Source organism: Carassius auratus, chromosome 42 (assembly GCF_003368295.1).
Source record: "Carassius auratus strain Wakin chromosome 42, ASM336829v1, whole genome shotgun sequence".
Lineage (NCBI taxonomy): Eukaryota > Metazoa > Chordata > Actinopteri > Cypriniformes > Cyprinidae > Carassius > Carassius auratus.
The window spans coordinates 2587913-2866298 of NC_039284.1; the positions used below are offsets into that span (position 1 = coordinate 2587913).

Sequence of the window (278386 nt, forward strand, 5' to 3'; positions counted from 1 at the left end):
TCCGTAGCGTCTTTCATTAAATCTAATATAATTTAATAGGCTAACTACCTCACAAATATAGTAACTGGCATTTGTTGATTTCTGATTCAGGATCAGACTTTGATTCAAACATGAGTAAATTTCAACGGCTGCCATTTATCAACATCGAAAATAATTGCACAGGTGACGTGTAATGACAGGGAGCTGAAACTTATTTTAACATGCAGTACTGTTAACCAATCATAGCAGTACACTTCGCTGTGCCCATCCGAACGGAGAGCTGAAACGAGGTGTAACAGAGATGAGTCGAACCAGACAAATTAAAGAGTCTATCAAAGCAATGTTTGAAACACGAGAGCCGAATTCCTCAGGAAGTCATAAATCAGTTCTAGTGCCACAAGAACCAAGCAAGATGACCAATCAACTTGTTCACACAACAGCTTTCAACATTAACACCACTAGAACAATTATTTACAATTTCAATTCAAAGAAGAGAAATTTGGTGCCAAATGTGTTGTTCGTAATGGAAATGCAACGCTGGACATCACATGTAAACCCAGGAGATCACTTCCATTGACTTCCCCCACCCAGCAGAACCAGACTGAAATTCCTAAGGGAGGGAAGGGCTTTAAACCTCTGTCTTCACAGAAAAGTATTTTGTCATGAGAATGGCAAAGAAACTGCTTTTGTACAGATATATGTACAGAATCAGTCCATCGCTTCACTCCATATTCATTTATGTGTCACCCACACATTTGACTATCATGTTATAATCACTTATTGTGTATGTTCTTTTTTTAATAACTATGGGATAGCTGAAGGATACATAGTCATGTCTGGTATGTGTGTAATTGAATTTTCTTGCTTGATATTGTCCTGACAATCATTTATTTGTAAAATATATCATAACCTGGTAATAGGAATCATGTCCAAAATTAGACCCTGCAAGGCAGGAAAATTCGGACCACATGCTTGGTAAGATAAACAAATGATTTATGATGCCCCTGAGCCAAGACAATATCTGATTGGTCAAGACAACATTTGAGGTGTGGCCAACAGGCCACTTTAAATACTTTTGACACCATGAAATCTTGCTTTTTAGTCTCTGGCTTTTAGTCTCTGCTATTAGTCATGCCTGCTCTTAGCTTTTAGCTTGTAGCTTTGCTACCTAGCTTTAGCTTCTAGTCTCTAGCTATGCTTCGGCTAGCTTGTAGCTTCTAGCCATGCTGTTTAGTCTCTTATTACTGTCTCGTATTACTGTCATTAACTTAAGTTAATTGTTAGTTTTTGTAACTGATAATTGTTAGTTTATGTCAGTTCAGGTCCTTTAAATAATATTTAAAGACCCAACTTTTGATTTAAATTATGTATTCGTATATGTTAAAATGAACATTAACTAATATTAATAAATACTTTGGTATTTTCAAATTGTTAGTTCATGTTAACTATTTACAAATGGAAGCTTACTGTAAAGTGTAACTGGAATTTATTTAGGAAAAACTAAGAAAAATCCCTAAAAATGCTAACTAAAGACTACAGTTTAGTTCAGTGGACAACTTCAGATGTTCTGCTTTGCAAATACATGTCAGCTAACTCTCATTAGAGTATTAGTAGGATAGCATTTTGGTCAGTAGAAGAAGTCGACATGTAAAGTTTATTTAGTCAGTAGAATGTGTGTTGGGAAACCATCAAGACAAATATTAAGCAGCTGTGCTACCGAACATTATGTTTTGCCACCTTCAATGATCCTAACACCTACAGATGCTATAGTTGTGACTAATTTTCTACCTCCTTTCCATCTTATTTTTAGTAAATACATTATGAGCCACCATAAAGTCCAGCAGCTTTCACTAAAACCGGAGTCTTTATGAATCAAAGGAATGTATAGTAAAAACTGAGATTTTACATTGTCAGTCTGACATTATCAGGGGATAATCAGGAAATAATCTATGTGAGAAGATAAATGTCACAAAGATCACCTTGTTCCAGTGAAATGCAGCAGAACGCTGATCTCCGACTGGGTTAGAGGGTTCAGGTCTGAAGTGAGCAATCAATCCGCCGCTCATGGCCACTGCGAAGGACAGACACGCCACCGTGAGCAGAGACTTAAGACACTGCAGGGGAATAGAGACACAAACTGAAGATGGATATAACAGAGGTCAAGGACTCACACAAGTTTTCTCTCTTTTATGAAAGATACAAAGGAAATAAAGACTGTACAGCTTCATTCTGAGGCTCAGGCTTCTGTTAACAACCTTTAATGGTATTGAACTAATCGCACAAAGATGGGTTTAAAATAACATTTTTGAGACACTGTGGATGGATGTTTGTCTGATTCAGCACTTCTTTGGAGGTTCCCACTGCACCTCAGAGCTTAATAACAGAGTTTTCTCTTTCAAATTACACAGATTCAGGTATATTTACTCACAAATGGCTCTACATTGCCAAAACATTGGTAACTATCAACTACATTAACACATAAAATAATAATAAATAAATAAATAAACAAGTAAAAGAAAAAAATGAAAGGCAAAAAGTACTGTAATATTTGTTTTATTTCATATTGTACATGGGTCAGTCTCATTGAAGAGTGCCATTTTTACCAGATTTTCAACACTATCAAGAAATCACATCTTCAGCCTTTGGTTCATAGGTCCAGGGGGACGTGATGATGTTGTAACCATGTGGTTATTTCTACAAGAGGAGATGTCACAGTATATATAGACAGAAAGTGCAGGGCAGACAAATTCTATATTTAATATCACTCAGGGTCAAATACAACACTTTGGCCCTGCATGAATAGAGCTGTGGTTGTCACAATAAGTCACATTTATTGGCACTGAATTTGTCTTCTTTTCAGAAGAATGATTAAAACTCTGAAGAAGAACAGAGACAGAGCTTGAAGGACAAAGAAAGACACACACGTTATTATATTGTAGGTTTTGTTCATTTCGATTTATTGGTGAGCTAACCATTATTGACAGAATCTCCCAGCATTTCTGAATGTGACACAAGAAAGACAGTCTATCTCATCAATTTTACACTGTTTGTCTGCTGTGGTGTGTGTCGGGCAGTGTAATGAGCTGAAGCAGTCAGTGTGTGACTCTGTACCTCAGTGCTGACTTTGAGACAGTGTTTTTCTCTGTACACATGTTCGCCGCTCACTTAGGCTGAGATCAATCACATCCAGAGTTTCCTCCGAAGCCACCGATACTCTCAAGGTCTGGCCATCATGCCAGCTGGCTCTTTTCGATTTCCATCAGTGATGAGCAACCATTACCTTCAGGGAAAATGCTGTAGGACAAATACTGGACAGCATGGCCTAACGCAACACTGATATGTTCCTTCAAGTCTTTACTATTTCAAAGAGGACATAGAGGAACAAAGAACGTTTGCTGCAAATGACTGAAAATAGTTGTGAGCATCAAAGAAGTTCGACAGAATGATTAGTAATGCTGTACTTGCCTTAATTTTGTGAACAAGGCAAACACTTGGCATGGTTTTAAAAAGAGGACTTATAACTGAAATAAGCTATTTTGAAAACAATATACTTCTGTGGAAACTGAAAGTAATGTTTTCTAGTGATGGGTAATTCATGAATCGAAAGTCATGTGACTAAAAGACTCGAGGGGTAAAGTAATCATTTATGTCACATATGTTCCTCATAAATTATCTTTGGATGCATTATAATGATTTCCTATTTGGCTGTTGAAAATGAAACCACTCGAATGAAATGGCTTGAATAAAGATTCAAGTGCCTTTTGACCCACTGGTGGGGTGGTTGATTGCGATTTCTTTTTTATTATTATTATTAGTTAGTGTGTAATGTTGCTGTTTGAAATATTTGCAAAGTTGCAGCACTAAAAGTTCAGTGTAAGCGGTCTTTTAAAATGCTTGCAGTTTAATAGCTTAAAAAATGGTTTGTATGGGACTACAACAAGTTATTTCCCTGATTCTAGTTTGATTCTTTATGTCACAAACCCAGATAAACCCTGCCCCTGGGAGCACACAACGAAGGGGGCGAGGCCATGTTGTGCTGCTTTAGAGAAGAAGAAGAGAAAACTAGGGGTGCATGTAAAAATATGTTCAAATATGAATCAATCAATCAATCAATCACCTTTATTTATATAGTGCTTTAAACAAAATACATTGCGTCAAAGCACTGAACAACATTCATTTGGAAAACAGTGTCTCAATAATGCAAAATGATAGTTAAAGGCAGTTCATCATTGAATTCAGTGATGTCATCTCTGTTCAGTTTAAATAGTGTCTGTGCATTTATTTGCAATCAAGTCACTGATATCGCTGTAGATGAACTGACCCCAACTAAGCAAGCCAGAGGCGACAGCGGCAAGGAACCGAAACTCCATCGGTGACAGAATGGAGAAAAAAACCTTCAGAGAAACCAGGCTCAGTTGGGGGGCCAGTTCTCCTCTGACCAGACGAAACCAGTAGTTCAATTCCAGACTGCAGCAAAGTCAGATTGTGCAGAAGAATCATCTGTTTCCTGTGGTCTTGTCCTGGTGGTCCTCTGAGACAAGGTCTTTACAGGGGATCTGTATCTGGGGCTCTAGTTGTCCTGGTCTCCGCTGTCTTTCAGGGCAGTAGAGGTCCTTTCTAGGTGCTGATCCACCATCTGGTCTGGATACGTACTGGATCCGGGTGACTGCAGTGACCCTCTGATCTGGATACAGACTGGATCTGATGGCTACGGTGACCTCGGAATAAGAGAGAAAAAGACAAATATTAGCGTAGATGCCATTCTTCTAATGATGTAGAAAGTACGGTGTTATGTGAAGTGTTTCCGGTTCCGGTTTACCTAATTAATGCAGCCTAAAAATCCTTTAAACGGATTTGGATATTAAAAGCATATTAGTATGTTATGTGTATGCCAGGTTAAAGAGATGGGTCTTTAATCTAGATTTAAACTGCAAAAGTGTGTCTGCCTCCCGAACAATGTTAGGTAGGTTATTCCAGAGTTTAGGCGCCAAATAGGAAAAGGATTTGCCGCCCGCAGTTGATTTTGATATTCTAGGTATTATCAAATTGCCTGAGTTTTGAGAACGTAGCGGACGTAGAGGAGTATAATGTAAAAGGAGCTCATTCAAGTACTGAGGTGCTAAACCATTCAGGGGTTTATAAGTAATAAGCAATATTTTTAAAATCTATACGATGTTTGATAGGGAGCCAGTGCAGTGTGGACAGGACCGGGCTAATATGGTCATACTTCCTGGTTCTAGTAAGAACTCTTGCTGCTGCATTTTGGACTAGCTGGAGTTTGTTTACCAAGCGTGCGGAACAACCACCCAATAAAGCATTACAATAGTCTAACCTTGAAGTCATAAATGCATGGATTAACATTTCTACATTTGACATTGAGAGCATAGGCCGTAATTTAGATATATTTTTGAGATGGAAAAATGCAGTTTTACAAATGCTAGAAACATGGCTTTCAAAGGAAGGATTGCGATCAAGTAGCACACCTAGGTTCCTAACTAATGACGAAGAATTGACAGAGCAACCATCAAGTCTTAGACAGTGTTCTAGGTTATTACAAGCAGAGTTTTTAGGCCCTATGATTAACACCTCTGTATTTTCTGAATTTAGCAGTAAGAAATTACTTAATTACGATTAATTTTTTATATCGACTATGCATTCCATTTAGTTTTTCAAATTGGTGTGTTTCGCCGGGCCGCGAGGAAATATAGAGCTGAGTATCATCAGCATAACAGTGAAAGCTAACACCATGTTTCCTGATGATATCTCCCAAGGGTAACATATAAAGCGTGAAGAGTAGCGACCTTAGTACTGAGCCTTGAGGTACTCCATACTGCACTTGTGATCGATATGATACATCTTCATTCACTGCTACGAACTGATGGCGGTCATATAAGTACCATTTAAACCATGCTAATGCACTTCCACTGATGCCAACAAAGTGTTCAAGTCTATGCAAAAGAATGTTGTGGTCAATTGTGTCAAACACAGCACTAAGATCCAATAAAACTAATAGAGAGATACACCCACGATCAGATGATAAGAGCAGATCATTTGTAACTCTAAGGAGAACAGTCTCAGTACTATGATACGGTCTAAATCCTGACTGGAAATCCTCACATATACCATTTTTCTCTAAGAAGGAATATAATTGTGAGGATACCACCTTTTCTAGTATCTTGGACAGAAAAGGGAGATTCGAGATTGGTCTATAATTAACTAGTTCTCTGGGGTCAAGTTGTGGTTTTTTTATGAGAGGCTTAATAACAGCCAGTTTGAAGGTTTGGGGACATATCCTAATGACAATGAGGAATTAATAATAGTCAGAAGAGGACCTATGACTTCTGGAAGCACCTCTTTTAGGAGCTTAGATGGTATAGGGTCTAACATACATGTTGTTGGTTTAGATGATTTAACAAGTTTATACAATTCTTCCTCTCCTATAGTAGAGAATGAGTGGAACTGTTCCTCAGGGGGTCTATAGTGCACTGTCTGATGTGATACTGTAGCTGACGGCTGAATGGTTGCAATTTTATCTCTAATAGTATCGATTTTAGAAGTAAAGTAGTTCATAAAGTCATTACTGCTGTGGTGTTGGGAAATGTCAACACTTGTTGAGGCTTTATTTTTCGTTAATTTGGCCACTGTATTGAATAAATACCTGGGGTTGTGTTTGTTTTCTTCTAAAAGAGAAGAAAAGTAATCAGACCTAGCAGTTTTTAATGCTTTTCTATAGGATATGCTACTTTCCCGCCAAGCAATACGAAATACCTCTAGTTTTGTTTTCCTCCAGCTGCGCTCCATTTTTCGGGCTGCTCTCTTTAGGGTGCGAGTATGCTCATTATACCATGGTGTCAAACTGTTTTCCTTAACCTTCCTTAAGCGTAAAGGAGCAACTGTATTTAAAGTGCTAGAAAAGAGAGATTCCATAGTTTCTGTTACATCATCAAGTTGTTCTGAGGTTTTGGATATGCTAAGGAATTTGGATACATCAGGAAGATAACTTAAAAAGCAGTCTTTTGTGGTAGAAGTGATGGTTCTTCGATACTTGTAACAAGAAGTAGAATTTACAATTTTGGCTATATGAAGTTTACACAGAACTAAATAATGATCTGAGATATCATCACTTGGCTGAATAATTTCAACACTATCAACATCAATTCCATGTGATAGTATTAAATCTAGAGTATGATTTCTACAATGAGCAGGTCCTGAAACATGTTGTCTAACACCAATAGAGTTCAGAATGTCTATAAATTCTGATCTCAATGCATCTTTTTCATTATTGACATGGATATTAAAATCAGCAACTATTAAAACTTTATCTGCAGCCAGAACTAACTCGGATGTAAAACCACCAAACTCTTTAATAAAGTCTGTATGGTGCCCTGGTGGCCTGTATACAGTAGCCAGTACAAACATAACAGGGGATTTATCATTAACATTGGTTTCTCTGGATAATGTTATATGAAGCACCATTACTTCAAACGAGTTATACTTGAAGCCTGCCCTTTGAGAAATCCTGAAAACGTTGTTATAAATTGAAGCAACTCCTCCCCCTTTGCCTTTTAGACGCGGCTCATGTTTATAACAGTAATCTTGGGGGGTGGACTCATTTAAAATAATGTAATCATCAGGTTTTAGCCAAGTTTCTGTCAAACAGAGCACATCTATATTATGATCAGTTATCATATTATTTACAAAAGGTGTTTTCGTAGAAATGGATCTGTTATTCAATAAGCCAATCTTTATCATTTGTTTATCCATATTGCATTTATTTTTTATTTGTTGAACCTCAATTAAATTGTTAACCTTAACTTGGTTTGGACATTTTTTGTATTTTCTAGTTCGGGGAATTGTGCTGAGAATTAACTGACTTCTGTGACGGGAGTGTGTTCTAGACAATTCTGTTTTCTAATGATTCTAATGGATTCACAAGTTTCAAAATCATATGTTCTAAAGCAGTGGTTCTCGTGTCGCCCTGCTTTGCACACGCTGTGCACCTCTCTCTCTCTCTTTCTCTCACATTCAGATCATCAGCTCAATGAATACACTCATTTTCACATAGCTATGAAATTCTTTAATCATAGATGCGCGTGCATTTGCCTTATTGTATTACAGCTTTAATCAGGATAAAACCATATATAAAAAGCTAACTGCAGCAGTAGCATTTTGAAATAGCAGCGTATCTTAAACTATAAGAACAAAAAACATGCAATTAAGTGCCGTGCTTGCACAGGTTCTGTGCGATAATCTTCACTAACGTCCTCCGCGTCTTAATCAGGCACAAATTGATAAGCAGCATACAGTAGACGACGCCAATATTTACACTCAGAGCACATGCTGCTGAGGTGAGGGGCGGGATGTTCAGAAGAGCACAGGCCATTTAGCCAATCACAACACACTCGACCAGCTAAACAATAGCGTATTTCTGATGGAGGGGCTTCATAAAAACAGGAACTCATCAAGGCGTTTAAATGAGAAGGGACAGAGCTGTAAAGGTTAATGGTGTGAAAAATAATAATAATTTTTTTTTTTTTTTTTTTTGCTTTTGTTTTAAACAAAGCATTAAACCACAACAGATCATTAAAGTATAATGATTTAAAATGTCAAATGTAAAAGTAAATGAGACATAATCATTATGTAAGTGTCACTTTAAGTACAATTAAGTGGTCTTTTATTCAATTTATATTGTCTGGAATATAATATATACTTGTAAGATTTTAACTACATTACAAGTGTATATTCAATATAATTAAGCACACTTCTTTTTCACAAGGATAATGATGGATCAGGACAGATCAGCAATAAACTAACCAGGGTATCAGCTCCTATGAATTAGCGTTTGTCATGTATCTGTTCTGTGACTGAAACATTTACTACCTTTCTAGGACATGTAATCTCCACTGCATCTACACTCTCTGTACCTTCATTAGCAAAGTAGACACATATACTTTAAATCTGGAAAGTATTACATTTCTGAAATGGTGATTTCCTTGTGGAAATTTCCTTGTGATTACTTTGTGGCAATGTAATTCCATATTCTGTATCACATGTTCCCTGTGGAATTTAGAAAACTCCATCCATCCATCTTCACCAATGTAGGGTCACAGGGGAGTCAGAAACTCAAGACAATACATGTATTTAAACAATAAATAGATTTACATACAGTCCTTTAAATCTCATTTGAAGAATTTGTTGCTTATAACTGTACTCAGACTCGTTGCGAATCCCTGCATCCCTTCATTCAAACCAGAAATTTCAGGAGACCATGATGTCCATGGCTACTTGCGAGACACACTTGCAGTCTTGGACCAGTCTGAACTACCAAGATAGCCTCTATCTGCTCTGCATCACAGCCAGGATATATCCAAACAGACTACCAGCGGCTTAAACAAGCCATCATAAAGGAGTTCTCAGACCCAGAGTCTGAACATGCCAACAAACAGGGACGGCATGAAACTCACCATGCTTACTATCACTGGCTTTAAAGAGCTTACTTCGGTGCGCGCAATGAACCTGGAATGAAGGAGAACAAAATCTTCAAGAGCCTTTTCCTCTTTTTTTAAGTCACAGTTGCTGCTCCCACACAATGCCTATTTATCATCTGCGTGACCTGCCACACAGAAGGATTATAACAAGCACAAGGTCTCCACCAAAGGTGTTTGTAGGACCCCACTAATTCTGAACTGCAAACCCCAGAATCCACAGCTGGTACAATAAGGCACCCAACATTTCCAAAAATGCAAGACCCTTCTACAGAAAGCCACTAGCCAGCAGAACCGGAACGATGGCAACAGACCCAGGTTTCAGACCAAAAACTGGGAGAAGCCATGGAAGAAAACATTCTCACCCTGCAAACAGCACAGTATGTCCAACAGCAGTCCACCACAACATCCTCCTCCACACCCTTCACACAGGTGTCAGACGGAGATATTCGGACACTCATTCAGTGGCCAAGGCAATGCAGGTTTTTAATTTTAACTAAACAAAACAGGTTTAGAATAAGCGGTGGACCCTCTTATATAACGGCTGTTAATTGCAGTCATCGGCAGATTAATTTTCACCATCATTACTCCAGTCTTCAATGTGCCATGATCCTTCAGGAATCATTCTAAGATGCTGATTTGCTGCTCAAGAATCATTTCTGATTATTAGCAATGTTGAAAACAGTTGTGTTTTCTATTTTTGATTAATTAACAGTTCAAAAGAACAGCAATTATTTGAAATAGAAATATTTTGTCACACTATAAATGTCTTTACTGTCATTTTCTATCAAGTAAGTAACATCCTTGCTGGAAATAAAATGTATTTATTTAAATCAATCAATCATACTGACACCAAACCTTTCAGTGGTGATGAAAAAAAAAATTGTGAACGGTAAGGTCAGAATTAAAGTGATTTTTATTTAACTCAGTCTGACAGGAAGATAAACCTCACAGATATTATGGATTAAATCAAAATAGAGAACCTGGTGGGTGATGCCAGAACATACATAACATACACACAGTTTCAATGGAGGGACTGAGAGCTCTCCGACTAAATATAAAATATCTTAAACTGTGTTCTGAAGATGAACGGAGGTCTTGTCGTGTCAGGGATACGCAGGATTCAGTTGCAGGTAACAAAAAGTTTATTTGGCCCTCACTGGGCAAACAGGAAAAACAAAAGAATGACCACTCCACAGAGCAAAAGAAACGTCTCAGCGGGGACCAGTCCAAGCGTCTTCTGTGACGCAACATCAAATCACATCAACCAGAGCCTCATTGGGGACGCAACGTCACACTGAGCTGAGAATCCTTGGGACACAACGTCGAAGGCTCACCAAAATCCCTGAATGAGAGGACAGAGTGCAGAGAGGAGCTGGGGTCAGGTCTCGGAGGATCCCAACAGAAAGGTGATACAGGGACCAGAGGCAGAACCAGTCTAGACTGACCGGAAGAGAGGGAACAGTTCCAGAGGGGAAAAACAAAAATCAAAAAACACTTGGAGCCTAAAACATAACAAGGCAGGACTAGGCAGACAGGACAAGACAATCACCAGCGAAGCACTAAACAATCACAACGGTCTGACAAAAGACAGAGCATGAGAGGAACTAAAATAGAGGTGAGCTAATGAGGAAAGAGTGGCTACAGGTGTGACGGAACACAGGGAATTAAGGGTAATGAGTGTGAGGGGGAAGAAACACTGACAGCAGAACACATGACCTGTCAAAACAAAACCCATGTGTTCTGAGACTAGACACACAGACAACAAGACAAAAATACAGCAACTCAGACCTAAGTCATGACAGTACCCCCCTCTCCAGCAGCGCCACCAGGCGCAACCAGGGGGGGCTCACCTCGTCGCCGGCGGGAAGTCCTCAATCAGAGTCTGGTCCAGAATATCCCGAGCCGGAATCCAACTCCTCTCCTCAGGACCGTAGCCCTCCCAGTCCACTAGATACTGGAAACCCCGACCACGGCGTCTAACATCCAAAAGCTTTCTCACAGTGTAAACTGGAGTACTATCTACTAGACGAAGGGGGGAGGGGGTATGGGGGAAGAGACAACGGAATTAAGGGGGGACCTAAACACAGGCTTAACCCTGGACAAGTGAAAGACAGGGTGAACCCGACCAAGCATGGAAGGAAGCTTGAGCCGCACTGCCACTGGACTCAGGACCTTGGTGATGCGACATGGCCCAATAAAACTGGGTGCCAGCTTACGAGAAAGCACCTGGAGAGGCAGGTCCTTGGTGGATAGCCATACCTTCTGACCGCAAACGTACTGGGGAGCCAGAGTCCGGTGACGGTCAGCCGCCATTTTGATCCATCTGGAAGCCCGGGCCAAGGCTTCCTCGACCGCAGCTTCGTGTTCCTGTGCAGGGAAAAGGGGTGGTTGATAGCCAACAGAACATTTAAAAGGAGACATACCCGTAGACGCCACCGGGAGGGAATTGTGGGCATATTCAACCCACGACAACTCTGACTCCAGGAGCTCGGACTCTGTGATGCTAGGAAGCGGAGAGCACGCTCGAGATCCTGGTTGGCTCGCTCGGCCTGCCCATTGGTCTGGGGGTGGAAACCTGAAAACAGACTCGTAGAGGCCCCGATCTGTCTACAGAACTCTCTCCAAAACCGGGAGACGAATTGTGGTCCTCTGTCGGAGACCACATCAACCGGAAGACCATGGATCCGGAAAATGTGGTCCACGACCACCTGAGCGGTCTCCTTGGCGGAGGGGAGTTTGGGTAAGGGGATAAAATGGGCTGCCTTGGAGAAGCGGTCCACCACCGTCAGAATAATGGTGTTACCTATGGACGGGGGAAGGCGAAATCAAGGGCCAGATGTGACCATGGATGAGAGGGAATGGGTAGAGGCTGTAACAGACCAACAGGAGACTGGTTAGAAGTCTTATTCTGAGCACAAACGGAGCAAGCCAACACAAACTGCCTGACATCTTGGACCATGGATGGCCACCAAAATCGCTGACGGATGGCAGCCAGCGATCTCCGAACCCCTGGATGACAGGCAACTCTGGACTCATGACCCCACCGAAGGACCTCAGGACGCAGTGCAGCCGGTACAAACAACCGACCCCCCGTACACCCCCTTGGGACCTCCCCCTCCCGCACGGCCTCCCTTACCTGTCGCTCGACATCCCAAGAAAGGGAACCCACCACCACCTCTCTGGAGAGAATGATACTGGGGCTCACCTCCTCACCGGGATTCTCGAACAAACGAGAAAGGGCATCAGGTTTAACATTCTTTGATCCTGGCCGATACGAGAGGGAGAAATTAAACCGCCCAAAAAAAAGTGCCCAGCGGGCCTGGCGAGCATTCAACCTCTTGGCCGAACGGATATACTCCAAATTCTTGTGATCCGTCCAGACCAAGAAGGGCAACGCTGCGCCCTCCAACCAGTGGCGCCACTCCCCCAAGGCCAGCCTGACTGCCAGTAGCTCCCTGTTACCTATGTCATAGTTTCGCTCGGCCGGGCTCAGACGGTGAGAAAAGAAGGCGCAAGGATGCACCTTCCCATCCTTGGGGGACCGCTGGGACAGGACCGCGCCTACCCCGACATCAGAAGCATCCAACTCAACAATGAATTGCCGTTCCGGATCTGGGAGACAAAGAACAGGAGCAGAGAGGAAACGGGACTTGAGAGCACCAAAGGCCTCCTGAGCTTGTACATTCCATATGAACGATACCTTAGGAGAGGTGAGGGCAGTTAAGGGTGCAGCAACCAGGCTGAAGTTCCTGATGAATCGCCTATAGAAGTTGGCGAACCCCAAGAACCGCTGCAATGCCTTCCGTGAGTCAGAGGTTGGCCACTCGGCCACAGCCCTTACCTTAGCGGGATCGGCCTTGATCCCCTCTGTCGAGATAATATGCCCCAGGACGAAACCGACTTGGCATGGAACACGCACTTCTCCACCTTGACGTACAGCTGGTTCTCCAGCAGCCATTGTAGCACCTGACGGACATGTTGAGTGTGGATCTGCAATGTGGCAGAGATCGATCAGAAGATCTGCAAACGGGCCACTGGAAAGCCTCGCTGTGATCTCATTCAGGGTATGTACAAAACCAAGTTCACACGGCTTAACAGGGACGTAAGGCTGTTGCTCCCGGAGGTGGTGGAAGGCTGGTCAGATCTGGTACACTGCCCCTCGCAGGGGCTTCTAGACCGCGTGGTCAGGAGGTACACGGAGACCAAGGACTCTGGAAGCTTCCTGCTGAAGAACCTTAAGGACATGGAACGAATGCAGCTGGTGATGATGTTGGCGTTCAGTACGGTTGCTTCCAGGCAGCTAAAGAACTGCGGGAGTTCCTGACACAACAGGGGACGTTCTGTGTCCCCACCCCCCCCATTCAAAAAAGACCTCTGAAGTACTTTTGCAAATGTGTTACAAGATTCTGGAACACATTTGTTCACCTTCAGGGGAGTCGCTATATGGTTGCCGCTATCAATCATGCCAACATTGGCTCGAGTCCTGTCCGGGGCTAATTAAAGAAGTTTGCACATGAACATGGATTAAAGGGTCTTGTGAAAACCAGCAGAATACAGGCTCAAACTGCTGTGATCACAAGCATGTGTGTGTGTGTGAGAGAGAGAGAGAGAGCGAGAGAGAGAGAGAGAGTCGATTGTAATATCTGATGTTTAAGTGAATACCCTTGCTGCTATTACAGGTTCTGATTAGGATCCTGTAATACGGTTTCTAATTAATCAAAAAACACTTGGAGCCTAAAACATAACAAGGCAGGACTAGGCAGACAGGACAAGACAATCACCAGCGAAGCGCTACACAATCACAACGGTCTAACAAAAGACAGAGCATGAGAGGAACTAAAATAGAGGAGAGCTAATGAGGAAAGAGTGGCTACAGGTGTGACAGAATACAGGGAATTAAGGGTAATGAGTGGGAGGGGGAAGAAACAATGACAGCAGAACACATGAGCTGTCAAAAACAAAACCCATGTGTTCTGAGACTAGACACACAGACAACAAGACAAAAATACAGCAACTCAGACCTAAGTCATGACATAACGGGTTTGAAACAACATGAGGGTTATTGAGTTATTAATGACATAATTTTCATTTTTGGGTGAACTAACCCTTTAAGTGGATTGACCAAACTGAAATCTGCAGTTTGAAGGAACCATTCATGTCAGATTTTATTGCTGATTTAAAATCTGCTATTGAAATGTGTTTAGCTTCTGTGATTTCTGTTTTTACCCGTTCAGTTGAATTAGTCACTTGTACTTGCAAGACTGAAAACAGGCTGATAATAAGATGTTTATAAGGTCAGGTGAGTGAACTGACATGTCTTTACTGTGGTGCAGTGAACTGTAAGTTATACATTGTGCTTCACAGGAGAGACATTTGTAAACAGAAGCAATTTTACAGGTATGCAGCACTTTATTCCTATTTATCAACAACAACAACATTGTTTTGTATACAATTAATTATAATATATTACCACAAAATATTAACTCTCTGTTTCTCGAACACACACACACACACACACACACACACACACTGCATTGCAGTGTTTCCTCTCACAGCCAAAAACACACTAGTCAAGGTCTAATTCAGGATTTCTGCATGTGTACTGACCTGCCTCAGTATGGAGATATAGGGAACACACAGTGCTACATGTTTTTAGTTCCCTGTTAAGGGAACTTCGAACTGCGTCCTGTGAAGGGACACTATGGGGAACACCTCGTCGTGACCTGTGTCTGAAGCATACTTTGAAAAACGCCAACGTGTTGGCCGGCGACAGCCTCTGACGTCGCTACCGGCGCGACTATAAATACGCGCCCGTAGGACCCTTCACTTATCTTCTTCGTCTTCATTGACTGTTTTGTTTGAAGCGTACATCTGAGAAACGACCAGAACGGTAAGAGCGATCTATTATTGTTATCAGGGCATCCACTAGCAAGGCGTTTAAACAGTGTGTGCATCCATGTCAGCGTTATTTGACACCTGATGACACACACAGTCTTTGCGTCTCTTGTTTGGGCGAAGAGCACGCGAGTGATGTCCTTGAGGGGGCAATCTGCGCACACTGCAAGCGTTTTTTTGTGAAAAAGCTCCGCTCTCGTTTGTCATCTGGATCTCGCGGCTCAGGACCCGCCGTTGCCGAGGCACAGAGGAGAATGAGCTCGTGGGGATCACTTCGGGAGGAAGGTGCGTTGTCATTTACCCTTTCTGACACTGAAGTTAGTGCTCTGCTGGGTTCTACCGGTAACACTTTAGAATAAGGTTCCATTAGTTAATGTTAGTTAATGTATTAATTAACATGAACAAACAATGAATAATACATTTATTACTGTATTTATTCATCTTCGTTAATGTTAGTTAATGAAAATACAGTTATTCATTGTTAGTTCATGGTAATTCACAGTGCATTAACTAATGTTAACAAGCACAACTTTTGATTTAAATAATGCATTAGTAAATGTTGAAATTAACATGAACTAAGACTTCTAAATACTGTAGAAGGATTGTTCTTGCTTAGTACATGTTAATGAAAGTAGTTAACTAACATTAACTAATGGAACCTTATTCTAAAGTGTTACCGTTCTACCCAGAAAGAGCAGGAGATATTTGAGAGTGGCGAAGAAGCTGAGGCTGAGCTCCTGCTCTGCGTATGGGGAGCTGTTAGAGGTTATGGATCGTGCCGCGGCAAAAAAAATAAATAAAAAAATAATAATAATAAAATAAACTTGCCATGGAAGCGTGCCAGAAAGGTAACGTCACGAGGTAGCCTCGATAAGCATTATTTATCTGACCATAGCCCACCAGCCCAGGTGAGCCTCCCATTGTTGCCTGACTTACATGCAGAAGTCAAAAAGGAATGGAAGAGGCCGTTTTTCTCTCGCATCCATCGGTTTCAGCATACGAGTTATGCTGATATCGATGGCATGCACGAGAACGGCTATGAGAGAATGCCCCCTGTAGAAGAGATGCTGGCTAGCTATCTCTCAGTGGGGGAACATCCTCTCTAAAATCTCCCTCTTTGCCATCTAAGCCCTTCCAGGTCACATCCCGCTTAAATGGTAAATCATACGCAGCAGCAGAGCCCGAACAACAAAGGGGTCCTGGCCCATCTCGATCTGAGGATCGAAGACGGGCGCAGAAGGCTAGTGTCGCGGCTCGCGCTCCTCCCCCCCCTGAGGGCAGAGTCAATAGGAATCGGGGGTCACGAAGAGGTAAGCAAGGTCTGAGGGATGTGATTCAGACGGGGCAGCGTTCTCGTCTGGATCGGAGCGATACCTAGGAGTTCGACACTTCCTTTTGGATGTTTTTAACTTCTGTTTTATTTCTCCCCTGCCTAATTCCCCTTTAGCCACCAGTGCTCCACCTGATCGGGGTTAGGTGGAAAGTTTCTCACATAACAGTCTCCTATCCTGAACCTGTTATGTTTTTGGTTGGTCCTATTTTGGTTGGTGACCACCTTACTGACGGTCCGGACCAAAAGGGGGCGCCCCGTAAAGCGGGACTCCAGTATAGGAGTGTTGGCGAGTATGTAACCCTGAGGGGCCGCCTGGCCGCTTGGCACATCCTGGGAGGTGGTAGTTACGGAGTCCTTCTGTATGTACTGCCTCAGGTGATGCTCCCCTCACTTGAGGGTTGGAGCTCGCCTCTCCAGTGCGATCCAGCGCCTTAGGAACTGCGATGCTTAGGAACCTTTCTGTACACACGCTAAGCCTGTGTACTGTCTCAAAACCACATGGTGGTCAGTGTGCATGTGAACAAATCCACGTAAGTAAGTGTCTCAAATCCACGTAAGTGCTAAGTGTGCACGCAAGGCTCTGCGCACTTTCTAAAATCCTGTACGGTAAGGGTTATGCGCTCCGCTTCGTTCCCTTTCTTAAGATGATTAGCCCCGGGATTCCTTGAGCTTCATCCAACCAGTGTGTATTTGTTATACACCTCAAGCACCGCCCCTCAACATGAGGGGCTGTGTGGACTCCCGCATATTGTGGTTTTTCAGATAGTAGGCTTCACCAGGTCTCTCTGAAAGCGAGCTCCCACATACTGTGGTTGTCAGGTAGTAGGCCTCACCAGGCCTCCCTGTAGACTTAGCTCCCACATGCTGTGCGTTTACAATAAAAAACGAGCTCCCACGGTTTGTGGTTGTCAGGTAGTAGGCCTCACCAGGCCTCCCTGGAGTCGAGTTCCATATTACCTTCCACTGAGGTGGTTATCTGGTAACAGGGAGTAGACCTCTCTACGCCTCTCTGTAGGTGAACTCCCACATATTGTGGTTATCAGATAGTAGGCTTCACAGGTCTCTCTGAAGGTGACCTCCCACATACAGTGGTTGTCAGGTAACTTTTCTGTACACACGCTAAGCCTGTGTACTTTCTCAAAACCACATGGTGGTCAGTGTGCACGTGAACACTTTGCACACTGTCTCAAATCCACGTAAGTGTTAAGTGTGCACGCAAGGCTCTGCGCACTGTCTAAAATCCTGTACGGTAAGGGTTACGTGCTGCGCTTCGTTCCCTTTCTTAAGATGATTAGCCCCGGGGTTCCTTGGGCTTCATCCAACCAGTGTGTATTTGTTATACACCTCAAGCACCGCCCCTCAACATGGGGGGCTGTGTGTGCAATTCTCGCGGTAGTTTAGCAGTACTCCCCTTTTCTAAAAGGGTTGCCTATGAGCATGCTTCTCGGAGCTCGGAGTCCTCCTCTCATGGGAGACTGAATTCTCGTTTTTTTCATCAGAGCGCTCCAGTACTACATACTGTTTTGAGACGCACTGTGAGAGCAGACATCCTGCTAAAGCAGGGGCTGAGGCTCGGGTAATGGCGCCTTCGCACCAAGGTGTTGAAGCAGAGTTGGAGAGGTTGGCCAGACCTGGGTGGATTGGTTTTGCGGCTTCCTCTGACTCATCCAGCTCCATTGGGGCTGGACGCCATGGTACAAGCGTGGCCGAGGCTTCATCTGTACGTTCCGTCCTCCAATTGCTCTGCTCCCGGGCCATTCCATCTACGAGCTGCTCTATCAGAGTGCCACGAGAGCCCCTCCTTTGTGACAGGCAAGACTTGGTAATAAACAGTGCTAAGTTCTTAGTCGTATCCCTTTAAAGGAATCTTTCGTGATTCCAAGCCTTCAGCTCTACCCCGGGCCGAGGCCCTTCAGGTAAGTTGGGTATGTAGCTTAGGCCTTTGGCCATAAGGGATAATGTCATGGACAGCCGTCGAACCGTCCCAGGGGCGACTCCCTGTGAAATGGTAGAGTTGGTACTTAGTGTTTGCCATTATTCTGGCTTGCACTCCCCTCAGCATGGCGGCGTGGGTATGCTGTTCTCCATAGTGTCCCTTCAGAGGACGCAGTTCGAAGCTCCCTTGACAGGGAACGTCTCAGGTTACGAATGTAACCATTGTTCCCTGAGAGGGAACGAGACACTGCGTCCTCTAGCTCCCTGCCATGCTTCGGACGCAAGCTTCACGAAGAAGATAAGTGACGGGTCCTACGGGCGCATATTTATAGTCACGCCGGTAGCGACGTCAGAGACTGTCGCCCGCCAACACATGCCGTTTTTCAAAGTATGCTTCAGACACAGGTCACGACGAGGTGTTCCCCATAGTGTCCCTTCACAGAACGCAGTGTCTCGTTCTCTCACAGGGAACCATGGTTACATTTGTAACCTGAGACGTTTTCCTTTCATTATTTTTGGAATGAATGGTAATTAAGTGTATGGTGTGATAATTAGGCTCACTGGTTATTACAGGAGTTGAAGTACTGTGTGTTATTTCTGCTCCATTAGTGGCACCAAATGGATCTGCAAAAATCCTGAATGCAGTAGTAAAGTGGTTCCCAAACTTTTTCATCTCGCGGCCCACACAACCAAACACATATGTTTGCGCGGCCCACTGTAAAAAAATTAACTGACCCCGCTATTGTTGGGTTAATAACTTAGTACTCAGAAGCTAGATTGTTAACTGTATTTATTGAATGAACTGGCAATGAACAGAAAATGACTCGGGTTGGCACCACTTGGGACAACTGCTGTTGTATTTTTAAACCAATCAGCGAGCTCAAATAGTGGAAGCATAGTTACAGTTTAATATTTATTTTTTGTTATTTATTTATTATATATATGAAATATGTTATTATGTTATGACTTAGACATTTTTACATGTATAAAGACAGGTTGAAAACCACTGCAGTAGTACTTGATGAAGGTACTTACAGGTTTCCTACACTGTTGTTTAGACAAAACAGAGTCATGGGGCTACACTTATAAAACATGAATACACACAGATTTGATCTTAGAGTCTGCGTATGCTAAAACACACAATATTTTAGATTTATAAAAGCAGTCTTTGACATGGAAAATACTAAGCTCACTTTTCCTTGTGGCAGAGACGGAGTACTACAGGAAATCTAAGCAATGCTTGCTCTCGCCGTTCTCTAGTAAAGGATTTGGCTGTTGACTTGTGCTCTGTAATTAATGTTAATGAAACCATTCAGCTGCACACAATTTCAAGATCATTATTGCTATTTATATATAATTCACATCTGAAAGAGAGGCGTACACACATTTTTTATGTGCATACATTTTCTGAATCACATGTACACACTTTAAAGAAATGACTGTAAGGTCAAATGAAAAACTATCTCTACACAACATTTAAAAAATGAGGCCCTCTGTCTTTACAAATCAAAAGTTCAGAGAACATTTAGAATTAATATTACCATAGTGTTTGCAGAATTATGAAATGGATTTTTTCCTTAATTCCTTAATGTCTTCATTCAAACAAATAAAAAAAAAGTTTTTTTTTTTTTTTTTTTATTTAAAAAAACTGGACATTATTAGCTTGGTAGTTTCCTCCATTGTAAACCTCCAATGTACCCATTTATATTGGCTTAATGTTCTTATGAATATTTTGTGTTAACATATTTGATGAAATAGATCTTTACAGGATTTCAGTTTTGTTGTTTCTAGCTTATGTCTGTTATCTTAAATGTCATGTATGTGCTACTGTACTGTTAAACAATCACAAACAAACACATTTAAAAACTGACCAAACATATTAACGACATCATCTTGCATTCAAGTTTTTGCCCAGATTACAAAATCTGTTACAAAATATGTCTTGAAAATCTTGTCATTCTGCTCAGGTGTATTGTTGTGCTCATCTTCCAGAATAAATGTAAATGATCATGGAATACATGGACACGGTTGTACAGTCATCAGTGGAGAAGCCGGTTTGCTGGAGGTATAAGGCTGTAGTTATGACATCTACCAGCAGGGGCTCATGAGACTGAGCTGTCCAGCAAAAACAGAACTGTTTGGTTTCAGCAGTCTTTCATATACACCAAAGTCTTTAGGCTTACTCTGTATTTCAGCTAGTATTTACAAGCCTTTTGATATGGTCCACCCTAACATCCTATTGTAATATAGAACATGTCGTCAATGCAAAAAAAAAAAAAAAAAAAAAACACTTAAAGACATCTTTAAGGGAATAGAAAATACAGTGAGGTTCATTTTCAAAATATCATCTGATAATTGTCATATTAAGTGAAAGGACATGTTTGAAAGGACAAGTATAGAGCATTGAAAAAACACACAACACACACACACAAACACACACACACAAGCAGAGGTGCAAAAACACAATTCAGTCAGGAGAGCTGACTTGAAAGTGCTAGTGCATAGGCAAGATGACCCAGCTCAGCTCATTCTGTACAGTGTGATCTTTCCTACACTGGTGCCATCTGCTGAACGCTCAAAGGCTCCTGGTAAACCTGCTGTCTTAAACACTGATGCCCCTGCGTGGTGAAAAACAGAAGCGCACAGACACAAAAGCACAAAGATTTTAGTCAACATGAAATCAGAACTCACCCTAATTACTTAACATGTTCCATGTGAATGATTTATCTGTGCATGTTATTCATAATAAAAATGACTTCATAATCCATCATTCATACTGGAATTGCTCCACATCTGAAATTAGCTATTATTTATATGAGCCAGAAGCTGTCATCAGTCAGTAATTCTTTGATTCGGGCTGCAGATACAGGTATTTACACCTTATTAAAATCTTGTCAGTAGTTTCAGAGCCATTTCATTTTGTTTAACTTCAGCGTTTTAAACTGAATATCCTGCTGCGTTAGGAAATATGTCACATCTCAGAAGTAAAATGTTACATTGACATTGCTGTACATCCATGATGCACCAGTTGTTGATAAAAGCCAAATGTAAGGCGGGGTTTGCTTCTATGAATCGTTGATGATTGGAGGTTGAGATGTGGTCATGGCTGATGAACGTAAGATGAGCTTGCAAAATAACTGCACATCTTTGTCTCACAATTCACATTTTTCGTCTTGCATGTCCAAAAAAAAGTCTGAAATATATGATATAAGCTTTCAATTGCAAGGAAAAAAGTCAACTTGGTAAAAAAATAAAAAATAAATAGCTTTTCCCACAGTTATGAGTTTATTTTTATTTTATAATTGTTTTTTTTTTGTTTTTTTTTTTGTAAAAGTTAGAGTCCAAATTGTGAGATGAAAAGGCTTTTTTGTTTCTATTGTTGAAATGAGCTTCCATACAACCCAGATGACATTTGATGACTAAAATGACACATTGAATAAAAATTGCAGGTCAAAAAAAAAAAAAATGGATTGTTCAGATTTAGATCTTTTCATTTAATGTTGACAACAAAACTTGGTTACGTATGTAACCCTCTTTCCCTGAAGGAGGGAACGGAGACGTTACGAATGGGGATCTCGCCCGAGAGCCCAATCACCTTCGAGTGGTACAAAACGAGCCAATGGTACACAAAGTACCTTGGTCTGCGGAATTTGCATCGCGAGCTCCGCCCCGCAGAGCGGGTATATAAGGAGCAACGCGAGCAACTCGCATTCAAGTCTTCGCTGAGGAGCCGAGCCAGTGACCCGGCCGTTCAGCGGAACAGCGATGTGGCAAGGGGACGTAACGTCTCCGTTCCCTCCTTCAGGGAACGAGGGTTACATACGTAACCAAGACGTTCCCTTTCAGTCGGTCACGTTCGACGTTACGAATGGGGTCCCTTACAAAACGCCACATGGCTGTCTTCCAGCGACCCGTGTGAGTGATAGCACCCTGTCGTGAGGCCAGCACGAGTGAGGGCCTACAGCTCGCACAGAATACGCTGGGTAGCATATTCCAGCTGGACATATGCTAGCAGGCTGCCTGCCCGTGGGAGGACTTACAGAAGTAGGTATCTACCAAGGTGGTGATACATAAGAACTCTGAGGTACCCAGCCCGCAGGGTGGAATTTTCAACGACAGAGCTGGCAAGGGCTTGCCAAGGGAAAGACACATGCTGCGGAGAGACTTACTGTGGACATACACACGTGGGATTACCCAGAAGGGGAATCACGACACATGGAGGCACCTAGTCCGACACATGGCTGACCAAAGGGCATGTACGCAAGTGTTGGACATCAACAGTGCTGGAGGAACCCAGGGTTCTGACTGAGGAACTCACCTGAGGGGAATAGCGCACGCATCCAGTCCGCGGAGTGGAATGGCGCAGCAAGCGGATTGACACCGAGCAGGTCCTTACTGGCCCGAAGGGGCGAGTATCTGGGAGGACACGGGCTCTACACGGAGATTATAAAATCTTGCAAATGTGTTAGGTGTCGCCCAACCCGCAGCTCTACAGATGTCTGCTAGCGAGGCGCCATGCGCCAGCGCCCAGGAGGAAGCTACGCTCCTAGTTGAGTGAGCTCTCACCCCTAGGGGGCATGGCAGGTCTCGAGCCTGATAAGCCAGGACAATAGCATCCACTATCCAGTGGGATAACCTCTGCTTGGAGACAGCCTTTCCCTTCTGCTGGCCTCCATAACAGACAAAGAGCTATTCTGAGGTCCTAAGGCACCGAGTTCTGTCCACGTAGGTGCGGAGCGCACGTACTGGACAGAGCAGCGCCAGGGCTGGGTCTGCCTCCTCCAGGGGCAGCGCTTGCAAGTTCACCACCTGATCCCTAAAAGGAGTGGTGGGAACTTTGGGCACGTACCCAGGCCGGGGTCTCAAGATAACGTGAGAGTTAGCCGGCCCGAATTCCAGGCACGCTTCGTCAACTGAAAATGCCTGCAGGTCCCCGACCCTCTTCACCGAAGCCAAAGCCGTCAGGAGCGCAGTTTTCAAAGATAAAAACTTTAGCTCTACTGAGAGCAAGGGTTCGAAGGGAGCTCTCTGCAGTGCTGATAGAACCACTGCGAGGTCCCAAGAGGGGACTTGCTGAGGGCGAGGCGGATTGAGCCTCCTTGCTCCTCTCAGGAACCTGATGATCAGATCGTGCCTTCCAAGAGACTTACCTTCAACAGGGTCATGGTGAGCCGAAATGGCAGCCACATAGACCTTGAGGGTGGAAGGAGACAGCCTTCGTTCCAACCCCTCCTGAAGAAAGGAAAGCACTGACCCAATCGGGCACTTCCAGGGGTCCTCACGCCGTGAAGAACACCAAGTGACGAAGAGGTTCCACTTCAAAGCATAGGCATGTCTGGTGGACACGGCTCTAGCTGAAGTGATGGCAGCTACCACCTGTGGTGGCAAGGTACCTAAACCTTCCGTGACCCGTCCAGAACCCACACATGTATGTTCCATAGATCGGGACGTGGGTGCCAGAGGGTGCCCCGTCTCTGAGAAAGAAGGTCCCTCCTCAGAGGAATTGGCCAGGGAGGGGCTGTCGCGAGGAGTACAAGTTCGGGGAACCGGCCAGGTCCGGCCGGGCCAAAAAGGCGCAACCATGAGGACCTGTTCCTCGTCCTCCCTGATCTTGCACAACGTCTGTGCAAGAAGGCTCACTGGGGGAAACGCATACTTGCGCAGGCCCAGCGGCCAGCTGTGTGCCAGGGCGTCCGTGCCGAGGGTGCCCTCGGTCAGGGAGTAAAACAACTGGCAGTGGGAATTTTCTGGAGAGGCAAACAGGTCTACCTGGGCGTCTCCGAAGTGTTCCCAAATCAGCTGAACCGACTGGGGGTGGAGTCTCCATTCCCCGGGGCGAGACTGCTGTCGTGAGAGCTCGTCGGCTGCACGATTGAGCCTGCCTGGAATGTGAATGGCACGAAGCGACCTCAGATGCTTGTGACTCCACAGGAGGACATGGCGAGCGAGTTGCGACATGCGGCGGGAGTGTAGAACACCCTGATGGTTGATGTACGCTACGGTCACAGTGTTGTCCGTACGGACCAGAACGTGCTTGTCCTTCAGCAGGGCCCTGAAGCGGTGCAGAGCAAGACGTACTGCTAGCAACTCGAGGCAATTGACATGCCACTGAAGTTGGGGTCCTGGCCAGGAGCCTGACGCAGCATGCCCATTGCACATGGCACCCCAGCCCGTGGCAGAGGCATCTGTTGACACAACAACATGTCTGGACACCGGTTCTAGGGGCACGCTGGCCCGTAGAAATGAGGGGTCCAACCACGGGGTGAAGTATCGACAGCAGGCCGGAGTGATGGTCACTCGGAGCGTGCCCTGTTGCCATGCCCATCTCGGGACTCGGTCGTGAAGCCAGTGCTGAAGCGGTCTCATATGGAGTAGCCCGAGCGGTATGACTGCCGCCGCGGACGCCATATGCCCCAGGAGCCTCTGAAACAGAACCAGCGGGGTCAAGGGGACTACAGGCGTACCCACAGTGGGGCAGCGTGGTGGAGCAGACAGCCCTGGCATGGGAGGCATAGCGTCCCTTAGCGGGGGCGGAGTGCGGGCACTCGTCTGACTCCAAGTGGCAAAGAGGGCATGAGAAGGCGAAGCGTTCTTGAGCCGTCTTTGCATGGAAATTGGCAAGGGGAGAGGGGAACAAGAGCGGCGAGGAAGCACGTCGCCAGCTGTCATTCGTGGCCTCTTGGGACCCGGAGATAGAGGAAACAGGTCTTTTAGTGAAGATTTGGGAACAAAAGGAAAACGAGAACAAAGGATTCTCCCCTGGCCCTCCTCCGGGGGAAGGAGTGGTCCTGCTACCATCTCCTGATGAGCTGACGTCTCCAACTCCAGGTCGCCCGTCTCAGGAACGCCGCTTGGCCTGGCGTTTGGCAGGTTTAGGGGCAGAGACGGGTTGCGCCGCCCTTCTGTGGCCATCTCCTCGCTGCGGCCGGGGTGAAGGCTGCTGCTGTGGCCGAGCGGGAGTGGAGGAGGCCGCAGGGGGGCGCCCTCGGCGATGAGCAGGCTGAGGTTGCACCGGCGGCGGGGTGGAAGCAGCAGAGGGCCGCCGGGGCAGGATGTGTCTGAAGGCCTCAGACTGCTTCTGGGCGGCAGAGAACTGCTGGGCAAAGCTCTCTACCGCGTCGCCGAAGAGGCCATCCTGGGAGACCGGGGAGTTGAGGAGCTGAGCCCGATCAGACTCCCTCATGTCTGCCAGGTTCAGCCATAGGTGGCGCTCCTGGACCACCAAAGTGGACATCACCTGACCCAAGGAGCGCGCAGTGACCTTCGTCGCCCGGAGAGCGAGGTCGGTTGCAGTGCGTGCCTCCTGCAAAACCCCTGGGTCAGCACTGCCCTCGTGCAGCTGCCGGAGCAGCTTGGCCTGATAGACCTGCAGAGAGGCCATGGAATGCAGGGCAGAAGCGGCCTGGCCCGCAGCTCTGTAAGCCTTGGCCACAAGCGTGGATGAGAACTTACAGGCTTTGGAGGGCAGCTTGGGACCACCACGCCAAGCGGAGGTGCTCTGTGGACACAGTTGCATCGCAACAGAGCACTCCACCGGGGGAATCCCAGCATACCCCTTGGCCGCCCCGCCATCGAGGGCAGTGAAGGCGGAGGAAGAACCAGAACGGTTTCGGGCAGTTAAAGGTGCCCTCCATGAACTAGTTACTTCCTGGTGCACTTCCGGGAAGAAAGGAACCAGAGGGGGGTGCTGGCGATCCGCATGAGCAGCCCCCAGGAACCAATCATCCAGCCTCGAGCGCTCAGGACAGGGTGGAGGATTCCACTCAAGCCCGATGCTCTCCGCTGCCCGGGAAAGCACGCCCGTCAGCTCGGGATCAGACTCGGACAACGCTGGCACTCCCGAGGGAGGCAACGCCGCCGAACCCTCATCTCCCGAGGACTCAAGCCCGCCTTGTGATGCGGCGATCGACATACGGTCCTCTTCGCGAGCCCCGAATGAGATGTCAGGAGCCTGAGAGGGTCCAGCAAACTCATCCGGGAACTCAACCGGCTGCGGCGTATGTGAGGGGGGTGTGGCCCGAGGAGGTTCGCTCGTCGGGGAAGCCCACACGGTAACCCTCAGATCACCCTGGCCACCAGCCGAAGTAGCTCTCTTACGAGAAGAAGAGCTAGAACGGGGTGTGGCAGAGGGGACTCTATACCTTTTAAGGTAATCGAGTCTCGATCTCAACGCCGAGATGGTCATGTCCCCGCAATGAGAACATGAGCCATCGACGAACACAGTCTCAGCGTGCTGGAAGCCCAGACACGTGACACAGCGATCGTGACCGTCACGAGGAGCGATATATCGACCGTAGAGTTGTGACGTTCGCGAACGAACCGATTCTTTTGAACGGCTCATAAACATGAACGATGGGAGCCGAGTCGCGACTGGAGAGGAGCCGTTCTTTCTATCGTTCTTTTTTCCTATGCGTGTTCATACAAATGAGCTCCGCCAGGAGACAGAACAGTTATAGGGGGAGGGGCGCACCCAGCGCAGGCCAACCCTTTATAGCGTGATGATATTAGTTATTAGTTGTGCATGCATTTACATTGCATTTTGTGTTCATTTAAAACTTATTTTAAAATCATTAAAAATGTTCTTTTGTGATACTGTACTTGTATAGAAATGTTTCACTAAAAGCTGTTTTCCACAGACATTCATTGCAGCCCACTTTGTTATTGTTCATTGACTTGAAGGGGCTGATGTCCTATTTGCAAAGTTTACAGTAGTAATAGTATGTAGTATGTAGACATTTCCATTTTATTTATTCTAATTTTATCTACTTAAAAAAAAATTAGTTTTCTATCAAAATGTTCTTGTGTGATAACAATGTTCTTGTGTGGAAGTGTTTGTAGTAAAAGCTATTTTGCACAGAAATTCATTGCAGCCGGCTTTGTTTTTTATGTTTATTTGTGAGTAGGTATTGTATGAATAACATAAGTCAACGTAGTTTTACACACACACACACACACACACTTTGTACTAAAGGTAAATCAAAATAATGATGTCACTGTCTAAGCAGAGGGATTTGTGCAACCCTATGGAATATAGTCGACACATGAGAAATGAGGTAACAATCAATATTTCAGAATAATTCAAACTCAGATATTGGTGTGTGATATCTGAGCTTTAATTATTTGACTACAAATCTCACCTTATAATACCTCCCAGTGATTATTTCCAGGATAAACTGAGATGCTCCCAAGCTGGCTTCTTAAAACTGACTAAATATTTAAAAAGAGCCAAAAGAGCCATTCTTTTGAACGGCTCTTTGAAAGGAACGGATCGCGAAGATCCGGATCCCCTCAAAGAGCCATAAATCCCATCACTAATCGACCGCACCCAGAAACACACGGGCGAAATGACATCTTTAAAAAGACGCAAATCGGCCCGTATCTCTTTTGTGAGAGAAATTTGTCTCTTTTAGAGGTGTTGAAGCGCTCAGAGGAACGCGGGAGCTGTCGCAGGAAACCCAGACGAACCGCTGAATCGCGCCGTCACACCAACACCAGCTCTTGCTTGTAACACACCAGTGATTGCAGCAAGTGTTGTGCTCGGCTCCGAAGCAAAAGCTTGAATGCGAGTTGCTCGCGTTGCTCCTTATATACCCGCTCTGCGGGGCGGAGCTCGCGATGCAAATTCCGCAGACCAAGGTACTTTGTGGTACCATTGGCTCGTTTTGTACCACTCGAAGGTGATTGGGCTCTCGGGCGAGATCCCCATTCGTAACGTCGAACGTGACCGACTGAAAGGGAACCATTGTTTTCCCTCCTGCACTGGGTCTGAAATCTTGACTTCAGCAGCACTTACTATAGTACATACTCTAAACCTGGTTTTACTCCTATCTCTACTCTGCTTTTTATAGAGGGTTTTGTTCATCATTCAGCTTCATTCATTCATTTATTTATTTTCTGGCTGATGACAGTCGTTTCCGAAACAAATAAAAATCTAACATGACAACAAAATAAACATGGATTTATCCAGTGTTCAGGTTTCTGTTCTAGAAATTTATGCAAAGACATAATTGGACATCATTTGCATATTTAAATATAACATTTTACAACCAGCTGTCTTATTGTGCTGTGGTATGAAATAACTATGGTGAAATCAGGTAATATTTCACTTTTTGTACCCATTCTCACCGCATTGGATATGACATTTCCTAAACAATAATACAAATTACAATACAAAAGTGTGTAGAATTAATTAACTGTAGGTTATACAGTAAAAAGAAGGAAAAATGACAAGACATAAAACTGACGTTGAAAGGACGAATTACCTTAGATATTTCTAGAAGATTGATGCTTCACATTTGATTTTGTCAGTATTGTTGCTGCTCATCTGTCATTAGTTACACACGTTCAGTTTTTGGGATGCATTGTGTGTGGTTTAGAGCATTATTTCAGTGTTATGTGTTCTACTTTGATGGGGTTCAGGGTTTGTATGAGGAACACTGTATTTGTTTATTAGCCATGGCTTGGCCCATTATCATTATCTTCCATATAGATGTATTTTTTTCAGAAAACTGCTTAAGTGAAAAACACTGACTCTATCCATGTTTCATATTATTAATCAAACCCTGAGTTGTGGATGGTTATAAAGACTAAACGGATCGTATGTGTTTGGTTTTGTCATCTCTAAATTCCTATTTCTCCCACACACACACACACACACACACACACACACACACACAGGTATTGTGTTTGCAGCAGACAGACAGCAGTGTGGTGTGTGCAGTGGGTTAATTATTAATAACTCCAGCGCGGCTGACTTTGCACTCAACAGGAAGTCAAAGGCATGAGCAGGATCCTGAGCCAGATCTAGAGACGTCAGCTGCTCACCGCTGCGTCACATCTCACATCTGTCAGATCACTCAAAGGTGACTCCAGCACGGCCCGTCCTCGATGCACACACGTGAACAATCACTTAAAGCACACTTTTAATAATATGGGGAAAAACCTGTGTCGCAAAAGCACAGATCAATCATGCAAGAACATTAAAGACTACTATTTTTTGCAAGACATCTATTATTTTAAATTGATCAGATAAAGCATATCCAGGATGATGCTGAATTGTACAATTCAATTTATTACACTCTCCCAAGAAATGTCTCAGTGTTACAGATATAACATGGTTGCCCAAGTAGGGAACGAGCGTCTCTGGCGTGACTGCTGTCTGGAGTTTGTCTGAACACATGCCAGTTTCGGTTGATTTTATCAGTCTGTTGAGGGATAATGTAGCCCAGGGGTCCTCAACTCTGGAGCTCAAGGTCCACTCTCCAATCCTAATCTAACAGTCCTGAACAAGCTCCTCCAAGAAGTGAGCTGCTGGGGAAAGGACAGCACATTTCCCATCACATAATCCCAGATATGCCTTCTTGCATCTAAATGAGCAAAGAGATGTGATGACGTCATTTATTATCATTCATTGTTCAGTCTTCCACACAGTAGCACAGGCACATTGTGTTAAAGGATAAACTATATCAATATTCCCTTTGAGTAAAAAAAGTTACAATCGAAGTGACAAGGATAGGGCTATTCTACATTCTCAAAAATGTGGTCAGAGAACTGCAAACAGGGTTTGTTTTTCATCATGCAAGCGTAACATGAAAAACATGAACATCTAGGCCTGGGATGCACATGACAGTTTGATAATTCATCTGTTTTTCTGTGACGATGACGCCAGTCTCTGGCAGTATTCCCCAGCCACGCAGTCAGACATCAGTACATCAGAGCTGCTCTCAACAGCCATAAGACAAACCATATGACTGCTCATGCCATTTAACAGAAGAGAAGCTAGAAATCATCTCACAGATGACCCAAGTAAAGCAGTCATCTGAAGGCAAATTTAAGGCAGGGTTTTATTGCACAGATATGATTATCTACATTATTTATGTAACAAAAATGAACACTATACAGACTTTGGTCTTTGGTCACATAATCTATTCGCAAACAATCAACTGGGAAAGTAACATTGCATATGCTTTTTTTTTTTTTTTTTTTTTTTTCAGGTTCCTCAAGGCAAAATCTGTTTAAAATGCTTCAGATATTAACTTGACCAGATTACATTTCTAAAAAAAAATTACTTCAATACATTGTTACATTATGTACATTCATACATTATGTAAACATGCATGTTACACCAAATATGTTTATAAAAGCCGAAAGATAAAAATGCAAGAAAAAAATCATAGCAGAAATTTAGATTATTTTAATAACTGCATATATTTTGATTTAAGATTGGAGAAAAAAAAAGAAATGATGTAAAAAAAAAAAAAAAAACAAGTTTAGAGTTTTTTCAAAACCTTTGGATAGGAAAATTGATTTTTTTTATTTTATTTAAATCTTTTATTTTCACTAAAGTTCTTTTATGATGGAACTTATTAAACACTCACTAGGTTAAAACTATCTAGAATCTATCAGCAGGCTTTTGAAGCTTTTTTTACATATTTGTTTAGGAATTTTAAATGCTAAAACATGTCTGTCATAGAGTGAGACACTGAAATAAGGCTCACAATGACCACAAATACCATCCAAGTGTAGAGGAGGCATGATCTTTCCTTGTAGATACACACTTGTCCTTTATATGATACTTCATGCACGTCCAGAAACGCTCTCTGATAGCAGAGGGGGAGCGGGGAGAGGACTTTGTACCAGATTCTCCAAAAATACAGCAAAGGCTTAACACTTGTGCTTCATGGCAAGCTGGAGAGAGAGAGAGAGAGAGAGAGAGAGAGAGAGAGAGAGAGAGAGAGAGAGAGAAAGAGAAAGAGTTAGAAAAAGAGAGACTGTTAATCATCCATCTGCAATCTACTGTACAAACAAAGCACAAAATGTCTGAAAACTTGGCTACAATCTCCTGTCCCTTGCTTGTTCGTTCACTACTTTTCAGAAGTATTTTATAAAAATATTTCATGAACAGTAAATTATCATATTATTCTGATTTCTGAAGATCATGTGACACTGAAGACTGGAGGAATGATGCTGAAAATACAGCTGCGCATCACAGAAATAAATTACATTTGAACAGAGATTCACACAGAAAATAGTTATCTCAAACTATTTAACAATATTACTGTTTTACAGTATTAACGAGCAAACAAATACAGCCTTGGTGAGCAGAAGAGACTTTAAAAACATAAAAAAATAAAAAAACATTGTTACATCGTTCATGCAGTCGCCACATGAAGGCAGCAGAACAACACAGATGCCTTTTCACGTGTAAAATCTGCAGAAACTGGCCAAAAGACTAGAGACAGACATGCGGCACGCTTCACCTTGTGTGCAGTGTCGGCAAAATGCTGTGCACTGTTCATCATCTGTCCTGTCTTCTCCTCCACGTGTCCCAGTCTCTCGCCGCGCTCGTTCAGCGCCTGACTGGCCTTCTGCACCGCGCTGCTCACACTGTCTGCTGCCTCGTGCAGGACACTGTTCCCTACACACACACACACACACACACAAAATATCTTGAGAGCTTTCAAGAGAGCTTCAGCACAATGCCAAGCTAAAAATCATGCAGACAGATTTTATCCTGAAAATCACATCCTAAAGGTGCAAAGAAACATGGCTCAAGATTTTCCATTACAGCATGTGCTGAACTGTTCAAATGTCCATCCTTATTCCACCTCACGTCTGTCCATGGCGTTGAGTGAAGCTGATCCAGCCGTGACAGGAATCCCACACCTGAGCAGCTTCATGCTGTTAGTTCTGATCTGCTGTGAGACTTAGACCGGAGGGTCTTCATCAGTCTCTTCCACAGCCTTATGAACCTTATCATTCACTACAGCCTGACGAGTGTGACATACGCTATAACTGCTGCCATATGCCCAAGCTTTCACATCGTGTAGAATCATGTGACTGATCATTTAAGAGTTCCTTTTCAACTTTCAAATTACTTCATAAAACAGAAAGCATTCATCACTTGAAATAAATAAACATTAACTTAAATAACTTTTTTTAAAAAAAAATGTTGTCAAGGCAACATTTCAAAAAAAAATTCTCAAGTTAAAGTACTAAAATAACTTAAAAAATAATAATAAATAAATAAAAACTCATTTTTGTTTCCTCAAAGAGCCTTTCAACGATTTATTCATAAAGAATTATTTTTGCTTCTTAGTGCAAAGAACATTTTAATAACCTAAAGAATGTGTTTCCACAATAAAGAACTGTTTGGTCAATGGAAAGGGTTCCATGGATGTTAAAAGTTAGGAAATAAAATCCCTGTAAAAAATGATTGAAATGATATGAGCTAGATTGTATACCAGTTTAACCCTTATATGTCTTTGAGCCTCACTATCAGGTGCATTGATGTTCGCTGCATCTGACCCTCAGGAACCACGACTATACTTCCCACAATAACACCAATCCTGTCGCTGAGTCAGAGTGTGACTACAAGAATAAAGACAAGAAGAGAAGAGAAGGAGGCACCTTCTTCCCCCAGGATACAGTTAAAACAGCAACAGCCCCTTCCTCAACATCCCAACACTTTAAAGGTAGCACACACACATGAACCGTCTGCACTCACACAACACATTTGTGAATAATCTACAGATATAACTCACATCAATGCCTGTGCCTTTAACAAATGTTAGACGAGGAAACAAACAGAGCGGGAGAAAAAAAAAAACGGTGCAATCCTGTATAGTACCTAATGTAAACTGATTTATTTAAAGCTATTATTGTTCGCTACTTGAAATGGGAATCTCTTGGCATTTTCAGTTGATTATTTAAGAGTCACATGTCAAGATTAATGTTGCTGCATAATGTTGAGACAATTAATGTATTGTTACGCCCCTAAATTACATCCAGTAATATGTCAACAAACAGAAATAAATCTGAAGTAAAGTGAGTATGAGGGGAATTATAGTAAAATAAAAGCCTCCATTAATCACGTTCTTAAGCTATAAAGTAACAAACTTTTCATGATTATTTATGATTAGCAGAACTAAACAGATTTGCTGAATAATAATGAACTTTACACAAACAGTTTGTTCACAACTAGGAAAAATATTATATTTTGCAATAAGTTACCAAAATGTTTATCCTTTAATAAAGCTTGAAAACCAGATTTATATGATTACATTATTTTCTAGCAATAATCAAACATCAAAAGAAAACAGAAAGTTATGTTTTTAAAAATGCTTATTACTACCAAATAGTACAATAGTTTTAAAAGCCTTTTAACATAAATGTAGACATAGGTTGAAGTATTCTCCTGTGTTGGCAAAGGTTTATAAATTATTTACGTTACAAATCTATGAGATAATGCACAGTTTTTCCAGATTAACATTAATTCAAATTCACAGCATATACAGTGGAAGAGTTTAGCCCCTTTCACACATATGCCGTGTTTCCACCGCAGGAACTGTACCCAGGAACTAGGGACTTTGGGCTGGTACTCGGTGTGTTTCCACCGCAGGAACCAGGAACTAAATAAAAGTTCTGGGTAAAAAAAAGTCCCTGCTGGCGAGGTGGTTCCGGAAAGTTCCGGAACTTTCGGGGGCGGGACATCAGTGCTAAACATGCTGATTGGTTGATCCACCATTTATTCGGATCAACATTTTCAAAATATTACTGTTATTGTGTCTTGAAATGTAATTTTAAAGTATTTCAGGCGAGAATGTAGTTGTTTAAAACTCAAATCTGTTGTTTATTTATAAAGAAAGCGCCTATTTAAAAATGTGTTTCACCGATCTCAGAGACATGAGCTCCACTCGATCAGCGGGAGCTCAGTCCTCATGTATCCGCCGAGAGCAGCCTCTTCTGGGATAGACCTTCTGATGTGTGCCGCTGGATCTGATGTGTCTTTAGTGGTTAAACATAAAATATATATTTTTTTTTATAAATCGAACAGGTTAACTTTGGTTTGTAATCAATTTATCTATATGTTAAAATGAAAATAAAAAGACAAATTCATATAATATTTCGTTTCATTGTAATGGCTGCATATATAAACATATCCCTGAACTAAGTACATTTCTGCAGCTGTTCTTATGCTTAAATGAAAACGAAAGGAGGCAGTGGTATTTGATATCCTATTTCGTTTTATTCTAAATATACAGTGAGGAAAATTAAAGTAGCCATGGTCAGCTGACTGATGTTATCAAGTACACTGCTGTTTGCAGATTTACCGGATTTGCTTCGTCTCGGACATTACACTCCTGAGTTGAATGCGCGAAGTCTGAACCACTGAGGATGCAAGCCCAAAATCAGCGTACTTTGTATTGAGAAAAGCTCCTGGTAATAATAGTTTCCTGGTACAAATGTTCCGGGTAATTTCGGTGGAAATGCAGAAAAAGTCTGTGCTGGTAAATTAAGTAAGTTACCTTTAAGAGATCATGTGTGAACAGGACCTTTTCAAAACTCCAGATAAATTTGCTAGTCATATGGTTCTTATGGAGATGACATGATTACATGAGCTGTTCACAAAGCTATGTTGTTTTATAATTAGCTTTTCTATGTAAATATGTGCTAGGTGGACATCTTTGACCATTGCGCCTTGCAACTTTTGTCATGCTTCTCCATTCATCAGCTGCAACTCTGCAACTGGATGCTATTGTGAGTGTCTCATGTTCATAAGAGCAAACCATTCTGATTGGCCAGTAATGTTAGTTTGGATGAGAGTGAAAGCTGCTCTTCTCATACCATCGGTGAACTCATGGACTTGAAAGTGATATCAAACAACAAGATGTTTCTTTCTTTTAAATGTTAGATTTTTTTTTTTTTTTTTGCAGCCATACGCTGCACGGCAGAAATCTGGCACGGTTCCGGAGAACTTTAAGCCCTTACTCCCAAATTTGTTTTCCCCATTATAAAAAAAAAAAAGGGTGCATGGTAAGCTTGAACGGGACGTCTCACCTCCCAGCAGTTTGGAGGGGCAGTTGATGAACTCTGGTTTTCCTTCGGGGATGAACCGCTGACACGTGTGATGCAGGATCTGGACAAACATGCACTTCTCTCCAGCTGAACCCGCAGTCCACTGGTCAGATCCATTCTCAAATATCAAGTCAAACTCTGGGCAATCCTGGACATTTTAGGGTGATGAGAAGCAGTAGACAGAAGACAGCATCTGAAGGAGCAAGAGCTCATGTACTCACTCGGACGGAGTCGATGCCGTTGACCTGCCGCAGCTGACTGATGCTCCACTGTGATCTCCTGACGAAAGACGACGAGCCTTCAAACTGCTTCACCTTCGTGAGGAACGCCTGCGCTGGCTTCTGATTGGTCACTGAAACGAGAAGGAAAATATGTTTAAAATACTGGCTCAAAATAATTATGATTTTGAAAGATTATAACAATAAAATAGACTCTTCTGCACACCAAGGCGTCATTAATTCGAACAAAACTACAGTAAATCTGTAATATTGTGAAATATTTTTACAATTTAAAATAGCAATTTTTCATGTTAAATATACAGTAAAAGCTGTATTTTCAGCATCATTCCTCCAGTCTTCAGTGTCACATGATCTTCAGAAATCATTCTATTATAATGATGAATTACTGCACAAGAAACATTTCTCATTATTAGCAATGTTGTGCTGTTTTAAATGTTTGGGGAAATAATGATATACTATCATTCAAATGTTTGGGGTAAGCTCAATTATTATTTTTAATATATATATATATATATATATATATATATATATATATATATATATATATATATATATAATTTTTATTTTTATTCTTATTCAGCAAGGGCACATCAGTTTGATTAAATGTGAGAGTAAAGACATGCATAATGTTTTTAACAATGAAAGCAATAAGAACCATTGTTAATAAGTGAATGATTTCTGAAGATCATGTGACACTGAAGTCTGGAGTAAAGATGCTGAAAATTCAGATTTGCATCATAAAAATTCATTAATTTTTAAAATTTATTAATATACAGTTATTCAAAAATGTAATAATATTTCTCAATATTACTGTTTTTACTGTATTCCTCATCAAATAAATACAACCTTGGTAAACATAAACAATTTTTTTTTTTCCCCAAAAACATCACATTTATTCAAAACTTCTGACCAGTCGTCTGTAAAGCCATTTTTCCACACAACACAGAAACAAACACTCCCCAGGGATCTGGATCACAGTAGTGTGGTGGTACGGTACAGTGGAGCTCTATCTAGTTCTCTAGCTCGTATCAGAGAGCAGTGTGTACAGATCCCACCACACCCGGCTCCGCTGGAGCGGGAACATCCGGCCCACGGCGCTCTGTTTGAGGAATTTCTGATCCTCGGCTGTTTGTTCAGGCCTCTGTGTCCAACACTCCCTTTTCCTCCCTCTCACTCGCTCCATCTGTCAGATGACTGGAGTCAGGGACCTGACTTCACCTCCAACGTTTGAGATCATTCTGATCTGGAGCTACAGGCTCACAGTAGTCCCGGGGTGTGTGTCTATGGAAATATCTGGATGCACTCAATACCTCCAATATTGTGCAACAATCTTAACTCTCCAAAGAGTCGTGCTTTTTTAAAAGCAATGTTAAGGTGAATGTTAATGTAGCATAGTTGCACAAACACAAAGTACACTATCTGCTATTTAGATATATTAAGAAGCAGCAAACAAAAACCCTGTCAATGTATGCACAATATAAATTGCAATATGCATCATATTGTATCATGATTCATTTATTGTTAGTGGCACATCCCTAGATAACAAGAAAACAAAACTGTAGACTGATAAAACGAGTCTGTCCTAGTTAATGATGCCCACACTAACTAATATAAAACTCAAGAAGTGCTGGAACCTGTACCAAAGAGCTGTACTGATAACAAATTCCACCAGCTTGGCAGTGTGGTCATTAAATTAAAATTTAAATCAAATCAACATAAATGCAGAGGTGATTCTACAAACACATTTCATAACAATCACTGGACACAAATGCAATGAGATGTTCTCTGCTGTATATGATGTCCCACACATTTTGTAAATATGACTGATGAATCCACCTCTACACAGATTTAACATGCATATGCATTTTCTTATGAATTATTCACAGAGAGAATAAAGCCATGATGATGAATATTCAGTATGATGACCTATTTTCCTTTTTTGGTGAACTTTTGCTTTAAATAGATAAACTGGACAAAAATGGCGCTAAAATATATATAGAGTAGTGCGCATAGGCAAAGACAAAACGAATGAGATGAGATGAGATTGTTCAATTAATTAGATTAAGGTTTTCCCCTTCATTTTATAAAAACAACCAAAATATCAGCTGATGTTCAAGCTGTCACATGCAACTGTTAAAGTAAGTGATGTGTTTGTTCAGGAATAATGCACAGGACTAACCAGAGTGCCTTTCCTTTGTCTCTTAGTGAATAGATCTTTAATTTGTGATGCATTTAATTCTTGGTGTCAACAGGCCTTTAGAAATCAAATCATTCTACTGAAGCTCAGCAGTAGTTGCTTTCCAGACGGCTACTATTAAATGCCTTTCAGTGGGTTTCCCCCTCAACGAACCCCAAAATATGTATTAAGTCTCCCCAGGGCTCTTTTGATACCTAGAGGTCATGTGACTCACTCCTGCAGGATTGCTGTGGGCTTGGAATGATCTTCTGGGTGTGTTTTAGACCCGCTCTGAATGGAAACAGAAAGGCCACGCTGGGGCTCCTGGTGACGGGTTTCATTCTCTGGAAATATTATGATTGGCTAACCACAATTATACTTAACATACCACATAAACCCAGCTCACTGTATCAGAATATTTGCATAGTAGCTGGAGATCGAATGTTCAATATCCTCTAAGAAAAATTAACAAACATTATGTGGTTATAAAGCATATTTAGGGCTGAGGTAAAGTGAATGTGGCTTTTGGGTGATGATATAATCAATTCATATAAACCAATCGAATCCACGAAAAACTGCTGAAATGGAATGTAAACCGAACAAACATACAAAGAAAAGATGAATACACATGTGGGAATTTTTTTTTTCCAGTTTTGAGTCCATTAGATTTAGTGCTGCCAAAAAGTAGACTTGGCGAGATTCATAGAATCCAGGATAAAAACTAAAGTACTTTCAAAGAGCGACAGAAATGAACTTTTCCACTACAGGGTGATATTTGCCCCCTTAAAGTGATTTCTGGGCCATTTTTACCTTTATAAGAGCAACATGCACCCCCTTTCATGTAAATCCATACATTTTTTAATAAATGCAATTACAATAATGAAATCAGTATCAACAAATCTATGTGTGTATCCGAAGCTATGTGAACGTCTCAGTGGAGCATTATTTGTTTGTAGTTTCTTTGGTAAACCAGTTACAATTTGACACAGCCTTTGCAAAAATACTTCTTTTTTTTTAAGTTATGCACTCAACATGAATGCAGCAACATGTAAGCAAGCATGTTAATTCCAATGTCTAATCTGTGATCAGTGATTGTTTTGATATGTAAGGACTAGTGCGGCCCCCGACTAATGAGAAATGCACCTTTTATATGACCATATTGGATTGGTTCTTTTAAAAGACATTTCTGAAGACATTTCAAGCTTCCTATAGATATACAGTTAGGTCCATATATATTTGGAGACTATATATTTAACAGAAGTTTCATAATTTTGGCTCTGTATGCCACCAAAATAGAATTCAAATGAAACAATCAAGATTACATTAAAGTACAGACTTTAAACTGTTACATCCTTGTGGCAGATCACAGTATAAATAAATGCATAATTGCTTACTTTATGTCCTCTGTGTTTACTTCCATACGACTACGTGCTGCGTTTCTGTTGCCAAGTCTACAGTTTTCCCAACAACTTTTTTTTTGTGCAACTTTTTCATCATTGCCGCGGGTTGTTTTTCAACTCTGTTGTTTAAAGCAACTATATATATAGTGCTGGGTGGTTTGAACAAAAAATTGACATCAAATTTTTTTTTTCTAAATTATGCCGGTTTATGAAGTTTTTTTTCTTCTTTTTTTTTCATGCATAATCAGGTGTACAATAAATTTTCTGCTGGTTGATATTCCAAGACATGCCTTTAGCCCGACAACACTTGCTTAAAATAGTTAGTTGTTTGGTCGACGTCAGATTATTGGAAACCACAAACACAACATTTGCGCATTGTTTTGATTTCATATGTAAAAAAAAAAAAAAAACAATATATATATATATATATATATATATATATATATATATATATATATATATATATTTTTTTTTTTTTTTTTTTTTTCAGCATTGTGAGTCTTTTATCACAGAACAGTAACAATCTTTCATAGTTATAGAAATTACTTTAAACTCAATAAATATAAACAATGCATTATTCATGCATTTTACTTCTAGGTTTGTATAATAAGCTGCTCAAGCAAGCGGCAAAACATATAAACAATAATTATCCTACTTTTCTTGTTAAAATATTTAAAAACACCACAGACAGAAACAGTCTCGTGCCTTTTGCATTTAAATCTTTATCACAAGCAATCCCACTGGTCTTAATGAACTTTGTTTTTCTGCTTCCATAAAAGTGAATATATATATTGTTTTCCTTGTTTATCTAAAAGTCCTATTTTTCTTGTTTTAAACCTAGCCAAAAACCCATGTTTTATGTGTGAAACAGCTTTAATTAGTATACATTCATTGTGAAATGACTGCATTTCCGTGTCAATCCATGTTCATTTTTCCAGCGAACAATGCACTTTCACTTTCACTTTAATTCAGCACATGCAGCACAGCAAAGATAGACTCTGTACGTTAACAATCGCTGCACTGCTGCAGACGCACTGCTTCTGAAACGCACTGACGGACCGCAACCTCATACAGTGCGAACGCTGGAATCCGTTAACATGGGTGCGAAAAAAAAATACGCACTGCAGACGGAGTATGTGTGAAACAGGCATTATAACGTAACGCCAGAGCACTGCTGAGTTTACCCTCAGCACGCCTCACAGTCGCTGCTTAGTGCAACATTATAAAGGGTCCATCTGAAAGTGTCGCGCAGCCGTGCCGCAGCATAACATTCGTTCCCAACGTTGAATAATTACATCGGTATGGCGGTATATTAAAAATATCATAACGAAAATATACACCGGTTTTTGGTATGAACCGGTATACCACCCAGCACTAATATATATATATATATATATATATATATATATATATATATATATATATATATATATATATATATATATATATATATATATATATATATATCTAGTTTTGGACTATTTTGAGAAGCAAATTGGCAGATTTTTTGTAAATACCTGGCAACCCTGTATGTATTGTTCATTTGCAGGGTCAGTTCAGAAACATGACATGTTCACACTGGAAATCTGATATTGGCCACATTTAAAACAACAACGTGAACAGCTAAACAAAAAAATCTGAGCAAATTAAGGCACTAAAGCACTAATGCTCACAGTGTGAACATAGCCTTTGAATCAATCCAGACTTTTACCTTTTTAATTGACATAGAAATAATGAAGGAATAATCCACATCTGTCCATGAAATGGCTTTGAGTCAATGGCCCAATTACTCATGATCCCTTGAAAAAGGAGGGAGGTATATATTAAAGAGCTGAAATATTCCTTAACCTTTCCTCAGATTTTGATGAGAATACCCTCAAATTAAAGTTCGGAGAGTGCAGCTTATATTCATCATATAACTGTACCTTGAATATGTTTTGGTCAGCAGCTAATATATATATATTGTGCCTTTGTCCAAAACAGAGATGGCAGAAGAGAGTCCTATTGTTTTCTTTATTTTATAAAAGCACAACCTTTTGTGGATATTGGGAGTGTACTCAAATAAAAGTAGACCCTTGACAGTTTGAAATGGTGAGTCACTCTTATATGTATAAGTAAAAATTATTTTTACATTTTGTTTCCAGCGCCTCCATGTTATGCAATAAATGAACTAATATCTTTTACACTCCATACACACACTTTGATATAAGCTTAATGGCACACATTTATCTAGGTTAACACTAGAGCTAGGTGAGTGCTTTAAGTGAGCACTGTCTCACTGCACCATTGAGGATGATGAGATTCTCTCATGCCTGGAGGATATCTTCAGAAAATAAACCAAGATGCATATACATACAGAGCAGAGCTCAGCAAGAGTTCAAGACTCAGTCTGATGAATAGGAACTCTCTAATAGTTGCTCCGCAGAATCCAGATGAGGCAGGATCAAACAGACCAGCCAAATGGATCTGCACAAATGAGTCTGTGGAACAGCTCCAACCAAACCATTAGCCTAGCAAGACCTCAGGCACCGTTCAGCTGAGACTAATAAACAACTTCCTGCAGCACATGCATTATTTGTAGGCATTTAAACAGCACAGCAACTGATCTCCTGAACTGTCACACCAGGATGTTATTAGACTCATCTGACAGCTTGCTAGCAAACTACAGAAAGAATGTTTTAAAATACATCTTAAATTATGCACTCGGACTCTGTCATATTTGTCTCAAAACAAGTTTATGCTTTGAGAAAAATATACCATGTCAAGCACAACTCATGCTCTAACAAAGACCGGTTACACCTGCCAATAACATGCTTTTATTTTATTTTTTTGCATTGAAATGCATTTGGAAACACATGCTAACCCAGCAGGCTAGAAAAACTCTGCATGTTAAAAACAAAAAAAAGTATCATATTCTTTGATGCATCATTAATGAAAACTGAGAGATGAACAAACATGCCTTAAAAGCCTGGTGATCATATTTAAGACACTGATTGAAGAAGAGAAGAGCTTTCCCTCAAAACATCACTGCACCTTATAAAGTTTTAATAGACCACACTGAAAATTATTTTTTAAAGTTTAAAGAGAATGCAACACACAGGATTTTATCCACATTAATTACAACATGAAGGTCTGTGGGCAGACAGCACAGAGCCAGCATGTGCTTCACTCAGACAGGAAGGTGATAAAGAGCATAAAGAGTCTGTTCAGGTAAGCCACACAAAAGAGCTCAAATTGAGTCAGGCAGATGGAAACAGTCCAGGAAAAGGAGAGATTTTGTGCCTCTTTGGGATGGTACAATGAAACCTCGTTCATTTGCAGAACGCTAGCTTCTGGAGGGTGCACAAGTCTGAACTATCGAGTTTAGGTACTTTGGTGCAGAGCCAGTGGTTGTCTTGTAGGCAAACATCAGTTCCTTGAATTTGATGCTAGCGTCTATTGGCGACCATGCAAACTGATGAAACTCTCACTGCTGCATTGTGGATCAGCTGCAGAGGCTCGATAGTACATGCCAGAAGGCCCACCAAGAGAGCATTAGTCTGGAGACAACAAGAGCTTGGACAAGGAGTTGTGTGGCCTGCTCTGATAGGAAGGGTTTAATCTTCCTAATGTTGTAGCATTCGGGCTGTTGTAGTGATATGGTCAGTGAAGCTTAACTGATCAACAATCACAACTTCCTGGAAGAAGTTACGGTTGGTGAACCTAGCTATGTATTGTAGTAATTACATCTGGATGGCTAAACGGTTTTGCTAATTTCTTCAGTGTTTCTCGTAATCATCTCGTTTTCAAATATAGTAAAAACATGCGTGAGACTTTATTCCAGCAGTCTACAGCTAACAAGACTCAAATACAGAGCAGAACAGGATCTCTGAATGACTTGGTTACTGACAAAAATGTATGAAGATACAGTGATTAAAGTCAATAAACATTTGGTGAGCTATACCATGTACGTGGGTCAATCATCAAAAAGATAAACGTTTAATTCAACTTAAAAATCTATGTATATACATATATATATATTTTTCACATTAGAATGCGTCTGTAACACACTGGTGCTGTAAGGAGCACACAACATAAAGTAGAAAACAAAAGTCTTTTTAATATATCCACTGGAGAAAGCACTAGAAACACAGGGAATCTGTAACACAACCAACATCTAACAACCAGATCAGGACGAGGAGACATCAGGGATTAAATTAACAGTGACAAATCTGTCAGCAAAAATTCAAAATATAATACAATTTCTTATGATCACTTTTTTGTCCTTTTATATATTTTAGTAAGCATGGGTCTGAATAAATATGCTGTTTCTTTTTAAATTAATGAATTTGTTGCACTGAATGAAAATGGAACATATTTAACCCATATTTTGACATAAAAGTAGACAAAGCTTTCCACACCAAAATGGAGATTTGGTCTGAGTATCTGAAACTATATCTGACATGCACAAAGACAGGAAAATTAATTTTAAACTATTAGTTGTTATTTTCAAAAGTGTAATGTTAACATATGTATAACATTAGAGCTTGTGTGTTGTGTCTGTCGGGTCTGTGTGTGTAGAGATATTTGGCATGATAACATCATGCCCTGCATTTTAACCATTCCTCTAAATCTAACAGCTCCTCTGCTCAGATCGTGGCATGAACACACATTCACAGCCAACCATCTGCTTCATAACACGAGTTTGGTGTTTGTGACGGGAGGCAGAGCACATCTGATTCAGAAAGGAAACCCAATGCAACCAACCCGAGAATCTCACATTTCCTCCTGCCATTTGAAGTCCACAACTGGGTTTTTTAGTTTTGCAGCCTAGAATATTCCTGATTTCTTTTTCTAAGCGTGTCTTTTTTGCACTTTTTCAATAGTGCAGTGAAGGAGACAGACATAAAGCAATGAGGGAGGAGAGAGGGGAACCACAAACTGGGTTAATTTAATATCATTGAGATACAATTAAAGGTTTTATTAATATCTTGATTTCATTTTTACTTCATTTTTATTATTATGTCTATATAGTTTTATATAAAATGTTATTTCAGTTTTATTTTGTTACTGTAGTACTTCAAATTAAACTATATGAAACATTTCAAGTTTATTAAGTCTTTATTTGCAGCCTATATACAGTATATGCATTGTGCATTATAAAAGTATTTTCAATGCATTAATTATACCTTGTATTGCACCGTATAATGCATCACATTATCTTATTCACCGAATTAAGATAATAATGCATATACGATTATTTTTAAAGTTACTTTTTTTGTTAAATATAAGTGGAAATAATTATTTCAATTCTACAGAGATACTAGCATGATCTAAGCCAGCAATTCAAGCAACTTATCTTTTGATGTGAAATGAATTTTAACAAAATAAGTTTGTCTTGCACTCCAACAAACCATTTCCTTTGCATGGAAATATACATACTGCAAAAAGCAAAAATGTTACCTCTTAAATAACTGCAGATACAGTACATAAATGCATCACACAACTGGAGTGATATCCACCGCATTTGAGGTGCTGTGCCCTAACAACTCAACTATTCATAAAGAACAGATGCATGCTGGAGCCCTTTTATTTCATTAAAAGTGATCAATTCTAATCTTTGTCTGATAAATCATGCTGACACACGCGGGTATCTTCCCCGCCAGGAACCAAGCAGCGGATGAAGCCAGCGACTCACTGAAGAAGCTCTCAGAGAGAAACGTCTGTCTAAGTCCCATCTAACCTTTAGACGTGTTCGGAGTGAACAGCAGGCCTCCAGGAACACAAAAAGTCCTGCTGCTCTGGTTACTGACTTTATACATTTATTTGATTAAAAATACAGAAATATTATAACAATTTAAAATAATGTTTTTCTATGTGAATATCAGTTAAAATGAAATTTACTCCTATGATCAGAGCTGTATTTTCAGCATCATTCCTCCGGTCTTCAGTGTCACATGATCTTCAGAAATCATTCTGATATACTGACTTGCTGCTCATTTATTATTATCAATGTTGAAAACATTACCATTTAAAGGTCTAGGGTTAGTGAAATAAATGAACACTTGTATACACATTCAATTAATCAAGTCAAGTCACCTTTATTTATATAGTGCTTCATACAATACAGTTTGTGTCAAAGCAGCTTTACAGAGTTAAACAGGACAATAGAAAACAGTCCATTTATCAGTTAAAGTCAGTTCATTGTTGATTCAGTCACGTCATTGTCCAGCTCAGCTCAGATCTCTTCCAATAGTGTCTGTGCGGTCAAGTCAACAAAGTTGCAAGAAATATGATATGAAAAACATAATAATCAAGTGACACTGAAGACTGGAGTAATGATGCACAAAATTCAGCTTTGATCACAGCAATAAATTACACTTCACAATATTCACATATATAGCAGTTCTTTTATATAATAATAATATTTCACAATTTTACTGATTTAACTGTGTTTTTCATCAATTAAATGCAGCCTCTGTGAGCTGAAGAGACTTACCCTGTATTATTCTAAGCTTTAAAGCAGTAGTGTACTTACTATATGTAAAAATTCAAAAGTACTTATTTTAGTGTGATAACCTCCATTCACTGAATGAAGTGCACTGCTCCATTCAGTGTATTTATACACAGCTGCACATATATTTCACTGTATATTTCCAATTCCTTCCTTAAAGGTGCCATCTGTAATGTTTGGCAAAAAAAAATCAAGTCATACTCCACATTCCATACCAGATGGGGGCAGTATGCCTCAATAAAGTGAATTGGTCTACTCTAGAGTAACAAACGAGAAACGGCATAGTCTCTATGCTCCGCCCCTAACTTCACAACAACACTACAGCCATAGCCGAAGCCTAACTGTGTGTTCACACCGCCGGCGTCGAGAGAGTCAAAAATCGCTCTTGCCGCTCTGCTCACGACGCTGCAGAAAGATTTGTGAGCGCTCAGATGCTCTAACGTAGATCGAATGCTTATTTTGTATTTAAAGCGGCCGCAAAGCAAACAAGCTTGATCTCGTGCAGACTAACCACAAGGAGTAATAACCTCATTAAATATTGTTGTGGACGAAATATTAGGATCCTTTACTTAAAATGAACAATCTCAGACACCTTGGTCCACGTATCACTTTTAATTTATTTTTTATGTCCCTGTAGGCAAACAGGGACACATCATAGATTAATACAAACGCTAAACAGCAATAATCAACCTGTCCTTTATTCTGCTTGAGAACTAATGTGCCAACTCTCAAGCATTCACCGTGAGACACACGGAATTGACTCTTTTCACACGCTTTCATGCCACACATCAATTTTTTTCACACTCAGAAAAACCACGAAGCAAACAGGACATGGAGACCAACAGACTAGACAGAGCAGGTTAGTTATGATACATAGGGCTGTGCAAAAAATCAAATGCGATTTTCATGCACCTCTCATCAGTAAAGACGCTCCTGTAATTAGAAGTATATCTCCAGCATGTGCATTCAGATCAGGGTTGCCAGGTTTTCACAACAAATCCTGCCCAGTTGCTTCTTAAAACTATTCCAAAACTAGCCCAATCGCGTTTCCGAGAGGTTCCCCGATAAAAATTGCTTCCCGGGGTTAAAATATACATTTTTGGGAAGGGTTTCCAAGGTAAAAATTAGCATTTTAGGGGCTAAATATCACGTTATTTTGTGAAAACCTGGCAATCCTGATCTGAACACACTTGCTGAGATATACTCCTAATTACAGGAGCGTCTTTACTGATGAGATGTACATGAGTAAAGACATGCACAGCCCTATATAATAAAATGGGTAACGTTAAGTTATAGCTAGCTAATTATCAAACCATCAAAGCCATCGCTAACATTAGCACGTTTATCGAACAGCCTTCGATACATTTCTATGTTATAGCTTCCCGAAAACAAATACACAAACATATAAAACAAACTTCTAGCGAAATACTAACAGCATCTAACTTACCAATCCAAAAGAAATGTTGCAAGTTCGGAGTCGAACCTCATTTCTTTCAGGTCCATCAGTTGTCTCCAGCGATTAAAAGCAGTGCCGATGTTTACTCTGGTATTCTTATCGGATTTGATTTGTGATTCCGAACGCGGTTGTTTCCCATGTAGCGGGTGTTGGTCTTTTGCCAAGGGTTTCAGCTATCCTTCCGCTCTTTTCCCTGAACTGAAAGTAGTGGGCTGTACTTTCCACACGATTGACATCAGGTTCAAGTACACGCCCACAAGCCGTGCGAGTTATTCGTGTATTGCAGGTTGGCTGGTGGATATGTTGCCCGCATACCGCCTCCCACGGCCGAAACTGGTATTACAACACCTGTCAGGCCGGGGCTAGTAATGCTAATGCTAATGCTAATTAAGGTTGATATCTCTGCAGCACTATAACTTGACATTTTTTTAATGACATCATCGCCCTTATTTCTTCTCATTCTTTTGATGCGTGTAGGTCATGTTATGGATATTTTTACCTCAATTTCTGCATATGGCACCTTTAAAAAGACCTGAACGCATTACAGTAACTACAGAAAGATGAGATGAAATGAAATTATTTATTTCAAATGATTTAATAATCTAGTCATAATTCCTGTATACCGCAGGTGTATTAGAACGGGCCTTTAACATTTAGCAGTGAGGTGTGAAGTGAGATTGTAGCATATGTCAGTTTCACGGTCCTGGTGGGCAGATGTCTAAACTACACTGCTCCTGCCGTGTGTGTGTGTGTGTGTGTGTGTGTCTGTGTGCTAGTCCAGCTGTTTGTGGACACTTTCATTAGTACAATTAACACAGATGTCACTCATGAAGCACACAGACTCTCTGGTGTTTTAACTATGCATCTTATTTTTGTTTCCTCGTGGTTGTGTAATATGTTGCATCAACAAAGTATCACCTTTGATTTTTTTTTTTTTAATTTCAGTTACTGAATGCACAAAACAGGTCACAAAAGTTGTAGATTGATGGTTGAGGATCAGTTTTAAGAGAATTTCATAATGCACTTTTTATTTATATACACTAGTGCGCACACACAGAGCTCTTTTGTCTTTTGTCAAGAATGAGTCATTTATACACGTTTTAACATAATTTATTCATAACTAACGTAGACTAGACCACTTGGAAGTTGGAATAAAGAAATAAAATAAGTCCTCTGTAACATCTTAACATCTCAGCACTCTAAATAGACATAGGCTCATTTAGCCTATAAATAGACCAACGCACTAATAAAGTCTTTTTTAACAAATTAAGTTAAGATAAATTCTAAACTATGATGGGTATATGGCAATAATGAAATTAAGATAAAGGCTCCGCCGGATTTGCTTCGCCACTAGCAGCTGACATTTAATAAAAGAATAATGCCGCGTAATAACGCGTAAGATGATTTAAATGAAGCCCGAACCCGGTCCCGTCAGGTTCGGGCAAAGATCTTCAGCTCTAAAGCAGATCCACAGTAACAAACAGGAAAAAGTAGCATGTGTCAGTGTTGGAAAGTCATCTAGCCCTCAAACCTGCAGGGCTTCTTTTTCACTGATGTACCTTTTAGAGATCCATGTAAACAACTTTTGCTCCCACACAAGCTGTTGGTTTTCTGTTTCTGGTCTATGAACTTCCATTCACTCACCACTAGAGGTCACCCACACAATTCATGAACTCTTGCACCACACTAACTGTTGCGTCACCCCACACTACAGTTCCCATCATCCATTGCACTAATTACACACATACAGCTGGAGGCACTGATTATACACACACAGCTGAATTCACTGATTGCGCATAGCTGTAACCCATCACACATTCACTATATAACACTCACTTAGATCATTTTCAAACTGCCAATTGACCACAAAATTCTTTTGCATAGACTAGAACACTTTGCTGGCATTAATGGAAGTGCATTAGCATGGTTTAAATCATAATTCTATGACTGCCATCAATTTGTAGCAGTGAATGAAGATGTATCATATCGATCACAAGTGCAGTATGGAGTACCTCAAGGCTCAGTACTAGGGCCGCTACTCTTCACGCTTTATATGTTACCCTTGGGAGATATCATCAGGAAACACAGTGTTAGCTTTCACTGTTATGCTGATGATACTCAGCTCTATATTTCTTTGCGGCCTGGCGAAACATACCAATTTGAAAAACCAACGGAATGCATAGTCGATATAAAAAAACTGGATGACTAAATTCTAAAAAAAAACAGAGGTTTTAATTATAGGACCTAAAACTCTGCATGTAATAACCTAGAACGCTGTCAAAGACTCAGGGGCACTGCACAAGATCCTGGGCCCTATGCATATGCAGATCTAATGGGCCCCCCTCCCCTTGAAAATATATATACCAGACTTTTCAAGGTACCTCTTTTCCTTTGGGGCCCTGGTAATCAGTACTGGTTTTACCCCCAGTCTGACGACCCTGCTAAGACTTGATGGCTGCCCTGTCAATTCTTCGTCATCAGTTAGGAACCTAGGTGAGCTATTTGATCACAATCTTTCCTTAGAAAGCCACGTTTCTATAATTTGTAAAACTGCATTTTTCCATCTCAAAAATATATCTAAATTACGGCTTATGCTCTCAATGTCAAATGCCAAAATGTTAATCCATGCGTTTATGACCTCAAGGTTAGATTATTGTAATGCTTTATTGGGTGGTTGCTCTGCACGCTTAGTAAACAAACTACAGCTAGTCCAAAATGCAGCAGCAAGAGTTCTTACTAGAACCAGGAAGTATGACCATATTAGCCCGGTCCTGTGAACACTGCACTGGCTCCCTATCAAACATTGTATAGATTTTAAAATCTTGCTTATTACTTATAAAGCCCTGAATGGTTTAGAACCTCATTTAAACAAGCTCTTGTTACATTATAATCCTCTACGTCCGCTGCATTCTCAAAACTCAGGCAAATTGATAATACCTAAAATATCAAAATCAACTGCGGGCGGCAGATCCTTTTCCTATTTGGCGCCTAAACTCTGGAATAACCTACCTAACATTGTTCAGGAGGCAGACACACGCTTGCAGTTTAAATCTAGATTAAAGACCCATCTCTTTAACCTGGCTTACACATAGAAAACTAATATGCTTCTAATATCCAAATTCGTTAAATTATTTTATGCTGCATTAATTAGGTGAACCGGGAACACTTCCCATAACACCCGATGTACCTTCTACATCATTAGAAGAATGGCATCTACGCTAATATTAGTCTGTTTCTCTCTTGTTCCGAGGTCACCGTAGCCACCAGATCCAGTCTGTATCCAGATCAGAGGGTCACTGCAGTCGCCCGGATCCAGTACGTATCCAGACCAGATGGTGGATCAGCACCTAGAAAGGACCTCTACTGCCCTGAAAGACAGCGGAGACCAGGACAACTAGAGCCCCAGATCCCCTGTAAAGACCTTGTCTCAGAGGAGCACCAGGACAAGAAACAGATGATTCTTCTGCACAATCTGACTTTGCTGCAGCCTGGAATTGAACTACTGGTTTCGTCTGGTCAGAGGAGAACTGCCCCCCAACTGAGCCTGGTTTTTTCTTGAGGCCATTTTCCAGTTTCGGTTCCTTGCAGCTGTCGCCTCTGGCTTGATTAGTTGGGGACACTTTATTTATAGCGATATCGTTCACTTGATTGCAAATGATTGCACATATACTATTTAAACTTAACTGAGATGATGAACTGCCTTTAACTGTCATTTTGCATTATTGACACACTGTTTTCTAATTAATGTTGTTCAGTGCTTTGACACAATCTTTTTTGTTTAAAGCGCTATATAAATAATGGTGACTTGACTTGACTGCAGAGAATTGTTCTGCACATATACCTCTCCTAGCGATAGCTGCGATACGTAAGCCTTTCCATGTTAGTTTCTAGTTTTCATAGTCTTGTTTCAGTTCCTTGTTTTTATAGTCTTTTCTCTGTTTCTAGTTTTCTTAGTTTAGTCTTTTCCTTGCCTTGCCGTGTTTCTCTTGTTTTGACCTTTTTGCTCTGGATACTGGATTACCCCTCTTGCTTAGCCCTCTGGATATTGTTCGCTCAAAGACCCACACTTGCCCTAGGAATATTCTTTGTCTTGTCCTCTATATACCTGTTTGCCGGTGTTTGACCCATGCCTGTTACGACCAGGTCTCTGTCTAATAAAAGCTCACACATGGATCCGCATGTCTCAAGACTCATCAGCCCCGTTACACCAATACAGTTTGTATCTGCTCCATTCTGACATTTTCATAAAATAATAGAATGAAACTGTTCAAAATAAACATTATGACAGACCTAACTAGGTGGACAAGACTTAGGTGTACTTGCTCAGGAATGACTGGATGTTTCACAGATGGAAACACTGAGTCAGATCCTGAGTATTACATAGGTGTTAAATAAGGAACAGTAAAGGTTAAGGAGTGCAAGAGCTTTCTTTTGTCCAATTATTGTGACATTACATCACCAGATGAGTTAATTTACTTTTAAACTCTCACATCGGTACAAAAATACTAGAGGTGCTCCGTTCACGATCGGCCGATCGTTAATGCACATCTCGTCAGTAAAGCCGCTCTATGTGAGAAGTTTTTTTCTGGTCGAGTAGTCGTTCATTTTAAGCAACCGTTTTATTTATCGCACGTTTATTAATAAACAATTTAAATCATTATAGTAAGCCTTTAATATATAGCCTAATAAGTGCTCAAATACATGCATTAAGCTTGCCACAGCACAACGGCAGAAGTAATGATTATGAACGTCAGGAAAAAACAGGAGTATGCTTTAACATTTTAATATTTTGATAAACTACACTAGTGCTTTCTTTGTCCTCAGTTTAAGAGATGAAGTTGGCAACGCTGACTCGTCATCTCTGCATTAGTGATGCACCCGTCTGCATGTTTCATACGGATTGCATAATGTGAGAATATTTGGTTTCCAGTTGAATTGGTTCATTTGGAAGTAGACATTTCATTCTCTATAGATATTTTCACAGTTCAAAGATCAAGACAGCATTAGCGAATCCTTTTTGCTTTCATTATTTTACAAAAGTGCAGTATTGTGAGTGCACACAAATAAACATAGTCTTTACAGATTCAAAAGATGTATTACTCTTAACTGTATGACCAAAAAGGAGGAGTATTTTAAGTGCAAGTGAGCGCACCGGCGCCTCCATCTGTCCTGCAGTGAGCTACTCTTCCACTCTCCATGCAATAGCACATATTTCTCTATGGTTAACATTACATTGAGCAGACATGTAAAATCGCTACTACTTACCAATTTCAGATTATAAGCCATATTTGAGGTTGCTGAATGATAGACAAGCTATTGGATGTCCTGCCCGATGTAGTGTATTAGCATAGACTAGACATTAACAATCTGTCTGTCACAGACTTTTCACGACTAAGCGACTAATACAATTTTGGTCGACCAAGCCTCTTCTGGCCGACTAACAATTAGTCAATTATTAGGGGGCAGCCCTAAGAAATATGTATTTTCTTTTTTTAATGAAAAGAAATGTGGGAGACAACTCTAAGTGAGAAACTTTGATCATAATTATATTACACATTAAAAATGAAAGTAGAAGCAACTATGAATACACTGTAAAAAAATAAAAATACTGGTGAGAATACTTAAAGTGAGGCAATTGATGCAGAAAGACTTTTGAATTTTCTAAATAAATTTTTAGTTCTGCTTAATAAAGATACTTTGTTGAGCCAATGTAAATGTGTTTGTCCATGCAGTGCTCATTTCATTATTTTACTACCGGTAGTAGAATTACTAATTCTTGTTACAGCAGCTGAAACAACAATTACTGTCATTGAGGTAAAAAAAAAAAAAAATGTTTCCTGGAACAAAAAAATAATGTTTAAAACATGACCACATTATCAAATGTATGTTTGTTTACAGATGACAAAAGTGAAAGCCTAAGTAAGACTAATAAGCAAACAGCATTGTCTTTATAAGACAACTTACAAGACTTAAGATATTCAGGAAACAGACATAAGAGATTGATCATACCCTAGGGGCCCTATTTTAACGATCTGAAACGCAAGTGTCAAAGCGGGAAGCGCAAGTAACTTTGTGGGTGGGTCTCGGCGCTTTTGCTATTTTTCCGGCGGGATAAATGGCTCTTGCGCCCGGCGCAAATCTAAAATGGGTTGGTCTGAAGTAGCTTCATTATTCATAGGTGTGGTTTGGGCGTAACGAGAAATAAACCAATCAGAGCGTCATCCAACTTTCCCTTTAAAAGCAGGTGCGCAAGTTCCATTATGGATTGCTATTATTATGGCGTATTTACCAGGCGCACGCCAGGAGCGGTTCACAGCCGAGGAGACTGATGTTCTTGTAAGAGCAGTGAAAGACAGAGAAGTTGTGTTGTATGGGGATGGGAGAAACCCACCCAAAATAGCGTCAGTTAAACAGGCGTGAGAGGAAATAGCCACAATTTGTCAGATGTCCTTATATACATATATGTCTTGCCACTATTGGGCAAACAGGTCTGATCCTTAATTACTACAATAAGCCTGAATAATTTGTAAGCTAGATTTATGCCTATTTTTTCACATCTTCGTGGCACACCACAATGATTTCCGTCATCTCATGTGTTAATATTTTTTTAGTGTAACAATTTATGATTTGCAAAAATAACTGTTGCATCTGTGTAGATTACATGAGCAAAGTGTATGCGCGTTGTGCACGCTATACATTATGGTCAAGCATGCGCCCTAAAAATAGCATAATGAACAACGCGCAACGCGCCACTGACTTTAGACTAGGTTTTTTCTGGTCAGTGGCGCAATTGTTTAATGGGACAGCAAAATAGCACCAGGGATTGTTTGCGCCGGAACACGCCAGCTTTTTTGCGCTGAACCGCCCAGGGAGCGCAAGTTCATTCACTAGTTTAGCGACGTGCTTCTGTGGAGGGAAAAGCGCGCTTTGCGCGGGTGCAAAATAGGAATGACACATGCGTTGGTGTACAAAGTCAATTGTGCTTGGTGCAAGACAGGGCCCTAGGCCTCAAAACCAGACACACAAACCTCAAGAACGGTGACAACCAAAACAAGTTAAAAGGATGAGCTCTTTACATCACAGTACAACAAATAACTAAAAATAATGATAAAACAATAAAAAAAAAAAAAAAAAAAAAAAACGTTAAATGAAGTCAGCAAAGAGCAAAACAATAATGCTATAATGGTAACTTCATGCTGCAATGCATGCCTGGAACTCACAAAGCCTTAACATTTTAACAATATGAAATTCTTTGTTCAGACAACTGTGTTTTACTAGTTGGGGCAAAATTTGAGGTAATTTTGTTGGTCTGACAATGACTTAAGTAGTTTCAAGAAAAGAGCATTTTTTTGTATTTGAGACTCAAAAAGGGAAAATGAGCAGTTTCAGTTTTTACAGTGTAGGTCAGCACGAGCATGAGCTGATGACTAAGATGTGATGTACATGTGGTGAAGAACCACACGACACGCAGAAACTGTGAAAAAGCAGCACTTCCTCCTGGAGACACGAGCCTATTGGATGTTAAGAGCCAAACCCATGTGATGGCGGCTGCTGATTTCAGTTTCTGCAGAGATGTTTATCATTTTAGTGAAGTCTGGGCAAAACTAGAAAATCCCTGGTGACTCACAAATAAAATAATAATTCACAAGCAGCTGATCGCAAATGAAGGTGAAACTCATTCTTTACTGCATTTCTGCCAATTAAAATAACCTTCCTCTCAGAGCTTCTTAAATACTTTCAATTCCTAGAGTTGCACTACCGGCTTAGTGTAGACGACCATGTAGAAAATGTGACTTGTTCAACAACCTGGTTATCAGCTAGATTAGTCAAACTGATTAAACAAGGAAGTCAAGGAACCGTCACCATCTGACACTAGAGAAAACCATGTGCCTCACAGCTTGTGATGTTTATTTGATTGTGTATGATGACGTTCTCAGCCTGTCTGCGAACATGTGGACTGCTTCACATGTTCATGTTCTTCAATTGTGGTACAGAAGTGTTATTTCAATAGGATTGGGCAGTAATGCGGGTCTGCCATATTTTGGATCAATCATCAAAAAAGTCAGAAAAGCAAGATATATACAAGGAAAAAAGTACAAATTGTGAGATAAAAAGCCACAATTACCTCAGCAGTGGAAACTGGCTTCCACAAAGAAATTGCTAGTAAATTAAACAAATAATTAAATTAAGAAACAGCAAGTAACACTGAATTAAACATGTAAAGTACTATTTTCTTGAAAAACCTACTCAAAGAATCTTTATTTACAACAATTTAGAAAAATAATTTTTACAATCTGCTTGACTATAATACTACTTGGGTTTATCCAAATTATTATTAATTAATTCCATTAATTTAAAAAAAATTTTTTATTACATTCAAAAAAGCAATAAACCATAGTGAAATAATTGTATTAATGATGCTGATATCCCATAATCTCAAGAGGTCTCATCTCCTTGCCTTTACCTGATATTAGTGCTTCATTTCCATTGTAGTGAGGTCAGGACTGTCTTCAGATGTTTCTGGACTTATCCAACTTCCTTCGAATCGGAGTTCACAGAAACACACACACACACGCACACACACACACACACACACACACACACACACACTGATGTTCTTCAGAAGTGTTTCCTGATGCGGTGTGAGTTGGCGAGCAGTCAAGTCCCTGAGGCGCTCCAGCACACCGACAAGATCTATTCCTTCCACCATGATTCACAGTTGGAAGGAGAGCGGCAGGGAGGAAACGCCTCCACTTGACTCACGGTTGCCTCACACTCATCGTGGTTTCCTCATGTGGATCACAGAGAGTTCAGGAACACAGGTGTTATCAATCACAAGCAGACAGTCTCGCAGACGCACACTTCTGATTATAGCTGTAAAGTCTGGTCCACTTAGCAGCTCATTCTGGACAACAACTGCCCACTAAAGTAAACGTCTGACTCACATCCATAAATAATGATTATGGGTAGGGATGCACCGATCGACCAACCAGGGACCGGAATTAGCTGATTTTACACATGACCCTCCCAGAATGATGACTGGTCTCCTGAATCCGAGGCGGTCCATTTTGACATCACACCTACGCTCACATCCGGATGTGAACTTGTCGTCAGCTTGGAGGTTCTTCACTATGAGTGAAGAAGACACAAAGTGTCATCTGTAGAACATGTAGGGCCAAAGTAAACTGTGGGGGAACCACAAGGCTCGATTATTGCTCCTCTGGGGAAAGTAGATTTTTAAAGGGGCAAGTGAGACAGAATTTCACTTGCATGACCTGACAAGAAGCCTGATTAAAGTGTCAATAACAAAAATTAGGGATGCACGGTATTTTTCGGACTATAAGTCGCACCTGAGTATAAGTTGCAAAAGAGGAAAAAAACATATATAAGTCGCACTGGACTATAAGTCGCATTTATTTAGAACCAAGAGAAAACATTACCGTCTCCAGCCTTTCGTGGCTGTAGACATTGATGTTTTCTATTTGTTCATTTCTCTCGGTTCATATCAAATTAATTTTGATAAATAAGTCGCACCTGACTATGTCACAGGAACAGATATAAATAAAATAAAAGTGCAACTTATAGTCCAGAAAATACGGTAATGTATGATGTGCATGTTGTCAGTAATGCCGGTTCTGTAATCAGTGGTAAATCTCTACACGTGCGTGATTTCATTTGGAGCAGTATTTATTCCACAGAGCCGTTGTTCACTGACAAGCTGTGCCAAACCATGATCATATTTTGTGTATGTTTTGCACAGCTTGTGAACAACGGCTCTGTGTAGCAATTTACCACTGATTACAGAAACGGAATTACTGACAAGATGCACATTAAATATCAGCTGATACTTAAGCGCTGAAACTTGCCCACCAAAAATGTTAGCTTGAGAATAATTCTGAATTTATGACATTCAGTGTAAATGAAGACAATGTATTTATATCATGCCAGATGAGGCTTGAGCAGCAGAGAGAGAGAGAGAGAGAGAGAGAGAAACTCAAAACACCTGAGTGCAACAGCACACACAGAAAGTTATAGATGCATACTGCAGTAGAAAATATATATATATATATATATATATATATATATATATATATATATATATATATATATATTTATAATATATGATATAGGTAAGCAACATTTAACAACCAAGATGTTTCCCTGAATATCAGCGAGATTGCAGTGTGACACTGATTTTATAAAATAGTAGTTTGATAAACAAGAAGTTAAAATTAAATTTTTGACACAATAGTGACATTTTTGCTCAATTTCACAAACGAAAATAGTCCCAGTCTACAGCCACAGCAGAACTGTTGTGTGTCTCCCAGCAGCACAGCAGTGTTTTGTTCTTGACTGATTCGAGTGAGTCAATGATTCAGTGAGTCATTCAGTCAAGACACTTGCCTCATTACTAAATGAACGACTAAATGACTCATTCGTTAAAACTACATTAAAACACCACCTACTGATGGTTTGGTTTCATATTTAAAAGTACCATTGCATTTTTCCCAACAAAATTAAAAAAAATTATTTAAGACATTAATCTTTTAAAATTATTTATGCATTTGCAATTACGGGTGTAAATGCATTCATGGCACCTCTCAGCTTCATCAAACAGTCTGTATAAATACATCTAATGTCACTTCAGACGCAGCTTCTGTTTCCACTGCAGTGGAAAGACGGAATTTGTAGTTGCTGATTTCATTTGAATGTTAAAAACAGTTTCTTATTCTAATTGAATTATCTGAAACGATGTAAGAATTTGATGTGAGAGATGAAATGACATCTGTTTTGTTTGTACTGTATATGCTGTCAATTATAATTTTTAGAAAGAAAATCAGAATCAACAAAGATTGGTATGGGTGGTTCACATTAAATATTAATACAAAATTTAAAGTTTCTCCATTATACTAAAAAAAACGTATGCAACCCTTTAGTCAAGTATGAAGTACCAATTATGATTAAACATAATTTGAGGAATTATTCATGCCTGTATCTCAAAGGTGTTGGAGAACTTACATGCCACGGTTGAATATTTAGTGCTGGGAATCTGATCAAATCACTAACCCTAAACACGAGCAGCAGTGATGGAGAAACAGCACTAATGAGGGAAGACTTTACCTGATAAGCAAATGAACGTGGTGTAGTCACCAGGGCCTCCTGTAGCTAAAAACGGGATCTTCTTCTTCGTCCTCCTCTTCACCTGCACGGCTGCCAGCAGCCTCTCATCGTTGGGAATAAAGATGGCCTTGTTGAGGGCTGATTTGGCACTCATTGTAGCTGATGGCACAGGCTGGGTGATAGCAGGGGACTCTCGACTCTGACGAGAGACATTGAGACAGTCAACATATAACAGGACCTCTTTATACTCTATGTGACCTGGAGACTCAAAGCTTTTGCATAGTGCTTTTCACAATACCTATTGTTTAAAAGTAGCTTTAGTTGCATAGTTTTGACTGACTTTACTATGATTTGTGACACACTTCTGTGTGAAATGGCTTTTCAACAAAAAACATTGTCTGGGGCTTTTATCCATCAGTTGCTGATTGGACTGTGGATAAAACATCGACTTGTGTTAAAGGAGTCATAAGACAGTTAAAAATGTCCTTAGTTTTACCACCAGTTCAAGCATGAACTCTACTTTTGGAAGAACAAATAAAAGTGCTTTTGCTTTCAGCCTAGAAATACACAGCATCTCCCTGACATGGCTGCTTCAACACTTATGAAGAAATGAAGTAATGGTCTTATGAAGCAAAACGTTCAGTCTGCGCAAGAAACTGAACATCATTTATTACATTACTACCTGTAATCCAGAGCCTCAGGCAAACGGTCCAAAGTGAACACGGGTTTATAAACAAATTATTATTTTGAACCGTTTTTATGGTTTCTTATTGTTTATGTAAAAAGGTGAGTTGATTTAAGATTTAACACTTTTTAATTCTCTTTGGACAAGTTACAAATTAACATTATTTCACATTATTATTTGGTACTTTAATAACACAATTGCATATACATTACTTCATTAGAGCTGCAACTAACGATTTTTTTTTCTGTCAACTAATCTAACGATTATTTTTTCGATTAGTCGAATAATCTAACGATTATTTGTATTACAATAAATAATTAATCTAATGTTCTTTTAATTAGCTAATGAATCCTTTGTATAACTTTCCAAAAAAAAAATATATATAAGTACAACTTCTAATATAATATTTCAACCTTTATACACAAGTTTTTACAGTATAAAATAATAAAGAAGCAAAGAAAATTATTTTACTATGGTAAATATGAGTTTATGATTAAACCACAGTAGCCATAAATTTACAGTTGTCTGAGACGTCATGAAATATTCTTTAGCATCACAAACCATAAAATGTAGTCAGGGTTCTGCTATGGTTTAGCTTGGTTTCCAGAGATCTGGAGCTGATTCTGGGTAGCTCAGTGGTTTGTGACTGTTGTCTCGCGGCGCGCCGTCTTTTAATGGGCTGTTCACATTTCACGTCTTATGCGCGCTCAAGTTCGTTATTTCCAATGTAGGCGCGCGATAAGCACGCTCCTAATGGAAGCAACGTGGTCGCGACGTGCTCGTTTTTTTCAGGCGCGTCCGCACCGCATCGATTTAAAAACATCTCAACTTTCCAGAATACCGCAAGCACAAGAATATCAGACCTGAACCAGGAAGTTGGTCACCAGATCACACGGTAACCAGTTAAACCGTAACACCGGAGAGCGCCAAGATGTTTTCCTCTTTGGTGCTCGCGCATCGCAGTTGTGCTGCCGTGGTCCATATCGGTTTTGTGAAGAGAACAAAGGGCCATTTAATTTGTCCTCTGTTTAAAGTATTCCGATACTTTTGATAATAGTGGTCTCTGTTTTTGTGATAGAATGCAACTTTCTCCATTCCCAGTATGCCATTACGCGAGATGTAAACAAACAGTGTGACGCGTCAACGCATTTCACGCACGTCGACGTATTTTTGTAGTCGACGTAATCGATGACGTCGACGAGTCATTGCAGCACTATACTTCATTGCATGATTATGTAAAAAAAAAACTAGTAAATTAAACCAATTTACTGAAATGACATGGAAAAGAATCGGAAATCCCCGTTTGCTGCGGATTACAAGTAATAATGTTATGAATAATGTTCAGATTCTTGCACAGACTGGTCATTTCTCTTCATAAGACCTCAGTATATCATCAAGGGCCATGGCTATTCATTGTGTGTTCCCTGATATGCTTTTTGACTCTCACAATGTTGGTAGCCACTGACTTGCATCTTATGATCCATGAAGGACCACGGTTCCAAATAATAATCTTCTTTACTAATCTACTGAAGAAAAAAAATTCACATACATCTTGGATGGCCTGAGGATGAGTAAATTAACAACAAATTTTCATTTTTGGGTGAACTATCCATTTAAGTGATGTTGTTGAGTCTTCTACATCAGGAACGGTATTTCTAAATTCTGGGAGAGATTTTCTGTGACACAGGCTAAACTCCTGAATCATGATGTTTCGGAGTATTTCCACACACTTGTTAGATAGCAGCAGGAATGTGCAGTAGTCAACAGTTATCTTTTTTGCCTTATTGACATTGAGAGATTGTGGACTCCGCAGGGTAACTAGGTCAAATAAAGAGTGGACAGCAGTTGAGAACACACGTTGACACTAACACCAATACTTTGATTGTCCGTTTGTTCCAAACCCTATACACTTCACTGTAAACCCAATGCTCAAAGCAATTTCATTGCAAAAAAATTAAAAAAAAAATTGCATAAAAAAAAAAAGATAAAAATCTGTTTTGGCAGAACATAGAGAAGCTTGAATCAAGGTGTTGTTACACTTCCTGAAAACAATATCCATTTGTAATGCTTAATGCTTACGAGTAGGTGGTCTTTGGTCGCCATTAAACACATTTGACCACATGAGCGTCTTCAACCTCTAGAAGTGGTCAAAAGCAGACAAGCTTAAAACCCTATTTTTAGACAAACTTTTCATTTTAATATTAATTTTAATAATCTAAAACTAATGCAAAGATTCCTTAGATGTTAAAGATTCCTCATTGAACCATTAATGCCAATAAGAACCTTGATTTTCAAGAGTGAAGCATAAAATGTGGGGTCCAGAGTTGAGGACCTCAGTTTTCAGTGAAGTTGAAAATGTAAACACAGTTTTGTGATGCTTCTCAAACGGATCTTGACCAGACACTGCCTCTGACATGAAGTGCTCATTAGCAGTAACAGAAGCATGTAACCTGATTCTATTTTGGGAATCAGATGAAAGAATAGCTGGTTCGTGGTTAGTGCTATTCCATGCATGCAGCAGAATTTTTTCTTATATGTGAATTTTCCAAATGTAATCCAGACTATTTCAGGTTCACACCACAGTGCAGTTCACTTAAAATGTGCATTAAGAACACAAAAGAGCCCTGGCTCACCTTACTTTTCATTTGTGCAATTCCAAATGTTCTTGGGTGTTTGTTTCAAATACATTCAATGAACTTCCTTGATCTAAACACCAGCAGGGAAACAGGTTTAACAGTCAATAGAGGACTATAGTTAAGGACTGAGAACTGCTGGGGCTTATATAGGAGCATTTAGGACACAAATGCTCTTCTGAAATGTGAGTGGCAAAACAGTAAGTTACTACTGTCAATGGAGACTTACGAGGAGCTCTGTTTCCAAACAGAAGGAAGCCATCTAAATCAGCAGACAGCAAGGGGCTCTCTGCATTTAAGAGTTCATCAGCCATCATACTTCAATCATTCAGATCATTGGGAGGTGTGCGTACATGGGCCTTCAATGGATCACGGAGTTGGATATTTAATCAGTATAAAGCAATGGCTGAAACAGCGGTAGCTTCCCTCTTTTCTGGTTTACCGAGGGATGAGCAAAATTAGAGCCAGACCAATCTCAAGTTCATTTAAAACAGCTATTACTGGAGAACTGAGTAGACAAACAAAAGCTGCATGTTGCAACTGTTGCTGTTCTTGCATTCATATTGTATGAGCATAGAATACATTGCGAATGACACTTGTTTTCGTTTTGAGAGAAAACTTAGCAGAAAAATTATGATATTATATAAAAATGGAGCAAAATCACATTCTGAATAAAGAGCTAATATCACAAAAACAAAGAGTTAAGACAGACAGCTATCTTCAAATCCTTCAAGAGCCAAACCCAGATCAATTCACAAACTCACGCCAAAGCCTGAGGACACGGCGGCATCCACACGAATTCAGCCTGTCAACAGTCATTGTGGACTGGCATATGGGAGGCTGTTCGCTTGTATAAGAAAACAAAGAGCCATAGTTACAGTCACAAAGCTGCTGTTAGCAAACATCAGGCCTGGAGGCAATGCTTTATTTGTCATCAAAAGGTCAGTGCTGCTGCGGTCTTCTTGGCACGCTGTTGTCTCACCTAAACGAGAGACTAATGGCTTTCAGAAATCCAATTAGCTGTTTTTCCACTTGATCTCAAACGGTCCCCTTCTCTGCACAGCCTCAAAACACATGCATTACTATCCAGCAAACACTCCATCAGACTGTATGGGGCCAGATTTACTAAACAGCCCAAATTAGCAGGAGAGCATAAAAGTGCCAATGTGAGGGCAAAGTTCTGCAGGGAGATGCTGACAATGAGCAAACTAAAGAACACAGACACAGATCCAGAGGCGTCATGATGCCAGTTTAAAGTGAGGGGGAGCTTCCAAAGGACAAAAAATAGCAGAATTATATTTTTTATATTTGATCCAATCGCACAGGTGTGATTCAATCGTTAAGTGCGGCACGCATCAGCTGCTAAATTCAAATCTGCATTGGCTGACAGACATGTTTATACAGTGCTGTGCATTATTACCAATCACACATGATTCTGAAGAGCTTATGAATACAATGGCCCATCAGAGATCACTGAAACAGTGTTTTGCTCTCATCAGAAACAACAATGTGCATACGAATGCAAGTAAGATCATTTCACAGTGAAAACACCTTCAGTGATTTTAACAGGAGTTTTTGAGAGTGCCTCTGGCTAGACTGGATTGATAATTGATCATCTTAATGTTCTTTGCTCGCTGTAAAATGAAAGTGTTATAATTAGAATAACTTCAAATATCATTATTCAATTCACATTAACTGCAAAGTCTTTGTAGTATAAAGTATAAAAAATATTTCATGGCATGACACCCATATCTAAGTAAAAAGTTGGGTTTTTATGTGTAGTTAATAGATTACACTATTAGTCTACTTTAATCACATAATATAATCTATAACGGTACAAACTGCATATACTTACACATATTTGAGAATCAAGATATTTTCAGATACAGGCTAGTTAACACATTTGGAAACATTTCAAATAAAAATAAAAAATAAATAAATGAAACATAAGCCTATATACGCCCCCTGGTCAGATCATTTCCATAATCAATCATCGTGTGTTATCTTCTAACAACACAGGTGCTATTTGGGGCATTAAATAATGGTGTGAATACCAGTTAACTGACTTCACTTTACAGTTGATATAATTTTGCATGATTCATTTTAATACTCTCCTCATACATTTGCATCTGAAAGGGAAACTCCTACAAATGCTGTGCAATAAGATCAGCCACAAAAACAACTGTCCACACCTTTTCACAGTCTTTAGTAAATAGTATCATCTGAAGTGGGTTTGTCCTCTCTACTCTTGACTTAATTTGGCTGGATCTGATGTTGGTTGGTTGGCGTATTAAAACTCGAACACTAATATGTACATGTATTTGCATCGCTTTGACCGTTCTCTGTAGATCCCACCTTCTCACGCACCACGATTGGTCGATTACGTACAATGTCTGCATGTTATTGGTCAAATGAGCATTACCTCCATTAAGTATGAAAACAGGAAACCAAAGCCATTTTAGGCAATACAGAAATCCTGGCCAGTACATTTCCTGGGAAAATATCACATTTGGTCACCCTACCTTAGCTATTTTCATGCAAGTAACAAGTTAAATACCAAAATAGCATTTATAACCCCATATAAGATTTGCTTTGCTTTAGAACAACACACTAAACACTATTCAGGGTTGACTATTAAACATTTACTTGAATGCATTTGCTGAGTAATATAATGTCCTCAGACAACATAAACCTGCACAATTTAATAAAATATGTTTAGGAAATACAGGACTCTGGATTCATGAGAATAAAAGTGGATAATCTGATCTCAGGCGATCGCAGATTCGTGTACAGTTTATAGAGTTAAATGCTGTAACCCCGCTAAAAAAAACCCTTGCTTCTTGTGTAGATTTCAGAGAACCAGGACAAATATTTCAATCGATCGCGCAGGCATCCTGGCACCCAACCCTAGCATTACCAGTATGTCACCAAATCAAGACGGTAAGTTAAATCAGAGGAAAGCTGAAGCTGGACCAACCACTGGGCCTTTCAAAACTAAAACACAATAAACCAACAGAAAACTGAAGATACTCCAGGAAACATGAGTCAACTTCTGAAAAAGGAAAAAACCACTAGATGAAGGAAAAACACATTTACTCAATTCCTTAAAAATACTAACAAAGAACCGGACTAACAAGTTGGTTTGACCTCTGACATGCAACAAACACATGAGAGACTGGAAAGTGAAGTTAAAGCCATCTGGATTTTACACCACAGAGCGGAAAATATGACGAGCAGCTCAGAATCACAAGGAGAGGAGAAAAACACATGAAGCGGACTAAACTAACCCTTAACTACCAAAACTGAACAAAAAAATATTTCATTTGAATTGTTTTCATTTTAAAATGATTTCACCAATTCTGTGATAATTCAGGATAAACTGAGAGGAATATAAAGCGTGACACAGGCAGGGATGGTACATAAACACAAGGGCTGTCCGTTTGGTGAGATGATTCAGCAGTAAGTGAGAATTATTACCAAGAACCCAATGGACAGCCATGATTCAAGAAGCCTGATGTGGACTTCGTTTCATTTCTATTTAGACCAGAGCTCCTGAACAATCCCCTCATAAACCCTAAATCAGACAAGAAGCACGAGGAGCCGTGTGAAAGAATGACAAAGCCAACTCAAGCAGTTTTAATCAAACTGAAACCTTTCTATACATGCAAACTTGTTTTTATCATGCCTTACGTCTGTGATTTACAATGTAATGTACACAAATATGAAATACCATACTGTATTTTATTCTTTGATGAGGTGATGACTTATTCTGACCTTCAATTCAAAATATCAAAACATAATGTTCCACAAGGGAGATTTTCTGCTCTATTTTAACTCGAGTGTATGACTTAAACAGACATGGGTGGTGGATTATGGAGAACTACATTTGCAGTGAACATATAAACAGAGGTGGGTAGTAACGAGTTACATTTACTTCGTTACATTTACTTGAGTAATTTTTCGTGGTAACTAATACTTTTCGGAGTATATTTAAAGATGGGTACTTTATACTCTTACTTGAGTACATTTTTGGGGGAAAATCTGTACTTTTACTTCGTTACTGTTGCCGACGCCCCTCTCGTTACTTTATCTTAATGCAATAAATGTTATAAATGGTTCAGTTTATTCCAAACGCGCCGTCTACTTTTCTCTGGACAATGAGCGATGCCCATTCGCGAATGATTCATTCTTTGGAGTCAACTCTGTTCAAAGGCTTGATCAAACCAATTGGCAAACGAGTGAATTGGTTCGTGAATCAGTTTGAATGAGTCGTTCAGTTCCCTGCTGCACGCGCTGAGCGTCTGAAGCGGTTCACTCAAGAGAGTTGTAACGTTTAAGATCAGCAGCGTTGAAAACGGGGCTATGGAACTGCACTGAATTGAAAGCAAATCTGCAAATGCCATTATTTGCTTGCGACGGAGATCCTTATTAGATGAACGCGTGTGCTGTCTACTGTTTAACAGGTAATAACTTGGGCTACATTCGATTACAGTACTACATGATACCACTGTTACATTAGTTTGTTGTACGTGTGTGGCTTATAACAGAGGGGATTCAAGTTGAATGCATCTTCCAAAAGACAAAAAATAGCCGATTAAGATTTTATTAATTTTAATACAATCACCCCGTTACGAGTATGTTCAGCGAGTCATATCATCAGCTGTTAAATTCAGATCTGTGATCGCTTGCTGGCGCTGAGCCACAGATAGATGCGTTTTTACAGCGCTGCGCATTATAACCAATCACACACGATTCTGTTGAATGCAATCAGGCCAATCAGAGGTGTTCCGATGAGTCATCGCTGAAATGTCGGTGCTTCCTTCACTCGCTTACTGACTGAATACCTCTTCCTGGCTAATTCTCTCGTAAATAACAACAAAGTGCAGATGTGTGTACGAATCTATAATTAAGATATTGATTTCACAGTGTTAACAGTTTCAGTGATTTTAATGGGAGTTTCTGAGAGTGATTGAACTCTAGACTGTCAGTGAAAATGATCTTTAATAATGTAAATGTTATTTGCTCTCTTTCTGAACAATGAAAGATTAGTAGCAATATTTATATCACATTAACTTTCAATGTTAAATTCACATTTAATATAAAGTCAGTTGTATTAAAAATATGTTATGGCATGACATCTCTGTTACTTAAGTAAACAGACAGGGTTTTATAATAAATTACATAAATTGGAGTAAAGGCTGATGAAATATATACATTTACACACACACACACACATACATTACATACATTTTATCTATATATCTAAATAAAAATAGGCTCCGTATATATGACCCAAAGTAACTAGTAACTAACTACTTGAGTAGATTTTTTATCCGATACTCTTTTACTCTTACTCAAGTAACTATTCAAGACTAGTACTTTTACTTTTACTTGAGTAAATATTTCTAGAATAACTTTTACTTTTACTTGAGTAAAGTTTTTGGGTACTCTACCCACCTCTGCATATAAATAAAAATTATTTACACGCTTCAAAAAGTATGATTCTAGTGGTTTTATCTGAGATTTTCAAAGAGAAAATCGCTTTATGTGCTGAACTGATTTAAAACTAAAATATGTCGAAAATATTCTCATTCTCAGGACACCCAAGATGGAAATGAGTTTGTTTGTTCATGGGAACGGATTTAAAGAAATGTTGCATCAGTGTCTCATCATTGGATGCTCTGCAGTGAATGGGTGCCGTCAGAATGAGAGTCTGATAAAAACATCACAACAATCCACAACACTCAACTCAAATACGAGTTTATAATCCACAGCGACACTTCCTCCGGTGAAAAAGTGCATCTCCTGTTGTCTCTTACTTCTAAATCTACACATATATTTGTTTAGAGTTGGAAAAGGTGTTTGATCTGTGCAGATTTCTCTCCTGATTCAGATCAGAACACTGTTTCACTGGAGGAAGTGTTATAGATTATAGACTCTAATGTATTTGAGTTAAAATCATCTTAATGCTGGATGTGTCTTCTCCAGATGTTCACTGATGGACTGGAGTGCTGTGGATTATTGTGATGTTTTATCAGCTGTTTGGACTCTCATTCTGACGGCACCCATTCACTGCATTGGTGAGCAAGTTATGCAATGCTATACATTTCTCCAAATCTGATGAAGGGACAAACTCATCTACATCCTGGATGGTCTGAGGGTGAGAACATTTTCTGTAAATGTTCCTTTTTGGGTCAACTATTCCTTTATTTTACATTGATTACCACACACAAAGTTGATCAATTATGGTCAATAGAAACTCAGCTGTGCTGGTTTGATGCACAGTGAAGTGTGTTAAGGTGCACCATGCACACACGTTTTAAGTTGCCAGATTACTGTAATGTTACACCCCAGTTTCATTCTGACAAACCAAAATATGATTGCAACTTAACTTTGTCTGATGGTGACACTACAGTGATATTCAGTCGAAAACAGAACTTGAGCATTATTTTACATCTCTCACAAACTGATTATGCATTAAAAGTTTACAATAAACCTTTTTGCAGAGCCTTGAGGATTATAATATAGACACAACTCTCCCTCAAGTCACTTTTTGTAATATATTGTGTGGATAAAAATCTTAAACAGCTTATCATTTTGAGGATTTATCCGTAAACCTAGCAGACAGGTATTTTCAAAACATGTCTTTAAAATTGTTCTGTCAAATTTGACTGGTCATGTGAGGCTACTGTGATTCAGTGAGCATTATTTATTTATTAAAAAAAAATAATAATAATAATTCAAATGCACTTTTCATTGCATGAGTAAAATAAAAATGTATAACATTTTTTGTAATTCAGATATGTAAATTGCATTTTATTGTTTTATTTTATTTATTTTTTGTGGTTAAGTTATTAGTATTATTATTATAGTGTCTAGTTTGCAGTCTTGTGATGTAATCTAACCGCATCCAAGACACAGTGTTGTGAAACGAGTTGTGCTTCCTGAGGTTTGAGTGATGATGTCTACAAAGACAGCTGACAAGATTTCGAAACGAAGCCCGAGTCACTGTTCAATGAGAAGTTTGTAGTTTCTCTGCACTTCATCACTTCTGTGGTGTTTATCCACAATTAATATAAGCTGCAATGTCGCATATATCGAGCAAGCTCTCGGTAGAGGAGTGTGATCCCGGTTAACAGCTGCTAGTGTCGATAGTATCGCTCCAGTCCTCGGTTCTCTCACAGAAACTGAAAGAGCGTCGCCACACACTCAGTAGAGCGCACTGTGTTCGTGCCAGAAAGATGTGACCCAGAGCAGTTGAGCGGTTTTCTTACTTGTTACTTAAGAGTTTCACAACATCTTCATAAGACTTACAAGTGTCCCTGCCTCATTACAGATCAAATACACAACTAGACTACTCTGGTGTTTCTCTTACCTTTCACTGTGTGCTCAGCGTTATTCTCTCGTCTTCCGTCGGAGCTGCTGCTTTTTCCATCTGAGGTCGAGCGCGCGCTTCTCTTGTCACTCAGTGTGCACGAGGATCAGTGTTCACTCTGTAGTGCGCACTGGACTGAGAGTGAGCGAGAGTGAGTGACGTGGAGCACACGCGCTGCAGTTCTGAGTGGACTTACATTAAAACACACACACACCCTCTCTCTCTCTCTCTCTCTCACACACACACACACACACACAAACTTCACTTCCTTAAAAGCACAAAGTACAGTAGTGGCATTTCCACGAAGACGCTCCACACATTTTAAAGAGGTAAATAAGTTTAGGGAGAGAGCTATCACTAAAAAAAAAGAAAATCCTAGAAAACCAAGAGTATTATGTGGAAATTTTAATCTCATTACAATGAAAAGAAATGGAAATGTTTTTTTTAGTTAGTTAGTTAGTGAGATGTGTTATATAAATAACAGTTGGCATAGCATCAAAAGTCGTGTCAAACATTAAGGCCTGGTTTCACAGACTAAGCCAGGTTCACTGGTGTGCATCTCGAGACAAAACAAGGGCACTGATATATTTTAAGATCAGTCCGTGCAAGTTTCTTTCTGTTCAAACTGCTCAGACTTGTATTTTAGTCTGGGACCAAGTTTAAGCCTCGTCTGTGAACCTCGGGGCAGATGTCTTTCTTGACAACAGACCTAGCATAACAGCTAAGAGTAAAAGAAGTCAAATAGAAGTAAAACAATAGCACTCTATTCTCTCTCATCAAACATTCTTCCATTTGATCAAAGCCACTGGAAGAGAAATCATGTGTTTTTTTTTCTTCTAGTTTTTCATTCTTTCTAGAACTAGTCAATACTTACTGTGTGATTGTGGTCGCTAACACATTCTGCTGTATTTCTATTTCATCTGAATCTTTCAGGATGTCATTATGATTTATATCTGAGTTTGACTTAATATTACTAACATTGACCGTCTTGGCTTTTGGGGTTTAATCCATCTCAGATGGTCCAGTGGTAGATCTTCCTCAGTTTTAAATGATTATCTCTGTCTTGGTATTTCAAAACCACCCATTTTTTATTTTAGTTTGACTTGGTTTAATCTCAGAGTCGTCTCAGTGTCATAAAGACGCTTACAGAGATCTCAGTGTCTTCAGCAGAACTGAAACTGATTTCTAGACAAGATACAGTACATGTAGAAACACGTTAGTTTGCCCAAAACTCCACACCATATTAATTCAACATTCAGTTTGATTGACTAAGATTTGAATTGAAGCTTGATTGTCAAACACACACACTCACACTCACAATGCAGCACCAATCTGCTTTCTCCTAAAACCTAAAAATCAGTTGTGGGGAAGAAAATAAAAATAAAATTAATAAAAATAAAAAATAATATAGCTGTTGTTTTCATGTTAAATATGGTGTGTGTGAAAGAGAGAGATTAATATTAAATGCAGTAATATTTATGGTTTATTAAAGTCTTTATTTTATAGCAAATATGTCTTTGAATCTGTGCCTGCATTCACACAGCCATAAACTCCTAATTCAGCAAAACTGACACTACTGATAAATGATATTAAAACTGATTGTTTATGTGGAAGCAGATGTGTAATATTAGTAATGCCCAGCTAAAAGTCTTCACTCGTTTATAGATTTTAACAGCTGCTATAAACCTTAATGGATAATATCAATAGATCCATAAACACAGACACAGCATTAAACACAACACACACTTCCTCAACATCATGCCGTAAAGTTAAACACATGCAATCATAGACGGACATAAATTGCACCTACTGTATCTATGAATTACTTAATACTATAAAAAAAGAAAAAAATCTGAAGTCAATCCTGAAGTTGTCTTCCTTACTGTACATGTATTGTATATTATTATTATTATTATTATTATTATTATTATGTACAGGCTTTTCACAGTTTGGGCTTTTTTGCTCCTCTTGAAGCACACAGTTATCTTCAGATCAGACAAGCTCTTTGGCTGAAACTCTGTCACAGAAGACCAGGACGATCAACTAGTTTGTCTTGCCATATTTATAGTCATTAAAAAAACAGTTAAATCATCTTACACCAAATTAAAATAATATTTATCTGATACATTAGTCAAACAGGAGCTGCAGAGTTGAGGCACACTTGTAGCTTTCTACAGCCTTCAGTCATACAGAAACCATCAACACACACAATATGATAGACAGGTAATAGAAACTGAACGGGTTTCTAATACATCCAGTGACTACCAAAAACAGCAATTCAGACTCTCAGATTAATGTTTAAACAGTTAGCACATGAACATTTGTTTAAACAGAATATTATTCATTTTCTATGTTAGTAATTCAAACTAAATATCTGAAGAGCCGTTTTATTTCCTAATCATTTAATATGTTGTTACCAAGTGATCTTTTACAAACTCTGATTTGTGAGATCGATAGGTTTTCATGAACAACTTCTCTTCTGTTGCATCTGAAAGTACAAGCTCCTGCTGACAGTAAACCTGTATGGAGCCAAAAGAGTCTCAATAAAGATAAATGCACACACTACATTCACATATGCACACATAGGATTCATACATGCACACACATAATCCAAAAATACACACACAGGATACACAAATGTGCACAAAATTCACAAATGCACACACAAAATTTAAAAAGCACAGAAGATTCAAAAATGCATACCAAATTCAGAAATGCACACAAAATGCAGAAATGCACACACAATTCAGAAATGCAAACATTTACAAATGCACTCAAGATTCACAAATGCACAGGACAAGATTCAGAAATTTATTTCTGATGCGCACACACATATATCTTGATTTACAAACTGCTTGCGGTCTGTGAACTTCACTGCATTTTTTTTAAACAGGGAATGATCAGCAACCAATCAGATATCTCCCTTCTTTTAGCCAATCACAAGAATGCACTCCACGTGGGGGATTGTTTACTTATAAGCCAATCACATGAACGCATTCACAGAGCCGATATGCCTGGGAATATTATAGCCTACATATTTATGAAATTGTATGAAGATACAGATGTTTAGATTACAATTCAGGTTTATTTTTTATTATTTTTTACAAAATACAAATTAAAAAATGTCTCAATACATATAGCCTAGTGACTGCAGAAAAAAAGTTAACCATGGATTCATAAATTTGAAATATTTTACTGAAAGTAAAAAAATAAAAAATGTTACACCTTTTTGAATATTTAAATATATCTAATTATTCTTTTGGATGCAATACAGAAGTCACTTTAATTATAATATTCGGTCCCTACATGAAGAGAGAGTCAGTGGTCCGCTGTGAGAGGAAAGTGAATCTCCGGCTGCGGAAAGTGAGTCGCCGGCTGCGTGAGGAAAGTGAGTTGTTCGCTGCGTGAGGAAAGTGAATCTCCGGCTGCGGAAAGTGAGTCGCCGGCGGGGTGAGGAAAGTGAGTCGTTCGCTGCGTGAGGAAAGTGAGTCGTTCGCTGCATGAGGAAAGTGAGTCGTTCGCTGCGAGAGGAAAGTGAGTCGTTCGCTGCATGAGGAAAGTGAGTCGTTCACTGAGGAAAGTGACTCGTTCGCTGCGTGAGGAAAGTGAGTCGCGGGCGGCGTGAGGAAAGTGAGTCGCGGGCGGCGTGAGGAAAGTGAGTCGTTCGCTGCGAGAGGAAAGTGAGTTGTTCGCTGCGAGAGTAAAGTGAGTTGTTCGCTGCGAGAGGAAAGGGAGTCGTTCGCTGAGGAAAGTGAGTCGTTCGCTGCGTGAGGAAAGTGAGTCATTCGCTGCGAGAGGAAAGTGAGTAGTTCGCTGCGAGAGGAAAGGGAGTCGCCGGCTGCGTGAGGAAAGTGAGTCGTTCGCTGAGGAAAGTGAGTCGTTCGCTGCGTGAGGAAAGTGAGTCATTCGCTGCGAGAGGAAAGTGAGTAGTTCGCTGCGCTGAGGAAAGTGAGTCGTTCGCTGAGGAAAGTGAGTCGTTCGCTGAGGAAAGTGAGTCGTTCGCTGAGGAAAGTGAGTCGTTCACTGAGGGAAGTGAGTCGTTCACTGAGGGAAGTGAGTCGCCGGCTGCGTGAGGAAAGTGAGTCGTTCGCTGCGTGAGGAAAGGGAGTCGTTCGCTGAGGAAAGTGAGTCATTCGCTGCGTGAGGAAAGTGAGTCGCCGGCTGCGTGAGGAAAGTGAGTCGTTCGCTGCGTGAGGAAAGTGAGTCGCCGGCTGCATGAGGAAAGTGAGTCGTTCGCTGCGAGTGGAAAGTGAGTCGTTCGCTGCGTGAGGAAAGTGAGTCGTTCGCTGCGTGAGGAAAGGGAGTCGTTCGCTGAGGAAAGTGAGTCGCGGGCTGCGTGAGGAAAGTGAGTCATTCGCTGCGTGAGGAAAGTGAGTCGTTCGCTGCGAGAGGAAAGTGAGTCGTTCGCTGTGAGAGGAAAGTGAGTCGTTCGCTGCAAGAGGAAAGTGAGTCATTCGCTGAGGAAAGTGAGTCGTTCGCTGCGTGAGGAAAGTGAGTCGCGGGCTGCGTGAGGAAAGTGGGTCATTCGCTGCGTGAGGAAAGTGAGTCGTTCCAGTGTGAGGAAAGGGAGTCGTTCGCTGAGGAAAGGGAGTCGTTCGCTGCATGAGGAAAGTGAGTAGTTCGCTGCGTGAGGAAAGGGAGTCGTTCGCTGAGGAAAGGGAGTCGTTCGCTGCATGAGGAAAGTGAGTCGTTCGCTGCGTGAGGAAAGTGAGTCGTTCGCTGAGGAAAGTGAGTCGTTCGCTGCGTGAGGAAAGTGAGTCGCGGGCTGCGTGAGGAAAGTGGGTCATTCGCTGCGTGAGGAAAGTGAGTCGTTCCAGTGTGAGGAAAGGGAGTCGTTCGCTGAGGAAAGGGAGTCGTTCGCTGCATGAGGAAAGTGAGTAGTTCGCTGCGTGAGGAAAGGGAGTCGGTCGCTGAGTAAAGGGAGTCGTTCGCTGCATGAGGAAAGTGAGTCGTTCGCTGCGTGAGGAAAGTGAGTCGTTCGCTGAGGAAAGTGAGTCGTTCGCTGAGGAAAGTGAGTCGTTCGCTGAGGAAAGTGAGTCGTTCCCTGAGGAAAGTGAGTCGCCGGCTGCGTGAGGAAAGTGAGTCGTTCGCTGCGTGAGGAAAGGGAGTCGTTCGCTGCATGAGGAAAGCGAGTTGTTCGCAGAGGAAAGCGAGTTGTTCGCTGAGGAAAGTGAGTCGTTCGCTGATTGGCTTATAAGTAAACAATTCTTGTGCTTTCTTGTGATTGACTAAAACAAGGGAGATATCCGATTGGTTGCAGATCATTTCCTGTTTAAATAAAGGCATTTGTGTGTCGAGCCAAGTCAATGGAGTCTCAAAATTCACACACAAATGCAGTGAAGTTCACAGACCGCAAGCAGTTTGAAAATCAAGATAAATGTGTGTGCAGAGGTGTCAAGTAACGAAGTACAAATACTTCGTTACTGTACTTAAGTAGAAATTTGGGGTATCTATACTTTACTTGAGTGATTATTTTTCAGCCGACTTTTTACTTCTACTCCTTACATTTTCAGGCAAGTATCTGTACTTTCTACTCCTTACATTTTAAAAATAGCTTCGTTACTGCTATTTCATTTCGGCTTGTTTTCATTCCGGCTTGTCATCATTCAAAAAAAAAAAAAAAAAAAAACCTATCCAGATAAATCGCGCCATCCGGATGAAGTGAATTTGATTGTGGTTGGATGAGAAGTATAAACGTATACCATTCCCACACCCTATTGGTCTGTACGTGATCCATCGCACCTGCACATGACACAAATCACATCACAGTCCAGCCAGGACATAGACAGTTTTGGGTTCGTTTATCAAAAAATATATTTCTTAAAAGTAGGGTTGGGTATGGAACCGGTATCCGATCGCCTCAGAGTCAGTCCGCTTAAATTTCACATGAAACCAGCGTCAGACCGGTCTCCTCCCGTCTTTCAGCGCGCTCTTCAATCCACAGAGGCGCAGACCGCGAACGGAGCAGCACGTGCGCACTTAAACAAACAGAGGACACAAGGTATGTGTTTATCGATAGATTGTTAGAATATCCATATCTGTGCAGTTCTTTGTCATAAATACAGTTTACAAAAAGTCACGAGGTAGCAGTCGGTTTCTCATCTGTAAAGTTTTCGCTCATCACACCACAGCCGTTTCCTCCAGCGAAAATCTAGCCCATAACACATATGAACGAACACATACTTTAATTACACTTACTTAAATATACTTAATTTAATCATACGTACTTTATACATACACTTCTGTGCAAAAGTATTAGACACGTATTTTCACTTAAAAGTATGGTGTTCGGACAGTTATTTATATATTTTGCTGTAGTGTGTCAGTATAAAATATCAGATTACATTTCCAAACATTCATTTTGCCGTTGTCAAACTGCTTGTGCATTCAAAATCGCACTAGATTATTATTAAAATTAATGGCAAACTGATATTTCCTACTGACACACTACAGCAAAAGATATAAATAACTGGCTTAAAACCCTTTTTTGGGGAGAAAATACTAATTTTTCCATAAGACTTTTGCACAGTACTGTATTTTAAAAACGACATTGTTGCTACTTTATAAAGAATGAGCATACAGTAATTCACAGAACTGATTTAAGACAGTGACAGACAGCACTCATGTTAACTAAATATCAGAGTGAGTGACAGAGATACAGCAGAAACATTATGTGTGCTTTTGTATTAAATAATGACCCAGATTGTGAAATACAGTTATTAGCCTTAGATTAAGGGAAGCACAACTTGCACAGCAAGCTATGGATTTATTTTAAATATTTGTAATGTTCTTTAAAGTTATCCATAGTTTTTTTGTGGTTCTTTTTTTTAAAGTATCGGTTCAGGCACCGTTTAGGAGCCAGTACCGTTTTAAAAGTATTGAAAAGGCACTGGACCCTACTTAAAAGTTATTATTTCTCACTGGCTCATTTACCAAATGAGTGCTTTTTCTTCGCCCTCCACAAATTAAGCTACTGTAGGTAGTTCGGTAGCAAGACGTTTTAATAAATTAGCGTTTTCGATTGACGATGTGATTGACAATGTTGTGATAAGTAGGCTATACCAACTTTGTAACTCGTTACCCCCCGAACACTGGACATAGCAGACGTATGTACCAAATACAAGAAGCTATCAATCAAGAAAGTATCAGAATTATGATTTCTTTTTCAGTTTTAGTTTTTGATAAATCACTTGGATTAATCATTCATTTTGACAGCACTATAATGTTTACTGTAAATAGACAACCATACAAGTGTAATTGTTACTAAGCCTGCACCAATGTTCTTGTCCATTGCCCTCACTGATTCCTGCAGCTAATCTTGGATGTACATAAACATTCCGTTAAAAGTTATTGATGACAAGCCTCTGAAGTTTGACTTTTTGCACCATAACAATACTTATTGGCAACTAGTCATCATATCTCTAGTCCTTTAATGTATTTGCATTGTACTAAAGTGTGTTCATTTTAAATGGGCATATATGCAGCTGATGAAGACCTGAAGGTCGAAACGTTGCTTGAATAAATTCCTCTGGGGAAGTAGTTTTCAGTGTTCAGACTTCACTTCTTTATTTGTCTATATCATTTAGTTGTCTTGCACCTGCGTCCTAATTGGATGTTTGGGATGTGCACACCATTTTTGTATTTTCATATATGCGGCTGAAACAGGAAGCCTAGTGCATCCCAAATTTTTCAACATGAACATTTTAATATAACATTATAGTCATTATGGCCTATGGCCTTTAGAAAAATGTTTTTTGAGGCGGTGGGGTAGTGCACAATAGGCCCCTGTGGTGTGGCCTAAGCTTTTGTTCTTAATGGCATTTTTCCCCCCTTACATTACTTTTACTTTTATACTTGAAGTAGTTTTTTAAACTAGTACTTTTACACTTTTACTTGAGTAAAAAGCTTGAGTTGATACTTCAACTTCTACAAAAGTCTTTTTAAACCCTAGTATCTATACTTCTACTTGAGTAATGAATGCCAGTACTTTTGACACCACTGTGTGTGTGTGCATCAGAAATATATTTCTGAATCTTGTCCTGTGCATTTGTGAATCTGTACTGCATTTGTAAATGTTGTTTGCATTTCTGAATTGTGTATTTGTGAAATTTGTGTGCATTTCTGAATTTTGTATGCATTTGTGAATCTTCTGTGCTTTTTAAATGTTGTGTGTGCATTTGTGAATTTTGTGCACATTTGTGTATCCTGTGTGTGTATTTATGAATCATGTGTGTGCATGTATGCATCCTATGTGTGCATATGTGAATGTAGTGTGTGCAGTTATCTTTATTGAAACTCTTTTGGCTCCATAAACCTGCTCCCAGTTTGAATTTATCTTTGTTGAAGACTGCTCTCTGGTGGAGGAGGCGGGTCATCACAGCCTGACTGATGGGAACACCTCCTGAAATCAAGGCACGCTGAACAGTGCTTTTAAAATAAAAAGGTTTTATTTATTTATTTGTCAGGTAAATGGCATTTTTACAATCTTAAAACAGCAGGCCATGCAACGCACTGCTGGCATCTGAGAAAAACAAACCAAATAAACACAAATAATAATCTTCATTTCTGGCTCTGAAACCACCTTCATACGGAGAAACATGAGGAGACAATACTGACGAGAAGTGATGGGTTAAAAGGCACAGAAAGAGTGATTCTGCGGCGCTTCATTAGCTCCTGCAGTGTGAATATTCATCTGTTAAGGCAGAACAAACTAAAACCAGCAGAAGCTCCTTCTCATCAGAGATATAAAGATACTTTCATTCCTGCCTGGAGCTGCAGACTTCTTGCACTTATATATATATTTCTAAAAGTCCTTAAGATCGTCAGGCACCAATCCATAAATGTCAAAAAATGGCTTTTTTCCCCTCTTCTGGAAATAATACACTTCCAAAAATGACAGAAAAAAGCAGCAACAAAATAACTGTACAATGTTTTTTTTTTTTTTTTCAAACCTGTGTTTTTTTTTATATTAGATACAAAACAACTCTAATACTTCATTAAGCGATCCTTCATTTTGGAAAGAAAACAAAAACAAAGGAAATGGCATGGTTTGTGACCTATCACTGGTGCGTGTTAAAGACACACTTTTGAGTAATACTATACTGGTTCACAATAAAGAGTGATGAATAAAATAACAGACTTCATAATAAAAAGAAGCTTCCTATAACAGGAAACCAGTGACCTTCAGAAGCAGACTGTGGACGACTCTCCTTCATAGTGTAAAACCATCTGTGTCTCATGACATGTAATGTAGTGCTGTAGTGCCACAGCTTCTCTTCCAAGTGCTGAGAAAGACCAGACGGACTGTGTTTCTGACGTGTAGTGTCATCTCCTGTAGCAGCGGTAAAGCTAGAGTAACATTTCCTTCTAGTGTCTCTGTGACCTCTCTTTAATGAGTTAAACCGTTATCATTAGAGTACAGACGAGCACCGCACATTCGGCAGATACCCAGAGAGACGCCACCTAAATTAGTGACAAATAAATAATTGGCATTTCTGCGGTGCACAAAGCTGGCGTATTTCTACTGAGGGTCAAAGGTCATAGATACAGGTCATATATAGCGGTCAGCTACTAGTGCTTCATCTCAAACTCTGGAGGGAAGCAGGAAACTGTCCTCGGTCAGCACTTCTGCTCGTGTTGTGAACACCTTCATGCGCAGAAACAGAATTAAAAAAGAAAATATTATGATGTGGCCACGATGGAGAGGTTAAAAGAGAAGCAGAAGCAGAAGTGTGAGGGGTCAGAGAGAGTGTTTTGCGGCGCTCAGATCCAGCCGCTGGTCAGCTTGTAGAACATCTCCTCGTCTAGAGACTCGTTCTGGTCCTTGGCACGCGTGGACAGGAAGATGTAGCCGCCGATGAACTCGTGCACCACTTTACAGTCCACCTCGGCACAGATGAAGGCCAGACTGGGCTCGTCCGCAAACTCCACCGTCACCTGAGAGCAGAGCAGAAGTCTTAGATCTTACACCTGTGAAGTCTACAGGCCTCTAAATGATCAACATGATCAAACTCTGCTGTTAAACCTGTTTCACACTCATCTCCTCGTGTCTTCTTACTCTTATTGATAGTTTAGAGTGTTTAATCCAGTCAAATCTCTTCTAGTGTAACTGTTCAAGCGTCCAGCTTCAGCTCGTGTCAAATCTTGTCTGATTGTGATCAAGTAAAGGTCAGAATAAGGTCAGTAATATCTCCAGATGAACTCTTACTGGACTGAAGCAGATCAGCTTTACTTGATTCTCCATCAATCATGTTTTAGAGTCTCAAATCTGATCCTCAGGATCTTTAGAGGAGCGTTTGTTTCCAGAAGCTTTACTTTCACTGTTACTCAGCGGAGGAATGATCTTCACAAGCCTCCAGAACATCTCACATCTTCTGAGGAGCCTTGATTTCTTCAGCTCTCAGTCACTGTGTTATATGTGCGGATCATTTACATCTCATCTCATTACTGCAGATATAGAGCACAGACTCATATCTACATCAGGTTATGTTAGTATCTGCTCTACTGTTATAATATATTTATGTGCCCGTGCATCATCATGTTTTATGGACAGACCACTCACGATCTTTCTGTATTTCTGTGCTGCTCATCATACGTGTAAACATAGTATTTTTTGAGCAGCAGATCTTCTACAATCAGAACAAGCATAAACCATAGTTACATGAAGCGTTAACATGAAGCCTCATTCATAACACCCAGAAGCCCAGAGCCCCTCACCATCTTAATCTCCCAGTTGACGTTCCACTGCTTCATGTTGCTGAAGCGCCAGGTCTTGATGGCGTCTCCTGTGCCGGCGTCCATGCGGATCAGTCTGTTGTAGGTGATGCCAATCAGCTCGTCTTTCTTGCCCCCCTGGAACCTGGTTTGAAGAAATTGGTAACCATTACCAACATAAATACAGACTCAAATTTCAAAGCTCTCAGTAGATTTTCAGACCATATCTGAGCATACATCTGTAATATTATTTGTCACACCGGAAAAAAATTATTCTCTTTGTGATTTTGTTTTCTAGTTTAAATATCTAAAAATTATTGAATCAAGATGAATTTCCTGTACAAGTAAAATGGCAAATGACTGTAAAAAATATAAAAACTTTCTAATATAAAAATATAAAAAAGTTTTTCATATATATATAAACTAAATGGGGGCAAAAGTCTGAAAAAACAAATACTTTTTTAATTTTTCCCCCATACTTTTCCAGACATGGAAAATACTTCAATCAAATTCCAGACCCTGTAGTAACCCTGAAATGATGTTAAAACCGTAATGAACTTTGAACTGTAAAAAGCATGTGTGTTTTATTGACACACAAGATATCAGAGACCGAAACGTCAGGTTTAGACACTCACTTGGCAAGAAAGTGTGTGACTCCAAACTCGGGCAAGGACTGCCAGGCCTGTATGAAGCGCATCTTAGCCTCGATGAGGCTCATCTGTGCCACGTTCTGATGGGCTTCCAGAATACGGGCCGAAATCTGACAATAATGCATAAGTGAACATTAATACACACATCATTACTTCAGCAGAAGGTCAGAGCGAGCAGACGGACACATGGATGAATGTCATCAGGAAACGACCCCAGAGAAGAATGAAACAGCAGAATGAGATGCTGTATTCAATCAGCACAGATATCACAGTGAACACACCAGACGCTCATGATGATACATGCACTGACAGAAGCCACTGCGATGCCAGCTACCGCCGTTTACTCCCCGTTTCCCCACAACTTGACACATTTCACATGAGAAGAAATGAGTGACGTCACTGGAGTCTCCTACAGAGCAGTTACTATAAACTTCCTGAAAGGGTTAGCCAATGAAACACAGGCCCTTTAAAAAAAAAAAACGATTAGACCAATGTGTTGATTATAGTAGAAACAACAGAGACCCTAAGAGGTCATGGCCAATGAAAAAAAATGATAATAAAATCTTGTGGGATATATTTGAATATTTGAGAGAAATATCAGAAAGCTGTCCTGGAGGAGACACCAGTGACTCAACACATGAAACTTGAGCTTTGGGGTGAGCTACAGCTCTAAATGGTGAAGAGGTTAATGGGAGGATCTCTGGAGTAAGACAGCACCAGTGTTAGTGAGTCACGGACATTCACCAGCTGTCAAAGAGTGACTTACCAAGTCCCTGACAAAGCCTGGCTGAGGAGGGTGGAAACAGGAAGAGGAACACGCAGAGGAAACAAGGGAAAAGCAAATCAATGAATAAAGCAGCAAACAAGCAGAATAACATGATCAAAACAACCGTTAATGTACAGCGAGAGAAAAGAGCAGGGTGCGTGTGTGAGTTTACAGCAGAGGAGGACCACGAGCATCAGCTGGACAGGAGAGATCGGAGGAGCACGCTACACTGGATCACATCACATCAGATCAGATCCGGACGGATTGAGCAGGTATAAATGTGTCTAGCAGAGATCCTGATACACTGCTGATCTGACACCAAGCAGAAGACTACTGCAGTTTTCAACCTGTGGCGTTCTTCCTCGCTGATCAAAACCGGACAATCCAGTTGAGATTAAACGTCTCACTAGTCCTACAGCTTTAGAGATATGACCCCCAAACTTGGCACAGACCTCCAGGATGTTCTGACTCACGGTTCTCTATCTTTTCTAACGGATCTGACTTTCAGAATTCCAGAACCAGACTTCCAAACATGTCCACATTTCCATAAACTTCCAACGAGGGGTTCAACACCTTCACATAATACCTCTTATAGAAAAGTCTTATTGTATGCTATTATTGTGTAAAAAAAAAAAAAAAAAAAAAAAAAAAAAACATTAAAAAATAAAGCTTGCTTAATCATGCTAAACCTTGTTAGCAATGCTAACATGTAAAATCATATGCTAAATATGCATAAAATAAACATGCTAGCAACATAAATCATGCCAGCCAAGTGCTGAAACATGTTGGAAACAAACTAAAATGTGTAAAACATGTAAGCAATGTGTAAATCTATGCAACACAAAAATATGTTAATGCATGCTAACATGTTAACAACGCCAATCAACTACCAGTAGAGGACTCGAACGGGTCTGAAGCAGTTTTTATTGGTCTGTCTGTCTTTAACTTTTACACTTGAAGCTTTCAAAAAATAATATAAACTTTCAGACAAGGCTCGGTCAAACCAACATCCAAATCTGCGGTCATCTAGCTGTTTTATATAGTTTTATATCTTGTGGTTTGTCCATTAAGCTCCAAATAAAATAAAATGACATCTTTTGTGCTGAGCACAAATCGGTACTTTTCTATAACTCTGGAAATGATAGGATTTTAAACATATAAAATGGTTTAACAGTTCACGGCTGAGCTGTAGTTTGATAAACCCATGTTTTCATCACACTCCAAACTATACACCCTTGACTCCACAAGGTGGCGTCACACACATTAAACACAAGAACACCAGAGAAATTGCTTGGATGACAACATCCTCCTTCCTGGTCGTGTGGAGTCTGGAAGTTAAGTGAGAAACTCATCTATCCTTGTTTCACAAAGTTCAGTGCTTTCTGACCCACGTCCTCTGGGAATAAAATCAATTGAAATCATCCGAACTCTGATATCGCTCTCACAAACAAACTACTGTCTTCTTCCCAGACTGCCTCTCCACATTCCCAGGCACGGCTTGTTTCCTGTAGTTTTCCCGCCTATTCTGAAGACCCCACCCCAATTCCTCAAAGTTTTTCCCAGCAGTGAGCTGGTGGGGGAGCGAGTGAGATGTGAGGACAGGAAGTGCACCATCCCCCAGCATCACAGGAGCCCTCCCTAAATACTTCACCTCACCCTCAGCTTCAATCAAAACTACATTTCACTCCACACTCCGCTTATGATTTAGTTTCTTTACATTTTTGTGAAAACAAATTCTTCCTGTTACCATTCACCAAGCAGGACCTTGTGATATTTAAAATGTGATATGCATTTAATATTTGATCTTTATTAAGTATGTAAGCAAAGGACAAAAGGTAGGCAAAGTCTTTATTTTAAAATAAAATTTTATATATATATATATATATATATATATATATATATATATATATATATATATATATATATATATATATATATTATATATATATAATACACAAGATTGAAGTTCGCTAGAAATCTGGCAGTGTTTTCAATTATAATTTTTTAATTACAAGAAGAGACTAAATTAGAGCGACTGCACAGACGGCAGCCTTCAGTGTGAACCGAGGCGCTTTGAGATGCTGAAAACATCAGACCGTGAGCTGCTCATGTGTAAATGAACACACTTTTCCTCACATCTGTTAGCTTCAGACCCTGGCTGAGACACAAAAGGCAGCGATGGTGCCATTCAGTTCTGTTACAAGCAATTCATGCATGAAATACAGAAATTTTAAATGTATTTTATTTGAAAATGCAGTGTATTTTTCCATAACTTTATATGATTCTTGGTTGAAAGATACAGAAATCCATATAAAAATGGAAAAATCATGTATATTTACAAATATCTTTTCCTCAATATAAATTTAGAATCATGAACATTATAATTTTAATGTGTTTTTTATTTGGACTAAAGACTGAGTAGGTCAGTTTCAGCATTAACGTGAGACATCTGAACCCGATTTAAACATCTGTAGCAAAAACAGCAATAATGCCACATAATCTGCCCACCCTCCCCCAAATACTTTTCTTTCCCCATGACTGCTTTAATAATTTGTTGGCTTTACTTATTTGTTACTGTATATGCTTACACATTCATTAGTAAAAAAATAAAATATTGAGTTTATTCCTCTGTATTGCTGCCTATGTCTCTCTCCCTGTCGTCCGAGTCGGTCTGTATTCTCTCTTACCTGCTTGTTCTTGTACTTCTTCAGGTATCGTGGAGACACCAGACACTCAGGGTTGATGTCGGTGGTGATGGGCTCTATGATCTGAGGATCAGGATTCATGTGCTGCATCTTCAGGAAGGACAGAATGTTCTGGACCTCCAAGTTGTAGGAACTGTCTGCCATCGTCTTCCCTTTGGAGGCCAAACGGCAAGCAGCCATCCACTGAGCGTACTGCCTCTCCTGAAGGACACGGACAGAGTGCCACGGTTCATTTACTACCACTGAGATGCTGTTTTTTATAGTTTCAGTTTGAGTTAACCCTGAATTACTTTTGAAGTATCAAGTAACACGCTCCAGTTCTTTGTAAAGACAAATGAAGACGCGAGTTGATTTATTGCACATTAATGTGTGGCTATCGATAGACGTGTCTCACTCACAGTATCACAGCGCAGCCAGATCTCATTCATACCATCTGCTACAGGAATTAGCAGCTTGATGTTGAATTTCTGAGCAGAAATGTTGACATCTGGTGTGACTTCACAGCCTGCGGAGAGACAGCAGATGAGCTGTGGTAAACACACAGTGTTTTTGATTGTGTGTGTGTGTGTGTGTGGCGAGCGGTCACCTCTCAGGTTCATCTGGTGCGCCGGCGTGCCCTGGGCCTCCTCACGGCTCTTGTAGCAGGAGACGGTGATGTCCTTGAACGTGCACCAGTACTGCTTGTGTCCTTTCAGAGTCAGTTTCTTTGGTCTGAGGTGCAAGGAAAAGTTAGACAACATTGAAGGGAAATGACTCTCTACTGTTGATCAGCTCGAAACTTTAAAACATTTACATTTTAAATTAGCACAGTCAAGCCTTTAAAATGTTTAATTGAATTAAATACACAAAATCGCAAATTATTCATACATTAAATATACTTTAAAGCTATTATCATGTTACATGACAAAAGCATCAGACAGACTTTACAAAAGTAGCTTTAGGAAGAAATGTTTTCACTTCTAATTTTTGGGGGAGCTATCCCTTTAATTCATTTATATATATATCTCATCGCTTTCCTTCACTTTTAAATAGCTTGTAAAGTGCTATTGTTCATATGAACATATACAAGTGTCATATTACACATATCATATTACAAGCACCGTGCACATTTTACTTTCACTTTCGAATTAGCAGCAGTTCAGCATCAATTGCTTGAATACAACAAAACAACAGGCTAAGTGTAACTGTATAATATATAACCAAATAAATTATAAATGTGGAACGTTTATTAGCAAAACGAATAAGAAAGCTTGGAGACACAGCATACAGCTTGATGTCAAATTAAATGAATAAATGACACAAGGTTTAAATAAAGACAAAATATAAAAGATAAACAGCAAAATTCAACAGGCTTTTCAAAATCCAAAATAATGGCAAACATGTGCTTTTGCATTTTGTTTCTAAACTAAATCATCCCCCCATTGTCTTGTTTTTCTCACCTCACTCTTCTTGTCAGTCAGCTCTCTCTTTCTAGCAATAGGCTTTGTTTTACTTATTTACCTTACACTAAATAAGGCTAAACATGCGTTTCAATCCTTCAACTCACTTGAAGACTTTCACATAGTCAGCCAGTTCAGGAATGGATGTGATGTCACCCTGAGAACACAAAGTGTATTAATAAAGTTAAACAGTTTTTGGTATAATGATGTCTTTATTGTCACAGTCTGCTTAACAGCTGCACACTGCTCATGTAACAGCCAGAAGAAGATTCAGAAAACAGTTTGGATTTCATTTTTAATGTAGCATGCTTATTATGATTAATATCCTATTTTGCCTGCAAAAAAACAGCAAAACACCACCACCACTTGGACTCTTAAGTATTGCACATACACATACATCAGGCCTGTGTGCTTCCCTTTTAAATGATGAAACGTGCATCAGAAAAACATTTGTTTCTTCATTCCTGGTTGGTGTGTTTAGATGAAGTATCTGTGATGAACTGCATGTCAATAAATTACAAGCATCCCATGCTATAGGCACTGCATTGTCACAGGCTACAGAGGAAGTTATGTCATGCTAATTTCTGAAGCTTCTGCTTTCCGAATGCAGAAGTGTGCTAAAGGCCTATAGGGGAGTGTGTTATGTGTGTGTACCAGCGTGTTGGACGTCTTTCCTCCCTCCAGAGTGATCTCCAGATCTGACAGAGCCGCATCAACCTCATCGATCTCCTTCTCACTGTTGTTCAAGTGATTGTCTGAAGACATGATGGACAGCTTGTTGATGTGGTACTGCAAATAAAAACAATCAAGATAAACACAGTGTTGCCATTCAGAAGTTCATCATATTAATATAGTAAATTACTAATTGTAACTCTTTCCCACATTTTCCCAATTAAATACAACGGAATCTGTTTACAAAGTATTTGTAGAACTGGTTTGTATTTATGAAATGTAACATTTAGCCTTTTACCCATGTTCTAAGGGCTGCAAAACTCTTACAAGACGCATGGAAAATAAAACGAATCAAATATTTACTCTGACCTCCTGAGATGGACAAATACACAAATCCTGTTCCACATTTGCTACTCTGTTACTAGATGATTTTCCCAGTTAAATAATACTGAATTGATAAATGCAATTTGTTTTAAGGTTTTAAACTTTTATGCATTTTTGAGAGATTTAACAATTATTTAATATTTGTTGTATAATATTCATGAAATGGCTTTAAATGGTATTCACACATGCAGTAAAAAATGCAAAAATCTGATAGACTATTTTTTAATGGGTTTTTAATTCAAAATAAAATATTTTCTATTTTAATTTAATCTTAATATCAGTTAAAAGTTTTAGTCCTTTTGCTGTTTGATTTGTCATTTGTATTATTCTTAAATGAATATTCTCTACACACACACATTTTTTTTCTTTAATTCATTTTATATTTCAGTTCTTTCAATACATCAAATTATTTTAGTACACCAAAAATTGAGAAATGCTGCCCATAACATTTAATTGAATGATACGAACAATTATACTTTTTTAGTATGGTTTTAGTTAACTCTAATACTATTCATGCATGAGTTTAAAGCCTGTGACTTTATTATCCTAATTACAATGAGCTGTCAAACAATCCTCATGGTGCTACAGAAAGATATTGAAAATAACCAAAACAATCCAAGGTTTTTATTTAGCACAGTGGCTAAATTAACAAATTTCCAGACGCCACCTGATTCAAATATTCCACCAACGTTTAATAGTAATGACTTTATGAATTTCTTCACTGATAAAATAGATAACATTAGAAATATAATAGCGGATGTAGATTCTACAGCGTCTAACACTTCAGTTTCATCCATCGCACACAAAGATAAACTGCAGTTCTTTACAACAATAGGACAGGAAGGGCTAAATAAACTTATCACTGTATCTAAACCAACAACATGTTTATTAGATCCTGTACCTACTAAATTACTGAAAGAGTTGTTACCTGTAGCCAAAGAACCGCTTCTCAATATCATTAACTCGTCGTTATCTTTAGGACACGTCCCAAAACCATTCAAGCTGGCGGTTATCAAGCCTCTTATTAAGAAACCAAAACTAGATCCTAGTGAACTGGCAAATTATAGGCCTATTTCAAATCTTCCATTTATGACTAAAATTTTAGAAGAAGTTGTGTCTGCTCAATTGAGCACCTTCCTGCAAAAAAATTATCTGTATGAAGAATTTCAGTCAGGTTTCAGGCCCCACCATAGCACAGAAACTGCACTTGTTAAAATTACAAATGACCTGCTCCTTGCGTCAGACCAAGGCTGCATCTCATTTCTAGTCTTACTTGATCTTAGTGCTGCGTTCGACACCATAGACCATGACATACTCATAGATTGATTACAAAACTATACAGGTATTCAAGGGCAGGCTCTAAGATGGTTTAGATCCTACCTGTCTGATCGCTACCATTTTGTTTATTTAAATGAGTGTCATCTCATTTATCACCAGTAAAATATGGAGTGCCACAAGGATCCGTCCTAGGTCCTCTTCTATTTTCAATATACATGTTGCCCCTTGGTAATATTATTAGAAAATACGGGATTAGCTTCCACGGTTATGCTGATGATACTCAGCTATATATCTCAACCAGACCAGATGAAACTTCCCAATTATCTAAGCTAACAGAGTGTGTTAAAAATGTAAAAGATTGGATGACAAATAATTTTCTCCAATTAAATTCGGATACGACAGAGATATTAATTATTGGACCAAAAAACAGTACACAGAATCTTGTAGATTACAATTTACAACTAGACGGATGTACTGTTACTTCCTATACAGTCAGAAATCTGGGTGTTATATTAGACAACAACTTGTCTTTTGAAAACCATATTTCCCATGTTACAAAAACTGCATTCTTCCATCTTAGAAACATTGCCAATCTATGAAACGTTATCTGTTTCTGATGCAGAAAAGCTAGTTCATGCATTCATGACCTCTAGACTGGACTATTGTAATGCACTTCTAGGTGGTTGTCCTGCTTCGTCAATAAACAAGCTACAGGTAGTCCAAAATGCAGCAGCTAGAGTCCTTACCAGGTCAAGAAAATATGATCATATCACCCCAATTTTACAGTCTCTGCACTGGCTACCTATCAAGTTAAAAATGATCATTACTTACCTATAAGGCCCTAAATGGTTTAGCTCCTGCATACACAACTAGCCTTATACCATGCTACAACCCATCACGCTCCCTAAGGTCACACAATGCTTCCTGATAATGTTCAGGGTTCAGACACACTCTCTCTGTTTAAATCTAGATTAAAATCTAGATTAAAAACCTTGAATCAACAAACAGAACTAACAAATATTGCTACAAGTGTGACTGCATCATTTAATAATTATTAATTATTAATAATATTAATAATGTTCATCGTCTGGCTGACTATGTCTTGTATACATTTTTCTTAAATCCTGTCATATGCACATAAACTGACAGTCACCACTTATAAGCTACTACTAAATATTGTAGAAACGTAATTTTCTGTAAAATTGCTTTGTAACGATTTGTAAACTTGAATTGAATTGAATATTTCACTGTACGCTGATTACAGCTCCGCTTTAAAAACAGACGCTGAAGGCATTTTCATGTCACCATCTCTCTGCTCAGATAGGAGTAGTTAGTAGGTGAATGACACACAGATTTCTCTCAGCGGTTAACAGCCTCGCTATAATGCTGGCTAAACTTAGAGCTGCTGATGTTTGACAGCGCTGAGCTCTTCTACCCAGAGACACGTTCAGAGACAGACTCGTATCCTCCAACTGAACGTGGTGTGGACGGATGGGGAGGGACAGACGGGACTAATTTAAACTCACTGTACGTAAACAGAGAGAGTCGACTCCACTGATACACCTCCACAATCCCTGCTGGACACTGAGACTCTGGGTGGTCTCCCATGTCCCTCCTCCCTTGGACAGACGCCCGCTCTATATTTACATGATGTGAAGACAGTGAGGCGTCCTGAGGTGTTAGCACTCAACATTTATGAGGGTCTGAAATAGCAGGGTCATCGCTGGCCAAACGTTTGCACGCTGCAGATATGCTACGCAGTCAGGCACAGAGCCCAACCAATTCATTAACAGGGCCAGAGGACCTGAGTGAAGACTGCACACTGTCAGACAGTGAGCTTACACAGCAGTCCTAACAAACCGAGCATAAATGCAGCCGTGGCTGGGACGTGCAGGTACCTGCAGGGCGGCGAACATCATCATCTCCTCCTCGGTGCATTCGATCTCCTCCAGCAGGATGGCCCACTTGCCCTGCTCATACAGCTGGTTCACCCTGATGGCATCATACTGCAGGGGTCAGGAGAGGGTTAAAACATGACACCACAACACCACTTCCATCACACCGTCCTGACTAAATGAGAGTGCAGATCCCAGCATAATGCACACATCCAAACCTGATTATATTTAACTAACAACCTTAAATGGTTCAGGACATGCTATATTTTATCATGTTTCTTAAGGTGCACTTATAATCTTAGTATGTTTTTATTTTTTTCATTAAAATGGTCATAATGTAGAATTTTCTACCTGGAATTTAGCCACTGTGTCCACAGTGAGATGTCAATGGAATTTTTTTTCAGGATTATTTGATGAATAAAAAGTAAAAAAAAGAACAGCATTCATTAAAAATACACATCTTTGATAACAATACATATTACCATTCAGACTTTTTTTTTTTTTTTGGAAAATAAATTAATACTTTGATTCAGCAAGGATGTGTTAAATTTAATAAAAAGTGGTAGTAAAGATTTTTAACAGACACTGTTCAAGATGATTTTCTTTTGAAAATTACTTTTTATTCATCAAAGAATCCTGAAAAAAAGTATTGCCGGTTTTAAAAATATATTAAGTAGCAAAACATTATTATTATTTCTGAAGATCATGTGACACTGAAGACTGGAGGAATGATGATGAAAATACAGCTGTGCATCACAGAAATACATTATATTATATTAACATTATAAGTTTATTAAAATAGAAAAACATTATTTTAAATTGCAATAATATTTAACTAAATTGTTTTTTTTTTATTCTTTATTTTTAAAATCAAATAAATGCAGGCTTCTTTAAAAGCATTAAAAATCTCACTGATCCCACACTTATGACCGGCAATGTTTACGTGATAAAGTTGGTTGGTTGGTGTTTTAATGCCATGACTGTCTATTTTCTGTCTATTTTCATGGAGAGTAATACATTAAAATACTGTTAAAAGAAATTCAACAACCTAGCCTGTGTTCTTTATAATAACTCTGAATTGGATTTGGGTTTGACTCTTTCATAATAATTATCATAATAATATTAAAATATTTGAATGTGTTTGACGGGTAATATCATTTCCTGAATTTAATAAAAATAAGTTTAAGAGATCCTGGAGTCTGGCATGAGGAGCATCACAGTGGATTTTCATCTGATATTAAAACTGGTGCGACTGTAATATGTCCTGTTCGGCATCATGTATATACAAAACACACTGACCTTTGGGTTGAGGTCAAAGAAGCTGTGATACTTGAACCGGAGCAGAAGAACCTCGTTCTCCTTCACATCCTGCTCCATCAGAGATCTGGAGGAGTCCAGCCACCTTCACAAACACATTCAGAGGAAATTGAGCACAAGCTCCTGGATCACAGAGTCTTCACACAGAGACCTGTCCCAGCTTACCCCTGGTTGATCTTGGCCTTGTCCAGGAGGGACTGTGGTTTGTACATCTTGAGCAGGATGTCAGGTGAAGTGATGGGCTGGCTGACAGCGAGGATGCTGGGATTGCCTTCTGACAGAGGACTGTCTCCGAACCACGCTGAGGTGGGGGACAGAGGGCTGCCGTCCCGAGAGTCATAGGTAGGGGTCATGGTCTTGCTGTAAAGTCCAGGACTAGAATAGATGCTTCCTGAAACGAGAGTCACCCATCAGTAACCGCCCAAAACAGCCGTCAAACACATTCACACGACAAGCCTGATGGAGGACTGGGCGGAACAACGGTTATTTTAATGTTTCATCCAGTGCATTCTTCCATTAAAAAAATAATAAATAAATAAATAAATATATAAAGAAGATTATATCATCCCACAAAATGAATTATTAATTATTACACTGATATAAAACAGATATTAATTTTTTGCAAAACAGCTTTGGACCCTTTTAGCAATAAACAAATAAATCTACAATATTGTTTCTATGATTTTACTAAGGTTCGGGGGTATTGAGATTATGTTGGTCTGAAGAGAAATGGGTCAAATTCGCCTTTGTATTACCAACACAGCAAATTTTAAAGTTTTGTGTAATTTATTCCAAGATAGTTTAAGACAAAACAGTGTCATAACTGTATATTATATAAAAAAGGTCAATATATTAAATAATAACAGTCAGAGTTGTGCAGCTATATATATATATATAGTTGATTTGAGGGTTGTGTCTTTAACTCAGGTCCTTTATAATGTTTATGCGCTGATGTCATTTGTTATGAATTATCTTATTTTTTGGTTTGATTCCATTAAATTCTAAATAAAAAGATTAATGTAAGATTGCAATATTACACAAGATTAAAAATAAATTTTATATATATTTAAACAAATTATTTGAATTTCTCTAAATGATCTGCAAAAACAACTTGTTAACAGGGTGATAAGATATAGTCATCCCACCCACTCCAAGCCAGATATGTGTAGTGTGTGAAAAACTGCTGTTCACACAATCGCTCACTCACATGACTGCACATTTGTGATGGAGGCAGCATGCAGAAAACACAGACTTCAACTCTGCAAGAGCACAAACAGCAGCATGATCTCATCAGCTGTTATCGTCACACACCATTAACACATTCAGTCCATTAGTGCAGCGTCATTCTTTAAACACTTCAGTCAATAACTACAGGACAACTGCAGCACTTTTCCCCAACCACATATGCACCTCAAATTGTCAGGTCCTGCTGGTTATTATTAAATGGAGAGACCTAGATGTTAAATTAATACTGTACACTTACAGTATCAGCTGTTCTCCAGTATGTGATGGCAAAATTATAACCTTCATTTAGACTAAACTGAAGCTAGTGAAAGGATGACACTTAATGAACTGTAAAAGATCAATAAAAGAAAGCTTTAATGAGTGATAGTGTCTTAAGTTAGCAAACTCTCATAATAGTTATGAGAGGCTGCGCTATATTTTGAATATAATCAGAGCTAAAGCAATCTAAAGCAAACAAGCCTCTAGTAACTTATTGTATATTTATCAGTTTACATAAAATCGATGTATACTTAAAAAAAAAAAAAAAAAAAAAAAAAAAAAAACATTCTTAGTTGTAAAAAATAAAAAGACTGTTGATGTTCTTAAAAAAAAAAAAAAAAATATATATATATATATATATATATATATATATATATATATATATATATATATATATATATATATATATATATATATATATATATATATATATATATATATTAGAGCCCGACCGATATATCGGCCGGCCGATATTATCGGCCGATATGAGCTAATTGCATTTAAATCGGCATCGGCGTTTATAACGGCCGATGAAACATGAAAAAACAGAGTCTCATGCTTCACTCATGTTATGAGTGTTGCATACTTTGCCCACCAGAGGGCGGTCTGCAACTCCAGAGTTGACAACAGCGCCAGAAATTCACTACAGAAGGACAGCCAAGCCACCCAGGTGAGTCTGTCGTTCGTCATGTGAAATGATTGTAGATTTAGTTCATACACTGTATATAAAAACGGTGTGGTAGTTCTAGCTAACGGTCCTATCATTATCACTTCTAAATATTCTGCAACATCACTTACAGCCGCTCATGCATTGCTATATTAGATTAGCCACAAAGCTAATACCATGTTTATTAGTGGAAGAGCGCGAACGTTAATAAGAGGTCAAACTATAAAGTTAGCATTAAAATTATTCTTATTCTATTGCGGTGTGTTTCCCACATAATGACCGCGTAATGGTCCTTTCACACAGGACGCGGTATGCTGGGTTCAGCGTTGCCCTTCAGATACAACGCGATTTGCGCTGCGCTATGGCGTTGGCGGAGTTTTAATAGTCTGTTGTTCCTCCTTTCGGTCAGCAGCAAACATGTATCTGTCCCGTTGTAAGAAGCGAGCGATAGCGCTAGTCCAGCTGATGATAATTAAGAGAGAAGCAAGGAAGAAGAGGCTACCCTCAGGCCCAGGGAACAATTTGGTGAATTCAGGCTGGTTATGTTACTCTAACGCTAATATAGCTTCCTTTTTAGCAGGCCCCTTAAATGCTTGCTATTAACTTGTTTGAAGGTGGTGCTTCTCAAAATTGACAGCGGTGTGTTCATGACACTAACGTTAACCATTCAACTTCGAATTGATTCCGTAATCTTCCGGTAACAGTAGGCTAACTTTACGTTCGCCAGCGCATGACGATGTTTTGATTCAGACTGCACAAAGAGAAGAGGAGAAGATCTACGGGTCCGTTGTGAATGTGTCTGTGAGAGCAAATGTAGTGTAGTTACAGTAACTACAGTAGGTGCGTAAGAAATGATTAAACCAGAGGGGACATGTAAATAAATGTGAGCTGAACACGCGCTTTTTTTTTTTTTTTTTTTTTTTACATATTGTTTCAAAGCAGCTTTACAGACATAACAGGAAAATGTTGAAATAATATAGTTAAATATAAGTAGGTAATACCTATTGCTTGACAAATAAAAAAAATATATAAATTTCTCATTTTTGCCTATGTAGGAGATCCCTGTTTATTATTATTATAATTCTAATGATGACATGAGTAATGATACATGGTGATATTATTAATACACATGCTTATTCTTTCTCTGTCTCTCTTTCTGCCCTACAGATACCTGAAAAAGGTGAATGCTGTAGCAGCAAAGTGTGGGACTACTTCTGCAAATACTTTAACTTTAGTATTATAATTTATTTACAGTACACACACAGACTGTTAAAACCAGCTTCAGCTGGAAGAAAGTAAAAGTGTTAAATGTTTAAAACCAGACTGTTTTTTGATCATTAAAAAATATATACTTTTGATGTGCAATTGTTTAGTCATTGAGACCGTAATCTAAGGCTTTTTTTTTTTTACATAAATCCCTTCTGGAAAATGGTTTATACAGCCCACATACATAGAACAGGTAGATATTTTGCTATTCAATGTTGTGTAAGTGCAGTTTATAGGAAATGGGTCTAATATCCAGTTTACTTTCAAAATCAAAATATTGGCTTATAAATCGGCTATTTTCGAGTTAATATCGGCATCGGCATCGGCCCCCAAAAATCCATATCGGTCGGGCTCTAATATATATATATATATATATATATATATATACATACATACATACACTACATCAGCTTTGCTACTTTCATGAGTAATTAAATATGCTACGTGTATCTTTGTAATTAATTGTGAAATTTACTATCAATTTCTGAATGTAAACCGTTCCTACACCATTTTTTAAGTGCATGTGATTATTAAAAATTATCAAAGTTAAATCACCAAAGATAGCAAGATTATCATCGAAGATTTGGCATCAAATAAAACATCTTTCTTTCTCAAAAAAAAAATAAAATAAACAAATGCATTGCATAAAAAAAGCGAAGAACTTGAAGTGAAAATTCTATATTTAAGATATATTCCAAATAGCCCACACAAAATGCCCTTCCTTCAACATTACCACTAAAACCAGGCTGTGAGAGCAATAATGCAATGCAAAAATAAACTGGAAAAAGACACTATCATCTGGCAACTGCTTAAACTTGTTTATCCACCATCATAAATCAGACAAATCACAGTTACACTACACATTCTTTTCTGACCACTCAAGCCACCAATCACCGAGTGAGTAAAACACAGAAGCAAAACCACTTATCAGTCATGTAGAGGGACAGGAAGTGCTTGTGGGGTGACAGAGGTCATGAGAAAAGACAGAGAGCTGGAGGAGACATGAGGGAGGCTCGCAGCCCTTCTCAGAAACTCCCATCAGGGAACGGAGGACTGAGGTCTGTGTTTGGATGTTTACTCGACTCTGGAATGTTCGGATGAATCCTGATCCACTAACACTGATGCTTCAGCTCAGACTTGTGTCTGGAGGCACGCATTAAGTAATTGATAGTGATAGATTAAAAACAACTGTGTAATGTAATGGAGCAGTGTATTTCTATCCCTCTGTCAGATTGTAAGGTCTACATTGTAAACAGAAGCTCGAAGAGTTTGCTTGAAGCGAGAGAGCTAATGAGAGTCAACTTCATCGAGTACCAATGAGGTTTGTTCTCATATGCCAAGAAAATATGTGCGCTTGTTAAATTAGTTTAAATCCGATGTTGATACAGTAACTGCTCTGAACGATTCAGCAAAGCATTAATGTCTGTTTTACCACCGGCATGGTTCCTGTGCTGGTTGCAATTCACTCTCTGCAACTATGGACTCTCTCTTTTCTACCAATTTAAATACAGTTGGTCCTTTACCCTTAAGGAAGGTTAAGGAAAACAGTTTGACACCATGGTATAATGAGCATACTCACACCCTAAAGAGAGCAGCCCGAAAAATTGGGCACAGCTGGAGGAAAACAAAACTAGAGGTATTTCATATTGCTTGGTGGGAAAGTAACCTATCCTACACAAAGCATTAAAAACTGCTAGATCTGATTACTTTTCTTCTCTTTTAGAAGAAAACAAACATAACCCCAGGTATTTATTCAATACAGTGGCTAAATTAATGAAAAATAAAGCCTCAACAAGTGCTGACATTTCCCAACACCACAGCAGTAATGACTTCATGAACTACTTTACTTCTAAAATCTATACTATTAGAGATAAAATTGTAACCATTATGTCGTCAGCTACAGTTTCGCATCAGACAGTGCACTATAGACCCCCTGAGGAACAGTTCCACTCATTCTCTACTATAGGAGAGGAAGAATTGTATAAACTTGTTAAATTATCTAAACCAACAACATGTATGTTAGACCCTATACCATCTAAGCTCCTAAAAGAAGTGCTTCCAGAAGTCATAGATCCTCTTCTGACTATTATTAATTCCTCATTGTCATTAGGATATGTCCCCAAAACTTTCAAACTGGCTGTTATTAAGCCTCTCATCAAAAAACTACAACTTGACCCCAAAGAACTAGTTAATTATAGACCAATCTCGAATCTCCCTTTTCTGTCCAAGATACTAGAAAAGGTGGTATCCTCACAATTATATTCCTTCTTAGAGAAAAATGGTATATGTGAGGATTTCCAGTCAGGATTTAGACCGTATCATAGTACTGAGACTGCTCTCCTTAGAGTTACAAATGATCTGCTCTTATCATCTGATCGTGGGTGTATCTCTCTATTAGTTTTATTGGATCTTAGTGCTGCGTTTGACACAATTGACCACAACATTATTTTGCATAGACTTGAACACTTTGTTGGCATCAGTGGAAGTGCATTAGCATGGTTTAAATCATACTTATATGACCGTACAGTTTGTAGCAGTGAATGAAGATGTATCATATCGATCACAAGTGCAGTATGGAGTACCTCAAGGCTCAGTACTAGGGCCACTACTCTTCACGCTTTATATGTTACCCTTGGGAGATATCATCAGGAAACATGGTGTTAGCTTTCACTGTTATGCTGATGATCCTCAGCTCTATATTTCACGAGTTCACCCTTACATCTAATCTGAAGGCAAATAGTAGGCATATTTTGGCGTGCTGTCCTGGGGGAGGGGTCCGGGCCCGGAGCATAGCCCGAACCTAAATAACTCCCCCTATCCCTAATTTGGGATAAATAGATTAGAAGTGAGGAGTTGGGGTGGAGGAGGGTTGCCGAAAAACTGTCGTGGGACAGGAGGTAGGAAGACTGGATATATATACGCTTGCGTGCTATTTAAGATTATTAGCTAAACGAGATGAACCTGTGCCAAATTGGATGATTATCTGATCGTGCTTCTCCCGAACTTTGTTAATAAAACCACATTTCACGAGTTCACCCTTACATCTAATCTGAAGGCAAATAGTAGGCATATTTTGGCGTGCTGTCCTGGGGGAGGGGTCCGGGCCCGGAGCATAGCCCGAACCCAAATAACTCCCCAAAAGAAGCTTAAAGACATAGGACAGCAGCCAGAGAGCTAAAATTTAGTCGCCCCCCAAAATATGCGTGTTGGGAAGAAAATGCAGAGCGACCGGGAGAGCCCGTGCAGTGTTCGACGAGAGTTGCAGCTCGCAACGTCTTACCAGCGAGCCCTCCGTGCCGCTTATGGGAGGAGCACGATGCCTGATATCAAGAAATGAGGGACTCTTGCTGCCTCCGAAGGGAGCTGCGGCTCTGCTGCACCGGAAGGGAGAGTCCCTCTTGCGGCTGAGTACGAGGCGCAGTTTGTTGCATCTGATGGAGGGCTCTCACTGCGACTGAAGGGAGCCAGCGACTGTATCCCATCGGGAGGGAGATCCCTGGCCGCCATAGAGTATGCAACATAACTCGGACGGGGGGTTCACACTGCGACCGAAGGGAGCCGTGGGTCTGCTGCACCAGAAGGGAGAGCCCCGTCAGATGCTGAATAGGCAATGAGATTTGAGCCGCGGTTTGGCGCGTCGGATGAAGGGCTCCTAATGCAACCGAAGGGAGCCAGCGGCTGTACCCCATCGGGAGGGAGATCCCTAGCCATCGTTGAGCATGCAACATAACTCAGATGGGGGGTTCACACTGCGACCGAAGGGAGCTGTGGGTCTGCTGCACCGGAAGAGGAGCCCTAGTCCGATGCTGAGAAGGCAAAGAGACGCGACTGTTGGAGGGACTCCCGCTGCATCCGAAGGGAGCTGCGGCTCTGCTTCACCGGAAGGGGGAGTCCCCCATTGCGGGTTTATGGAGGCACGTTTTTTTTTGCCTCTGAGGGTTCTCCCAGCCTCCGTAGGGGGTTCGCAACTCTGCAGCAGGAGTGCTGCCCCGGAGGGGAGAGCCCTGATTGACGCTAACTGGAATACGACTGTTGGAGGGACTTTTGCTGCGTCCGAAGGGAGCTGCTGCTCTGCTGCACCGGAAAGGCGAGTCCCCCTTGCGATGCGAGGCATGGCTTGATGCGTCTGATGGAGGGCTCTCACTGCGACCGAAGGGAGCCAGCAGCTCTTTTCCCCCGGGAGGGAGAACGCTGTCCGCCCTTGAGCATGCAACATAACTCAGATGGGGGGTTCAACCTGCGACCGAAGGGAGCCGTGGGTCTGCTGCACCGGAAGGGAGAGCCCCATCAGATGCAGAATAGGCAAGAAGATTCGAGGCACGGTTTGATGCATCGGATGGAGGGCTCCTGCTGCGACCGAAGGGAGCCAGCGGCTGTGTTCCCCCGGGAGGGAGATCCCGGTCCGCCATTGAGCATGCAACATAACTCAGACGGGGGGGTTCACCCTGCGACCGAAGGGAGCCGTGGGTCTGCTGCACCGGTAGGGGAGCCCCGTCCGATACAAAGTAGGCAAGAAAACGCGACTGATGGAGGGACTCTCGCTGCGTCCGAAGGGAGCTGCGGCTCTGCTGCACCGGAAGGGAGAGTCCCCCTTGCGACTGTATACGAGGCTTAATTTGATGCATCGGATGGAGGGCTGTCACAACGACCGAAGGGGGCCTGTGGCTCTGCTGCACCGGGAGGGATAACCCCGTCTGCCGCTGAGCGCGCAGCGCAACTCAATGACAGATGAAAGGCTCACACTGCGACCGAAGGGAGCCACTGCCCAGCTGCACCGGAAGGGAGAGCCCTGTCCGATGCTGAAATAGGCAAGGAGATTGTAACGATGGCTGGAGGGCCCTTACTTTGGCCGAAGAAACGATAACTGAGAGGCTTCTATTATTCAAGTACACAACATGATTTAAGGAGGAATATTTTTTTTTTTTTTTTTTTTGAATGAATGAATCAAAATAGGTAATTGCACTTACATCCAATTCACGAATTAATATCTCTAAATATTAAGCCGTAACAGTATGTAAATGTAAATCCTGCATGTTCTGTGTGTCTCTGTTAATGAATGGAGCAGGAGCGCGACTTCCTTTATCACACACACACTGAAGCGCGCGTTACGCTCACGGTAATTTCTGCGTCTGCGGTCTCACTAAATAAGGACTTGAACAACATCTCCAGAACTGCTCTGACAGTCAGTTCATGAGCATTTGACCATTTGATTTAAGTAAAACTAGCATCACATCACATACACAGAACTGAAAAGGTACGTCAACCCGACTAAATAAAAGTCCGGGGTCCTGACATTTTATCCTACCCATCAGATTTACTGTGCATGCGCACATCAGTATAATTAAGCAAAAACACATTTTATTTTATTACTCGATTAATCGATGGATTTTTTTTTTTATTTTTTTTTTTTTTTTTTTTAAGAATACTTGATTACTAATATTTTTAAACCAGAGTCGTTGATGAAAGGAGGGTCCATCGTGAATTTAGATTGGGCGTTCCGGAGTTAGACAAAAGCGAGCCTGATGAGGTTGAATTGGAGAATGGACATAAAATATATATTTTTATTTATTTATTTATTTTATTTATTTATTTATTTATTTTTGAGGCTCTTGCGGCAGCGAGAATTGCGGCAGTAGGGAAGGATGGAAAGGGCTCCTGCGGGAGCAGACACTGCTATGGCAGTGGTGAAATATAGGTAGAGGCTCCTGCGGGAGCAGACACTGCTGCGGCAGTGGTGAAATATAGGTAGAGGCTCCTGCGGGAGCAGACACTGTTGCGGCAGTGGTGAAATATAGGTAGAGGCTCCTGCGGGAGAAGACACTGCTGCGGCAGTGGTGAAATATAGGTAGAGGCTCCTGCGGGAGCAGACACTGCTGCGGCAGTGGTGAAATATAGGTAGAGGCTCCTGCGGAAGCGGAGACTGCTGCGGCAGTGAGGAAAAAACAGAAAAGGCTCCTGCAGGAGCGGACAATACTGCGGCAGTGGGGAGATATAGAGAAGGCTCCTGCGGGAGCGGACAATGCTGCGGCGGTGGGGAGATACAGAGAAAGCTCCTGCGGAAGGATGGCTGAAGTGAGGATTGACCATTACAGATAGATAGGTCATGTTAGGAGAGTTAGCTATGGTAGATTAGGAGTTTTAGTGAAAGGGGATGAGCTGGCGTTAGAGGGGTTGGCTGAAGAGGGTTCGAGATAGATATATAAATAAATAAAATAATCGGCCTGACCAATAATAGGTCTTGGTACCCTCTGCCTTCTGGCAAATCTGGAGCTGGAGGCCACTGAACAGAAAAATGGTTAGTAGCATGAGGGAGCGGAAGAGTTGAGGGCGCGTTTACGAATGGAGGCGGCCTCACGTTTGCTTCAGCTGCTGTAGCTGTGGGTCGTGGGAAGGGGCTGGGGTGTGTGATGTCTTGAAGAACCTGTGTAGCCTGCACTGCTAGCAGAAGTAACAGGATGGAAATACTGAGATGTGCAGGCCCGTGTTGCAAGTAAAAGTAGCTTCATGCTTGCTTTGGCTGCTGTAGTTGTTGGCTGATTTGACAATTGCTCAAACCTTGTCTGAATTAATACAGTCCTGTTGGAAAAGCATCTTTTCCTCTTGTTTTGGCCTTCGGGCCCTTTTAAACAGCCTCCGGAGCAGATAAATTTGGGATGCTGTTTTCCTGTTGTAGTATGGACTGTGAAAATAGAGGCTTTGAAACAATGTAGCATGTTTAGTTTTATAAACCATTGTACCAATAGACATGTCTATAGCAGTAACGTTAATTGCAGTAATTCAAATTCAAGCCGTTTCTAAAGACATTTACTTTGCATGCTTTTCATATAACAGTCCTAAAAAGACGATAGAAAATTTACTCACACTTGTTGTTCTGCAGCCAAACACGAGGCAGTAGCGTGAAAAATTCTGAATAATCATGCCAGTAAATGGTGAAATATGTCCCTAAATAATTGATCCTGCCGGAATAATTGCATGAAACTTATGTCTGTATCATCTCAGTGAGGTTTAAACATGCACAGTAAAGCAAATGTAATGTCTTTAGACATTTCGGTGTGGATGACAACTCTGCCAAAAGCCTTTGCTTCGTGGTTAAAAAGTGGCATCGTCATCGGACAGAGTTAAGTCATAACGCCGTTTAACAAATTTTGGCGTCTTCATAAGCGCATTCTATATATAACGTCTATTTAAATTGTTCAGATGAGCAAATCACGAGGTTTTCTTGCATGATTAGCATTTTAATTGTTTGGTCAGACGGTTCATATATTGATCTATATATTCACGTTCATAAATCGGGGATTAAACGTGGAATTTATCTTTGGTATGCTAAATATGTAAACAATATGTGCACAGTACCTATAACTGCACTTTACATTTTGCAAGATTGACATGCTAAATGGCTAACTGACCCGGTTTACTCTCATCAATTTTGTTAAGATAAGATATGTACCAGTTCATTGCGTTTACGAACGACATGTATCCGTTTAATCAACTCGACATGTATACCGGTTTAGTCCTTTCATTCACAAATGAGAGCTCTCGATCTCTGAGACTCATATGAAACTCGCTCATTGTGGATGACAACTCTGAAAAATTCTTCATGAATGAGTGTAAACTGAGAACGATTCGTTCGCCTAGAAGATTCATTCAAAAAAAAAAACGATTCTTTCACGAACGACATGCCACTACAACAACGCACGGTCTTCGCCGCTAGTGGAGGCAGCATCGAACTGCGCCACGGCTGAAAAAGCGAGAGAGGTTTACTGCGCTGAGAACTGGAGCACGGCTGCGATCCAGCATTATAAGAGAGCCCGGTCCTGGTGAGAAAATCGTGTTGTCGAGTGAGGCGAGCTAAAGGATTTGCACGAGCTTTTGGCCACAACGTGTGGCTTGGCGAGAAGAGCAGCTGACGCGATGACGCTTGTTGGTGTTCGGCGGATAGATATCTTCGTCGGAAGGAAGATTGGGCCTGTGATAAGATGACGGACAGAGCGAACCGAATGCTGACAAACGGTCTATGCCGAAAAACTGTCCTGCCGAAAAACTGTCGTGGGACAGGAGGTAGGAAGACTGGATATATATACGCTTGCGTGCTATTTAAGATTATTAGCTAAACGAGATGAACCTGTGCCAAATTGGATGATTATCTGATCGTGCTTCTCCCGAACTTTGTTAATAAAACCACATTTCTTCGCGACCCGGCGAAACACACCAATTTGAAAAATTAATGGAATGCATAGTCGATATAAAAAACTGGATGACGAGTAATTTCTTACTGCTAAATTCTGAAAAAACAGAGGTGTTAATTATAGGACCTAAAAACACTTTCTAAGACTTGATAGTTGCTCTGTCAATTCTTCGTCATCAGTTAGGAACCTAGGTGTGCTATTTGATAGTAATCTTTCCTTAGAAAGCCACTTTTTTAGCATTTGTAAAACTGCATTTTTCCATCTCAAAAATATATCTAAATTATGGCCTATCGTCTCAATGTCAAATGCAGGAATGCTAATCGATGCATTTATGACCTCAAGGTTAGATTATTGTTATGCTTTATTGGGTGGTTGTTCTGCACGCTTAGTAAACAAACTACAGCTAGTCCAAAATGCAGCAGCAAGAGTTCTTACTAGAACCAGGAAGTATGACCATATTAGACCAGTCCTGTCATCGCTGCACTGGCTCCCTATTAAACATCGTATAGATTTTAAAATATTGCTTATTACTTATAAAGCCCTGAATGGTTTATCACCTCAGTATTTGAATGAGCTCCTTTTACATTATACTCCTCTACGTCTGCTACGTTCTCAAAACTCAGGCAATTTGATAATAGAATATCAAAATCAACTGCTCGGGCAGATCCTTTTCCTATTTGGCACCAAAACTCTGGAATAACCTACCTAACATTGTTCGGGAGGCAGACACACTCTTGCAGTTTAAATCTAGATTAAAGACACATCTCTTTAACCTGGCTTACACATAACATACTAATATGCTTTTAATATCCAAATCCATTAAAGGATTTTTAGGTAAACCGGAACCGGGAACACTTCCCATAACACCCTATGTACTTGCTACATCATTAGAAGAATGGCATCTACGCTAATATTTGTCTGTTTCTCTCTTATTCCGAGGTCACCGTAGCCACCAGATCCAGTCTGTACCCAGATCAGAGGGTCACTGCAGTCACCCGGATCCAGTACGTATCCAGACCAGATGGTGGATTAGCACCTAGAAAGGACCTCTACTGCCCTGAAAGACAGCAGAGACCAGGACAACTAGAGCCCCAGATACAGATCCCCTGTAAAGACCTTGTCTCAGAGGACCACCAGGACAAGACCACAGGAAACAGATGATTCTTCTGCACAATCTGACTTTGCTGCAGCCTGGAATTGAACTACTGGTTTCGTCTGGTCAGAGGAGAACTGGCCCCCCAACTGAGCCTGGTTTCTCCCAAGGTTTTTTTCTCCATTCTGTCACCGATGGAGTTTCGGTTCCTTGCCGCTGTCGCCTCTGGCTTGCTTAGTTGGGGTCACTTCATCTACAGCGATATCATTGACTTGATTACAAATAAATGCAAATAACAGAATTTAACTGAACAGAGATGACATCACTAAATTCAATGATGAACTGCCTTTAACTATCATTTTGCATTATTGACACACTGTTTTCCTACTGAATGTTGTTCAGTTGCTTTGACACAATGTATTTAGTTTAAAGAGCTATATAAATAAAGGTGACTTGACTAAACTTGACTCTCAATGATCATAATAGCAGTCAAGAATACTAGTTACAATCTGACCCTAAAACCGAGAAGTCAGAAAGCTTGAATTAGGGGAGAAAAGTCTAAAAGGATTTTAAGTGAGTCTAAACGCTCAATATATCTGTTGGCTTCAGCTGAATGTACAATGAATGTTCATACGTTTGTGGAAACACAAATAACCAGATAACATTCCAGATTCATCCGGCTGAGCTGGAAAAAATACTGAAATTCCTTCAATATGACAGAATTTTGGAACAATCCATTAAAAGAATCAGTAAAATATAAATAAAAATAATAAATGCATAATTATATTAATCTGCTTGTGGATCGGACTACACCAGTCACGCTGTGTGCTTGTTTCTGTGCGCAGGACAAAATACATTTTGCCATCAATTAAATTTGTCACATTCAATTCCGATTGCATGCTCACAACTCAGATAAAATATAATTTATTTTCTGTGTCATTAGAGATTCAGCAGCAGTGAAGTCACACTAATGAAAACGGCTCCAGGGATATTAATATTATTTTTCCTGCACTTATTTGCACACTGCATTTGACATTGGTCATTGGCCTCTCTGTTTATTTGGGTTACCTTTTCTACTATTTGACTTGACAGCTAATCTCTGCATCATTGCAAGCACTGTTTTTTTTCTGTATTCCTTCCAATAGAAAAAATGAAACAAGACTTTTGTGCTTGTAGTAGGAATACTCCTAATAAAACTGCATTAAAAGTTCAAGGTCTTTTATATTTCACATAATGGTTTTTAATTTAGTAACTCTTTTTTTTTTTTTTTTTTTTTGTGCACAGACATGCCCTCCATCATGTGCAAATGCATCTTGATATAGATAATATTTTGAGTAAACCAGCTTTTTTTATAACCAGTCATGATGAACTACAGATAAAAGCTTAATAATAATAATAATGATAATCAGTATTTACTGCGTAGCTCCTTGACATGACCTTTCAGTATTTTATCTCTTATCTTATACTGATTTCAGGACAAAGCAAGACAACTTAAGCAAAACTGTGTACAGATAAGGCAATGCAAGGGAATGCAGTGTTTGGGTAAAGCTCATCTCGTGACCCTCATCATCTGAGGTGTCACTGAAGCAGAGAGTCAGGTGACCAGAGCCAGGGCTTTCTGAGGGTCAGCAGTGGTCAGCTGACTGCTCCAGCTGCAGTGAGAGGAAGCAATGCAGGAAGACAGAAAAACAGTGAGCCTTACCTTTTACTGGTCCAATGTATAGTATCTCAGAGGCTTGAGGAATGGAAGGAAATGTAGAAAAGAAAAAACAGAGAAAGATTGGGAATGAAGGATAGATTAAAGAGATTAACAGCTTGGAAGAAGAGGAAAGTGTTAACATGCAAAATGAGAAAAGACCTCAGAAGTAACCATAGTTTTAAGAAGAAAATAATATATATAAAAAAAGAACAAGTTCCCTTTAGTGTCATATTTTGCCTTTTCATTAAACACACACAAACAAGATCTTTAATACACTTTTTGTCTCATTGTCTCTCATTTTTTCTTTGTTGTAAAAACAATAAACAAATTCCCCCAATTTTTTTGTCTCAGTGAAAGGAGTCAGGTAACCTTTAGACAATTTTATTCACCCACCTTAAAGTAAATACATTTATTTTCTATTTGAAATGTCAAGATCAAAATCTTATCATTAAATAAATAAATACAAACATGAAATAATAATAATAATAATAATAATAATAATAATAATAATAATAATAATAATAAATGATGTATTATATTTCTCCTCTTTTCTAGTTTACTTCCTAGTCTAATGCACAAGGCATTTATATTACAAATATTGTAGGCTCTTTTGTAAGATGCTTTGGATAAAAGCATCTGCTAAATGCATAAATGTGCATATGAAAGTCCAGATGCAGAACAGAAGAAGACAGAGCTCTACTTCCAGAGCAGATAGTTTAGTTTGAAGATCTGTAGAGGAAGGGAAAGGACACTTATGGGTGGAGCTCATGTCGTTATCAAAACGATTCTTATCACAGCGACTCGTTCTTAAACCCTTCTGAGAGGGGATCAAGCGGCGGGTCTTCGGCTCATTTCCTGTAGTGGACCGAAGCGGCTCACAGGAGCTCCTGTTCCATCTTCTCCTTCCTAAAAGAGCTTTTGTGCTGAACTAACCAGCGTCTTTATGGTCACTAAACATCGGGAAGCCTGCACTATTTTAATGAGGGTCATCATAAGGTTACATGGTCGTGATGAAGGAACAAGTGGAGAACAGATCCCAGACACAGTCGTGCTTGCACCAGTGTTTTGGCCTGTGTGCTGAGTTTGCATGAGGGACTCATCTGGGACAATAGAGCCTATTCATGTCGACCTGAGGAGATGGAGTCTGTCCTCTGTGCATCTTAAGTGGATTTTAGCGCATCATGTGTGGGGCGCTCGGTGATGTTTCGGTCTCTCTGTCTCAAAATGGCAGCGTGACCAAATATGTGAGGAATCTGAACCATTCACGCTCCGACTGCAAATGAGACGCTGCTCTCAACCCACACATTTCTCATTTCAGCACTGTTTCAACATAACATCCCTTTTGTTTTCCTGCTCTTCAACCACACACGCACCATTATGGAGCTTCATGGCTTCCAAACCATCAAACACAGCCAACGCTGCAAACAAGCAACGCCATGTGCCACAACAATCAAAGCTGCTCACACTTGGGATGATATCAGCGATGTGGAAAATAAGGAACGACACTCACAATTTATGACAGAACTATTGGATTTATGATTTAATAAGGAATAAAAACCTGAAAAAGAGGATTTTCAATAGTTAACATTTTATTAAATTGATTAATTAGATTGATGATAAGTACTTTTTCTCAGCTTTCGGAGACAGACACTTAGTTTCCGCCTCTGAATACATTTTTTTAAAAGGTAATAGTGACTTCTCACAATACTTATTTTTTTTTCTCCGAATTGTGACTTTATATCTCACAACTGTGAGAAAAAGTGTCAGAATTGTGAGATAAAAAGTCTCAAACTTGCAGTTCATGGAGCTCTATCCAAACAATATAATGATCTGAATCTGGTGACTCAAATAAGGGAGAGACAGAAAATGTGCAGCGCAGCTGGTCCTCAGGACCAGGACTGAAAACAGATGACAGAGAGACCAGTGCACTGACATTCTCAGAGGACTTCTTTACACTTCCACAGACACATGATGATGGTGATCTGAGACGTACCTGATCCAGGAGTGAGCAGAGGTCCTTCCAGCTCCAGCGCCTCCTCCTCTGCCTCCTCCAGCTTTTTCTTCTTCTTCTTGGGGTCGCGGGGCTTGCGGAGTAAGGACAGCTCCTCAGGATGCCGGATGTCTGTGAAAGAGGTAATTAACAGAGATGGGACCAAGTCACACGTGCAAGTCTCAAGTAAGTCTCAAGTCTTAACCTTCAAGTCTCAAGTAAGTCCCAAGTATTTTTTTCTTGGGCAAGTCAAGTCAAGTCACAAGCTATGTCAAGTCAAGTCCAAGTCAAGTCACCTTATTATTGTAATTTTACCTGCAGAATCTGATCTTAATAAAGTTAAAAGACAAGATATAAGTAACTGTCAGTAAATTAAAATAATTTGGATTTGCATTGTAAATACTCATGTTCAGTAAAATACATCATGGAATCAAACAAAATTGTAACTTCATAAAATTATTAATTTTTCACTTCTGTGTTTGAAATGTTTTACATTTTCAACATTGAGTCCATAAAACAAAACACCTAAACATACAACAGACTCCTCTCTGAACACCTCTCTCTCTCTCTCTCAAACACAGTTTACATACAACATTAAACTTTGTTACATTTCTAGAAAGTTTGGGCACCCTTTGCAGAATCTGTGAAAATGCGAGTAATTTTCAAAAAATAAGAGAGATCATACTAAATGATTGTTATTTTTTATTTAGTACTGTCCTGAGTAAGATATTGTACATAAAAGATTTTAACATTTAGTCCACAAGACAAAAAAAATGCTGAAATTATTAAAATAACCCCACTCAAAAGTTTTGGAACCCTTGGTTCTTAGTACTGTGTTCTGTTACCTGATGATCCTCGACTGTCTTTCTGTTTTGTGATGGATGATCCAGTCACGACGCTATTCTCAGCCTGCGCTCCAGCTGAGTAATCAACTTTATTTTTTTAAATAATTTACATTTTATATTTAAACTGAAAACATGGTGTGATTAACACTCAAGTCATTCAAGTCATCGTCTCTCAAGTCAAGTCAAGTCCCGAGTCTTTAACGTCCAAGTCAAGTCTCAAGTCATAAAAATAGCGACTCGAGTCGACTCGAGTCCAAGTCACCAAGTCACAAGTCCCCATGTCTTGTCATTAATGATCAGGATCATCACAAGACGTCTCAGACTCGGGGTCATTTCAACAGGAAAATTACATGTATTGGAGGCAGACACATGCTTACAGGGCTGAGCACGTGTTCATTCTTTAGACTCCCCATCGTCTCAGGGTATATGATGTTTTTAAAGACCCCCATGTTTCGCTACTAGAAGACATGTTCCACATAGTCTTAATTAAAAAAATTATAAAAGTTCTGCAAGTGCAAGCACTAGGGATGTTTTATCAAACAAATCATGATCCAGTTGGGAGAATGAGATAATGAATGCATGTCTTAGGGGAACTGACTTTCATAACAAAAGTTTTTACTTTCACCTTCCCTCTGTAAGATTAAAGCAGCGTTCATCAATAGGGTCAAGCCCAGCTCTGCTTTGTTTACAGTGTTAACCAAGGAAACGCTGTATTGCTGCTGTTCCAGAAGCGCCACCTGCTGTCAGAGTAAATCTGTGTCTCATTCAATCCATCTGCTGTTTTTGGCACGTTCAGATGTTTTATGTACCGCAATTTAACAAAGACCATTCTGATTTTGCTTAAAATTTTGAAATTATACAACTAATTTAGATTAAATCTAATTTGGTCAAAAACTAAAAACAATTGTGAGAAAATTGTATTGTGATATCAGCATCATGAATTGTATCGCATCACGGGTTGAGTGAATTGTTACATCCCTAGCAAGTACTACTGTCAACTCAATGACATGCTTCATGCGTCAGACCAAGGCTACATCTCATTGCTAGTTTTACTTTATCTTAGTGCTGCGTTCAACAGATATAGATATAGATATAGATCATGATATACTCATATCGATTACAAAACTATACAGGTATTCAAAGGCAGGCTTTCAGAAGGTTTAAATCCTTCCTGTCTGATTGCTAACACTTTGTTATTTTAAATGGGGAGTCATCTCAGCTATCACCAGTAAAGCATGCAGTGCCACAAGGACGAGTCCTAGGTCCTCTGCTATTTTCAATATACGTTACCCCATGGTAATATAATTAGAAAATAAAGAATTAGTTTCCATAGTTATGATGATACTCAACAGTATATCAACAAGACCAGATGAAACTTCCAAATTATCTAAGCTAACAGAGTGTTTAAAACATGTGAAAGACTGGATGACCAATAATTTTCTACTATTGAATTTGGATAAGATAGACGGATAAACTTCCTCTAAATCTGGGTGTTATATTAGACAGCAACATCTCAAAACCATATTTCCCATGTAACAAAAACAGATTTCGTCCAGCTTATAAACACTGTCAAGCTATGAAACATGCTAGAAAGCTAGTTCAAGCATTCATGACCTCTAGACTGGACTATTGTAAAGCACTTATAAGTGGTTGTCCTGCATCTTCAATAAACAAAGAGAAAGTGAAAAGTGAAAGTGAAGTGACATTCAGCAGAGGATGGTGACCAATAATCAGAATTCGTGCTATGCATTTAACCCATCCAAAGTGCACACACAGAGCAATGAACACACACCTGGAGCAGTGGGCAGCCATTTATGCAGCGGCTTGCTCAAGGGCACCTCAGTCAAGGTATTGCCGGCCCGAGACTCGAATCCACAACCCAAGGGTTAGGAGTCAAACTCTCTAAACACTAAGCCACAACTTCACAGCAAGCTACAGGTAGTCCAAAATGCAGCAGCTAGAGTCCTTACCAGGTCAAGAAAATATGATCATATTACCCCAATTCTTCAATCGCTGCACTGGCTACCTATTAAGTTCTGTATTAGCTACAAATTATCATTACTTGCCTATAAGGCCCTAAATGGTTCAGCTCCTGCGTACCTAACTAGCCTTCTACCTCACTACAACCCATCACGCTCCCTAAGGTCACAAAACGCTGGACTTTTGGTAGTTCCTAGGATAGCAAAGTCCACTAAAGGAGGTAGAGATTTTTGCCATTTGGCTCCCAAACTCTGGATTAGCCTTCCTGATAATGTTGGCCAAACATTCAAATAACGCATCTCAAATTCTTGTACTGCAGTTACATCTGTTCGAATGCACATTAATATTCCTTGGCCTGGGTTGAACAAATAACTTTTGCTTGGTTGATACGCTAATTATATCTGTATTTGTATTTGTAATTCTGCCCAAGATTGAAATCCCATGGTAACTAGAAATTACACAAGCTTCAGTCTGGATCCAGTCCTTACAAAGACCTGAGATGACCGAACACCTGAGAAGAGATGATGCAACCCCTCAGAGGACCTCAGATGAGGCAAACCCTGAAACAAAATAAACTACCAAATGTTGCTACAAGTTTGATTGCAACATGTAATCATTGCTGGTAATGGGGTTCAACATGTTTTTGATTATGCCATTAACAGAATGTTACTGTACATTTCTGCCATATGTACATTAATTTGATCTAGTCACCGCTAACAAGCTACTACTAAATATATTGTAGAAACTTTATTTTCTTTGCAATGATTTGTATCTTAAAAAGTACTATACAAATAAACTTGATTTGAATTGAATAGTTTTGATAATATCACACTTTCCAGGCTGACCTCAAACTCTGCACAGGGACGGAAAAAAATAAGTCTATGCAACAAATAGGGCTCTATGTAATAGGCTACATTTTATTTTAATGGTAAAATTAAATATATATAAAAATCTGCAGTAGGCCTACATATATACATACAAGAAATGCAATGTTGAAATATATTTGATTTAGTTTACAGATAAAGAAGGGGGGGGGGGGGGAAACTGCGATATTGTCGACAGTTTTTTTTTTTCAATTCAATTCAAGTTTTTGTTTAGCGCTTTTTTCAATACAAATCATTACAAAGCAACTTTACAAAAAAAAATACGTTTCTACAATATTTAGTAGTAGCCTATAAGTCATGACTATCAGTTTGTGCACACGTGAGAGGAATTTTTAGAAAAATGAATACAAGACATAGTCAACCAGACAATGAACATTATCAACAGCAATTATTATATTTTGTGTTGACGTTGTCAATAATGTCTACTAATCGTTTCAGCCCTAGCCTAAATATGATGGGTTTCAATTCATTTTTGTGACAGGCTTCATTTGTTCACAGAAAGGAAACTCAAATGGCAGAAACGTAAGTTGAATTCCATGATAAAGCATGTTATACTGTAAATTCCATTTTCATGACTAGATTTCCACATTTTGGAAATCAGAGGTCTAAAGCGGACCAGCGAGAACCAGCGAGAAGACAAGTCCAATAAGTACATGATGAAAGAGAGAGGCTTAATCCAGAATAAAGCATATTTAAAAATAATCGCTTTTGACAGTTTTGGCATTAAATGAGTTTTTATTGAATTTCTTGCAGTTCAGTTCTGCACTTCTTAAAGCATTATGGCAGGACGACTTGCACTCCCTGGATTTTCCACAGCCCTGGAGGAAACGTGTGTGACGGAGTGTGTTGGGGAGGGACTTCATGGCTTGGCAGGAATGGCTTGTTTAGTTGTGTTACTAAAGCAAAAGCATTCCAGAGGTTTTAAGAACTACCAGATGGCGGTTCTCTCACTCTCTCTCTCTGAGTCTGCCCTTTTACAGCCATATGTGAGCGAACTGTATCAGGTCACTGGAGAGCTGTGAGTGAGCGAGCACCTCCTCTGAAATTCCAATCAACAAACAGAAGATCTTTGAGCAAACGCTGCCAAATCAGTCAGCCGTAATTTACAAGAATCTCATAGAGAATGCTCTGATTTAGAAACCACACATTTTTCATATTACTACTTCTTTGATGGGCAGCTCTTGTGTTATGTGAAGTGATCTGGAGAAACGCAGTCCAGTCGCTCTAGGCAACTCTCTACATTGTGAGTAAATCACTTGCATGCGTGACTAAATCTTCACTCTGGATGACTATATGATGTCTAATATTAGCCAATGGCTGATCAATTCTCCAGTGTTTGAGTTGGAAGCAGAGTGTAAGTTTAGCAAAGATATATTTTCACTCACCGAGTTTCTCTCTCTGTCAAGCGATCTGTGTTATTTTTCAGTTCATCTCAATAGATGCACAGTTCAGCTTTGACATACCGTGAACTCTAGTTTACTGGCACGACTCGCCATCGCTTTGGTGAGAGCAAGTGTCATACATGCAGAATTGACATGCTAAACGATATTCTTTGTTGTGTTTTCCTGTCATAATAATGACATTCCTTTTGATTTTTATCAGCTTTTAAGAACTGCCGGGTTTTTCAGTAGTGGGAGGATCTAATGCATGAATGACATTGTCATTGGCTGGTGCTCACCTATTTGCCACCCCTGTATTGATTTCAGCGAATCAGTTCGAGCGAACGCACATAACCTGATTAATATTCATGATTCCAACATATTGTTAATCCTTACTGTTCTTATTAGTAGAATTCAAATCATCATCATTATCATCATCCTATTAGTATTATTGTTAGTCCCCCCCCCCCCCCTTATTTTTAACAGAAAACACTGGATGTCCAAAAATGGACCACTACCAGTCCTAAATTCAGTTAAAATGTCAAAGCATTCACACATGGGTACCAAGTTTTAATTCTAATAACTAAAGTTCTATCATTAAATACTTTATTATCTAAATATCATACTATAACAGTGGACTGACTTATGTCTGATGCAGAGTGTACTTTCAGATATTGAAAAGCCTGTGCCATTTTACAAAAATATACAGTATATAACAGTGTATACGAAAAATCTTCTGAACTATCCTCTTAATAAGGCAAGCTAATATCACGTGGGATCCACGCACTTCTCATTTCTGTTCATCTGTGATTGGAATGGTTTTAAAAGTGGAATTCCTGAGCACATGTCCTCTTCTGTGGAGGAATAACGTCTGGATCTCTTTCATCACAGGCAAACTCTGTCATGTCTATGTGATTTCAGCTAATGAAGAAGAAACTCCCAACTTCTCTGGCAGCAGAGATGGAGAGAGACAGCATATGTGAGCTGGATAATCCTTGTCTCACTGGCTGTCTGCAGCTGCTGCCAGTTGGACTGCTGTAAACTTCCTGTCTCTTATCCCTTCCTCAAACTACTCCGCACGCTCTACAAGACATACAGTGGTCACCGAAAGTATCTGGACACTTACAAATATCTGAATGCCATTGCATTAGAAAACAAAACATCAAAATCATGTGTCAACTGCAAACAGATGATGCTGGAGCTTTTCTCAGAATTAACTTCATTGTGGTTACTTTTAAACTATCACAAAACTCACATCTGAGAGTTAGGAATTTGGTGCACACGTGTAAACAAGAATCTGTACTAGATCTGATTTTTTCTGTCATATGATCAGAGCCACTTCATAATATGTTTTTTTTTTTTTATCAGACACAACTGACATCTGACCTTACAGCATTAGTTTATTTACTGTATCTTCAGAATCGTATCATTACTTGGCTTGTATCGCCAGCAAAGTCTCAATACGCATCTCAAAACAGATGCCATGATACGGGACTGCACTAAATTTCACCTCAGCAGAATTTAGTTAAACAGCTGTTACATTGCATACAATAGGGCCATTGCTAACTATAGGCAGAGCAGACAGTCGACTTTTGCATAATGAATAGGGGTGTAACGATACGCGTATTCGTATTGAACCGTTCGGTACGACGCTTTCGGTTCGGTACGCGGTACGCATTATGTATACCGAACGGTTCGTTGGAGTAATTAATTATATTTAAAAAAAAAAAAAAAAAGAGAGAGATAGAAATATAATGATATGCGTTCAACAAGGTAGCCCAATAACCCAAACAACGTAACAGGCAACGCCCCTGACACTCCCGAAGAAGAAAAAAACACCATCTTATATGTTTATGTTAGGCTACTCAGCAGGCGCTCGCTCACTCAGTACACGCTGAAGGCTCGTTGCAAAATAGCCAATGCGTTTAACAGACTAGAAATGAGAAGATCCTCCAATAACCAACAGGTCTGGTGTTTGGGTGCACTTTGGATTCCCTTTAAGCTATAATGGTGATGGCAAGAGAGTGGTGGATAAAAAAACAACGGTATGTCGCATCTGCAACATGACAGGGTACACCAGCGGGATTACAAAAAAAAAAAAAAAAAAAAAACAGCGGGAATATCTGGGATATATGCGTCAGTACTATCTGGGAAAAGACGAAAAAAAGGAGAAACATGCACGCAGCAAACTATCCCTGCAGCATTTAGACACTATAGCTTACAGGGAATCCAACCCAAACACCAGACCTGTTGGTTATTTTAGGATCTTATATTTCTGGTCTGTTAAATGCATTAGACATTTTGCAACGAGCCTTCAGCGCATGCTGAGTGAGCGAGCGCCTTAGGGGCCGTTCACATATCGTGCCTAAAAACGCGTGGAAAACGCTAAGCGCGTCTTTCTCCTCCTTTCCAAAGCGCTCGGGCAGAAGCACTCATGAGGCGTCTGTCTTTGCTAAGCAACAATGACGTGGTCTCTCCATGAGACGCGGAAATTTCAGCGAAGGATAAATGGATTTGCAGCTCTAAAAATCGCTTGCAGTAGCTCTGCTACGGAGTTTATTTCAAAATTGCAATCCATATACAACTATGATCAGCTGATCCTTCATCTTGGCTGAGCTCTCAACGTTGTTACGGGAAAGGATGAAGCTGATTGGTTAGTTCTTGTCACATGACCCGCGGTGCGCTTGCGGCATTCTGAAAAGTTGAGATGTTTTTACATTTTGCTGTATCTAAAACGTATCGAACCGAACCGAACCGTGACATCAGTGTATCGTATCGAACCGAACCGTGAATTTTGTGAACCGTTACACCCCTAATAATGAAGGTCCTCCAGAACTGAACTACAGTATAAAAGTATAAGAAGTGGCATGGAGTACAATATTCTGATTGTTTGCATCTCTATTTTAAGCCCATAAATAATAATGCACTCATTCTATTAAATGTATATTGTAATTTAATCATTCTAATACATTAATAAAATCATCTTCACATTGCTGGTAGGTAGGAATTTAACGATTCACTCAACTCACGATTCTGATTTCACTGTTCCATTCATGGTTTATTTATTTTTTTAGATTAAATGTCTCCTTTTATTATTGCTTAGACAAAATGCTGCATGTTTCTTAGTGAAATTGAAATTGGGCACTATAATAATATACTAATATAGCTCTTTATTGCTCTTTTGTTGGTTTTGATTGCATCTATTGTCCTAATTTCTAAGTCGCTTTGGATAAAAGCATCTGCTAAATGAAAAAATTTAAATGTAATGTGAATGTAAATAACAAAACTAAATTGAAATTTTACAACAAGCCCCAAATCAAACAAGTAAATAGCACAAATAAAATAAATCACTTATATTTATATAAACAAAATAAGGCTTTAACTGTGCTCTTTCTATTTAATATTAGAGGCAACCACTTTTTACTCAATTAGGTTGTATAATTTCAAAATCTGAAGCAAAAACCGAATGATTTGACTTCAGTTTTGTGAAAACTATACATAAAAAATATCTTGATGCAGATTAAAGCCTTTTCTTGGTTTCCGGTGTAAACAAAGCAGCACTGCACTTATGAACTTTAATATGCTTTATGTCAGAGACAAGATGAAAAGAAAAAATACCATCCAACTTTTCTAAAGACAGTTCCTTTCAGACACACATTCATATAAACTAGCCCTAACTGAATTGTGACCGGTCATTTTCCGGTCAGTGGAGAGAGAGAGAGAGAGAGAGAGAGAGAGAGAGAGTGTGTGTGCACATGGTTGCCAGGTTGAAATAAATAAGTAACACACTTAGCAGATATTTCTGTATTGCGTAAGTGTGAAGCTTTGTTTTCTGGGATTTTCTCTTTATATCAGGCAACCCAGGATGTGCTCCTCTGCGGCCAGATTAATCCTGGCTGTAGCCTATATAATATACTCTATTCATAATTTTTGTTTTAGAAAACTTGCACTTTTCCACTTCATTTTAAACGCAGTTCTTGTATTTAAATTAAGCACGGTCCAACTGCTGCGCACGTTGCAGTATTGATACCTGCATCGTCAAGTAGTATGTGCTGATACATCGTCATATCGATGCACTGAACACAGCCCTAGTCGAGTCTAAAGGGCATGAAAACAGGTAGGACAAAATATGGTCAAAAGATCTGATCGGTGCATTAAGGCTTGCATTATGTTGCTTCGGAAATGCTCTAGCGATGCTATAGTAACAGATTTTTATTTTGTCATGTTTAAAACTAAATCTTATTGACCTACTGAAGTATTCACATAAATAATAAATGTAAACCAACATTTCATGCTATTTTTGTGTTTGTGAGTTAGAGAGTCAGGGTCAATTCAAATCAATTTGAGAGAGGAAGTCATCTGACTTATTTTCGGTCAATATTTTTTGTGCAGATATTGATGGAGAGAATTCATCCGGTAAGTGCTCATAAGGCCTTGTTTTCTATCTATGGACACAACAAAAAGTTACCATCAGACAGTTACACTGATAAGAACTGTTTATGAAACAGGATTTGGAGCAGTTCAAGGGCATGCTGAGTCAGTAAACACGATATCCGTCTGATGCATGTGTACACAGACCAACCTTTACGCATTTTAAACAGCAAACCAAAAAAATCAGCTCTTCCATGGGCGGCAGCATATGCAAAGCATGCAATGACTGTGGCAACTTTCACATTTGAAAGGATACTATGGCAAAGTTATTGCTTTTCTTATTCAAACTGATTTTTTTTTTTTTTATGAATATATGGTTGACCTGAAAAATTTAAATTACATAACTGCTTATCGACACTAGGGGTGTGACAATTCACTTAGCTCACGAGACGAGAGAAAATACAGATACTTGGTTCACTAGAACGAGACAATATTTTAATTCTATTTTAAAGAAAATTTCAATGACAAAATATTTGTCTTTCAATTACAAAAAGTAAAACAATGCAGTTGTATTTTCAATTATTTTAACTAATCTAGGGCAGTAACTAATGATAATTTTGGTAATCAAGTAATCTACTGAATATTTTGACTATTGAGTAATCTGATTTTTTTAGTAACACAAATAAACCCAAGTCAAAACCAGGCTTTTTTATGACTATTTATATATAGACGAACAATATGATAATAATAAGGTAATAATAAATAAATAAATAAAACGGTCAAATAAAATATCAAAACTAAGTCATTGCATGGTTTTATTCAACAACACTGTTAAACTACATAATTTAATATGCCTACACATAATATGAACATAACCAACTTAAGTCCATTATGTATTATAAAAAAGGGCACCAACGTGTGATGGGTGATGTTTCACTTTACAGTGTGATTAAATTATGTTTAAATCCATTAAATTTTAATATTCGGCAACTTACAAACTCAGAAACTTTTATTTTGAAATCGAGATGTACAATAAATGTCATATTTAGAAATGGGATGATGCACAGGTCTCCTGTGTTGGCAAAGGTTTCTAAATGATTTACATCACATATCTAGTGAGATAATGCACACTGTTTTCCATGATGAACGTTAAGCAATTCAAATTCACAGCAAACAGAGAAAGAGTTTAGCGCCTTTCTCACATACTGTCTTTATTGGTAATGTAAGATGTGTGAAAAGGACCTTTTCAAAAATCCCTGCAAATTTGTTCTGCCCATCATATTGTTCTTATGGAGATGACATGATTACTCTGAGCGGTTTACAAAGCTACGCTGCGTTTTCATTAGTTTTTCTATGTAAATATGTGCTAGATGGACATCAATTGACAATTTGACTATTGCGAATTGCAACTTTTTCAACATGTCTACCATTCATCGGGGCTGCGATACTATTATGCAGGTCTCTTATTTATAAGAGCAAAACATTCTGATTGGCTATTAATGTTATGGCGCTTTTCCACTGTGTGCTGCTTCTTCAAATCAACATGGCTCAGATTGGCAAGACTCAACCTGGTTTGCGTTTTCACTAGGGATGTGTACCGAAACCCAGTATTAAACTAGCCCCGGGGCTAAATTATGAAAGACCATAGTATCAGTAAGATCTGACTCTATCAGTTCTGCTTTCGGTACTGGAGGGAAAAAAAAAAATTATGTACTATGTATTTTTGCTTAATAATGTTATCGTGCTCATTTTATCTCGCCAAACATTTCTAATTTGTGATATTATTAAGACGTATGTCTGTGGGATCTGGAAGATCTATCATGTGCGCTGCGGAGGCTGTCTGTCAGTCACACACACACAACAAGAACGAGCGCGGCGCACGCACACGCATAAGGGGCCATATTGCATATTGCATTTTTTGCGTGCTCAAGTTCATTATTTCAAATGTAGGCGCGCGGTATGCGCTCATAATGGAAGCGACACGGTCGCGATGCGCGCGCGGTGCGACAAGCTCGTTTTTTCCCCAGGCGTGTCCGCACCGCATGGAGTTAAAAACATCTCAACTTTTCAGAATGCCACAAGCGCACCGCGGGTCATGTAGCTTCTTCACCTTTTTCGTAACAACGTTGAAAGCTCACCCAAGATGAAGGAACCGCTGATAATAGCTGTATGTGGATTTTTAAATTAATTTAGTAGCAGAGCTACTGCAAGCAGTTTTTAGTGCTGCAAACCCGTTTATCCATTGCTGAAATTTCTGCATCTTCATGGAGAGAGCAGTTCATGGTTGCTTAGCAACGGCAGACTCCTCAGGAGCGCAAGTGCCCGAAGGCTTTGGGGAAAAAAAATCAGAAAGCGGCGCGCCTAGCGTTTTCCACGCGTTTTTAGACGCGATATGTGAACGACGCCTTACAGTATGAAAACTCCTGCTTAATACAAAGAGTGACGATGGCGGAGACAGCAAGACGTTCCAAAGTGTGGTTACACTTCACTAGAGTTGATGCAGACAAAGCTGGTTGTCATAAGTGCAACAAAAATTTTTCATGTAAGGGCAGAAACACAAGCAATCTGTCAAAGCATCTTTCAAAAGTGCATTATGTGCAGACAGAGAAATGCAAAGATTTCAATTGCCTAAAGCCCTATTCGGACGGGACTAGTTTTCTAAACTATTATGTTTGAGTTTCGATTCTTACCACCTGAAGTCTGCGATTTTCATGTACCAATTCGGACGGGACTAAAATCTCTGTGTTTATTACAGAGGTGGGAGGATCTGATTTGTGCATCTGGGCGTCACAGAGATCACACGCTCCGTATGCGTGCATTGCATTCATTCAGAATGATTGCCTTAGTATTATTACACAATAAATACTAAATGGCTAGTATAGCAAAACCATGTTAATGTGTGGTTCCTTTAGTTTAACGTGTTTTCCTTTTTTTGTGTAGTAGGCTAAACCTACCGTATGTTTAATTTTCATAAAGGTACATATGTAATTAAAACATTATGTAACATTATGAGTGCATAAATGAACGCGAGTAATCTTACCAGACGCTAATATTACAATAGCCGTTATTAACAGTTTACGTGATCTTGCTCTTGATTTTATTATTTGTATTATTTTTTTATTATTTATTTGCCGCTAAGCAAATATATCAAACATCCGCGCGGTAAGAGCATCTACGGTAATTCATGTTGGCCAAAACACACAAGGAAACGCGTTGTTAAAATATCACCGGCAATCACAGACATTCCCATTCGGACTGGATTAGTTTTCTCAGAGGATCACTGAGTTTGCTGAAAAACAGTAGGTAATTTGCTCTGGAGTGATCACAGAGGTTGTGTGAGAAAAACACAGACGTGGCAGATTCGGACGGGATTAAAATTAGCAGATTTCTCTAACTACCCCCTGTAAAACGAGTCCCATCCGAATAGGGCTAAACACAACACAAAGTACCGATAAGAATACAGTTAAAGTACCGGACCGTTAAGGAGTATCGGTAAGAGTAGTAATACCGTTAAAACCCTAGTTTTCCCTAGTTTTCACTGCAGTTTAGTATCGCTAGAGTTTGCAGGATTATTCACGTCATTATATTTGCACCGCCTCTACTGCGGTGACTCCTGACAAACATTTTCATTTCGTATCACCCAGTCATGTTCTCGCTGGATCCGCTCCTCTGCTATCAACGAGAGGAACATCTGTACTTCCTCAACAGACAATGAAACAGACATTTTTTTGTTGTTAAAAAAAGGTGCGCTTGTTCAAGGCAGCTGCGTTCACTCCTTCGCTGGCTGTGCTGATTAAAATCTAACGCTTCTGTTGTGTTTGTGTCACAAGTTCAGTGATGCAGGTAGTGATCATTCTCTTCGTCAATCCCTGATCAGCAGAGTTGTGTGTGTATTTGGGCGCTTAAACACAACAAGTTGCAGAAAATAACACCGTATGAAACTCGAAGTAGCTTTATACGTGTGTGCTTTTGGATGTGACAAATGATAGTCTTTTGTGACAATGCAACAATGACCTGATTAGGCAAGTAACAGTTCTGTCAACGGTCCCGAAACATGAGTGAAAGCCTCGTTTCGCAGCCTGCAGTAACTCTTGTAGTGCAGAGATGTGAAGCCACTTTGAGTGAAAGAGAGAAGACGAGGTACAGCTGAAGCACTCATGCTGTTTTAATCTGACAGTCTGTGTGATTTACTCATCTAACCTACAAGCTATATTGAATAAATGTGTGCAGGAATTCCCCTCATTTTAAACTTGAAAGCTGTGCTATCCTGCACTGAAATTCAGAACCTGATTAAACATAATTCTATTATGTAGAGATTTGACAAACAAATTTCCATGACTTTCCCAAAACCTTTTGGGTTTATTTGTGTTTTACAAAACTGTTCCAGACCTGTATGAACACTGTGTGTGTGTGTGTGTGTACATGAAGTTTAAATAATTTGTTTACCAGAATGTTTCATTTTCAAAATAATTTAAAGTGATTTAAATAAATATTATGTGAAAATAAGTACTAAGTCTATAGCAGCAATGTTGTTTTTATTAGCATTAAACTGACTGAAATTATATATAGTGGCATTATATCAATCATCCGTCTACATATGAAATGACCACTAGTGCTTTAAATGTTTGTCACTGCATAATGCATTGTTTCAAAACTATTATTATTATTATTATTTATAGATTTCAATAGGCTAAGATTAGCTGGGGTGTGACAAAACTAAAGGCGATTGGCTTTTTAAAAGCATGTGCCCTTGGACTGGTCAATATGAAATCCATCAGCACTTGTGTGTTTTTCAGTCCATTTTAAGAGGGGCCTTCAAACGATCACTGTTTTCTGATGTAGTCCCATCTCTCCACTAAAGCCTACATCTGTTCTCAGCACTGGAGGCTGGATGCACTCTAATGTATCGCTGAATAACACAATTATCCAGACTTACTGTTCTGATTGAGTTAGGGCTAATGGAGTTAGGGAGAAGCGGAGCATTATTTTAGGGAAGGCAGCAGCACTCACTGAAGGTTTTGCAGATGTCGGACACGGCCTTGAAGACGCGGTCAGAGAAGTTGACCTTCACCCTCATGTGCTTCATGTTGGGCAGCTGCAGGCGTAACAGCTTGTGCTGCGGCGTGAAGAGCAGCCTGGCGTCGGCCTGAATGCCGTATTTATCCAGCGTCCAGTGCGTCTTTAGCAGCCAGGTCTTCTTCTTCTCCCACCACAGCGCGTGATCTGACCAGTCCTTCTTCACATCTGCATGAACACACATACAACAAGGTTAGGAACTAGACTGACAAACACTAGGAAAGGGAGCGATGAGAAGCAACACACTGAACAGAGCTAAAACTGGTCTGTGATTTAGCTGCGATGGAGCTGAAAACAAGGTCAGCTGGAGAGAAACACAAAGCCTTTGTGTGTGTGAAAGCCACTCTTGCCAAACTGGAGGGCTACGTTCTGGTCTGGATGAAAGTAAGAGGCCAAGCATTCATCGGGAGGCCGAAAATAGGTGAAACGCTGAGAAGTGTTTGTATGTGTGTGTAAGGAGATCAGGGTCGAGCCTCGCTCTTTGTTTCACATTCACACTGTAACCCGAGTCTGATACTCTAAACCTGCTCTTCCTCCAGCAGCTGCACACAAACAACACAGGAAGTGGACTGCAGTTCAAAATAACCAGGAGACTCTGCGCTCGTATCAGTTTAGGAGCACCCAAGCGGGGGAACTACATTTCTTCATGGAAAATTTGCAGGGAAGCTCAACGTTTCTATAAGGGTTACTATACCTTTGAAAAAAAAAAAAAAAAAATTAATAAATAAATGAATAAAAAACCTGTGAAATTTTTTTTTAGTCTAGTTGCCCAGTAAAGATTATTATTTGATATATAGATGTTTTTTTTTTGTTTTTTTTGAAAAGTACTAAAATAAAATTAACACAAATTTCATTTAAATGAATAAAAGCTAGGCCTATATGAACACACATACACAGGAAAGTCTAATAAAAATGACAAAAACTAGGGATGCACCGGTTGACCGGCCATAAATCTGAACCGGATGGTTTTTGCTTAAAATACGTGATCGGCAATCGGCCCGGTTTTTGGTATTCTTTCGGCTGATTTTTCCGGAAGTGCGCTCGCGTGCACAGACTACATTGTAATCATTCGCTATGTCATTTGTGTGGAAGTATTTCGAAATCTGTAAGCAGGACACGGGCAGCCGATCAGTACTGGAAATGCAGAGCTTCATGTCTGAGGCACAGATAGCAGGAAGCGATCAGCCGTTGGTGTACTGACGCACAAATAAGAGTCTCTTTTCTGCGTGCACTAAAGCTGCGCGAGCTTACTGTTTCCGGTCCGAGCGAGCCCTGAACACGAGTAGACCGTGAAGAGATGTTCAGATCATCTTCTCACGTGTTGGATGAGAAACGAAACGGACTAAACTGTGACGAAACTTTTTTTTTTTTTGTAAAGTGGAACTTACACGTTTGAAAAGCCAGAAGTAAACGACAGTTGAAGTAGGATTATTATTTTTATTTTACCTTAAAATTACATCGACTTAATTTTATTTAAAAATAACCTGCTGTAGCACACTGAGAAAAAGGGTTTCATTCATCCAATTAAAACATTCTAGGGTAATGATTCACATCTATATTTTTTCACTTGAGAGAATAGTTATTTATTTTTCATTGGCTCAAGTTAAAAAAATATAGATGTGAATCATTACCCTAATTTATTTATTTTTATTGGATGAATTAAAACACTTTGAATCTTTGTTTTATTCGCACCAACATTATTTGATTTCAACATTTTGGAATAATCTATCTATATAGCATACTTTTATTTAGTCTGTAAATAAAGACACTGGTAAAGACCTTTTTTTTAACATTTAAAACCAAATTTAAAAACTAAAATACTGAATGCTGATCAAGAATATGTGTTGATCGTGTTGTTTGGACTCTAGAACTATGCAGTTGTTGCCTTTAATTTCACATGGTTACAGTTAATCTTTAAATTTAAGGCCAGTTCTCTATGGTTGCAACCCAATTCAAAAACAAAAGCTAAATGCTGATGTCTGTAACATCTATGTTTGTATTGAATGTAGGCTACTTACTGTGCAGTTACTGCCGTTAATTTCAGATGGTTGCAGTTATTGTTGTCAATAGCCAAAAGCCAGTTTGGCCTATTAAATACCAAATAAACATCTTGTTTATGCACACTTTCCTTATTTCTTGTTTGTTGCTTAAAGATAAATAATAATAAAAAAAAAAATGGAAATCTGTATCAGAATCGGCCAGTTTGTTTGTAAATAAATCGGTATCGGAATCGGCCATGAAAAATCATGATCGGTGCATCCCTAACAAAAACACACAAAAAATAAAAACTTTTCAGAAAATTAAATGTAAAATGTATACTTAATAACTGTAAACCTGCTATCATAGAAACCAGTGTTAAATAAGAATCGAGATACTTTTATTTTCTGTGAACTGAGCCACGTCTGAAGGAATCCAATGATGCTTCATTGTGAAACACACACAACAACACACTATACTTATATGATTACTATACAAGCACAATGGTGTGTGTGTCAACTGGCTGTCAGAAAGAAGAGAGACCATGCAGTACCATCATGCATCTAAAAACCATATTTGGGACAACACTAAAGACACTAATAGCAGGCCCTGTGGTCACTGTCCAGCCTTGTCATACTCTGACCAGCAGCATTAAAGTGGACATGAGAAGTGATTGAAGAGTGTGTCGCTCTCGACTGGCTTCATCTTTTCATCGAGTCTGTGACATGAATAACGAACCAATCAAACAGACCTGGGCTTGAATGAATGTGAGCTGGACCAGCGGCGTCTCTCCATCACTGATGTATGTATAAGAGCACAGCAAACCGTTTCCCCCTCAGCAGAACACTATCCAGTTTCCCAGCATTATTTGTGTGTGTTTGACTGTGGAAGTAGATCGCCTCCATCTCTCTTCCCAACCAAACTCTAAAAGAAAGACTTGGTTTGAACTCTTGGTACGGTTTTAGACGACCTTGTTTTCTCTAGGTCCAGGACTTTCATCTTCTGTGGGATTTTAAGCTTTGGGTCTAAACACTAGGAAACATTCTTCCCTGGAAATAGTTCAGGTATGAAATGATAATATTCTGCTACCAGGATGAAGACGTTGGTAGCACAACTGATGAACAGGATCTGAATTAGCTTTAGTTTTTGTTAGATGACACAGACAGTTTGAAAGGATTATGAGCTGAGGTTCATTTCTGAAAAAGTCATTGTGATATAGTTTGTAATCCTCTTTAAAACAATGACAGTTGCTATTGATTTCTCAAAACATCTCTCCGATCTTCTCTGGGACTCGGTCCATGTTTGTCATTGTCATGACCATTTATCTACAGACAAAAACACACCGACTACTCATTCCTCTCAAACTGGAAAACATTACAAGCTAACCGTTGTGAATCGGGCTAAAGAATGATAGATTTCTACTTGCTCAAATATTGATCTCGGATCATTTTTTACCAAAAAAAAAGTTACGCACTGCAACTTTAATTAAACGTGCTTTTTGATTAAGAACATTTCTTTTAATCATCAAAAAGAAGTCCAGCAAAATTAAAATGGGACAAAATGGAATACAGGAAATATTTAAATGCAAAAAACTGAATTTGGAACTTTTTTTATGTTAAATACTAAATTACCAGTTCAAAAGGACAAGCGTGTCAAGTTTTTTTTCTTTAAATGTACATAAATATTTTATTCAAGACTGTAGCCAAAGTTTACAAAATAAGCCACAATACATCTGCTGAATATTCAAATTGAAAACTGAGACCTGCCTAAATGAATTACTGTATGTCATTACAGAACAAACTATACAATCACAAAATAAACCCAGTATTTCAGATTCAAGTTAAATAAACTTTATTCAATACATACATGTATTCAATGAAATTGGTTTGTGTGTCATATTATTATTAAGAGTTTATCAAGACTGGATTTTGCTGTTATAATAATAATAATAATAATAATAATGTGTAATTTTTGCTGCTGCTTGTAAAATCTCTATATTAAATGTGTTGAATACTGTTTTTAGTCGTTCCTCCCAGTGCTGGAAAGGGCGTAAAGGCAGACACAGAAGGATCTCTCTATGGGCGGAGCAGTCCGATGGTGTTCTGGTCAAACACTTGACAGCAGCGTGAGGACTCGCCCCAAACAGCATCCGCTCACACTTGTGCCAAACATCCCGGATGAATACAAATGAAATAATGCCAGTCCATTTTTAGGAATAGTATGATTTCATCTTTGACCGACATCCACATGCGTCATTAAAACACGTGCCCAAGCTAAGGAACAAACGCCGCACAGATCCCCAGTGAACTCCCTCCTCAGCTGGACGGTCATTGGTCGTCCCTGCCATCAGATGAACAGCCATTCACTCACCATCCATCAAACAGCCTGCACAGAGGGCTGGAATTTAATTAGCTGCCAGCCAATTGTGTTTCTTGGCTAAAAATACAGCCTGGCAGCAGATGAGGTAATGCTGAAACACACAGATCCCATGCTAAAGTAATAGGACACATTTAACAGTGCCGGAGACCTCCAGTGCTGCAGGGAGACCCATAAACACACACACACGTGACGCTGTGAGGAAGAAAACACCCCGCTAATCTCAAATACACGTCCTGTGCTAATCAATAACGCTGTCACACTGAATGCAGCTTCCATTAATGATATTAAACTGCATTTGTGAACGGCACAATACCCTACAATTAAATCAACACTGATTGCTCTGCTTGAATGTAAAATACTGTGAAACAGGACTCAAACACTATAATTAGTTTGAGTAGCACCTTATTTATCTGCAAGATAATGCTACGATATTTAAACAAAATAGAAAAAATAGAAAAGTTCAGGTTTGCAACGCATCAACTATAACATGTGCAATGATATTTTACTGATATTTAAAAGCAAATAGTCTAAAAGGGAAAAAATACATTTATAATTCATTTGATAAATCAAATTATGGCTGAATGACTATATCAAATCTTTTGTTTCCCTTTATTTGTAATGTTCATTAACATATTTAACAGTACAATATTTTATGGGGGCAATTGCATGTCATATTTCAATGTAAATAACATATCCTGATAGTGTACTGCAAAGTGCTTTGTGTTTCTTTCATAAACACCAGTGCATCGCTCTTCTTTACAGAGAGAACAACACTGAGAGAGTATTCGAGAAAACACTTCCTGTAGAAATCACTGAAGGTTCAGCACAGTAGAAACAAAGGAAGAATCCAGAATAATGGTGCATATTATCACCTCAACATTCATTAGAAATATTGACATGCACTAATAATGACTGCCAGAGACCCTATTTCTATTGCATAATTAAAAAGCACAAATAATAAAGACATGTATCTAAAGCAGCTTTTGACAAAAATTATTTGTCAATTATACTAAAAGCCCCATAAATAATGCATATTTCCACACGTGATGCTGAAATCATTTGATTATCAAGCTTCTAAGACCTTGAAGGCGTTTCCCTTCCCAGAGGGCTTGAGTGTAAGCAAACGAGTCTAAAACACTAAATCACAGCTAGATTTGATCAATGCAACAGGAAAGCTCTGTGCTGGGTAGGGCTGCTTCTTACTCTAACTACTTCCTGTATCATAGATTAGACACTTACAGAGCCCTGAAGACCAACAGAGCTGCACAAATACAAACCGTGTACTCAGCTTTAAACTGACAAGAGAAATAAGCTCGGAAATAAATAAATCTGCCTTGTACCTTTAACATCAACATCATCGGCTAAAACTCACTGTAATAAATCAAACTTTTTTTTATTTTGGTTGCGCATGCATCTTTTTTCTTCTTCTTCTTCTTCTTCTTCTTCTTCTTCTTTTTAGACAAGCTAATTGTGATTATTTGTAAGACAATTTGAGGATTATCGTCATGTTTTCAGAGCGCTGCCCGGTCCACAGATCTCTGGACTCGAGGCAGGAAAGGGGAGAAAATGACAGAGGAAGTGAAGCATCCTCTGATAAATCATGAGCATTTCCTTGCAGTCTCCACATTCCTCTCGCTGTAGATCTGCCATGATCACATTAGGACAGTACAGGACAGAAGTATGCTTTACTTTACAAAAAAATAAAACTTTACTACTTCATATTGAATTTTAGTGAGTCAATGCTCCCTGAATAATAATAAATGTCTGTAAAACATCTTTTAAGAAAGTAGAAGTCACTTATGACAAAACCATTAAGTATGAAAACAATGAAAGAATCTGTGAGCAGCAGCAGAAAATATCAGGATGACGGCAACATCCAGGGAACGAGCCACTCGTTTGATGTCATTTCCTGTTTCCCAGAGGACCCCCACGTCACCAAACTGTGCTCGACATGCATTAAAACCCCTCCTACAGCAGAGAGTCCGGATCAGCGCTTCCCTCCTTCATGACGAACCAGACGTCTGGAACAAATGACGGTTTGGTCAAGAGGCCTCACAGAAAAGTCTGTTCTTGACCTTCCCAATGATGTCACTCTGAGCTGGCTTACTTTTTAGGGTTTCTGTTTCACCTTCTAATAATACACGCTCCCTTCGCCAGGAGTGTGTGTTTCTTCACTGCCTTAAGAGGGCAGGGTTTCTCTTGGCCGGGACTCACATCATGACACACTGCAGATTCTTACGCTATTATAGACTCGCAGCGTTTGCCACAGAGTCTGTACAAAATGTGCCCTGCTTCATTTATAATGTCTCCGCTTACTCACAAGAAACATTATGATTTGAACAGCCCTGCGAAGGGAAAGGAATGAAGGCCCTGCCTTTTGAGGAGGGGACTGTACTATATTCGGTCTCTCAAACATGACTTTGCATTCTCTAAATGTCTAGAGCACACACAATGTACTATGTAGTGGTCGACCGATGTTTGTTTTTATTATTTTTGACAGCCGATGCGGATATAGCGGAAAGCAGGGTGGCTGATGGCCAAATAATTGTATTTATTTTAATTAATATTTAAGAAATTTGGAATCATTTGAAAATGAAAAAAAAAAAAAAAACATTATATATATATATATATATATATATATATATATATATATATATATGTGTGTGTGTGTGTGTGTGTGTGTGTGTGTATGTGTGTAAAATAAACATGCTACTTTTTTTTTTTAAACAGTAAACCGTAACCACTGGGCACTCAGTATTCTGGGAAGTTTGTGTGCATTGGGAATCATATTTTTTTTAATAAACCCAGGGTAACACATACAGAGCATGGTGAAAATGACATGAATTGGCAAATGTATAAAGCGCAGCATAATTTGAAATCACAAATTTAAAGTTTAAACAATTCAATTTACACAGACCAACCATAATTTAATTTTTAGTTAAGGTTTTATTAATTTTGTTGTGTGTTTTTGTGATTGTATTATTTTATTTTAATATTAATAATCAATATTAATATAAATAATTCTAGTTGGAAAAGGTTTTCGTGGTCCACTGACATATTTATTATTGTTTAAGGATAAACTCTCTAAATATTGTTTATTTTTAAGAAATGTTAAGATATTTGCATTAGAAAATTACAGAGGAAGATATTCATTTTTTGCAGGGCATCATTGCAACATTAATGCCATTAAGGCTTTCATGAAATGTAATTTCCATGAACAGTCAGACAACACCGATGTGTTTAGTGCTTTAGAAACATGTGATGTCTCAATCAATTAACTTAACCTTTTAAGAGCAAGCATTGGCTGGTGCTCGTCCCTGTTTGTTCAATTATCTTCAATAATGTTTAAACGTTATATTTGTTAGGCTAGTTTTTGCTGTGGTATCAAAAATTGGAATCAGGTTTTGGTATCTAAAATGTTGGTGTCATATAAGCTTATCTATTAGAATAAAATATAACATGGATCAAAACCAATGATAACAGCCACTTTTTATTTGTTTATTTTGTGGCAGAACCAGTGAAAAATGGGCAGAGGAAGTACACATTTTAACCACTAGCCAAACTGAGCCAGTAGAAGAAAATCCTTAGTGTTGAGCCCTGATGAATATAACTTCTTAATTTTTTATTATTTCTTAATTACAATAATAAAGACAATTATGAGAACTACCTAAAACATTAACAGTTAACATAATGCTTTAAACCTTAAAAAAAGCTAGAATAAACATTAAAGAAAAACAACAGACTATCCCAACTATCATGCAGTTATCAGTCCCAATAATACCTCTCTTATCTGTAGCACACGTGAGTCAAAAGGAGACAGATCAACAGCTACGGTTCCAGAGGAATCAAATCAACTTGAAAGTGAGGTATACTGTACATACTGTTCCTGGCAAAGCTGAAGATTTTGGGGCAGTGGCAAATATAAAAGCTGTCAGGGCCCCTGATCATCAATTATTAAACAGAATCTGCTGAATCGCTCGCTGCTTTAGCAAATGAGCGTCATAATCAATAGGAGAGTGCTTTCCTGGCATTTCGATTTATTCCATGAGAACATTCAAAGCCTTTCGATGTACAGGACGGAGGAGAGATTAACACAAGTGAATATATTGAACATTTCGATAATCTAAAGAACCTTTATCCACTATAAAGAAGCTTTTGTGGAATGGAGAGGTTCCATGGATGTGAATGTTTCTTCATGGAACCATCGATGCCAATAAAGAACCTTTATTTTTAAGAGTTTACTGAATCAAAAACCCGTGTGAACATAAGAGAAGTCAGATGTCTTTTATTATTCAAGTGAGTCTCTGTTCACTATTGTTTAGATTTACCCAGAAAGCTATGGTGCTGACTTGGCTGGGCAGCAAAAACAGCAAAGACCAAACAACAGACTTTAGTACTTTACAAATGTAAAAGAAAAGATGAGGAGGACAGGGATATCATGTCAAGGGATCAGAATGGATTTAATGAAACAGAAAGGTGTATGGCATCTTTGTCTTCATAAAGCAGGACAGACAGGTCGAGCTCACAGTGATCACAGAAGGGCAAAATGAAAGACACAAGAAGAAGAGTCATTTGACCCCTTTCCACCAATCACAGAGCTCATGATGACATGTGACGGCGGTCACTTGAAAACAATTAAGAAGCGCCTGTTCTTAAATATGCACCAATATTACAGCAGGATTCAAATATGATCTGGACAAAAAGCTCAAGAGAAAAACAACACACTGTCATGATCAGCACGGTTTTACTCAAAACATGATGGTGGTTTCACCCTATCCATTACTTATATTTCACAATAAAACCGAAAATGAACATGTACTCACTATCTGTATGGTATTTGGCATCCAGAGAGCTCAACGCATCCAAGAACCTGAGGAACCAGTGATCTGTTTAACCCTGTGAAGCCTGGCTTATGAAATAAAAGTCAGAGAATCTAACACATTTGTATTGAACCGTTACTTTGCATATATGTTCAGAAATCTTGGCATGATCTTTGACGACCAGCTGACTTTCAAAGACCACACTGCAAAACCCGCTCAATCATGCACAACATCAGAAAGATCAAGCTCTTCCTAACGGAGCACGCTGCACAACTTCTGATCCAGGCCCTTGTCATTTCTAGACTGGATGACTGCAACGCTCTGTGTGTGCAATCGAAACTCGATTTATCTCCCTGCCCTCGCTAGCAGTCTTGGCCTCGCATAAAGTAGAATTGATGCTTGAATATAGAACGGCCACAGGCTAAGCACATCCTACTTCCCCTCGCTCTTATGAATCTACATCCCCTCCAGTAGCCTGAGATGTACAAGTGAGCAACGTCTCTTGGTACAATGTATTCCTCAATTGGAAGTCACATTGGATAGAAGATAAATGAATAAATGTGAATCCAAATCCAAATCCAGATCCAAACGGACTCTGAAACCCATTTTGAAAAGGGTCAAAAGCAAGCAGAAAGGTAAACACAGCAAAGAGTACAGCAGTCCTAATGGCAGCTGAAGGCAAAATATATAATAAAGAAACACACGGGGGTGAAGGAGGAGTAGGAATTTGTGAATCATATGTTTTCTAATTCTGTGTACTGCACAGATTTCGTGTGGACCTAATAACAGTATGAAGAAGATTTTGGTGACCAACAGCACATGGTGCTAGGACTAGTTTTGTATTGTATAATGTTGCTTATTATAAATGTTAACTATACAGTATTTGGCATCACGAGAGCCGTGCCGCTGTTTGTTTAATGAGCCAACAGACAATATTTCTCAACACCAAAAGACAGTAACAAATCCCAGAAGAGTATTACAACATTTCTGTTTTGCTCCACACAGGAATCCTCCAGCAGCATTCATGAAGAAAGGATGTTTGAAAGCCTCGCTCTCTGAGGGGTTAATAGCTAACATGTGCTTTAAACTAGCACAAGCTCTCTCCCTTAGCACCACTACACATTCCCGAAGAGTTTACAGGGTTAATGCATGAGCCCGGGTAACTAGATCCTGAATGAGTTTTCTCACACATCTACCCTCAAACAAAGCTGTTTTTTACATCGTTGCTCTAAGATGAGGGAAGAGCCGCAGGAGGTCTCGGTGTGCCACATTCACCAGCATAGAAGAAAACAACAGGTGCCATAGCTGATAGTTCACACAACACTTTTTAGCCATCAGTAAGAGCTGACAAACATCCAGAAAAATCAAGCTGCTAATACAGCGAAGCCTTCACAAGGGAGAACCAGAAGACATGTGTTCTCCATCTTCCTCTCTCATATGATCTTCATGGAGTGGGAAGAGCACGGAAACAAAGGCTGATTGTTCTGTAGCTCTAAACAACAAGGATGAACTGCAAGGAAACAGCGAGGAAGCAGAATATGATACATTACATACCATCCCAAAACCCTCGTTTTCTAACCACAACAAATTGGTCTCAATCCCTGACACAAGAACAATTATTTAAAAATGCAAGGGAATAATTAGCAATCAATCTTAATGGTTTTTTCATTAACCGATTCAACATCTAGAGAGCGGGGTGGCTGATAAAACCAACTGTTTTTGGCCCATTCACAGCAAGAACATTACTATTTTAACATCCAAACCAACTTATGCTCTGTTTATTAGCTTAAATGTGCAGAAAGAAGTTTTTCAGTTTTCCGGTTTAAATGCTGGAGCTCTTTTAAAGTCGGGAGGTTTCTGATTTGATGACAATGTTTTTAGAGTGGAAAAAAACCCATCGTTCCTCTGTGTCAACTCCACAGAACCAGAACAAATATTAAAACATCGAAGTTGTAGTTAACATCCTTGTTGTGAATGGGCCTTAACGATACAATTTAATGGTGACTCACCACTGCAATATTTATTGAAAATTCACAATATTACCAAAAATATGCACTAATCATTGGAAAGGCTGTTGGTTAGGTTTGACCACTTTTGCTAAATTATAGCGCTGTCAATGCGTATAGTCTATTTAGCAAATATCAAACAATTAAACAGTATGGCATACAGGTTTATCATTATATCACTAACTTCTGAATTCAGTGTACAAATATATTTCAGTTTCCAGTCAACAATTATGTGTAAGCCAACCGTGAGTCAAATAAACCGCGGCAAGCGTGAGCATTATTCGGCTCGGTGACCACAGACTCATCCTGAAGGGTGTAAACCGTGTACGTACCGAGTTTCTCCACGAGTTTGAGCATCACACCGCCGATGTGGATCTCCCCGGTGACTCTGAGAGACACGTCCCTGTTGAGGTCAGTGACGTTCATCTTCAGCTCCCAGGTCCCATCCGCGTAGCAGCCGTCCGGCATCCGTATACCATCCAACGCCATCCTATAGGGACAGAGTCAAAGACCATTATGATCCGTCAACTTCAACAACTAGTGGCTTACAGGCTAAATCAAGATCAACGCTCTTCAGACTGAAATACAGATTTGTTTGTTGGTATAGCACAAACAACTCATGTTGATCAAAGTGCTTTCCAATAGAACAACATATAAAACAGAGCCAACTAGAACTAAGACAGACACTAAAACTATGACCAACACTAAAAATACAAGACCAAATGCCCAGGCAAGTAAGTGCCCTCTTAAGAGTGCTTTAAAACGACAGATCTCAAAAGCTGGACTGAAGAATTATAATGCACTCCAGATACCCAGCACACTCCTTTTTGAGCTAATAAGAGTGTACACAGACACAACACTTTACCAATGAAAAAAATGAGCAAAAACACACATAAAACTCTTTAGGACTGGCAAATGGACAATTACATTAAATATGACGTTATACATTAAAGACGGTAAAGTTCATAAAGCCAATTTAAACTGAATGGAATTGATATTATTTCTAGTAGTATGTGTGCACTAAATAGCACCAGCCACCTAATTTAATGAATCGCATAATAAAATGTCACACTGGAGGTTATGATGGTTTTAGTTTAGTTAAATTAAACCTGTAGCTCCAGCAACTAACGGTCAAACTCCGAGGCGAGCTAGGGCTCCGATGACGTCAGCAGCCCCGCTCCACAAGCCAACTAAACACAGACAGCCAGGTCAATGAGGGAAAACAGCTCAAAACCACTGAGAAAGTTACGGTTTACTGGCTCTCTGGTCGAACACGAGCGTAGGCTTGCGATTTAAAGTCAGCAGTCGGGTTTGAAGAGCGCAATCGTGAGGTTTTTTTTTTTTTTTTTTTTAATTCAGAGTGGCGGAGTAACGTAACGTTACGCCAGATCAATCCTGAGAGCCTGAGTGAAATCATAGCGTTCACTAACCTTCACAAATACGCCGAAACAAATCCGCAAAACACGACTTCAGTCCCCAGAACTTCAACAGGTGACGCGTTTTCTTTCCTTCGACCGCGTATTTAATCCTATCATGAGGAAGGTTCCCGAAAAAGGAAAAGTCCAGCAGCGGAGCTCCTGAAGGGTTTTGCGTAATGGAGTCCAGCGGCCGTTTTCTTTCTCTCTCTCCCTCTCTCTCTCTCTCCCTCTCTCTCTCCTCCCGCCCTCTGATACCGTCGCTCGCGCTCCCCGTCCATCGTCACTCCAGTCGCTGTTCACTTTCCACGTACATGACGTGTTTCTTATTAATACTAACGTAAGGTATTTTTAAGTAGTTAATATTTAAATACCTTTAAAAAACCAACAAAACATTTGTTTTTCTGTTTTAGAAAGTGCTCCTATATTGTTATCTTTTTTTCTTAATTGTTTTCCTTATGTCTGAAATTCTAACAAATAAAATGGAAATTAAAGTGAATTAAAACATTATGAACAAATGTTTACATCGTTTTTTTCTTCTTAAACGTTTTAGCTGGACGTTCACCAAACATGTTAAATGTGACTAACTTACTTGTTGCAGAAAGTTTTGAGAACATAGGATACATTTTTTTTATATATATATATATATATATATATATATATATATATATAAAATGACATTCACAATTTATAAAACAGTATTTGTTTTCTTTTTTAAACCGAGATAACATTCTAAAGTATTGCGCTCTTTAGCCATCAGTTCACTTTCTCTTATGTAGTATTTCTCATGAACACTAACATCAGTTAACTTTTCATTGAAATCAACAAACAATTGATCTGAATGTGTTGATTGTGTTTAAACGATTGTCATCGCTGATAACCATCAGTAAACAGTAATAAACACAACACACAGTTGTCGAATTAGTGTTTCAAAGCTTTCCCCTGGAGTCAGTTCAAGAGTTAACCCATCATTGGAGTACACTGTGACCTCAGGGCTGTAGTATCAGCCTTTTATGGAGTTATTAGCTGTATAGTTGACTATATGTTATTATACGAGTAAAATATACACTTTCTAGAAGCGAGGTATCAGTTTTCATTCCCTGCTCTTTTTTCCGGTTTATTACAGGTTTTCTTTTTCTTTTCTTTGTTTTTCCCCCTTTCATAAAGTTGCCTTCGAAGTCAGTTAATATGAAATGATAAGGTATTTTCCAGCTGTTTATCTGACATAAAACCTACATGGATTTGGATGTGAAAAAGGAAAGAAAAAAAAAAAAAATATGGATGGCTCTTTCATTAAAATGCATTTGGATATTTCAAAAAGAGCTTAACTCAGCTTCTCCTGAACTCCGAAGCAGGAATTTGTGCTGAAGTCGTGGATTGCATCACAAGAATGTATAAACTCTCTCTCTCTCTCTCTCCTTTTTAGGCTGTGTTTTAATTACGGTGTAAACAGCAGGCTGTGATGCAGAGCAGGGAAATGAAGAGGATGGGAAGAGCTTCACAAGAAGAGGTGTCTCTGTGTTTGTGTGAGCTGTGATGGGAACTGTTACACACACGAGAACCTAAAGAGTCATTTTAACTCCAAAACTGTAGAACTGTTCCTAAAGTGTGCTCTTCTATTGCAGAAAACATTATTGATCGAAGCTTGAGCTCTTTAATAAAATAACTGGGGTTTCTGTTTACATGCAATTCACTTTTTATATTTAGTCATTGAAATATAACAATGATTGTATCTGAAGACATTAAAAGAACAAATATTGTCTCGTCTCCTCACTGTAAGCTAATGCAAAGTCAATGCAAATCTCCTGGTCTCTGTGTGGAGACATCTGGAGAAAGATAAGGGTTGCTGGAAAAAGACATGTGTCACCATCTAGTGGCCAAACTGTCACATGTCTCTCAAATAATGAGGCCAGACGGCACAAATAACAATACTGCAGGCGTCAGATGAATGTTAAACACAGTCATATGTAGATATAATATAGCATGTACTGCAGCTGGACGCATTGATATACACTTGAGCTCATGTGTGTCTGCTCTCACTTTTACACCAGAACTGCATTTGCATTGAGATTTTTCTTCAAAATGTTCTCTATTTGTTCTTATCCCACATATTTTCTGACACTGATCAATGTTGTCAGCAATGCTGCTCGTGCTATGAACTAATAAGTGAATAAACATTGTGCCTAAAACAGAAATCCTTAAAGGAGTAGTTCACCCAAAAACGTTCTCCCCAGATGCAGATGAGTTTGTTTCTTGCAGTGAATGGGTGCCGTCAGAATGAGTCCAAACAGCTGATAAAAACATCCCAATAAATAATCCACACCCCTTCAGTCCAGCAGTTAATGTCTCGTGAAGCCAAAAGCTGCACGTTTGTGTGAGAGAAATCCATCAAGACATTTTTAACTGCTTCTGACCAAAATTTGAATCCATAATAATGCTTCCTCCCCTTTAATGAAATCATCTTTGTTTGGAAAAAATAATCAATGAAGCTATTTATAGGATAATATCATATGAGGAACCTGGCAAGACTTTTCTTTGTTTCTTGGTAAACCTCTAAAACAAAGAACTTATGTTTGTGTTGTTGACTTTAAACATCGACAGCCATTAAAACCTGTTTATCTGGTGATGTTTGCTCCTTCAATTGCCTCTGCAAATTACTTTACCTCCACTGAACATCCTGTATTTGATTTCTAAATAAATGCATGGAGTCTTTTTCTGCGGAAGATCGCCTCCAGCAGTGTGTAAACGTGTAAAGGCTGACTCATGAAGAGAATCAATGTTGTAGACAGTTTAATGACATTAACACAAGAGCTAACAGAGATCCAGTGTAACAGGAAAACATTAGTGTTGCTAAAGCTTTACACTAAACGTGACCTACAGTACAAGGACATATAAATCTTCAATCAACAGCGTCGCATGTCAAGAAGTAGTGGCAGATACAAGAAACAACAGTCTTGAGCCCCGTCACATCTGAACCCACACACACACATCTGGATTCTAGTCTAATTATCATCATTTCCATCAGCTAACCTCTACGTTTAATAGTGTTGATATCCCTGGCACATATAAATGCTACAACTGTAGTGAAGTGAATCTGTCAGGAATCTGTCAGGAACATGTCCAGGTCACATTTCAGCACAAAACCAAAACTAACAAACAAACCTTTGCTCAAAGACTATTCTTTTTTTATTTTATGTTTCCAGGAAAGTCACTTAAGACTAAAATTCTCATTTACATCAATTTACTTAACTTTGTTTATTTATTGCACTGGGAGATTATTTTCATGAAAAGTAAGCATTTTTAATGTGTCTGGTAGGCAATCATGAAAATAATGTAAATTAATAATAACATTTAGGGTGGTGAAATGTGACTTTGACACGGTCTGATCCGGTTTCATGAGATTCTCACCCGCTCACAAACTCTGGGAAGGATTTGGCTAAAAACTCAAGCTGAATTATCTTTCATAATCATGTGCGCTGCATCAGTAACACGAATAAACATGGTCAGACCACGTCACAATGTAGTTATGAGGGCATGATTAAGAAACCGTGAGTACCCTTCTGCATAACCCTTGTTTGGAACAATATATTCGCTGTGCTTCTTATTGCATTAAACAGACACTGTTCCCTCAAGTCAAATATCTAAAAATAAATCTCTCGTGCACATATTTAAATAAGTGCCAGCCGTTATTAGGGATTTATTGTGTATGAAAGCTTGTTTTAACCACAGAATAAAAATAAAAAAGATAATTGTGACTTTATTGCAATTATGATAAACATCTCACAACTCTTGTAAAAATGTCTAACTTGCATTAGTGATATACTGTGTACAGTAAACTCCCAACTGTGAGATAAAAAGCCAGAATTATCTCATGTTTTCTTCCATGGTGGAAACAAGCTTCCCTGATTATGTGCTGCTGACTGAATAATGAACTCTATTTGACGTCTGCTGCATACTCCTCCTAGGGATCGGGTGCATTCTTTGGACTTACTATATAAAAAAGATGAGTTTTTCTCAATAATGAGGCTGGGAGCTGCAGGGTTTGCATAGTCTCTGTCCGCTTGGGAAGGCTTAGGAAACTCAGAGGCACCGAGTGTTCGTCCAAGTGTCCTACAGACCCAGAGCGGACAGAAGGACAGGAGTCTTTATGGAGGAAAGTGCTGTCTGTGCTACAAGGGACTGGGGTTTTCTGTCTGGTCTGTGCTCTGTGGCTTGTATATGAAGGTCAGGAGGAACAGGGCGACGTCATGGGACGTCCAGTAGGCCGTGTGTGAGGTCACAGCCGACCAATAGCGGCTCTCAACCAGACCCTCCCGAAGCTCGTAGTCAATGCGGTGCTCCATCTCAACTGTGACACACACACACACAACCAATCATTACGAGCTCAACAGACGGACAGAAAGAAAGAACAGGTAAATATAGTACTGTTAAAGGGTTAGGGGTCTGTTCTGCTCACAAAGGCTGCGTTTGTTTAATCAAAATCACAGTCAAAACAGTAATACTGTCAGATATTCTTCTGTGTGAATCGGTGTTAAAGTGTAATGTATTTCTGTATTTTCAGCATCATTCCTCCAGTCTTCAGTGTCACATGATCTTCAGAAATCAGAATAATATGATGATTTACTGAAACATTTCTGATTATCAATGGTGAAAACTGTCCGATATTTCTTTGGAAACCGTGATGTGTTTTATTTTTCAGGATTCTTTGACGAATAGAATGTTTTTGTAAGATTATAAATGTCCATACTGTCAATCTGGATTAATGCAACACAGCCTTAATGAATAAAACTAACTCATTTCACTGCATTAAGAGAACACAAGTGTTGGTTGTACACACCCGCTGCATCGAATAAAGAGGAGGAAGAGGATGGAGATATGGCTGAAAATGTAAAAGTGCTTTGGCCGTCCTCACTGTCACCAATCCCAGAATCCACGGCTGACGGCAGGCTGGGTGATCGAGAGAAGTGAGAGAATAACATCCCGCCGATGCCTTTGCCGATATTCGCAGCGCCTGCACAAACAAAAGGCAGCAGATTAACAGACAGCAGACTGACTATACACAGCTCTTTATGTCTGGAGAAGTGATGTGAGCTCTGAAAGTGCCAGGATGTACCCAGTATGCTGGCCTTGCCCAGGCTGGTGAAGGACTCTCCGTAGTGTGTCCTGCTCAGGACAGGGGAGCTGCTGGGACTGGGACTCTCCGTGTCGGACGCCGTGCTCTTACTCGTGTTCAGATACGTGGGTCTGACCTCATCGTACGGGGTGGGGCTGACGGTGTTACACCTTCAAAACAACACATGAGAACCCGGCCGCTGTAGCCTTTAAAGCAGTGATCCTCAACGCTTTTATCATTGGTGCTCCGCTGTTAATAATGCTTCTCAGTATCAGTGTTGTTACAGTTTTTGCTGCTTCATGTTTTTGTGGAAACCATGATGCATTATCAGAAGTTTCGGAAAAAAAGATTTAACCTACATTATAAAATCTAAATAGTATAAACGCGTCAATTTGTTTCTACCTCAGTAACTTTGTATACTGACGCACATACAGTTCTTGAAACTTCTGGAATCGTAAAATTACTTACGGTTACAACTTACAAAACACACGTCAGAAATACTGAAAATATCTTCGCTTTTATAATTGGGGGCTCAAATATTGAACAGCAGGGGGCCTTCGAGTCAAAAAGGTTGAGATCCTCTGCTTTAAACACTACTACAAATAACGACACAAATAAATGAGACACTGAAAAATGAAGGTGATTCTGATCTAAATAAATGCGTGAGTGTATTTCATAAGCATGCAAAGCAATGTTTCTGATCAAGACTCACCAGTGTATCTGCACAGGTGCGATGTTGCTGTAGTGCTTTAAAACTAGTGGCTCCAGTCGATAGGCCTGAAGGACAATCAAATATATATGTATTAGCAGAAAGACACGAGAAGCTGGCAGACTGAGATGCAGCGCCGTGGTCTCACCACAGGATCTGTTGGGTGGAAGATGTTGAAGAGGCGCCGGCAGATGGATTTGGGCATGATGTGGTCCTGGTCACCGGTGTCTCCGGGACGGATGCCTCTCAAAGCCAGAAACACAGCCAGAGGAGACCCCATGCAGAAGAAGTTCTCCACCTGCAATTCAATTAGTCAGCTTTATTATATGGAGATATGGATGTGTGAAGATCTCCTCACACTCCGCTCATATGAGATGTAGATCAGTTTGTTTCTTTATCAGATTTGGAGAAATGTAGCACTGCATTAGTGTCTCATCAATGCAGTGAATGGGTGCCGTCAGAATTAGAGTCTAAAGAGATGATAAAAACATCACAATAATCTGGAGAAAACACAAGATGAACACATCCAGCATTAAGATGTATTTTTTAATTTAAACAGTCACTTATAGCTAAAATACGAGTTCATAATCCATAATAACGCTTCCTTCAGTGAAAAAGTGCACCTCCTCATTTATTTTGAACTCGTTTGGCTTGTAAACGCTGCTTGATCTGTGCAGATTTCTCTCCTGATTCAGACCAGATGATTTTTCACTGGAGGAAGCATTATTATGGATTAAAGGCCCGTTCACACCAAGCATGATAACTATAAAAATAACGATAAAGATAAAGTTCTAAAAATCGTTCCCAATATTAAAGAATAGCAGAGTCCACACCACCACAAAACTTGCTCCAGGGCTCCCTTGTAAAAATCTCAATGGGACATCACCTGGTAAAATAAAGGAAAAAAAAAAAACTCTAACGATAAAGGCACAGAGAAACGATATCATATTTTAGCCTGAAGCAATGTCTTCTCCAGATGTTAACTGATGGACTGTAGTGCTGTGGATTATTGTGATGTTTTTATCAGACTCTCATTCTGACGGCACCCATTCACTGCAGAGCATCCATTGATGAGACACTGATGCAACGCTACATTTCTCCATATCTGATGAAGAAACACACTCCTCCTGATCTTGGATGATCTGAAGGTAAGTGCATCTTCAGCTTTTTTGGGTGAACTATTCCTTGAATGTCACTACATCACCTTAAACTTTAATGTAGGGAAGGGGGCAGGTTTAGATGCCTTCAGGCCCTGAAGTTGATCTTGCAGTTCTCGTAACCTGTCACAGACACAGATTAATTACAAGATTTATGTTTTTTCTGAAGAATGAGTGGTGCTTGTTTATTGGTCAGACACTTCTACGCAGGCGCTTACCTTCGTCTGGTTAGTGTCACGTCCTCCAGCAGGTGGCGCTCTTCATGAGTGGTCCAGTGTAGATCTTCTCCCTCCAGCTGATCCTGATGTTCTTGCAGACAGAAGCGCACAGGGTCCCAGCCGGTCATGATATCAAAGGTGATGACGCAGCCCAGCGAGTGAGAGATGATGGACACTCTGCCCCCTCTGCTCTCAAACTCAGGGTTTCGTGAGCAGAAGAGAGAATAGAGACGGTTGAGCTCCTGCGTCAAACCTTTAGTGATCTGGAAGGATGGATGTGAACCATAGAGTAGATTTAAACAAAATACGTCATGCGTCAGCTTTATAGGAAGATATATAGTACTGTTTAAACGTTTGGAGTCAGGAAGATTTAATCAATGCTTGCTTCAGCATTAAATTGATTAAAAGTGACAGTAAAGGCATTTATATTGTTGTTCTTTTGTGCATTCTATTCATCAAAGTATCCCGAAAAATAAAATGTATCTGCACTGATAATAAATCATCATATTATTGTGATTTCTGAAGATCATGTGACACTGAAGACTGGAGGAATGATGCTGAAAATACAGCGGAGCATCACAGAAATAAATTACACTTTAACACAGATTCACACAGAAAACAGCTGTTTTAAACTGCAATAATATTTTACTATATTATTGATTTTACTTAATTTTTTATTAAATAAACACAGCCTTGGCGAGCATAAAAGTTCTTTTAAAAAACATTTACAAAATCTGACAAACCCCAAACATTTGAACGTTAGTTTAATTCCCCCCAAAATAAACATTAAAAATCACCAACATGTTGTTCCAACCTCGTGTGACTTTCGTTCTTCAGTGAAACACAAAGGAGTCGGTTTGCAACATGCTGATGCTGCTCTTCTCCATACATTTAAAGTATATAGTAACCAGAGGCTTTCAAGCTCCAAAAAAATAACATAAATGCACCGTTAAAGTTTCATAGCTTTGTGTGAGCAACTTATTAGTGCTTGACAACCCCTTGTTATTACTCTATATGCCTTCATTGTGTGGAAAAGAGCAGCATGAGCATCATTCTGAATTTGCATACAAGACTGGAACGAGGTGAGGGTGAGTAAACACTGAATACTGTTGACCTCGTCTCTGTAGAGAGGGCTGGTGTAGTACATGATGTCCATGGCGCTGCTGTTGAGTAAGTCTCTCAGGCCTCTCACTTTGTCTGGTGTGATTGACTCCACTGTGTCTGCGTGTGGAGAGGACAACACTCTCAAAATATGCATACAGAGTCTGATTAACCAGTTCTTCAATCATCAGTTCATCATAAATGTTAATGCCTGTGTGTGGTTTAGTTTGCACAGCTGATGGAGGGATGAAAGATGATAAATGAGTTCATGGTCTGTATTATTCTCCCTGCTAAAACAGCATGTGTGTGTTTGTGAACAAAAGGCACAGAGTGTGTGATAAGAGCAGCTGTTTGGACACGTGGTGTGACGTCTGTCTTACCGCCGTCTAAAGCCAGTTTGGAGCGCCACTCGACCGGCAGGAACTCCACGTGTTCCTCGGTTTGATCAGCGAAGTGCTTCTCCTCCATCTTCCTCACAGCTTCACGCAGCCTGAACACACCACAGAACATCACAACACCCTTCACAATGTGCACACTTTCAGTATTATTTAAAAACTGATGTTACTGTTAACTAAAAAAATATAATCAAACCATTTTAGAATTTCATTAGAATTACTGCTGAAGTAAAATAGGATAGAAATGTAAGATGAAAGAGTTAAACTTAAAAAACAAGCACAAATTTAAAAATGGCCTCGGAGATGAAGTGAAATTAAGTGTGTTATAAATCATTAAACTGAAATAATAATTAAAGCTAGGCAGAAATATTAAAATGACAACTAAGAAAAATGATAAAAGCAGTCATTTTTTTTCTTGTTAAATTATTTTACACATTTAAATTTTCTTTTGTTCAGTTTCTGCTATTTAGATTTTTGTTTTTGTAAGTTGTTGTTTTTTATGATTAATAAAATAAAAAATGTAGAATTAATAAAACAGAAATGAAAATTGAATATAGGAAAATCAAAGTTGGCACAAAACAGCTCCAAAAGTAAAAAGGATGTGTGCACTTTCATATGTGATTGATATCTAATATTTTATTCACATTTTAAATAAGTCTTATTAGTAGCTATAAATAACCGCTGTGTTGGTGGTTTAGTGGTGAGCATAGCTGCCTTCCAAGCAGTTGACCCGGGTTTGTTTCCCGGCCAATGCATTTCCTTTGCAGAAGACTAAGAAAGCTTCAGGCCCAGATGGTGTTTCACCTGGCGTCTAAAGGTCTGTGCTGACCAACTGCTCTCCATCTTCACACAGATCTTCAACAGATCACTGGAGCTGTGTGAAGTTCCCTGCTGCTTCAAACGCTCCACCATCACCCCCATCCCAAAAAAACCCTTGCTGGATCCTCTTCAGTTTGCATACACAGCAAACAGGTCTGTGGATGATGCAGTCAACATGGGATTGCATTACATCCTGCAACACCTTGACAGACCTGCGAATTACGCAAGGAATCCTATTTGTGGACTTCAGTTCAGCCTTCAATACCATCATGCCTGACCTTCTCTCAGCCAAACTGTCCCTGCTCTCCTTCCCCACCCCAATCTGTTCCTGTCAGACAGGCAACAGCTCGGAGGCTGGGCAAACTCACATCCAGGACCACTGGCGCCCCCCAGGGATGTGTTCTCTCACCACTGCTCTTCTCACTGTCAATGAACAAACGCACTGCACTCACCATCATGAACAGCACTGTGGCTGCAGTGGAGTCATTCAGGTTCCTGGGCACCATCTCTCAGGACCTGAAGTTGGGCACTCAAATTTGGGACTTTTCCACTGCTCGGTATGGTTCAGTATGGTTCAGTTTTGGGGGGAGGGGGTGTTTCCACTGGAAACAGTACCTGGTACTTTTTTCACCTTTGTCGAAGTACCAAGTGAACTGTGCCGTTACCAAAACATGATGTGTAAACTGTAACTGCTGATCAGGGATTGGCTGGAGAGAACCGACATTACCTGCATCAATGAACTTACGACACAAACCCAACAAATCCACTGGATTTAAACCAGCATAGCCAGGGATGGATCGAATACAACTGCTTTGAACGAGAACACCTTTAGTAAAGACGTTCCTCTCATTGATAGCAGAGGAACGGATCCAGCGATAGCTTGATGGGGTGACGTGGGATGAAAAAGTTTTTCAGAAGTCGAGTCAGGCGTAAAGGCGGTGCAACTATAACCACATATAAATAATCCCACCCACTCTAAAGTGGTACTGAACTGCAGTCGAAATCCAAACTGAGCCGAGCCGTACCATGCAGTGGGAAAGCGCCAATAGACTCGATTATGTAAAAGGCCCAGCAGAGGCTGTACTTCTTTCGCATGCTGAGGAAGTTCAACCTGACACAGGAGCTGCTGAAACCGCTCTACTCGGCCATCATTGAGTCTGTCCTGTGTTCATCTCTAACTGTTTGGTTCAGCTACAAAATCAGACATCAAAAGACTACAGCGGACTGTCAAGACTGCTGAGAGGATTACTGGTGCCCCCTGCCCAGAGTGAGGAAGGGCTGGTAAAATCACTTTGGAGAACTCACACCTAGCACACTCCCTCTTTGATCTGTCGACCCCTCGCAGATGATAGAGTGCACTGTGCACCAAAACGTCCAGATACAAGAACAGTTTTCCCCCCAAGCCTTATCCCACCTGTACAACACAACACACCTCAGGACTGTACTTCTGTAAATAGATCTGTCAATGACACCTATGCACATTCACATTTCTGTCTAGTGCCATTTTCCTTTTCTTTATATTTCATTACTATATTGTTATTTTTCACTTATCATCCATTCTCTTTATTATTAGTGTTTTATTACCTTAACTATATGTATGTCTGCACTGTGTTTGTACTTTCTGTACTGGAAGCTCCTGACACCAAGACGAATTCTTTGGGAATTACACTTGGGAATAAAGCTCTTTCTGATTCTGATATAAACATCAGAACGCGATGTTCTGAATAAAAACATTATTTTTCAACACCATTAGCACCCTATCAGATCTTCTACAGTAGATGAAAATGAAAATCAGTTTGAGAGCATCCTGAACATGAGACACGAGAGAATGGAAAAACCAGGAGCTCTGAACATGTTTACACGAGGGATTCATCTAAATACATTCTTGATTTGCATGAGCATTAGCACTAACACATTTGGCACATGTAAATATTGCCACTTTCTTTACTTCGCCTGTGTTTCTTTCTTACTCGTATGTTAAATGTTTGGTCCATGGGATACTGTATTTGACACATGCACACATTGTCACATCCTTTACTTGTACAATTAAAAAGCATTAGCACTAACAGCACTCCTGAGGACTCACATGCCAGTGTTTTTGATGATACGATCCTTGTCCATCTTCTGTCCAATGCCATGGACCACAAACACAATGTGTGTGGTCTGAGGGGGTTTATCGTCCAGCGAGGCCTCTTCCACGAAGCCGCGGTGCAGTCTGGTGCCACTGCTGGAGGCTGAGCACAACATCATGAGAGAGGTTTCATTAACACACACAGCACTGCTGCCACCTCCACATCTCTGACTACATTCAGAATATAACGTGGGCTCTTCTACCTCTACTGCTTTTTATGAAGAGACTGCAACAACATAAAAATATTACAGACACAAAAACATCCTACCTTGACTACATTTGCAGGTTTTATTCTGTTAACACGAACTAACCGTTTTAAAACACTTGATTAAAATTAATTCATTTAAACGTTTACTAATACATTGTTCAAATCAAATGTTGTACTTTACCAAACATTTACAAATACTGTAACAAAAGCTTTGCTAATTGTTAGTTAGTACTAATAGTACCTTATTGTAAAGTATTAACAGGGTTGTTCTAGTTAGCTAAAACCATAAACATTGTTACTTGGAATAAAATAAATAAAAACATGTAAATATATAACTTTTTTGTTCACACTTAAATTAGGGACAAATTCTCACTGTGAACTAACAGTTCCCTATGACTTCTGTCTCAAACTCAAAATTGGCTGCTTATTAATAATTTGTAAGGTAGTTAAGTTTAGGTATGGGGAAGAGATGGATCTAAAATATGATCATGCAGAATAAGGTATTAATATGTGCTTTAGAAGTACTAATAAACAGACTATATACTAGTAATATGCATGTTAATAAGCAACTATTTGATAGTGAGAATTGGTCCCTAAAGTGTTACCGCTTATATATATATATTAGGGGTGTAACGGTTCACAAAATTCACGGTTCGGTTCGATACGATACACTGATGTCACGGTTCGGTTCGGTTCGATACGTTTTAGATACAGCAAAATGTAAAAACATCTCAACTTTTCAGAATGCCGCAAGCGCACCGCGGGTCATGTGACAAGAACCAACCAATCAGCTTCATCCTTTCCCGTAACAACGTTGAGAGCTCAGCCAAGATGAAGGATCAGCTGATCATAGTTGTATATGGATTGCAATTTTGAAATAAATTTAGTAGCAGAGCTACTGCAAGCGATTTTTAGAGCTGCAAATCCATTTATCCTTCGCTGAAATTTCCGCGTCTCATGGAGAGAGCACGTCATTGTTGCTTAGCAAAGACAGACGCCTCATGAGCGCTTCTGCCCGAGCGCTTTGGAAAGGAGGAGAAAGACGCGCTTAGCGTTTTCCATGCGTTTTTAGGCACGATATGTGAACGGCCCCTAATTCGCTCGCTCACTCAGCACGCGCTGAAGGCTCGTTGCAAAATGTCGAATGCCTTTAACAGACCAGAAATATAAGATCCTAAAATAACCAACAGGTCTGGTGTTTGGGTTGGATTCCCTGTAAGCTATAGTTTCTAAATGCTGCAGGGATAGTTTGCTGCGTGCATGTTTCTCCTTTTTTTCGTCTTTTCCCAGATAGTACTGACGCATATATCCCAGATATTCCCGCTGGTGTTTTTTTTTTTTTTTTGTATTCCCGCTGGTGTACCCTGTCATGTTGCAGATGCGACATACCGTTGTTTTTTTATCCACCACTCTCTTGCCATCACCATTATAGCTTAAAGGGAATCCAAAGTGCACCCAAACACCAGACCTGTTGGTTATTGGGGGATCTTCTCATTTCTAGTCTGTTAAACGCATTGGCTATTTTGCAACGAGCCTTCAGCGCGTACTGAGTGAGCGAGCGCCTGCTGAGTAGCCTAACATAAACATATAAGTTGGTGTTTTTTTCTTCTTCGGGAGTGTCAGGGGCGTTGCCTGTTACGTTGTTTGGGTTATTGGGCTACCTTGTTGAACGCATATCATTATATTTCTATCTCTCTCTTTTTTTTTTTTTTTTTTTCAAATATAATTAATTACTCCAACGAACCGTTCGGTATACATAGTGCGTACCGCGTACCGAACCGAAAGCGTCGTACCGAACGGTTCAATACGAATACACGTATCGTTACACCCCTAATATATATATATATATATATATATATATATATATATATATATATATATATATATATACACAAAATAACTCAAAAATATATGGATTAGTTCACTTCCAGAATAAAATATTCCCATAATTTACTCATCCCCATGTCATCTGAGACGTTCTTGTCTTTCTGTCTTCAGCTGGAAAGAAATTAAGGTTTTTTTCAGGAAAACATTACAGTATTTTTCTCCATATAGTGGACTTCAGTTGTGCTCAACGGACTAAAAATCCAGTTTCAATGTAACTTCAAAGAGCTCTACTCGATGAATAATAATGGTCTTATCTAGCGAAACGAGCAGTCGTTTTCTAAAAATATTTTTGTTTAAATTACATAAATTGTCTCCGACTTCAAAATCGTCAGACATCATTCTTTTACCTTCTGTAAAGGGCATTTGACTTTCTTTGTACGCTCGCTTTGTAAACACTGCCTATGTTACGTGTGAACTTCTCAACATGACTACATAATGTGTAAAGCCCAGCTAGTGCAAGACAAGCATTAGTGGTGAAAAAGTACATACATTTCGTTTCTCTAGCCAAGGCTCTTATTCCTCGGCTGGGATTGTGTGAGTCCATTGAAGCTGCACTGAAACTGCATTTTTATTCTGGAAGTGAACTAATCCTTTAAAAAAATAATGTTCAATAACTAATAAAGCCTATAGACATATTTACAAACTAAAATATAAATTAAATGATAAGAGAAAAACTGATTTAAAATATTAATAAAAACAATAATAGTATCAATAATAGTGCTGGCATATTATCAGAAATGCTTTGAAATGTGTTGCTATTTTATTATTATTTTTTAATATATATATATATATATATATATATATATATATATATATATATATATATATATACACACACAAGTCTGTGCAAATCTGGAATGTTTGAATAGTTAAAAGAAAACAATTCTCCAGAAATCCAGCTGGGATTGATGAGCGAGACGATGGCTGTGTCCTCTCACCTTTAGAGAAGCCCAGCTTCTGCGTGACGGTGCGTGCGATCTTAGACGTGGTGGCATCACTGTACAGATACACCTCGTCCACGCTGTACCAGTCCACATGACTGCGGCTCAACTGCAGACTGTGAAGGGCTGGACCGTGATATGTGGACAACATTTAGGAAAGCAGACGACACTCATCTCATTCCCAGACATGGCTATGTATTAACACACATCACTGTTCACATTACTATAGGACGCCATGAAACTACAGGAAGCAGAAAGTGTCTTTTCAGTGCACAGACGCGTCTGGTTTTAATCAGTGAATAAAGTGTCCCATATACAGTAAAGAGAGCACACTGAAAAGCCATCTGTCACTCTCTCTTACAGAGAGATATGAACAGAGAAATGAATCTGGCTAGAGGATCAAATCAGCAAATATTCACCCGATGTTAAGAGCAGCCCTGTCTCAGTTTCTACTCCCAGTATGTATGAAGTCTCTATTGATTAATCATCATTTTTGTTTGATAGTTCACTTCATAAAAAATTAAAAGTCTATGTGAAAAGACATTCTGGATGGTTTAAATGTACACTTGTGTTTTTGTTAAAATGCTTATATTAATTATTTGGTATAAATTGCATTACTTGGAGTCAAATTACAGAGGGGGAAAATAAATAACTTTAACAACATTAAAAAATTCCTTAGATATCTTAAATGCCATTGATACTATGGGTCTTAACAACCCTTTGTTTTGTTATTTTATTTTTTTTTTTTAAGGCTCTATGTGATTCAGCTCTAATAATGGGGATCTCACTGTGGCTTCATGTGTAAATGGTTTTCAGTGGTCAAAAACCAAATAAGGGTCACTTTCCCTGCAGCTTTGCATTATGTTCCACTCATAGTGGAATTCTACCCATTTTCAATGGTCGAAAACCAATGTAGGTCACTTTGCCTACAGCAGATACATATGCAAACTTTGGAAAAATCATATTTTTGCAATTGTCCTCAAACATTCATCTGTAAAATGAAAAAAATAAAATTAAAATAAATAAATAAATAAATAAATAAATAAAATTAGCTGTATGCAAAGTGACCCACATTTGAATATGTTTACAACTGAAAAATGTATTCATGGAGCCACAATGAGATCCCCACATCTCTGTAAATTAAGATGTTTTTAATATTTTTTGAGTTACAGGCATGAAAATAATGCAAAAGTTGCATATAATGCAACAAGGATTTCTATAGGTTTTACAAAAACACCTACCAATCTCTGTGTACAATGAAAATAATGATGTTGCCATCTTCCTAAAGTCATTTCACTCCCCGTAATCTGGCCCTAAATCTCAGGTGAAAATTGTGATCTCTACAAAACACTGAATTAATCCATCATTTCTTGTGTCAGTAACACTTCATCTCACTCTTCACTAGCTGCTTATCAGCTTGCATATCACTAGCATATCGGCTGTTTATTAGTAATTATTAACCACATATTGTTAATGATAATATTTTAGATCCCTACCCCATTCCTAAACTTAATAATAACTACCGTAGTAACTTTTAATAAGCAAAAAATAAGTCATAGTTGATAGTTAATTAATAATGAGAATTGGTTCCTTAACTAAAGTGTGTTGTATTTCTTTCCACAGTTTTGGTTGAGTTCAAAACCCTTGAAAGACCTTTTAGTATAGCTACAATATGTGTATTTTAACACTGCAATGCTTTTCTCCATAGACTTTAACTGTAAGATTACAGATTTACTGGGATTTTTGCACATTTCTTAAACTGTGTTCACTATGATGGGTGAATAATTCAAAATAAAGCTTGTCTGTACTCAGAGCTGCTCTTTTCCCCAGGCGTCTAAGGCATAGAAAAGCAAACCAATGCACTGCAGGCCTAGAGCATCATGCCAAAACACAGAACTCAACACGGTCAGGACGTCCAGTGCATTGATGGATCGGGATGAGAACAGACTGATGATTGACAGCTTCTGTGCTCTTTAACTGCAGTGATTTCTACAGTCTAGTGTCAAGTGACCGTCTCTCAGTCATCCTTATCTGTGTAAGTGAGGACATTCAGAGGACAGCGGGGTGATCAAATCTGAGTCGAGCTTCCTGATAAACGCACATTTATCTACAGAGGACATCTTTCAATCTGAGCTCTGAATAGGATCTTCAAGATTGTATTTCACAATCTACAATAACAAGGCGACATAAGATCAATTTTTGAACTGTACATCAAAATATTAATAGAGGACCATCCTAGCACCATCTAGATGAATGCACTGAACAAGGCTGTTTTATAAAGGAAAACAATGGGGAAAAGCCAATGGGCAACAAGCAAAGCGTATGATGAAAAGCTAAAACTGGCCAAACATTGACCTCATAATTGGTTTACCCACTGGGCATTGCATAACACTAGTACAACACTAGTATTTGAGTTGGAAAACTCACTGTTTCTCAGAGAAAACCCAATGGAAAAATCTAGCACTACTCTATTGGCCTACATACATGGAGCTACATGGAGTAGTGGAGTATTAGAGCAGGACCAACTTAATCTGGAGGGATTACGAGGCCAACTGAGGTTAACAGGACTTGTGCTAGAAAACAGCCTGTCACAGACACTTGGTTTTCAGCATGTATTTTGAAAGATATGCCCTTCTCTAGCCATGGCTGTGAGTTTAACAGAATCTCTCAAAAACTATTTGTGGATAAAGCAGCATTTATCAAGAGAACGGTCATTACCAGAGAAATGTGCACAATACAATGGAAATGTAAGTGGTAGGCACAAAGGAAGCTACCGTGGCTCTTTTGCTCAATGTAATACATGTCTGTAAATGAACTGTTGCTGGACATCTGTAATGTTTATCATCAAATTACGCAGGAGTAGTAAATTATTGAATGTAGGAAATTAACCTAACACAAAATATATTTCTGTACGTATGCAACTACATATACATTATTATGCAAATCTAAAACATGAACATTTATATAGATTAATAGGAGCAGAATATACAGCAGATACTAGAATGAGCCATATTGCAGTATATTTAAGGCCGTATCCTGTTATCTTAGTAATTAATAGTGGTGTCTAGTAAAAATAATGAATGAAATAAAGTTTCGATCATATTTAGATTTAAAGATCACTACGTTTGTGAACTATTGGCCTTGGTTTTTATCAGTCAGAAAATGACATAAAATATTTTTTTTTTACGTTTTGTTTGTTTTGAACTTGGACTTGTTTTATCACTGTTTTAGTTCCTGGTTTTCCAAATTTGTTCATTTCCTGTCCTTGTGTTTAATTATCCTGTATATTAGTTCCTGTGCTAGTTCCCATGTTGGATTTCCCCCTGCGTTTGCTCAATAAAGACTGTTCTAGAGTATCCCGTGTCTCCTGTGTGCTTCCACCAAGACATATCACGAAGGTGTCCCTTGCTGTTTCTGTTTCAATTTACATTACATTTCTGAGTGAAATTTGTTTCAATCAGTCAATCCTACACCAAATTTCAGTGCACAACCAGGCACAATTCAAAGAACAGGTCTGTGATTAAATAAACTTTAACATGAGACACAATGCATTTATCTGAAACACTGCTTTAGGCTTTTTGGGTACATCTGATTCTACATATATTTGCTTAATAAGGAAAAAACAGCAGGAAAAAAAAGATTAAGTGAAACATAAGGGACCAAAAAGGACAACACTTTTAGGAGATTTGTGAATCTGGGTATAAAGCTGAAGCGAGGGCTCTAATGAGCTAAGGCGGAAACACAGAATCAGCATCTACAAGGAGTAAAAATGGAGGGTTGAAGTACCTTGGCATCGCTTTCGCTTGTGACTTTTAGCACTCGTCTGATATCCGCTCCATTTGAATAGAAAGGCGAGGTAGAATGGGGGGAAATGGGAAAGAACTAACAAACCAAAAAAAGAGTAAGCGGTCACGTTATTGGCAATGTCACTTATCTATACCACTATATCACTGTAACATGGAGCTTTAGTTTCAATAAAAACCCACAGCATTATGAGACTGCATTGTACTCTATAACATGCAACTCAACATACAAGTAATGGCATCAAAATGCGTTATCTCAGCAGTTCACTTAAGCAGGAAAGGCAATAACATCTAATAGACCTGCTGTGTTAGTCACACGTGAAAATCATGCTTCTCACATGCTTATAATAGTTTTTTTAAGGATTTCTAATTGAAAGCATGTGATATGAACTAGGACACATTGCTTAGTTCAGATGCGTTAACCAATAATGTTGCGATAACAAAGACAGTGAAAACACAAAATTACTCAGTCACGTAAAATCACAATAAACTCATACTTTAAATCCAAATAACATAATTGGTCTTTTATTAAATAAGTGTTTAAGGGAGCTGCGGTTTTGATGCTTTGATCCTACAGAGACCATGTTTACAAGCACAACAATATTGCTTTATTACATGAAATTTAAACATATTATAATTATGTATGTACAGTGCATTGCTAAAACTAGATTAAGACAAAGCACTGTTAGTTCATTATGCATATATAAGATTTAACATGTTAACTGCAGATAACTGCTAAATATGCAATAAATGGCAAGGAGAATATCTCAAATACTTCCATAAGAAAACAGCAGACACATTGCTGATATTATACAGCTCCTGCTCAGGAAATTTACCTTTTCTTTACATTTTCAAATAAACCAAACACTCATTCCCCGTTTTCAGCAGACCTTTAAAACGTTTTTATCCCATTTATTAAATTAATTGGGGAAAAGTTTGCATTTGTAAAATAGATATAGGCATATCTGACTTTAAGACTGTAAACACTTTTGAACAATGAGCACACTAAAATCTGTCTCATGTGTAAAGAAAAGTGTAATGCTCAGCATGAAACTGCTTTTACAATGTTAAAATAAAAGCCGATGACTTAAGACTAAAACAAACTTAGGTCCCAGTACAGAGCCCTGTGGGACTCAGTTGTGAATTATTTAACAGAATTGCTTATTCAATAGAATCTGCTCTCCTGGTAGGAACAAAACTGAGGAAGTGCAGATGACATGATTTGGACTGACTGACTGACTGACTGGAGTAGATAAGACAAGATTTTCTGCACAAGAAAGTGTTGTGTTTTATCTAATTTGATCTAATTAATCACAATTAATCAAACTTCTAATCGTGATTACAATAATGGATGCCACAATTATGTAATTGTTCAAAGTGGCAATTAATAGTTTAAACTCCACTTACATTATTCTGCATGCTTGAGATGCGTTTTTTTTTTCTTTTGACAAGTTATCTTAAAAGTTTTCCCCATTATTTTAATTTTAGTTTCAGTATAATATTATAATACAACTCATATTTTTTTACTTTTTTATCCTTTAAAGAAGAAACCAATCCGATGTTGACATTTGAGGCTTATTATAGAATATACTATAGAAAAGCAGGTTTTTCAGTTAGTGTTTTCACCTTATTTTCATATAAAAATATGGTATGCAGTTATAATTGCAAAGGAATAATCGACAATTATGATTTTTGTCATAATCATGCAACCCTAGATCTAAAGGACCTTTACTTGTGATTAAAAGTTAGAACCCAGTGGGAGATATTCATTCAGCATTCATATAACTCAGTGTTTAAAGACACCCTGGATGTAATTTTGTCTGACCTACATTCAGTACCTTAAGTGGACTCAAAGCTCCCTACAACACAGTAAAAATGCAGTGTAGTTTAACAGCAAGGAGAAATTTACCTAGCTATAGGCCCTGTTTAAACATCTCAAAGTGAGATGAGTCACATTGGCACATTAACAGATTTTTAGCTTTTTGTAAAAGCTTAATCTGAGGACATCCTCAGTATCAAAATCCTCTCTTCAGCTCTCATCACATGGCCTTCTGTCTCCTGCAGTCTATACGGTTTGTGCAAATTCTCCTGCAAAATCTTAGACTTTAGTTTCACTTAAATTTTCTCTAAAGACCTGGTGATGATCGGATTCCATTCCTCCCTATTTTACTCCATTATCCTATAAATAAATAAATAAATAAATAAATAAATAAACAAATTGGTATTTTTGCACTGAATTGCCATTATTAACATTCACTTCTGGGTTGCAACCTAACTCTGTATTTAGTTTCCATCACTGCTCTTATTCAAATTTCAAGTAAAATTACAAAAATGTTAATTCAAAACATAAAAAATGCATAACATCTTACATACATCATTATAGATGATGTCATAGACACCATTATAAAACATTCAAATAAAAAGATTCAGCATTTTATGCAATCACAAGAGGCTTTTGAAACAATGGACAGATTTTTTTTTTAATGCATAATTAATATCAATTCATCAATTAACTTATTTTTGTAAATAACATTTTATTTTACATGAACAATTTTAGAGCTAAACAACTGCCACTGTGCAATGTGACATACGCACCATGGTGTTATGCTTTCTAGTGTCTTGCCAGATTAAGTTATTGTTGTTTTGAAAATGTATTGTTTAAAAGAACTGACTCCCCTTATTTGCTCTTCATGATTTGAGCCCACCTTGTTTTAAAGGGCCAGCGTGGAGCAGATTTTCCAACAATATTTCACATGGAAAAGGGGTTTATTTGTGTGTTTATGGATAGAAATGATAACTGAAAAAAAAAAAAAAAAGATTTTGTGCGAATGCGATCATGTTTTAGATCAGTCATGCATGCAAGAAGTGCACTCTGACATACACAAAGCCATTTCAACTGGTCTCAGCAAAGAGGGCAGGTGTGGCCTGGTCAGGAACAACACCTTTTCTGATGGATTTTTCATCTGCTTCCCAATACTTCTAACTAACCTACAGTCTCACATCCAGGAGGAATGCTCTCTCTTTACAACGAACCTACAATGTAGAACAACCAAATGATGTGCTAGTCTCTCACCATTTTTTCTGTCCACAGTCTTGCTCAGCGCGTCCGTCTCAAAAGCGTCCTGTATCTGTTGTCCTCTGAAACACGCCAGGTGTTCTTCCTCTATGAGGTCGCTCTCATCCTCCTCGACAGGCGTCCATGTGCCGTCAATGAACCACTGGCCTCTCATGACAGGGATACGATCCTGTTCTACAAGGTTGGGAACACAAAACAAAGTGCTAACCGAACAGTACAGACCACAGAATAAAAGTAGGAAAGGCCTAAATCATTCAGCAAACTAGTACAAGTGTAAGAAACACATGTATGAAACTTGGGTAAACTGTACCCACTGTAAAAATTAGTTTTAAATCTGTAAATAAAACAACGATTACTGAAGTACGTTTTGCAAAAAAAAATCTCTTTCTACTTCTAAAATTAATGTTTAATTAAATGTGTTACATGCTGTTTTTTTTGTGATTATTTACCAAATATTTTAGTAATTTTTGCGTGAAAATTGTTTAAAAGTAAATGCAACACCAAATTAGTTTGACTACCTGTATTTAAAAGTTTTACACATTGAAGTATTCTGCTAAAATCATCAAAGTTACATAATCTTCACCGGAAATGCTAATACAGATAATTGTTATGCAAAAATCTAAACATGTAGCCTTTAGCATTATGCACCGAATATATCTTGTAAAAGATTATTTCATTCAGTTAATATTGTGCACAAAGTTATTTTAATGTTACGTCATAACATGATATTTTAAAATAGAAAAATTTACATTATTCTTTTTTTTATTTGTAATAAAATAGAGTGGTTTGAATCTATATTTATTTCTGATGTGAGAGCAAATACAGGTATGATATGATTTATTCTATTTATGCGAGTAAAATGGTTTGCAATGTTGAAAACTCCCAATAAGAAGTTAAAAGAAAAGACAGAGGTCTTACTTTAAACCTGACGTGAACAAAACTGCAGGTGTGACAGACACCAACGAGTGTTAATAATTCAGTGGACACCACAGGGAAGGTACTTTTCTTGGAAAGATACGCATCTTACAAACAAGCTTGGAAGGATCTAAAAATTCTCAACAGCAACCATACATTTTTATTATTTCATTATTATTATTTCATTCAAATATTATATTTAATTAAATAATCATTTATTATGCCTTTAACCATTTAAAAAATATATATTTCTTATGATTTTATTTATTTTTCTTGTTCTTGTAGTGCTTTTTATCGTTGATCACTCTTTGGATTGTTTGGTTTGGAGAGATATCGGTCTCATAAGAGGATGTCTCCGTTCCAGTGCAACAGGGCGATGTTGGATATTTGCTGGTCAGATGAAGTCCAGGAGAAGTAAGGGATGAAGTACAAGTGAAGTCTGAGCGCTGAAACAAACGTTACTAAGATTATTCGATAAACCCCGCTCATATTTATCACCACTTGGCCTCCTGCTTTCTGCGGTTTCATAGCTTCTTCTTTCATCCTCCCGGGTTTATAGAAGACTCATTTGATGCAGTATCAGACAAAACATTTTTGGGATGTTTGCACAATTTAACATACTAAAACAGATCTTGTGTCAATAAAGCAATGGACTGCAATATGACTTAAGACAAGACAGAACTGACTCGAATTCAGGAAAGAAATAAAAGCCTGTGGGCTGCTTCATTCACTCATTTGTCAAGTCAAAACTTGAGTTTAAAAGAAAATTAGTAATCAGTGATATTATTGATTTAAATGCACTGATACTATCAGATGAGAACAAAAAATAAACTGAATTGTGCTGTTTCTTCTGCTTTACAGCTGAAACAATCTGTATTGTATAAAGCACTAGATAAATGAATGTGAGCAATACTTACGATTCCAGTAGACTGGATAGCACTCTTTATTGATCACATCCACCTCATAGAGTCCTCCTCTGACACACACTGCTTCTACAGCGCTCTCTCTGCTGGTATTCAGTGACGACTGACCTCCATCAGGCCCACCGTCTTCAGGAGTCTCCTCTCCACCACGCCTCAAAGCCCTTTCCTGGTTTAACTGACAGAATCTGCGATACATGATCTCTATCCTGAGAGAGTCGTGTCCCATGAAGGGCTTCCATGTCTTCTTGTCCTCTTTGTAAAACCACCGGACCTCCTCGGGCCCCAGCTCGGTGATCACCTGGAGTCGGTGTCTGGACGCGCTGGACCAGGTGGCTCTCCGAATGCCGAGCAGACGCTCCGTCCCGTGGCTGTCTGACGCAGGGTCTGTGCAGTAAGCTGTATTGCTGGCATGGAGGTAGCTGGAGACTGGAGGTCTGCGTGGGTCCAGACGACCCCTAGGGAGGACGTCCGAGGCAGGATCCTCATGGTTCCCGAGTCTCAGTGTCATTCTGTCACGTGGTGAAGGGTGTCTGTCCGCGTCTGACCGCACTGCGTACATCCCTCTCCGAATGGACTCGTCGTAGAGGCTGATGAAGGCATCGTTCCAGTCTCTATTGCCAAAAGACAGCTTATTGCCAGGACTGTTAATAAAGCGTGTCTTCTTAGTAAGACTGCTCATATCTCATTCCTCCTGGAGCCAGCAGCTGTCCCGACCGGAACTAACCTCTGTGAGGTCATTCACCAAGGGCCATGACGTCATGTCAAAACTAAACGAACCTGAGCCACTATAATTTAACAACTAGATCACACTGTGTCATGTTGTTCAGCTGATGAGTGAGCAGCCTGGAGTCGTACACCTGGAGTTATGACGTCAGTACACAACAAAACTACCGTGGACGCAACTTACCGCTCTTAAATGTACATTAAACGACTTTGTGTCATGTTATTCAGCTGTTATTGAGCCAGGCAAGGACGAGGAACCGGTTTCACGGGAGGCAGTGATTGCTTCACTACAGGAGCCAACATGCCGTCTGCCGTACCTTGAAAATGAACCGGAGCGCGTCCTTTCGCCGAATCACGCACTTCCGCGCTGTTTATCCATAAACGAGTCCGTATCACAAATAGAAAGATAAGTCTCTGTGCGCTATTCCGGTCAGTCTGACGGCGGCTAGGAAATGCACTGACCCGCTGGCACACTGACAAGTGCGGGATGTACGACCTTACATCACAAGAGACGTAGTGCGTAAAAGCAGTCACGTATGAGCGTAGCGCGTACTTGTTACGCAACCAGGTAAGCTGTTTGGAGCGCGCACGTATCTGTGAACGCGCATGAGGCCAAACAAAGAACAGATACAAAGAATACAAAGAACTGTAGTTTATATATATATATATATATATATATATATATATTCACACACTGTATAGATATAAAGTATCCCACATAATGACATATTAATAATTATAAATTATTTGGTGTAATTGTATTTAGACAGAGGTTACAAAATGTTAGTAACTAATGAAATAAGTTTCTCCAAAAAGTTTTTTATTTATTTATTTATTTATTTTGGCTGAACCTTAAACTGTAGGTTTTCCATGCAGAATCCTTAAATATCCCTGTAATTTCTATAAAAACAGAGGAGCCATAGGCTACTTTTTCCCTTTTATTAAAATCTCAATTTGTGAATTGTATTAACAATGTATTATTTGATCCACGAGGATACTGTGCTTTATACAGTCGCATAACAGTGGCTCCAGGTGATGAACATGAACAAGAACAAGAACTTTGAAGGATAAAACATATAGCTTTACCAGATGTTGGGGAATTTATTATTATTATTATTATTATTAGCACAAATTTATGTTGCATCCACTTTCTTTACTATAGTGATAACACAAATGTCCACACGATGGCGCTGTTGTCTTGCTCCTGACCTGAAACCATTCCTCAGCTGTGTGGTCTTTTTAGTCTTTGTCCTTCGCTCTGACCAGGTTTGAAGCGGTCTGTGGATGTTTCAGCTTAAGTTTCGATTTGTGGGCCTCAGTGTTAATGTGTAAGTGTCTCTTCAGCACCGGGCCCCTGATCTCGACGGTTTCGTGCCCTAGGTGCTGTTAGTCAGCTGTCATGAAGTCCACTTTGCAAAAACAGCAACAGGTTTTTAACAACTCGGGCTCATGTGGGAATGTGGAGGGGCCCTCGTGATGTGAAACCCCATCAGGCCCCTGAACACCATTGTTCCTTCAGCCATGTTTCCAGCGAAGCTAAAGATACGCCTGTGGGTTTCAGCTCGGATGTCTTCTGCTGTGATTTGTATTCTGTCTGACCACAATCTAAAGGGCTTGCGGTTTCTATGCAGAGAACAAAATAGATGTGTCTGCTTCTACTGTTTACATGGTCTGTGTGACTTACTTGAGTTCAACTGTCCACAAGTGTACAGCTGTTATCAGACTGCATGCCATGTTTATACACATACACTACTATTACAACAATAAACGTGGGCCAGCTTCTGCTAATGTATGAGTCAGATGAAGTTAAACGCATTGCTTTTGTTTATTTGAATCCCCTAAAAGCTGCATTAGGTTACACTAATTGATTTACAATAAATGTCTGGTGTTTTAGGGCACATCTGGTCTGAGTCTGCAGCTGGAAGAAGCGAGCGTTTGTGAATATGTGAAATTCACGTAGAATCTTCCTGTTTATGACATGTGTCAAGAACATTTGCCTCGTAGGAAATAAACCTCTTTAATATACATCGTGTGTTTATGTGAGTGTGATTTGGTGTGTGTGATGTTCATGTGTGCTGGGACATCGCATCTGTCGGTGGGTCCGTGCTCGGGGGCTAGCAGACTGTTCTGTTGTGAACACTGCCCGTCAGCCCCTCTCTAGTGTGCACTCGCTCATCCTCACTACTGTATCAAGCCCCTCATGCAGTTACAGATGCCAGCAGATATCTTTAACCCTTTGGGCTCCAGACACTCAGTCGCCAAAATATCTTGCATTTCTGTCAAGTTACATGTTTACCACACTTTAAAAATGATACGTATCATGTGATACTTCAAGAGTTTCTTGTTTGATTTCTTGCCATTGTGTAGTTAATAGTTCACCCAGCTAACAAAAATATGTTCTAACAATGTTTTATTATTTCTGAATGATGATAAATGATTTTTGAATGTTCTTTGAATATTTGAAAAAGAGAGTTACATAAAAAAAAATTACATGAATGTCCTACTAAAATGCTTTAGAAGAAAACATTACATGAATGGTGTGAAAAAAAGAAGTTATTGTGCTAACGTTCTATTTACATTACTGGAAAAACATTTGTTAATAACTTTGAACCTTTCCAGAACGTAAATGACAATGCAGGCATATTCCTTTTTCTTTTCTTTTTTTTACAAACACACAACAAAATCGATTTTATGTATGTATTTCCTTGCACAGTAATGTCTTGTTATGGAAAACCGTTCAATCTCTCTACTGAATAAAAAGTGAATCGTGGGTTTTATTTTAGTTTTCATTTCATTGCACCATGAAAGCCAGTGTAAACAGGGTGAAGCGCTACAGATGTTCGCATCCTGACAGATCCAAGCTGTTATATAGTATGCTTTGGGAAAATCTGGATGCATGATCACATGATCTGAATCAAGAGGGTGACATGCACAGGTGCCATGCCTTATATACAGTGCATGTAATGAAAAGTTTAGAGTAAGTATGTTTATACTGGAGGGATTTTTTCATGAATTGGAATGAATCTATAACATTTGGCCTCTTCATTCAAGCTCTCGGTTCACACATGTGCATCAGCAGCTCATCGGTCTGAGTCAAGCTGTTTCCTCAGTTCAGTGACTGTTGAAGGTTCAGTTCATTCATCACAGGATCAGATACACGCTGTTTCGGCTCATTTCCAGTCGGAGTGACTGTCAGGCGTCTAGACGTGAGTTTTGATTGAGTAACTTGTAGATCTGTGCCGCTCGATCTATGAACTGTATCAGACACTTCTGTCAGATTTGATGAACTGGTTCAAATGAATGATTTCTTCAGGAACTGGACAGTTAATAATGTATCACAGGTAATATGGTCTGTTTCTTGCACAATCTAATCATTTCTCTCCATAAGACATCATCAGGAACAACGGGTATTCATTTGTTTTTGAACAAAGTCATCGGCTTTGACATTTAAAGAACCAAAAGGATCATGGTTTCATATTAAGTATTTACTATTCTACTGAAGAAAAAAAGTCTCCTACATCTTGGATGGCCCAAGAGTGAGAAAATCAACAGCAAATGTTTGGGTGAACTATCCCTTTAACAGCATTTGTCCATTTAGAGGTCATGTGTGAACAGGACACGTCACAGTGGAACCTTTTCTGGACGTGTTACAACTTTTTAAAACGTATAAATTATTTAAGATAAATGCTGCATTAAAAGCCTTCTCATAGACGACAGATGATGATTATGGAAATAATAAAAAAAGATTTTATATTATTTAATTAATATATTAATTAATTTAACTAATTTAATAAATGATTAACGATATTTGTTTCTTTTTATATAAAATATTTTCATATGTTAAATAAAACACTAACTTAATCAAACTTTGCTGATTAAGCATCAAACTTTCAAACTTCCCGTCTGGTGGCGCTATGATTATAACTGAACCTTGTCATGCCGCCACGGACATGCCCCTTTAAGGAAAACTGAAGATTTCACAATTTATCATGAGAAAGGCTTTTAGATTAGACTGACCAAATATAATGTTGATGTCATTAAATCTCTGTGGGTTCGTTAAAGAGTAAAACATGACACTTCCTGTTGCCAGCAGGTAGCGCTATGACTATAACTGAATAAGTTCATGTAGATCTCTTCGGGTCAGGAGTCTTATCAAACATGTGAAGTTTGGGGCAATATATGTCTGCGTTTTAACAACTTCCTGTTTTATGGCGAAACATCAAAATTAACCAGGCCGCCACAGACATGCCCTTTAATGAAAACTCTAGATCTTCACAATTTAACATTGCAAAGGGCTTTAGATTACACTGACCAACACTGATGTTCATCTCATTAAATCTCTAGGAGGAGTTAAAATACATCACCTCAAAATGGCAAAAATGACACAAAATTTGCTGAGAAAATAAAAAATAACCGACTTGCTCTCGGGTTTTGGATTTTGCTCCAAGAGACTTTTTTGTAGGTATTGGTGTGTTACATGTGTGTACCAATTTTCATATATGTACATGAAACAGAGCTCGAGGCGCACTGCATTTTGCCACACCCACTTCTGAATCCTATATCAGACGTAATTATTGCCAGTTCTGGGGTGTCTGCAAAGTTTCATGAGTTTTTGAGGCCCTCAAAACCACGATTCATTTTGAATAATAATAACAATTATAATAAACTGAACAATTCCAAGAGGTTTCTTTGGGGTCGGGCCCTAATAATAACCACAGCTGACTGAGGGTCCATTAATTTAATACAAATCTGTGTGAGTTTCACTGACAAGCATTTATGGTGAACCAAAATACACTCTAACTGGATTTCTACTGAAACTTATGTGGTGTATATAAATAAGTTAAAGTATCTGGTATTGAAGATACTTAAATTGTAATATGAAATAACAGATTAGAGTAAGTTATAACCAAGATTAGTGTGTTAGTCAACACATCAAAATAAATGTACTAAGACAAAAAAAAATAAATAATAATAATTAAAATGTACTTTAAAGTAAAACTTATGACAAAGTACTTTTTAAATGGCCTGTTGTTTTTTAATATTACATCATCTTCAAGAACAGTTTCTTAAAAATATACTTTTAAGATTCAAAGTACACTACAAGATCATATCAGTATATTTAAGCACACTTCTTAGTGTGTAACAAGCCCATGAAGCAGACCAAGTCCTCTTTCATACACAAAGCTAACAATAATATGTTAGAATGTTTTGCAAATGTTCCTATTAAGAAAATGTTAGATCTGAAAGTACTCTTAATGTTAAAAATGTCAAGATCTTTATTATTATTATTATTATTTCGGTCGGCATTACTGTGGTTGACCGCATGAGGGCAGCACAGTTCAAGAGAGTTTGGATCATAATGCACAACACAGAACAGCAACAGAGCTGTGTTTCTGCTCAGTATTCTCCATCTGGGGCACTTTCTCTTATGGATACAACAGCCGATGTTATGTTGCTATGAAATAAATTTAAGCTGTTTTTTAGACAGTTTGAGTGATCATCAGTGGCTGTCCTGGGCCTCTTCAAGCATTGATACACACACAAACATATGGGTCCAAGTTAAGAGGAATCCATGTATATTTCCTCTTTTCTTCAGCGGAGGTGAGGGGAGGGATGTGGGGTCCGCAGGTCTGGTGACCACATGTCCCCTCATGGCTTTGTGTATGGTTATTGCTGGGTTGGGTTTCCCACTAAACTTCTATCCAAGGTCTGAAAAGTAATCTTCTGAAAACATTGTGAGAGAGATAGGTGAGGACAGGGGTCTGTCTGGAGACCCTTTTGACCCCAATGCGTCTGACATTACCATCTCTCATCACCACACACTCATCCGACACTGATCAGCTTCCTCCTTTACCAACTGAAACTGACAAGACAGGTTTCATCATGGGAAACAAAGCACCCCTGGCATTCAACAGCTTGTAAAATGTATAAATAGGAGCAAGTAAATAATGGGTTTAAAAATTGCAATTGCAGTTTATGATGCTTAATATATTTGTGGAAATTGTGATTTCTATTCAAAAGTTTAGGGGCAAGATAAAAAAAAAACCCTATTCAGCGAGGACACAATAAATTGGTCAAAACTGAGAACAAAGACATTTATAATTTTGAAGATTTTGAAGATGAAGATTTCAATTCATTAAAGATTTCTGGAGAAAAAAAAAATGGATCATAGCTTCCACAAAAATACGAAGCAGCACATCATCTTGGGTTATACATGATGTATTGTTCCCCAAAAGGGAAGGAGACACTGCATCCCCCAGGGGACACTTTGGGGGAACGCCATCAGCATGACTGGTGTCTGAAGCATGTGAAAACACTCCAGTCCTGCGGGACACACAGCACATGACTCATTATTAGTGCACACGGAGGTAGAGTATGACCGATGCATCATTTTGGCAGATTAATCGGCACAGATCGTTGATTGCTGGAACTATCGGCTGAACTATACAGCTTTCACTGAAACCATGCGCTGTTTGCTTTGACAAGTGACACTGCATGCTGCACAGAGTGGGACACTTCAAAATGGTATTTATAGAGTACACTATAGTGCATGTTTTCATATCATTCATATCATTATTATTTATTTGTCTGAAACTATGTGTGCTGCTGTTTTTGACCAGGTCTCCCTGGAAGAAGAGATTATTATATCTCAATGGGATTTTTTTCCCTGGCTAAATAAAGGATAAATTAATAAATAAATAACTAAATTACCAAGTAATTACTTAGTTGACTAGATGCAGAAAGGACATCTCTAGTCCAGAGATTTGGATGAATGTATCTATGGTGGTATTTTACTGTAGTCCTGGAGGGTTACTGTCCTGCAGAGTTTCCCTCAAACCCTAATTAAACACATCTACCAAGGTCATTAGGATTGCTAGAAGGTTACAGGCCGGTGAGTTTTATCAGGGCAGGACAGTGGCCCTCCAGGACCGAGTTTGTCGCTAAATAAACTGTTTTCGACTGCCGCTTGAACTGAACATCATATTCGGTGTGTGTGATACCTGATACCTGTGAGTTCTCCTGGGCACAGTCCTGTGCTTTTTGCTAGATGTGCGATTTTAACTTGATTTAATAATCAAGTGTTCTACAGTTGAAGCAATTCAAGTGTGAGAGTATACATACAATATCAGTATGTAATATCCATGCTGTGGTCTGTGTCGATATTTAAAGGTGGCCATCAAGTTAGAATGAGTTAATTTGAGCATCTACTAATACATTTTTAAATTATGAAGTTGTTTAATATTTAATATTCATATTTTTATTCATTTACAATGTTCAATACTCTTTTTATTTTAGTAGTAAAGCAGTGCTTGAAGTGGGCCGGTACGCACTGGTACGCAATACTGGCACTTCTAAATTTTATCTTTAGAGTACCTGCACTTTTTTTGTGCTCAGAGTAAAAGCGTTAGGGTCTTGGTGATTGTATGATCCCATATATGATTAGAAAGTACACTATATAAATCACCTCTCATCTCTACCAATCATGTGAATGAATGCAAGCGGAGTGTGTGGGGTGCAAGAGCATGTCAGGGGAGGTGTGCAGTGTAGTAGCATAATAATTAATTATTGATTACTAATCTGAATCAGTACTTTGTAATGAAAATATTTTAAAATGAAAAGAAGCAGATTTTCATTTTAAACCGATAAACTCCTGTAAGGTCCAAGGATCCAGTAAACGAATTCGATCAGTAAGTCCAAACAACGCTAATGCAGAGAAAACACTGCCGATTTCATCAGCGATTGTGGAGAGAATGGAAATGTCAGCCTCAGATGTCACACCCATGGACCTGAGACTAAGAGAAAAGAGACTTACGTCCAGATGTCAGTAAAATTATTATTTTCAGCCTGTATTTGGCTGAGTGTTTTATAATGAACACTGATCATGCGGTGGTCAGAGATTTAGCAATTCTGAATAGTCAAGTCAAGTCAAGTCACCTTTATTTATATAGTGCTTTAAACAAAATACATTGCGTCAAAGCAACTGAACAACATTCATTAGGAAAACAGTGTGTCAATAATGCAAAATGATAGTTAAAGGCAGTTCATCATTGAATTCAGTGATGTCATCTCTGTTCAGTAATAGTGTCTGTGCATTAATCTATAGTGTTATTAGCATTTATTTGCAATCAAGTCAACGATATCGCTGTAGATGAAGTGACCCCAACTAAGCAAGCCAGAGGCGACAGCGGCAAGGAACCGAAACTCCATCGGTGACAGAATGGAGAAAAAAACCTTGGGAGAAAGCAGGCTCAGTTGGGGGGTCAGTTCTCCTCTGACCAGACGAAAACCAGTAGTTCAATTCCAGGCTGCAGCAAAGTCAGATTGTGCAGAAGAATCATCTGTTTCCTGTGGTCTTGTCCTGGTGCTCCTCTGAGACAAGGTCTTTACAGGGGATCTGTATCTGGGGCTCTAGTTGTCCTGGTCTCCGCTGTCTTTCAGGGATGTAGAGGTCCTTTCTAGGTGCTGATCCACCATCTGGTCTGGATACGTACTGGATCCCGGGTGACTATATATATATATATATATATATATATATATATATATATATATAGTACATTGTGAATGACTAAAAAGTACTTATTTAATTTAATTTAATTGATGAATTAATTAATTTTGGGTGAGTACCAGCACTTCTTTTTTTCCACTTCAAGCACTGGTTAAGTGCTATTTTAGTTTTAGTCCCCGTATACACAGAGATTCATTTAGCTGTATATATTATTTTATTTTGTATCATATTGGCATTTCATACAGATGGATACAGCGTTTTGGGAGCCTGAAACCACTATTTCTTGAAACCGGGTCCCAGAGTGGATAAATCTGAAAATGACACTCTTGCCTTTTCACTTCTGCCCAAGTAACGTAAGCCTAGTGAGAATATCGTTCCCAGTATTTATACGATTAAAAATGGGCTCTGTCTCATATGGCCTTGTTATTTGTACACGCTGTGACTATACAGATCACAACATGTAAATAGGAAATTGTTTGCATTATTTTGTCACTTATTGGGATTACTATGCTAACAGTATCCATTTACATCCAGTCTTTGTGCTAAGCTAGGCTAGCTGTGGGTGTGTCAAATAATATTTACAGAACGCACAGAAATGAAAAAGGTATGTATGGACTTATCTAACTCTGGGGGATACTGTGAATAAGCTAAAGTCCCAAAAAGTCAGAGTGTTCCTTTAAAAGCTGCAGACTCCCCCCTTGCCTCCCTACATCTTTTTGACCACCACCTCAATGGATGTGCCAAAAAGCCCAAAAGGTAAGAGCTGAGCATCAAAGAGAAAGTTATTCTCCTTCCTCCCAATGTCCACTAGATTTAACCACAGATGACACTCTGTAGCCACCATTGCTGACAACACATTGCCAATGGTGGCAGTGCTTTCCTAAGTGGCGTAGGGAGCAAGATTCGTGGTGCAGTGCAGTTCCTCCACAGCCTCAGGGGACAACCCCTTACCTTCATCTAGATCTTTCAACAGGTCCAGCTGATAGGCTTGTAACACAGCCACAGTAAGTAAAGCCCACCAGACAACTACAGGCAGGCTTCTGTTTCTCGCGTGACCAAAACCATTCCAATCTTTTAGCAGCATGGGCCATAACCTCCAACATATGGTGTAGCTGGTGGGCTGGGATGACTCAGTACTTACACTTTCCTTGTCATCACAAACTAAATCCACGTCCTCGTCCTGACTGGATGACACCAACAAGAGCACATCCGCAAGCTCGTGACAGAAGAAGCAGAAAAATCCAAACCTTTCTCCAACCTCTCAGTGAGTACCTGCGATCCCCACGACCGGAGCTTCCACCTTGACTCAGCAGAAGCAGGACCTGAGCCGTGAGCCAAGAGCTTTTTCAGTAAGAATTTCTCACAGTGAATGCAGTCAGTGGCCTTGAGTACTGAACGTGTATGCTCCTCTCCCAAACACATAATATGTAGGTCGTGCATGTCCAGAGGCCCATGGTGGAGTTTACGGCGGAAGGAATCATGGTGGAGATGGGCCGACAGCACCAGGGGGACGACTGATGGAGATGACACTAATGGAGTAGGAGCAGTGGATGGAGCAAGACCCCAGCAGAGCGATGGTGGTGGAGCCGGAGGGAAGGATGAGCCTGACAGAGCCAGAGGGACAGAGTGATGAGGCGAAGCCAGAGGAGTGGAGTCCCGAGGTGGTAGATGGTTGCTGACTGACCAAAGTGGAGCCAGAGGGGCAAGGGAGCCCAGTTGCGCTAGTGGGATGATGGGTCATGGTGGAGATAAGGGAGCTAGGAGCCAATGAGTCAAAGGACTGAGGTGGGTGGAGTCCAGGATTCGAAGGCTGGAAGCTGGGAGACAGGGGATCTTCACGCAAAGGCAAAGCTGAAGGCTGGAAGTCCTAAGGTGGATTAGATCACCTAGATGGTGCTGACAGAGGGTGAGCTGAGGGACTGACAGTCATCAGTGGAGATGGAGCTGAGGAACTGATTGGTTTAACACTAGAACTACCAAGGCAGTCATTTTGACCGTTTTAAAGATTTGCAATGTAATAACTTTGTTGAAATAAAACCCATATAACTACAGTTCCATGACTTTTCTTAAATGAATGTAAATTTTATTTTAACATTGTTATTTTATTAAAATTACAAAACACAAAAGAGTTCTGACTATTTCTACCTTGAATGGCCATAGCGGTCAATTTGACCGCACATATTTACAGGCGTTGTATCTCCTCAGCGCTTTTTCCCGCCGTTAAAGATGTGTGTAGCTGTTGCCTAGCAACCTTTTTCTGGCAGTTTTGTATGCTTTTGCTAAGCTAAAACTTAGCTTTACAGTCAAAATGGCAACAAGAAAGAAAATGACTGTCACTGAGGTTTTATCCTTGCTTGAAAACATTGATGATGCAGAGTCTGATGGAGGAGCAGAGAGCGATGTCTCTTGGTCTCTTGACAGTTCGTCTGACACTGATTCTGAGAGTGATTCAGAGTTTATTATCTGTCCTAATATAACAGAACTATTTATTCATTCTAGATTTCATTAGAGGCTGCATAAAATTGTTTCCGATTCGTGTGGTCCAAACATTTCCGATAATGCTAAAGCATTGAAAACTCCAAAAGTCAAAATGTATTGAATAAAGACAGATGTAATCATTTCCAAAATTCACAATATGTTTGTATCTAACGAAATATTCTGCTTCATTTTATATTTGTTGACATTTTGACTTTCAAAACAACATTTTAACTGCGGTGAAAAACTTTGATCTCCAGCTTGGTCTAGTAGGTCTAGTAGCTCTTACACAATAATATCACGAACATATTATATTATGTATGCTTAAATTACCCCACATTTTTCATAAAACATGACCATCGAAGCTTTGAAGTAAATATAACATGACAAAAATGACATTCACTGCTGTCTGGTATGAACAGTCAAAATGACCGCTATTGGCAGTTCTAGTAGTTATAGAATTCCGGTAGTGCTAGTGTTAATAGGAAGTTGGAGAGCGAGGCTGGAAGGAACACAGGAGGATTTGAACTGGGCAGAACCAGTGGAGACACAGGAGATTCAGGGCTTAGCAGAACCACAGAGATGCAGTAGATTCAGGGCTGGACAGAGCCAGCGGAGACAGAGGAGAACTAGGAATTACCTCCCCAAAACAGTCTAATAAGTTTAAAAAATTCCATTATTTCCTCCATTTGATTCCCAGAAACCAGATGCAGCTCACTATCAGTAGCTGGAGTGTGGGCGGGGCTTTCCTCCAAGCCCTCAGTCTCCACCAGTATTCCTACAACACACAGTGTTGCCGGCTCACGCACCTGGCCAGCTGTGATCTCAAGTCCTAGTTCTGGGTAGAGCTGAAGATCTTTGCCCGAACCCGACGGGACCCGATCGGGCCTGACATAACCTGATATAATTTTACACAGGCTCGGTCCGGGCTCAGGCTTGCGCGGTAAATGAGCGGTCATGTGATATGTTTCGATCAGCGTGAGAAAGATGTGAAAATGTATGCTGAGTAGTTGAAACGGAGGCTTGCCTCTGGCGATTACGTTTTGGTTGCACCAGCAACTAAAGCAAAGTCTGGAGAGTGGAAAAGTTTGACCATGTTTATGATGAGAATAATGAGCCAGTGGGTTATATTGCTGGACGCACCATCAGTGAGCGCAAGACCACGCTAAAGACATCGACAGTGGATTCAATCTTTTTCCTTCACAAAAACATGTAGGCTAGCCTAATCTTAACGAGTGAAGGTTTTTAAAAAAAATTATAACTAAATATTAATTCAGTCTTAAATGCATAATGTAGACAGGGTATATAGGCTAATGTTGGCATTATTCTTTTATTAATTTTCAGCTGCTATGGCGAAGCAAATCCGGCAGAGCCTTCATGTTAATTAATTTCGTTATTGTCAAATACCCATCTTAATTTAGAATTTATCTTAATTTAATTTGTTAAGAAAGACTAATTTTTTATTGGTGCATTGGCTAAATGAGCCTATACCTAGGGCTTTTTAGAGTGCTGAGATGTTACGATGTTACAGAGGACTTTTTTTATTTCTTTGTTCAAACTTCCAAATGGCCTATTATGTTAGTAATGAATAAATTATGTTAAAACATGTATAAATGACTCATTCTTGACAAAAGGCAAAAGAGCTGTGTGCATGCGTAGATTTGAATAATGCCGGGCTGTAAATGGGTTCGGGCTTTTAAAAAGCTGTCAATCAAAATGTACTTGTCAGTCACGGGCCCTGTCGGCCCAATCTTTTACCGCTCTAGTTCTGGGGCGATGATTGGCTCTGTCCTTTTAAACGGCACTGGCTCTTTAATCGTGGCAGGGTCGGGCTCTGCTGCTGTGGTCGGCTCTGGCATTTGCTCTGTGGAGCAAGATGATGGCTGGCAGGTCTCTGGTTCAGGAGTGAGGCTGGAGATATCCTCCTAAGTCAGGCATACAGTGAATTGATATCCATTATTCTCCAGCACCCACTCCACAAAAGTGTCAAAATCTTCCTTGGGACCGTTCACTGGCAGGCATGCTTTACAATGCTCGTTCAGCCTGGTGATGTAGAATACACAGAGCGAGCGTTCCGGGAATTGTGTAAGACACACCAGATTTAGGAACATAGGAACAGACTATGAATTACGTAATATTTTACAATATGTAATGTGGATTTTTATGGAATTTATAACTGTGATTATTGATGAAAAAAGGTTAAAAACATTGATTTTATGTATTTTTACATGCCGTCAATCTGTAGTCTATTACTGAAATCCTATTTTCATCAACTATTTATAAACTATAAACTACTAAAAGTGGCAAATTCACAGTGTCTGTGATACATAACTCACCAGTGCCAGTGCTTGAACATAATGTGTATGGAAATAATAGTGAAAATAATTCTCCAACAGAGTTCTGGCATAATAAATCATGAAATACTGTGTAAGTGCCCACTTCAAGCACTGAACACAAGAAGCAGTGATTCACCCGCTGATATTTATGTTTAGTAAAGAAATTACATCATACTAGGAGACCCTAGAAAACGTTGCACAAGACTGCTGGTACTCTGTATACTAAATTATACTGCCCATTGCAAGCATTCATACTCACACATAGCAGGGCCACCCACAACAAAACAACAAATAAAAAATTTAAGACAAACTATTGTGTTCTGGCTGGTTACTAGGACATGGTTAGGTGGTTGCTAGGGTATTGTTAAAATATTCTTACGGTTGACACTAGGACATCAATAGGCTGTAGTTAGTGTATTTTGAATGGTCACTAGGGCATGTCTGGGCAGATGGCATTGCAATCTAGAAGGTTTCTTCTGATTGTTAGATTAGAATGGTTAAGCATCCTAACTATAGAAAAATGACCAGCAGGAAGTCAGGTCATTTGAAAATTAAACATGTAAGCACATTAACAAGATTCTTTTGATTCATTTACGATCATGTTGCATAACATTTATGCCTCAGATGTTCCTAAAAAGTTTCTAAGGTAAAAATGCATTCGGAAGCAGTACTCAAACCGCTAAATGTAGTCACCAGTCTAGCCACAGCATTTCCACACTGTTATTTTTACTCCCACTTACAGTGGAAAATTATCATGTATTATTGCCATCATGTGACCCTGTCTTCATTCAGATATGCAAGGTCAACCAGACATGCATATTTGATTTTATATGGACGCTCCAGCCTAAGCGCTCTCCTGATTTAATCAAGTCTAATGAAATGTACTCTTGTGCTTACTTTGATCCTCCCTTTCCCTCTCTCTCTCTTTCTCTGTCCATCTGTCTGCATGTTCATTTCTTTATATGTTTTAAGGACCCAGACGCCTTGGCTATGATATGCTGAAATTGATTCACAGGAAGCTCCTGTTGAGCACTGAGGTAAATTCAGGGAAGTAAATTAAACTGGCTGGCAGAAGCAAGAAAGCTCCTGTTCTCTCAGCTCTTTTAGCACCACATATGCTATAAAATGCTCTGAGACTCTCTTTGTTCAAGCCCATCCAAAGTGACTATGCTTGTTTGAACCAGTCCTAAAATTTGTCTTGTAATTGGTAGAATTCCTTTAAATGTTTGCATAGAGATGTACAGATTATGTACAATATAGACACCGTACACCTCCATGTCAATTTACAAGCAAAGTTTAAGACAACAGAATTATATTGTATTCAGTATTGTTGCTCATTTTAAATGCATTGTAAGTTAAAATAGATTTACCATACACTAAATCTTTTGTATTTATATGGTTATATCCATGTCTTGCAGTAGAAGCTGATATACCTGTTCCCAGCTGCAGCTGATTAATGATGGAATGGTATAATTACAACAACAGGAAATAGTTCCTTATGCGGTCGCTAGAGTACACAACTTTCCTCAAAAGATGCCCACATGCCGAGTACAAAACAACTCTGACATTAAACATATTAAAGGGGAAAAAAATCAATGTTCTAAAGTTGGCAGGACATTGAGAGTCATTTTTTCTGATGTGCTGTTCTGTGATCTCCTGTGTTGATGTTAGAGCAATTTCAGATGCAAACACTATTCATGATATTAACTGGTTTCTTCTGTGTACTAGCAAAATAAACAGGCAGCGAACTCTAAAAGTTTAAGAAATATAGATGTACCTTCAGATGTTCCTATGGACAACACAGAAGCACTATATGGTCTTTGTTATAATAATACAGTTTCTCAATGTATTGTCCACACATTAATTCTAGAAGTTCCCTTTCTTCGAACTTCGAAATTCATCCTCTAGGGGTTGCTATGGGGGAACGCCTCGTTGTGACCTGTGTCTGAAGGATACAGTGAAAAACACCAACATGTTGGCCAGCGACAGCCTATGACGTCACTACCGGTGCAACTATGGTATAAATAGGCACCGGGAGAACACGTCACTCTCTTCTTCGTCTTCATTGACTGTTTTGTTTGAAGCGTACAGTGTTTGGGAGTGCATGTTTCTCGCCAGAGGCTTTGCTCTGATACCTGCAGTCCACACGGCTTGCGTACTGTGGGTGTGTGTATTGAAGAGCAAGCACAAGCATTCAGCTCTCGCTTCATAGGGGAAGCATTTTCTCTTAAGATGTAAGTATTTTAGGATACATCTCGCCTTTTAAGGAAGCTTTTAAGTACACACGCTAAGCTCTGTGTACTTTCTGAAACCCATATGGTGGTAAGTATGCACTTTGAACACTCCGCGCATTTTTTGAAATCCTGTACAGTAAGGGTTACTTGCTCAGTTTCGTTTCCTTTCTTTGAGTTAGTTAAACATTGGTTCCTTGGGCTCCACTCAACCAGTGTGTCTTTATTAATACACTTCAAGCATCGCTTCCCTCAACATGAAGGGCTAAATTTAGTTTTCAAAGCTCAGGAAATTATTCACAAATCTTTACAATGAAATAGCTGATCTCAGTCATTATGCTGTGGTGTTTGATCTAAAACTATTGGCAACTATATATCTGCCTTTTGGCTGGTCGCAGTGATTTTGCCAAGTCAGACATGTTCCTGGATCAACATCTTTTGATGATAGACTTAAAGGGATAGTTCACTTTCAAATTAAATTTTGATATGATTTAGCTTACCTCAAGGGCATCCAAGCTGTAGGTGTCTTTGTGACTCACATAATGCAGGTCTATGGTCACCACCTCAAAGAGGTGACAGCGTGCGATTGGGCCCCTTTGGCATTGGACATCGCTTATAATTTATACATGGCAAAACAGCGGAGTAAACTGACCATAGACATCCATTATATGAGTCACAGACAAGAACGGTTTGACCTAAACATATAAAAATGGAAACTACTGTGGAAACAAAGACACCTACATCTTGGATGGTCTTGAGGTAAGCTAAAACATACCAACATTTAATTTAGAAGTAAACTATCGCTTTAACCCAATCCCTACCCCTAAACCCAACCCTACCCATAATTTTTTCCTAAAATCAGTGGGAAATAATAACTGATTAACAAGGGTGTAGAAGCACCTAACTCTGATTGTAAGCATAAAACATATTTCCTGAAAAGTTATACCTCAATTCTGATTGGTTGATTGGAATGCAGTTCCAGGATCAACAAGGATGTCAATCCAAGAACATGTTGTTCTTGTTGAAATCACACTCACCCTGTTGGCTGCATTGTTAACTAGACACATGTATTTACATGGATCCTATTAATCACAGTAGGAAAAAAAAGTCTATAAAGAACTATAGGTGTCACCTCATTAGTTAACCATTAACACAATAACAATATCATGCATTACCGTAATGTATAGCATTATTGAATACCGGCATGTCAGACATGTCTAGTAACATTTCAGTTGACTAAATGTCTGAGCATTTTAGTCTAGTTTTATTCAATGAAATATGTATAATATAATCATGCTTCATTACACTTCCTAAAATAAGCACAAATCAATAGAATAGATTATATGACCTTATCAAGTGTACTGATTTATTATTATAGGCTATTTAACATTGTATATAAATGAATATCAATGACTTAGATATGCACTCTCATTGTCTACATTATAAAAACTGGTAAAAACAAACAAAACATATTTAACAGCAAAATTCTTAATTGCAATTCCAATAATTCTAAATTGCAATAATATTTCTCTATTAAAACAACAGCAGTTGAGTAAGTGCATTTATTCAGCAACCACAAATGCAAAAAAGAACTGAAGAAGACTGGCAGAAGGACACTTTCATTTAAGATGAAAATACTTTTAACTGTGATAAAGATCTTTGGATAATTTGGCTCTTCAAACAAGTTAGTGGATTAGATTAAAACATCTTGATGTAATGCCACGCCAGCAGAGGGAGCCCTCTTCCGAGTACTGACTGTGTTCCGCTCCCTCTGCTTCACATGTACTTCCTGTTTGTGCTATATAAGCATGGCCGCCACCACTATCACGTTGCAAAGTATTGCCAGCCTGTCTGCCTTACCGAGCGTTTTTCCCATTGCCATAGTTTGCCTTATTGTGTATGATCTTTGTCTGGTTTCCCTGTTACTGCCTTTGGATTTGCCCACTGTCTTGTTGTTTGGATTGGACTGCCTATCTGTGTATGATTCTCTGCCTTCTACGATTACGATTCTCTGCCTACTGTTTGGATATGTCTGCTGTGGATGTTATTAAACTGCACATGGATTCTAACGCCGCCTCCGCGTCCTTACATAATACTTCGCCACCGAAGAATCCAGCAGAAGTAACAGATCTACAGGCCGCGTTGGCTTATCAGAACAACGTTCTCAAAGAGTACCGTGATCAACTGGCTAACGCTCAAGTGGCTAATGAGTATCTCATTCGATATCTATGATCACTACCACCAAGTATGCCCACAAAGGTACATTTTGCTCTTCCTGACAAATTCAACGGTTCTGCTGAACAATGTAAAGGTTTCATTCGGGAAATTGAGATCTTTTACATGTATCAAGAGTGTAGCTTTGACTCTGTTGAGAAGAAGTGTGTGTTCCTCATGTCATTGCTAACAGGCAAAGCGATCGAGTGGGCCGCAGCAGTTTGGGAAACTGACCGTGCGCTACAAACATCCTATCCATATTTCATAAAACAACTCAAAGATGTGTTTGAATACTCAGAGGGGGGCAAGGATGTTTCCACTCGGCTGATATAACTCACTCAAGGCCGCAAATCGGCCGCCGACCATGCTATTGACAATTGCTGCTCAGAGTGGATGGAATGACGTAGCGCTTAAGGCCATGTTTTGTCGCAATCTAAGTCTGGAGCTACAGGCAGAGCTCGCTTGCAAAGGTGAGGACTATTCCTTTTCTGATTATGTCACGTTGGCTATCAGGATGGATAACCTCATCCGCACTCACCGCCCTCGAACCAAGTCTACGAATGTTATGCCTATATCTCTAACTACACAGATGTTTGAATCATGTCCTGTTAATGATCATGTCAATTCTGAGCCCATGCAACTAGGAGTTACCAGGCTGTCATCAGAAGAGAGATCTAGAAGATTCACCCAGAAATTATGTTTCTACTGCGGTAGTGCAGCTCATCACAACGCAATGTGTCCACTCAAAGCCCGGAGGGACTACACAGATAACGGTCGGGCGAGTGTTTCCAAGCACAATATTAAAAATCTCACTACCTTGGTCAAGATAACTACTGGAAACAACTCGCTTAAATTCTCAGCGCTGATTGACTCTGGCTTGGCACTAAACCTCATCCATCGGGATCTTGCTAATACATACCACATCCCCGTCCTACCATGTGAACCACCTATTGAGGTAAAAGCAGTGAACAATAAACCCATTGGAAGCGGTATCACCCAACAAACACAACCTTTGAAGATGCAGATAGGCCTATTTCACCAGGAGACTATTACATTCTATGTCATCGACTCACCATGCCATGAAAACATCCTTGGATACCCCTGGTTATCTGTCCATGACCCAGCCAATTCCTGGCAGAGTGGTGAGATAAAATGTTGGTCACAATTCTGTTTTTCCACGTCTGAATAATGTCCTGCCTAAGCCTTGTCTCACCACCAGTGTCGAGAGTCCAGAATGTAAGCCTGTCACCATTCCATCCTCCTATCAGGATCTTCAGGAAGTCTTCAGTAAAACCAAGGCCACTCAACTACCACCTCATCGTCATTGGGACTGCGCCATAGATCTATTACCTAACGCCATGCCACCCAAAAGTAAGATCTATCCACTGTCACTTCCGGAGAGTCAAGCGATGGATGCATATATTGAGGAAGCTCTCAGCTCTGGGTTTATCCGTCCATCCACTTCACCAGCTGAAGCAGGATTCTTCTTCGTGGAGAAAAAGGATGGAGGTCTACGCCCCTGCATTGATTATAGAGGTTTGAACAATGTTACGGTCAAGTTCCGTTATCCACTGCCACTAGTTCCTGCAGCACTGGAACAACTCAGGGAGGCCAAGATCTACACCAAATTAAATTTGAGAAGTGCCTATAACCTCACCAGGATCAGAGAGGGTGATGAATGGAAGACTGCATTTCTGACCACTAGGGGGCACTATGAGTACCGGGTTATGCCGTATGGGCTAGCAAATGCACCTGCGGTATTCCAGTCATTCATGAATGAGATTTTCAGGGACCTCTTGAACAAATTTGTTATAGTCTACATTGATGATATCCTGATCTACTCCAAGACTGAAGAGGAACACAAGGGTCATGTCAGAACAGTACTCACCAGATTATTAGAAAATCAACTCTATGTCAAGGCAGAGAAATGTGAATTCCATGTGTCAAGAACCTCCTTTCTAGGCTATAATGTCAACCATCAGGGTGTGGAAGTAGATCAGTCCAAGATCAAGGCAGTCACTGAATGGCCCCAACCCACCACCGTGAAGGAGCTTCAATGCTTTCTAGGATTCGCAAATTTCTACCGACGTTTCATAAGGAACTACAGTATCACAGCCGCACCTATGACATCATTATTGAAAGGGAAGCCATCCAAGTTGAAATGGACTGATCAAGCTACACAGGCATTTCGCTAACCTCAAGAACAGCTTTTCCACTGTGCCTATCCTGAAACACCCTGACCCCAACTTACCATTTATACTGGAAGTTGATGCCTCCGATTGTGGGATCGGTGCAGTGCTCTCTCAACGCCACAGACAACCAGGCAAGCTCTTCCCCTGTGCTTACTTTTCCCGAAAACTCACGGATGCTGAACGAAACTATGATGTCGGAAATAATGAGCTACTGGCTATGAAGGCAGCCATTGAAGAATGGAGGCACTGGTTGGTGGGTTCCGCTCACCCCTTCCAGGTAATCACTGATCATAAGAACATCGAATACATAAAGAGTGCCACAAGACTAAATCCTCGCCAGGCTCGCTGGTCCTTGTTTTTTACCAGGTTCCAATTTGCAGTGACTTACCGTCCAGGCAGTAAGAACAGTAAGGCTGATGCCTTGTCCAGAAGGCATGACCACCCATTGAACGATCATCAACCCGAATCTATCCTGCCACCGTCCATCATCATAGAACCAGTCACGTGGGACATAATGGAGGAGATTCAAAGGGAACAACGCAACGAACCTATGCCTCAAGGCTGTGCTGCGAGTCGACACTATGTTCCATCTAGGATTCGACCAAGAGTCTTACAGTGGGTCCATTCATCACTATGTTCCGGACATCCAGGTATCTCTCGCACACTACACCTCACGCAGAACTCTTTCTGGTGGCCTGCTATGGTCAAAGATGTAACAAACTATGTCAAGTCATGTCCTGTGTGTGCACAGTCTAAGACCCCCAAGGAACTCCCATCAGGTTTGCTGCAACCCTTACCTATACCACAGAGACCTTGGTCACACCTGTCGATTGACTTTGTCACCGATCTCCCCCCATCTGAAGGTTTCACCACTATCCTTGTAATTATTGACCACTTCTCTAAAGCATGTAGACTCGTACCGCTGAAAGGTCTTCCCACAGCCATGGATACAGCTCAAGGGATGTTCCACCATGTCTTCAGGATTTACGGTATCCCCGAGGATATTGTCTCAGACCGTGGAACACAATTCACGTCCCAGGTATGGAGAGCTTTCTGTAAACAACTGGATATCAATGTCAGTTTAACTTCAGGTTACCACCCTCAATCGAATGGTCAAGTGGAAAGATTGAATCAGGAGATTGGCAGATACCTTAGATCCTACTGTGGACGTGAGCAGCATCGGTGGTCAGAGTTCCTTCCATGGGCAGAGTACGCTCAAAACTCGTTAAGACATTCATCCACTGGCCTTACTCCGTTCCAGTGTGTGCTAGGATACCAACCCCCCATGTTCCCGTGGTCTGGAGAACCGTCACTAGTACCTGCAGTGGACGACTGGATTCGTCGGAGCGAGAGGGTATGGGACCGTGCTCACGTACGTCTGCAAAGGGCCATCAGGAATCAGGAAATTCAGGCCAATCGAAGACGTCATCCACATCCCCCCTATCAACCGGGACAAAGGGTCTGGCTCTCCACTCGGGACCTCAAGTTGCGGCTGCCCAGCAAGAAACTCAGCCCACGGTATGTAGGCCCATTTAAAATCCTGAGACAGATTAATACGGTCACTTATGAACTGGAGCTGCCTGTTAACTACCGTATCTCTCCCTCCTTCCATGTTTCCCTCCTGAAACCTACCACCCAAATACTGACCCCAACGTTGAGAACCGGGAGCCACCTCCACCGCTGGACATTGATGGAACTCCGGCTTATGCGGTAAAGGAGTTGTTGGACTCCAGACGAAGAGGGGGTCAGCTTCAATACTTGGTGGACTGGGAGGGATACGGTCCAGAGGAGAGATCTTGGGTGGCCGCCCACGACATACTGGATCCCTCGTTAATTCAGGAATTTCATCGAGCCAGACCCGATCGTCCAGCACCATGACCACGGGGACGGCCTCGTAGAGCGCCAGGAGGCGCTCGTGGGGGGGGGATTCTGTAACGCCACGCCAGCAGAGGGAGCCCTCTCCCGAGTACTGACTGTGTTCCACTCCCTCTGCTTCACATGTACTTCCTGTTTGTGCTATATAAGCATGGCCGCCACCACTATCACATTGCGAAGTATTGCCAGCCTGTCTGCCTTACCGAGCATTTTTCCCATTGCCATAGTTTGCCTTATTGTGTATGATCTTTGTCTGGTTTCCCTGTTACTGCCTTTGGATTTGCCCACTGTCTTGTTGTTTGGATTGGACTGCCTATCTGTGTATGATTCTCTGCCTTCTACGATTACGATTCTCTGCCTACTGTTTGGATATGTCTGCTGTGGATGTTATTAAACTGCACATGGATTCTAAAGCCGCCTCCGCGTCCTTACACTTGATTAAATTGTTTGAGATTACTCTGTGTTGTCATGTTCATTGGAAAGGACAAATATACGATACTGTACTTGAAACCATGATCAGTAATGCAGTGATTAGCCAGTGGCAAAGCAGCAACGTAATGACATCAATACGTTGACATAAAAGGTCTAATAGATAAATAAACTGTGTAACCGTTTTAGTGATTACCAATAATTTCTCATACTTTCTAGTACATGTGCGGACTTTGCATTTTTTCAATGTCAAGATATTGCAATTAACAGTTAACTTAATTTTGAAACGGATTTGCTATACGTGACAGCGTTTAAAACTAATTGTGTGTCATGAAAGCATTTTGAGATTGGAGAAGTGGTCTAGCCACTCACATAAATTAATGTACGGCTCAGACAAACTGTACATGTGAGTTTGACAGTGATAAAATGTATTATTCCTTCACAAATATATCTGTCAATGAATAGCTGAAACCGGCATGTCTATTTTTCTAGTATTGCACAACATTTCAATAATTTTCTAAATAATTTTTAAACTATATATTTTTGTACATATTTTTTTTCCTGGTTTAACAAGGTACTCATAGCAGTGGTTAGGACAGAGTTTCAGTATCACCTTCACTTACAAATTAGTCCTTTTAACATGAAATAAGCTGCTCCAGAGCAGGTTTGAGCTAATGGACCTGTTGCTATGACAGCAACTCCAGGATGAGCTTCGAAGACCCTAACAATCCTTGACTATGTCAAATTGGCAACATTGTTGGTGCACAAATGAGCAGTCTGAACTTATTTACCCAGCACATTTTTTATTTTGGTTATCCATGCACACAATTTATTTGCACCGCCCTGACCATGAAAGCACTTATTACAGAGCCAGACCTCCTACAGAAGGTGACGTCACTGACTCACCTCTGAAGAGAACCTCTGCAACCTCTTTGCAATGCACATATTTAACACCTATCATAAATATTGCATTCAGGATTTCCTCATGTGGGCAATTAGCAGGGGTCAGCACAGCCAGCGTGTAACCTTGCCCTGAATGACCATCCTTTTGATCATGGTACCACCTACACACATATGTCTCTGTCACACTGTTGTGAGTTGTGGGGAGTCATACACAATAAAGTGTTCAAAAAGTGCAGAAACTCACTCCCTCCTGTCCTGGTCATGAGTTTTGGTAGCTCATTTGGTTTCCCAAGCTTAGCTGAGAGTTTGCTGCTGTCCTGGCAGTTAAAGAGATGCAGTGCTTACATGAGAGGATAAGGTTTTACATTTATTTGAATTAAATAGTTATTTTAGGTCATAGATTGCTGTCAGAGTTTGAAAGCCAGTATTTTGCCCTTTATTGTTCCCCAATACACGTCAGGTCTTTATCAGTGTAATACTGTTCATTTCTGTTTCTTCAGAGAGTGGTATGATGGAGTGGATCACACAGCAGACCCACTTATATTTAGCAATCTCCATCTGATTAGATCATCCAGGATGGAGATAAACCACAGAGGCAAAGCAGCAGGTTGTTTCCACTCCCAGGTGTCTGTTCCTGGTCTATTGGTGCGTATTTAACAATGCTTTCACCTTCTTCTTCTCTTTCCCATACACATACATGCACATGTAGGCACATTTCCCACATCTATCAAATCTCTGTGGAATTCTAATCTCTCCCAACTCCAAAGGAGCCACACTTGAGCTGTGACCTCATTTGGATTGCCAACAATTATCCTATTAGTGTGAAGAGGTGTACCTCTACATCTAAGGTAATACTGGGAGCAGGAGGTGGGCTGCAAAGATCAATAGTCTATTCTTGGTTGACAGCACCCAAACAAAACCCTCTCTCAGACAGGCCAGCCCTCCTACACCTGGAAAGAGGAATTATTGCAGAAAGAATCACAGGGAAGCGGCCAGCACTTGAAAGCAGAGCCGACCACCTGTGCTAAGAGCACGCCTAACCAATGCACCGCACAGAGAGAGAGAGAGAGACAAATACCACACAAATCACTGTGTAATGTCAAAGAGAAACAAAAGTTTAACATCCCTTTATCACAGGATAAATTTAATCTCAGCAAACACTGCAAAACCACAGGCTTACATAAAACACCTTCACGTTTACTCACAGGGACAATCACTCAAAGGCACCTCAAAGATACACACGCAACACCAATCACTGCGCCTGGGAACCTTGCGATAGGACTTCAGTAGGAGCTGTTTGAAGCCAGCTGTCACAACCTGACAGGCTGTTGTTTTAGAGGCCTTTGGTATGGCCAAAGGGCTGAGGGGAGTAAAAAGCACCAGGAATTTGTGCAAGTCAGGACCTAACAGTAAATCCTTCGTCCGCTTCCTGTCCCTTGCTGCAGAAGGAGGTAAAGTGGGAAAAACACAATCACCAGGAGAGGGACCAGGGAGTGACCCATGCTGCATGTGGTACAAGCATACTTTAGACGCTACCAAACACTTCTAGAGAAGCCTTAAATTCAACACAACACACTTCACAACTTACAAATACAAATACTGACCCTGGTAACCACAGTTCCAACCAAAATAGCATAATTACTAAAGTAAAAAAATGGGGGGAAATGCATATAGCACATAGAGGGCCCTATTTTAACGATCTGAAACGCAAGTGTCAAAGCGCGAAGCGCAAGTAACTTTGTGGGCGGGTCTCGGCGCTGTTGCTATTTTCCCGGCGGGATCAATGGCTCTTGCGCCCGGCGCAAATCTAAAATGGGTTGGTCTGAAGTAGCTTCATTATTCATAGGTGTGGTTTGGGCGTAACGTGAAATAAACCAATCAGAGCGTCATCCAACATTCCCTTTAAAAGCAGGTGCGCAAGTTCCATTATGGATTGCTATTATTATGGCGTATTTACCAGGCGCACGGCAGGAGCGGTTCACAGCCGAGGAGACTGATGTTCTTGTAAGAGCAGTGAAAGACAGAGAAGTTGTGATGTATGGGGATGGGAGAATAATTAGCCTGAATAATTTGTAAGCTAGATTTATGCCTATTTTTTTCACATCTTCGTGGCACACCACAATGATTTCTGTCATCTCATGTGTTAATATTTTTTTTAGTGTAACAATTTATGATTTGCAAAAATAACTGTTGCATCTGTGTAGATTACACGAGCAAAGTGTATGTACGTTGTGCACGCTATACATTATGGTCAAGCATGCGCCCTTAAAATAGCATAATGAACAACTCGCAACGCGCCACTGACTTTAGACTAGGTTTTTTCTGGTCAGTGGCGCAATTGTTTAATGGAACAGCAAAATAGCACCAGGGATTGTTTGCGCCGGAACACGCCTCCTTTTTTGCGCTGAACCGCCCAGGGAGCGCAAGTTCATTCACTAGTTTAGCGACGTGCTTCTGTGGAGGGAAAAGCGCGCTTTGCGCAGGTGCAAAATAGGAATGACACATGCGTCAGTGTACAAAGTCAGTTGCGCTGGGTGCAAGATAGGGCCCAGAGTCTTTTGACTTGGACCAGTAAGCAATCACTTAACAAACACCCAGATCATCCTGGTAACAATATAGCAATGCACTAGATCACTGTGGTATTTGCATAGGAACACCTTTATATGTGGTAGGTAGTTTTACAGACCAGCATGGCCACTGATAAGGGGGGAAACTGGACCTTTTGTCCCATGTTTTAAAGCACATTTAACATGCTTCTAAGATTATGAGTACATAACTGGAAGCAGAAGTGAATGTGGAGTGCATTGTGTTCCCAGGATAGACTCTGACTCCTCTCTGCTGTACAAAACACATTAGCACTGACAGCTGCTTTGTGTGAGCAGACGCAGAGAGGAAACAAAGATATAAACACATAACCCCATGCCCTGTACCACAGAGGACAATGTAAACACAACAAATTCAACCCCAGTACCCCCACCCACCCCACGAGATACACAGCCACACACCAACTCACATACTTAAATGTGTAATCTAATAAAACATCATTTGGAATCAAAGCCAAAAATATCACAGTTACACTGATTTGAAGGCTTTTGTCACAGCTTTACATTATTGTCGCAGCAACAACAACAGAACTCAAAGAGTGTGATAGAGTTTCCTTCAGATGTGTGTGCCATTCAACTGGATGGCACACAAATGTACCACAATTAAGATGCAATATCTAAAAGGTAAATGTTTGTGTTACAGGTAAAACCAGTGTGTTAAATGAGTCTGATTGTGTTGTCCTGACAGAATGCATGGCTGTGTTAACTGTCAACCCTTAATAGAAATGTATTTAATGAATATATTGTGTAACAACTGTTATATAGGATTGTGAAGACTGGTGCAAGGGCTGTCTTTCCACTGGTCATCTCATATGTCACATGGAGGCAGATTGCTCCTGCTGCTTTGCCTTGCCTAAATTGAGTGTATTGATAGCTGTGCCTTTTTATATTTTCTTTCTATTTACATTGAATCATTTAGCAGACTCTTTTCTCCAAAGTGACTTACAAATGAGAAGCAATCAGATCAACAAGAGAACAACAACCGTATACAAGTGCCATGACAACTCCCTGTTAGGGTAGTACAGAACGTACAGCCAGGTTTTTTTTTTTTTTTTTTTATATGAAAGAAAAGAAAAGTCCTAGTGTTAGTTGAAGTGCTTGTGAAAAAGTTGAGTCTCTAGATGTTTCTTGAAAATGAGTAAAGACTCATTTTCAAAAAGGTATTGGCTGTTCCAGTAGTAAACATAGTCTTGTTAAGATGCCAGCTGTATACCTTATCCATCCTGCTAGTGATAACGACCTCCTTCCCTCTTACTCCAGAGTTTTAAAGCAGCTACTCCTAGCAGAGGTTCCTGGGTCTGTCTTCGCGCACTGTGTATTGCAGTGGTAAACTGCATCTCACAATATTGATTGAATCACTTGCTTGTGGTGTGTGTGTTGTACCTCTACCATAACGGGGCTGCTCTTTTAATGATACTTATTTACTAATTTTTTCTCTCTCTCTCTCTCTCTCTTTAGTTCATGGTGTATTTCCATGAACCTGCTTGTCTTAGGTTAGGTATTCAGGAGTTAATATGCAAAGTATATCTTGTTGTGAGAGGCACCAGGTGGCTAGTCAAGAACCTTTAAGCCTAGATCTGGTTAAAGTTCTCTAAGATCACACGTACAAAATAAAAATGTTAGTGTATGGCTGCCGCTTAGCACTTTGCTTCTACCAAAACGCTGATCTGTTTCTGAATTTCACAAGTAGCACAACAATGCTAGCCGACCAATAGCAAATATTCAGGAATCGGTTTGGTGTATATGAGGAGTTTGGTTCCAGAACGCAATGTCCACCAAAGTCACTATTGTTTCTGGCCGGTACTGGAAAGTAAATAAAGTTTGCGCAAAATGCGATATTTGCAGAGTTATTAGGTAATGTTTTCTCTGACAAACATTTATTCTCCTATTTGAATCCTTATATTATCTGTGGTTTTTGTTCTGTCCTTCTGTTAAACTGCGGAAGCTTCGGTCACAAAAACGGATTCCTTGTATGTGTAAACATACCTGCCATTAAAGCTCATTCTGATCTGCAGAATGTGATAGATCTGCTCAACCAGTCACAGCACAGCATTCCACAAACTCTAGACCGTAATGGTGGTGCTGTGAATACTCTGCATCTTTAGTGTTAGTAAAGCCAGTTCTGTGACTAAATAGTACCTTTAAATTGCCATGCGCTTTCAGATGGAGTGACATTTAATACACCGAGCCGTAGATCACTGTCAAGCCACACAATATTGTGTTTATTAGATGAATCGCATTTGATTACGAATGCGTTATTCTGTAACTTGTCAGTTTTTGTCAATGGAATTGAAGGGAATACTTCATTTAGGAACTTCTGTGGTCTAATGCGATAATGTTGTTTGTTCTTGTTCATGATGAAATGTTCTTTTATCGTTGTAATTTTATAGCAGATACAAAATGACCCATTGAAATCATTTCGGAAACAATGAATGCTGAATGATTTTTTTTTTTTTTTTTTAGTCCAGTGCCTCTATACAAGTATTGATTATGGTATAATTAGGATTTACCAAGTTTAGAGGCTGTTATATGTGGATCAAATTACTATGGGTATTTTCATTAAGTAACTTTGATATTGATTCAATAGATTTTAATTTTGAGTTTGAAAAGTATGATGGATTTATTGCAGGTTTATTTTTATTTTTTATAATAGATCTTTGAAAATCAAAACGTGGATTTGAATTATTTATATATGCTATGTGAAAGTTGGAAACAGAAAATAGTGGTTTTCAACTTGCCTATTTTTTTGGTAAAGAAAATACATTTTCACTTGAATCAAAATGGATTTTGGAACCATTTTTTTTTTTTCTCTCTAAATTATTATTGTGACTGTCTAGTAACTTTTGAGACTCTCTGCAAGAGAGACAGACAGAGGGAACAAAGTCATGTGATAGTATAATTTATAATATTTCTACTTGTCAACAAATCTTGAGTATTTAGAGGGCCAGACACAGCTGGATTATCTGTAGGGCCCCCACATGTTTCTCTGACCAGAGATGAACAAAGATGGCACCGAGGTATGGCGCCATAGCAAGGGCTCTCTTGTGTGCTGTCTGTTTTTTATTTGTTTTTGTCTTTGATGCACTTGCCACTTTACGCTATGGCCGCGAGACACTGTTGAGGATTCGTGAGGAAGTTTGTGGATTGTCATTTGTCAATACTGGTCTGAGGTGTGCTGATTTCGATGTGTGCCCCACTCGAGGCCAGGAGTCGGGCCGCGGAGGCCGGGAGCAGAGAGAAAGGACTGGTCAGAGGTATCGCTACACACGGCGTACATTTGAACCCCTGAGTGGGGACATTACAGGCTACCAGCGGCGGAAGCGCAGACACCGAGGGAAGCGAGGGGGGTTGCTTGTGAGGATCCCGCTGCCGTCCATCTACCTGGCGAATGTTCAGTCATTGCCAAATAAGACAGACGACCTGCTGAGTCGTATTAAGGCCCAGCGTGAGGCACGGGGCAGCTCCGTGTTTTGCCTGACAGAGACGTGGTTACACAGCGGCGTGCCGGATTCTTCTTTCCAGCCGCCGGGCTTCTCTGTCCCCCGCTCGGACAGGGTGAAGGAGCACACCGGAAAATCAAAGGGTGGAGGTGTGTGCTTTTTAATTAATGATCTTTGGTGCACGGATTGTGTCATCGTGAACAAAACTTGCAACGTTAACTTGGAATGTCTTATTTTGAAATGCCGCCCTTTTTTATCTCCCACGGGATTTTTCGGTAATATTCCTGTGTGGTGTTTATATACATCCGCGGGTGGACATTTCTGTTGCCTTGAGTGAATTAAGTGACATTGTACACAAATTTGAGAACTCCCATGTTAATGCCGTGGCTATAGTAGCTGGTGATTTTAATAAGTGTAATTTTAAAACTGTCTTTCCCAACTACTATCAGCATGTTAAACATCCTACTAGGGGAGTACATATCCTGGATCACTGTTACAGTAATGTAAAATCTGCTTATCAATCTAGTCTTAGACCAGCTTTTGGAAAATCAGATCACTCTTCTGTGTTACTTCTTCCTACATATATACAGAGGAGTAAACAATCAAAACCTTCTTCATGTATTGTTCAGTGCTGGACGAAGGAGAGTGAAGTAAAATTACAGGGATGCTTTGATGCTACTGATTGGTCTGTGTTCCATTCAGAAAACTTGGATGAGTATTGTGATGCAGTGACTGGGTATATTGACTTCTGCATTGATTGCTGTGTTCCAAAAAAGGTAATAAAACGGCATGCTAGTCAGAACCTGTGGTACAATGCGGATATACATAGGAAAATACAACAGCAGGCCGTGGCTTTTAAATCTGGTAATGCTGTTGCTTATAAGTTGTCCAGATACTCTTTGGAGCGGTCTATTAAAGCTGCTAAACGAGGCTATGGAGCTAAGATAGAGGGACATTTCATGGAGGCGGACCCTCGACGTATGTGGCAAGGGTTAAATTCTATCATCGCTTGGAAACCTAAAGGAGGATCTATCATTAATGTTGATCCATCCTTGCCAAACAAATTAAATGAGTTTTATTGTCGTTTTGTAACAGGAGATGTTGAACCTGTTGTTTTTTCGACTTGTAAAGAGCAGAGTTTTGCCATCATTCAGGAGGTTGTCCAGAGGATATTGTCCAGGACGAAGCTTAGGAAGGCACCTGGTCCGGATTGTATTCCTCCTCGGGTCCTTAAACTGTGCTCCGAGCAACTTGTTCCTGTTCTGACTGATCTTTTTAACATGTCACTTGGGAAGTGCACTGTTCCAGTTAGTTTTAAAAGATCAATCATAATTCCAGTCCCCAAGAAGACACCTGTGACGTGTTTGAATGACTATCAGCCAGTGGCCCTCACATCTGTCTTGATGAAAACCTTTGAGCGGTTGGTGTTGGACTTTGTTAAGCCCCTTTCACACTGCACGTCGGACCCGCAATATTCCCGTAACATTGCCTGGTCGCCTTCTGTGTGAAAGCAACCACGTCCCGGAATTGATTACCGAATCGAACCCGGGTCGGGGACATAGTAACATTGCGGTAATCGATCCGGAACGAGCGCTGTGTGAACAAAAGCCAGATCTAATTCCGTATCGAAGTGATGACGCGCGTTATCGCGCGACTTTTTTTCCGGCTATTTTGAAGGAAGATCAACATTCGCAACGAAAACATATGTGCAAACTGTAATGAAGCAGAGATCGGTTAGTTCCTCACTTTCCGCGCTGACGCAGAGATCGTTTGCTTGCTTCAGTTAAAGTATAACGTTCCAAGCGTTGTCGACTCGTACATTACACGTCAGGCGCTGATGTCACGTGTCCTTACGGGATCTTCAAGGGTTGTGTGTGAAAGCACGCACATATACCGGGTCATCACTGGCAGTGTGAAAGTGCCAAATCTAGCGACCAGGGAACAATTACAGGAACACTTTACCCCTGTATTTGCCGGAATGGCAGTGTGAAAGGGGCTTTAGAGATCAAATCCCTATGTCTGTGGACTTACTACAATTTGCATATAGGAAAAACAGAAGTGTTGAGGACGCCATCTCCTTTGCTTTGAACTCTGTCTATAAGCATCTTGATGCACATAAATCATATGCTAGAATGCTATTAATAGACTATAGTTCAGCTTTTAACTCAATGGTCCCAACAAAGCTCTTTCAAAAATTGAAATGTCTTGGACTCGATGATGCCATTTGTAAATGGATTTTAAATTTCCTCACTTGTCGACCACAAAGGGTCAAAATGAATGGCTGTATTTCAGATGAGTTGTATGTTAGCACTGGTTCACCACAGGGGTGTATCTTGAGCCCCCTATTGTTCACATCGTATACTCATGACCTTGTAGCATCCTATGATAATAATGTGATAATCAAATATGCCGATGATACATGATGATTAGTTCGAACGATGAATCTCAATATCGTGAGGAGGTGGAGAATGTTGTTCAATGGAGTAAAAAAAACAACTTGCTTTTGAACACTTCAAAAACATGTGAACTTGTTGTTGATTTTTGTCACAATGGGAATCAGTTACCTATTACTTTCCATGATTCTGATGTGCAGATTATTGAGAAATGTAAATTTTTGGGTGTGACTCTTTCTCATGACTTGAACTGGAGTTCTAATACGACTAGCATTGCTAAGAAAGTGAGACAGCGCCTCTTCTTTTTTACGTAGGCTTCGAGAGTTTACTCGAAATACTAAGATTCTTTTGAATTTTTACTACTGTGAAATTGAGAGTGTTCTAACTAGTTGTATTACTGTGTGGTTTGGTAATCTCACCTTGAAAGAGAAGAAGGCTTTGAACAAAGTGGTTCTGCACTTTGCCGCTCCTGGAGGTTACATATAAAGCTAGTCTCTTGAATCGAGCTTTAAAACTTGTTAACGATGCCTCAGGCCATCCTGCAGGGACCTTCTTTGAGATGCTTCCCTCAGGGAGAAGGTATCGCTCGGTCAAATGTTCTACTGATCGCCATTTAAACAGTTTCTTTCCCCAAGCTGTAATCACTTTAAACAAAGCACTTTAAATTAGGCACTTTAAATGTATGTGTGGTTTTTATTGTACAGCATTTTACTTTTGTGCTTTTATGTGGCATCTGCTTGTCTGTTTTATGTTATGTCTTTTATGTGTCTGACATTGTACTTTGAGCTTCTTGCACATTTTTTCCAATGTGGTTTCATACTGCAAATGGCTAATAAAGTGAACTGAACTGACCAGGCCCGAGCGTATTCCTCTATGGCTTCCACCCACAGCGCCTGACGCAGAGTTTGTGTCTAATCCACACTTCCATGTAGAGATCCCATTACGGCTTGACTTGAGTGGCCCAGCTGTTCAAACACAGTGATTAATTAAAGGAATTCTGTTCGTAAAACAATCCAACGCAACCTCCCCTCACGAGAGCGTCCGACTGGCTGGTCTCCTCTCATTAAAGCCGATGCTCCCCGAGGTGTCCCATATTAGCAAGACAAACACTTCAGAGCAGAATGGGGGAGGAGGTTGCATGGATGGGTTGGGACTGTTTTAGTGATCCAGACTTGGGCAGGTGAGCTCTTATGTTGCAGATTATGAGCCGGGGTCACTCTCGTGAGCAGCGCAGGTGTGTGCTATTCATCACACTGGGAGTCATGCTTAAATCACTTTAGACTTAACTGCATGCTGACCAGCTTTTACAACAGCCTGCGGCACGGCTGCTCCAAGAGTCCCAGCGCACTCCACATCCTGGAAATATTAAGAGGCCAACAGACTGCCACATTAAACACGAAGAGCGGAGATGAGGCTAATGATGTGCACACTGAAACCTGCTGCAGTATGCACTTGATTGTGAATTAGTACTCCGCTTTGAGTTTTTCATTTGTTCATTGTTACATTACTTTCAGGTATCCCAGTTTAATAAGCAGAATCAGCTTCATGTAAGCTATTGTTTGACTTGTCTGAACTCCACTTGTCTCCATTTGAATCCCTGTTCTGTATTATGAGGATATATAGAATGTAATGAAATGTGATAGACCTAAAACTAAATACTTGATCTTTCAACATGACAAAACACTAAACATTTTTTTGTTTGTTTTTTGTTGTTGTTGCTTTAAAAACCTGAGTAAAAAATCTACTGAATATAACCTTTAAACCTATACTATCTCAAAATATAAATAGTTATTATTTGTTATTATTAACCTAAATGTTCTGTATTACTTCAACCCCATTAAAGTTAAATGCTTATCACTACTATAGTATCACTCAAGGGTCCATGTGCATCCTAACAAATCACACATTAAAGGTTATATAATAAATGAATAATTTTTGTTTTATGAATGTATTTTTCAAATGTGATGAATTTTCAAAAAATAGCCATAAAGTGCTGTGAAAGAGTTTGTTTCATTATGAAGTCTGCTGAGAAACACAATATTGCTGCTCCCCAATTACTGGTGGGACTCAGGTAAGATATTAAAGCTTTCACAATGCCAGGGCAGTCATTTTAGACATTCTCCAACTACAATGTAAAAATATGTTCATTCTGTCAGTCTTTTCGCACTAAATGCAAATAGCATTGTTTTCTTCTATGCACTACTCTGTTTCTCCCTGCAATTACATTTACGTGGGTTTGTGTTCATTATCATTATAATTTTCTGTTAATTATTGTACTGATGTTATGATTTATAATTCATCAATATGAATAACTGTATCTTATGGTTTGTATCTGTCAAGTTTCAAATAAATGAGGCAAAATTTCAGTTAATAAGGGAAACTTCATAAAAATCAGTCACGTGATTCTACGGTGAGCATGATTTCACCAAGTACAGATTGGGCTCCAATACAAAAAAGAGATGTCATGCCGCAGATGTATGAGAAGCATGTTGGCAAGATACGGTATCAGATTTAATGTTCTTTGAACCAGGTCTGTGTGAAATCCTGTAAAAGATATAGACCAAGCAGCCTGTTGTTTTGGACAGCAAATATCTTCCAGATTTCTGTTTCTCAGCTCTCACATATGGTTGAAACTGTAACAGGCCAGGCAAGACCTGAGAACATGTGCTATTTTACTGCATGAAGAACCTGTGTTTCAATATATCATATCCCATCTTACGGAGAAAAACCTCAATGTTGAAGGTTTGGAATAGGGATTAGCATGCATATTATTAGCATACTGGCTGATTATCAGTATTTATAAAGCACATATTAATGCCTCATTCTGCATGACCATATTTTAGATCCCTTAATCTCTACCCCATACCTAAATTTAGTACCTTACTAACTATTAATAAGCAGTAGATAGGAGTTTATTGAGGGAAAACGCTTAGTTAGTAGTGAATATGTGTTCCCTAATCTAAAGTGTTAGCATACAAACTCTTATAATAGCATAATAGTTAGGAGTTTGATTGCGTTGGGTTTGCTCTCCCCTTTTTGAAACTTACTACTCTTGTGATGGTCAACACAGAAGACAAGCCTCACACCCCAGGAATCTGTGTCATGCCTTTGTTTGAACTTCACAGAGAAATGTTGATCTGGAGGTGGGAAATATGATGCCCATGTTCATCTTGTATCTGTACAGATAGCAAAGAGGCAAAACCATCTTAGCTTCAGTCACTGTTTTCAAGTGCGCGCAATGTGGGCATTTGCTCTTTTCAACACTAAACTTTGATAAGACATGAAATAATATGCGATGGATGAGGATAAGAACTTGAGGAACTTCTTATCAGAGGCACAAGAGCATCACCGTCCTGACCCGTACAGCACATTATAAACATGGAAGAGGCTGGGGCTGATCGTTTCATGTCGTGCAGGGATTCCTGTCTTTGTAGTTTTGTATGAAAGCAGTCCAGAGACAGTTTTGGACACAAGCCATAATTTCTTCTCATTTTGAGCTTCATCCTGGTGTGTGTGTATGTGTGTGTGTGTGTGTGTGTGTGTGCGCTGTACTCTGAGTGTGGATGAATATTGCAGGCCTCTGTCCTTGGGTGCACCTTTTATTTCTGGATTTGTGCTCTACCTAAAATGTGTCTGGCCAAATGTTAAAGGGCCAAGGGACAGCAGATCTTCTGATGAACTGCCAAGCAGGACATCAACATTTATGTAGAAAACAGGTTTGGCACAGGTGAACTAAAGACTATAAGCATTTGCTCCAAATATAATAGAAACTACAAATGTATATGCAATAAGGTCAGCCACAAAATAATATCTATATCCACATCTTTTCATTGCAAATTTTTGGTGCAAACTGTTAGTAAATCTGGGCCTGTATTTGTAAAAGAGTAAGATGTTGTACAGACTGAGTTTATATGGTGATAGGTACTTTTTGCACTCAGTGTAAAAACATCACCTGAAAACAACCTAAAAAAAAGTCAATCAGTCACAAACTGCCAGTCACAGTTCCAGCACATGATTCAATTGCTAAAATTCTACAAAATGCCCACAGTAACAATACATCACCATTAAGCATCAGTAAGCTTGCCTTTTTACTGATATCCACATGACTTAAAAAAAAGAGGAAAAAAAAAAAAGTTTTGTATTAATACCGTTGCTCAATACAATACAATATAATTAGGGCTGTCAAATGATTAAAATTAATAATCAAATTAATCAGAATTTTCAGTGGATTAATCAGGATTAATCACTATTTGCAATTACACCTGAATCCTAACCATTTGTTTCTGAAATGCATACCAAAAGATAAATAACAGGACACAGATTCATAATTTTCATGTATTGATTCATCAATATGTGGTTCTTTTTTCTGAATTTCAAAAGTTTAACATTTACTTAGATCAAATTTACCTGAGCACTATATCAAACCATGCCATTTAACTACAGATAGTGTAAGAGTTTTAGGTGAACCAGTGGTTAAATATAGCCACATATCTATGAAATTATGCATAGAGAAACTCGAAAGAATGAACTCAGAAACACAAACATTGCGTTATTTAATACCAGTGCACTATTATTACACCAGCCCAGGAGTACACCAGCCCTCAACATATTTCATTTATTCAACCGACTCACTCATATCACCTTTTTGGAGAAGTCCTATCAAAGTCATGTCATCTGCATACTTAAAAAGTTTAAGATTAAAATTGTGAATCATAAAATCTTTGATATACAGTGAGAATTTGATATGACACTTCCTCGAGGGTCCCCCGTAACAGTGCATTCATCTGACAGCTGAATATTATACCATACCCTCTGAGTACGGGACAATAAAAAGTCATTAGTCCACAAAACCAGGTACCTGTTGACACCAATGGATATTAACCATTCTAACAAGATAGCAATCCTCATTGTGTTAAATGCTGATGTAAAATATATAAATGATAAGTTACAAAATTCATCATAGTTAACACAGCATCATTAATGCCCCTATTTTGTTTATATGCAAACTGCAGAAGATCAACACTTGAACCAACAGATGACATAAGATGTTTGACAAGAATCCTTTCCATAGTTTTACATAACACAGATGTTAAAGTTATAGTGTTGAAGATCATTTACAGTAAAAACTGAAGGCCCCTTTGGTACTGGGATTATCATACTTTCTTTCCATAAGGAAGGTACAATTTCAGCTTGCAACAAAGCCTGGAATAGCCTTATCAAAACAAATTTCAACTTTTTGAAATTTGCAACAGTGAGGATTAACAATTATCTTTTTTTTATACAGCCATAATAATAATTTGGGGCACACTTGGAAATAAAACAAATCACAATAATGCAATTCGATTTTTTTCCCCCACCGAAATCATTCAAAATAACTTTCTTTGTGTTTCACAGAAGCTCTGATATGACATTAAACTCTGTAATGAGTGATTCTGTGGAGCATCCGAGTGCAGATAAAGGTCTGAGTCTTTTATCAGAGCATGCTGAGCTGTGAAACTCCACGCTTTGGCGGATGGACAGCTGTCAAGATTAAAAATGTGCACTGATGGAAAACAGTGATGGAGAGCTAGATTAACAGAGCAGGACTTCAAAAACAAGATGCTATACATGAAAACCTACAGACCGAGATGAGACAAGATCTTCATGTAGGTGTTTTGTAACACGATTCTCATTTCATATCCAGGAAGTTTATCAGTATCAAAACACCTCTGCAGTGATAACGTGGATCATTATCAGGAAAGAGGAGGAGAATCCCAGGATTGACTAAGATAGATCCGTATCTTCTCTCCCTGCTGGATTTTAGATCTGCATTTTTCCGATGGCATGTTGTCACGTAACTGGCTTCATGGTCTGCAGGCAACACTCCCATCTCAAACAGTGTTATCAGTCTCAACAGTCACCAGGTAAAGATCTGTTTCTCATCTCTGACCGAAGGCTGACAGCACCGGGTTTGGATGAGGACTTCTCTGTTTTGGCATTCAGTGTTTGTGCTCTCGACTCAAGGATTGCCGTTCTTTCTTTAATTTGTTAGCATGTAATGTTATCATGACCATTGCAGAATCATAGAACAGCAAAATACACAAGCAGAGATTTAGAAACATTATTTTTTGAAGTTGCAAATAAAACAAAGATTATTGGAGTGTGATTTACAAGAAATACTCTGAATTAGATTTCACTTTTAATGTACTTAAGGAACATTAAATGTTTGATTCAGTCTGTAAACACCTGGTTTGTATCAGTAATTTATACATGGAAGTAATATTTCAGCACATTTTGAGTGGTAGTAACTGTAGGAGTGTTTTTTATCAACCATTTGTGGTCCTGTAATGTGTCTGATTGAGAGCTTTCTGATGGGATGTTCATGGCTCCATTTACAACACAAGTGGTGCGCTAATAACCAAACAAAAGCCTTTTGAATTATTAGAAACACAATCAGTGCATGTTTCTGCACCATTTGTTTGATGAATCTTTCACAATGAGATGGAGATTTGAGACTGTTATTGCAGAATGGAGCAGTTCAAAACAAACCACATGAGGAGAGCTTGGGAAAGCAGGAAGTGTACATTAAGACAAAGCAAAAAAGCTAAAGGTTAAATAAAAAAGAAATCATGATGCCACAATAAATATAATATGTGACTAAAAATGACTTTCAGGAAATAATGAAATAGTGCAGTAAATATAGTTCTTGGTGACTGGTATATTGGAACATTTTTAAGGATATACAGGTGCTTCTCAATAAATTATAATGTTGAGGAAAAGTTCATTTATTTCAGTAATTCAACTCAAATTGTGAAACTTGTGTATTAAATAAATTCAATGCACACAGACTGAAGTAGTTTAATAAGTCTTTGGTACTTTTAATTGTGATGATTTTGACTCACATTTAACAAAAACCCACCAATTCTCAACAAATTAAAATACTTCATGAAAAAAAAAAAAAAAAACATTTAGTGAATTGTTGGCCTTCTGGAAAGTATGTTCACTTACTGTACATGTACTCAATACCTAGTAGGGTCTCCTTTTGCTTTAATTATTGCTTCAATTCGGCATGGCATGGAGGTGATCAGTTTGTGGCACTGCTGAGGTGGTCTGGAAGACCAGGTTTCTTTGACAGTGGCCTTCAGCTCATCCGTATAGTTTGGTCTCTTGTTTCTCATTTTCCTCTTGACAATAGCCCACAGATTATCTCTGGGGTTCAGGTCTGGTGAGTTTACTTGCCAGTCAAGCACACCAACAGCATGGTCATTTGACCAACTTTTTTTTTTTTTTTAGCAGTTTAGGCAGGTGCCAAATTCTGCTGGAAAATGAAATCAGCATCTTAAAAAAAGATGGTCAGCAGATGGAATCATGAAGTGCTCTAAGATTTCTTTGTAAATGGGTGCAGTGACTTTGGTTTTGCACCCCACATCATCACAGACTGTGGAAACTTAACACTGGACTTCAAGCAACTTGGACTTTGTGCTTCTCTACCCTTCCTGCAGACTCTAGGACCATGGTTTCCAAATGAAAGACAAAATTTGCTATCATCTGAAAAAAGGACTTTGGACCAACAGTCCATTTCTTCTTCTCCTTAGCCCAGGTAAGACGCCTCTGACGTTTTCTGTGGTACAGGAGCGGCTTAACAAGAGGAATATGACAACTGTAGCCAAATTTCTTGACATGTCTGTGTGTGGCGGCCCTTGATGCCTTGACTACAGCCTCAGTGCATTCCTTATGAAGTTCTCTAAAATTCTTGAATCGATTTTGCTTGACAATCCACATAAAACTGCGGTTCTCTCTTTTTCTTCCACACTTTTTTTATTCCAGTCAACTTTCTGTTAACATGCTTTGATACAGCACTCTGTGAACAGCCAGCTTATTGGCAATGCATTTTTGTGACTTACACTCCTTGTGAAGGGTGTCAATGATTGTCAGAGACCATTTTGAAGGCTCAGCAAACCTTTGCAGGCATTTTGAGTTGATTAGCTGATTGGCATGTAATCATATTCTAATTTGTTGAAACTGTGAATTGGTGGGTGTAACACTTTAAAAACTTCATCATCATGGGAAGGAGGAGGACATTCAAATAAAAACTTAAATAAACACAAAACATTGTGACAGCCCCTCGCGGATGACTGTCACGCACAAATAATGAAGTCCGGGCCTGGTCCTCTCTCGTCCTTCACTGTCATCGCTCTTCTTTTGTATCCTTCTGATCTCCTTTGTGGGACGCGAGACCAGTGAGTGGAGCAGGTATTGTTCATTACCAAATCACTGCACCAGCCTTGTTCCATTCCCAAGGCTCTCTGTCCTGCCCCACTCGTCACAGTGGGTTTTTGTTAAATGTGAGCCTAAATCATCACAATTAAAAGAGCCAAAGACTTAGACTACTTCAGTATGTGTACACTGAATTTATTTAATACATGAGTTTCACAATTTGAGTTGAATCAATTAAATAAATTAACTTTTCCTTGACATTCTAGTTTATTGATGTAACCGGGTGGTCAGGAAAAAGAAACACACACGGCAACAGATTAATTTTTTATATTGGGGTTTTATCTGACTGCTGTTTGTTTCCTTTAAAATAAGTTACAGCGGTCGGCGGAAACACAGCTGAGCAAAATAAATAAATAAAAGTAAATAAAATCCCCAAAAAATAGAATTAAGAAAAATTACTAAATACAAATTGTCACTCCAAGAATTACACAGTGTAATGACACTGAAGACTTACAGAAATAAATAAAAATAAATGTGATGTTTCACCCGTTCCAATGTAACAAAAAACAATATCTTAGATTTCCAGCAGATGAACACTGGTTGAAAACCAGCACAATACTCGCACTCCCAAATAATTTACTCTGGAGTGAGCATTACCACAAATATCTACTGCTTCATCAGGTGATTTGGACTTTGTCTTTAAGAACACAAATAAATATCACCAAAATCCTCATACAAAATGGTCAAAAAAATGAACTACTGATAAAGTAAAGAATACGGTAGTGCTATGGTACAAAGAAGAGATAAAAGAAACACATTAATAAAGTCATCTCATCTTTGCTCTCACAATAATTACCTTTTTCACAAAAACACACATTGTTAAACATTAAAACAAGAGTTTTAACAGCACTGATAGTGTTTGTACAGTTCCAAATACTAAAACAAGAGTAGAAAAATTCTTAACTTACACTGGAAGTTTCCACTATCACCAGACACGAGGTTCACGTGGATCACACTCGATCCGATCACATCTACAACAAATTACACATCAAAACTTTGCACAAAATAGGTCTCGGTTTCCACGGATATAAAATAAAGGTTTTACAGTGATATTTACCCAGGAAGACAGCAAAACTTCAAAATAAATCTCCCCGATGCCAACACGACGACACGGCACTCGGCTGCTACATCGCATCATCACGAAATGGCTGTTCTGTTCGCGCACATGCCAAACAGGAAATCTCGCGAGCAGAGATCGGTGATCTCTTAAAGGGGCCATACACTGTTTTAACACCCATTGAAAATACGTTGTATTTATACCTCTGGCCACATTCTCCCCTGCTGAAACCCATCATTGTCCTCAATGACATTCAGTGCTGGTTCCTAACCTCATTTACTGCTTCCCTGAAGAAAACACTACCAAGACTGGTCAAAACCTGGGAAAAGACTGCAGGGCTGATTGAGACGGAATTACAAGCTGACCTGGGTTCATTAAATGGGTTTGGATGCACACCAGCATTGACACGGCTAGTCCTTCTTGGTGCAGGAACCGGTTTCTTTGGCACGGGTCTATCAGCATCAAGAACAATCCCATCTTCCCCCATGTGCTCTAACTCTGAGGGTAGCTGTCCATCATTCTCTAGAACAAAATCAGGACCCACTGCTAACGTTTCCTCTGCTGACCCAGAGACTTCAATTTCCACATCTCTCGTCTCTTCCAGGTGAGGCAAAGTAACCTCTTCCAGTATTACACACTCTGGATCAACAGGTTCAGCTTCCACTGACTCAGAGGGAAACTCAGCTGCTGGGGCTGTCACTGTACTCACTGCCTCTGCTGTCTCAACCACAGATCTCTCGCATGGTCGCAAATCAACTCTGTGGACCCGTTTATGAGGACCTCCCTCTACAGGCTCAACTGTATAAGTGGTACCTTGTACCTCTACTACCCGATACACAACTGGAGCCCAGGAATCCTGTATCTTGTGTCTGCCTACAGGGCGGTGGCGCAAGTACACCGTCTGCCCAACACCAACAGATGGACAGTAAACCTTGTCATTCAATGGAGCCAATCTCTCTGCCGCTTTCTTCTCTGCAAATGCTCTCGCCTTTTCATGAGCTTCCCTGAGTCGGCTTTGGTGGATTACTAACCAATCCTGCCCTCGATTCACAGGATGTTCCTCACCCAGGAGAGCATCTACTGGAAGGCGTGGTTCTACACCAAATAACAAGAAAAAAGGTGAATACCCAGTTGTAGCATGTGGGGTTACATTGTATGCATAGATCAGCTCAGGAAGGTGTTCTGGCCAACGCCTTTTCTTTTCTGGAGAAAGTGTTCTTAACAACTCGTGGAGCGTTCTGTTAAACCGCTCGCACTGAGCGTTACCTTGTGGATGGTAGGGGGTTGTACGTGTTTTCTTTACCCCATACAAGCGACATAACTCAGCTACCACCTCACTCTCGAAATTCCTTCCCTGATCGGAATGCAACCGCTCTGGTACCCCGTATTTCATGAACCACTCCTTCAGCAGTATCTTCGCTGTAGTATCAGCTCTCTGGTCTCTGGTGGGGAACGCCTGTGTGAATTTAGTAAACACATCCGTGACAATCAACACATTTTCGCGACCATCCGTGGCAGGTTCAAGCACAGTATAATCCACGCCCACCACCTCCAGTGGTCTGGATGCTAAAAATGGCTTCATAGGCGGACGGATTCGCGGCTGTGGCATTTTGGTTAGGATGCACCTTTGACACCTTTTAATCCACCTCTCAACATCCTTGTACATACCGACCCAGAAGCAACGCTGTCTCAAAAGGTCGAGTGTACGCTCAATGCCTTGATGTCCCATCTTATCATGGACACTGCTCAGGACTTGTTCTTTTAAACAGGCTGGCAAAAGCAATTGTCTGCACTCACCCAAGCGAAAGTCATTCACAACCCTGTAAAACAAACCATCCATCACCTGGATATATTTCCACTGTTTCAGCAGTGACAACACAGGCCTAGGTAAGCTGCTTCTCTCTTGATTCGCGGGCTTCCTCTGATTACCCCAAAACTCATTGAAGGAGCCCAAAACAGGGTCACTTAGCTGGAATTCTTTCAACTGAGCTTTGGTGTAACCTGGAAGAGCAAACATACAATCCTGGACGTCACTTTTACCGGGACTACCCTCTTGTGCACGGATCTGTCTAACCTTACAGCACTGGTCACCCACAATCAACAATTCAGGGTCTAAAGGTGTACCCTTGTTGACTACATTACAAATGGCAACACAGTCATCCAATTCTTCAGAACTGTCAGGCTCCCCTGCCAACGGGTGCCTTGAGAGGGCGTCTGCTGCGACATTATGCCGTCCAGGTCGGTACTTCACCTCAAAATCAAAAACAGCTAATTGAGCCACCCATCTTTGCTCGACGGCACCCAACTTCGCTGTCTTCAGATGACACAATGGGTTGTTATCCGTGACAACCACAAATTTTGCACCCAACAGGTACCCCCTAAATTTTTCTGAGACAGCCCACTTGAGAGCTAGCAGTTCAAGCTTCATACTACTATAATGCCTGTCATTTTTCTCTGCATTACGTAGCCGGCGACTTGCATAGGCTATCACTCTCCTAGAGTCACCTTGCTGCTGGTAAAGGACAGCACCTAAACCATCCTTGCTAGCATCCGTCTCAACTACGAACGGAAGAGAGAAATCTGCAAAACCCAAGACTGGGGCCGTAGTAAGCTTCTCCTTTAACATTTCGAAGGCTGTGCAACACTCCTCTGTCCAAAGTGAACAAAACTCAGGTCTCTTTACCATGCTCTGTTGTCTCAGACAAAAGTTCACCAGGTCATGAAGAGGACCTGCAATTTTAGAAAACCCTTCAATAAACTTCCTGTAGTAACTACAGAATCCCAAAAAAGACCTTAGTTCTTTCACTGTACTTGGCGTCTTCCATTTTCTCACAGCTTCTACCTTTCCTGGATCAGTTCCAATCCCTTGAGCAGAGATCTGATGACCCAGGAACTTGACCTGTTCTTGGAGAAAACTACACTTATCAGGCCTAACTTTGAGTCCAGCCTCCCTTAACCTACTGAAAACCACTTCCAATCTCTTTAGATGTTCCTGGAAAGTAGATGAATAAACCAGAATATCATCCAAATATACCAGCATCGTTTGAAATATCAAATCTCCCATTATGGACTGCATGAGGCGTTGGAATGTGGACGGTCCATTACAGACTCCAAAGGGCATACGGGAGTATTCGAATATGCCAAACGGGGTGGTGAACGCAGTTTTTGGTTGGTCTTGCTCCCGCACGGCTATCTGATGGTATCCGCTCGCTAAATCAATGGTTGAGAAAAATTTGGCACCTTGCAACGCATCGAAACTCTCATCGATGCGAGGCAAGGGAAAAGCATCTCGCTTTGTCTTCGCGTTCAAGTGCCTGTAGTCCACGCACAATCTCAAGTTCCCATCAGTTTTCCGTACAAGCACTATGGGTGATGCATACGCACTACTACTATGCTTAATTACCCCCTTCTGGAGCAGCTTAGTAATATGTTCCCTGACTTCACTATACTGGGTTGGTGGAATGCGACGGTAGGGCTGTGTTATTGGTACATCATCTACCAAATGGATCTCGTGTTGTACTTTTTCAGAAAACCCTAATTCATCATCACTTAATGCAAACACATCCACGTACCTCAGTAACAAAGCTTTAAGCTCAGCCTGCTGCTCAGCAGCTCCACCCAAACACAACCCATTAAGGAAGTCTGGTAAGCCCTCTGTCACCACTTGCCTCTCTTCTGTGCTTACTGTAATCTCCTCCACCCCAGCCTCAACCCGCTGGAACTTTACTTCACAACCCTCTCCAGAACGTAAGGATTCAACAGGAGAGAGAATACCTAGCCTGGTACGAGGTTGCAGCCATATATCCTCTGTGGAGAGATTCACAACTCGTATTGGAAATAACGGTGTTGTAGTGGAAACAAGAGAGGGTACTACTATCAAACCCTGAGGGAGGGGAAATTTCCCTGGTTCCAGCAACAGGTTGGAAAAGCCCTCTGAACAACTATTTCCCCTTCCTTTGACTATCAAGGTCGACATTGACCAAGCAGGAATATGCACCGTCTCCTTTCCAGCTATATGTGCAACAATCTGTTTTTTAGCTTGACTGACACTTTGCATCTGCTGGAAAACTTCTCTCCAGTCAGACTCTAACTCCCCACCTAAAGTAGTATCAAACTCAGCATGCACTAACTGCCTACACCTACTTATAATATTCATGCCGATGAGTGCCGGCACCGCAGAAGAATTCCGTCCATCTCTAACCACCAGGAATCCACACTCAGGCAGGTTAATACCCATGGTTTCAACTGGTAGTTCAAGATAACCCAAATATGGGATGTCTAATCCATTAGCGGCTGTAATTCTTAACCAACCGGATGTGGGAAGCATATCCTTATCTTCACCTGCCAAGTGCTCTTTAAAGAAGTGTTCAGTAATTGTACTGACTTGGCTCCCAGTGTCAAGTAGACAGGACACATTCACACTTCCAATTTTCAGGTCAACCACTGGACACCTTCCCACAGCATGTTGGAGTAACCTGTCACGATTTGAGTCAAGGTAAGTTGAGCCAATAGCTTGCCCTCGCATCGCCTGGCTCATAGCGACCGAGGGTGTGCATTTCCCTGCTGTAAGGAGGATGATCCATCGTCCTTGACAGCTGGTTTGTTTTTTCTCATACAATTTCTCGCTATGTGCCCGACACCATTACACTTAAAGCAAATAGGTTGGCCATCATCAGAAAATCTAGGCTGCATGGTAGATTTAGGACGATTTAAAGATTCAGGCTTAGGGCAGTGTAGAGTCAGCCTCTGAACAGCTTGAGTTAACTCCCCTATGGCTTTGCCCTGCTCTGCTACTACTTTCAGAACATCATCCAGTGTAACAGAGCTTGCTACAGGCATCACCATAGCTGCACACTGAGCTTCTGTAGTCTCAGAGCTTACACTACAATTACTGGCTACCTTACTAGCACGTAGTTTGGTATCTTCAAGGGACCACATTAATGCTTCATCTCTGACTTCAACCAAAGTGGACTGTGGCTTGTCTCTTACCAACTTTCGAAGTTCCCTTCGAAGTGCTACATCCCTGACTCCCTCAATGAACTGGTCTCGTAGTGCAACATTAGCATTGGCAATGGCATTAGAAGACTGCTTTAAAACAGTATTTAATATCTGTGAAAGGGAATGAGAGTATGTACGGAGGTCTTCACCCTCCAACTGTTTACGAGTGTAGAAAGTCTGCAATAACTGGGCCGGACTACGCTTTTCTCTAAAGGCCGCTCTCAAATACAAGAAGATGTCCTCTGTTCGTGGAGGCTGCCCCCCTTGCCTTAACCTGACCTCTTCTACAGCAGCACCTTTAAGCAGGGAAAGAACAAAATCAGCTTGATCTTCAGGTGTCTGGTTTCTTACAAGCAGTACTCTTTCCACCTCTTCAATAAACTCATCCACATTTCTACCATCTTTGCTAAGATCACCACTAAAGGGCTGAATGTGACGTTCTCTGGGCACATACACATAGGACCTAGTTGGTTCTCTACTCAGGTTGGCAATAGCTGCCATAGCTTCAGCATGCTTTCTACTGAGCTCTTGTATCTGTTCTTGCACATTACCCGCTCCCTCTGCACTAGCGGCACCATGTATTACCGCAGGCTCTTCTTCTGGCTGTAACATGTTGATGAAATTTTAAAAGTCTTTTCACAGTCCTTTCAAAGTCTTTGTTAAATGCTTGTTGCTTCTCAGTTCAAAGGATATTCTGTCTGTAATGTGTATATGACACTCTTTTCCTCTTCTGCAGAAGACCCGTCACTGGCTCCCGATCTTCAACCACACTTGTAGTTCAGCAGCAGACAGCGATGTCTCCTCTTCCTCCTGCTACCCGTCCCTTGGCCCCGAAACCTTTGGCCGACGTCTTTAGCAGTTGGATGAACACTGCACAGTTGACCACTTCCACTGCAAGTCCTGCAACTCAAGTACCAGCCACTACCGTATTTAAATAAAAGAGCAAAAAACACGCTCAACTCTATACTGCTCCCAACCGTCAGATGACCCCACTCCTGGTACCAAAAATGTAACCGGGTGGTCAGGAAAAAGAAACACACACGGCAAAAGATTAATTTTTTATATTGGGGTTTTATCTGACTGCTGTTTGTTTCCTTTAAAATAAGTTACAGCGGTCGGCGGAAACACAGCTGAGCAAAATAAATAAATAAAAGTAAATAAAATCCCCAAAAAATAGAATTAAGAAAAATTACTAAATACAAATTGTCACTCCAAGAATTACACAGTGTAATGACACTGAAGACTTACAGAAATAAATAAAAATAAATGTGATGTTTCACCCGTTCCAATGTAACAAAAAACAATATCTTAGATTTCCAGCAGATGAACACTGGTTGAAAACCAGCACAATACTCGCACTCCCAAATAATTTACTCTGGAGTGAGCATTACCACAAATATCTACTGCTTCATCAGGTGATTTGGACTTTGTCTTTAAGAACACAAATAAATATCACCAAAATCCTCATACAAAATGGTCAAAAAAATGAACTACTGATAAAGTAAAGAATACGGTAGTGCTATGGTACAAAGAAGAGATAAAAGAAACACATTAATAAAGTCATCTCATCTTTGCTCTCACAATAATTACCTTTTTCACAAAAACACACATTGTTAAACATTAAAACAAGAGTTTTAACAGCACTGATAGTGTTTGTACAGTTCCAAATACTAAAACAAGAGTAGAAAAATTCTTAACTTACACTGGAAGTTTCCACTATCACCAGACACGAGGTTCACGTGGATCACACTCGATCCGATCACATCTACAACAAATTACACATCAAAACTTTGCACAAAATAGGTCTCGGTTTCCACGGATATAAAATAAAGGTTTTACAGTGATATTTACCCAGGAAGACAGCAAAACTTCAAAATAAATCTCCCCGATGCCAACACGACGACACGGCACTCGGCTGCTACATCGCATCATCACGAAATGGCTGTTCTGTTCGCGCACATGCCAAACAGGAAATCTCGCGAGCAGAGATCGGTGATCTCTTAAAGGGGCCATACACTGTTTTAACACCCATTGAAAATACGTTGTATTTATACCTCTGGCCACATTGAGAAGCACCTGTTTTTAAGGCTATAAATTAAGTAAGGAATAATTGACTCCCGGCCGTTAAATTATAAGAAAAATTATGCACACTCGAGGTGTGCCTTATTTTTGAACTTAACTCTGTTCCCTGAAAAAGTGGTAACGAGATGCTGAGCTCAATAGTGCTAATGAGAACAATCTTTGTTCGACCGGTTGTGAAGCATGCCAATAATTGGCTTAAATAACCTCGGCAGGTGACGTCATTGATAACGTGCAACTGCCAGGTTATAAATAGACGTGAAACGGACACATCTTCAGGTTTCCCCTTTGTCTGAAGAGACTTCCAGACACGTTGACAGTGTGGCATTGAGGCGCAGCATCTCATTCCCGCTTTTTCAGGGAACAGGGTTACAGTCAAGTCGAGACGCTCCCTTATCAAAAGCTCAATAGGGCTAATGGGAATGAGAATACCAAAGCCGCCGCACTGTAAGTGTCTGGACCCCCAGGGTTGTGTAGTGTGTGTGCACAAACATCAAAGAGGTCTCGGACATGACTCTAGGATGTCGAATCAAAGACATGCGATCCTGGAGTAGCATGGACATCCAAGCTATAGAATCTGACAAATGTGTGCGGAGAGGAACAACCTGCCACATCACACACTTGCTGCAAGGACACAACTTTTGCTCGAGCCATTGAAGATACAGCCCCACTGGTTGAATGGGCACTAACTCCTAGAGGCAAAGATTGACCACCCGAATCGCAGGCTAGGGCAATAGCAACCCTCACCCAACGTGAAATTGTTTGCCTGGTGGCAGCCGCACCCCTGATTGCGGCCCCCACGGCATATGAAGAGCTGCTCTGACTTATGCCACTGGCTAGTGCGGTGGAAGTAAATCTGAAGAGCACGTACTGGATACAGTAAGGAACATTCGGAAGATAATTAGGGTGAGGATGCCAAATATCTTTGATTTGCCCAGGGGCAAAATCGAAGCAGTATGGCAGGACTGACAAAGCCTGTAAATCCCTAATTCTCTTTAGAGACGTTACGGCCATATGAAAAACCATCTTTAGAGTCAGAAGCCTGGCAGGCACTGATTCTAATAGTTCGAAAGGGGTGCCAACCAGTCCTTCGAGCAATTCGGCTAAATCCCCTGAAGGGGTCATAGCTCTAGTGGGTGCCTCAACCTCTGAGCCCCATGAATGAAGCAGGCAACTAGAGGGTACTTTAGTTCTTCGAAGGTGGGCGCGAGAACCATCCGATTTTCCAGATGAGTGGGAAGCAGCTCGTTCCTCGTGAGAGAAATGAGCCTAGCGCGGATAGGAAGTGAACCGTGGTGCTTACAATTGCCACTCTAGAACGCGAAAGCAGCCTGCTATTCTTTCAAACAATAAACATGCGATTTCTCTTCAGATATCGGCCATGGAGAGCAAGGCACGCATCTCTTATAGAATCAGCAAGAATAGTTAGAACTTTCATTTTCCTTTCTTTTTTTTCCCTTTTTTTTACTCTCAACACGCTTCCTTTTCAACTAATGCTTTCAGCAGCGTCTCACACACACACACACACACACACACACACACACACACACACTGCCGAGGTTATTTAAGCCAATTATTGTCATGTTTGACACACATGCTTCACAACCGGTCGAACAAAGATTGTTCTCATTAGCATCGAGATGGGCCACCCTAGTCAGGGCAGCACTGACCACACCTTTATGTGCAAACTGCATGGACATATTGTGCGTGTGTGAGCACTTGGGATTGCAGTAATTCTTGTGTGCTTTATAGGTACTGTATGCTAATTTCCATCATTACAGTTAACTATACGAAGTGATATGGAATTGTAACGCTACGTTCGCCATGCATTTCCCTAAAAATAATTGCACACCTCAGAACCTTCATCAGCCAATCAGATTCAAGCATTCAACGGCCCCGTAGTATAATATTATAAAAAGGATGTCATCTCTGCCATTTTAATCTAGATTAATTCCAAGATTACAGTGAGATTAATCTATATAAAAAAAAAAATAATAATCTATGCCCACCACTAATATATATAAATATAAATATAAATATAATATAGATATATATAGATATATATTTCTAGATCCATCAAATAAAATACAAATTAAAAGCATTGTCTTTGCAGCTATCTAAAATAAAGTTTCAGAGTTAGTTCACCCAGAAATTTACATTTCGTGATAATTTACTCTCATTTCATTTTGAACCCATAAGACCTTCATTCTGCAGGAACTAACTAAGGGTAAATTATGACAGAATTTTCATATTGGGGTGCATTGATTTATTTCTTTTGTGGTTTTAGTTTTTATGTGCACCTCTTGCATGTTTCTATATGTGTTCAGTAAAAGTGTTTGAGGATGTGGAAAGTCAGACTTGTGGAGTGATTCAGAGTCGCTCTAAACACCTGCAGCCTCTCCAGCACTGAGCTCATGTACGTGTACGACTGACCAAGAGTGTTTGCTTATGTTTATGTGAATGAAAATAAAAACCATCACAAGACACCTTATAATAACTCTGTTTCTGGTGATCTGATGACAAGTGCGTTACTAAGACAGATTTCTCTTCATACAATTTCTAATTTTGATTGGATGAAATCAAATGAAAGGTCTCCAATTTCAAGACTACTTCCTTAAGATACTACTTCATTACATTGCTGCAGGTTGACAAAAAAAAATAAAAATAATAATAATAAAAAAAGTCAGCAAACTTGATTTTTAACATCCAACCATAAAACCATAAAACCCAACATTTCAAGCAGAAGATCAATGATGAGTGCACAAATTTCACAAAAGAATGAAATTATTAAAATGAAAACTTTGTTAAAAAGTTAGGCAGTTCACCTATACTGTATCTTCATAATATATTTATATGTTGAATTATATTTATATGACTAAACAATAATAGTTCAGGTTGGTGTGGTGCAGCTCTCCAATCAATTAATCAATCAATCAAAATTCACCCCAAAATCTCCCTCAGTTTCATTCTAAACCTTTATGACTTTCTTTCTAGAAAAAAGTTTAAAATTGATCAGTTTTTCCCATCAGTTTTCAAAGTATCTTCTTTTGTGGTTTTGCATCCCTTTCATGGTTACACCACACACAAGTTTTAAGTGAATCAACTGAAAGTTTCCCGCAAGGTGTAAAGATTTTTCAAAACCATATGAAAACAAAGAATATGTTTCAAAGAAATAGGCAAACTACAAGATTTTCCCTATTTTTTTATTGCTGGCTCTTGTTGAGTCTTACCTGTGTTTCTAAGACAGATTATGGCTCGAGTGATCTGATCCCAAAACGGTTTGGACCCTGTTTACACCTGGATGTAGTCCTGAACACTTCAGATCAAAATGTCAATGGCAGGTGTAAACACACATGGGCAGAAGAATCACTCTTCTTCTTCACTTACCAGTTTGAGCGGTCCAGTGCTGATGACTAAAGTACAGCAATGTTTATCACACCATCTGTCTAGAAACCAGCTCAGTTATTCCTCACATTCAAGCCGAGGTCCAGGGAAACATGGAGCAGGAATGCAATCTTCATCTCGCTGTCCGGAGTGAATCATGAATGTTTGATGAAACTCACACAGAGCCAATGTAAGCAGAACCGTGATGGGAAACACCAAACGCTGTCAAACAGTTGAGATGTGCAGTCAAAACTGCAGCTGTGGGTAACATTTTAGTGCTGTCTTTCCCTGGACGGGCTGTTTGTCTTTTTTCCCCATGAGCCCTCTCACATAACACCCCCACCCGCCCGACTCAGTGCTTGTAAGAGTTACATTACCTGCGCCCTAATGCACTCCAGACAGCCGCACTTCCTAATGACTCGCTTCGCTCCGAGCCTTTCCGGGCAAGACCGCGGCCACAAGCCACCTCACACATGGCAACCAGACACACACAGGCAGCTGATAAGAGCACTCGGGTTCAGATCAGTCGTTCAGCCCGACGGCGCAAACTCTCAGTGCTCTAAAGCATTCAGAAACTCCCGAGGTAAAACAGAACGGGTGATAATCCTGAGAGAGCCGGTGCCCCGCGCCAGTGTCTGGTCTTCATTAAGCCACATTTCTCTCAACCCTCTGTCTAATTCTGCTCAGCATTATGGAGAAGAGAAAAACAGTACAGTGACCTTCAAATAAACCTACAGGCAAAAACAAAGAGACATGTCAGGAATCTCCCTCATTAGGAGAGAGATGAACCAATCGTCTGCACTAGTTCACTCAGACTGTTCCAAACATGCAGGATCTCTTCCATACAGCTAGTCATCACATAAGTCAAGCTCTAAAATGGACAGAAATGAACTTCTGGGCTTTAACTTTACTTGGCTCCTCAAACAAAGCCCTTGTGTAAAAGAAGTACACTTCAGCCTACTTTTAGAAATAAGACTTATTGTGGAAAATATACTGGAAACATATACTTAAGTGTGAACTGAAAGTACTGTTTTTAGACTTTGAAACCCACTTAAGCAGTACACCTTTTAAATGTTATTCCATAATTATCTTTGAAATATGTTTATAGTGTACAAGTACACCTATGGTACACTCAAATAAAATCTAAATATCTGTATAGTGCCCTTTTAAAAGCAAAACTGAAAGTGTAAAGCATACATGCACTGCATTATGAATTTCAGAATTCAATGGCATTTGAAAAACAGTTTTAAAATCAACCCTTTTGCTGCTGACCTCTCGAAGCATCTGCCTCTTGTCTGAAAAACTACACTGCTTGTTGGTACATTTTCTTTACTAGCCAAAACAATTGCATGCTCTTTACAAATGATTCATTTTGAGAGCAAAATACCAGATTATATAAGTGGAAGCTTTAGTCTATGTGATCTTCCTGATTTCTCAGTATCCTGCTGACCAATTATCTCATATGCTTTGAACCCTGTGTAAAGACTATTGTACAACATAATGCTATTGTTTGTAAGAACAAGCTGAAGTATTGCCTCCTGCCACCAGATGGTGCACAAATCTGCCCCATCACCAACTGTTGCTTATTCCACAAATACTGTTTTGTTCATTTTAGACTGCACTTTCACACATACATGACTTCTCATTCCTGTAAACAGTGTTTCAAATGCATTGCTGTGTTTCTGTGTGTGGTGATTCATGTGTTCAGAGGCCTGGTTGTGTCAGGCAGCTACATCAGTCTTAAGTTCATCACAGCACCAATCCAGCTGTGTTTCCTTAAATACGTCCCAACTGATGTTTGAAAGCAGTACAGCACTCCTCCCTACTTTGATTTTTTTCTTGGGTAACATTTTTCACATTTGTTTCATATTTGGCTCGCTCCCACACCAAAGTGAACATCTGCTCGTGGCCCTGTGGAGGGATTGGGCTGACCTTTAGTTTATAGCCGCATGACTGTACTGTTACAAGATGGACAGTATACAAATGAATGCATTTACTGAACACTTATGTGCTCACCCTTATGCTAGTCCAAACATCTATTTTTCTTTTCTTTTCTTTTTTTGAAGTATAAAAGTATATTTTTTGAACAACCTCCACTCAGCTCATTTCCTGATTACATTGCTCCAGAAGAACTTAAGCATCAAATAAGTATCATAAAGGTATCATTAAGTAGTCCTTATGACTTAAATTACAGATCTTTGTAAATCTGTATTAAGACGGTAATCATTTCTCATGGAGTTTTCTGTAGAAATGAATAAACCTGTTTTGCTTTTGAATATAGTTTATTTTCTTACCCGATGGAAATATATATTTTTTTGTTACAAGCATAGACACACAAAAATTTGATTTAATTTTTCAGAAAACAAAACTTATGTTTCAAATAAATGAGAACACTTACTCATTATAAGAGTTTTTTCTCAAAAAACTCCTAGTTTACTGCTTAATAATAGTTAGTAAGATAATTTTTAACTTAGGTATGAGGTAGAGATTAAGGGATCTAAATTCATGGCTGTCTGCAGTGCAGAAGTGAAGGATGTGGAGATGCAGGAGATACAGGAATAACAGTCTCTAAAAGTCGAATAAGGGGGAACACCGGGCAGGCAAGAACACACACACACAACACATAGATATATAAAATGACATTAACACTGGACAAAGGAATCCAGGAACATGCACCACTATATATATATATATATATATATATATATATATATATATATATACATATATACACACCCACACACACACGGTCTACATATCTGAAGCACTCTGAAAGAGAGAGACACAGAAACACTGTTACAGTCCCAGTATACACACAAACATAAACACACACACATACACACACACAAACACACACAACTGAAACTTCTTGACAGGCTGCCGATGTTCTCAGATCGGATTCAGGCCTCATTCATATGTGATAATAAATTGGATATAAATCGGATACGTGCATTTGCGTGTGCCATGTAAGCAGACTGTAATGATAAAATCTCCATACTCATCGGGAAGAAGGAGGCGGGAACGGGCGCACAATCAAAATTAAGCTTTAATATTCAAAATAAACACAAAACAGCGCACCAGCCCCTCACGGAAGACTGGTGCGCATAAATAAAAAGCAAAACATAACATAATGTCCCAGGCCTGGTCCTCTCTCGTCCTTCATGGTCGTCGCTCCAGTTTTATATCCTTCCATCTCCTACGTGGGACTCGATACTAGCGGTGGGGCTCAGGTGTAGCTCATCTCCAATCACTACACCTGGCCTCACTCCTCGTTCCCACGCCTCTCGGCCCCGCCCCACTCGCCACACAGACAAATTGGATATTCCCCAGTAAATGCGAGTCATACGTCATTAAAAAAGTGACGTCAACTCAGGTGGACACCACCAACTGAAATCACATGACTTATTATAGGCGCGAAATTCGCCCAGGCTGCAACAAGGGCTGCTCTTTTTTCTCCGCCGAACGAGACCAATGTTTTGCTAATTTTTTTTTTTTTTTTGGCTTTTCAAAATATTGTGGAAAGCAAAACACTGTATAATTTTATTTGCATCTGCATCCATTGTATTTCGTGCTGTTTTACTTCCTTTTCTGGGTCAGAACGTCTACGTTTGGTAGTTTCAGCAGTGTATAGTGTAAATACAAAAATCGGATACGGGTCACTTTTAAAAGATGATGTATCGGATATCGGATATAGTCAGAAAATCGAATTTGGGCATCAAGACCTGCAGTGTAAATGCAGCCATAGTGTCTGTGCAATCATCTGCAATCAAGTCAACGATATCGCTGTAGATGAACTGTCCTCAACTAAGCAAGCCAGAGGCGACAGCGGCAAGGAACCGAAACTCCATCGGTGACAGAATGGAGAAAAAAACCTTGGGAGAAACCAGGCTCAGTTGGGGGGCCAGTTCTCCTCTGACCAGACGAAACCAGTAGTTCAATTCCAGGCTGCAGCAAAGTCAGATTGTGCAGAAGAATCATCTGTTTCCTGTGGTCTTGTCCTGGTGCTCCTCTGAGACAAGGTCTTTACAGGGGATCTGTATCTGGGGCTCTAGTTGTCCTGGTCTCTGCTGTCTTTCAGGGATGTAGAGGTCCTTTCTAGGTGCTGATCCACCATCTGGTCTGGATACGTACTGGATCCGGGTGACTGCAGTGACCCTCTGATCTGGATACAGACTGGATCTGGTGGCTACAGTGACCTCGGAACAAGAGAGAAACAGACAAATATTAGCGTAGATGCCATTCTTCTAATGATGTAGAAAGTACGGTGTTATGTGAAGTGTTCCCGGTTCCAGTTTACCTAATTAATGCAGCCTAAAAATCCTTTAACGGATTTGGATATTAAAAGCATATTAGTAAGTTATGTGTAAGCCAGGTTAAAGAGATGGGTCTTTAATCTAGATTTAAACTGCAAGAGTGTGTCTGCCTCCCAAACAATGTTAGGTAGGTTATTCCAGAGTTTAGGCGCCAAATAGGAAAAGGATCTTTCGCCCGCAGTTGATTTTGATATTCTAGGTATTATCAAATTGCCTGAGTTTTGAGAACGTAGCGGACGTAGAGGAGTATAATATAAAAGGAGCTCATTGCAATATTTTAAAATCTATACGATGATTGATAGGGAGCCAGTGCAGTGTTGACAGGACCGGGCTAATATGGTCATACTTCCTGGTTCTAGTAAGAACTCTTGCTGCTGCATTTTGGACTAGCTGTAGTTTGTTTACTAAAGGCGGGCGTACACGGTGCGATTTTTGCTGTCGTACGAGTTCGCATGCGATTTTTTTCAATCGTGTGGAAATCGGGTATTCTCGTATGGTCGCTGCTCGTATCATTTGCGATGAATTACGAGCCGAGCAGAGTGGCTTACGAGCACTTCCCGACCTCCCGATCATTTTTAAACATGTCTAAAAAGTTCGTGAGCTATCGGTTTGAATTCGTGCCATTTGTGCGGTTGAACGAGCCGATTTGTTGATTTATCTGAAGTTGACCAATCACAAACTAGGAAAACCACAGAAGAAGAAAGACGAAGACGGCAGCTGAAGTCTGACAGGAACGGCGAGCGCTGTATGATGTTTCTAGCAACGTATTCCAATGCCTTTTTAGTTCTCTCTCGCTCACACACGCATTTGTAGTTTACAGGGACTCTCCATAGACGTAACGGTATTCTATACTGTATATCCCCATATACTACTTCTATCCATCACGAAAAAAGCATGTTTAAAATTTCTATTAAACACCGTATAGTATTTTTTTAAAGCCATTTGGTTTACGAGAGCACAGTAATTGTCCCCATAAACCATGTTTACATTTTAATACCAATTTCAGATATTTATAAACTTAATAACGTTAGGCCTAAAAGAACACACACACACACAGGGTAACCAAACGTCCCGGTTTCCTATTGCTGAAAAATAACCTGTACGTGTAGGAAACAGTCAAGGCTCGTATCAATATTTTATTTGCAGTTATGAGAGAGGAGAGCAGTTATATTAGGCGCGTTCCCCTTGAGGCATCAAGCAAAACCTGTATGACATCAAAGTACCACGAGAGCGATTCGAATGCATTGGATATGTGTGCTCTCATATCGCTCTCCCGGTACTTTAATGTCATACAGTGATCCTTCTGTGCGTGCAGCGCTGCTTCAAGTTGAGCGCATCTATCAACTTCGTGCGATTGCTTCTGAAATTCGCAGGTTGTAAAATCGTGTCGTATATCATCTCGTCCGTACGATTTTCAGATAAACTCACTCGTGCCGTGTGCGTGGAAATACGATCTTCCGATCATCCGAATTCGCACCGTGTACGCCCGCCTTAAGCGTGCAGAACAACCACCAAATAAAGCATTACAATAATCTAACACTGAGGTCATAAATGCATGGATTAAAATTTCTGTATTTGACATTATAAGCATAGGCCATAATTTAGATATATTTTTGAGATGGAAAAATGCAGTTTTACAAATGCTAGAAACTTGGCTTTCTAAAGGCGGGCGTACACGCTGCGATTTTTGCTGTCGTACGAGTTCACATGCGATTTTTTTCAATCGTGTGGAAATCGCGTATGCTCATATGGTCGCAGCTCGTATCATTTGCGATGAACTACGAGCCGAGCAGCGTGGCTTACGAGCACTTCCCGACCTCCCGATCATTTTTAAACACGTCTAAAAAGTTATTGAGCTATCAGTTTGAATTCGTGCCATTTGTGCGGTTGAACGAGCCGATTTGTTGATTTATCTGAAGTTGACCAATCACGAACTAGGAAAACCACAGAAGACGAAGACGGCAGCGCCACGGCGAATGTGGGAGGATAAACTCGGTGAAGTCTGTCAGGAACAGTGATCGCTGTATGTTTCTAGCAACGTATTCCAATGCCTTTTTAGTTCTCTCTCGCTCTCTCTCACACACGCATATGTAGTTTACAGGGACTCTCCATAAATGTAACGGTATTCTATATTGTTTATCCCCATACACTACCTCTATCCATCACGGAAAATGCATGTTTAAAATTTAAAGCCATTTGGTTTACGAGGGCACAGGAATTGTCCTCACAAACCATGTTTACATTGTAACACACACACAGGGTAAACGTCCCAGTTTCCTGTTGCTGAAAAATAACCTGTACGTGTAGGAAACAGTCACGGCTCGTATCAGTATTTTATATGCAGTTATGAGCGAGGGAGAGCAGTTATATTAGGCGCATTCCACTTGAAGCAGCGCTTCACAGAATGATCACCTGTATGACATTAAAGTACCGCAAGAGCGATTCGAATGCATTGGGTATATGTGCTCTCTTATCCAACTCGCGGTACTTTAATGTCATACAGTGATCCTTATGTGCGTGCAGCGGTGCTTCAAGTCGAACGCGTCTATCGACTTCGTGCGATTTTTTCTGGAATCCGCAGGTTGTAAAATCATGTCGTATATCATCTCGTCCGTACGATTTTCAGATAAACTCACTCGTGCCGTGTGCGTGGACATACGATCTTCCGACCATCCGAATTCGCACCGTGTACGCCCACCTTAAGGAAAGATTGCGATCATGTAGCACACCTAGGTTCCTAACTGATGACGAAGAATTGACAGAGCAACCATCAAGTTTTAGACAGTGTTCTAGGTTATTACGAGCAGTTTTCTTTTCAAAATTTAGCAGTACAAAAATTACTCTCTATCCATTTTTTTATAACGACTATGCATTCCGTTGGTTTTTAAATTGGTGTGTTAGTAGTGAGAATCAGTCCTTAAAATAAAGTGTTACCATTGTATTTAGATTTTAGAATGTTTAGACATGTGTAGTTAAAAATAGTAAACACTAAGTAAATATTTTATTTATGTATTTATTTATTTGCATTATAGAAAAGATAATATTAGAAAAGAATAAACTAATTAGAATAATATTGTAGAAAATAACATTGCTTGGAACAAACTGCGGATGGGGTCGAGGGTTTAATTGTAAGTATTTAAGTTAAATATTGTCTTAGTAAGTCATAGTTTTGAAATTTTATATGGTAGTTTTGACTTTTTGTTTTATAATTTTAAATTTGTCTCATTGTTAGACTTATAATAATAATTTCAAAATTATGGCGTTTTAATTCATTTTTATCTCATAATAATGTTTTTATGTGATAATTTTTCAATGTTTTGTCTCATGTTGACTTTTTTATCTCATCTAATTTTTTGATTCCTCTATCATCTATCATTTTTTACTTTTTAATTCATTATTTATGTTTTATCTCATAATTATACTGTTTTCATAATTCTTACTTTGTCATAATTATATTTTTTGTGCTCATAATTTACACTTTTATCTAATAATTTTGACTTTGACATAATATTAAATTTCTTATCTCATAATTATTTTGGCATTCTGTCATAATTGGGATTTTTTTATCTTTTTCATGATGTTTTGTGCAAGATTTGCTAAACATGGTAAATTAGTGTGAGCAATTCCCAGAAATAAAAATGCTGATGGGAGTGAAAAGTTCTGCGGTTGATCTACAGACAATCTGCAAATTAATGAACACTGATGCATCATCTCATTTGCATGATCAAATGTACCCAGAGCAGCACAAATTAGCATAAGGTCGCAAACAATATGTTCAGATACTTCCTCCGGCAATCCAAATAAATGAATACGAGTGGAAAAAAATTATCTCCCTTCTACAGAAAAGTATTTTTGTGTGCTCTCTGTTCTCTGTGGTGCCTCAAAATGAGTTGAGACATGCTTTTTTGTCAGTAAATAATGCTGGAAGTACCAGTACATTTTCTACTACAAGCTTTAGTAAATCATGTGGCGTGATTAATTTAAGTATTGTTCACTGATACATTTTGCATCTGAAAGGGACACTGCTGTAAATCCTGACAGTAGATTTTTTAATCCAAAAGTGCTGGCGTTCTGAATTTTGACTTTTTATTTCATAATTATTGACATCTGATTCTGTGTTAAAGAGATGAATTCTCATGATAAAAATTTCCAAAGTTAAAAAAAATAATTTTGAAGAATGACTGAGAATTTCTGTGCCAAAAATCTTACTTCCGGGTTGGTACAAGCTTTGGCTGTTTTTTTTTCCGATCGTGGATTTAATGACGTAGACGAGAACGGAAGTCCTTATATGAGCATTTCTCCCGGAAAAGCGCACCCGCACACACACATTAACCAGAGGAGAGTGAGATTGTGCACATCAGTGTGCTTCACAATTGTCGGCAGCGCAGCATAGGATTTGTTCGAGAATGCCTCCAAATAAGTGCATTTTTGGATGTGAGGGAAAGTTTACCGTGTTCAGCTTCCCCAAGAACCCAGCGTTTCATGAACAGTGGATGCAGTTTGTTGTTCTGGTGCAGCGATGGAGTGTATCAAGTGCGCTTGTGTGTTCTGGTCATGTGAGTGATGAATGTTTCATAAACAAGGCCCAAGTCGACGCTGGATTTGCACATCGTTTGCTATTAAAACATGGAGCCGTCCCCATGATAAAAGACCTCATTCATGCAAGTACTTGCATCAGATTTCTGTATTTTCAAATCAGCACATAAGTGAATATATGTTAATGGTAAAAACACGAAACATCAGTATTATAGCTCCGCCCAAGGCACCCCTCCAGGAGCTCTTTTGGAGATATGAAGGATGCATTACTTCCCTATAGGTACTCAAGATTAACATGAGATTAGGTGAAACTGTGTGTGTTATGTACCCTTTAAGTATTTTTGTTTGAATTATTTGGAAACAACAATTTTTTGACGAAAACTGCATCATACAATTTGGGTGTGTAAAGGCTCTGTTATTTAATGCTATTTTGTGTGTTTTTCTTCTTCAACAGGTAACTTTAATGCAGCAGCAGCAGCGAGCCGTCAGACACATCACAGCACCTCCCAGTCTCGTCCAGCATCACGACTCAGTCTGTATCCCTATAACCTCCCCGACTCTTCAAACCCAGCCTGCCCACAGAGTCACGGTGGGGCCTGGGGAATCATGGGAGACAAAGGAAGCAATTAAGCGATAAAGATCACTCTGAGATATGACATTTCATCCCAGGCGGATCCGGTGGTCACACTCCTTTCAGAGAAGAATACTCGCAGTAAAAAGGAAAAGGGTTGGGATTGTCCCCTCCTCCTCTGACTGCCCTCCCCGTCTGTCTACAAACAAGAAAAAAGGTTGACTGTGGTGCGCTTCGAACCCTTCTCTAACAAAACCGCTTTTAACCCCTGCTCAAGAATGGAGCAATTAGGTGACACCAACACGAAGAAGACAAACAATGTTCAAATGAAAAATATGACATCCACTGAGCCCGTATTTACACCAATGAAGCTCATTTTGATTTTGTTTTCTAAAAACATCATTTGAAAATCAAAAGAAGTCAAATAAAAAAGTGTTCTATTGAGTCTCTAATTGCCCCGAGGTCAAGTTACAGATCTTGTTTCGCTTCTGCGCTTTCAAACCGCAGCATTCAAAGCCTCGTTTACCTGTTAGTGAGGAGAAAACCCTTTCACAGAGGACCTCTTGAGAAGCCTACTGATTCAAGACGGCTCCTGAACATCTTTTTCCACATTTTAACAAAACCTCAAGGTTAAACTAGTCTTAATCAAACTTAAACTGTGTGCTCGGTCTTGATTTTGTGATTTTAAAGGAATAGTTCAGTCAAAAATCATATTATTTATAAATTTATAAGATAAGAAAGTCAACAATTTTAGATAACATAATTATGAAAAAAGTTGTTACATAATTTAGACTTTTTATCTTTTATAATTCATAATTGTATCCTAGTATCTTATAATTCATAATTATGACTTTTTCATCAGAACGTTTACTTACTGTCAAAATGTTCTCTTTTTGTCTTATAATTTGACATATTATTTTCTTGTCATTAAATTTTGACTTTTAATGTTAGAGTTATTGTATTTATTGACGTTTATGAAAATGCATGTTTTATCTAATGTGGTGGAACTTGGGTTTCATATTAACTTGATCCTTTTTTGTCTCATAATTTGACATTATTTCCTTGTCTTACAAATGCGAATTTTATGATTAGAATTATATTATATTATCATTTATGACATCTTTATGATTTAGAAAAAAAAAAGATTCTTATGGTAGAAATGGGGTTTCATATTAACTTGATTAAAAGGCAGTTAACACATTTACAAAGTAAAGAAAATACAATCTGGATTTAAATAAATGCTGTTCTTTTGAACTTTTTATTCGTCTGTAAATCCTAAAGTACAGAAATGTTCCTTGAGCAGCAAATTGGCATATTAACATGATTTCTGAAGATCATGTGACACTAAAGACTGCTGAAAATTATTATGGGGCTATTTTCAGTGAAAACAATATGATTGCATCTGGGTTTGATCTTCAGCAGTGTTGGGCAGTAACTAGTTACTAGAGCCTAGTTTCAGTAATAATATTACTGTTGCACTAGTGTAGCTAACTTGTCAGTAAAAGATAGAGTAAAAGATGTCAGTAATAACATCACAGTTCATTTATAAAACAGCTCGTTACTGAGTTACTTTTGATGCCTCAAAATATATTTCTAGTTACATTTTAAAATAATTTTATGGGAAAGATACACAGTTACAACTTCTGTGCCTGTAACAACAAAAAGTTAGAAAAGTCATGTAACTAATTAATTACTGTTGTTAATATTAAACTAATAAGTAACAAGTAAATGAATGATATTACTTTTGAAAGCAGTAACTGGTAATGAGTAATAAATTACATTTTTGGAGTAACGAGCCCAACACTGATCCTCACACAAAGCATAGTAGACTTCAGAAAAGGCTTCAGAAGACTTGAAATGGTACATACTACCCTTTAGATCACTCTTATGGTGCTTTTTGCTTCTTTTGAGCTTGACAGATGCATTCACTCTTAACCGTCTCTGTATGGAAGGAACGGTGTGAAGAAGAAGAAGAAGAAAAACACCTTTCATGTGCCATAGAAAAATGCTAAAGGGAACAACACATTAGTGAGTGAATAGAAATGTCCATTAGTCTTTTTAAGAAGGTGCTCAAACGTTTTTTGACATGTTGACTGTCTTGGAGCCAAGGACAGGGACTTCAAACGTGAGAGAAGCACACCTGTTTGAAGGGTTAAGAGGGATGATGGGAAATAAGTAGAGGCCAGTGGACAGTCACCAGCGGGAAAGTCCGAGGGCATCTTATCATTAGTTGTACCTAATGAAACTGCACAACAACAGGGAAGAGAACCCACCCCTGAGACACACTACTGGCTCCAAAATTACAGCGAAGACAAAAGAGCCTTTACATGGTCACATCAAAGTGTTTCCACTGAAAGAGAAATGACAGGTCGTTTAGAGCAATCAGAAGCGAGAGCACGGTACCATAACGTGATCACTGCCACAAGATCAGTCATTTCAGATCTTTACTGTTTTATACACACACTACATGTCAGAGTATGTGAAAACCCCTTCTAATTAGTACATCTAAGAGTATTCCAGCCTAATCCATCGCTGGCAGGTGCAGAAACCAGACAATAGAGCAGCTTTTTTCCCATATCTGAGATATGAGAATGCACCTGAGTAAAAAAACAGAAAGATAAATTATGTATAAGAAATCTTTAACATCTTACTTTTATTCGACTAGACACCAAGGAGATAAATAAATCAAATTGAGAATTTTTTTATAAACTCGTTGGAAGCTTTTCTCATCAAATGATCTTTGTTTCCATTTAAAAGTTTTAGATCGGTTTTAGGTCTTCAGTATTCAGTGTCACATGATCCTTCAGATATCATATTAATATGTTGATTTGCTGCTCGATACACATTTCTGATTTTATAATACATTCAAATAGAAAGATGTTTTGGAATATTCTCAATTTTGGAATATTTTCTCAGTGCGATAGTCCAAGGATAACGTCACATTAGCGGAATTTCAGCAAATTATGGCATGCAGAATCATTATGATTCATTGTCTGTTGTCAATAGTGTTGAGATGTATGTAGCACAGCTCACACAGAAACCAAGCATTCTCAACTCTCAATCTGACGGCACCCATTCACAACAGAGCATCCATTGCTGAGACACTAATGCAATGCTGCATTCCTCCAAATCTGTTTCCATGAAGAAACAAACTCATCGTAGATGTCCTGAGGCTGAACACATTTTCAGCAAACTTTAATTTTTGGGTGAACTATACCTTTAAAGAAGCACTGTTGGTTCAAGCTCTGCCAACATGATTTGACAATTAGGCACTTTAACAAAATTGCTTTTAAATTCTGAGTCTTCTGGGTTCATGGCTTTTGATCCTTCAAGGGAAAGATTGAGTTTTGTTAGCAGTGCTCTTGCAGTTCCCTTATGCAGTAGCTCAGGACCAGGCCGAGACTGTGTGGCATGAATAACTCTGCAGTTGCAAAGATGCAAAGCAGCCGCTTCTAGTGTGTCACCCGCTTGGCTCCGGCTCCGTACACTTGGGGCCGTGCATGAATACAGCGCTGTGAGCGGAGGAGTGAAACAAGAGGATCTGACCTCCACCTGCACTGACATCAGCCGTTATTAGCCAACTGATCCCCTCCCATCAACACAAGCCACACATCCACCGCTTAAGAGCTGCTGCGAGGATGCATGATGAAACAAGTCTGAGCTGCGGACCGCACGGAGAGAAACCTCCTGCTCAACAACAAACCTGCTTCATCTGAACCAACCACCAATGACTTTCTTAAAATGGCCTTAAAGACAGACTCTCTGTGTGGATTCATTCAATATGTACAGTTAGACATTGTTACTTTCAAAGATTGCACCAAAGCGGTTGGTTATTTTGTTGACACTGCAGCAGGTGATTCTGCACCTCTTTCTGTGAGGGTCTGGTGTGATATGAGCAATGTTATCTTGATGGAGAGAGGCCTGTGGATGTGCATCTGCTCCAAGAAAACTTGGAAAAGCTCAACCTCTGCCCTAAGCCACTTCAAAATGAAATTCCTACCTTCCCTCATCTGACAAACCTGTGTCTGATATAGTCTTCAAAGGAAAGTGGCAGGCGTGTACCTCCAGGCTGAGGTAATTTGACTAAAGCTTTGCAAAGAGAGAAGACAAATGTTGTGGACTCTTTTTTACTCTCCAAAGATTAGGCGTGATGCTCCTTCTTTTACATGTTAATCGCTGTAAATGGGTCATCTCAGGAAACAGTGCATGAAAAAGGTTTTTTTTTTTTTTTTGATAACTTCTTGAGGACTTGGGGGACAACCATATGTTGTCAGGCGTAAATATGAAGTTATAACCTTGCAAAGTGCACTATTTTAAAAAGTAATACTTTTATATTTATAATATTTAATAGTAGATATAAGAGTAAATTCTGGCTGCATCACCCAGATTCAGAATTAATGCCTTCTAATGTGACACATAATCATGTTTTGTGACAACCCTGTTACATTCTTAAAAAAAAAAATAATAAAAAAAAAAAGTTAATCAAAATGATAATACTGCACCATAACAAATTATATATATATATATATATATATATTTCAGACTTTAAATAAATGTAACTTTAATTTGATTAAAATGAAGTAAATAAACTATTTATGTATGCATGTATGAGTGTGATCCTGTTAATTATATCAGCAGTAAACCAAGGAAATAAATGGCAAAAAATATGGCCAACATTTATTAGAAGTATTCTTAGTATTATTTTATTAATCAATTAATTCCTGTTATAAAAACGTGATAGTACTAGATTATGTTTCTTTCTTTCTTGGATCTACTGAAAACACCGAAAGTATTCGTATTCCATCATTATTTGTAAAAATTCCTAAAGAACCCCAATGAAACGCAACCCTACCCGGATTCTTACTGGATCCCGTTATGATTGAATACAACAGTATTTTTGACAAGAAATTCCACACAAGCTGTGCACCAGAGGTTTTGATCAATTTAAGTTTTAAAACCGAAAAGCCTTTAACAAAAGAGTAAAGGTGACCGGACAATGATGCCAAGGGACGCTTGTTGACCGCTCAAATAGCTTCCGTTGGTGTTATCATGGAAAACGGGCAGTAAATGGGCGATTTACAGCCTGATAGGCGTCTGTATTCAGTCTGCAGATGGAGACACGCCGTCTCACCTTTGATTAGTTGTCGCGTCGCGACGTGCGCAGCGCCGCGTCTCCAGATCCACGCACGTGACCCTCCCGTCAGTCCCAGCGGTGCGCGCGAGTCACGGAGTCTAGCCGCTATTGGGCGGGTCACAGACGCACCTGGATGAGGACAGGGGTGATGTACCGCAAGGTTTTATTTTTATTTTTTTATTTTTTTGCAGTGCTGACCTCTGATGTCCAACCAGACAACATATTAATGTATAATAATAATAATGACACTCATCATCATTTCTTTGATATGCAAACGTAATCTTCACTGAATCTAGTGTAGAATGCCTTCAGCTGTGTCTAAGCCCCAATCAGTATTCATTGCTTCAGTGTTTGCCGCTGAGGAGAGGTGTGTTGATTCACATCAAAGATTTCACTGATCAAGTCAGTCAGCTTGTTTGTGTGCATTGCTTTTTAAATGTACGTCCAGGTTACATTTCACCCCAAATCGAAATGTGTGGGTATATATTGTGTTCAGAAATTAAATAAGATTTCATATGGTGGCACTATCTTCACAAGACTTTAAGCACATTTCCCCACCAAATTCTCACTGCTGCATTTAGTTATAACATATTACACATATTATTTTCAGTGATAATTCTGAGTGATTAGTTATTCATCACTGTAATGTAAAACACTGCATTTTTTTCTTTATTAATATAGTGAGAAGTGGGATGTAATTGTTATTAACATGGAGTATTATATCTGCCAGACATGTTCTTGACAGGCTTTATTTGATTGTATTGTAACTTGATTTTAAGTAATTAGTTGCAGCACTGTAATGAGACTTTAGAAGACTTAGAGACTTTTTACTGCACCACAGCATGTGTAGTAGTGAGAAACAAATGTTTTTTTTTTCTTTTTTTCTTGAAACAGAGCATCACACTGCCTTTTAATAATCTTACGTTGTTGTTGGAATGTTTCAAAATTTATTTAACAACAAAACAAAAATTTTGGGACCATGTAAATCACATGCTGATGCAGAACATTGAACTCGCCTCTGATCTCTCCGTCTGATATAGCAAGACAATCAGGTTTCCTAGCATTTCACCCAGTGCTCTATTTTAAGTACACAAACGATGCTTTCTGAGGGGGTCGCTCGGCTACACATTTGGTGAATGTATATTGTATTAAAGAAATAAATACTACCAGTAAATAAACTTTTTAGTGGCTAATTCTTCTAGCTCATAGAAAAACCCTTATACAGTCTTATATACATTACGAAAAGCTGTACAGCTGGCATATAATTAAAATAAGGACGGTTTTATTTGTTTAATTATGTTGATATAAATATATATTTATATATACTTTTTTTGTCAAAATATATGATCGAGGAGACAAGAAACACACATCTCAAGACAGATGTTATAAATAAGTGTCCAGGGTGTAGCTGTGTCCCGGTCAGCGGCAGCCACATCCCTCCACCACCATCTCCTGATAGTTCTTCAGCACCACCCTGTCCGTCTCGTCCAGGTAGAGCATGGAGATGGCACTGAGCTCTGTGGGAACGCAGCAGGCCTTGGGAATATTGGTGTTCACCGAGTTCACCAGTGTCTGCACAATAGCGTGATTGGTGGAGTTCAGGTGATCGGCCAAAGGGAACGGACACTCCCCGTGACAGTAGTACGCCTGATATCCGGGCGGCGCCACGATCCAGTCGTTCCAGCCCACATCACTGAAGTCCACATAAAGCGCGTGTCGCCGACAGTTTCGGTTGCGCTTGCGACCTCTTTGCTTCGGGCTGCGCTTCGCTCGCCGCGTCAGTGGGTGACTTTTTCCGTCATGTCCAAATGTGACCAGCAGGGGGCGAAGCTGGCTCCAGTCTGCGTCGGGAAGCGGATGCAAGGAGCGACTGACGCGTACGTGACGTCCCTGGTGACGCGAGGTTCGGTTCAGGGGCACCACCTCCACAGCCAGGCCGTGATTGGAGCTCTTGTCACGGGTCCAGCGCAGCACGGCCGGACTCACGTCGAAGCTCTCCCATCGAGTCGTGTTGTGGCGCACCAGTCGAGTGTCCAGCAGCTGTGTGATGAGCTGTCCGGCCCGCGGGGGCTTCAGCACCTCGTATATGTTTATCCGGTGTAGACCTTCATCTCCCGTGGCTTGGGGATCTGAGATTGCATCATCTATCTGTTGCCTGTAGAGACGAAGCTCTGCGGTAGAAATGAGTTCCTCCTCTGGGATGCTGCTGAGATTGAAGACGAAGCGCAGGGGAGTCTCAGAGCCGTCTGACTGCAGCTCCTCCATGTGCTCTAGAGGAGGAAAATCAGAGGACAGCTCAACAAACTGGAAGAAGATACACTATAGTGATGCAGTTTTTGAAATTATACAGTAACACATTCTTATTACCTGTAGATGGAAAGAAAAAAAAATACTTTGGACCAAAAATAAATAAATAAATAAAAATCTAATTATATTAATGGTTTGGATCAAGCTTTAAACTTTGATATATTTTTTTTTACCTTAACACAAAAAAACAATTAAGTAACAATGTAAAGTAAAAAGATTATTTATTATAAAGACCATATATTTAATTAATATAGTTTAGACATAAGCCAAATTGTTACTTGTTGTAAGTCAATGTAATTATTAATATTATTATTATATATATTTTTGGGCTTTTAACAACTTAAAAAAACACGATGCACATCAACACTAAAATACTTAAACAGAATAGTTTCTTTAGGACTGCTCATAAAAACTGGAAAAATAAAATAAAAATGGAGACCATGGTTTTCGATTAATATACCAATATAAAAAAAGCACTTTAAATAAATAACACAGTTGTTTTACTTTTTTCAGTGTAAACAAACAAGAATCTTAATAATACAACAATCTACTAAAATGATATTTTGCAAGAACTACAATGCAATTCAATACAATGTAGTAATACAATGAAGTAATTTATGTAGATACACTGCATTTTCTAGATTGATATCAATGTTTGAAAATATTTTTATATTAATTCCTGTTATTACACTCCTAGTTTATTTCAATAGTTTTATTTCATAGTTTTTATTTTAGTTTCCTACATAGATATTTTGAATACTTGGTTTTGACAGTCGTGGCAAATACTCTTGCCTTTGCATCATACCATGTTCACTCTGTAATGTTTGGTCTCACCTGATTGTTGCATACTGAATGATAATAATGCAAATAATTCTGAATTATAAAGTATAATTTTCAATGCAGAAAAGTTGTTGTCATTGAATTCTGTTTGGTGACTCTCTCTGAATCCACACTCTTTTATTTTCAGAGGAATCCACTCCACTTATTCCTTTTCCATATTTCATTGTAGTCTCATCTCTGACTCATTGTAAGTATGTAGTTATAAAGAAAAGTAAAATAACAGGGAATAAACTGTTAAACCATGCTGACAGACTTCTATCTTCTTGAAACTAAATGTGTGTTTTTCCAAAGCCTTCTAGGAATTCTGTCTGCCTGAGAGACCGCATTGTGGTGTTTATTTAGAAATCTCTGGAGTAGCATTAAAAATAATTGCATGGTGAGGAAATTCCCTCGAGAGGATCGGCAAAGTATGGCAGTGCAGAGACTTTTAAATGTGGGGTTGAGTCTGAATTTGTCAAGTGTCAATGTCTCCGCTGTCTTACCTTCATGATGGAATCCTCTCACGGTGTTCGCTCGACTCGTGGACCTCTCGGGATAATGGAAGCTCACGTCGTGGGCCCCGGCCTCTTCGGCCTCCCCTGACTGCAGGCGATACAGGTCCAGCAGATACTGGGGCACCACAGCCGAGTAGCTGGGTCGCGGTCGCCTCTGCAGCCCAAACATGTGCAGCAGCGAGGCTTCAAAGTCCCGCAGCAGTTCATGACTCTGACCCAGGTGCTGAGCCGACGCTTTCTTCTTCCCTTCCTCAGGTATTAGACTAGCATAGCTGCTCTCTCCCAGTAGGACTTGGCATAATAAAAGGACCATCGGCATTCGATTACCAGGAATCATGATGTCTCTGGTGGGCAGGCGGGGAATTTGAGGAAGCAGAAGAGAAAAGCAAGACTTTAATGAAAGATGTTTTGACTCCCCATTGTCAGCTTGCTTTCAATAATTAATCTGGATACCATTAAAATGTCATTGACATTTAGGTCAGAAACATGCTTTGCGCAAGTCCTCGAAGGAAGAATGCTTGGTCAATGATTTGTAAGTATGTGGTAACAGACCTCCGTACTCAAGGGGGCGACAAAGTTTCCTTCAGATGTCTGTGTCATTATCATTACATCATATGCGTTTTTATTTAAGTAGCTTGTTACAAACATTAATACTTCTAACACTGAAAACAGCTGGGTGTACTAACAATTTTCACTCTGGTAAATGTCATTAATTTCCCAACTAATTAAAAAGATTTGGCAAGGAATTACATACAATTTTGAATAAGAAAGACTGAAATAGTGTTTTTTTGCTAAATGCACTCCAATAATATTTTTTCAACAGTGTAGTATGGAAGTGTTTGGGTTTGTGTACTTGTATAGAGTATGTTTTAGACCTTTTTTATTCCAGATAACTACCATACAACTGAATAGTTAAAAATATGTATATACATGAAACAACATAGTGAGTTTAGGCCATCATTCACCAAAACTTTTAATAAAATGATGCCATTATTTACTCACCCTCATGTCATTTCAACCCAGTGTAACTCCAATGGCTTTCATTTTGGGTTCCTCAAAGAACCCTCCTGTGATCAGTTCTTAATATAACCATTTTTTTCTTAGTGTGAGGAACATTTTAAATATCTAAAGAATATATTTCCACTATAGAGGTCTTTTAGAGCAAAGAAAAGATTCCATAGATGTTAAAGGATCTCCATGTAACCACAGATGCCAATAAAGATCCTTTATATTTAAGAGCGTACGGACAAAAAAAACGGAAAAACACACATTTTCTGTGTTCCATGAAAGGCTTCTTGGAATGGTTTGGAATGACATAAGTGTGAGTAAATGACGATATAGTTGTAATTTTTTTGGGAGCACTATCCCTTTAAGGGTCTATCCGAACTACAGTGTGGTAGTCGAAACCAATGTCAAACAAGGACAGCAACCTACAATCTTCAAGTGTTTGCACCGCAACATAAAAAAGCTGAAAGCAAAACTCCTTACTGACAACGGCGCTTGTAAAGAACGACTAAGCCTTTCAATTTGCTCCAAATATGTAACAACCCCGTCACACGATTAGGACTGGATAGGCTTGCTCCACTTACCGACAGAAAATAAAGCATGGGAAAACAGTCCATGTTTGTCGAGAGCTGATCCAGGACGAGTTCCTCGAGTGAATGTTACGTGCTCCTGGAAGGCTGTTTAACAACAGCGGGGAGATTCCTTTCCTGAAATACAAGAGGATATTAGCCACTCAATACTTCATGTAATCCAATTACTGCTAACATTTCAGTATAAGCATGGCATGATTTCAGTAAGAGCAAAATGCAGGTTTGGGCCAGAGAGACATCTTAAAGCAACTGAAACGCTGCTTGTAAACGAGCACTGATAACGTGTTGCACAAGACGGCCAGGTGTGAACACCTGAAAAGATGGCAATTAGATTTACATACAAATAGAGGTTCGTTTGTCAACAAAGGGATCTCAGACCGCCTCTTTTATAGATGGTCTATTAGGAAATCCTTCTTAAAGAGTCTTTAAAATCCCCCAATCCAGACTGGTCACACAAGCGGCACCGTCCTGGTCCTACATCTTTATGATCTGTTAACCTATAACATCCAACTATGTAGCTACCTGATTTGTGTCAGAAGTGGAATGGATTTAAGAGATACTTTCATTGCAACCAACGTACAACTCCACAAATAGGATTTTCAACGATTCATTTGAGAACAGAGGAACTGCACTAATAACAGTCACAAGTGTTTGTGAAAGGTCTCAGAAAACAACGTCATCACTGAATCCACAGCTGAACTCAATAGTTGAGCATGGCAACGCATGCATTTTGTCACTTCTTGGACTTAGCTCTGCTGGAGCAAGTCCAACCATTACAACAGGAATGATGCATTTTAACAAGAACACCGTGTGTGTGTGGTCATGAGAGTTATTTCTCTCTCTGTCTTCACAGTTGTTGCACTAGCATGGCTTGCGATGTGATTCTTGACTGATTTACCAAAACACTGTGTTAGATTCTTAACAGGAGTCCAGTGGTTTTTAGATTCATAAAATCTGCCATTTGAACAACAGCTATTCAAACAGTTCATTATGTCGAGAGCAAACCATAAAAATGAGCGTAACTAAAAGACTTTGATCAGCCATGCCAGAAAACATGTAACAAAGCACAAACAATTGGTTTCTTCCGACCACCTACACTTGTTTAAAAGCCTACAGATACTGCCCTAAATATTTAGAGAATCCCTGTTTGAAGATGGAGTGCGATGCATGTGCTTTTGTACAGAGTGGGTTTTATAGTGCAGCTTGCTTCCTTTAATTTGGCAGCGTTGTGTAAAGCTCACAGTGCTCGACTTTAACCCTGCTTAATGAGATTAGGTTATGCACATGGTCCTTCAGATGTGCATGGGGAAGTACGTTACCACAGTACCAGCCAATGTTAGGATCTGACCTCTGTCAAGTTTAATTCAGAAATTAAATCTGTGGAAAGTTGCATTCTGTCCATGTGGAAAATGAGACCGCTTGAAGAATGAATAGCTTATAGCCTGCTGTGCGGTTGCAAAAGTTCATGGATATGTACAATAAAGAATCTCTATTGCACTGACACAATCTCTAGACCAGGGTCCTCCAATTATTGATTGACCCCAAACTAATTTGCATGAAAAACAACAGCAAAACAATGGAAATTTGCATTCAAATGTATGACTATTTTAAGTTAAAGATAAAAATTCAACTAAAGTTTTCATCTAATTGTGTAATTGTCCCTCCCATACAATGTACAAGACCTCTGTCCATCAAAACCAGTGATTCTTAATGGTTTTGAATATATTATAGTATTATAGTAGGCCTACTATAAGCATCTATCAAGCACCAGATTCTTGGCATGAAAAAGGCTCAAGACCTCTGCTCTAGTCTGGAAGACAACATCTGTGGGTCTGTAATCATGTGCACTATCTGACTATAACTCTTGCAAGTGTTTACTTTTTAATAAGTAAGTGGTATGGAAAGATATTTAGATTTTTTTTCTTGAACTAAAGATAAACATCCCTGCTAAGTGACTCATGGGTTGTGTCTCTTTATGTCATAATGTACCTCGTAAAACCTTTCAGACGTTTCACTCTTCACTTTAACTCATTTAAGACAAAGTACGAGTCTTCGAAAACATTCGTGGAGGACCGGTTTTCCTTAACTTAATCAATCAAATGAAGGACAGAGCGATTGCTTTTAACGCTAACTTAACATTTATCATGCGTAAACCGTGCTTGATTTAGGAATGTGTTAGAATTACATTTTCAACCAGTGATTCAGGACACTCAGATTTTTTTTTGTAGATTCCAAAAACTCATACAAAAGTGAACATTACACGCTGCTTGATTCTAGCCAAAGAAAATATACCACCATCGTGGTAAGGTCACATACAGCAAGTAAAACTGTACTCAGCCAGCACATTAAAACATAATTTAAACCGAATGTCAATTCAGTTTGAATGAAACGCCAAGCTGGTACGATCCGAGCAGATGTGGAAGCTCGCATCCACTCGGTGAGCGCGCGGTCACGTACCTGAGCGCGACGGTGATTCTAAACATGCAAAGAAAAAAAAAACCTTTCAAGCATTCTGTCATGTAAGCAAAGTTTTTCAATCCTGTGTAACATTCCCAACACTCCGGGCCCCAGTGCAATTCCTTAGCTATGCGACAAAGCAGAGCGCTCCCGTTTTCGGTGCACACAGCTTTGTTGATTATAATAATTCCGTCTGTTGACGTGAAGACAGCTTTGTGGAATATAATTGGAGCGTTCTAGGTAGTCACGCCGCCTGCAAAAATAATTAAATACTTATAATAAAATAAACACTTTTACGCACAAATGGCAAAAACGCATGTCATTGGGTCTAAATAATTGCGCATACCTCAGATACGGTCGGAAATCACTTCTTGCTATGATTGTATGAAAGTAACAAAATGCAAAACACGAAATGCCAGCTTACCATTGGTAGAGATGCGCGCGGTATTCCTGGATGAGAAGACGGTAAAAATGAGTTTTTAAAGGAGTTCACCTCAGACAGCAAGAGTGCAACCCTAAGGCGAATGTTTAGATCATTAGTTCCGCATCACGTAGAAGAAGCCAAAAGAGTCCCATGCGAACGCGGATCTGTGTATGTCCAGGAAGAGTCGAGCACGGAGGACATCACCGTCTGAACCCGCATCCAGTTCTCCAGGCAGTTTTTAAGTGACCGCCCTATGAAGTTCCTCTGCTGACCCTCCTCCCTGCTCTCTCAACCCACCGCACTTCACCAGCACCTCTGATAAACCCCAGAGAACACAGACACACAAGATCTGTTTCCTTCTTTAAGTTACATGCATGCACTGCAACTCCACACTGTGGATGGACACTGCGATTTCTTCCGGAGTGTGTAATCAGTGCACTGGCAAGCACATGCAATCTATTAAATGTGTTTCCATTTTTTTCTTCCAGGGATGTCATCACATGGGTTGACCACACTTGCATAACGGAGCATGTTTATTTTGAGTCACAGAAAAACTAAAAGTTATTAGCTTAAAATGAAAATGAGCAGTTCTCAAAAGTAAAAGATCTCCAGTATGGTTCTGTGCAGCATCACAGGTTCTGGACTGTATAATGGGTTACATGGGTGAGTTTTTTGGAATACGTTGTTCAAAAGCTCTTCAGAGCAGTGCATTGGTTTTAAATGTTTTTATAGAGAGCTAAACAATGAAACAAATAAATAGTGTTTGTAGAAACCCAGCAAACAAGGAATGTTCTCTGAACTTTGGTTAACGTTCTGTCAAAAGTTCTTCAGTAAAGTTAATAGAAGAGCTGTTTTGTCTTCACTAATTTCCTCAAAACATTAGCCCCAAAAACACTATTTATGAATTGTCCATTAAATGTTTTATTTCTAAAATGTTTAAGTTGGACATGTCTTTAAAACGTTTAAAAAATATGCTAACTTCCCTGCCCCTCCGGAGCTCTGTGCGCGCCAGCCACTGACTTCTGTCTCATACTCACATAGGTGCATATTAAAGTGATGTGGCCTGAAAGTTTTCAAAATCAATAATGTGATAACTGTAATGTTACAACGGAGATCATGTTTCCTATTACTGTATTTCTCCAAGGCCCAAAGCCTTCTCCATTTGACCCCGTGCCCCTATAATAACAAGTAACCCCCAGTGTATGAAGAAGCACTCGCAGACACCCACATTAGCATATTATTTACCTGTCTGTCTCAAGTGCTTTGAGTCACAAGGCAATAAAGTGCCATCCTTCCCAAAAAAACCCTTAGTCAAGGAAATGTCATCTCACATTCAGAGAAACATTTTGGGTGCAAAATAAACATGAAATTAAAAAGGACTTTGTCGACTTTCTTAATACAGATTTCTGTTCTTATCTGTTCATGACTTCTCTGTGCTTGTCTTCATAATCTTTATTAAAATAATTTGCCTCTCTGAAATCACTTGCAACTTCAGCTGATGTCATTAAGCCCTTGTTCTTTTTTAGATCGTCTTTTTTTTCAGTCCATTTTTGTATGAAAGGGCATTTTTTATGATCCAACCAATGTAACATTTTCATCAACACTTGTGACATAATGTTTGTAAATAGTCTCACATTTTCTGTAAAAACGCAAACATCCACACTCTAGGGAAAGTAGATTTGTTTCACAGGGAGTTTTGTGGTATTTTGAATTGCACATCGCATTTTGTTTCAGGGTTGAAGGAAATATAACTTAAGGAGCTTGACATAAACTTAATGTCCTGGCAGAAAACTACCAGTACCTTTCCATTTTTTTATTGATTTTTCCTTACAGTGAGGTACTAACAATAGTTATGAAAAATGGCTTTAATAGAATAATTAGAGTAGGTGCATTTATAATATTATGAGCTTAATGTTTCTGTTTCAAATCCTACAAATTGACCTCCATTGTAAATGCATCATTGCAACCTTGATTTCCCTGATTTCATTATTTCTGTGATCAAATCTGTATTTTCAGCATCATTCCTCCAGTCTTCAGTGTCACATGATCTTCAGAAATCATGAAAATATGATGATTTACTGCTCAAGAAATATTTCTAATTATTATCGATGTTGAAAACATTGCATAATATTTTTGTGCAAACTATGATACATTTTATTTTTTTCTGGACCCTTTGATACAAAAAAGTTGAACAGCATTTATTTGAAATAGAAAATGTTTGGAACATTATAAAAGTATTTACCATCACTTTTGATACACCCTTATTATTAATGAATGAAAGTATTCATTTCTATTGACCGCAAACCTTTGAATGGTATCCATGATTTACTCAAAAATATGAAGCAGTACAACTGTTTTCAAAATCTGTTTCAAAGTTGAAGTGATGTGAGAGCCAGGGCGTTTTGTATATTAATGTGCAGTCTTTGGTCTCATTAATCTAATAATTGTTCCAGAGAAAATAGCTTTCGCTGAGTGCAAAGTCTCAAAGTTTATATTTTTATATAACTTTAATGTTGTATCAGAGTGCTGCTTTTGTACTCTTGACTGAATTAGTGACCTTTGTGTTAATTGATATTGTGGTTCATTAAATGTTATTGTTCAATAAATAATATTTAATATAAATAATAGTAGTTTTTTATAATAGTATTCGGTATAGAGAAACAGTGTGTGTGTGTGCATTTACAGTATGTGTGTGTTTGTGATGGTGATATTGAGATTTGAGATTTTTGAGATTTGAATCTGGAAGTGGTTCTTCAAGTGCTTTTTGGGGATTGTGTGTGTGTATGTGCATTGTCACAATCTCCATTCACTATGTCTATTATAACAATACACTACATTTTCCATAATCCTCCCTGTGCATCACCTGCAAACTCAGTTTAATCTTCACCCCTGTTAGCCATAAACCTCATCAGTTTCCCTATATTTGCAAGCACCAAACACTCATTCATTGTCACTCATTGTCTGGTCACGTCGCTTCTAAGACTATTATATTGTCATTGTTAAATCACTTACAAATGTTGTTTCATACTAATACAGTGGTTTTGCAGTGCTGGAGGTACACCATAGAGAGGTTTGAAAACCCTGTACTAAAGGATTGACCCATCTTCTCATCTATGATACTTACGTGTATACAAGTCTTGCCAGCCAGAACCTGTAAAACATGAGGACTCTTTAACATTCAGTTAAGTTCCACGTTATTCTATGATCTACCAACTCAGCTACTTGCATCTCAGCTGTCTTGAACTGCTTCTAAATAAAGACTGTGTAATTTGGGTTATCATTGCTGACATATGTATATATGTATTTGTGTGTGTGTGTGTGTTAGTAATAATAGTTAGTAATAATAATAGTTAGAATTAATATGATCACAATTATTCATTTTGTGACATGCTTTAATGTAGACACAAACTATGCCAATAAAGAACATTAAACTGAATAGAAAATCAGACTTAAAACCCATATCATGTAACTGTTCAATAAAAAAATTTATTGCATTGGTTTTTCTATTTATTTTTATAAAGAACAAATCAACCAGTAAAGAGTGAGTGTATAGAGTATACAGTCTATAAGAGAAACTGTAGTTGCATTCCACTCTATAGCTCTAAGTCTAAGTTGTTTCTATAGCTACAGAGGAAGGAGATACATATCGCCAATGAATGCGGTTTGAATTTGGATCTGTTCCTCATACCAAGCATCACACAGATACAGGATTTAAATAAAAATAAAAAACTTTCATGATAATTTTATTTAATGCTTGTGTATGACAGCATACTAATAAAAATGATGTGCCAACACTCTCTATTATAGATCAGTGTGTGTGCCATAGTAAACCAAAAAAATATAACATGATACGGGTTAAATACTCTCTCCCTTTCTCTTTCTTTTCATGTAAGGTTTCTAAGATTATTTGTACCAAGAATAATAATATACAATTTAATAAAATTATAATTATGTGCAGTTTAATGCACTTAATTATACTACATTAAAAAGTATGTGATCATTTAACCATTATCATGCAATATTGTATTTATCTTGTTTATCATGGGTCAGATAATATGCTGCCAGAACGTAGCCTGATTTGGGCCACATATCTGTTGTTATTAAGCCTCTCATAAAAAAAAAAAAACACAACTTGACCCGAATGAACTAGTTACTTACAGACCAATCTCGAATCTCCCTTTTTTGTCCAAGATACTAGAAAAGGTGGTATCCTCACAATTATATTCCTTCTTAGAAAAAAAATGGTATATGTGAGGATTTCCAGTCAGGATTTAGACCGTATCTTAGTACTGAGACTGCTCTTCTTAGAGTTACAAATGATCTGCTCTTATCATCTGATCGTGGGTGTATCTCTCTATTAGTTTTATTGGATCTTAGTGCTGCGTTTGACACAATTGACCACAACATTCTTTTGCATAGACTTGAACACTTTGTTGGCATTAATGGAAGTGCATTAGCATGGTTTAAATCATACTTATATGACCGTCATCAGTTCGTAGCAGTGAATGAAGATGTATCATATCGATCACAAGTGCAGTATGGAGTACCTCAAGGCTCAGTACTAGGGCCGCTACTCTTCACGCTTTATATGTTACCCTTGGGAGATATCATCAGGAAACATGGTGTTAGCTTTCACTGTTATGCTGATGATACTCAGCTCTATATTTCTTCGCAGCCCGGTGAAACACACCAATTTGAAAAACTAATGGAATGCATAGTAGATATAAAAAACTGGATGACGAGTAATTTCTTACTGCTAAATTCTGAAAAAACAGAGGTGTTAATTATAGGGCCTAAAAACTCTGCTTGTAATAATCTAGAACACTGTCTAAGACTTGATGGTTGCTCTGTCAATTCTGCGTCATCAGTTAGGAACCTAGGTGTGCTATTTGATCGCAATTTTTCTTTAGAGAGCCACGTTTCTAGCATTTGTAAAACTGCATTTTTCAATCTAAAAAATATATCTAAATTACGGCCTATGCTCTCAATGTCAAATGCAGAAACGTTAATCCATGCATTTATGACCTCAAGGTTAGATTATTGTTATGCTTTATATTGTGGTTGTTCTGCACGCTTAGTAAACAAACTACAGCTAGTCCAAAATGCAGCAGCAAGAGTTCTTACTAGAACCAGGAAGTATGACCATATTAGCCCGGTCCTGTCATCGCTGCACTGGCTCCCTATCAAACATTGTATAGATTTTAAAATCTCGCTTATTACTTATAAAGCCCTGAATGGTTTAGCACCTCAGTATTTGAATGAGCTCCTTTTACTTTATAATCCTCTACGTCCACTATGTTCTTAAAGCTCAGGCAATTTGATAATACCTAGAATATTAATATCAACAAAATCAATAACCTATCTAACATTGTTCGGGAGGCAGACACACTCTTGCAGTTTAAATCTAGATTAAAGACCCATCTCTTTAACCTGGCATAGACATAACACACTAATATGCTTTTAATATCCAAATCAGTTAAAGGATTTTTAGGCTGCATTAATTAGGTAAACCAGAACCGGAAACACTTCACATAACACCCGATGTACTTGCTACATCATTAGAAGAATGGCATCTTCGCTAATATTAGTCTGTTATTCAATTATTCTGAGGTCACCGTGGCCACCAGATCCAGTCTGTATCCAGATCAGAGGGTCACTGCAGTCACCCGGATCCAGTACGTATCCAGACCAGATGGTGGATCAGCACCTAGAAAGGACCTCTACTGCCCTGAAAGACAGCGGAGACCAGGACAACTAGAGCCCCAGATACAGATCCCCTGTAAAGACCTTGTCTCAGAGGAGCACCAGGACAAGACCACAGGAAACAGATGATTCTTCTGCACAATCTGACTTTACTGCAGCCTGGAATTGAACTACTGGTTTCGTCTGGTCAGAGGAGAACTGGCCCCCTCCCTGAGCCTGGTTTCTCCCAAGGTTTTTTTCTCCATTCTGTCACCGATGGAGTTTCGGTTCCTTGCCGCTTGACTTGCCCACACAGGCCAGCAGTGCCACCTTAAGGTCACATGTGGGCCAAGTCCGTTTGCTATGTGGGAGCAGCGAGAAAAAAAGTTATGCTGTCTATCTTTGCGTGAACATTTAAGCAGCATTATGTAAATCTTCCCACATTGTGATGTAAACATGTGGGGCTGTGTTTAAACGAGCTGTTTCAGGAAGGCATGGTTGACTCTTAATTTTATAAAGAATATCTATTTGGATTTGAGACTTAAGTCTTTGCAACTTTACAGATCTTCTTAATTAAACAAGAGCTTGTAACACTCCAAAGAGAAAGGAATATGATACTCTGTAATGTGATATCAATTACTGCTTTAATCAGAAACACAATGTTTTTTGTATTTTGCTTTCATTTTATAACAAGTAGGACAACAGCGCCTCCTGAATAAATAAAAACCTCACCAGAGGGGCATTAGATTGCTGCTAATGTGATCTCATCACTAGCACACCCTGAACATATGTGAGCTATTTGTCTTATCGGCAGGGCATATTGACATAATTTTTCATATCAGGCTGATGTTTACATTTTAAGCAATCATATATATATATGTGTAAATAACATGTTTAAATTGTCTTCACCCAATTCCTTACATCTATTGACTTTCAAACAGCCATAAATCCAGATGAGTCTCTATCCCTCAAACACAAACACGGCTATCTCTCTTCCTCCATGACAGCGGGGCAGAAGATGTGTGGATGGACTTATCAAAGTTTTTGCTGAAGTGTGTTGGACCCCAGGCCTTTTTTTAGTTTGCTTTGTAAGTGTTGGAAGACACTCTTGCTGCAACATTGTCCAGACCCTTTCCTGAGTGCTGCAGTACCTGTTGGACCACCGGAGGTCACAAAGGAGAAATGTCTTGAAAGATTTAAAAGCTTTTTTTTTTTTTTTTTCAGAAGATGGACCAGCACTTGATAATACTCCTTTAATCTATTAGGACTTATTGCCTCTTGGAAGCAATTAATACTGTTGGTGTTGCGACCCATAGCTATGTGAAAGACATGAAAGACATTTTTTTTCATTTGATTATTTTCCTATAAAATTAAGAATTGCTACCAAAGTGATCTTGGAAAATGAATACACAAAATGATTGCATGAAAGTTGTACATATGATCCAAACTAAACACAAAGGGTTTCTCATTGTATTTGCTAATCAAACAATAAGAGAGGCTACAGTTATACCAAATTTGACCAAAACCGCAACAGGGATTGTTCTCAGAACTTTGTCTAACATTATGACAAGGGTTTATCGTAGTTTAGAATTTTCTTCAAAACTGTTAATAGAAATTTCAAAGTTATCTGGTCTTTAATAATGTTTTTAAAGCACTAGCACAAAAACATTATTTATGTTTTTCCCCCAGCTATCAGAGAACATTCTCAGAACTTTGGCTAATGTTCTTGCAGGGTTCTCTCAAAGTTATGAATAAACACACTTTTGTGAATAAAATGTTTGTTTAAACTTATGATTAATAATACTCTAAAAGGCTAAGTAATTTTTTTTATAATATTAATAATAAAAAAATATCACATTCAGAGAGCTGTTATCTAGGTCTTTAAACATAAAAAATTGTAACAACGGAAACTGTAAAAGACACAATAGAAAGTTACATTTATTAAAATTAATAATCAGAATGATCAGTTCTCTACATTTACATAAACCATGCGTTCAGAGGTGTGTGTTTACAACGATGTCAAACGCAGCTCATCCAATCAGTATTTAGCATCTGTTTTGTAATAAAAATTGTTCGGACATAAACTTTTTGCTTGAGCTCCAGATCCTTGAAGTGCAGACCTTCTGAGACCAAATTTCAAAACAACAAGCATTACAAGTCAAGGGAAAAAAATCTTGCTGAACTTTTAAGGAAGGCCAGGCACTGCTCAAGCTCCTCCACCTTGCTTTCTTTTTCCTCAGCATATTTATTTTTACTGCATATCCATATCCTTAAGCCCTATTAACATTTCAGGCCATTGAGAAGCTCTTAAGTGGATAAGCGAGCATTAACTGTGTCTTTTGAAACCTTGACATTTAATACTCAATATAAATCTCTCCAGAGACCTGTTATTTTTTTCAAGAATGTAATTACATACTTTCAAATAAAACTTGAAAGGGCCCAACAAGTTTTAAAACACAGTGTGTGCTCTCTGGACTGCGGGAAGGAATTCCAAGCAGTTGGAATATGCTAACATCTCAGTGTGTGTGAACCACGGGCTCTTGCCAGAACAACATAGTATTCGTTGCCTTAGACTTTGCTAGATAAACAAAATACAGAGACAATTAATCCACATATGATTCAAGTAGCCTGACTAACAAGAAAATATTGCTGCTTGAATGTTTACAGTTTGTCCTTACAACAGTTGCTTGTTGTGCATCTATAAGGACCCAGAAATGACTGTTGATACACAGAACATAAAACAAAAGAAAATGATAATGATAATAGTTTTAAAATCACTATTTGTATTTGCACTAAATACAAGACAAGTGACAACTGTTGTGCAAGCAGCTCTTGATTAATTATGACAAACACAAAAATGCACGATAGAAATGCATAATAGCTTTGTAGAAGTATAACTGAAATACTATTATAGTTTATATAACTAATTTGAATTAGTTTTAAAATTTCTGTTTTCATTTTAATTTTTAGTTTAATACTTTTATGTCAGATTTGTTTTTCATTTATATTAGTTTTTATTTCAGTTTTAGTTATTTTAGTACATCAATTTAAATTTAACAAAAAATGAGAGATGTCTCATTGCCTTGTCAATAAGCTGCAATAAAATAAGCTTTTAAAAACATTTTATTATACAAATACATGTAAATGTGTTGTACTGTGCAAATTGACAATAAAGTTGAATCTAAGTTTTAAAAAGTCATCTTTTTAAAAAAAGAAAACAAGAAAATAAACTTCTTACAATTTGAGTACTATATTTGCATTCATTTGATTTGTTTAATGATGTTTTGTTTAATGATGTTGATGTTTAATTTTCATGTGTGTGTGATCAGTCAGATTAAAAACAGCAGTTTAAAGCTTTCAGCATTTCCATGCTTATAATTTCTCAGTGGGATACAGTGTGTATAATGTAAAGGACTATGAAAAAACAAAAAAACTAAAAACAAAACAACCAGCAAGACCTGACGCCGTTAGGTCAAACACCAGAAACAGAATTAAACAGAGGTAGAGCTCCTTAAAGCAAGTCCCTCCCAGGTTTTTTTCTTTTTTCTTTCCAGTTAGCATGTTATTACCAGTGTGAGTGCTGCTTAAACACTGGGAGTGGTCAAAAAAACTTGGCAGAGCTTGGGGCAACATAGCTCTCTGAGTGTGCTTTTGGCCTTGTTGTACCAGTTTAGTAAAAATACACTTTTATTAAAATAAGCCTGTATGGCATGCATAATGCAGAGCTGGCAAATCAGAATTAAAGGACACATTAAAATTGAAAGTCATATTGCTGCACAGCTGCTGTACATGTAGCTCTTAAATAATTAAATTTATTTGCTCGTTATGAATTGCCCATAAACATCACAATGGGTATTATGTATCCAGATGCTATTTCCAGAAGCATTGATTTGTATTAATACATTTCCAGGATGCCATAACTCAAATGGATGCTTGTTTCCACAACAGGATAACATAAAGAGGTCATTGCGACTTTTTATCTCACAATTCAGGCTTTTTGGGAAAATAAAATAATATTCTGTGGCTGAAGCAGGCTTCCTTAAATTGCTCCTAAAATGCCCCTAATTCTAATGACCCCTCCCCCCCCCCCCAAAAAAAAAAAAAAAAAAAAAAAAAATGAAGCAGGCTTGAATTTACAGTAGTTTGAAAGTCTTTGGATCTCTTCCAGTTATATTCCAGTTCAACATACGGTGTATTGTGGATAATTCAAATTCACTCTGAATATTAAATTGATTTTACAGTATAATCTTTGAGATATTAGTTTTTAATATTAGTTAGTTTATATTAGTTGTCACAATAGGTAAAAAAGAATTTTAAAGAGTTACTCTAGGGCATAAAAATTCTCATTACATGAAATTCTTACATTCCATGACATTCACCTGGACAACCAACCAAAGTTTGTCTAGCTAGCTTTATTGTTGTGGGTTAGTGTGCTGGTTAGGGCAGTTTGAGAATAAATTTTTCGAAGGTTGAGCCTTGCTTATTATTTATTTATTTATTTATTTATTGTAAGGACAAGGCTCAAAATTCTCCATATCAAGCAGTAAGGCTTTGTTGAAATGTCGGCCTTTGACAGTTGTCCTGCAGCAGCTTTAGCATGGCTTGGCATCACCTCCTTCTCCTCGTGTGAGTTACTGGACTGGTAATCAGCTGTAGAAACACATGCAACATAAGAAACTGACCTGTAGTTCATTCTTAAACACACCTTAACTGAAGATAAAAGTGGAGGCATGAATGAAGGGCATGGCAATCATCCACCTGTGTGGACAATGTGTGAGGCTTTTGCAGATAATCACAGCCAACCAAGGCACATAAATTGAATTAAGAGACAATGTACAGTATATGGAAAACATCTGTGGCATTTTAAATCTAAATATGTAAAATAATAGCAATGAGCAAATACATTTATTATTTAAACTATTATTATCAAATTGCCTGAATTTTGAGAATGTAGCGGACGTAGAGGATTATAATGTAAAAGGAGCTCATTCAAATACTGAGGTGTTAAACCATTCAGGGCTTTATAAGTAATAAGCAATATTTTAAAATCTATACAATGTTTGATAGGGAGCCAGTGCAGCATTGACAGGACCGGGCTAATATGGTTCTAGTAAGAACTCTTGCTGCTGCATTTTGGACTAGCTGTAGTTTGTTTACTAAGCGTGCAGAACAACCACCCAATAAAGCATTACAATTATCTAACCTTGAGGTCATAAATGCATGGATTAACATTTCTGCATTTGACATTGAGAGCATAGGCCGTAATTTAGATATATTTTTTAGATGGAAAAATACAGTTTTACAAATGCTAGGAACGTGGCTTTCTAAGGAAAGATTGCGATCAAATAGCACACCTAGGTTCCTAACTGATGACGCAGAATTGACAGAGCAACCATCAAGTCTTAGACAGTGTTCTAGGTTATTACAAGCAGAGTTTTTAGGTCCTATAATTAACACCTCTGTATTTTCAGAATTTAGCAGTAAGAAATTACTCGTCATCCAGTTTTTTATATTGACTATGTATTCCATTAGTTTTTCAAATTGGTGTGTTTCACCGGGCCATGAAGAAATATAGACATGAGTATCGTCAGCATAACAGTAAAAGCTAACACCATGTTTCCTGATGATAACTCCCAAGGGTAACATATAAAGCGTGAAGAGTAGCGGCCCTACTACTGAGCCTTGAGGTACTCCATACTGCACTTGTGATCGATATGATACATCTTCATTCACTGCTACGAACTGATGGCGGTCATATAAGTACGATTTAAACCATGCTAATGCACTTCCACTGATGCCAACAAAAGTTTTCTAGTCTATGCAAAATAATGTGGTCAATTGTGTCAAACGCAGCACTAAGATCCAATAAAAGAAATAGAGAGATACACCCATGATCAGATGATAAGAGCAGATCATTTGTAACTCTAAGGAGAGCAATCTCAGTACTATGATACGGTCTAAATCCTGACTGGAAATCCTCACATATACCATTTTTCTCTAAGAAGGAATATAATTGTGAGGATACCACCTTTTCTAGTGTCTTGGACAGAAAAGGGAGATTCGAGATTGGTCTATAATTAACTAGTTCTTTGGGGTCAAGTTGTGTTTTTTTATGAGAGGCTTAATAACAGCCAGTTTGAAGGTTTTGGGGACATATCCCAATGACAATGAGGAATTAATAATAGTCAGAAGTGGATCTATGACTTCTGGAAGCACCTCTTTTAGGAGCTTAGATGGTATAGGGTCTAACATACATGTTGTTGGTTTAGATGATTTAACAAGTTTATACAATTATTCCTCTCCATTAGTAGACAATGATTGGAACTGTTCCTCAGGGGGTCTATAGTGCACTGTCTGATGTGATACTGTAGCTGACGGCTGAATGGTTGGAATTTTATCTCTAATAGTATCGATTTTAGAAGTGAAGTAGTTTATAAAGTCATTACTGCTGTGGTGTTGGGAAATGTCAACACTTGTTGAGGCTTTATTTTTTGTTAATTTAGCCACTGTATTGAATAAATACCTGGGGTTATGTTTGTTTTCTTCTAAAAGAGAAGAATCTAGCAGTTTTTAATGCTTTTATGTAGGATAGGTTACTTTCTCGCCAAGCAATGCGAAATACCTCTAGTTTTGTTTTCCTCCAGCTGCGCTCCATTTTTCAGGCTGCTCTCTTTAGGGTGCGAGTATGCTCATTATACCATGGTGTCAAACTGTTTTCCTTAATCTTCCTTGAGCGTAAAGGAGCAGCTTTATTTAAAGTGCTAGAAAAGAGAGAGTCCATAGTTTCTGTTACATCATCAAGTTGTTCTGAGGTTTTGGATATGCTAAGGAATTTGGATACATCAGGAAGATAACTTAAAAAGCAGTATTTTGTGGTAGGAGTGATGGTTCTTCCATACTTGTAACAAGAAGTAGAATTTACAATTTTGGCTATATGAAGTTTGCACAGAACTAAATAATGATCTGAGATATCATCACTTGGCTGAATAATTTCAACACGATCAACATCAATTCCATGTGACAGTATTAAATCTAGAGAATGATTTCGACAATGAGTAGGTCCTGAAACGTGTTGTCTAACACCAATAGAGTCTTGTCTAACGTGTTGTCTAACACCAGCCTGCACAAGGCATGGATCCATGTTCTCATTCTGTTGACACCAAATTCTGTCCCTACCATCTGAATGTCTCAACAGAAATCGAGACTCCTCAGACCAGGCAACATTTTTCCAGTCTTCAACTGTCCAATTTGGTGAGCTCGTGCAAATTGTAGCCTCTTTTTCCTATTTGTAGTGGAGATGAGGTGTACTTGGTAGGGTTTTCTGCTGTTGTAGCCCATCCACCTCAAGGTTGTGCGTGTTGTGGCTTCACAAATGCTTTGCTGCATACCTCGATTGTAACGAGTGGTTATTTCAGTCAAAGTTGCTCTTCTATCAGCTTGAATCAGTCGGCCCATTCTCCTCTGACCTCTAGCATAAACAAGGCATTTTTCGCCCACAGGACTGCTGCATACTGGATGTTTTTCCCTTTTCACACCATTCTTTGTAAACCCTAGAAATGGTTGTGCATGAAAATCCCAGTTACTGAGCACATTGTGAAATACTCAGACCAGCCCGTGTGGCACCAGCAACCATGCCACGCTCAAAATTGCTTAAATCACCTTTCTTTCCCATTCTGACATTCAGTTTGGAGTTCTGTTTTCTGTCCTGTTTTCTAAGATGTTATTTATTCATGTAAAGCAAAGCTGAATTTTCAGTAGTCATTACTCTGATAGCAAAACACTTTAGTTCCCTGTCGATAGATCACTCATACTGTGAGGTACTCGTACACTCAGGAGCCTGTGAGGAAAAAGCAGCGGGGCAGAGGAACTCAGCGCCGGGCAAAGAATGAGCCTATGCAAAATGAACACCCGCGTGCCTCACTCTTTCCACTCTGAGAGGGTTCTCCTGTCCACTTCTCCCTCCCACAAGAGCATCCCTCTTTGAATGCGAGCAACATGGTCTCATTTGGAGGGAATGAGTGTGACCCCATGGACGACAACATGTCGTTAGAGGCTTCAGATGCGGAAGAGCTGTCGAGCTCATACGTCGACCCTGCCCCATTGCCATCTGCACAGCCCAGCACATCTAGCCCGTGCATGGATGCAGAATTATTCCTCATCTTGTCAAAGGCTAAGCCAATTGGATGAGTGGTTCTTTATGGGGCACAGCCAGGCCCCCCGTCAACAAGCTTCACTATTCTTCTTGGAGGTCCCCTCTAGGTGGCCCACCACTTGAACCAATCCAGCACCTTGCCACATGGGTGGAGCCCTGGCAGGCAACCCCGGGGTGTCAAGTTGGGTTATGGGATAATACAACAAGGTAAGACATTACAATTCACTTGAAGATCCCCGCACCTCAGTGGCGTGGTCTACACCTCAGTTTGAAATGAAGATGCACACATCTTACATGCTGAAGTGATGTATTTGCTGGCAAAAGGAGCCGTAGAAATGGTTCGCCCAGCCGAGAGCGAGTCAGTTGTTTACAGCCATCACTTCCTCCTCCCCAAGAAAAATGGTGGCCTAAGGCACATCCTCGACCTCAGACACTTGAATCGGGCCCTCATGAGATGGCCGTTCAAAATGATAACATTGAAACAGATCCCCTCGCATGTATGCCCAGGAGACTGGTTCTTTTCTCTTGACCTGAAAGACACTTAATTTCACATCCAGATAGACCCCCGTTCAGAGTTGGAGACACTCGCCCTCTCAAAGCATTTCAGAAACTACTCAGCCTCATGGCCTTTGTGTCTCCATTACTACAGCTGGGCTTGCTCTGTATACGTCCCTTTAAGTACTTGGTGAAGCCATGAGTCCCATCCCATGCCTGGCATCTTGGATGCCTTCGCATCAGGGTAAACCGGGCCTGTATAGCAGCCCTGGCCCCTTGGAAAGATTCTCAGTGGATGGAACAGGGCGTGCCCCTGGGAATGGTCTGCAGAAGGACGGTGGTCCTCATGGATGCCTCCAACATGAGTTGGGGAGCGCTGTATGATGGCAAACCGAAGAAGGCAGAAGGCTGGCTTCACATCAACTGCCTGGAAATTCTGGCAGTATGTTTGGGCTTTCAAACCTTTCTGCCAGACCTGAAAGGTCACCAGGTCCTGGTCCATTCGCACAGCATGAAGGTGGTGTCCTATAAAAATCGCCCAGCGGTCTCTCCTTGAGGCACCTCTTCACATTAGTGGAGTACCTCTTGGTATGGGCACAATTCAACTTGTGCTCATTGAGAGCAGCGCATGGTTTAAGCTAGGAGCAGACATGCTGTGCCTGAGCAACGTCTCCTCGGAGTAGTGGATGCTCAACCCCAAAAGGTTCAGAAAACTTAGGAGATCTTCGGCGGAGCAGAGATCGACCTCTTCACCTCAGAAGACAACTGCCATTGCCCAACTTACTTTTCAAAGGACAGGAATGCGTTGTTATGTTATGGCATCCCCAGCCCGAGCTGTGAGCCCTGCACATTTGGCCTCTCGGAGGGAGCTTGTGAACTCTATACGATGTTTGATAGGGAGCCAGTGCAGTGTTGACAGGACTGGGCTAATATGGTCATACTTCCTGGTTCTAGTAAGAACTCTTGCTGCTGCATTTTGGACTAACTGGAGTTTGTTTATAAAATAACAACCACCCAATAAAGCATTACAATAATCTAACCTTGAGGTCATAAATGAATGCATGGATTAACATTTCTGTATTTGAGATTGAGAAGATAGGCCGTAATTTAGATATATTTTTGAGATGGTGTTGAAATTATGCAGCCAAGTGATGATATCTCAGATCATTATTTAAATTTGTTCAAACTTCATATAGCTAAAACTGTAAATTATACTTCTTGTTACAAGTATGGTATAACAATCACTTCTACCACAAAAGACTATGTAAATAGTTTTTTAATAATTAGGTAAACCGGAACCGGGAACACTTCCCATAACACCCAATGTACTTGGTACATCATTAGAAGAATGGCATCTACGCTAATATTAGTGTGTTTCTCTCTTATTCCGAGGTCACCATAACCACCAGATCCAGTCTGTATCCATTCAGAGGGTCACTGCAGTCACCCGGATCCAGTACGTATCCAGACCAGATGGTGGATCAGCACCTAGAAAGGACCTCTACTGCCCTGAAAGACAGCGGAGACCAGGACTACTAGAGCCTCAGATACAGATCCCCTGTAAAGACCTTGTCTCAGAGGAGCACCAGGACAAGACCACAGGAAACAGATGATTCTTCTGCACAATCTGACTTTGCTGCAGCCTGGAATTGAACTACTGGTTTCGTCTGGTCAGAGGAGATCACAGAAACCACAACATAGGATAGGATTATTGCAGAAATCAGGATATTTCTTGGTTTTGTGTGTGTGTGTGTGTGTGTGAGAGATTCTTGAAGGTATCAGCTTGTCTCTAAGACACTTTTGTCAGTCAAGTCAGCAAGTAATTTGGTGTACGTTGACAGTACATGATAGGCATTAGTTGGGTGGAAGGAAGGTGCAGGATAAAAAGCAAGTGCAGATATTTTAAGTTTCCTCACTGTGTTATTTTTCTCTAAAGTGCATGGTGTCAATAGCAGCTTTTCAGCAAGATGGATAACAACACTATGGCCAGGCATTTATCAGCCTCCCAGGAGCTAAACACAAAAGATACCAGCCATTACAGAGACAACCAAAAGGTGCATGAGGATGCATGCATTTATCTTTGTTAACAGAAATGTGTTGTACAAACATACACTTCTGCAGAAAACCAGACCATGTGGTACTGACACGATGCCAGATTTCTGAAATAACCCCAACAGAAAGCATATTAACACTGTTTGAATTGTTCACTATCCCCTATATAACACACAATTGGCCAATTTTCCATATAATAAATAGGAAATATGTTAAGAAGTAACAAATTTCAAAAGCAGCTTTTGCATTTATTATTATTTTTTATTTTTATTTTGGAAAGATAAGTGTAGTTCAATCAGGACCACTTTCGTCAAGTACTGTATATTTATTACAGTTATATTGCATTCAGTTAGTGTTGGTGGTATGGTTATGTTCTGGGCATCACTCCGCACGCCTGTCCATGCAGCCATGCTTGGACAGAGCAGGGAGAGCAGTAAGACAACCCCCCCTGTGGTGCAGAACAGAACTGTTATATGCATATATAATTACAATTCACAATTACATATGTTGTAACACAAAACATGATAGAGAATGCTTCCGATGAAGTGACTGTAAAGGAAGAACAAAAGTCAGATCGGATTACAGGTTTAAGTTAGTGGAGTTGGGGTTGGAAGAGGGAGTTAGTTCCAAGCAGTGATGCAATGGACGTTTTCATGTCAGAAACAGCGGAATGTTGGCTGATGCAAGCTTAATTGGCATGACCTGCCTGAACTAACGCAGTGCTGAATTTCAATCAGAACCACTTTTGTCAAGTATATTTATTACAGTTATATTGCGTACAGTTAGTGTTGGTGGTATAGTTATGTTCTGGGCAACACTCCGTACACCTGTCCATGCATCCATACTAAAAACACAATCAGGTAAATATCTATCTGCACCCATGTGACCAAATACCCCGGAAGTACAAAATCCCAATACAAATAAAAAGATAAACATTTTCTTCACTTACAACACCTATGGATCAGAAACTTGGCAGCTAATGAATTTGTAGTAAAATGTGGCTTCTCAAAGTTTCTCTAGCCTTGCACTGCTTCTGGATTGTTGAAGTTCGGCAGATCCTTCTGAAAAACCTCAAAACTAGACACCAAACTCTTAGACTTTGTCTGTGAAGTGGAGAATATTCTAAAGAATTATGAAGCATTATTACTCATTTATATTTATAACTTATGTCAGTTGAAAATCAGGCTCTCCATCACCTCCAACAGGCAGTGCGCAGACAGAAGATAACAGCCACCTTCGCAGAACAACAAACACCACTTACCAACCAGGTCAAAAAGTCTAGCTGTCCACCAGAGACATCAGGCTTCATCTCCCCTATAGGAAACTAAGCCCCAAATTCGTCGACAGATCAATCCAGTCACCTACAAGCTTCAAAAGTGAAAGCGAAAGTGACATGACATACAGCCAAGTATGGTGACCCATACTCAGAATTTTTGCTCTGCTTTAAACCATCCAAAGCGTACACACACAGCAGTGAACACACACACCCGGAGCAGTGGGCAGCCATTTATGCTGCGGCGCCCGGGGAGCAGTTGGGGGTTCGGTGCCTTGCTCAAGGGCACCTCAGTCGTGGTATTGAAGGTGGAGAGAGTGCTGTACATTCACGTCCCCCAGCTACAATTCCTGCCAGCCCGAGACTCGAACTTGCAACCCTTGGATTGCAAGTCCAAAACTCTAACCATTAGGCCATGATTGCCCCTAAACTCCCTTCACAGTATAGAATTCCCCCCACGTTCCATGTGTCTCTACTTAAACCTTCACTCTCCTGTTTCCACAGAGCCTGACCAGACAGAGGAACCCCCCCTCCTATTGCTTCTGGAGGAAGTTTCCATCCATAAGGTCAAAGAAATTCTGGAATCCCAGCAGCGTGGTTGTAGGTTAGAATGCTTAGTCGACTGGGAAGGCTATGGTCCGGAAGAATGCTCCTGTGTCCCTAGAGACGACATCCTAGAACCCGCACTTCTAGAAGAATTCCATACAACACATCCGGATCGTCCAGCACCACAGGGTAGAGGAGGAGCACCACATCATCAGGGTATTCAGCCCTCAGGAGCGGGACGTGGAGGAGGGGGTACTGTCACAAATAGGTCAGGCTCATCACCCAGCCCATCACAGCGCAACCCATCTCCTGAGTATTAATCACCGGCACCTGTTTGTAATTCACTCATCCACCACATTTAAGCTCACACCTCAGTCTCACTAACTGTCCGATCTTGTGACTACACAGTGGAATCCTCCTCTGTATTAGTTACCAGCATTCAACTTAAAGTACCTATCTACTTACCTCTTCTCCAGCAAGAATCTCCTCTCCTACCAGTGACTCACTCATCCGTCTCTCCAGTGAATCTTTGCTTCCAAGCTCTCCTCCAGTGTCTTCATCAAGGTGTGTGTGCCAGCACTCAGTCAACCTGCCTGTTGCATTCCCTGTAAGAAGGTTACGATTGTCGGGCTATTACTCCATCTCGAGTATCTGTCTCAGTTTTAAGGATCTATTCACCTTTCATCTTTCTCTCTGCCACATAGTACTCCTATACCAATAAAAACTAGAGCCCGACCGATATATCGGCCGGCCGATATTATCGGCCGATATGAGCTAATTGCATTTAAATCGGCATCGGCGTTTATAACGGCCGATGAAACATGAGAAACAGTCTCATATTCTTCACTCATGTTATGAGTGTTGCATAGTTTGCCCACCAGAGGGCGGTCTGCAGCTCCAGTGTTGCAACAGCGCCAGAAATCCACAAAGAAGAAAGCGATCAGCCAAGCCACCCAGGTGAGTCTGTCGTTCGTCATGTGAAATGATTGTAGATTTAGTTCATACACTGTATATAAAAACGGTGTGGTAGTTCTAGTTAACGGTCCTATCATTATCACTTCTAAATATTCTGTAACATCACTTACAGCAGCTAATGCATTGATATATTAGATTAGCCACAAAGCTAATACCATGTTTATCAGTGGAAGAGCGCGAACGTTAATAAGAGGTCGAACTATAAAGTTAGCGTTTAGTGCTTATTCTATTGCGGTGTGTTTCCCACATAATGACCGCGTAATGGGCCTTTCACACAGGACGCGGTATGCACAGCGCTTGGCCGCTGGGTTTAGCGTTGCCCTTCAGATACAACGCGATTTGCCCTGCTCTGCGCTATGGCGTAGGCGGAGTTTTAAAAACTTTTAGCGGGAGCTCTTTCATAGTCTGTTGTTTCTCTTTTCGGTCAGCAGCAAACATGTATCTGTCCCGTTGTAAGAAGCGAGCGATAGCGCTAGTCCTGCTGATGAGAATTAAGAGAGAAGCAAGGAAGAAGAGGCTACCCTCAGGCCCAGGGAACAATTTGGTGAATTCAGGCTGGTTACGTTACTCTAACGCTAATATAGCTTCCTTTTTAGCAGGCCCCTTAAATGCTTGCTATTAACTTGTTTGAAGGTGGTTCTTCTCAAAATTGACAGCGGTGTGTTCATGGCACTAACGTTAACCATTTTGATTCAGACTGCACAAAGAGAAGAGGAGAAGATATACGGGTCCGTTGTGAATGTGTCTGTGAGAGCAAATATAGTGTAGTTACAGTAATTACAGTAGGTGCGTCAGAAATGATTAAATCAGAGGGGACATGTAAATAAATGTGAGCTGAACAAGCGCTTTTTTCTTTTCTTTTTTTTCTTACATATTGTTTCAAAGCAGCTTTACAGACATAACAGGAAAATGTTGAAATAATATTGTTAAATATAAGGAGGTTAATACCTATTGCTTGACAAATAAAAAAAAATATATATATTTCTCATTTTTGCCTATGTAGGAGATCCCTGTTTATTATTATTATAATTCTAATGATGACATGAGTAATGATACATGGTGATATTATTAATACACATGCTTATTCTTTCTATGTCTCTCTTTCTGCCCTACAGATAGCTGAAAAAGGTGAATGATGTAGCAGCAAAAGTGTGGGACTACTTCTGCAAATACTTTAACTTTAGTATTATAATTTATTTACAGTACACACACAGACTGTTAAAATCAGCTTCAACTGGAAGAAAGTAAAAGTGTTAAATGTTTAAAATCAGACTGTTTTTTGATCGTTAAAAAATATATACTTTTGATGTGCAATTGTTTAGTGATTGAGACCGTAATCTAAGGCTTTTTTTTACATAAATCCCTTCTGGAAAATGGTTTATACAGCCCACATACATAGAACAGGCAGATATTTTGCCATTGAATGTTATGTAAGTGCAGCTTATAGGAAATGGGTCTAATATCCAGTTTATTTTCAAAATCAAAATATCGGCTTATAAATCGGCTCTTTTCAAGTTAATATCGGCATCGGCATCGGCCCCCAAAAATCCATATCGGTCGGGCTCTAATAAAAACTACTGAGTTAACTAACCTTCTGTCTTCAAGTCCACCCTGTTAGATCGCGATTGCTTCCTGATGCGACGTGTGCGCGCTCTGGCTTAGTCTGCGCAAGCGCGGAAAGTGCCGGAAGCGATTTCTCGTGCTTGTACATCACTCATTGTTTACACTTACTGCGTCACATCAGGAAGCAATCGCGCACTCAGATCAGTTGGACGTGGTTGTGTACAAGAGGTAAAAACAATATAAATACTGTTCGTTTTCTTACACAAACCGCACGTTTTGTGTCTGAGGTCATCAATGTGTACTTACGATGGGGAATTGTTTAATTTTGACTCTGTGCCTGCTCTTTGAGGTGGTGACCATAGACATCCATTATGTCAGTCACAGACAAGAACGGTTGGACCTAAAAATATCAAAATGGGAAATACTGAGGAAACAAGGAAACCTACATCTTAGATGTCCTTGAGGTAAGCTAAAACATATCAAAATTTAATTTGAGAGTGAACTATCCCTTTAATGTTAATATAATTTGTCCTGTCCGGCTGTAATATAAATAAAGAGACTATGTGTAAATCATTCCTAGGTTGATTGCTTAGGTTTCCAAGGTTGTAAGTACTTATAAAAATAACCTTAAGTGGAAATGTAGGGAAGTGGATTGTATTGAGGGTATTATTATAAACATTTGTCAAAATAGTTTTCTCTGGATTCTATGTGTCAACCTGAAATCTCCTCTAGTGCACATTTTCTTAAATTAAATGGAGAGGTCTGTTGTGGTGGTTGACATTAAGAAAATTCAGGTTACAGAACTCCTTTCTAATCTCTTGTCATTACAAGCTTCTTTGCTCAAGGATAAAAAAAGTTAGCAATACCTGAGCAGCACAATACTGTTAGTAAACTTCTCAACACCGCTCAGCGCAGCATAAATATGAGCATGTTAATACACTACATGGACAAAACTTTTGAGACACACATATTCATTCAGCTGTTTCAATCAGAACTATTGCCACAGGTGCATAAAATCAAGCATCTAGCTTTTCACGCATCTTGAAAAAAATGAGTTGTTCTGAAGAGCTTGTTGAATTTAAACTTGGTACTGTGATAGGATACCAACTTTGCAGTAAGTAAGTTTGTGAAAATTCATCTATGCTAGATATTCCACGGTCAACTGTAAGCGGTATTTTTAGAAAGTAAAGTATTTAGGAACAGCAGTAACTCAAGCCTGAAGTGGAAGACCTCATAAAGTCACAGAGTGGGTCATCAAGTGCTGAAGTGCATGGTGGGTAAAAGTGGCCAACACTCTGCTGATTCCATAGCTGAAGAAATCCAAATTTCCTTTGACATTAATATAAATTAATATACAAAAACTGTGTGTCAGGAGCTTTAAGAAATACCAAAAAATGTTTTAATTACCCCAATGGTTTACTCACCCTAAAGCCATCTTCTGTGTATTTGACTTTCTTCTTTCAGACGAATCAAATCAGAGTTATATTTAAAACGTCCTGTCTCTTCCAAGCTTTATAATGGCAGTGAGTGAGTGTTATTTTCCAATAGTGCAAAAGATGTCCAATAAAGTGCAGCCATCCATAATAAAAAAAAGTGTCGCACATGGCTCTGGAGGGTGAATAAAGCCCCACTGAAGTGAATCAGTGTGTTTTTGTAAAAAAAAAAAAAAAAAACATACATTTTTTAAACTTTATTAAAGTTGCCCCTATTATGCCATTTTTAAGGTTGTTCATATTGTTTTATGAGTCTCCTTAAACAGATTTACATGCATGCAAGGTCAAAAAACATGTTTTCTCAAAAAAAAAAAAAAATGTCATTTTGCCTAATTCCTAATAGATTCGAAAACGACTCGTGTGAAGCAGTTCAGAGCATCAGTCTCTCTAAACCCCTCCTATCCGTGAGCCCTCACTGCTGTGACTGGTCAAATGGTGCAGTCCTTTGTAATTAGTCTACCATGTACAATGCATGTCGGAAACGAAACGCCCATTGCCATGACGGAATTGTAGTCCTGGAGACTTGTCAATACATTAAAAAGATGGTATTGCTTGTCACTGGTCACCAATTAGAAGCACAAAATGAGGATTTGAGGATTTTGCTTCCTTTGCTCCTGTAAACAAATGTTGGTCCTCATGAAACGAGCATATTCTCATCTGATATTCTCACCTGACCTTACACTATTCCTGTCATCTTCCGGAATGAATGCACATATGACACTTAGCGGAAGCTAGAGATTACAGTTGTCATGCTGTCTAGTCTCTGTTTCCCTGGGTGTCCACTAGTGGGCTCACCTCCCCTTAGGCACTTCACCGTAGGCACTAGATTTCCTCTAGTCTTGTCCTGTCATCACAGTAATTGCACTCCGGTTAATTGCACCAGGTGCATGCACTCTATTGTCATTAGCATCCCTATAAATTCCAGTCTTTTCCTGTTGTTTGTATTGAGTCCTTTCAGTTCGTATGTTCAGCCTTCTCGTCTTCTGAGATTCCTTCTTGTCTTCTCGTCCTACGAGTTACCTGTCCTTTCCTGTTCCCTCTTTTGTTTATTTGTTCATTTGTTTTTGGACTGATTTTTGGTTTTGACCTTTGGATTATTGTTTGACCATGATTTGGATTATCCCTTAAATAAATACCTGCAATTGGATCTCTCGCTCTCCCTGTGTCTCTCTGGACAACGATCGTCAGTTTATACAGTTTATAAAGTTTTAAATATGGATATTTTTCTTGCAAAACCACATTGATTCACTACATGAGGCCTTTATTCAACCCTCTGAGCCATGTGGGACACTTTTTATTATGGATGGATGTGCTTTATTGTATTTCCTTTGGACGATTAAAAAAAATGACACCCCCTCTCTGCCATTATAAAGCTTTGAAGAGCAAGGATGGTTTAAAATATATCTCAGAATGGATTTGTCCGAAAGAAGAAAGTCATCTAGGATGTACCTAGGAGCCCAAAGGGTGAGTAAATCATGGTGTAATTTAAATTTTAGGGTAAACTATCTCTTTAAGAAATGGGTTCCCATGGCCGACAACTGGAATGCAAGCCTCACATCACCAAATACAATGAAAAGTCTTGGATGGAATAATGTAAAGCACGCCTAACTATGGACTCCCGAGAAACAGAAACCTGTTCTCTGGAGTCAAGAATAATAATTTTCTGTTTGGCAGTCTGATCAGCAAATCTGCCTTTGGTGAATGTCAGGAGAACTCTACCTGCCTGAGTTAGGTGGAGGAGGGATAATGGAATGGGGCAGTTTTTATGGATTATGATGGGCTACTTATAATCAGTAAAGGGGAATTTTAATACTTCAGCATATCAGGGTATTTTGCCTGACCTCAACCCCTTCAAACACTTCAACCCCTATTATCTGGACCAATGGGAGTTAAAAGGTGTTTACCAGCCGGAAACAACTTTTCCAGAAAATTTGCTTTGGCATGGTGCTTTGAACTTCTGAAGCAAACTATTTTCTTTTGCCTGAATGTGTTTGAAATGCATCACATTTCTTCTTTGTTTTCTCTTAAAGTATATTGGGAATTTAAGTCTACCAACATCATCAGAAGGACAATGCTGTTTGACATGAAGTTTCGCCTATAGAACAGCAGTTAACCAAACATTAACTAGCACGGATCAACACGGAAATTCATGCTTGTCTAAGCTGGTTACTTCAGTAAAAGAGACCTTATAAACAAATAATGTTAATTTGTCTATTTTTAATTGAGTATTAGTATTTTAAATTAGTCTTAATCCTGGGTCAAATGTACTTTTTTGTTTTAATAACAATCGCAAACAAAACAATCAAGATCTCATGACAGAAAACAGACTGGCTAAATGCACATGCATTTAAGCTGAACTTTTCACATGGAGATAATTAAACTGTAGCTTACTTGTTTGTCAGTGGTTATAGATGATCGGCAGTGCTTTTGTAAAGAAGAACGAGCACATGCACATGATTGGCAAAAATAAGCGAAACACCAGGCAGAAAATGTATACTTTTCAATTCAATTTAAGTTTATTTGTATAGCGGAAATGTGACTCTAACTGTTGCAAGGCTAAGCTTTATTGCAGAACCTCAGATGTCTAAAGAAAGAGTGAGGGTGGAGGGCCACGGGGATGCTGGGTGGAGAATGCATGGAATGTCCATTGCTGTTTACTGCCTGGGATGTTTCACACATGCAGGTCAGGGGGCTGTCATCTGTCTTCCACTTTCTTATGCTCAGCTTCTCTTCCCCCCTCATTACATGAGGGTCAAGCTCAGAGGTGACCTAATTAAAAGCTCATTACATCACAGACAATATCCATTAACATGCCAGGTCAAGCTGTTAGTCCATTAGTGTTGCAGAGGCTGCTTGTCCAAGCCTCACATTTTAAAAGCCCCCTCCAACCACTCCTTCCCAAAGTACACACTCCTTTTCACACAGAATCTCCACTTAACACTATCTGTATACAAACAGAAGATTCATTTCTGATGCACACAGTCATATAGTCCTCAGGTAATGTTGATGATACATTTTTTGACACAAAACAATTTACAAATACAAAAATGTAAAAACAATAGATAGAACAGAAATAATGATAGTACACTCAGAGATGATATGCATCTGGGTTTTAAAGACTTAAAAATCACTAATCACCAAAGGAAGTTTATTTCACAACCATGGAGCTGAAACACAGAGGGCACAACCACCCACTGACTTTAATTTAAATGTTGGCTGCTGAAGAGTAGATGAATCAGAAGAGCAGAGAGAGTGAGTTGGAGTGTAAGGAGCAACTAGATTACAGAGATATGCCGAGGTTGTGCATGTCAGTACACGTGTGGTCAAATGTTAAATATACTGCAGTTGCTTGATATACTTCGGGAGGCCAGAATAAAGTGCGTTACAAATCACTTTCCACATCAGGCAAAGTTAAAGAAGTTTGAAGTTTGGCAATGTGTCTGACATGGAAAAAATGCAGATTTTGAGACCATTTTAATATGGGTGATCGAATGACAATTGTGAATCAAAAATAACACTTAGATTTCGCACCTGTATTGCTGGAGACAGAAAGTCCGAAAAGGTAAACAGTTTGAGAGTATTACATTTATGCAAAGCTGCCGGCTAGTAGCAGTTGAGTTTTTGATTTGTTTAGTTTAAGATAATTGTCATGCATCCACACCTTGATTTATTGCAGGCAGGAGGTAAGAGCTGTAATTTCGAGATTATGCTCTGGGAGTGTGCTGATGTAGATCGGCTTGTTATCAGAATAACAGTGAAACATCCGATCATACTTTCTAATGATTTCACAAAGTGACAACATATAGACGCAAAACAAAATGGTTCAGAGTACTGACCCCTGTGGGATGCCCTGCTGAACTAATGTTGCCTCAGATGTGTTTTTCCCCAGGCAAACATGCTGAAAACGATCAGTTAGATTGAATTTAAACCATTCGAACACTTTACCAGAGATGTTTAACAAAGCATGCAACCTATCAAGGAGGTTAATATATGACATATAGTGTCAAAAGCATTACTAATGTCTAGCAGGAATAAAATGCCATAAGCACCCATATCAGCAGAAGAGGGACATTTGTGACCTTTACAAGTGCAGTCTCTGTACTGTGTCCAGGTCTGAATACAGACTGGAACGGTTCCATTAAATTGTTTTTGGACAGATATTGCTGTAGCTGGCCAACAACGACTCATTTGTGGATCTTATCCAGGAAAGGCATATTCTTAATAGGCCTGTACTCAAATAAGTCTTCAGAATCACAAACTTTTTTTAAATACAGGTATGATGGCGGCCATTTTAAGGACCAAAGGATCCTGGCTGGTGGCTAAGGATTTGTTAATAATTGCAGTAGTAGAAGGAAAAATATGTGGTAAGCACTTTTTTTGGACCTCAGTAGACACTGGGTAGAGAAAACATGGATAAACTCATAGACATGACCAATTTCAAAATATTGTTTACACTAACAGTAGCACAGTTAGAAAAGAAAGTGAAAGTGAGTTTTTAGGATGAGACTCAATTATTGGCAAAGAAGAGTCAGAAGCAATGGAGCTATAGATACTATGGACTTCCTCACTGAAGTATTTGATACACATCTCATCAGAAGGACAGTTACTTTTATTTTAAAGTTTAAGAAGTTTGTTTATTGACGTCCTAGGGTTAGCAGCATCTTCACTGATCATATGTGAAAAGTATGCCTCTCTGGTGGCTTTTAAAGCAAGATGATATTTGAGCAAGATGACAATCTGTGGTGCTCTTTCCTTAGGAATGAAACTCAAATATATGAATTTTTATCAATCTTGATCATTACATTTGGACTTATATCTAGGAAACAAGAATTAGCAAAATGTATTTATATATCCATGTTTCTTTTAAAGAGCTCTACAAATCAGTTTTTGAATTCTGTGTTGGATGCAGGTTTTTATAAACACCTGTATAACCAAAATGTATTATGTGTCATGACACAAAGATGACCACTGTGGTTAAACCAAATAAAATAAAAACAAAAAACTGTCGACTTTGTAATTTTTGGACAACTTAAGATAGACTTGAGCACCTGACATGACCAAAGTTGAAAGAAGGTTAAGCACCTCACTTAAATGTATGTATTTAGCATGCTCTTTTATTCAAAACAACTTACAGTGCAATCAGGCTATATCTATATCTATAAAGTATGTTTGGTCCCTGGGAATTGAACCCACAACTTAACACAATACTCTACCACTGAGCCACAGGAACACTTTTCAAAAACAAATGACTTTATTTTTAAGAGTTTTCTTCTTCTTCTTTTTTTCTTCTTTGCAATCCTCTAAAAAGTATATTCAAAACACTACCTGCTATTTTCTTTAGAGATACAAAACTACTACTTTTCCCTACAGAGAGTACTAATAGAGGAAAGCGATGTATACTGTCCACACATAGCACACCATAACATCTGTGCACACATTCATGCTAGCTTTCCACAAGATGCCAGGAGACAGTGTGGATTTTGTGCGCTATATAGTATCTCCTCCTTCACATAGTCTGTCCCTTGAATCTCCTGTAGTGTCCATTGAAATTTTGTTCAAACGTTGACCCATGCACCTGCGAGCTGAATGCATGTATTTATCCATTCTCTAGGGACTGAGCCATACAGAAGCACTCTGCCATCTCTTTGAACCCTTTTCCCCTGGTGGCTTCCTAACTATACAGCACTTAATGCTATGTAAGTGACTCCAGCAGTGGGGGCAGCCTCAACAGAATAGAAAGTTAACTGGGGAGAAGAAATTGTAAAACAAACAAAAAGGACCTAAATGTCTTTGATGCATGAGGAGCGCACAGGGGGATCAACGACCTTCACGATGACCTACGGCTTTTGTTACTAAACACTTATTTCTGGACACCTATGTAAGTTGCTACCACATTCAGCACAGGAAACTCATTCCCCCGGGGGGACACTAGATTCCCACCAACTCCGAAACACATCCACTGTCAACAGCCACTCATGTGCCTTCCTCTCCTACACGGCTCCAGATTTTCAAGTAAAGAGGAGTGCAATCTAAATCGTTAGCTGTCAGTTTCCCTACAAAGAAATCGAGAGATTCGTGTCCTTTACAGAAACACAAACTGTGAGTTATGAAGACCATAGGGCAATATGACTAAAGGCTTCATAATCTATTTCATTTTCATAATTGTTTCTAAACCATTTTTTTCAGTGTAGTAGCTGAAAGTCAGAACCAGTCTACAGATTTTGGGCAGACAGGGTTGATCAATTTCAATCAATATTGCATTAGGTATGATGGGCACAGACATTTAAGCCTCAAGCTGTGATTATATCCATTTAGAGACCTAAATGTTGATTTTATCAGTCAGTCAGTCTGATATCCGGAACAAAACAGATTCATTAGAGACACTTTAAAAACAGTCAAATATCATTATTCTATAGCCTATTAATAAATCAAGTTGCTTGACAATTGTGGACACTATATAGGCCTTCACTTCATGCCTACAAGTTCTTCCTCGTCTCTTTTAAGACACAACCCACTCTATATTTATATTATTCATAAGAAAAATAAAGCAGGTCTGCCCTCTAATAGCCTCTAAATCTACCTTATAACAACATTAGTTAGTTATTTCTTAGATTATGTAAACAAAATGCATATTCTGTTATATTTGTTCATATTTACTAGAATAAAACGTAAATGTGAATTTGTACACAACCATTAATTTACAGACCTCTTAATAGTTTGGCATCATATTTAAAATGTTAATGCAGCAAAAAGGTTTCACTCATATTCAACAATTGATTCAGTTTTTGCAAAACCAGGCCTACCCTGTCAGATCCTATAGTGGCTAATGCATATGAGTAGAAGATGTAAAATAAAGGAATTGGCATCAAAAGTATAGGGATTCACACATTATTAAAGTATTGTTGGGGTTAGTTGAGGAAAGTTTGGAAATGTGGAGTATTTGAGGGTTGGGGGTGGTTAGAGATGGGCGTTTAAATATGTTGGGAAGGAACGCACACAAATTGTCCAGCTTTCATTAGTGTGGTGAGTGAAGACTCTGCAGAGCGCTTGATTCCCAAGACTCTCAGATAACAAGTGGCTTCTCACACTGGGGCTTTCTGTTTCGTCCAAATAAAACCAAAAAGAGAAAAAAGGAGTGAGATGGAGAGTGAGTTACCACAGAGGAGAAAAAAAATGGGAGAGTGATTCCAGCAGCCAACTGTTATCTGCCTGACATCCAGTCAGTGTAGAGTTATTTTGGTTTATTTATCCCGAGAGCAATGAATGGCTGCCGACAAGATATTTCTGATAGATGTGATAAGGGCTTCCATCCTCTAAACATGCCCTCTTAGCTTAAAGTTCACCTCATCTCTAAAAGCCATTAGTGACAGACATAAAGCTGAGGGGGAGCGTGGAGGTCCTCTCTGAAACATCAATATGCGCACAAGTTATTCTAGACATCACTAAAAGCAAGCAGGAAAAGGGAAAAATACATAGTGGAATTTCAGGAATATGCAAGACTGACACTTTTTTTGTTTCAACTAGAAGGTCCTTAATCTGAGTTTAACCCATTAACCATTGCAAGCAATTTGTGGACTACAGACAACCTGTGGCTTACGGTCCAGAGACAGAGCGTTTCAAAACATGTTTCCCCTGTCTTATGCAGTTTGATATGTACAGTACTGTGCGTTTGCACCTATGTCAAGGTTTGGTCAGATACCCAGATGTATAGCCATATTGGAGATACTCAGACGGCAAACAAATGATGGTAAATATTATGGCCCTATAATATACCCAGCGCAATGTGAAGCAAGTGTGTTTGCTAGTTTCAGTCCGGCGCCGTTCACATTTTCCCGTCCAGCGCCATTGTTTAATTAGAAAATGCATTTGCGCCCATTTTTGCGCCCATGGGCATTGCTGGTCTAAAAAAGAGGTGTGTTCAGGCGCATTGCTATTTTAAGGAAATAGACTGTGCATAGACCAACTCAAACCTGGTCTAAAGTCTGCCGCAATGTTTTTTCTTTCTTTTTTAAAGAGCGTACACGCTGCTAATTAAACACAGGGATGCACAGCAGCACACAAACATGTCAAATATAAAAAATTAAAGGATTGCAATGCATAAGATTTTTTATATATATATTTATTTATATATATATATGCATACACGTCATAATGGATAGTCATCGCATGTATCAGAATTAGGCAATCTATTTGCTTTCACAAGAGCAGCTCCGTTTCATATCGGAGACGCGTTCTGTCTTTCCACTTGCCAAATTCCGACGTGTAAACAGCAAATCCGTCATGGCACGAGCACATTTGGCTCTTAAAGGGAACGGAAGATGAGACTCTGATTGGTTTATTACACGTTATTATATGTTACGCCCAAAAAGCACCCATTACTCATTAAGAGAATAGGGACAACCCGTTTAGACCATGCACCCGGGATCGCCAACCTTTTTTCCGTCGTTAAAATAGCAAAAGTGGATTTGGACATGCCCTGATGGAACCTGTGCCGTGACCTTTACACTTTGTGTTTAGATCATTCAAATAGGGCCCATATGATAAGTACTGGTTAAACGATTGCAGAAATGTTATTAATTTTAAGGATTTAAAGTTTAGTAACTTTTTGACAACTGAATACATTATAATAAAATCTTAATGCCGCGATGTCAGTATTCATAAGGATTTATTTAAGTCTGTAAAGTTATTCATACATAAATAATTAACATTTTAGGTGTCATCAATATGTCAGTACTGTACGTCTAGATGCTATAAATACGTCAATGTTGTACATTTCAGTACCTGTCCAAATTTTAGTAAAAGTAAGTTTTGTAAAAGCACATTTAATGTAAAACACATACGTTGAACTATCTCATAGGTCACCCAATCTCTAATCAATACTCTTCTGTCTTTCAGTGTCTGAAGTGAAAGTTTTCATATTTCTGTGCCCGAGCATCTGGCCGTCCCGTGATGAGAAGCAGAGATGATGGCTGGTATACAACACTGGCGGTGCTCAAGTTTCTGATATCTTGTGGGACCCTTTGATGTGCATTGCCCCCACTCCTGGCTTCCTCCTCTCAGGAAATTGCTTTCTGTCTGTTTCCACAGCAGATAAATGATCTAGGAAGGGCTGCACACTGTCACCGGTCAGTCATATATTGTGTTAGCTGTGTGTGGCTTCATCTGACGCTGCTGGCCATTTAATGTGCTCATGCATTCCATGCATACTCAATTTCTTTAAGAATACTTAAGACTGAAGAACAAACCTTCCCAGCATTAATATTAGGTATAGGTAACTAAAACTAGTGAACCTACAACCTCACTAATCAACCAGTTTTCTATGTGTTTTTTTTTTTTAGCTTTAATATTTTTCATTGGCAGTGCTTTAAAGGAAGAAGTGTACTGCACTTTTGTGTGCTTACAGTGTTTGTGTGCTCCAGGGAAGATGTATGTTTGTACACCAACACCTGGAACTTTCAGTTCTTTGGAATTAAGTAAATATTTTTTAACATTGTATTTTCTATTTATTTTATTTTTGGTTTAATGTCTGAAACTAGGTCGGTGGTGCACACAACCTCAAGATATTTTCACGTGTAATTCTGTTATTCTCTATGAAATACAAAACCAAACCCGCCTGGTGATTTTAAAGCTTTTACTCGTCTTAAAAAATGTCAATTGAAATCATGTGACTGGTGTAGTTTGTTTATTGCATATGTTTAGCATTTAACTTTGTAATTAGGCTTCAGAATTCATTAAAGTTGTGTTGATCTGTGAAGATTATCATGATGAACAAAACATGTAAGTAGCATCACAGGAAGATATTTTGAAGACTGTTGGAAACCAAACTGTTTTGGTGACCACTGATTTTAAATGACAGTGAACATTTCTCAAACTGTTTCCTTCATGTTCTGAAATCTGTCTGATAACCAGCCCAATTGTACAGGGGTTCCTTAATGTGCTAATGTGTTTTTACTAGGGCCGTGACTTTAACGCGTTAATTGAGATTAATTAATTACAGAAAAAATAACGCGTAAACTAAGATTAATTAAAATTCCCGCATTTTTAATAACTTATTTTTGCACCGCAGAACGTTTCTCACTGGATGAGTTTCGGCGGATCGATTATACTGAAACACCAACTAGCGTTAGCATATCACCGCAGCAGCACATCGAGCCTCAAGGATCACCTCAACGCAAAACATATAGCAGCTAGCGTGGACTTTACACTTAATGTTGAACTATGTATTATTTTGTTGGTGCAACAATTTATGTTGAACTCTTTATTGTTTTGGCCAAGGTTATTGAGAGTTGGACTTAGTATGTTATGGCCTCTGAAGCAACAGAGAGATGTTTTCTAATAGTCAGTGTTTCCAATGTTCTGAATGTAATTGACAGTATTGTGTTTTACTTAAAAAAACACTTTACAGAAGGTTCCAGCACCTATAAGCTTCCTGAATTTCTGAAATGTTCTATTTCTAAATTGTTTCTAAATATGCTATTGCTACACTTCATGGCAAAAATTGCACTGGTCTGCTAGACTTGGTTGAACAAAAATAAACTATTTTGTTGCTTAAGCTTATGTATTCAGTCATTATTCAATGGTATACTATAAATCCATGTGAAAAAAAATTACTTCTCATTGTTCTCAGGTCAAATATTTATATGCGATTAAAATGCAATTAATTTCGATTAATTAATTACAAAGCCTCTAATTAATTAGATTAATTTTTTTAATCGAGTCCCGGCCCTAGTTTTTACTATTATTTATTAACTATCATCTTGCTCTGATCTGATCCTATAAAGAGCATTTTTCTTTCCAGATGGCTTCCCATGCTATACAGTCATTAACTGCATCCCAATGATTATATTTATTCCTCATCTTCGCTTTCTGCCAGGTCAAAGGTCTTCCTAACAAAAAAATAGCAGCCTCGGCTGTTGTCATCAACATTAGCATGCACTGCCCACATTACGGCTCTGGAAAATGTTGCGTCTGCATTCTGAATCATTCTGTTTGATGACAGACAAGAGCAAGGCTCCGTCTCAGCCCTCCGTCTCATTCCAGATGACTCCCTGCGCCTCTGACAGATGGGCCGTGAAGCTTCTCGTTTCATTCAAGCACCGTGCCACCCTCCATTCACAAAATCGTAGAAAAAACACACTTGTGCACACTTGAGTGTTTCAGAGCAGGAAGTTTCCTGTGGGGAGAAAGTTTGGTTTCAGGTCAGTGTGCTTTAGTCAGAGAGGGGGGAGATGTGGAAACTTGAAGGCAGTGGAAGTGCTAGGCATTTTCTTTGGGAATCCTTTGGGATTTGGAAGGTGGGGGTGGACGTTGAGCCCTTGGAGGAAACATTAGCAAAGCGTGGAGGAAAAGCTGCCAAATTAACTTCTCACCCTTTCAATCACACCCCAGAGGACTCCTGTCCCACTTCACCTCTGCCAGTCTGGCTCGTTCTTTCCGCCTCTCTTCCCAATCCAAGGGAGCACACGGGACGACCCCTGAACGCCTTCGCTCCCCAGCAACCCAGAACACTCTGAAACATTAACACACCAACAAGCCAACGGGGTCGGATGGCCTCTTTCTGCCCTCAACTTGTTATTTTTCCTTTCGTGTGCCTTAGCAGCAGAAGTTAGTTAGATCCCCCTCATGTACCTTTTGAAGGAGTGGAAGAAATGTCTCATTTGTATCAGTGACACTTGTTCTAAATGGTCTATATCTGTTTAGGCAGATTTAAAGGTGTTTCTGGGTTATTGGGAGCCACAAGTCTTTTTTGTATAATCTTGGCCCTTAATAACATTCAGTAAAATGAAAAGCAGATGCGGACCATGTTGGACCAATATCATTAGCATGTGCCTTTGATGAATAAAGAAGTATCTCACCTGTTAAGCTGTAATTTGAAGAGAAACTGCAGCATTAAATGCTGTAAACTGAACTCTAAGAATGATGCTCGCTGATGGATGGGAGCAAATGAAACCAAAGACAGATAAACAGTCTTCTAGGTTATAACTCATGTGTTCAGTATGAAAGACAGAAATGAAGGCAGTAAAACGAGACATGTGGTTTTCACAGAAGCAATCCCTCATACATCCTCAAAGCAGGAAAACCAAAGGACTTTTTTGGATCACTAGCAGATTATAGACTCATTAGTCTAAATGTAGCTTTAAAGGCTGTTACTCAACAGCAAACGGGGGCATGCTAATGAACTTAAATGACTAACAGAAATAATGAGAGAGCTCAAAAGCCCTCTCAGAGCAGCAGCAGACAAGTCTGTACAAACCAAGTTATTCAGTTAATCAGTTAACCTTCTACATACTTGTAAAACCTTGAGTGAAAACTTTGATAGACAGCCTATTAATCTTCCATCAATCAATAACAAATTCATCCATAAAACTGTTACATTAAACTGTTGACCTTTGACCTATAAGCATACATCATTTATGCAAGACATTTAACATTTTATAATAATTAAATGAATTTCTACAAGATAATCAAATATAACAATAATAAACAGTCAGTATGATTGTATGAATATTGCCTTGCCATTATGCAACCTAGACAACATTGTGCACTAAATACAGGTTGCTATTGCCCAGTACATGTATCTAAATCACCATATAAAAGAAAACTAAGGTAGTATTTAAATGCTTCAAAATATGCTTAACATGTTGCCCTTCAACACTGAGTGTCAAACGCTAGCACTGCTTATGTTGCTGGAAGGCAAATAATTACACTGCACAGAATATTAAACTAGAACAAAATAAAACCGAGTTCATGTGACTACAGAGTGAAAATCAATTGATCTTTTAGTTGTGGTATATAAGTGAGGCAGGCCCATAGACGGTTAATTACTAGTTTCCACTAGGCCCAACCATACAAGAGCTGAGACTTATTGTGAGAACAACAAGGGCGCTTTTCCCATTACAGAATGCTGTCTTTGTTTGACTTTATTAATAATGATATATTGCTCAAAGAAACAAGGGTGCATTACAACATGTACCCGAGGATAATAAATGGCAGCATTGTGAGGGACTAAACATTTTAGTTCATCCCCAGCTGTTTCCCTGCTCATCATGCTGCGAGATAACATGAAACACTCACGCAACAGCTTCATCTCACACACATCTGCCATCCATTAACGACAACACACTCGGCCTCAGAGGGGCAGAGTCTGATCTGGTCCTCTAGTGTGTGTGTGTGTGTGTCTGAATCGGAGGGGTTAGTCTGAAACTAGATAGGGTTCCTTTAAAACGACAGACATATTCAGCAGAACATAATGCTGCTGAAGAGCTTAACAAGAAAGTTTCATCATTCCAAGACTCTTAGCACTCAGAGTTCCTAATTGTTTGTATTGGCTCAGCATGTCCCCTTGCTTTGGAGTATGAGGAATCGAAGCTCAAATCATTCATCTTGGGACTTCAGATTTATCCAGATTTGTAAATTACGAAAAATGGTCCTTTCGCATCAAAAGCTAAATCTGCTTTTTTGGAGGGCCTGAAAATACAAACTTTTGAAAACAGGTGCAAGTTGTCGTCTTTGTGTAAACTACAAAAAATTTGTTTCACAGTTAAGACATGTGTACATCGGTTGGTATCAGTTTATGAAGTATAATATGTTGCACATTTTATCCTTCAGCACATTATATGTGCAGCTCAGAAAGAATACACAAGTATTGCATTTGACTATAATTCATACAAATAATAAATAAGCGTGAAATTTAACCCATGCCAGTGGTATTGCTCTAAAGTTTCATCTTCTGTGTATCTTATTGCCTACCGTTGATGACATTTCTCAAACTGCCAAATTGCAAAGAAATTGATACTTATTCCTTTGTATCTTTTATATCCTTTTAAAATGTGGATAGAAATATTTAGCAAAATATAAAATATATTAATTCAGTTGTTTAACAGATCAAAATCTCCAATCAATATCAGACATATTCTATTATTTTCCATTCTTAACATCCCCCCTCTCTCTTGGTCCAGCACTAGAATGCCATTAACAAGATTTTACTCGCCAACTAACATCTTAATGGATAATTTAGTATCAAGGATCCATTAAAATGCATTTGAAAATGTTATATTTACATTATGAATGAATTAATAAATAAAAATCATTAAACTGAGTTGTGTAAGATGAGGACTTGCATGTTAGTTGAGGAATCGCCTTGTCAAGAATGATAGGTAGGTGAGGGATAAACCTTAATGTTTGCTCCCATCTAGTGGTGGTTTGCTTGATGGGCATTTCTAATAATCCATTTTATTATCAGGGTAACATAACATATGATTAAGACTGGTAGGACTAAAACAAAAGTTCCCCCTTCATAAAAATTTTACTTTAAGTTACTTACATAAATTGATTGGCTTTGGCAACTTGGAACTTATAGTTACAAAACCTCATTTAAATTTAGAGAATAAGAAAACATTGGTTGTAATTCCGGAATTTGCTTAGTGGTAATTTTCATATTGTTAAATGATGAATTGAATGGGGTGGCAGTGGCTCAGTGGTTCATGTAGGTTGTCTACAAACCAGAAGGTTGGTGGTTCAATCCCTGGCTCCACCCGACCAAGTGTTGAGGTGTCCTTGAGCAAGACACCTAACCCCAGCTGCTCCAGACGAGCTGGATGGTGCATTGAATGGCTGACACTGCAGTCGGTGTATGAATGGGTGAATGTGAGGCAACTTGTAAAGCGCTTTGGATGCCCATTTGGTCTGTTGAAAGCGCTGTATAAATGCAGTCCATTTACCATTAATACATAAAATGTAATATACAATTAATAGGCCCACCCCCTCCCCAGAACATGATTTCAGTTCCTACTAGTAAAGGTAAAAGAGCTCTTCAGCTGCATTACTACTAGAAAGAAGTCAATAATTAATAAGATTAAATTAATAATAAATACTTAATATTATTTGCTGTAAAAAAAAAAAAAAAATCTATTTGCAAGAATATGCGATTACACCTATTTCCTTGACAAATCCAGACTACAGGCCCAATGCTGTTGGCCATGCTTGCCCGGGCAGCTGTAAGCACCAGGATGGATATGACTACACCTCCCAGCCCTGAGCGCTCGTAGCTGGATGATTGGCTTCTTGGTGCGCAGTGCCGCTCACAACTGCGTTCGGCTCCAGTTCCTTTCTTCCTGGAGGTGCATGAAGAGGTGATGAAGTTGTGGATGCCCCCTTTTATGGCCAGAAGCCGCTTGTCTCCGTCTTCTATCCTCACCACCCTCGATGGCGGGGCAGCCAGGGGGTAAGTGGACATTCCTCAGGTGGGGAGAGCGGTTGCGTAGCACTTGTGCACCACTTGGAGAAATCGTCCGTGTCTCCTGTCCAAATCCTGTGACTATCCTGCAGGTAAATCAAGCCTAGGCACTAAAAGCAATGCAATGGTGGTACCAGCCTAATGTTGATGCAGGAGCTGCGCATGGCGACTGACTTCGCCATGTGGGCGAAGAAAGTCATGGTGCGGTCCTTTGGGAAGGTGATGTCCGGTGGTCCAGGAGCGCCATCTCTGGCTAAACCTGGCTGAGATGAGAGAAAGCAAACCTTTCTTTCTCGACGCTCCCATTTCCCAGGCTGGCCTGTTCGGCGTCACTGTTGAGGACTTTGCCCAGCAGTTCTCAGCAGTGCAAAAGTAGATTGGGGCCATTTAACACATCTTGCCCTGACGTGATACACGTGCCTCATCCTGCTCGCCGTGGGCGCCCCCCTCCATCCTCCACACTGGCTCCGCCCAACGCTGAGAGTTCTTCAAAGCCACCGCATGGACCCCAGGGGGCTCGTAGATGTGGGAGACTGCTCTTCAGGAGGTGGCGGAGACAGCACCACTCCTTCCCTGGGTGGAGAATCCTCAGTTTTCTTTTCTACTGTTTTCATTGTGTTGGGCCAGCGATACCCACATTTTCAGTAAAAGATCAATTTCCCTTTCCTTTGAGTTGCAATGCTTGTGGGTTGACAGTGCGCAATGCACTGCCTCCTCAATCTCACCCGCAACGCCCTATCGCCAGTGGCCAAGGGTCACGGTTTGGAGACGCGCTCTCTTGACATCTCATTTTCCCCAGGGAATGGCGACTCCATCCCCAGACGGTCCAGCTGATTTGGAGTTGTTTCGTAGAAGCCCAGGTAGACCTGTTTGCTTTCCACGAGTCCTCCCACTGCCAGCTGTACTATTCCCTGACCCAGGCCCCCCTGGGCACGGATGTACTGGCACACAGCAGACCTCGGGCTCTTTCGCAAGTATATGTTTTCCCCAGTGAGCCTGGGACATGGAGGACATGGAGGATGAGGAACAGGTCCTGTTGGTTCCACCTTCCTGGCACACCCGGACCTTTCAGGACTCATTTTCCTCTTGACAGCCCCTCGACCAACCTATTCTCATAAAAATACATACCTCCCTGCACTTTTTGTGCAACGTTGTTTTTATGTACCTTACTGCACGTTTCGCTAGCACTAAAACACTGGTTCAATTCATGAACACTGGCACATTTTTAACGTGAAACAGGTACTTATTGCTCTTTTTATATTATGTTGCTTCTGGTACATATTGCAGTGGTTTAGAATTCAAATATCCGGTGACTGTCAAAGTTTATGTTTTATTGTGTTGGAAATATGCCCTAAACCTACCCGATACTGTTAACAAATGCAAAACTGATATAAAAATGCATTTGTTGATGCAACAGTGCCATTTGAACTTCATTTTATGCTGAATTTTTAAATTATTTTTTGAATCATGCTTACACAGGATTTGAACCAGAGCTCCTGGCTTATTAAGTACGTCGATGAATGAAACCCACACCATGATGAAGAGGTTGACTGGCAAAGTATTTTATGTATTCTGAAAATACTAAAATAATAATCTTAAACATATTTAAATACAAAATACTTAAAAAAAATTCAAGGGCTTTTAGATACAAAATAGTAAGCTCTCTGAGGCTTTTAATATACATTCAGAATTTTACTAGAGGGAATTCTGCAATACTGTTGAATGGGAAACCAAATTTTCTTTTGAGAAAAGCCATATAGTGATCATTTCAGACATCTGCTTGAACAGCGTTAATCCAGAAGTCTCAAAAGCTGAAATCACATTTGAATGACATTTCAAATCAGAAATAAAACATGAACTGACCCTTAAATAATGTTGCTTCTTTGTTCAAATAGCATTAAATATATATTTCAGGCTGGAGAAGCCAATGCACATGTCCAGACCTAAGTGTGGCTCTCAGAACTGCTCAGAACACTGGCTGATTCAATGGCAACTGCAACTTCTAAAGGCAGCTGCAGCGAAGCGATAACTTTTATTCAGAAGGTGGTCTTATTAGCCATGCTTCGTGTTGTAAATTGGAAATATGGGTACAGTTAAAATGTATGAGAAAGAATAACATTCTGCCTTAAAAGCAGAAATGGAATGCACAATCCAAACGGAAATCAGGAAATATGTTGCTATCAAACAGTACCTGTTCTGCCGGGTAGGTGTCTGAAAATCTGCAGCGAATTATAAATGCCATTTATTGGATCTTTCCACAAATAAAATATCCATCCTTGCTATTTTAAACTAACCATTTAAAACTACTTGTTCAACATGATAACTAATATGTAAAGCTTTTAATTAATGCGTTATAGAGAACAACTACACAATTTCCAGTTTATAAAAAAAATAAATAATAATAATAAGATAATAATCATTTTCTTTAAACTACATAAAAAAGAGTTATGCATGTAACCATGGTTCCCGAGAGGGAACGAGACACTCAGTCCTCTAGCAGACATTTTGGTGAATGCTGCCAGCATGACTGGTGTCTGAAGCACTTATGAAAACACGCCAATCCTATTGGTCTACATGGCCCGTGACATCATAGTCAGGTGCATGGAAATATAAAAGGGCACATGCTGAATACGTCACCAAATTAGTAGTCTGAAGGAGTCGTAAACAGGCAGGCCAAGGGCATGGTGAGGGCACGCACCATCTTGTTTCCTCTCAGTGGACCATGGTTACATGAGTAATCCGAGATGTTCCCTTTCTAGGGAACTTGCACTGCGTCAATCCAGTGGACACTGTGAAGAATGAAAGGCCAACTATGCCATGCCGAGGTGCATGCTTGTCCACCTGGTGAGAGAGGGGAGATAGTACTGTCTAGGCAAGGGCTCAAGAAGTCCGCTACTTAAAAACCCTAAGCAGGGGACCAATCATTGAGCTAGCACATAGCTATCCTCAGACAATTTTGCAGTCTTTATCACACAAATTTCCTTCCTTGATAGCACAGACGTCTATTTGACGTCTGCCTTTACATCTGCTAAAAATATTTTTTAGAGTGTTTACTCATCTGCAATATGTCTATAGTAGTGGTGGAAAATATGATTCTTTCAAGAGATTTGTTCATTTTCAGTTCGTTCACCAAAATGATTCGTTCAGAATCGTTCACTGATCCGTCCAGTGAACATTTCTTCCTATCACACAAAATATGCCAGCAGGTGGCAAAAAAGAGTGTATTGTGTGTTATGTCTTAAATCAACGAACTATTCACTTGTTACAACAACTGATCTGGCTTTATTAAGTCTAATTAAGTTGTTCAGATGAACAAAGCATGAGGTTTTCTTGCCTAATTAGCATTTATTTGTTTGGTCAGACAGTTTGTATATTTTATATTCACATTCATAAATCGGGGATTAAACGTGGATTTGCTAAATATCAAAACAAGCGTATGTGCACAGTACAGTACCTATAACTGCGCTTTGCAATTTCCGAGATTGACATGCTAAATAGCAGACTAACCCGGTTTACTCTCATTCATTTCGTTCACGAATGAGATAAGCTATGTAATTTTATTCACGAACGACATGTATCCGTTCATTCAACTCGCTCATGAACGGCATGTGTGCCAGTTCAGTCATTTAATTCACGAATGAGATGTATTAAATCATTCAACTCGTTCACGAACGACATGGGTATCAGATCAGTCATTTCTTTCACAAACGATAAGATCTCTAGATCTCGTTCAGACTCGTGTGAAACTCATTCATTGAAGGGCATATTCATTCACTACATTCAACAAATCACATACTCTGTCACATCTCATACTCGAAGGCTATTGGCTTGAGTTTGAGTAGCTCTTTGCTCTTTGACAGGATGAAACTGTTCAGTTACCCGGTTCACTGATCTGCTCATGTGCTGCTTATAGCGCCACGCTGCTGTGGAGGGAGGAACTTCACTGAACGAGAAATATGAGTCAGTGGATTGCGTGAACGAGAACGATTCGTTCACCTAAAAGATTCGTTCAGAAAGAACGATTGTTCTCGAACAACACATCACTAGTCTATAGGATGTTTACTATCAGATATCAAATGAACATTTAGAAGATGTCTTTAAGATGTTTATTATTTAAATGCATGTTAAACTGACATCTTAAAGACATTTATCAGATGTTTGTACACAGCTGGTGCTTTCTTGATGAAGCGATCTTTAACAGACATCAGGGTCTAGGATAGATAGAGGACTCAGATGCAGAGTTGTGAGAAAGTAGGTTCTTTATTCTGGCCACAAACCAAAAAATAACATTAACAACAGTTAAATCCTGCTCAGGTGAGTGGATATTCCAGAGCTTCTCAATTGCATTTTATAAAGTCAGAATTGCGAGATATAAACTCGCAATTATGAGAATAAAGTCGGAATTGTGAGATACATTTTTATCTTTATTATTATCTTAAAACTTTATTTCTCAGAATTGCGAGTTTATATCTCACAATAATGACTTTTTAACTTGCAATTGTGAGTTTATTTCATGCACTTATTAGCAGAGATAAAAAGACGCAAATACCTTTTTTAATTTTTTTTATTGAGTGGCGGAAACGGGCTTCCATAGATCACAATGCATTCCATAATAATTTGTAAGCAGGACACGCAGATCAAGTAACATTTAGATGACAAATGCAATTACACTTGTCCTGTAGTCAATCTTTTGTTCGTTATCTGGCTCGGCTCGGTGTTCATCTTCAGTTCTCTCTTCACAGCAGTTCAGTCAGTCTACTGTTTGAGTAAATTACTCCGGGATACTGGTTTGTTTGAACTCAGAGGAAGTGTCAGCCACATTAAAAAAGTTAACAGCTTAAGTCATTTGTGGATTAATGGGTATTGGAGATGCGAACCGTTTACAACGATTCAGTTCGATTTGGTGAACTGGTTCAAAAAGATCCGGTTACATCGAATGATTCGTCGTGAACCGGATATCACAAACTGCTTTGTTTTGAACTCTCTCTCACAACAGACACTGAAGAGAAGACAATGCTGAATAAAGTCGTAGTTTTTGTATTTTTGGACCAAAATGTATTTTCGATGCTTCAAAAAATTCTAACTGACCCTCTGATGTCACATGGACTACTTTGATGATGTTTTTCTTACCGTTCTGGACATGGACAGTAGACCGTACACACAGTTAGAGGGACTGAGAGTAAAATAATATTTATCACTCATTGGGATGCATGCTTCTGGCTTAGGCCCAGCATTACCTCAGTCCCCAGCTCACCAATAGCATGTAAAAACACCACAGGAATAAATTAGCGTGATATACTACACCACAGTCAGATGGTACACCCATAGAGCCACTAGAGCACAAAGATATTTGGGATAAGCCCAAAGCCAAGAAAGGCCTTTCACGAGAGAAAGTATAAGATTGCAGCCTGCTATCAGGTTGGCTCTGGTGCGTCCTGGATGACATGGTGAAAGGTGTCAGTCTGTAGACCTAGTTACACGCTCATTTATATTTACTGTAACCTCCGTTCTGTGACCTCTTTTTTTTTTGGAAGTTAGATGTTATTAAGGCCTGTTGTCTTTGTAAATATATAGAGAGATTTTAATTCCATATATTCTTTAAATTCTGAACGTGTAAATGAAAGGAACATAGGTAAACCCACATGCCCATGGGAAAGAAAAATCAAAAGTGAGATCTCTTTAACATCTCAAATATTTCTCCTAGATAGAAATGAGTTTATTTTAAGATCGGATTGAGATTAAAGTTGTCTCTCAACAACTTTACAAAGTGTGCAAATGTCAAATGTCTTAATTTGAGCTCAAGCATTTCTACCATATAATATGTATTCATTATCAAATTAGTCAACTAATACTCAAAACAGAGTCATAATACATTTATTTGCCTTTCAGTAAAGAAAAGCTCCAGGGGTACATTTTCTGTAGATCAGTTTTGTTAAAGGCATCAGATAACCTTTCCAAAAACAAACAGTGCCTAAGTACATAAACATCATCCAATAAACATTAAAATTATCCTTATTTCTGCACGATTTCTCTTAAACTGAATGTATGTGTCTTTTCCCCTTTATTTAGAGCCTTTCAAGTACTTGACTTGGTGCACACTTTGTAAAGTTGTTGAAATATCTTATAAAGCTTTAAAGGGGAAATATAACTAATATAACTGTTGAGAAAATGCCAGTTTTAGGCTTACAATCAGGATTAGGTGCTTCTACACCCTTGTTAATAAGCTATCATTTCCCTCTGATTTTATAATAAATTATGGGTAAGGTTAGGTTTAGGAGTGGGGATTGGGTAAAGTCTATATTTTTGGACAACAATGTTGATCCAGGATCATCAAAAAATGTTGATCCAGGAACATGTCTTACTTGGCAAAATCACGGCGACCATTTATCAACACCATTTCATTCAAACACAATACATGCATTGTCATATTCTAAGTTGTTTGGTGTAAACAGTGTTTTATTGCACGTTAATTTAACAGAGGAAAACATTACCTATATTTACATGCATGCATGCAAAAAATAAAATTAAAAATTAAAAAAAGGCAGATTGCGCTTACATAAGTCTTTTTGGATTCTCATTCTGACGGCAACCATTCACTGCAGAGCATCTATTGGTGAGAGAGTGATGCAATGCTAAATTTCTCCAAATCTGATGAAGAAAAAAGGTGAGTAAATGTCTAGCAAATTTTATTTTTGTGTCAACTGTTCCTTTAAAGAGGACGTCTTATCTACAAACTAAAATCTATATACTAAAATCTTGTTGTTGTGGAACATTCAGTCAGTATATAATCATCATGTTTTATTGGCTAATGATTCAAAAAATATCTGTCAAGACAATACAAATGATGCTTGCTCATTGTGGATGACGCATGGAACACTGATTGGCACCATTTAATAATTTAAGATATTTCACTGGATACAGGCAACTTTAGACCTTAAACGTATACCTTACAAACAGCATGTCTTATGCATGAGCTGATTATTTTAGTTTGACTTTTCAAAAGGACTTGTATTATATGCAGTCTGGTAAAGCATTGTTGATGGAAGAGACACAATGCAGGTGTTTTGCTTCATGCACATTTGATCATTTCCAACATGTAAGCAGAACTTATTATTAGGAGTCAATGAAATGTAGAAATAGGCATTTGGAAATACCTGTAGTGATTAATGCACTTTTTCTTTTCAAGATATGGAGTGTTGTTATTGTCTTTGTACTCTTGCTAATTGCATTTTTTTTAATAACTTTAAAAAAGTTAAGTTCAATATTTTAGACAATTTTTTGGATCTTCATGAATAAGCAGTTGAACCAGTATCACATTTCAGTAAATTTGCATTGTAGATGAGCACATGATACTAATGGATTACTAAAGCGACATGTCGTCAGTCTGCAAGTTGAAGTTGAACAAGTCATCATCAATTATTTAAGCCAGAGTCAGTTTGATTTGTCTGCTGACAATTACACACGCTTCTGTTCAAGCATCTCACAGTTGTTTTGTCTTTAAGATAGTATGATATGATGCAAAATTGTATTTGAATCAGTGAGTGATTAGGCGTACCGTTTTCAACTGCTGGACCATTAAACAGGAAAATTTTCTCAGTCTGTCAAGACAAACGCTCGAGGGTGAGCAAAGAGGTGCAAGATTAAACTTTGTATTTGAACATTTTACACTGATTGCTTTGCAGTTTAATGCAAGACCCAACTCTTGTGTATATATGTCTAAACAAAAACATTTTTAATAGAACACTGTACCAAGTGAGAGACAAAAAAGGAATGTAAAATTAAAGAAGCAAAGAATTCTTGCTTATTTATTTTGAGATTTTATACATTGTTACAGTCTAATTGTTATTTTAAGTACAGAGTAATATTTAATAGCATGTATTTACTATAGGGTTTAGATTTCAGTTAGTTGCATAATTTACTGTGCACTACTAGTCAAAACAATACAGTAATAAAAATACAGTAAAGATTTTATATTGTGAAATAGTTTTACGAAACAACATATTTCTATGTGAATATCTGTTAAAGTGTAATGTATTTCTGTGATGTACAGCTGTATTTTCAGCATCATTCCTCCTGTCTTCAGTGTCACATGATCTCCAGAAATCATGAAAATATGATGATTTACTGCTCAAGAAACATTTCTGATTATTAATGATGAAAACAGTTAAGCTGCCCAATATTTCTATCCTAAATAAATGCAGCCTTGGTGAGCGGAAGAGGCTTCATTACAAAACATTACAAATTCTGAATTATCCTAAACATCTGACTGATAGTGTAACAGGGACACTGCAAAAAAAGCATCAATGTTTTGTTTTTTTATTTATTTATTTTAATTTATT

General features: G+C 39.4%; 4 protein-coding genes across 8 annotated transcripts; all 4 read right to left on the minus strand.

The window, feature by feature from the left end:
- Window positions 1-29670: 29670 nt before the first annotated feature.
- Window positions 29671-69274, minus strand: LOC113060417 (syntaxin-binding protein 6-like). The gene is made up of 6 exons (XM_026229316.1): window positions 69066-69274; window positions 58373-58571; window positions 35709-35839; window positions 35470-35635; window positions 31890-32047; window positions 29671-31317 (listed from the first exon to the last, which is right to left on the minus strand). The coding sequence occupies exons 2-6, from the start codon at window positions 58524-58526 to the stop codon at window positions 31294-31296; spliced, it is 633 nt and encodes a 210-aa protein (XP_026085101.1). The 5' UTR covers window positions 58527-58571; window positions 69066-69274; the 3' UTR covers window positions 29671-31293.
- Window positions 69275-77493: 8219 nt separating this feature from the next.
- LOC113060418 (fermitin family homolog 2-like) lies at window positions 77494-134646 on the minus strand. Of its 4 annotated transcripts, XM_026229317.1 has the most exons (17): window positions 134436-134646; window positions 133338-133495; window positions 121758-121991; window positions 107292-107420; window positions 105302-105334; window positions 91050-91275; window positions 90867-90969; window positions 89571-89678; window positions 85993-86127; window positions 85446-85495; window positions 84486-84610; window positions 84298-84404; window positions 83882-84100; window positions 81195-81215; window positions 80414-80538; window positions 79782-79923; window positions 77494-79001 (listed from the first exon to the last, which is right to left on the minus strand). In XM_026229317.1, the coding sequence occupies exons 2-17, from the start codon at window positions 133492-133494 to the stop codon at window positions 78828-78830; spliced, it is 2088 nt and encodes a 695-aa protein (XP_026085102.1). In that variant the 5' UTR covers window position 133495; window positions 134436-134646; the 3' UTR covers window positions 77494-78827. The 4 variants fall into 4 exon arrangements, with proteins under 4 accessions (XP_026085102.1, XP_026085105.1, XP_026085104.1 ...); XM_026229320.1 differs by lacking the exon at window positions 105302-105334; XM_026229319.1 differs by lacking the exon at window positions 81195-81215.
- Window positions 134647-137193: 2547 nt separating this feature from the next.
- On the minus strand, window positions 137194-159057 carry LOC113060419 (phospholipase DDHD1-like). Of its 2 annotated transcripts, XM_026229322.1 has the most exons (14): window positions 157811-159057; window positions 155976-156152; window positions 152886-152981; window positions 149097-149225; window positions 146019-146166; window positions 143099-143208; window positions 142732-142838; window positions 141618-141880; window positions 141447-141522; window positions 140391-140540; window positions 140246-140310; window positions 139534-139703; window positions 139258-139431; window positions 137194-138768 (listed from the first exon to the last, which is right to left on the minus strand). In XM_026229322.1, exons 1-14 carry the CDS (start codon window positions 158493-158495, stop codon window positions 138590-138592), a joined length of 2529 nt encoding a protein of 842 aa, XP_026085107.1. In that variant the 5' UTR covers window positions 158496-159057; the 3' UTR covers window positions 137194-138589. The 2 variants fall into 2 exon arrangements, with proteins under 2 accessions (XP_026085107.1, XP_026085108.1); XM_026229323.1 differs by lacking the exon at window positions 152886-152981.
- Window positions 159058-225372: 66315 nt separating this feature from the next.
- On the minus strand, window positions 225373-232927 carry LOC113060420 (bone morphogenetic protein 4-like). Its single transcript, XM_026229325.1, has 4 exons — window positions 232582-232927; window positions 229695-229817; window positions 228094-228449; window positions 225373-226734 (listed from the first exon to the last, which is right to left on the minus strand). Exons 3-4 carry the CDS (start codon window positions 228440-228442, stop codon window positions 225884-225886), a joined length of 1200 nt encoding a protein of 399 aa, XP_026085110.1. The 5' UTR covers window positions 228443-228449; window positions 229695-229817; window positions 232582-232927; the 3' UTR covers window positions 225373-225883.
- Window positions 232928-278386: the final 45459 nt, after the last annotated feature.

Excerpts from the sequence above, each read along its gene's own strand:
- LOC113060417 (XM_026229316.1), bottom strand. The coding sequence starts at position 58,526 with ATGAGTGCCAAATCAGCCCTCAACAAGGCCATCTTTATTCCCAACGAT. Across the intron at positions 32,048-35,469 it reads CCCCTCCAAACTGCTGGGAG|GGAACAGTGTCCTGCACGAG; the intron begins GTGAGACGTCCC and ends GTGTGTGTGTAG. Across the intron at positions 31,318-31,889 it reads TTGCCGACACTGCACACAAG|CTTGCCATGAAGCACAAGTG; the intron begins GTGAAGCGTGCC and ends CTCTCTCTCCAG.
- LOC113060418 (XM_026229317.1), bottom strand. The coding sequence starts at position 133,494 with ATGGCGTTGGATGGTATACGGATGCCGGACGGCTGCTACGCGGATGGG. Across the intron at positions 121,992-133,337 it reads CAAACTCGTGGAGAAACTCG|ATGTGAAGAAGGACTGGTCA; the intron begins GTACGTACACGG and ends GTGTTCATGCAG. Across the intron at positions 91,276-105,301 it reads ATACATTGGACCAGTAAAAG|GAAGCATCTATTCTAGTCCT; the intron begins GTAAGGCTCACT and ends CTCTCGTTTCAG.
- LOC113060419 (XM_026229322.1), bottom strand. The coding sequence starts at position 158,495 with ATGAGCAGTCTTACTAAGAAGACACGCTTTATTAACAGTCCTGGCAAT. Across the intron at positions 152,982-155,975 it reads GACTGTGGACAGAAAAAATG|TTCTTTCCCATTTCCCCCCA; the intron begins GTGAGAGACTAG and ends TTGGTTTGTTAG. Across the intron at positions 141,881-142,731 it reads GCCCTCTCTACAGAGACGAG|ATCACTAAAGGTTTGACGCA; the intron begins GTCAACAGTATT and ends CCATCCTTCCAG.
- LOC113060420 (XM_026229325.1), bottom strand. The coding sequence starts at position 228,442 with ATGATTCCTGGTAATCGAATGCCGATGGTCCTTTTATTATGCCAAGTC. Across the intron at positions 226,735-228,093 it reads GAGAGGATTCCATCATGAAG|AGCACATGGAGGAGCTGCAG; the intron begins GTAAGACAGCGG and ends TTCCTCCTCTAG.